Source organism: Mixophyes fleayi, chromosome 2, assembly GCF_038048845.1.
Source record: "Mixophyes fleayi isolate aMixFle1 chromosome 2, aMixFle1.hap1, whole genome shotgun sequence".
Classification (NCBI taxonomy): domain Eukaryota; kingdom Metazoa; phylum Chordata; class Amphibia; order Anura; family Limnodynastidae; genus Mixophyes; species Mixophyes fleayi.
Window position 1 is genome coordinate 105,725,484 of NC_134403.1, and position 288,358 is coordinate 106,013,841.

The 288,358-nt window shown below is 39.6% G+C and overlaps 1 protein-coding gene across 1 annotated transcript; it reads left to right on the forward strand.

Moving 5' to 3' along the window:
• Window positions 1-11,140: 11,140 nt before the first annotated feature.
• Window positions 11,141-120,335, forward strand: TDRD3 (tudor domain containing 3). Its single transcript, XM_075199797.1, has 11 exons — window positions 11,141-11,298; window positions 31,819-31,960; window positions 50,195-50,266; window positions 51,664-51,813; window positions 53,243-53,380; window positions 58,936-59,092; window positions 60,489-60,614; window positions 82,917-83,764; window positions 85,827-85,952; window positions 119,569-119,693; window positions 120,101-120,335. Exons 1-10 carry the CDS (start codon window positions 11,225-11,227, stop codon window positions 119,683-119,685), a joined length of 1,950 nt encoding a protein of 649 aa, XP_075055898.1. The 5' UTR covers window positions 11,141-11,224; the 3' UTR covers window positions 119,686-119,693; window positions 120,101-120,335.
• The last annotated feature ends 168,023 nt before the right edge of the window (window positions 120,336-288,358 follow it).

The window sequence follows — 288,358 nt, forward strand, 5'->3', positions numbered from 1 at the left end:
ATATATATATATATATATATATATATATATATATATATATATATATTGTCTTGCACCCTCATGTATGTATCATTTTTCAAACAATTGCATCTGTTCTGTATGGATGCGATAATGCGGTATATCTTAAGACAAACCGCAACACTTGTATACATAGAAGCGATGAATATAAGGGAAAACAAAGATGAAAATTGTATACCTGTCAAGACATGACATGATAGTGCAATTTCACATAAAAGCAAATCTGTATTGACAATTTAATGTCTCCTGGTGTGAAAATCTAATTTTTGGACATAGTTTATTTTATATTTTTACTATTTTAATTTGTCTTTGATTATGGAATGATCGTTTCCAAAGTGTAATGGTGGCTTTCTTGCTTGCACCCAACTTATAGTAATGTTGCGTCTCTGTCTATAAATGTGGAATCCGTTTGCAACATTGTGCACTTTTTCAGACAATTTCAAATTTTTTTTTATTTTGTATTGTCTTTTGTTCAGTTTGTTTTAATGTAACATATTGGTCTTCATTTGTAGTTTGGATATTTAAAACCCATATTTGGTAAAAGAATTGTAACATAAAATACTTTGAATAAAGAGTACCTGTCACAAAGGTGTGCAGGCTGTGAATAGCTTAAAGCAACAAGAACACCAGGGAGAGTGTCTGTGGCCCAGGAGACTAGCATGCTAAACAGCTCGACCAGTACTGTGGACCCTCTGTGCCACACCAGTGAAGAATTTGTGTGGGGCTGTGGAAGTGGTGCGTAGAGCTAGGAGCACTATCTGCCCCTCTTCTGGCTGAAATTGGGGACGGTATTCGTTCCTGTGCAGTCTATGACTAGCCTGTACTAAGCACTGCTCTGTACCCCTCTGTTCAGTTGGTAAAACGAAAGGGCAGATAGAGGCATATTATTAATGTCTGTGTATACGTTGCTTTAAGTTGTTGTTGTGACCAGCATGCAAGAATTAGGCAGTCTTTTTTTTTTTTCTTACTGCTGTCTACAGCAGTGACTCTTGGAAACCTTGAATTGAGCTTCCAAAGTTAATAGTGAAATGTCATGCCTCAGAGATCACAATACCTACCCACACCTGTTTTATTTCTTTGTGTAGATGAAGATGCTTCTATCCGAAAACCTATTGTACAAGTCCTAGTCTCTGTTCTAAGAAGTTTGCTGGAAAGGGAGAAAAGCAATTGTGTTTTTTTTTGCAGGCAGCTTCATACTTTGATTTCTGAATGTCAGTCGCATGCTGTTTTTTGTTTCGTGAGACCTTCATGTTGGGTTTCCTTTTCCTCCTAAGGGGATCATCAGTCAGCTTAACACACACATTCGCAGAAGGATAGCAGTACCAAAGTGGCATTAAAGTACTACAAATTTAACTCTCCTCATAAAAGTTAACTTCCCTGCTTTGCATGAAATTCATAAGGTGATAGGATACGTCTTCATAAGTCTAAATAAGCTGTAGCTGATGTAGCAGACTTGAAAGTGTTTTAAATGTTCTAGTGTCAGAGTATGTTAGAAAAACATCTGCACAATGTTAATTGACCTGTAATTTTCCCCAGGATAATGATAATGCAAGCTTAATCTGCTTGGCATTTAAATATAGGCTTTGGAAAGTTCAGAAGTGCAAAGTAACTTTCTATTTAATACAGATTTGTAGACATGTTTAATGCTGTTTTTATTTTTAAATCAATGCAGTCGTTTGTTTGTTTTTTTTCAGCTCTTAACTTGATAGTTCTTCACACATTTCTTAGGTGTTAGGAGTAAAAGGTTCAAACATTAGAATCCAGGGGCTGAAAAAAATGAGTTACATCAAAACATTTTTGTTTAGATAATGTACATTCAGGGATAGTTTATTGGTCAATATTTTATTAGGTCACCAATAATCCTGCAACTATTCTTGAGTCCATGATACTGGAGGTCAGCTACTACCTTTAACAGTTATGTAGGGCATTATTTATGTAACTGAGCACAGAAGTATGGATTACCACAGACATTTGTTCACCCATAAAATATCTTGTTCTGTAAAAATATTTTTTTTTTTAGTGGATGCCAACCCCCCTAAGATCTTTTCTCTGTCTTCTACCCTGTTATGCAGATTAAGAGGTGCAAGATTATTATTTGCTCTTTCATAGCTGTGCCCTCTCATCTGCTTGACCTTGCATCTATAGGTAATATTAAATCCTGTCATAAAATATATCATGCAACTAAGACCTTATCATAAAAATATATGCACCCCTTGCATCTCTCTCTGTCATATGCCGGCCCTACGGACAGGCACCGGCGTTGTTACCACTCTCCTATAAGCGGTGATCACGGTATCTTGAATTACAGCCCTGGATCAACAGCCACTATCTGGTCTCTTGTTTTGCGCATTTGTTACCTACCACCCTCTCTTATGACCTCCTACCTGTTCCCATTGGTCCTGGCACTTTGGAGCGCTATTTAAACCTTCCATTTCCTTCTGTCTGATGCCTGTTCTTTGAGTTACTCACTCTCAGTAAGGATTTGGCTTCCTTCGGTCTGACTCACCTGCTGTTGCTTTGCATTACCACCCTTGGATCAGCTGAAGCTTCTCTGTTGTCTCTATTAGGACTACCGTTGCACCTGTATTCCCCGGTAGTGTCCTGTGTTTCCATCTACGGATCAGCTAAGTTCTACTCCGCTATTGCCTTTATTTGAACTGCCGCTGTACCAGTAATTCACCTGCTGTTGCTCTGATTTACTATCTACAGATCAGCTAAGTTCTATTCCGCTACTGCTTCTATTTGAACTGCCGCTGTACCAGTAATTCACCTGCTGTTGCTCTGAGTTAACATCTACGGATCAGCCCAGTTCTTTTCTGTTATTGAACTACCACTGTACCAGTATTCACGTGCGGTGTCCTGAGTTTCCATCCATGAATTTGCCAGTTCCTCTCTATTTAGCTCCGCTACTCACCTCAGCTCAGCATTACGATTAGACCAGCTTCCTTGCCTATACCTTCAGTATTTCTCTCAATATTATGTACAAACACACTTAATTGCCAGATGAGTCACTCTTAGGTAGTACCTTTTACACAGTCTCTGAATGATGCAGCTGCACTATTGACAACTATTGACAACAGTACAATCTGCCTGAGCCAATTCCGAGCACTTCCTTATGAATAAAATTGTCCATTTGTGGATTCCAGCCCCTCAGCCACTTTATCCTCTACCAGCTTGATAGGGAACTGACACCCAGTCACCCTACTCCTCTCTGCACACCAGAATATCAGAACCATGGGTTTCTCCCGATGGTGATTGCACCATAGGATAATAGGTTTCAAAAATAAGGTACAGCTCCCGATCCTTCCAACAGGATTGGTACAAGCCAAAATTCCTTCACCAGAGTCCAGCGTAGTACTTCTCGGATCCAACCAGTTCCTATTTTAAAGGGACCTATATTTTCACAATGTTGGTATACAACATGGATGGGTGCCAGATATCTTGAAGCTTCAGGATTGGGCACAAGTCACCAAGGGGTTGACTGGGATGATAAAATAGCACAAGATAGCAACACCCTACTTATGATACTCCCAAGCAATGAGACATTGTTCTCTTCCCATCACTCTAGGTATTTTGGGAACATCCAGGACTGTGAAAGTACCACCAGTTCATATTCTGTGAGAAATAAGGTGCAGACTGAGTAAAGTGAAAGCAACGCCTCGTTTCATCACAAGCAGTTAGATTTCTGATCTATGTTGTCACCTAAAGAATGGTATTTTTCACAACCTGGAAATGATCATGATGTGAGTGGCCTCCAAGTTCCCTTGCTTCACACTATTCCTATTATGCCAGAATAAGGAGTAGAGAATAAGGTCCAGTTTAATGAGGCTTATTTATGCATTCCGATATTTGTGTAAACACGAGCTAAGATATGATATTGTATTCAAACTTGTGATGCATAGTAAGTTTATTATCTCTGTGGATCCAGGATGCTTCTTGCAATGTCTTTCACTATGTTGTTGACAGATGTAAGTTGAACATGGGAAGAACTATTATGAAAGATCAAAGCTTTAACTAAACTACTTTATTTTTTTGTTTAATGCTGTCTATTGCCACATATTTGGCTCCTGAACAGTTTGTGTCCAATAATAATGTTATATAAATCGAATAGGATCAGAATTAAGCATTTTGGTAGAGGCAGTCAGCAGATGACTGTCTGCCTATATGTGTGCTCAACTTCCAACCGCACTAACACACCCTAGTGACATAGCAGGTAATCCTCTTTCCTGAGTGGCAGGATCTGCTAAGGTGTGGCCAGCTTAAGAAGGATTCTACCTAGAACATTGATCTTTTAGATTTGATCCCATTTTGCTGTGTCCCACATATGGGGCATAGAGCAAGTCAGGCCTAACATTCTGATCTGTTGAAAGGAAAACAGTAGGTAGTAAAAATCTTTTGTGCTTTATTTTTGGGTTATTTAAAATAGTAGTCAAGTAGATGAATAATCTACCTCGGAAGAATTTTTTTTTTTTTTTTTTCTTCCCATTGCATTTGTCTGATTTGAATGGATTAATTCAGTGATGGGCAAACTTTTTCAGGAGCGGGCCAAATAAAAAAGAAAAACTTTAAGCGGGCCAATATAATTTATTAAAAAACTCAAATATCGAAATATATAATACAAATTTTTTTGAATGGGACGGGAGGGTGTTATATAGCAGTGTTACCTCTATAAGTGCAGCGATCGTACAGACCCAGCACTTATTTCAGCAGGTTGTTGCAGATCCATCTTTCTGGTGAGCCACTAACTGACAACACAGCAGCCAATGGAAATCCGCCTTAGTATATGGCCCAGCCCATCTCTTCTCACATGACTTTCAGCCATTAGGGGGCGGGCAGGTGTTTGAGTGATTGACATACGAAGTGTCCTTTTAGGAAGGAGGATGAAGTGTAATGGAGGAAATAGCTGGGAAGTCATAAAAATGAATGTTCTGACACACAGGGTCGGCCCTAATAATTTTATGCATATTTTAATGAAATTTTTTAAAATATTGGCCGGCTGGATAGAACCTCTAAGTGGGAAGGATCTGGCCCGCGGGCCGTAGTTTGCCCATCACTGGATTAATCCATATTTCTTGTTTTCCAGGTCAGTAAATTCTTTAAAAATATTTTTGCTTCATTATTTAGTGAAACATTCCTATAAAGTAACAACACTATAGTAAGGGTTTTGTAGCAACAACTTTCAGGATGTTTAATGCAGTGAAATGTGCAGTTAAATTGCCTTCATTTAAATTTAGTTTTGTTTGTATTACATGCATACAGTTACACTCTTCTACTTTGCTCTAGAAATTTAGAGTTAATAAATTTGTAAAACATTATTCAGAAGTGGGTATGGTTAACACAATTTTACCTTAATATATAAGGCTTTGAAGAGTAGTTTGAACCTTTTAAAGCCCACTTTGTCAGGGGCATAGCATTTTGCAAAATAATGTTTATGAAAAAAAAACAAGCAAAAATAAGTGTTCTGTTCACCATCCTGTATATGATTCACACTGTGCCTACAATAAAACAAGTTCTCATTTGTTTCTGATGTATGAACATCTGTATGATTGTAGTACTCAATATTGCCACAAGATGGTGATATCTATCCTCTGTTTTTAGATCTATGTTCAGAACTTCAGATTGTTGTGCTTTATTTACAGACATTTCATTTGTAATATTAATATATGCTAGCACTATATATAAATGTTATAATTAAATAGTCTACAGATTTCTTGATGTGGAACATATCCACTTCAATGTGTGCTGCACTTTGAGATTTGTTTGCTACAGCAGCCATTTAAGTCACATTGAAAATCATGGCCAGACGTGTTTGTTTTAAATAAAAAGAAAAGTTATAATGAACCTTAAATATGACCTGGCATCAGTGTGGTTGACTATTCACTTTAAAGAGGTGGAAAACCATTCAACTTTAATTAGAAAAACTTCTACTACCTACTACTAGGAGAGGTTTCTGAAGTAGGCGTTCCCTGTATGCTAATTGTAAAATTGTGACTTTCCCCACAGCTCCATGGCACCTTCACTCCTACGCTTTGCTTTAGTGAAAAAATGTTGAGACTAGTGATGTGCAGGACAATATAGAGAGATACAGCTCTCCTGGTCTGGCCTGATGTGCAAGAAGCCAACACACAGAAGGGGAAGAGGCATTCACAAAATAGTGAGGGGCGGATGGCAGGTTCACTTTAAATGTGCGTAAAAGTTTGGCATTTTTCTGTAACATGTAGACCTTGGACAAAAAAATAGGTTCCTCCTGGAGTATTCTACTTTACCTTAGTTAATAGCATACTAACATGAACAATGTAATATCTACATTTGTATGTGTTTTTAAGCAATGCTTATTCATTCTTTTTCTAGTGATTAATTTTCATAGTTCATAAATAGTTTGTCTTACGTTTGACCACTAGGTGGCGACATTAGACAAGAATCAGCCATATCATGCTATTGACATACAGAGGATGAGAACATAGGAAAAGTTTAGTACTTTTCCTCTCTTCAAATGCGCATTGCAGGATTTGTGCACTTAAGATGGATTGGTATGACTCCTAATGTTGTCAGAATTCTTATAATACCTGAAAGTAGGGATGTTCAAAAATTCTAACTTTCAGATTTAGCGAACAACCACTGTGAAATGTTGTTCAGTTTGTTTGCTTAAGAGAGAAGGTCAAATGAGTTTTTTTTTATGTTAAAAATGCTCTTCAAAACTGTGACATTCACATTTTCATCCATCTCTGCCATTTAATTTATCTTGATAGTACTGTGAACCCTACCTTGATGGCAGCATCATTATAATCATGTGGTGTTTCGTGTTTTATTAATCATATGCTCATCCTGTGTATGTATAAATATATATGAAAGTCCAGAGAGAGACAGGGAGCACTCAGTGCTTGCATATATGAATATTTCCAGTGTGCAGGATACATAATAAAGATACTTTCACCTTGTCCATAGAGTAATGAACAGACCAGCACAAGCATTTGAAAGTAGTAATAATTTATTCTAGATATATAATAGGTGTTATAAGGTCAAAAACCCAATTATCGCTTCAGTCAGTGTGCTGCTTAGCACTGTTTGTAGACCGCGTGGGCCAAGGACGAAACGGAACTGTTCCTGGGCACAACAGCCGTCTGCTCTTTCCATACCTCCAAACTGTCCTGATTTGAGGGCTGTGTCCTATGGGGTCTAAAAGTTGGGAGGGATCTCGTGTTCACTACAATGAATGATTGCCGTGCACACCTACTACTAGGAATTATTTAAGATGCTTATTTTTAGGCAGAGGTGTAAAAGGCAGCCTAGAAGCGCTAGGCAGTGTCCAGCCCTGCGGCTATGTCCCATCATTGTGTGATTTCGCCTCTATTGTTTCATCGCCATGCCCCTCCGCTTTCTATCCCGATGTAATCAGATGCCGAGTTGGGTGGTATGCAATTTTCACACTCTGGTTTAACACCTGTTATCTCAATTACAGGATGGAAGAGAGCTGTTGTCTGTCATTCCATACACTTAGTCAGGAAGATATCCCCCCCCCCCCCCCCAATCACAGCTGTATCTCAAATTTCTTTAGTACTGATGAGCTCTTGAAACTTTTGATATACATGTAAATGCCATACGCAGTTTTTGATTTTTGGTTTTGTTTGGTAAAGCCAAGTTGAAAAAAACATTTTACAGGAGGGATCCTGCTACTTTTTAATTATTGCCATAGGTGTCTTTTGTTGCCTTCAGAGTTTTTTATAGAGAACATTTAAATCAATGACACCATAGCAATGATCGCTGAAGGGTATGCCCACACATGTACTCTCAATATCCCAAAGATTAGGTAAGTGGGAGCATCATAATAACAGAAATAAAATATGACTATTAAATCTCTACATTTAAAAATAAACAGCACTTCCTTTTTAATACCCATACCTTGCTTTGTATTGTTACCCACTTGTTGGGTAAATATTATGGGATGCTCCCACAATTGAGAAGAAAGCAGTACTACTGCATTTTATTTCTTCTTCTCAATTGTTCTCATCTGACCCAATAACTGTGCAAATAACATTTAATATTTCAGTCGCAATTTAGCTTATTATAATGTAATTAGCATTTAATACGGTGCTAATGATGTGACAATGAGACAAAATTAAAAACATGAGCAAAGGAAGAACCCAAAACAGTACTGCTTTCAGTAAGAGACCAACAGTACAACATTTCCATCTGTCATCTGCTGTTTACAGTTCTGACATTGAAATTAACTATTTCAGCTACATGGTATACAAGATTTAGCTTTTATTTATTTTTGTTAAACATGTATACAAACCTATCTAATCACCATGTGCTTTGAATGCTAATTTTGGAAAGAGTGTAGTACACTATTTATTTAAATTTAAAACAATTTCTATCTTCCAGCTGCTTTTTTTTTTTTTTTTCTCCAAGATGGGTGGCTAATACCCCATTCATACTGCGCCAAAACCCCAGACTTTTGTCAGGGCAAGCCCAGACGACCCGGGTCGAGGCTCAGTATGAATGGTGTCAGGTCTAATTACCGGGGGGATTTTTGGTGGGGTAATTCCTGGGTCCGACTCGGGTCGCCTGCACTATGAATGGTGAGACCCAAGTTTTTCAGCCTGGGTCTCGCCAAACACCATTCTAAAGTTGTGAGAGCCGCTGTTCCCCGGCAATATCCTGGGTTCATGTACCCGGGATATTGCCGGGGCTGCAGTATGAAAGCGGTATCACACTGCCTAAAAAAAAACAACAGGTTTTTGCCGGGGCGAGCTCCGACGACCTGGGTCAAGGCTTAGTATAAAAAGAGGGTCACTGCAGATTAGACCCGGGACTTTTGCAGAGTTATTCCTGTGTCACTCCCAGGTTGCCTGCAGTGTGAACGATGCGACCCAGGTTTTTCAACCAGGTCTCGCATAAAGAAGCTGATTGGGGGTATTGGGGACGCTGGAGGATGACATAATTTCAGTGCTGTAGAGAAGACAGATGGGAGAAAGCATGGCACACTGGTTAGAGGAAGAGGTGCGTGAGCTGCTGGCCATTAGAGGAGAGGAGGAAATTAAAAGACAGATTGCAGGCAGTGTAAAGGATATAGTAGTATAACATAGCAAAAATACAGAGCGTGGGATAAAGGGCAGCCAGCAACAGTTGGTAAATAAATTAAAGGCACTTCGAACACATAACTCCAAAGTGCATGACCACAACCGGATAAATAATGGTGCTGTCCGTATGGAATGGCTATTTTATGACCAATGCAATGTGGTGTTCGGCAACTCTGCCCTGGCAAATCCCATAGCACTGTCATCATCAAGCTGCCGTGATGCTCACTGTCCAACAGTTGAAAGCTCTCATTTGCTTTATAAAACAGCCAAAAAACGCATTTAACCAGAAACTCCGGGCTACACAATAGGGACTTGTCGGTTATGATTAAAGTAATGCAGTGAACAGTCGCCACCCACTTTGGCCTCATCTTTGTGTGCAAAAAAAAAAATAAAAAAAAAAAGTCCATTTCAAATGACCTCCCCACTCTTGTGATGGCTCGCGCTTATTGCCAGGGCAGACCCGCGATCAGTATGAACGGGGTCAACCCGGGAAATTCCTGAGTCCAAGGTGCAGTGTGAACAGTGTCTGTCTGAGCTGGGATGCTCTGTGACACGGCAAAAAACGTCTTGAAAAACTCGGGATATTGCAGGGGCGGCAATGTGAAAGTGGTATTATACACTGAACAGACACTGCACATCTGAAAAGCTCCACTGGGGAAGGAGACCAAAGCACATAAAAAGGTATGCATTCCTAAACTTGAAATATTGCAAGAAGCCCTGAAAATATAACACTTGATGTGGGTTTTTTGCCTTTGCTATTCAAATAAAACACTTATTTACTTTTTCCAGCATCTGTAAAAAGATAGTTTCTCACACAGATAATGCTTGTTGGAGTCAGCTCTGATAATGCATTGACTGGGTGGTATTCAGCTATTGGACTGTATTGTTTGCACTGTAGACAACATGGTCTTGTACAACCTCAAGCTTCATTAGGAGAGGCAGGAGATGCTTGTTCGACTCACTGCACGGGTTTGTATTTCACATTTTCACTCCATACTGGCTATATTTAGCTTGAGTTGGCATCCCAGCATAATGTCCAATCCCGATCTATAAATTATACAAAAAAACGGTGAAAACATTGACAGAATTTGCAGCTACTACTTCATTTAACAATACACCTATATTACTTTCTGTGAGAAATCTGTTACAGGACTGAAGCTGAATCAGCCTTTCCTATAACTGAACCAGATGTCTTTTGATATATATATATATATATATATATATATATATATATATATATACACAATCATCGTCACCATTTATTTATATAGCACCCCTAATTCCGCAGCACTGTACAGAGAACTCGCTCACATCTGGTTCGATACCTCATTAGACAATGTTAATGCAGTACCGGGAAGTTTTGTATTTTGTATATGTGTGGGAAACGAGGTCATACACATGAGAAGGTGTTTCTGTGTGTTAAGTTAGAAGGTCCACAGGCAAGGACTTGTATGTGTTTATTTTTAATCCTGGAGAATAAACCTAGCTGAGGCTAGTTGAACCAAGACACTGGACGTTAACCCTAACCTAGTCTCATAACTGTGCGTGTGTTTTATAAATAATGTAGATAGACAGTTATATATACACTCAGCAAAACTATGTTTTCAAATGCAGTTGACATTGTATTCAAATATTGGAGATGGTACATTATGGTTACCGATTATAAAACTTGTTCTAATCATAAAAGGAAAACACATCTTCATTATGTTACTTAGTGCCCCAACTTGTTACATTATACACACAAATACCTCAGATTTCATTTTAGAAGACGCCTAAATGTTTGTATGAACTTCCGTCTATAATAGGAAGGAATTCAATAGTTAATTGCATGTCAGATGGAATGATCTTTATGGACGAGTTAAACTCAAGGACATTTTTTTACTTCCATTTGTAATCTAACCTTTAGTATTACTACCTGCCCTTGCTGTGACCTGTAAAGAGCCTGACCTAGACCACCTCTGTATTTAAGTCTCCAGAGATTGTGATATCGGTTTATGAGTTTGCTTTCTTTTTTTCTAACTCTACCTTATGTTTACCAGGTAGATGGTCCATGTGTTCTGCAAATTCAGAAAATTCGTAATGTATCTGCTCCAAAAGACAATGAAGAATCTCAGGCAGCTCCCAGAATGCTTCGTTTGCAGATGACTGACGGCCATACAGCCTGCACAGCCATAGAGTTTAATTACCTGTCAAAAGTCAGGTAAGAGATTTTCTTGTGTAAGCATAAGAAGTTCTGTATTGATACCTTGAGATGAGTGAAAAGTAAACCATATGGTCTGATAACAAAAAAAATCTTTAATCATGAGTCTTATTTTAACGTTACCAATATACATAAAATAACTAGTATTTATCCTTAACGGAAAATGACCCTTCCTCCCCTTAGCAACAGGTTACCATGTTAGGAGGCAGCCATTTCTCCAAAGCTGGCCATACCTGTACCAATCCTGCCCCATGACCTGCAGGTCGAGCAATTGGACTATCGTTTTATTTGGCCACGTAAGTGGCCTTCGGGCCATTCTTCTTGATAATGTTTGTAAGTGCTGTCGGAGGATGAAAACACACAGGTTTACAGCAGTGATTATCTCGCCACATTTTCCACAATTCCCTATAACGTACCTCTGCTCTTCGTATTATCCGGGAACTTTGTCATCTTCTGCACACATCTTGCTGTATAGGGATATTCGGTCAATATGGGCTGCGATTTTGCAGTGCTTGTGGGCCCCCTCATTTCGAAATCGGTGCATGATCACTTGGAAATCTGCAAAATACAATGTTGACTTATACAGACTGATGATGTCACAGCAGATTCTGCTGCTGGTGTCCACCATGATGTCGGGAAAGTCAGCTGCCTGTGTTTATGACAGGGCCTTTTTAGGTTGCGCAGCATCGCAAAATCTAGAACCCTCTTGCTCTGTTTGCCATTAAATGTAATTCTAAAAACACTCTCTTCAACACGATCAATGCAGTCTTGTTAGATGTTGGAAGCTAAGCCAAGTTTGGCTGGGTTGTTTTCTGGATGGGATACCACCTAGGTACTGTAGGCTGCTTAAGATTCTTGTAAAATTGTGTTTTTGTTTTTTTTATTTGCTTTTTTTATTTACTTTTATATGCAAGTTGTAGGATTTTACTGTGATACACATGGGAACATGACCAGTCGATGTGAATAAGTATTTTAGACGAGCCACAAATGATAATACCTGGTATAAGTAAAATTACAGCATGGGTTTAAATATGAATTTGCCATATATCATACTAATTAAGATGTAGCAACAAGGGGGAAATAGATATCATTGTGGACTTACTAAGAAGATCTAGATCACGGATTGACAGTTCAGAGTTGTATTATATGCTTTATAAACATTCCCTATTGTTTGAATTATTTAAGTAGTTGAAACGGGGAACATAATCGTTCCTGGAGAGGTGCGCATGATCCCATTAGTTAGTGATTGGTTAGCTTTAGTTTAAATAGGAGGAAATGGTAAGAGCCTTGTTAGCCTTGATAAAGATCTTAAGGATTGAAACACGTTGGCTGTTGGTGTACACACACAGTCTGGTACAGCTCTTTTCCTGAAAAGGGCGTCAGTGGAAAAAGCAGACTCTTCACTTACACTGTTTATACGCTATATACCATCTGCCTTAGGGTAAGAGTCCAACTTGGGTGTGATGTGCTGATATTTGTCGCTATAATCTTTTATGTATTTTTTTTATTTTCTTTTAGATATATTCAATTTTTATTGTGAAATGCTGGATACCTGGAAATAAATTTAACTTTTTTTAGTATAAAGATAATGCACTATGAGAGCTTGCTTTTTTTTCACATATACATGCATATGGATGCTTGCTAACCAATGAAGTGCAATGAGAATTAGGAGTCCTATAACGCAGTCTTGTCAGATCTTGGAAGCTAAGCAGAGTTTGGGTGGATTGTTTTCTGGATGGGTAACCACCTAGTGCACTAAGGAGTCTCATGACACACTATACGTTGTATACTACAGGCTTATGATCTAAGATAGTTCTCATAAGTGTGCACCCCTTATGGGGGATTTTGGAACTTATTGAGAACTATCACTGGGAGACATGAGGTGTTGCATGTTAAGACTCACGAGCATCATAAACACAAGTTGCATTTATAACAGTCTGCACTATGATGTTTTCTCTGTGACTTTTTCTTCCCCTACATATAACATCACGGGAATACATGAGAAATAAAGAATGACTCTGTCATCAACTATTATGGTTCTAGACTGACCAGTACTTGTCACTGTCAGTTTATGTCCATTTTCTGGCTATTGGGCGGTCTTCTGCTATGGTCTGAAGCGATTGAAGAAATTGTATTTCAGTGAAGTTCGATAGAGACTATATATACATCATTAGATATTTATGTAATATTGTATATGTTTATATTTATTTTAGCGCCGTGCCTGTGTATATGGTTTATTTAGTAATTAGAAATGGGAGAGGGCCCAGTTACTCTGCTCATCTCTTGTATTAATCATAACAAGTTGGTTCTAGGCTTTACCTTTCTCTTTGTCCTTCGTTACAGGCTGCATGTTTTTACAGTATTTTAGAAACTTATCAAATGCTTTAGGTTTTTCAGAATAAATTGTGTATAAATTACTAGAAATGATTATTACTTTTAGGTAAAGACCCTAGTTCTTGTTACATTATACAGCCAAAGCCTGTGCTGGATATTTTCTATCTGGGCTGCATAATTTAATAAATTACAAATCCATTTTAAATGGTAACGTTTGACAAACCCTTATTCTGGATGAAATGGAGAAGATAAAGCAGATCACCCTTGTACATATTAGAACATAATGATTTTGCATTTAAATTGTTGATAAAGGTTTTTACCACTTTTAAATTGCCTGACATAATTGCTAGCTATCTGTAGATCAGAGGTTTTGATTAATGAATAGCTGGCCACTTCTCTGTAAAGGTGTCGGTTTAATAGGTTCAAAGACTATGTAGAAATGCATAGTTACAATACAAGATCACAGGTTTGGTGAGGCTGGGGCATGTAGATAAGAAGACTTGAGATACAGTATATGTTTGTCTTGTAATTTCATCACACCTTACAAGTCACAATGATCACTCTGACTCTCTCCCTTGTTTATGTGCATTAAAGGCTGCATCTACTATATTGTGCAGCTGGGGACACTCTAAGCATTATTCAGTCATGACTAGAACTCATCTTGTACTGAAGAGACCTAAAAGGTTATTGCAGCTGTATACAATTTAGGACAATGGATATGATTAACTTCTTGTTTTGTTTTATATGCATTAAAGACTGAATTTCCAAAGTCAAAATCATTTTTATTTTATGTAGCTACTACCAACACTTTCTTTTATGGTTTGGATTGTTGGTGCATCCTCTGACTCTCGTTGTCCTTTCACCTGGTCACTCACTAGAAAGAAGATTTAGTGTTCTTTTGTAACTCTATTTGTTAAATGTAACACAATGGCAGAGCTGAACAATTCACAGAAGCCAGCCAACCAGTACATCTCCACATCTCCCAAATTACTACCGGTGCCTAATATTTAATAGCCATTTCCATTGATGCAATGGATACAAATACTTGCATCCCCCCCCTCCTCCCTCCCCCTCAAGATCGCACAGTTTTTGACTGCCTGGCTGCTTCTTAAGTTCTACACTGCTGCAAATAGGACATGAACATGTCAAGTCAGCTAGGAGACAGCTAGGGCCAGGAAAGGAACTTTGTTAATACACATATAGAGAGTTAATACACATATAAAGAGTCCATAGTTATCCACCAAATGCTAAAATTCCAAATTGTTTACCTGAGGTTGATCTTGAGCCAGTAAAGTTTTCTCTTCTCTGCACACTGCAGCAAACCTCTTACATGCACAAAGTTGTCTTGATTTTTATTAGTCCAGCAAACATCCTTGAAAATTGTCTCTACGCTCTATAGGGTATTCTGTTAGCTGGTCTACCATCCCTCGGTCAGCTCATAAGGCTCACTGGAAATAACACGTCATCTTAACATCTCCGTGCTAATTGATCCTCCTTGCCTGTCCTGGGGCATGGGCTGCCATGTTGGAGCACACTTAACAACTCCCAGCCTAACAGCTGTGCCACCGATTGTTTAAATCTTACCATCCCCAAGTAGCATGGGTGATTTCTAGAACTCCGGAGGTGGTGTGATTCATTCAGTAAATGTGTGTTGTGCTGTGCAGGCAATAGACAAAATATCTGGTCACTGGATGAGTGTTTGTACAAATACAGAGCTGTAAAGTGTTAGGTCAGTGCTTATCGGATAAAAGATTTTCTTTGTGATAATAACGACCCATTCTATCTTTGTAAGAGAAATAAATACTAACCCATCATTCTCATAACCACATACTGTTCCCATGATACATTTTGTGTGTGTCTATATATCTTTGTAATTTTTAAATATAACACTTTCAAATTGGTATGAATTTATACACTTGTATAAGAACATACTTGCCAACATTTCAAAAGGTTGGTTGGCAAGTGGGGATGGGCTGGTGCTGTGATCCTGTGACCGTAGCTCTCCCCTGCATAGAAAGACCAAAATTCACTGTGGTGGGGCAGGTCTGTGATGTTGCACTTCAGTAATGGAGTAGGTGGGATCCGGGAGGGAGGCCTCTTCTGTTCCCAGAGTAGGCAAGTATCAGAGGCGGGTCTAGAAAATAATTTAGTCCCCGCCTCCTTTTTGACAGCTTCGGCTGCCGGCGGCTGCACACTATGTGCAGGTCCCTTCGGCAGAGACAGGCAGGGAGAGTGTGCTACCCGGCCACTTTGATTGTTTTTAAAACACAATCAGCGCAGCCGGGCAGCACACTCTCCCTGCCTGTCTCTGCCGAACGGACCTGCACATAGTGTGCAGCCGCCGGCAGCCCCGATCGCGCCCCCCCGGATCCGCCACTGGCAAGTATGCATAAGAACACAGTAACACTTTCTTCCAAACTTACCCCATTTTCACACTATTAAGTGCATACAAATAATCAGATACTTGGCATACATTTACAGGCAATGTTTTCATGCACACATTTAAGTATCTACATGCACAAACTATAGTAAAGACGTGTGCACAAGGTCATACGCATCTTTTATATGTAAGTTTTCATTCTTTTAATACACTTGTCACGAACACACTCCCAGCTGCCGTGACTTTGGGGTGTTTGCTATATGAGGTTGCACACGATTCCAGCCCTCAGTCTCTCTCCACCTATCACACAGGTTATAGACCTACTGAATCGCCCCCAAACAGCGCTCACACCCTCAGACACTTCAGGTTTGCCACCACTTATTGAATACGAGCAATAGGACCCCAATATACTGTCCCACACTGGCACACAAGGCTTCTAGCTATCCACAGACTAGAAAGACCCACACCAGCAAGCACAGGGTTAACTCTTTACACCTCCAGACTGTTACACAAATGTAAATGCAAGCATACACTAAGCTTGTTAATCAAATGTATCAACAAATCACACACTAGGTTAACTTGGTCGAGCTATTTCTTCTAACAGGATAATGGGTTCGTTTAGAGTAGGAAGAACGCAACATATTAAATTATAGATTTAATATACAAAAGTACAGGGCATTCAGATATAAAGAAAAATTAATAAATAAACAACTGATATAAAACATACACAAGCAAACAGCTTAAAATAAAAGGGGTTACATTCAGAATAGCAATTACTTGAATTGCATAATCTGTGCCATGGGAATTGCCTAGGAAGATGGGCAGCTTATCAAAGTTAATTGATTTCCCAAAAAAGTCTTGACACCTGCCCCTTCCCAATACATGTTTTGAAACAAAATGAAATGGGACAGTCACATGCTTTCCTTGGCTGCAAGATTCCCAGCTAAGCATATGGCTCTCTCTCTAATTCACACCTAATGGTTCTATGGTGTTTACACTACCTATTGAAAGGAAGTCAATTAGGACGGGGAATACAGGATCAAACACAATGAATGTCTGTGATCTGCATATCTTAAGCAGGTCTCCTCACAAAAAGGTTTGGTCAGCCTAATTACCTCCACTGGGCTAATTGTTTCCTTTTTAAAAACATTTGGTCACACATGTATCTGAGTTGAAAATCAGGTTCAGTCCTATGTATCAATGCAATATTTTATGTGGGTCCTGACATTCAATGTTCTATTTCATCATATCAGATTTATGCTCTCATCCTGACACACTGGATAACACATTGGTCCGTTTTTTACCTAACATATTAAAGTTTGATGTCTAAGATTTCATAAAGATTGTTACACAGTCAATCAGTGCTTTAATTTAATATTATTTTTCTTCCCAGTTAACATATTCGCTTTCTAAGTTTGTGAGTTAGTGTAAAATGCATAGTATGCAAAGGGCAGATATTCTAATACACTTACAATGCCCTGTAAATCATTTTCCTTCACGGTCTTGTATTTCATTATTTTAAGTGCACCATATATTGTAAGCAAACAAGGATATGAATGCATTAGATCATTTATACCTCTGTGACATTGTGTGGTTACCAGGATGTAATCTTTGGGAAGTATATTCTTCCTCCATTATGTTGGAAAATGCTCAACTTCTCGAAGTGTTTGGTGACAGGTGGATGTGATATTGTGAATGTAATAACTGGTTACAAGTTCATATTCTGCCACCTTTTAACATGACATTGGTGCGTTTTTGGGGTTTTTCTTTTATTTGCAATTTAACTATACGTTAGTAATTCTTCTTCTATTGGCAATTTCCAGTTCTGATGGGACTTACAAGCAGGTCTGGTATGTATAGGAAACCTTCTGTATGATAGACCTAGGAGGAAAGCATCATCGCCGGACCCCAATACAACATTTGGGGGAGAGCCACTCTGGCATCTCTGGCCCTTGGTCTGCTTTCAGAAGAATAGAGTGGAGGTCTCCTCCGAACAAGATCAGGTCCAGCCCTTTAGTTATGCTGCCTTACTACCACATGCATGTGTACAACTAAAACTACCCTCCTGTGCCAAACTGTTATGCCCCTTGCAACAAAGAGCTCACACTTGCTAGTATTTGTAGATGGTAAGCTCCTTCCTGTGTGGTGAGGTACACTAGGTAATCATTCATATCTTGACAACGAAGGTTAAGGAGGGTCTCATGCCCACCAAAACTCTTTCTCAAATATTTCTAATGAATTTATTTGTGCCATAATACACTCCGAACATCATTACTGCATAACCTAACCACAGAATTGGGAGATGGATATTTAAAATGTAGTGTAGCTGAACAATTATATTTACTTCGGGGAGCGTGGCTTGGCAGCCAATATGGCCGGGTGCTTTTAGTGACTGCTCCGGACAACAGTGAAACGTTTAGGCTCACGACAGGTGCAGATCCGTTGTATATTATCTGAAAGGCTTCTGTCCGAATTACAGAACCCCTGGGCTACAGATTGGTGTAAAATAAGCCCTCCTAAATAATTCCATGGCTGAGAGATTGCGTTGAGACAGTTTTGGCGCAAAACGGAATACTCCAAGCGGCCTGTTGTATGAGCAGGTCTATATTATAAATGTGGCAGACTGACCTTGCTTCAAAACGCTGAATTGCGTGCCGGCAGGTGTTGGAGCAGATTTCCTATGTCCACAGTGCCTCATGAACAATGAGGACCAGTACAGCGGTGTCCCATTGTTTCTTGCATGCACGGTGACAGCCTGCAGATATCCAGCGTGGGGGAAGGAGGATTGGAGCATGGCACGTTGTTGGGTCAATAATTGCAGCCTTGTACACCTGCAGTCACATTACATCTTGGCACAAGCTGGCAGCACTGCTGCAGCAGAAAAAATTCCACCACTGTCGTTTTTTTTTTTTTTTTTTGGAAAGTGTATGCAATACTAGACAATAGTGTCTTCCTCTGCCTTAAAAGCCTATGAAAATTGCTCCATTGATTCTTGACTCTGCAAGTCACTATTCAGTGTAAGACTCTGAGGGGGGTATTCAATTGTTAGCGAATTCAATTGTTTTTTTGCATGCACCCCCTCGCGCTCTATTATTGGTCCTAGCGAGTTTGAAATGAGTGGTTAAGGCAGTCATTTTAGTATAAAAAAATAAAAGTAAATTAATGCAATCAAGAAGGGCCCCAGCACTGCACAAGAGAATGGGCCCCCACACTGCAATGAAGAAGGGCCCCAGCACTGCACAAGAGAATGGGCCCCCACACTGCAATGAAGAAGGGCCCCAGCACTACAAGCAACAATGGCCCTCCCTGTACAGCAGAATTAAAGATTTTACAAGGAGGTAAATTTTTTGAAATTTACAAACATTTCTTGAACACTGGCCAAGCATGGACATTTGTAAGGTACAAATATTTGTGGGACAGTGGGCAAGCCGGACCTTTCTTCGAAGGTATAAATATTTGTTGGGACTTTGCGTAAATGAGTGTGTGTGAGTAAAGCATAATAAAACTGAGGATTTCGTCCATGGTGAGTATTTTTTTTTTTTTTTTTTTAATAAAAATCTATGGTGTGTATGAGGGTGTTTACTGTATTTCTTGGGGTTTTATTATTTTTAATAAAGATTTGTGGTTGGAATGAGGGTGTTGTGCTTTTATTTAACATTTTGCTTTGTGGAACTACAGATCACAGCCAACCGTGGGTGTAAGAGCATGTTGGGACTTGTGGTTCTACTACAAGTGCAAACATGCCCTGGGTGCTATGGGTACGCTGGTGCTTGTAGTTAGACAAGTAGCAGCATGCCCACACTATTTAGGACAACATGGCTGGCTGGGACATGTAGTTCCACAAATCAATTTATTTATTTTTTATTTTATTTTTTTATCCAAAATCCCCATTTATTACCCTACTACCCATAGCCCTGTGGTAGTAGGAAGAGCCCTAGTGCTATCGGCACTGGCCTGGGTGTCCCTAGGGGGGTGGCCTGCTTACATTTTTCAGCGGACCACAATCCCTAGGGAATCCAGGCCAGCGCTGAACAGTCTGTGGGTGTTTAGTCATTATGGCCGTTGGACCCAAACTGCGTCCCCCCCCTGCTATAGTGCCTATCACCCCGGCTGGTTTGCCTAGTGCTGGTTCAATTAAATTAGGTGGAACCCTACGTCAAATTTTTCAAAAAAGAGTTTAACTCACACATCAATAGCCTGTCAGCACTAGGGCGAAGACTAAATAGAGTGGGGAGCAAACGATTTTGCTTTTAAAAAAACAAAAAAAAAAAAACCATGATACTTTGGCACACTTTTTTAAGTACTTTTCTGTTTTTAGGTTATTTTTATGAACTTTTACACCTATTTTTTCAGTTTAATGTATATTTTTCTTAACTTAATAAAAAAAATTTTTCTTTGAGCAGACCAAGGAGGTGCGAGATGAAACCGTAGATTTGCCTGTTTCACACTCAGCGTTTAAAAACAATTGAATAGCTTTTTCCGCTAAGGGTTCGCAGCCAGCCTATACTTTAACATTGACAAACAAGGTAAAATAGCGAGTTTGGAAGTTCGAGCGTGCCAAGTCATTTTTTTGCTAACAATTGAATACCCCCCTAAGACTGTTCAAACATTCCAGGTAATACAGGGTTAAACAGCACTAGTTAAGCTACTCTGAGTTTTACCCTTTGCAATCTGTATAATACTGCCATCTTGTGGCGAATTGGTAGAACTCAGTGCCTTGTACATGTAAACACAAGTTTGGATAGCAGCACTTCTTCTAGTTCAGCACGTTACTGGCAACGACGATAAAATTGCTCTGCTGATAAGTCCAAAGTGGCAACATAAGTTGTTCCAAACACGTTTGAATATTGGGATATACTGAATATGTAAAAGATCGAATATAGGGATCTCGGTAGCATCAAAACCTCATATAACAACTCTTTGATTACTAACTGACCCAAAAATGTAAACCGTTATAAATGCTCCAGCCTCTGCCAAGTTGCAGAGATTTAAACCGGAAAAGAAAAAGGGCGATTTCACTGGTAGCACCTCCTGGAAAATGAATTCTGATTCAGACAATTTGTCTGCTGAAGCACAAGGCACAATATAATGAGTAAAAAAGTGCATTTTGATAATGTGATAACACAAATGGAGAATAAGCATAGGGAAAAAAGGCAGGTACCAATTCTATAAATATGGAAACAAAATCAGTAGATTGCTTTCTAATCTATTGCAAGGTACTAAATCTTCTACCTTGATTACCTCTCTGAGAGATGCTTCGGGGAATCTTAAATATTCTAGTGAATATATCCTGATAATACTTTTATGAGGAACTTTAGCCCCCCGAGGAACCTAACCTAGAGAATAAAGCTAACTTCTGGTCCCAGGTACACTTACCTCAGATATCCGAACAGCAGGTTGCTAGATTAGTTGCACCAATTTCGGAAGAGGAAGTAATTGATGCCGTGAAACATTTAAAGTCCAATAAGTCACCTGGCCCTGATGGGCTGACGTGAGACTTTTATAAGATTCTTCTTCTTTAAATCTCTAAAACCTTGCAAAATGTAAGACTTTGCCCTCTCATTTTAATACCGCAATTATAAAGTTGCTGCCCGAACATGGCAGAGACACGGAATTACCTGGCTCCTACAGGCCAATATCCCTTTAGAATAAAGCCTACAAATTATTAACAAAAATACTTGCTGAACGTTTGAAGGGGATATTTCCTGACATTCATAAAGACCAAACAGGGTTTATTTGGGGGAGAAATGCAGTTTCCAATATTGGGAAAGTAATATCTGTAATCCAGTCGGAGTGGGAGGCTAGTAGAGATGATCCCGTGCTTTTGCTTTTATTAGATGTCGAGAAGGCTTTTGATATGGTAGGCTGTGATCATTTGTACAAAACCTTCCGTAGGTTTGGTTTTCCATACAGTTTGTTGAAAGTGTACAAACAATATATACGAATCCTCTAATCCATGTTCTTGTCAATGGACATTCGTCATTGTCCTTTTCTATCCGCAGAGGGACACGACAGGGATGCCCTTTATCACCGTTGTTATCCGCACTGGTGTTAGAGCCCTTGGCAGTAGCACTTATGCAGAGTCATCAGTTCTCAGGCATTGGGGTGCAGAAAAAGGAGGTAGAGCTCTCATTATTTGCGGATGATATGTTGCTTTTTGTGTCAGAACCATCTACCTCTATCCCAGTAATACTTGACACAATAACAAGCTTTAGCTCGTTCACATGGTATAAAATTAAATTTTAAAAATCTGAGGTACTCCTATTATGGAATAATAAATCGGTACCATTGGGTCTTGGAACTTTTAGAATAGTGCAGCCAACACGTAAGTATTTGGGTCTCCAAATAACCTCATCGCCACAGCGCCTCTACCAATACAATTTCACGCCTATTATTGGTAAGATACAGGTACAGTTGAACAACTGGAAACATCTTAGAGTGTCACTAATGGGGAGAGTGGCAATTATAGTATAATATTTCCTGAGCTAACATACCCCCATGCAAATGTTACCCATTGCCATAAGCTGGAATGATTCTTTTAAATGTATGGCTTTTTTACCAAATTTATATGGCAGCAGAAAAAGCCCAGAATAGCGAGACATAGACTATTATTACCCAAGCAGAATGGTGGAGTAGGCTTCCCAGATGTTTCGATCTTTAATAGTACAGAAATGTTCAGGTATATCTCAGACTGGCTACTTGGTATTGAGTATTTCACAAATAAAGTATTGTAGGAAGAGCGTTTCTACCCATTCGTCCCAGCTGCACTTTTTCATATGTCAAAAAGTGATGTGCCACCTAATATATTACAAAATGGATTGTCCAGAGACACATATGCTGCATGGCAGGCAATTAGTCAAAAACTTAATGACAATCTGAAATTCACCAAGTATCTACCATTATGGGGAAACCCAGAGTTTGCTCCCTCACTATCTAACCAAATGTACAAGGTATGGAAAGAAAAGGGTATATTATCAGTGAAAGATGTCTTTGACCCCGGAGGAGTAATGTTCACTTTTCAGCAATTGCAGAAGATACATTTGCTTCCACATACCCATTTCTACTTATATTTGCAGGTTCAGCATTATTATTATTACCATTTATTTATATAGCGCCACTAATTCCGCAGCGCTGTACTGTATAGCGGAGTCTGAAACTGGGTTTTGTCCAAAGTGTGGGACTCATGAGGCTAACTTGATACACAATTTTTGGACGTGTCCGAGGATTGTGAATTTCTGGAGTAAATTGGTGGCTTTTCTAAACTTTACCTTTAATATGCAACTACAGTCACACCCTGAGGCTCTGTTGTTTGCTTACTTTGATGCTTGGAAAGAGCAATTACCGAATCCTCAGATTATACCCTTTCTTACAGTTATTGTTACTCTAGCAAGGAAAGCCATACTGGGGAAATGGATTAAACGTGAGTCTCCAACTGTTACAGAAGTAATCGGAATTGTTGGATATTCTATACTTTGATAGACGTGCCACATTCTCAGATATGGGAAAGTCATTAAAGGGTTTTATACTAAGTGGGGTATATATATATTGAAACTTTAGAATCTTCTATACAAACTCAAATTATACAAGTCTTAACCAGGTGGTCTTTATTGAGACGACTTTAATGTTCTTTATTTATGAGAGGTTTACACTTGTAGGTTGTTAGGCTACCTGAGATGACCTGAGCCATCTTGTATTGTATTATCTAGAACAAGTGTTACATCTGGTTTCTGCTCCTCTTCCAACTTGGCTTTCTATCCCTAATGCTAACTTTACATTTTATTTTAATCTTCGTCTTAATTTTATGTATTTTGATGCCGTAGAAATTTTCAATGTGATAGAAAGGTATGATGATGCTTGTATCAAGGTGTATTGGATATAAATGGTTGGAATTATAGGATGTGTCCCATCCTCCTCCCTTCCCTCTTTCACTTCTTTTATTTATTTTATTTACTCCCCCACCCCTTCCCCTCCCCTCTGTATAAAAGTTGAAAATGTATTTGTACAAGCATTATTGATGTATCTAACAATGTATGTTCATTTACTATGTTATTCCTGTACAATAAACATTTTAAAAAACAAAAAAAACAATTTTATTTACTCCATCTGTATGGATAGTATATCTAACACTTAAGCAGATTTCCTACTGAATTTGTTTTTATTCCCACAGTGTCAGCACTGAACTACCTCAAATGCTGCACTCTTTCCTATATGGCCCAACACCATATCACAGTTGTTAGGGGCTAGCTGGCAATGACTGGCCTGAGAGCAAATAGTTTTAGGTATAGTAGTCAGGGCCTGACTTATCAAAGGGCAAAATGCCTGCTTCTAGTGTTAATGTTGGCGATAAGCCCATAGTTGGGGGAAGTCTATTTATCAAGCATTCTAAATAAGTAAACTGAATGTGTCACCAGAGGAGTGCTTATAATAAGTGTATACCACACCAGTACAACTTATTTGGTAGATGAATGAAAAAGTCACCATTTAGTTTGCCAATTCGGACAGCTTGTATGATTAGAAGATCATTTAAAATTGTAACCTGCATACTAACATTTGAGGTGGTTTCTTTGAGATCTGATGGTAGGTTAACAAATCAACTATAGGCAGGGCCGGACTGGGACTAAAAATCAGCCCTGGCATTTGAAGCATACAGGCCCACCTCTGTTGGTGACGCTGCGCAGCGGCGATGGCGCAAAGGGCGTGGCCACATTATGTTGGAGGCGTGGTCGACATGGGGCATTGATATATACATTATAATAAAACATTACATTTATCAGGCCCTCCCCACCCACATCACGCCACCCCCACCCCAGAAACACATTACAACACCCTAGTCCACTGTACTTATCTACGCTTCTGACACTCATCAGGATGAGAACTTCCTGTAGAGTGAGCAGGGAAGCTCTGAGTCTCACAAGATTAATAAATCTCATGAGAGTTAGAGCTCCTCGGCTTGCTCTGCAGGCTGTGTCCTGTCCGGGGACTGGGAGCAACTATCAGATTCCTCCTACTAACCAGAGCTGGATTAAGGCTTGGGGGGAAAGGGGGGGGGTCCTAGGCACTTAAGACAGGGGGGGCTCCTATATGTAATATGGTTACTAGACACATTTTCAACAAATACACACGCAATACCGTGAGCACTACTGTTAGGTGCACACAGTTCTGCCTTCACAAGCAGTACAATGTGAAGCAGGACATACCTCCCAACTGTCCTTGCAGTCATACCAAATCCTGACTAAGCGATACAGTCACCCACTAAATTCAGGACAGTTGGCAGACTGTCCTGCTCTCTCCTACCTAACTTGTGGCTGCTGGTGTCTTTAGATCAGTTGCTGCTTGTCTGGATCCTGGAATATTGGGGGCCCTATTTGGAAAAAAAAGGGTACATGAAATTTAGAAAACTCCAAGCAGCACCGCTGTTAAATCAATATAGCACCCACGTTTTAAAATTAGGCCTCACTACAGCCCCAACATCAAAATAATAGTATTCACATTTAATAAATAAACATATTACCCTCCCTGCAAACAGCCCCTTCATCACCACCATACTGTGCCCCCTTATGATCACACTGCGCCCTCCATGCTACTTTTACCCCCTTCATCACACTCTGCCATGCTGCTTTTGCCCCTCTTCATCCTCCTGTGCCTTTTATCTCCCCCCTTTCTTCATCACCCAGTCCCTTTTACCCCCCCCCCCTTTCTTCATTCCTCTGTGGCTTTTCTCCCTTATTTCCCCTGTGGCTTTTCTCCCTTTATTCACCTGTGCCTTTTCTCCCCTGTGGCTTTTGTCCCTTTATTCCCCTGTGGCTTTTGTCCCTTTATCCCCTGTGGCTTTTGTCCCTTTATTCCCCTGTGGCTTTTGTCCCTTTATTCCCCTGTGGCTTTTCTCCTTTTATTCACCTTTGGCTTTTCTCCTTTTATTCCCCTGTGGCTTTTCTCCTTTTATTCCCCTGTGGCTTTTCTCCTTTTATTCCCCTGTGGCTTTTCTCCTTTTATTCCCCTGTGGCTTTTCTCCTTTTATTCCCCTGTGGCTTTTCTCCTTTTATTCCCCTGTGGCTTTTCTCCCTGTGGCTTTTCTCCCTTTATTCCCCTGTGGCTTTTCTCCTTTTATTCCCTTGTGGCTTTTCTCCCTGTATTTCCCTGTGGCTTTTCTCCCTTTATTCCCCTGTGGCTTTTGTCCCTTTATTCCCCTGTGGCTTTTGTCCCTTTATTCCCCTGTGGCTTTTGTCCCTTTACTCCCCTGTGGCTTTTGTCCCTTTATTCCCCTGTGGCTTTTGTCCCTTTATTCCCCTGTGGCTTTTGTCCCTTTATTCCCCTGTGGCTTTTGTCCCTTTATTCCCCTGTGGCTTTTCTCCTTTTATTCACCTTTGGCTTTTCTCCTTTTATTCCCCTGTGGCTTTTCTCCTTTTATTCCCCTGTGGCTTTTCTCCTTTTATTCCCCTGTGGCTTTTCTCCCTGTGGCTTTTCTCCCTTTATTCCCCTGTGGCTTTTCTCCTTTTATTCCCCTGTGGCTTTTCTCCCTGTGGCTTTTCTCCCTTTATTCCCCTGTGGCTTTTCTCCCTTTATTCCCCTGTGGCTTTTCTCCCTTTATTCCCCTGTGGCTTTTCTCCTTTTATTCCCCTGTGGCTTTTCTCCCTGTATTTCCCTGTGGCTTTTCTCCCTGTATTTCCCTGTGGCTTTTCTCCCTTTATTCCCCTGTGGCTTTTCTCCCTTTATTCCCCTGTGGCTTTTCTCCCTTTATTCCCCTGTGGCTTTTGTCCGTTTATTCCCCTGTGGCTTTTCTCCTTTTATTCACCTTTGGCTTTTCTCCTTTTATTCCTCTGTGGCTTTTCTCCTTTTATTCACCTGTGGCTTTTCTCCCTTTATTCCCCTGTGGCTTTTCTCCCTTTATTCCCCTGTGGCTTTTCTCCCTGTATTCCTGTGTGATCTTTCTCCCTGTATTCCTGTGTGCCTCTCTTCGCTTCTACTCTCTTTTACTTACCTCTGTATTTCTTCTCTTTTCTGTCTTCTCTCCTTTCTTCTTTCTTCCGGGCGCCGCTCCTCACTGAATGACGGGCGTGACGTGATGACGTCACACCCGACATTCAGTGCAAACAAAAGGGGGGAGGGTGGACGCCAGTGCCGCGATCATGTGAGTATTTGTATACTCACATGATCGCGGCGCCGGAGCCGCCCGCCCCCCTCCTTTGCTAATAGAAAAAGAAAAGACTTTGAAAAAAAATAAAAAAATTTAAGTGAGTGCGGGGGGCTGCGGCGCCGCGAACATGTGAGTATACAAATACTCACATGACCGCTGCGCAGGGTACTGGACCGGCCCACACAGCCATCGGCCCTTCTGGCAAATGCCAGAAGTGCCAGATGGCCAGTCCGTCCCTGACTATAGGGTACAAGACCTTCTGTTCTGTTACTATTTGCAGATTTTTGTTTCTAGGCTTTAAAATATCTGGAGAGTTTCTCAAACTATATTTCCTCAAAACGCCTTTATCCTTTATCATGAGACGTACTGACGAGGATGACTATTTTTACTAATCTGACAGAAGTCTGCTATATAAATATTCTACAAATGTGTGATCTCTGGATTGTTGCAAAGTTGAGTTTCCTACCCAGTTAGAAATAAAACGTATCTTAAAATTAGCAGAGCATGTTTAATAAATGGCTCTCTATCTGAGGCCTCCCATGCTTGAATGGTTAGTAAACCTTTGTCCTCCAGCATTTGGAAAGGTTTTATTAAATCACTCCTGCCAGAAACATCTCATCTGGATACATAATATATTATACTCCTAGGACATGGTAATTTCAATTACTACAAATTTATTATGATGCCTCAAAGTCAGAATTCTTTGGGTGTCTCCACATTAAACAATATATCTCTCCTGCAACTCTTCAAGGAAAAAAATGCTCATTTTACAGTACACAATAGTACCTGGTAAGTAGCGCCCACAATTAGATTGATAATTCCTCTCTCTCCAGTCAGCAAATAAGACTCATTATTTTCTAAACTGGGTCATCATACTCTGTTTAGTTACAAAAGTAGTTTTGGGAAAATATTAAAAGCAATGTTTCTAGGTTCACTCACCCTTCCATGTAATTGATTGTTCCTTAAAGTGTTTTGTATGCACAGTGCAAGCAACCATCTTATAGGCTGAACTCTATACTTGGAAATACAGTTGAACTACAGATATTTGCCTCATGAATAATGAGCCTAAATCCCCTCAGTGATCTCACTTCTTCCTAGAGGGTCGTTTTTTGTTACCACGTACCAGACTATTACATTGTAATGGTAAAACACTGCATGTCCATCATATCACCAACTTTATCATCTTAAACACAGGCCTTTCTATGATAATCAGGCCAAATAACCTTGTTATGTGATCTCTATCTTGATCACCCAGTGTTCGTTTTAGTTTCCATGTAAAATGGCAACTAAATCGAATACAATGCCCTGTACATGGAGCTAGTTTTCTCTTCCCAAATTGGTTGCTACTGAAGGTGTCTGTAGGATATGGATTTCTGTACAACCTTCAAAAGGGTCTTTTTATGACCAAAAATATTGAAACCAAAATATATGCTTCCCGGTTATTACCCTGTGTTGTATATCCCTTCTGTTCTCACTGATTTTGTCCCCGGTATTAATGGAATGCAATTGTCATTCGCTATTGTATCGTTCACTTACAATATTTCAGGTGTATATTAAATACAAGATTCCTTTTAGTGAGACATAAATGCAGGTGCTCTTCTTTTTTTTTTTTTTTCTTTCTTTCTTTGTATTTCCAAGCCTAAGCAAAGACCTTGATGGTTCACTTGCTTTAACTAGTGGTGAAATTTTAAACCTGCAGCAACCCAATTATAAATGGTAACTGGATATACAACCGTATGTAACCTACAATAAGACTGATTTGCAGTTTAGAGTTCTCTAAACAATAGCCCTAAGCCTTGTTAGCTAATACTTTGCATGGTAAGCAGATACAAAATGCAACAAATAACGCAATTCTTGTTTAACATTCACTTTTAAAATTGATCTTGGAAAAATTGCTAATGCACATTCACAAATTGAAAATTCTGTTTGTAAATGTAATGCAAATTAATATTTGGAAACCCCATCATTATCTGTTAACTTTAACAAAAGATGAATATATCTCTACATAAGAAGTATAAAGTGGGAACAATCTCCTATTTAGAATCATCATTATCTTTGTAATAATTATGATATAATAGCAACTTGCACCTGAGAGGGTATATCTCGCTGTTTATTTCAGATACCTAGGGTCTCTTCAAATGTGGTTTATGACTAGTATCAACAGTCAGCAGTAAGTGGAGCAGTCCATAGAAATAACCAGTAATCTCATGGACTCAGTTCCCAGTTGGTCTATTTAGAATTGACTGATAACTGCTGTGTTTTATCATATAGCTGAAGGAAACTAGGGATGCTAAAGTTGAAACAAGATATCTGTGTGAAAAGATTATTGCATGAGGTGGGGACATCACTAAAATTCTTATAAGGGGTCATGTACTTAAAGTTAGAACAGAGCAACCTAAATAAATACAATTCCTAGAGAAGAGTTATCTGTCCTTTAATTTTAAAAGGACCAGATAAAATCCTGTGTAGAGCGGAGTCTTTTGGCTTGGGACGAAGGGCTCTGTGGGCTTGTTCCATGATGAGCTGAGTGTCAGATAGGGAGGTTACCAGTTGTGCAAAGAGTCTCAGTAGGTTTGGTTCCCAGTTCTGCACATCCATGTCCTCTGGTACATTTCAGACACGAAGGTTGTTCTGTTGCTCCTGTTTTTCGAGGTCTTCATTTTGGTCCCGCATGAATTCCAGAGCTCTACTAAATATTCAAAGTCCCGATCAGTTTCAGCTTGGAAAGTCTGGTGTTGGGCATTGGATTGTTTCAGGGTGGAGGTGCGTTGAGTCAGATCAGAAAAGTCCTTTTTTAATTGCCCCACAGTTTTTTGGATCGCTGATGAGCGATAGTTTAAAGTTCGCAAGGAGGGTACACAAGTCCAATATGTCCCTTTCTTGTGTCTGGTCGTTGACTTATTCATGGTGAAATGGTTGAGAGGTTCAAAGTACAGGTCAGACAGAAAACAATACTTGCAATGAGGATGAAGCTCTGGACAGACTAGCATTTATTCTCACATCATTCTCAGCGCAGCAGCAGTGGAAAGAAAGAGTCTCTGTTTAGCTGGGCCGAACTGCAGTGCAAGTGGCTTGGGAACAGGTGCAGTTGCAACCGAGAGAGTAGTGATTTGCACCATGTCCACAATCTCTGCATCTACCACTAGATGGCAGCAGACATTTCAGAGCCTTGAATGTGTTTAATAGCCAATGGGGGGGGGGCAGCACCGCAGTGAAAGCCCGGCAGACCTGTATTACTGAGGTAGTTTTTTAATTGGCTACTGAAGGGCAGCTCACCGGCTTGGTATTAAAAAATAGTGATGAGGCAGGCTCACCAATGGCCACATTGGGGTAGCATATAACTCTTAAAACCAGCGTTACAGTAGTGTCGTGTTGAGAGTGGGATTCCCTGCATCATAGCCAGAAAATGCGCGCCATCCCATGCCTGGCAAGATGGTGTCTGGTGTCTCCTCTTCAAGATGGCAGGGAGCGCTCTTGCGGGGATTTAGTAACTATATGTGCGGATCCCCAAGCTTGTGGAGTAGCCGGTAAGGTGGAGAGTCTGGGTTTTGTGCAGCTGTGGGGAACCTGGTGGGATAGAGAGCTGAATACATTGCACAGAAGTTGTAAGTGTCTGGAGCCCGTTGGCATTGGGTCACTGCAGATATTGGGCTCCTGTGCTAGCCCACCTTCAGCAACACAATGGAGAAGCTACATGGAGGCACAACTGGGCTCCAGTGTGGATAAGTGTGGGGTGAAGGCAGCTCCTGAGAGTTGGTTAGAGCATCGGGGCTGCGATGGGTGAGTGGCAAGCTGTCCCCAGCTGGGTCAGCAGCAGTGAGGTGTCTGAGTGGCTTCACCCGGTCCACCGGGGTCCCAGGTGTTGTGGTACTTAGAGCTGGTATCGGGCGAGTTCCAGGACTATATTAGTAGCTGTGTTATGGGTAGACCGCAGCGGAGTGGTTGCGAACGATACTGAAAGCATCCAGACCACACCCCCTTCTAGTAACATATCTAATAAGACTGTATCCAGAGACTCCCTATAGACTTAAGGAGCATAAAATAAGATCCTCTAGAGCAAGTGATGTTGATTAAGACCCCTAACATGGGACATCCTGCCTTTGAAGGTAGGTCTCCATGCCTTTCTGTACTACCAGCTTTTATAACCTAATTAATAATCACATAATTATTAAAGAGAGATACAGATATGTATATAGTTTATGTAGATATCTGGATCATGTTATCCGTTTAACAATGCTAACACAAACATTATGATTCATGCATGTATTATTAAGATTATGTTCATTTTTAACCTTACTAAATGCAGCTCTGAATAGAGTACTTGCTTTTGCTAAAAAGTTATAGCATAACAGATATTTAATAAGTACATGTTCAGTGTTCCGCTGGACAGCCTGCTGGTATACATTGTGGGTTTTACCATATGTTCTTCTGTCCTAACTTAATTGACCTTGTAATTGTTTCTAATGTTTAATAAAATCTTAAGCATTTTTTAACTACAAAATGCAATGTACACAAACCATATACATCTGCTTTCACAAACTGTTCTATTGTTAAATTTGTGTTTGTATGCATGTAAAGGGATATTAGAATCGATTATTGTGTGCGGGGGGGTTCAGCATCTACTAAAATCTAACATTTTCATTGTATTCCACATCTTTTTCTTCCCTTGTAGCTTGAACACTCCACCTGGCACAAAAATAAAGCTATTAGGAAGTATTGAAGTGAAAAATGGATGCCTGCTTCTAGATGATACAAACACTGTCGTGCTTGGAGGTGAAGTGGAACAGCTCATAGAGAAGTGGGAGCTGCAGAGGGTGAGTCTAACACAACTCACTTTTTTGTTGTTGACTGTCTTATTAAATTGACTCTTCCAGGCAAAGAATGAGTATACTTTTGGAAGAATGCTTTCATTAGTTCCCCTAGAAACTATTTATTCTAAGTGAACATTAGGAGTGGAAGCCATTTACTACAGTGTGATGATTTAAAGTTGTAACCCATCTTATTAAAGCTTCTCCTGGATGATTTTGTGTATTATTTGTTTCAATTTGTAGTACAAATGTTTAAACAAGTAAATAAAAAAAACAAAAAAACATGCTGCCTCCTGCATTATCGAAATGTTGTGCATGAATACGTTTATAATCTGTCCAGTGTATTATAATAGTTTTCAGGGGGTTTTTTCATTTTGTTTCTTCAGTTTGAAGTGTGTAGGAATGTGTTTAATAAGTGCCACAAAAGATATAGCAGTTAACAGAATTAAGCAAGAGATTAAATTAAATTGCACCTGTAGTGTAGTTTTGACAAATCTGACATAAGTAGTACAGTAGTATGTGAACACACATACCAGACATAGAAAAAAAAATGTGTTCTAAAACTGTGCCCAGTCTCACAGTACCGTCAAATGTGAACGGGACGTGGTCAATGTTTCTTTTTTGGGTTTTTTTTTTTGAGGGAGACCGAGGTTCGTCTAATGGGTGAGCCAACCAAGTGTTCTGCACCACTACAGTCCATTCTCCAAAGTCTTCAGCCTTCCCAAGCTTTGCCTATGTTTATATACAGTGGTGAAGCGTGGGGTATGGTGAGACGTCGAGGAGCAAAGATGCTGCAGCAGCTACCCTGGTTTAATACTCTGGGCCGTGGTGATGACTATATATCATATTGCCTCATATGCTTAGATAAGCTATACAGCCATACCTAGTAACGTCGGGCTGTATGGACAAAGTGGCTGTTTGGTGGTATGTGAGGCTATATGGAGGAATATTTGGCTATAACTTGACTATATGATGGTATGTGAGGCTGTATATTCTAATGAAGGAACAGATATTCTTCTACGTCAACTCAGGGTTAATATATTAATATTTAATACCTGTCCAGAAGATGGCTTATTTAATGTATATGTGGAAAATGTGTATTTACAAAAAACTGTCTCACACAAATATATTTATGTTTGATTATCCAGTTTGCCAGGGGTCTATTAGGGAAGTTTGGTGTTGAAGACAAATTTTGGTCTATTTAAAAAAATAAAAATAAATGAGCTTGTCTGTAACCAGAGGTTGTGTTAATGATAAATAAATATATGGCTATACAGTGTTTAAAGATGCACAAATCACAGATAAATATAGACCTGTGGGTCTTGGACTCATTTTGCAGGATTGGTCATCCAGCGATGAATCAAGAGAAATTGTGGGGAAAGATCCCAGGTCATTTAACCCTGATATTGTGGAAGCTATCTTAAAGCAGATCATAAATTCATGGGGATAGATGAGACTCCTGTTAACACCTTTCTCTGAGATTCTCTATATTCGGATCAACAAGCACAAAGCAGAGTATTTCTAGTACACAGAGTAATTAAGGAACTTGTCCAGAAAGAGTGGGAACACTTGTACAGACACCAGCTTAATATAAAAAGACTTAACCGTTTGTATCCTCTCCACGATGATGATGTTTCTAAGTGGTGTTCTGCACCAAATGTCTAATGTATTTCGGCCAAGACCACTTTTAAATTAGAAAATGGAGGTCCGCTAAAAGATCCTATGGATAGGAAAATTAAGTTGTTTTAAGAGACTTCATCTTTCTTTGTGTACAGTTCTTAAGTTTGGTGTGGCTATTGTCTCAGTTTTCAGAGCCCTATGGACTGATACAGTGCAGAGGCATGTGCAAGAGAAAACTAACAGACAATATTCAGTTAAAAACCGTAACATAATAAAAAATATATATATATATATTTTCTTTGTGAGGCTTCACTGGATACAATTTCTCTTTGAGCAAGATGTATGTCTTTATCTGTGGTTGTCTGAAGAGCTTTCTGTCTGCGTCTATGTGCGGCAGACCCACTATTGTTTGACTACTCAGAAAGAATATAAAATAATAATATAACCTATACGTGCAAACATTATGGAGATGAGGGCAGTATGGCATGGGATTCAACATTTACAACCAATGTTGCAACATAAACCTTTCTGAATTTTTTCTGACAACTTGATGGTAGTTGCCTTCATAAACCAGCAAGAATGTACCAGAAGCAACACAATGATGACTGCAGTCACTTCTGAAATGTCATAGGTGGAAAATCTGACATTTCTTACTGCACTTCATGTAGCAGACAAAGGCAAAAATGTAGCAGATTATCTTGGTCATTATCAGATTCATTCATGAAGCACCGTCATTAATCAAGGAAGTTAATGGTACAAAAATTCAAACTTCCATAAATAGACTTGGTTGTGATAAATTAGAACACCAAGGTACCTCTGTTTTATTCTTGGCACAAGAACACCAGGACAAGGGGAATAGATACCCTCTCAGTACCATGTAACTGTCATATAGAAGATGTATTCCCTCAGTTTCCTCTCACTTCCTGCATTCTGTTATGAGCCACCACGGTGTCCATAGCTCCCGCGGTTCGCTCTCTTCACTGCCTGACGTCACTTCCGGTTCCGGCCCGACCGTTGCTAGGGCAACGGCCGGACACCAAGGCTCTCAGCGCCGCATCCCGGCAATGCAGGGCACGTGCGCTGTAAAATAATTCAGCCTGTGCGCTAATTAATTTTTGCATTAATTATTTAGGCAGTGCCTGGGGATAGTTTCAGGGCAAGGCCCTGATTGGCTTCCTTAAGTATTTAAGGTAGGGAGGGCTTTGCCTCCATGCCAGTTATAGCGTTCCAGTCCTGTACTATGCTAACCTGCTGTGAGATTTCTATTAGCCTGATCTGCTGTTGTGACCCTTGCCTGTACCTTTGACCTTGCCTGTTTGTCTGTGACCCTGACCTTTTGGCTCGTATTCTGGACTTCGCTATTTGCCTTTCTCCTTGACCTTTTGGCTTGTATTCTGGATTTCGCTGTTTTGCTGTGGACCTCTGACCTCAGCCTGCCTCTGACCACCCGCTCCAGTCTGGGCTAGCGCGCCCAGTTCCATCTTGGTTGAGCTTTTACTACTTTGAGCTTAAGACCTGGGGGCATCTGAGTACATGTGACCACATAAAGCTCTACAGGAAAAGCGGCTGCTAACGGTGAAGACCTCTACACTACTGTTCTAAAAGCTCATCCTGGTGGTCGTAGGCCCTAAGACATCCTATGGAAAAGAGGCAATAGAAGTCATAGCAATTCTTTCATTCTGGCCTCCTCGTTGTTAGGAACCCCTCCAGTCAGTACGACAAAACCTGGAGTCTGCTCCGAAGTCTGGTGTTTTCTGGAGCCCCTAGTGGTGGGGACAGACTTGTCTGCAGACGAACGGAGGGTCGTGTAATGTATACTGACTGGGGAGAACCCAGGGGTAGCGTAGTAGTACACAGCAATGTGAGATCCAAGCAAAGGTCAAGAGCAGGCAGCGATATCAGATAACGAGCCGAGGTCAGGGGTCACAGGCAATACAACAAGGTCCAGAAACAAGCCAGGGGTCATACACGGGAAATCCAACTAGAATACAGCACTGGAGCAGGGAAACAGGAACAGGAGCCTAGCTACACAGGAAGCTATAACTGGCAATGAGGCTCTGTCCTCACTGCCTTAAATAGCAAGGAGAGCCAATAGAATTGCGTGCTAAAGAGACTCCTCCCTACTACCCAAAAACAACAGAATCCTATTCAAAAGGTGCCAAGAGGACTTCCTATTAAAAGACTCTAATACAGAGTCCAATACCACAACATAATGCAGCCGATATTAACTTTGTCTGCTTGCATGCACCCGGGTGCCAGATCGCTGGCCAGGCGCTGCAGCAGTGGTGTTACGGCGTCCCGGTTGTTGCCCAGGCAACCGGGACGTGGAAGGCGGAAGTGACGTCCCGGTCGTCATGGAGACCACTAGCGGATGCGAGTCGCGGCAGCCCTTCGGGGAGCCGCGGCTCGTAACACTTGTCATGGTTTGCAGCAGCTTGAGGACGGTTCCTGAAACATTCTTGGCCTCTGCCACTTCTGCCGACTGTTTTGCACCAAGAACCAATTCTTCATGCATGGTGGGAAAATTGAGCCGTCATTGCTGAAGCACAAAGGAGTTTCTGATAAAGTTGTGGATGTGCTTCTGCAAGCCAGTAAGAAAAACTCTTCCGCAATCTAATATAGAATTTGAAAGAAGTTTATTCTGTGGTATGAACTGAAAATGAATAATCCAACTTCTGCTATAGTTTGAGATTCTTGATTTCCTGAAGGATGGTTTAAACAAGGGCCTTGCTCTTAATACACTGAAGGTTCATATTCTGACTTTCATATTTTCCTGGACACCAAGGTAGCATTTAAAATTTACAGATTCTTTCAAGCAGTAAAGAGAATTGGACCCAATTTCAAGTCTTTTGTTGCACTTTGGGATCTTAATATCATTCTAGAGGCTCTAATATCCTTTTAATGAGCATATATACGAATAAAGTAGTAGTAAGAACAAATCCTACTTATGGTAGCTTCCTCTTTCTGTATCAATATGGAAATCAGATTTTGGTGTCTCTGCCCACAGCAAAATAATGCTGAAAAAGAATGATTACAATCTCTGTTTCAAGAACAAAATAAGTCAGGAAGACCATTCAACTTTTTGTCTTGCCTGTAGAATCTCATCAAAGGCATGCCCCATCCAACAGACTCTTGCAAGATGGTTCATAGATGTAATGTCACAGGCTTCTAAGAGCAAAGGACATAAGGGGTCGGAAATCCTAAAGGAGTCCTACTCTACATGGGTGGTGGCAACCTCCTGGGCGCGCAAGGCACAAGCTTCAATTTACGGCTTTTGCAAAGCAACTGGGTAGTCATCTCTTCACATCTTTTACGAGACATTATCTTTTGGTTGTGACATCTTTTGCTGATGCTCAGTTCAGAAGGTAAATTCTTTAGTTATCGATATTAATTGCATCTTCATTGGTTTCTATAATACACAGAATCACAGGTCTCTTAAACCACACTAGTAAATACAGCTAATATTTTTCTTCCAGCTGTTGGTCTGATAAGGAGTTTGCTCTAAAGTCGATCCATTTTGTTTATATAAATTCTAATTTTTCAAACTACACAAGCAAGCAGCAAGTAATGGCAAAGTATATTATTTATGACATGTTCTGTCATTAAAGATAACACATTTCAGATATTTGTAATATAATATACATTATATGTTGTATTCAGTATATACCCACTTATCATTTGTTGCTGGGCACAAATCTCCCAAAACTAGTCTTTTATATGTATTTTTCATCCAAGTAATTGATTTTTACTAGTCTAAATATTCATTGTATAATGTATATACAGTGGTGTTTTTTTTTTTTTTTTTTTTTTTTATATTTACTCTTAATTACTGTTATTTTGCTGGTCTGTAGGGTACTCATTGCTAATGTATAAATCTAGACAATACAGAGTTAAAATCACAATAATGACTAAATTGCAAATGTCTAAACTACTTTCCTTTCTTGTGTGTGTGTGTGTGTGTGTGTGTGTGTGTGTGTGTATGTATATATATATATGTGTATATATATATATATATATATATATATATATATATATATATATATATATATATATATATATATATATACATATATAGAGATAGATAGATAGATAGATAGATAGATACCGTATTTTTCGCTCCTTAAGACACACTTTTTCCTCCCAAAAAAGTGGGGGAAAAAGTGTGTGCGTCTTATGGAGCGAATACTAAAAAAAAGCCTTGTACAGAATACCTAGTTGCCGTGGGGACGCTCCTGACGTCACAGGATTTCCGGTTTCTGCGTTCCTCAGTGGAACGCACGCTAGGTTCTCTGCTTGCACATCCAGTTCCACATGTCTTATGAGCGCCACCGCTAGCCGACTAATTGTTTACCATTCAAGTTTCCGGATCCTACATCTCGATCAGGTACCTCAAGTGTTACCATACCGTGGTCTGGACTATCGTGAACCACCAGGTATAGTGTTTTTTCTTTTAAAGCATCTCCTTCTATTATGGATGGACATTCTGCAACATATGGACTGTAGTTATCTAAGTCCCTACCATATAATCAATCTATTCCCGCTGGTATAGGATTCAATTAGTGGCATTTACTTGGACTTTGCCGATTGATTGACATGCACCAATTATATGGTGTCAAATGCACTGTTTATTCATTTATCTGCTTGTGTGACAATTTATTTTATTAAATCATTGTCTTTATTGGTTGCTTTTATGTCATATCACATCCCAATTGCATTTTGATTGTTTGCAAGTGGTAATTCAGCGCAATACTTTTTATTATGCATCTTCTCTCTATAACTGACATTTAGACCTATTTTATAAGTGACTAATATTTTAAGTTTTATTACTATTAATTATCAAAATGAAGGACAGAAATATAATTGACAGGACATAGCAGTTTAGTACTGCTATTGTAAATCACATTTGCAATAATTTTGCACTAGAAACACCCCTGTTTGCTTTTAAATATTTTGCTGTCATACAGTCATGGGCAAAAATTTTGGTTTTTACAAAGTTTGCTTGAGTGTCCCCACGGCAACCAGGTATTCTCGATTTAAGGATCTGTACAAGACTTTATTATTGCTATTCATTCAAACACATGGACTGACACCTCATAGCCATATTAGCAGTGGCACTTGGTTCAGAGGATTTGAGATTCGGTTCAGAATATTTTTTTCCCTGTTTTCCTCCTCTTAAAACTAGGTGCGTCTTATGGAGCGAAAAATACGGTATATATATATATATATATATATATATATATATATATATATATTATATGTTTGATTCTACATGGCTTGAATATGTACATTTCTAAAGCTTTAGCAAACATCTGTTTTTAATAATCACAATTTGCCTTTGTATATGTCATATTTCTGTATAGTTTCAGTCTGCTGAACTATTTTTACTTCACTGAGCAAAGTCATTGCTTTTCCAATGGGTAATTTAATTTCTTAGAAACAGATTACTCTTATCTTTTTTTTGTTTTCTGTTCAGTGCTTTTACTTCAGTGTTTATTTTTATTATGTGCTCTGTGCAGTGATTATGGTGAGTACAGTAATTGCAATTCTGGGAACTTGCCTGCTTAGGTTTACCTATATTCTTTTTTTCATTTTCTACAATGTAAATGTAATTTCACCAACTTTAAAAGCTTTTTTTTTTTTTTTTTTTTTTAACATTGTGTATAAAATAAGTAATTATTTTTATCTAAAATGTATCTAGTGATCTTATGCATACTGGTATATAACACAAATACCTCTGGAACCTGTAGATAACTATAAGTTCCTCCAGGTGCCTTTGAGTAGTGCTTAAGAACTGTCAGGAGCCTTGGGAAAGTCCGTGAGATGGAATTCATTTATCGGTGTACAAACTGTGGAGACATCCAGGGGTCATCCTTCAATACACTTGAGATTGACACATTACCGTAACAGTGAATGCAATGCATCAATAGCCTAACTTATAATAAAACGGTAAGACACCTATACAGCATCATAGGGGTAGAAACACAATCTATTCACTTTTAGGATAAATAAAATAAGTCTTTATTTGGCAAGTGCTCTTATTTTTTTTTATTTTTTTTTTTCCCCCTCAACTTTCAAGCTTTTATCTTTCAAAACCAGGCAACTGTGTAAGGCTCATGTTGCTTTTAACTCTAGATCACTGACCATTATGTTTTTCTTAGTTCTAGCGAAGTGGAGGCAGTCATTTACTATTCTAAACTTATGTTCTGTCTTACATTCATATACTACAAATTGCCCCCAAACATAGGAAGAAAGAAATATTTAACTTCTAGTCAGCTGCCTGATATTTTTGTGTTTTTCATTTATATTACGTATTTGTTTTTCATTTTAAGTTGACAGTAAACATGAAAGAACTGCAGACTATTGTGTACAAACCACTTCCTCATTTCCTTCTGGTATGTTAAAGTGTTGGCCTTTTAAACCTTACTCTCCACCAGGGCAGAGGCAGGGCACAGCATCTGCTGCACCTATTTGTAGGTAGGTTATGTATATGTGCTTGTATGTGTAGGGCAGGGCTATGTGTTGATATGCTGTTTGGGATTGCCTCTAGTATAATGTGCTGGATTTATTGTGTGGGGGAGACCATTGAGCATAAGGTGCTTATAGCAATGCTGGGAATAGTAAATAGGGTTCACAGAGAGGGAGCATTGCCAACTTTGCAGCTATGCCACTTGTTCTTCATTTGACAATACAAACATATTCATCAGTACTAGATTGCCATATGATATTATAAATTTGGAGATTTTCCTTTGTTTAAAATGCATTTTTACATACTGTTCTTGTGCTTGTTAAATAATGTGTAAAATATTCACTCACATCCGGGATTTAATCAGTTTAAATCAATTAAATGATTTGCTGTTATTTGTTTCTTTTGACAGAAAACTGTTATTGGTGCATAGATACCAAGTTTTTCATTGACCAGATCAGAGTAACATGTTGGTATTATATTTAGTAGCAATAATCTGAGTCACATTCCACTACACAGGCTTATTTGTTTTGCTAGCATCGGGACATGTTGAACCTGATCAAGGCATGCATTCTGAGCACAACGCGCGCTTCGTATTGTGAGCACCTAATTTAGGGTTTGCGTGCACCCGAGTTAATCAAGCAATGGGTCTCAGGATCCGTACCTTATTAAATTCGGGTGCAAGACTGCTTTTCTCTACCACACCGGACGCTGCAGGTAGGTATGTACCTGTCAACCCTGGTGGATCGGGTGGCATTAGATCCGCCTAACCCGCCAACTCTGTACAATGGTACAAAATAAAAATAAAAAATGTGTGGGGTACCCCGCCTACGAATGATATTAACCTTGGTGCTGCCAGCTTACTGATGGTTGCCATGAAACCACAGTACCTGGGGACATTGTTTTTTTGTTTTTTTTATGGTTTCAAGCAATCTGGGTTAAAAGCTTACAAGATTGGATTGCTTACAGATGAAGACATCAGATGGTAAATATATGGGGATTTATTAGTTTTAATAAATATATGATCTGTCCACGAAGTTTGCGTGATTTGTTTAAATTTTACTTTGTGGAACTACATGGCTCAGCGTGCCATTGGTTTCAGGGCATGCTTTTACTTGTGGTTCTTCAAGTGCCAGCGTGTCCTGGCTGCCATGGGTATGCTGGTACCTGTAGTTTATTACCTCACACCCACCACCCAGGTGTCTGGGATGAGCCATAGTGCTTTTACGACCCCACACCCTAAGGATTTCTGAACAGCCTGTGGCTGCTTTGTCAGCTGGTCTGTCTGCTGCAGGTTCCCCTGCTGGCTTGCCCGAATACTTGTTTTTGTGAAATTGGGGCGGCCCCATGCCCCCCCGGTTTTGCAGCAAACCAGAGGCAGCTGACAGCACTTGGGTTAATATTATTAGTAGGAGAGGACCCCACACAATTTCTTTTTTTTTTTTTTTTACCACTGTATAGATCCGGTAGGTCAGACGGATCTAATGACACCTGATCTGCTGGCTCAACTTAAACTAGCCCCAGAGCTGGAGCAAGAGATACAGCAAAAAAAATCAATCTTATTCCACGGCCGTAGAGCTTACTACGGCCGTGACTGCATGCGCTTAAGTTTGGCACGCTCACACTGTAAATTGACTACTGGAGAACGCCCCCTTACCTGCCCAGGTCATGCCCCAAAATTGGACAGAAGTGCCCTTTCCGTGCTCTGTTGCACAGAAAAGGGGTGTGTTACCACCCGGTTGTGAGCATGCGCAGAGTGATTTTGCGTACAATTTACAGTAATTGATTAGCCAGTTATGTATTGTCCGTACATATTTACGTGTGTTTCTAATTTCTATCTCATTAATTTACTGAAGGCGAATGAGTTACTTGATTTACTTTGCAGTTTGAGGAGAATGCTGAAACTGTGGCCAAGTAAAGTCACAGAAGTTACTTTTGACTACATTGCAACTTCAGAAAAAGTTGGAAAGAAGATGGTTATATCTGTATTTTCCAGTGATTCAGCACACCGCTACGGATGCCACCAGAGGGGGAACTAGCGAACCGTGGGCCCTGGTGCAGGGATGAGGGAACCGGGGCCAACAGCTCACTAGTTTCCCCATGTAGTGGGCCCCAGTGTAACGCACCTGCTGCACCAATGGTTGCTGCACCACTGGATGCCACTAAATTTAGATTTATTTAAAAAGAGAGAATTCTCAAAACATTTGCATAAATGTAGCAACATTGATTTTAGATTAGGAGGTTCTTTGAGCAAAATATTTATTCCTGTAGTGTCTTAATGTTTGTGTAAATGTTAAAATTGTCATTTTTAGACAATGTGTGTATTTTGACCTAATCTGTATAGGACTGCAGCAGATGCTGGAGCTTTATAAAGTGGAAATAATCACGTTATTAATAATTAGAATAATATTTCCATGCATACTATTTGCAGAGCAACTCTGTTTACTCAGAAAATTATTAATATCAATGCTTCCCAACTTTGTCATGTAGGGGTCCTGCCAGTATGTATATTTGTGCCAACTTGGGATATGCAGATATAGAGAAATGGATAGAGAGAGAGAGATGGATAGAGAGAGAGAGAGAGAGAGAGAGAGATAATGTGTGTGTGTGTATGTATATATATATATATATATATATATATATGTATATGTATGTATGTGTTAACCCGTGCATGATACTCATGCATTCTAGTCAAATCAAGCTACTTAAGGCCTTAAAAAGTCATGCATTTGGGCCTAGCCCAGGCCTCCTCAGGGGAAGAGCGTTACTTCCAGACGCAAGCGCCCTTTTTAATGTGTGTTCATGAGGTAAAATTACCTAACGAGAATGAGTTTGAGCCCTCAACTCGTAAATTTAGCCTTTACTACCCCTCCCACGGGGGGAAGGGGGGATGATGGAAGTTAACTGACTTCACTATTCTATTTTAGATCAATTGGATGAGCCCTTTCTGAGAAAATAGTGTTTTCCACACACACTAACACACGCCGCTAGTCTTTTACTTTTATATATTAGATAATGCTAAGAATTTAGTAGGTCAGTGTATAACTCCGCCCAGCAGGTGGCACTGCAGCTTGTTTTTTTTTTTTCCACACACAGACTAACACACGCCGCTAGGCTTTTATAATATATATATAGATAGATAGATATAGATATCTATAATATAAATGCTTAGTGGCGTGTGTTAGTCTGTGTGTGTGTGTGGAAAAAATAAAACCAAGCTGCAGCGCCACCTGCTGGGCGGAGTTATACACTGACCTACTAAATTCTTAGTGTGTGTGGGAAAAAAAAATCAGAAAGGGCTGAAATTTGGTATACTAAGATGTTTTTAATTAGTCAATTTAATTTAATTGTTAAAAGTGTTTATAAAGATTTAAAAAAAATATATATATATTTCTTGAAGGAGAATTGACAGTTGGGAGTGGTTGGTGGTTGCCGGGGGTGACAGTGGGGAGTGGTTGGTGGTTGCCGGGGGTGACAGAGCGAGAGGAGTGTGATACTCGGGACCGCTGAGAGAGATTTTCATCGCCACATCTGGATAGATGTGGCGATGAAAATGAAGGATGAGGTGATGGAGAAGAATGATGAGGTGGTGACATGTGGACAAAACCACGTTAAAAAGGGCACTTACGTCGGGAAGTAACGCTCTTCCCCTGAGGAGGCCTGGGCTATGGCCCAAATGCATGACAAGAACATTTTTAACACCTTAAGTAGCTTAATTTGACTAGAATGCATGAGTATCATGCACGGGTTAACTTGTGTTAACTTGTGTGTGTGTGTGTGTGTGTGTGTGTGGGTGTGTATATATATATATATTATATTATATTATATATATATATATATATATATATATATATATATATATATATATATATATATATATATATATATATATATATATACAATCTATATACACACACCACATGTAATGGAGAGCAAAAAGCATTACTATTCCTGTATGTAGTCTTAATAACACTTACGGTTTAAGACACCAGTTGAGTAGAAATGTTCTTTTTATTTTTGTTTCCTGAATTGTGTGCATATTTGAAAATCAAGCAAGAGTGTGTCTATTCCTGCCACTACTTTAGTCCCTTCAATTCTGTTTACTCTTTGTTAACCGCTACTTGAGCTAGCGGATGGAGTTATTAGTATTCATTTACATGATGGAATTACCTTCTTAATATTTCAAGCTACAAATGGTTAACTATATTAACTACGTGGACCCTATAAATGCAAAAAATATCTATTCTATGTAATATTTCTTTGCATATTTTGGCAGTGATGTCATTTCATCATTAATTGTATTAGTAAAGTCCTTTCCGTGCTGTGCCGAGTCTTCCAAGGTACTTTATCATTGTAAATTTTCATTATATGCTGCTGCTCTCTGAATGAATGGCACTAATGGGTTCAGCTGATGACAAGGCAGTTTAATAGTTTAAACTTTCCTTGTTTCTATACTTTTAAATCCATTTCACTCGACTGTAGACCCAAATTGAAAAGCTCATACTTGTCAAGATAATAGACAATAGGTGATGTTCCTCTTAAGAAAACAGCATGTACAGTGTGTCCTGTCCAGATGCATTTTATTTGAAATTGTTCAACAATTAATGAGCTATGTTAATTGATGACTGCAGACAGGCCAAAAAAATTATTTATCACACGTAATTTAAGGGCAAATACCCAGATACACTGATGTATGTCCACATAGATAGCATTAATGGCTATGGCTCTATTATTTAAACTAGTGGCATGTGGCCCGTTTGACATGTTATGTTGGTGCATGATGCATCTCATTTTTATGGTACACACATTTGTAAGGTTAACAATGTTCTGTGGGATTGGGAGCTCTTTTGTTAGCAGACTATTTCTGAATTGTTTTTCAATGCAAATACTGGGAGACTTTTTATTAATTTGATATGCTGTACAAAAATGTTGTTGTTACCTATAGTAACCTATCGGACTTTTTCTTTCCTTTTCTAAGCTGTGCTAGAAAAGTGACTGACAGCACTTTATTGGTTGTTTGTATCTTTAAAAGTGGAGCTTTCATACACACATACAAACCATGACTGGCATGAAGGTATAAATGTATCACACCATGCTTCATATACAGCACTTGTGTTTTGTAGTTCTCTAAATCGATCTTTTTCTCATGGTAATTTTGTTTTCTCTCTCCCTGCTGATCACTGTGCTCGGCGCCTCTAATTGCTGTTCATAATTGTTGTTGGAACAACGTGGCACACTTCTCTGGATGAATAGTTTATCTATTTGTGGAGACAGGCTGTAGCTTTCATAAAGCCATGGTTATGTTTTACTTCTGCTCTTCATTTGCTAATACCAATGACTTAAATCAGTACCTTAAAGCTGCAGTATCTCCTACTGGAAGTTTTTACCAACATGCTCCTCTCCTTATATGGAGCCACAGAGGCTGCTACATGCATGTTGTAAATATCAGGCACACAAATAAAAAATACACTATTTGAAGATATTTGTCAATAAGAATAATCCAATAAAATAGGCCGCGTGAAAATTTGTGGTGTAATTAAGGCAAACATTTTCAGTTGCCGGCGATGTGGCACGCGAACAACGTTCAGCACACTTTGCGGCTAATTGAATACCCCCCCCCAAATTGTAACCATATTATCACAACTCTTTTCATAATTATACAGTCATGGGCAAAAGTTTTGAGAATGGCACAAATATTAATTTTCACAAAGTCTGCTCAGTTTTGATGATGGCAATTTGCATATACTCCAGAATGTCATGAAGAGTGATCAGATGAATTGCAAATAATTTCAAAGTCCCTCTTTGAAGTGACAATGAACTTTATCCCAAAAACAACATTTCCACTGCATTTCAGCCCTGCCACAAAAGATCCGGCTTACATGAGGTCAGTGATTCTCTCATTAACACAAGTTAGAGTGTTGACGAGGACAAGGCTAGAGATCACTCGGTCATACTGACTGAGTTAGAGTAACGGACTGTAAGCTTTGAAAGGAGAGTGGTGCTTGAAATCATTGTACTTGCTCTGTTAACCATGGTTAACTGCAAGGAAACACGTGCAGTGATCATTGCTTTGCATAAAAAGGGCTTTACAGGCAAGGATATTGCTGCTGGTAAGATTGCACCTAAATATACCATGCAATTATCAAGAACTTCAAGGAGAGAGGTTCAATAGTTGTGAAGAAGGCTTCATGGCACCCAAGAGCATCCAGCAAGCGCCAGGACAGTCTTCTAAAATTGATTCAGCTTTGGGATTTGGTCGCCACCAGTGCAGAGCTTGCTCATGAATGGCAGCAGGCAGGTGTGAGTGCATCTGTATGAACAGTGGGGCAAAGACTTTTGGAGGATGGCCTGGTGTCAAGAAGGCCAGCAAGGAAGCCACTTATCTCCAGGAAAAACATCATGGACAGACTGATATTCTGCAGAAGGTACAGGACTGCTGAGGACTGGGGTAAAGTCATTTTCTCTGATGAATCACCTGTCAGATTATTTGGGGCATCTGGGAAAAAGCTTGTCCGGAGAAGGAAAGGTGAGCGCTACCATCAGTCCTCTGTCATGCCAAAAGTAAAGCATCCTGAGACCATTCATGTGTGGGGTTGCTTCTCAGCCAAGGTAGTGGGCTCACTCACAATTTTGCCTAAGAACACAGCCATGAATAACACCTGGTACTATGGTACCAACATATTCTCCAAGACCAACTTCTCCCAACCATCCAAGAACAGTTTGGTGATGAACAATGCCTTTTCCTACATTATGGAACACTTGCTATAAGGCAAAAGTGATAACTAAGTGGTTCGGGGATCAAAACAGGGAAATTTTGGGTCCAGGGCCAGGAAACTCTCCAGACCTTAATCCCTATGAGAATTTGTGGTCAATCCTCAAGAGGTGGGTGGACAAACAAAAACCCACAAATTCTGACAAACTCTAAGCATTGATTATGTAAGAGTATGTGGCCCAGAAGTTGATTGACAGCATGCCAGGGCGAATTGCAGAGGTCTTCAAAAAGAAGGGTCAACACTGCAAATATTGACTCTCTGCATAAACTTAATGTAATCGTCAATAAAAGTCTTTGACACTTATGAAATGCTTGTAATTTTACTTCAGTATACCACAGCAATATCTGACAAAAAGGTCTAAAAACACTGAAGCAGCAAACTTTGTGAAATCCAATGCTTGTGTCATTCTCAAAAATTTTGGCCATGACTGTACACACTGCAGTATTCGGTGTGCAGTCAGAATGAATGGTGCATGCTTTCTCAGTTTTTATAGTAAGACTGTTCCAATGTACAAATCTCAGCCTAAAATCAACCGAAGTGTAGGCAGGCTTGCACTGGTTGTCGGGGTAAGGCAGGTAGTACACACTGCTGAAAGCTATTCAGGCCCTCTAGTTTTATCGGTAGGAAAGAATTGATACTTTATCATTTTGAATGAAGTTGCCTTCCAAAAGGCAATGTTGGAAGAAAAATGTCATCCTTTTACAAGTTATAAATGCTTGTAAAGCTGATAGAGAGAGTTCATCTCTATCAATGACAATGGCACAGTTTGACAAACCATTTAAATACACTAGAGTTGCTAGCCAGACAAGAGCAGTGGTAAGTAGTTGATAACCCCTTAAATTTGTAAATGGGGTTGATTTATCATCACTCTTGAAACACCCAGTTATGAGTGGATCATTGAAGCATGATTTAGTGAGATACAGCTATATTGACAACAAGAAGTTATTTTCACCTTGCACCTTAATATATAAATTGGGAAATCAAAGTCACCTTTCCTATTTGCCAAGGAAAGCCCAGTACAAACAGAATACAGATACGTAATGATGTATACAGAGAGAAAAAAAGTGTATATGATGAAATAATGAAGGAACTCAGGTGACCAGTAAGAGATTTATAAGGATAAGTTACTTATCAACATATGGGTTATATTTTTTCCTTTTAACTTGTATGGGAAATATAATAACACACACACACACACACACAGAATTTTATATTTGTTACATCACAGATTTATCTTTCATGTATCTAGCACGTCTTCTAAATAGACATGATGCAGTAAAAAGTGACATTGAAATGTTTGTTTGCAATGTGTGCATAAGTTAAGATTGGGTTTCATCACAAGGCTAGATAAATACACGTTTATTAATGCTGAAAATAAACAGTTTCTGAGTCTCTTGCTATAGCCCCTGCCTCCATCTCAGTGGTTTATGGCTTTATTCAATCTGATTTTTGTATGCATGTCACACAGCTCCCTAGAAGAAGGATACTAATGTAGCTAGGCGGAAAGTCATTCTAAATCAGAAATCTCACAAAATCTTGAAATGCATTTTATATTGTCTAATGCATTTCCAATATGATCTTCTTATACTGCATATAAATGACTAGGAATACTTCACCAAAGTGTAATATATTTCTATTGTGAGCTGCAATTTATTTTTCTGCTTCTGTCTTCTAAATAGGTTTGTCACATTGGTTGGGTACTCAAATAATCTGCAAGTGTGTTCTATAATAGTGTGTTTAGTATTTGCAGCTGTGCATAGTAAATTCCTGTTGGATTATTCTGCTCTTGCAGATAACAAACAGTAAGGAAGTGGTTGAAAGACTTTTATTGGAAAGTTATGACAGATGCCAACTGTATGAAGCACAAATGTACACAATGGGGCCAAGCTGAGGATATTCATGAAAAATGTAACATACTTTTTATAAATAGTCAAATGTGGGATTTGTTACTTATTTTAAAGTAAAAATCCCAAATATAGACTTTTTTTCTTTACATCGCAATTCAATTCCGTTTTATGCATTCCTAACTTTTCTCCTACCAATCATTATCTCTTTGATGGTCAAAACCTGCCTGGTGCACATACCTAATTATTTATAATTTTTCATGAAATGGATGTTCAATTCTGTAGTGTAACACAGACTACAATCTGTTTGTGACACCATTGTCACGAAAGAGGTGTATGACTCCAAATGTCAAATACCAAGTTATGTTGTGATAGCAGTCTGTCATTTGTGCAAAAATCTTCAAATGGGGAGAAATTGTGGGACATTTATGAAAACAGGTGTTTAGGCAACTGTATAAAAGAGGTGTTGTAACCCATTGCAGCAAATCAGTGTCTCCTTTTTCTAGAAAATGAAAACTAAATGTGTAAAGTATCAATGGAGGCAGCAGTACATGTTTGTGCAGTTACTTCTGTACAAGTGATAAAATATAACTAGGATGATGTGTGAGGGCAGGAGATTGCCTGTCTATCTTCGTTAATATACACACACACCCTGAAGTATCTTACACTGGCCAACCACGTTTAGCTGTTGTGGTATCTAAAATGGAAAGAGTTGAGCAATTACGTACACAGGCTTGTAGTCATACAGAGTTAGCAGAAAGGCACCAGTGTGAAAAAAATAAAATAAAAATGCCTTAAACATCATTTAAAGTCAGGTTTTATAGACAGTCATTTGTAACCTGCTTGCTTTTATATCCGTAGCAGAGCTGCTCAGGGCACATTATGGTCCGGATTCATGTTCGGGCGCAAGTTGCGTTTTAAGGCAAAAACATGGAACTTGGTCGTAGTTGCAACCGTATTCATCCAATTGAATTTTCAAGTATTCTCTGCCTAAACGTTGCTTGCTATGTAGGTACACACAACAGCCTGCAGTATATGCACGAACGAACTGTTCACTAGACGATTACATTAGAACACATACAATGTTTTAATTCTAAAATAAATGAACACCTCTTAACAGTATAATCATTAATACAAATTTTTTTTGTTTTTTACATTAAATAACTTGATACTTTTAGTGTGTACTGTCCATACAATGTGTTTTATATAGTGTATTTTACTTGCATACACATGTTCTGTGCTTACTAATGTAGTTTTTAATTCAAAGACTGTGCCAAGTCAGTCAGTTCTTACACCTGCCTGTAGCTGGTGCAAGTGATACAGCTGAGATCAGGTGCACTTATGAAACACGAGTGGAATCAGCTGCATTGACGCCAGAACGCACTTACATGACCTATGTTCATCCGCCCCTTCCCTCCCCTGTTCTACATTTTAAGTCGTTGACGGTCATAAGTGACATTTGCTTTCAGACACAAATGTCTTTTTAGGTTATTGTCATTTAAACTAATATGACACCAGTTTTTTGTTTTGTTTATTGCAGAGTTTATCAAAACACAGTAGAAGCAATATTGGAACAGAAGGGGGGCCTCCACCATTTGTGCCTTTTGGACAGGTAGGATTGTCCTCTTGTGGACTGAAAAACACTGATGTTTTCATGTATACTGATTGTCTGTTAACTGTGATCTAAATACACAGGTTTTCAAATGAAATCCAAGTTGCTTATCTACTAGTCTCTATGGGCTTAAAATATTTTTTTTTTCTTTTTTTAAATTAAAGTGTTTTTATTGAAGCTTTAACAGTTAACCTACAAATAAGTACATCTTACCTTAAAATAAAAAAATAAATAAACAAACAGCCATCTATCTAGTTATATGGATGGTGCATATATAGGACAAGATCATGCGAACCAATGTAGTAGATTAGACCAATCAGGATACCTAACCACATAGGCAAACCGAGGGGGAAGGGGTTCCTAATGCCTGGAAACCCCACTCCAAGCCTGGGACACTGTATAATTGAGGTGGCTGGACCCTGCTCCCGCTTCACACAGCTCTGCTTGAAAAGGCAGAGCTGCGTGTACCTAACAGTAGTGCACGCAGCATTGCCCATGTATATTATGGGGATAGGAAGAGTTGGAGAGCAGCCAAGCACTGTCTAAAATTATAGCCATGCCTACATGCATGCTGGTCACGCCCACTGGCGGCATGGTGTGGAAACCCCCCTCTACAAATCCTGTGTTTGCCCCTGAACCAGTATAACGAAGTCTTACAACTTGTTAAATTATAATCTGTAACATCTGACAAGCTATCATAAGAAATTGCAGAAAAATTTGCACACATATATAGCTGCGCAGGGCTGGAGACCGAATATAATATTATTGACGTCCTGACCCCAACAGATAAGCTTTTTTTTTTTTTTTTTTTTTTTTTTTTAAATAGTATGGGAGTACTAACTTTTTAAACCTCTTGTTTATGTTTGGATCTTTAAATACTAAATTTGTAGAAAATAACGTAATATGTCCACAATTGTTTTTTTTTTTTTTCTTTTGGTTTGTTTTTCTTTTACTTTATTTCACATAGCTAAAAAAGACCCACCAAGTCTATGTTGTAATCTTTGCTTATACTTCCTAGCAAATGTATTGGAGTATTTAAGATTGTTAATACCGGATTGTAATATTAACTTTAAAATTCGTGTTATTATAATTGCAATTATTTTTGCATTTACTCAATATCTTTTGTTACATGAAAATAATATATCCATTCACTGCACTAAAGCAGTAATGAATAAACCTACATAAACCTCTATTTTGAAAGATAGTTACTTTTTATAGCATGGCTCTTTTCTGTACAGTCATCATTTTATTGCAAGGATTATATGAAGCACAATTTCACAAGGGAATAATTGATACAATTGCATTTTTGCATTATTTTACAATGTATGTAAACATGTAATGATCACAAAATAAACCTCACCACTAATATTTGCACATTTCTTATTTTTCTCTGTCAGCAACGTGTATCTGTTACTTCAGTTGACAGCAAAGAACTTGATAGCCGGAAAACACTGCAAACTTCTAGTGCTACAAAAGCTATTGGGGAGAATGATGAGTTTGAAAAACAAAGGATTGCTGCCATCGCTGAAGTAGCAAAAAGCAAAGAGGTTTGAGGTCCTTGTTTAGTAGCTAGGCTAATGGATTGAAAACATATCATGTGTATATACCTTTTCCCCTGGAAAATAGTCATTGCTGAACTATGTCTCAAATTTGCTGTTTCTACCTCTCCATTAATAAAAAACCGTCCCTCCAGTATATTTAACCCTTTTGTTTGCAAAGCATAACTTAATACATTACACTTTTTCCATTTGTAATAATTGGGATTTCTGGTTCATATTAGGAGGTTTTCATCCATGCTTTTTGGTGTGCAGTTTTACCTTTAGTAAATTGTGCGGTTTCCTAAAAACGCTCTTTTGTGAAAATGCCCTCTTTGTGCATTGTAAATATTAGTCATGTTTGTTAATAATGATAATTACACTGTGAACGTAAGAAATCACTATACTACCTTTATTAAAAGAAAGAGATTGATGAAATGTTATCGGCTAAGTTTTCAGCTCTGTGTAAAACACTAACTCTCTCTTACACTTTTTACTGCAGTTCATTTTTTAAGCAATGTATAATCATCGAGGTATTGTCTGCGGTAATGTGTGTTCATGTTTACAACGTGGTAAGAATGGGCAACCTCATATACTTCAAGAGCAGCGTGTGTGGCCCTCCAACCTCCAAACCTTTCATATTAAGAATTTATCGAAGCAACGTCGGCACTCCCACATGCCACCTGCCCACTTGCCCCCTATGCCCCTCACACCACCTCCTCATGCCTCACATACCTTCTTCACACGCCACTCCCTACGTGCTTCTAAAACTACCCCACCTGCTTCTTGGACCCTCCCCACATGACCCTCACACCTCTAAAGAATTTGTGTTCTCAAACAACTTCCTTTTCAATAATTATATGACAGCTGTAAGTATTGTTCTCAGTCCTACTCAGAGAATTATTTGGTAAACATGGACCAGTTTATTTGGCTATTTCAGGAAGTATGAAAGCCAAAACCCCATCTTGCTTTCTATAAATAAGCCCTAATAATACATGCATCAGTGTTCTGTTTAGCAAGCTGAAGACTCATTGACAAAGTTATTGCTTTTTCTGGCATCTTTTCATAGTGCTTAGTTTTATACTCCTCCGGAATTGGCAGAAACTTGGACTAGGTGTAAAACTCCACTGGAAGTTACACAGTTTAACGCTTGTGTTATTTTATGCCCTGTTATATAGTTTTCCATTTGTGTTTATTGTTATGGTTCAGTTCAAAGTAGCTCATAAACGTAAACATTATATAACTTATTTTTTACGACTTGAAACGTTGAAAAGAATGAAACAGACATTGAGTAGGTTACTGTTTCGTTTTATGGAAATTAACATTTTATTTATCAGCAGGTGCAGCGCAATAATAAAAATGCAGCTTTCAGGGATTTATTGTCTTCCTTATAATAGCTTCATGTTTAGGATTAGTTTAACACAGTCTCTCTTATCTCCAGACCAAGACATTTGGAGGAGGTGGTAATGCTGGAAGCAATCTCAATGCAGCTTCTGGAGGGAGTCGTAATAGGGAAGTTTTCCAGAAAGAGAAGATAATCAGAAGTGAAGGAAGATCAGAAGGAGTATATCGTGAGCTGGTAAGGTTTAACCACTAAATGAAACATTACATAACTGATTCATGAACAAAAATCCCTTTCCCTCACTCTTTCTCCTTCTTCTTCTTTAGATTCAATGATTTGAATTTGCTTCTTTTTTTTAATTTATTCCTTTTATTATTATTTGTCACTGAACAAAATTCTCTGCTTGTACTGAAATAGAGGAACTGCATTACATAGCACAGTTGTTGGAATATTGTTATTTAGTTTATGCCTTTTCCCATATCATATGCTTATATGTATTTGTGTTTAAAATAAATAGAATTATGCCTTTTTCAGTATTTAACCGATTGTCTTTTCTCATGAAAACTAAACCAACTCTTATAATCCATAAAATGCACAAAAAAAATCTAAAAGTTATCTTATATTAAAACATAATCTACGGACGAAGACATCCTTTCAGACTAAAACAAGGTTACTGGTGATCAGAAACAAAAGCTTTTCTGCACTGGAATAGAGCTGCATTTAATAAACATTATTATTTATTTTCGGTTGCTGCCACCCCCTCTCAAAATCTAATGTTATCAAAAATCTAGTGTCATTTCTGACACAAGGTGATGACTCTGCCGACTGGAGGCAGGACAAACATTGGCGTTTTAATGGGACTCCTCTCCTTTCTAACTTTGTCCTGCCACCAGGAGGCATCAGACAGACCAAGAACTGTGCCTCTGCCTTTCTATTTCACTTTTATATGTTTAACGATTTTTGTAGTCCTCACTCATTGTTTTATATAGAAGCAAGCTGCTTACTGAGTTGAAGCTCTATTTGGGGGTATTTTGCAGGATCTTTGCCTTGTATTTGCTGAGTAACTGTATCCCATGAGCTGACTAGCTGCCTTCCTGCATGAAGTGACCCTGTCCTGTCACTGTTGAGATTCTCCCCTCTGGGTGAATTGTCAGGTGTTTGGTGTTAAACACAGGTCCTCTGGTCCTGAGGCTGCAGTAACTGTTTTATTTCACGGCTTAAACCTAGTAAAGAAAGATCTCCTTCACACCTTCTGACAGCACACTGCAGACTTTCTGCCACAGTGCATTACACTAACCTACACATGAGCTGTTCTATGAAAATCCCTTACAGTTTATACATTAGCTTTGCTCTTGACTTGTCTGAGTTAAATTTGTTCAGGGTATAGGGGAACCCATTTACAATCAATTGGTGTAGGATATATATAATATTACACCAAATATATATATATATATATATATATATATATATATATATATATATATATATATATATATATAATCTTTTATTATTGATGTATAGTACTCCTGTCATAGTTCTTTTTAACGTATGTTATATCTGTCTCAAGTGTGACTAACTGCCACGCCTATATTTTAACATGTCTGCTTCTGGTACTCTTGTTTCCTAAACAAAAAGAACAACTAGGAAAAACATATGTAAAACCAAACATGTTGACCATTAACTTGTCTGAGCCAAACCCTACACCATATTCACAAATGCCTACTCAGATGTTAGAAATAATGAGTTGGCTGAAGACTGTTCCCTGAAGAAATGAGATGCAGCAGTGACAAGATTGATAAAACATACCACCATTTCTTCTTCACCGTTTCCATGTCTTTTAATTATATTTTGACCATATACTTAAAGGGATGTTTTTTTTAACGCAAATACTACTTTATTGAAGCCCCCTATTGCATTGACATGCATTACCAGTACATTGACTTGCTAGTGCCAACAGATTCAGTCTCCGTTGACTTCAGTAGATGATTGTTCCATGATTGTGACATCTGAAATAACTGTTCATTGTGTTTGTACTGCCTTCTTGGGCATGTTAATGTTGGCAGTGACCGTTTCAGCTATTGTAATGGCAGCATGTTGCATGCTTTGGTTGAAAGACCTAGCTGATGGTTCCTTAAGAACAAACGTAATTCTCCTTTCAGGGAGCTTTTCTTACCACTGCAAATTATACCAGCATTTCTAAATTACAAGTGGTAAGGGACCCATTCTCCTTAAAATATAAAGCTTCGAGAGGAGGGAGATGGGAGTTGTCATGTGATGCCAAACTACTTAACAGGAGATTATGGCAGATGCTCAGCCGCAATGACCAGTATGCATCTTAATAATCCAGTACAGTGATAAAGAGGATAGATGCTATTAGCCCACAACCGTGTCAAAATTTCCTTGTGGCACTGCAGATTGGCCCCAAAAACACTCTGAGGCAACCACTAGGATGGATGTCTGTGAGGCCACCGCCATATTGACAGCACCACCTCAAACACAAGTTCAGATTTGAACAGTGACATAAATATATAGTGAGCCATGATTAGCTGACTTGCTCCTTGCAATTAACAACTGTTAGTCAACTCTCCTATAAAATCAGGCAGCTTCAAGAGGACACATCAGCTTAATACTTTCTGGTGAATTCCAAATAAACAGAGGATGCCAGGATTACCCCCAAAGCTATTCAGTGCACATCTTCTCAAGTACAGAGACAAAATACTTATGCTAGACCAGATCTACAACAGGAATGCCACCTTAACCTTTTTCCCGGACTCTTTAAAATCCTGATAAAACAGCTGTGCGGATCTTTTCTCACTACAAAAATGAAGCTAAACTTTGTGTTCTGGATGGGGACAAAAGCAGGTTCACCTCCCCTGAGGGACTGCACTCCGGGCTTGAATTGAGACTACATCTGTATATCCAGATGTCTGTTTCAGTAGGAATGTTTGGTGTCACTGGCAGGTATACACTATTGTTGGACAATACTAAATTGACATGGAGTTCAGGAGGGAGGAGAAACCATGTATTCGTCTATTTCTGTCCTTATAACGAGAAGGCCGGAGGCAGTTAAGTATAGATATAGCTCTTAAAACACATAAGGTCTGTGCAATACCCCTTAAAAGGTTTCATGGTATGGGTTTAGATACCTTCAAGTTTGGGAGAAGAATCAGGGAGGGAAAGTGAAATTTAACTATGTTTATAAGTTCTTTAACAGGTCTCACAATATTGCTTATGCCAGAATTAATATTTGAATACAATTCATTAGTACACAATGAATATGGGTATGTTTGGATAAAGCTGCTGTTTTCATTTATGTATAATCCATTCATTATATTAGTTTTTCGCAGTGTCCATGGTCTAAATGACAAATTAAAGTGGACACTGGTATTGACTTAGGCCAATAAATGAAAACATGGTATAATTATGCTGCAAGAATTTAATGTAGTGGGACAGTGATCGTCAAAATAGCATAGGTAGGATATGCTTATCACTCCACACAGTCTACTTATGCCAGAGGTGTTTCAATTTTAAATAGCAAATTGGTCTCCTTCTCTTCAATAGCTTTTAAATTAGGCTCCAATGACAGATATATAATAATAGAATGTAATATTAATTATAATTTCTGCTGCTTAATTTGTACTGTCCTCCTCAGTTTGATCTTGATCTGACAAATGAAATCATAGTCAAGCTTGCTAAAGTGCATCGACTACCAATAATGATTGGGCGTTTCCTGCCATTCTTCCATGGGATAACATTAGTCTCCACGAGTTGAGCTCTGTGCTTAGTAAGCAAATCTGAATTGGAGCCAGATAAAAGCCCTTGGCGATGTTTTCAGGGAGGGGATCATAGAATTCTTCAGAAGATTATAGGCACAGAGGGTAGAGTTGTTTTGCATGTGTTCAGTTAGCTCATGCACGTAAGGGTCCTTTCAAATGGGACATCCAGACAGATTTTGAAAGAAATATGGGGAAAATGGAAACAATGTTCTCTAACCCCCACTAAAACTAGTTATGAGAGCATCTAGCTTCAGTTATATGTAAAATATGAGATGTATGTTTAATATATATTGCTGTGGATATACTCTTATGTGAATGAATCATTTTACCTCCGTTTCTTTCTGTAAACCTGATGTACTGAAATTATATCAATCCGAGCCAAGCCAGTTTAATATGTGGGAAAAACAATGCATAAATGAACTTTCTGTATTTCAAATGACAATTTGTACACCCACCATAAATAAGAACTAACAAAACGCTCAACAATGTAAAAATGATAAAGACAAAAACAAAGAAGACCATTGTCAATATGCAATTTTGACAGTAGCTAAACTTAATATTAAGGCAAAGGATGGTGGAAAAGCAGGACAGGGAAAGGGCTACAAACAAAGTGAGAAACTATTAGTTAGCAAGATGAGAAATTATACCTCAAGCCTGTTATACCAAAGCCAGATTGAATTGTTAATTCCAGTAAGAAAGGTCAATATAAAACATGATATTTAGCAATCATGGAGTGACCGGAGTAGAGGGGTTTAATGTGAACCAGGGCTCCCAGATGGGATCAAATTTGTCTGCCTTTCCTTGCAATTGAGAGGTAATTTTAGCAGTAAGCCAAATATTATTTTTAATACACTGGATGGGGGAGGAGGGGGCTGGTCTTGCCGAATTTTAGCTGTGGAAGGTGTGTACCAGTGACCACCCAAAATGAAATCTAGTAACCTAACCAATTAGTCATTAATTTCATAATTTAAATTGATGTTATTCATAGCAACCAAAACAGTTGCTAATCTTCTGTCCTGAACCCACAGAGGAACGACGATGAACACGTGATGCAGAATCCTCTGCATTTCCTTCTCACTCTGATTTCATAGTACAGAGGACTTTGTGTGATGTGGAAGTCAATTGTTTCCATCTCATTCAGTCCTATCCTCTGCTGCATCACAAAGCAGATAATAGAGACCTTGGGGAAGCCAGTGAAAGTTCACCTGTCTGCCTGTTGCCCATCACTGTTGTTAATAGGTAGTGGGATATAAATGAAAAAAAGAAAATGTTTTCCTCACCTGAACTGCATAGTTGGCTAAATAATAGTTTAATGCATAATACTTTTGCATTGTGTAGTAATTATTTTAATTTAGTTTATGTATCACAATTTATATGTTCCTTGATCGGTGATGTTGATCATCATGGCATATAGTGCTTGTACATTTCTGGAATAGATGGTCTGCTGTGATGATCCTAAGCAAAATGTTTAATTTGATCCCTGTAGCTTTTTATGATGATACATTTGATTTGTAACTCTGTAATCTAATTAGATTTGAAAATTGCTCTAATCGTAACTAAGTGGTCTTTTAGTAAGTGGAAAAATACAGTACAGATTACTGCAAGATCAATACAACATTACCCCTATAATGTGCAAAGCAATGGTAAATCTTTTTTTTTTCTCCTCCTGTTGGATTATTTTGATATATTTCCATGTTCTCAATAAAAAGATTACTTATCTCTATCGACGGAGCATTTTCAGTTCTTTCTTTATCTCTGAATGCTATTTAAACAAATGTTGTGTTTTTCTCTCCCTTTTTCTTCCCAGCCTTCATGTTTATCAGAGCACTATCACATTAAATAAATGGTCTTGGTTGTTGGGGATTTTGTCTAATATTAAGCAGCTCTGTGATCACAAATACTTTAAGAAATGAGCTATGGATATATAATTGCAGCCTTGGTGAGAATTTTACACTGGAATACATAATCGTACATACCGGGTTATTGAATACCTTCCATGCTTTTATTTTAATAAAGGTTGATGAAAAGGCGCTGAGACACATCACAGAGATGGGCTTCAGTAAAGAGGCAGCCAGACAAGCACTTATGGACTACAGTAACCATTTAGAGGCGGCTTTGAATTTCCTACTAGCTGGCAGTAAACCTAAGCCTCTTCAAGGCCCGCCGGCGCGAGGTATGGTTTTCTGGTATAATGCATTGATTGATTTGAATGTTTAATGACTTAATACGGTGGGTTTATCAAATGAACACATTATGCACATTGGTACAGAGATCTGGGGGTAAATGTATCAAGCTGAGAGTTTTCCGGCAGGTTTGAAAAGTGGAGATGTTGCCTATAGCAACCAATCAGAATCTAGCTTTCATTTGATAGAATGTACTAAATAAATGATAGCTAGAATCTGATTGGTTTTTCAAACCCGCCGGAAAACTCTCAGCTTGATACATTTACCCCCTGAAGTTCATAATAAGTTCACTAACTTTTAACATTTTAATAGTTACAAGCCATTCTGTCAATTGGTCTTAAATCTCATGTATTACAACGTATCATCTAAGCACATGTATGCAACTTCCTAGCTCACACTTTATGCTAATCTATAGCGCACTAAATGGCAGCCATTTATACTAAAGCATTGCCAAGCCTAAATGGTCATAATGGCAGACATTGATTAAAACTGTAAAAACTAGGCATGGTCTGTACCAATCAGTCAGATTATATCTGTCATTTTTCCAATGCAATTTAAAAAATGGACGCAAATGACTGGTTGCTATAAACATATTCAGATTACTTACAAAATTAGTACAGGTTGGTAAGGCTAGTTTGTAGATCACTGCAGGTTGCACAGGACTGAGACAGTAAAATATAGACCTGTCGCCTACATGTGAGAAATATATATTGGTAGATAAAATATAAACATTCTTTTCTATTCACCTCTTTACATGAGAGAATGGAGATTGCACATCGGTCTAGCCTTATTATTTAGTTGCTAGTTCACTTGGTAATATTGCACAACAAGTGAATCTAAACTTTAAAAAATGAGAATTGCAAGATGTGTTTTCTTTAATTGTAAAGACCTTGTTAGTATATTTTATTTTATATTTTTTCCTCAACATATGCTGTTTAGCACACTCTCACTCTTTTTTAAATAAATCTTAATGGCAGCTGCTTGTCAGTACACTGAGATGGTAAAGCTGATCTTAATCAAAGTAAATGACTCCTTTATCACCCCTTTATTGCTGCCATTTGTATGAATAGATGCCTTATACAGGGTTTTAAAGGGACGTATTGTAGGTTTAGTTGTGCTTGAACAGTTTACATGTTTCTTTCCTTTATTTTTGCCACCATTGTAAGAAACTTGTGTCCTGTCCGGTAAGGAAGGACTTGTAGCATAATGGGTATTTAAGAACATATCAAATGTTGCTCAGAAGGAAACTCCTATAACCATGGAAGTATAGTCTTTTTCTAAAATGTTTTGTTTGTGGGAACACTGAGAGACTGCATTTATCTGTGCATTAAAAATCAACTAAAAATATTGCTCTTTTAAGACACAATGTTTGTTGTGATTTATCAGGTAAAGGGAGAGGCAGAGGAAGAACACGTGCGGAAGAGGGTGATGAATTGGCAAATGCCAGACCCTCTGCACCAAGTACTCTCTTTGACTTTCTGGAGTCCAAAATGGGAAGTTTCTCCATTGAAGGTTAGTATCTTAAGCTTAGACAATAAAATGAATGTATTTATTTTAAATAGTTTAATTTTTTTTTTCCTTCCTTCAGTTTAAAGCGGTTTGATTTGTGCTGAGGTTTTCTATCTCCTATTCTCTCTGTTACAGGGATGGCAGCCATCAACACAGCAAATAATCTGCATTTACCAGAGTTATAAATAAGAAATAATGTTTCCCTGTTTGCACAGGTGGACAATACAATGAGGCATTTAGTAAACCTCACTGGACAAGTCCAAACTTTAGGGTTGCAGTTTATTTTCCAAATTAAATGCCATTACAGTGGTGTAGACAGTGACCATAGCTATACCATAAAATATATAACTTGTTCCACAAATGTGTGTTTTATTTGCTGTAGGTAACCTGCTACAAAGTTTAGAATCTGTCCACGTACGTATTGAAAGGTGTAATTTAACGTCCACTGTGAGCATTGCAAATAGTGTGATTTTATTTGGTGATTACTTTTGTGCTTATGCTTTTGGTCATTTTCCATTGAGCAAAACGGAAAGCACAAACTTTACCTTGTCAAATGTGTAGTTGATCGCCAGCATCTTGGCACACATCTGGTCAAATACATATGCTAGTACCCTAGAATGGGGGCAGGGGGCCCTCTGTATAAATCTGAAGGCACCACAGTATTGGATTCTAGGAGAGCCGTACGCACAGAGATGGGGGCAGTCTGCAGCCTCTGTTAGATTGTCATGCACGCTCAGTATGGTAATCCTCAGCACCTAGATGCCCAGACTGAATAAGCAGAACACAGCCGAAAATTGCTTTCAAATCTGTGAAATTAGGTAAAACATGTTTAATCCCCCCTTCACACACGTTTTTATATATTTTTTTTAAATGATACATTTATGTGGATATTGTTTAAAGAAAACGTGAATAAAAATTAAAAGGAAGTGATGTGAGCTTAATGACAAGGAAGTAGTGTGAGAAAATAACGTTTATATACCTTTTTTAGATGTGTTTTGCAGAGACATGAAGCACATGACACCACACGCCACACACCCTCATGTCAAAAAGTTAATCATACCGCTTTCCTAGTGCCCCCCCAGCAATATCCCGGGTATATAAACCCGGGATATTGCTGGGGGACAAGACTCCCAGGCAATTTCCCGGGTCGACCGGGTTCACACTGAACCCTGGCAGACCGGGTCTGACAAAAAGAAAAGATAAATTTTAAATAAATAAAATAAAAGTCTTCGTAATACCTAAGTATTTCCTCCACGCTGATTGTCCGGCAGGTTACATGAAGAAATTACGTCATTCCTATTGGCCAGGGAGAAAATTGTGCATTTAAAGCGGCAATAGCAGACCCTACGCATGGATTACAGTATACAGGCATAGGGTCCGCTATTGCCGTTTTAAATGTATAATTTTCTCCCTGGCCAATAGGAGTGATGTAATTTATTCTTGTAACCTGCCGGACAGTCAGCGTGGAGGAAATACTAAGGTATTAAAAGGACTTGTTTGTTTTTTTTGTTTTTTTTTTTAAATTCAACTTTTTTTAATGCGAGAGTTACTCCACCAAAAGACCCGGGTCTAATTCCCAGATCAGCCGACCCGGGAATTAGACCTGGAGTCATTCATACTGCAGCCTTGACCCAGGAAAAACCCGGGTCAAGGCTGCAGTATGAAAGGGGTATCACTTGTATCATATCTAACTGGAGCTGGTATGTTGTCTCCAAGAAGAGCAAATAAATATTTACTGTAAAAATTAAAATATTCAAAAAGTGGAAACATTTTTATTTACTTTTTTAATATATAATCACAAAATTATATAAAAATAACTTTTGATACCCTCACAAATAAAGTTTGCAAAAGTTTACTGGCCGTGGGCAGTTTGAGGGATTTCCTTGCCAAATGTGGATTAAGTGCATAAATAAGCATTGCAAGTTTTGCACTAGAGTGTTAGAAAAAGATTTAAGTCTGCAGGAGGGAATTAGTTAGAGTGTAGAACAGTTCCCTTGGTTTGTGGGAACGTACTCAGCCTTTTTATCCCTGTAAAAGGACTTAAATTTTCCACCACTTCTGGGGTCACGGAGATTGGGCTTTGTCCCTATATTTGTATTCGGAATGTGCATTACAAGCTACACTTTTGCAGGAATGCACTTTTCTAAGTGTACTTTGACCAATGTAGTGACTCATATAAAGACCATACAAATGCCCCCTCACAATCATGATTAATTTAAAACATAAATGAGGCTAAAGCAAGCAGTGTTAAGAAATAAATAAGATTCTTTATTTTTTTTTAAAGTCTCGTAAATTCATATGTCATAGCTAATAGTTGGTGATTTCTGATGTTATTACTCCAATGTTCATTACTAAAACCTGTGCTTATAATGGACAAAGCCCTACTGTAAATTTAATGAGTATCCCAAGTCATCTCAAATTTCAGTGACTTGATCTATGGCTTCAACTGTGGTGACACGGGCACCCTTCTGGTGATGCACACACAAACAACTTCTTGCTGACTCTTTGCTTTTTTGTCAGGATAACAAAGAGTAATAGATAACACAAAGTTCCACTCTTTTTTTTTTCTTTTTTTTTTACCCTAATCCTAAATAAAACTCCCTAGACACCAGCCTACTTATTCAGCATCAGTCACCCTGTAGAAATGAAAATTGCAGGTTTAAATACTTTACACTACTCCCCCAGCCCTAACTTGAACAGATGATGTTCCCACTTTGCCTTTAAAAAGGACTTCTCTGCAGGTGTTCTGTTTGATTACGCTCACTACAGACACACTCTGTCAGCTTGCTGTTAGCTGTGGTGAAAGATCCTACGACTCTACTACAAAATATTTAAGTGAAATCACACTCTATAATATTTTTCACACATATGTCCTCCACCTGTTTATCTTTAAACTAGGTGCACTGTTATGCATATATATAATTATTTCTGCAGCTTTGCCTTGCAGACTGAACACCTAACTCCTGTCTTAGCGGCATATTCAGTTAAGCTCGAAGTGCCTCTGGAACGGACCCAGAGGCATTCCGTATTCCCACAACATCACGGATTTCCGTTTGCCCCCCCATAGAGTTGCAAAGGGAAATCCGCGATGTTGCAGTGCCGTATTAACAGAAAAAATGCGCAGCCGCTATGTCCATGACTAATTGAATTTGCCCCTTAGACTCCCTTTGTCATATGGTCATATAGCTTCTCCGTTACATCTATTATCTTTTTAATAGTGGGGATGCATGATCTCATTTATAATCTTTCAGTTTTGTCATTGCAAATTGTTTTAGTATTCAAATTAACATTGTATTATCTACCTAGTTTTTTGTCTAATTACGTGGTTTATATCAGAAAAGACATCTACCTGCCACACAGCTGTGTGTTGTGGGATTTGTGTGACAGCTTGCTTCCTTGAGGTTGGGGAAAGGGGGGCAGACTTCAGTGGTTGTGCTGGTATCAGTGTAATCTGTGGCTAAAGTAAGTTTTGTATGAACAAATGTGAATAATTGTATCTTTGACCACCAGTTGAATATTTTATCTATTTACTAGCGATGTCAAAGGTAAAAAATAAATAAATAATTTGTCACAATTGTTTATAAATGTATTCCCACCACTTATGTATTATAGTAGCATTATACACATGTACAAAAGACACAAGAAATACATACTAATAATAATTTGCAAATAATGTGTTGAACAATATACAGTGTGTGGCTTGATACAGAACGGCATTTATACAGAAAAATAGTTGATAGTTATAGCCTTGTAAGTTAGAAGAAAGCATGCATAGGCAAGCTGTTAAAAGCTGCAGAGACAGGTCCGTTGGAGGATCACAGATATTAATGGTAGGATATAGGAGCCATAAATTATCAGACACAATTATTCTTTATGCTTTCTTACCAATGGATTGTAGAAAAAATATTGTTTCACAGTTAATAAAAATGTTCTTGTCCAAACTATATTGTAGTATTCTTAAGGGTATTATATGATTACAGGTTCCAAATATTTACAGCAGTTTTATAACTGACAAAGTAAGGAATGTTTAATGCTTGCATTTAATCCTACTTCATTAAATCTAAAGATATGTTTTCCCCCACGCAACAGAACTACAGACCCTCTGTTAAAACATGAGTCTCCACAAGTAGTGAAGTTTTGTTTAGATGGAATCCTCCTTTACTTGAACTCATGTTGTCTCCATCAATATTTTGGCATAAAAGCAAGGAAGTTGCTGACTCTGACACTTGTGTAGATATGTAATCTATATAACTGTTTATGTCCTTCCAAGTAATAATATTGCAGGATATTTTTTACTTGCTGTCTATATTGAATAAAGAAAGGAATAGTGTAAAATCATAGTTACCAGTACAACTTGTTCTGTAGGTCACGGTCTGCTCCTGCAAAGAAACCTTTTCTTATTTCTGGGTGCGAGTATTAAGTATTTAGATTAATTGTATAGATCCATTGTATAATTGGTGGCTTTTCATTCTTTTGAGCTGGTAGTCAGCTTGCAGCCTAATTAGTTTGTACAACAACTATTTGTTAGGAGTCTGTGCATTTCTTCTTCCCACTAAAAGGTCTGTAATGGTTTCATTTATGACTTATGTGACGGTTTGTTGCGAGGGGCGGGACCAAATTGATGCGATTCACAGCGAATTGCGTTATTTTGCCCAGCGAATTACGGACTATGGGAGACTTGACTGCTCTCCCGGGAGTCTGGGAGACCGACCCTGGACTTCGAGAGTCTCCTGGAAATTCCGGGAGAGTTGGCAAGTATGGGATACAGTGATAATAGAACAGATTCACCAGTAGTAGCCTCCTGATTGTGTCCAGTCCTTGTTTTCCCTATAATAAAAGCAAATAGACGTTCCTATACACACTTAAACACTCAGTGTTCATATATAAACTGCAAGTAGAATAAACATTTGACAATATTATAGGTATAGCTTTTGTATTTCTGGGCTGAAAATATACCTGAAATAACTGAACTGTTTAAACTTCAAGAGCCAATAAAATTAAAGCCTTTTTTATTGGAATCCCCTTTTCTAAAACATTCACTCTACACCTGTGCATTCTCAAGATGGGGAAGTCCATTTTCTTCTCCTGCAACCACTGTATTGGGGGAATTCATTTAACAGCACGGTATTGCCGGCCAATATGGTAAAGATTCTCCACCCGTTTTCCTCTTGCATCTCTATGGGATGTAAGGGAAAAAGAGCTGCGATTTGGGAAAAACTCTTGAGACGATGTGTCTTCGCGGACTGTTCCAGGGACGCATTGCGGCACCTTGCGGCTAACGGAGTTCCCCACTATGTTTGAGTCAGTCAGATGTGTAAGCTCTCACTTACATTGCGGACAGCCTTCACTAATCTTCTGTCTTCTGGTTAAAAATAACTTAAAATGCTTTTTTTTCTAGCACAAATAATTCAAAGAATGTGTATATGCCTCACACATTATACCAATATTAAAACATTACATTGTGCCGCTGTATGCCATCATACCAGTAGTGTTCAGACTGTGCTAGCAGTGTCCACATTATGCCAGCAGTTCCCAGCAATGCCCTCTGCACATTCCAGCAGTTTCATCATTATGTTAACAATGTGCCAGAAATACAACCATTATTCCCACTATGCCCCACTCTACAACTGGCATAACTTATGGCTGGTATACTTTTCGCTATTCTCCTCCTATTTTCTAACAGCAAGTGGCTACCTACTATTTATGCCACACTATCGCTGTGGGTGGAACACTGTATACAGTTTGTGGAGGATTTCCTCCCTAATTACACTGTAGGATTTCCTATTTATCCTGTTCCTCCAATGGTAGTATATTTATTCATGTACTAAATAAGGATTAGCAGCTTTTCATTTGTGAAACTGCTTGCCCTCAATTTTCTGTACTCCAAACCACTCTTTCCTAGTTAAAATAGACTAAGAAAGTGATTGGATGGCATGCATGACAAGTGTGTTTTGTGCTGGCGTAATTAAGCGGACTCTGCAGAGTTAACACAGAACCATAAATTCCCTCAGCAGTCATGAATAGTCTGTACCTGTGATTATGCTCACTGCACCAGAATTTATGCAATAAATGTTTATGCAAATTTGATGGGAAGAATACCATAGAGCATTCCACTGAATAATTCTTTCCATATATGATGAGGTGGCCCAGTAGCTGACATTTGTGTGCAATTGCGTTCCACATGCCATTTAATCCAGTTACCATTTATGTGTGATTTCCAGATTCCGATTATTAATTGCCAGATTAACACCTCCAACAGTGACATTGTGCTCTCGTCCCCTATTCCGGTTTTGTCTCATACTTTGGTAGCCATCTGTAGGTAACTATTAATAGCAACTCGCAAGCAGCAGCAGGTCAAGTCACAAAACGAGAGCTGCTGCCAAGATGGCAGTGTGGCAATTGACAACAAAAATATTGAACACTGTGGGCCCATCTAACCACCTCAAGTCCTCTGGCCAAGAGAAAATTGCTGTGCGCCATCCCGGGTAAACAGGGAATGCATTATAAGCATGGCACTTTACTATGCACCATTATTGCAAAAGATTTGTTTTGCAAACAACTTTCTTAAATACCCTTATTGTAGTCACATGTGATCTGTTTGAGGATGTTACTCTGCTGCCAGAATTCAATTATTTCCCTATTGGATATTGACTATTTCTGGTCATATTCAAAGAGTAGAGAAACAGGAGATTTCTGGGTGATACTTGGGACAAGTAGAAGGCAAGGAGAGGCTGTATAGAATTTATCTGAATTGAGCTGATGTCTGTACTTTTTTGGGGACAAATGAAATAGAAAACTATTAACACTGTTTGCTATTAACACTGGGTTTAGAAACCTTCTACACGTTTCACCCATTTGCCATTGAAAACCTGTTCTCTAAAAGAAATTGTATAGATCTAAAGACTGGGGTTCATGTACAACTGTATTCATGACAGTGCCAAATAATGGTTGATGCCTAGTATTAATATCACATTTAAGGGAAATTGTTCTTTGTCCAGATATAATCATTTTAAGTGATTTGTTTCTGTTGTGTAAAAGGATGAACAATCTGTACCAGCCTGGCAGCCATTCACTCCAGTAGTAATGATCTGTAATTACTTTAAACCATTTCAGCAGATCAAATGCATAAGGAGAAACACTATATAAAGCATGTGAACAAAGATAAAAAGACAAGGCTTTTATGGAGGCCCCTTTCAAACCTATTGTTTTGGATACCCACATAATGCAGTGTGTGTGTAAAAACTTTATAAGTGGAGCAAGTATTTAAAGGATCTGGTAGTCAAAACAGACAAAGTTGCTTAATATTGCTTAATTTTGATAACTTCAACTGACTACAATAAACTAGAAGAAAACAAATCAGGTTGCTTTAGATGTATTGGTTCTACCACTTGTAATGGTCAGTGCAAGGACCACATTTCAACATCTGCATAATTTATATAAATATAAGATTAGACATCATCAGAGTTGCTTGTTTCCTCATCAAGGAGACATAGCATTATTATCAAGCAAGTTTGATTTGGCTTACTTGTATGACAGAAACTATAATATGGAATTCTTTGGTATCTAGTAGGATCATTGGCAGATCTGTAGATTCGCTACTTGTTATACAGTACATGCTGAATTTTTTTTTAATCTTATTACTCAAACTAGATATTTATATCTGTATATAGATAAATGAATAGATATATATGTGGGATGTCTGTTTGGTAACACTACTGATTTGTATATATTTGTGCATTTTTTTATATTGTAACAACACAATTATACTAGGGGAGCCCACTCTTCTGGTCTCCCTGTTAAAGTGCAAACCAGCCCAGTTAGCTAGAACTATAGCAAGTTAAAGATTCAAGGGTGGGACTGCACTTTTGTTTTTTTTTTTAATTGTCTATTAGTCCAAACAATACAAGCATACAGTGGATGAAAATAGATCACTGCACATAAACATCATCGAGGTAACAAAACAAAGACATGAACATCAGCAAGAGGTTGACACTGCTAAACTTCCAAACATTTTTGAGGATACATGAGAAAGAGGTCAGAGGGGGAGAGAGACTGTGTAGCTAGAACCATTTGGGAAGGGAGAAGAGCACAGAGATGGGGGCAGGAGTCTAGAATTAAACATAAATTAAGGAAGGGGGAAGAATGGAGCAACCTCAGAGGAGTTTAATTGAAGGGTGAGCGAGATTGAAAAAAAGAACAACCATGGGTCCCATATCTTGTCAAAGGATTTAAAGGAGCTGTTGAGAATTCTGGTCATGAATTCCATACGCTGGACGTGCCAGACTCAACTAATTATAGATTGAAGGGAAGGGGAGGAAAGTTGTTTCAAGTCAACTGCGAGTTGACATGTGGCAGCCGAGAATATATGCCTAATGAGCTTCTTCTGATGGCGAGTAGCCGGGGAGATTCCCAGGAGTAGAAGAACATTTTTTGTCTCTAGGTGGGTACTAATTTGAAGTATAGATATAGTATAGACCATGTTTATCATATCCAGCCAGAAACTGGTGCATTTTTTTTGCAGCCCCACTAGATATGGTGGGAAGTTCCCTCCAAGGAACACCGATCTGAGGAGTCGGGGACCATTTTTTATTGCGTCAAGTTGGTAGTAAACACCAGTTTATATACATTTCCTTTAAGTTTGGCACACTTGGAACTAGAGGCAAGATTCTCATGAATCTCGCACCAGTCATCTTCATCTAAAGTCTCACTTAAGTTCCTAACCCAGGACAGTTCATGGGGGTCCTGAAGACCAGAGGTACATAGGGCGAGTTCTGTATATAACGTGAAGATTAGACCCGCTGTAGAGTACTGGCAGAGGCACAGATTCAAACTAGAAGGGACATGAGGACAGACTGTGTTTAACAATGTTATGAAAGTTTTGTAAATGCAAAAATTAATAAAAACACTGCATAGGACTGTTGAATTTAGATTGGATATCAGAAAATTGGTGGAAAAGATCATTACAGGTCAAGTGTCTTAGATATCTAATTCCTAGAGAATGCCATAGGTTAAATAGAATTGGTGTGGAGCCTGGGAAAAGTCTCAGGTGTTAAAGAGCGTAATGTTGAGAAACAGAGTCCCAAATTGCCATGTAATGGGAGACAGTGTGGTGAAACAGAACTCACATTGGGTGGTGAGCCCACGAGAGCCAAAGTAGAGAAGCAGGACAAAGAAATCCTAAACCTTCAGTCTCAATATGGACTCTAGAGGCACTCGAAGTACACCGCAAGCAAGCTAAGCAGAGAGGTAGTAACGCCTAAAGTCAGGTTGCCCAGACCACCACCCCGTGAGGACCTCTGTAGAACCGTTATTTATACTCCGGGACACCTTGCCAACCAAATAAATTGTAATCTATAAACTTGGAGGAATTTGAAAACATGGGGGGGTATGATTGGGTATGGTCTGGAAATTGTATAAAAGCCTGGGGAGGATGTTCATTTTAGTAGCATTGATAAGGCCTATCCAGGAGATTAAATTGTAGGACCACAAGATAAGATTTGATTTGGGTATGCAAGGGAAGTTAGCTTGAAAAAAATTGGAGATAGCGTTTAGTGATATAACTCTCCAATTGAAAGGGAAGGTCTGCTCTAAGAGTTATTTGTCCAAATGAGGAATCTAAGAATCCGAGAATTCCGTTTTGTCCAGATTGATCTTGTTGCCAGAAAAATTACCATATAAATCAAGTTCGACCAAGAGGGGGGGATAGAATAGTGAATGTCAACAAGACATCATCTGCATATAGCGCCAGCTTGTGTTCCGTGGAACCCACTCTAATACCAGATATCTCCCGTATCATGGCAAGCATATCATGGCAAGCATTGGTTCTATTATAAGGGCAAAAATAAGAGGCGAGATATGGTACACCTGATGCGTACTATTAGAGATTAAGAATTGTGCCAAAGTAAGGCCATTAGCAGCGACTGTAGCTGAGGAGCAGTGATATAAATCTGAAATACCCCTTAGAAACTTACCAGAGGATGCCATCTATCCAAGCACCCCATCCATAAATGACCAGGATATATGATCAAATGCATTTTCAGCATTGTGCTATGATAAAGGAAGTAACTCTGCCATCATGAATGGAGTGTATCAGATCGATGGACCCCCTAGTATTAACAGACGCTGGTGATCCCGGCATGAAACCCACTTGGGATGGATAATGGATGGGAGGAGGGGATTCAATCTAGTGTCCAAGATCTTGGCATAAAGATTCAAATCGACATTGAGAAGAGATATCTGTCTATAGCTAGAGCATTGCGTATGGCAGCGGTTCCCAAAGTGTGCGCTGCGGCTCCCTGGGGTGCCGTGGCGCTGTCACTGGGGTGCCGCGATCGCCCTTGCAAAACAAGAAGAGAAACAAAAAAAAACTTGCCCATCATCCAGCGCTGGATCCTCCTCCTCACGTCCGGCAGCCTCAGTGAGAAGTCCGGCAGCCTCAGTGAGAAGCAGCAGCAGAGAGGAAAGAAGGTAAGTAAGGGAGAGTGAAGGGGGGCACAGAGAGACATTTATTGATTATAGAAGGAAAGATGAAAGGCCGATGGAACACCAAGTTAAACATTTAACTATATGCAGAAAGCCTAAGAAATAAACGCTGCAACAGGTCACTGTGTTTTTCATAGTTAAAATAGAGAGCATAAATGTGTTGTTAATAGCATGAAAGAGCAGCAAATCATAATGAATATGTGAACTAATAATATATAACTGCATTGGATTACAGAAATGTATTTAACAAGCATAATACTGTTAAGACATTTAAAACACTATGGGTAAAGGCACATTTTGTCTTCTGTAAGTACGCTAATTAGTTTGCTATTATTAGCAGAAAATTGTACCTTCATTAGAAGTTTACCATGTTCATAGAATTTTTTTTTACATTTTTTATTTATATATCCATTTCCAGGGTCACTTTTTGAAATTATACCACCCAAAGGACACTTTAGAGAGCACATTGCTACCCAAACTTGAACACTGGATATGATCACATATTTAACTAGCATTTTATTAGGAAGAGGAACAGATACATGTATAGGATCTTTAAACCATAAGCCAATTAAAGCAAACTTTTGAAGACCATAAAAAGAAAATACTTGCTGCTGTTTGGTGATAGTTTCAGACACATAGGGGGGAATTCAGTTGGCCACGTTACTTGTCAAAGTAACGCGGGCAGTACACCATTACCGTTACTATGGTAATAGTGCGTATCATTACCGTTAGCACTGTAATTTTAATGCTGATTTTTACTGAGAGCCGCAATCTGTGTTAAAATTACAGTACCTCAGTGAGGAGCAGCAGCAGAGAGGACGTCAGGAAAGAAGGTAAGTAAAGGAGAGTGAAGGGGGGCACAGAGAGACGCGCTGAAGGGGGCACAGAGAGACGCGCTGAAGGGGGCACAGAGAGACGCGCTGAAGGGGGCACAGAGACGCGCTGAAGGGGGCACAGAGAGACGCGCTGAAGGGGGCACAGAGAGACGCGCTGAAGGGGGCACAGAGAGACACGCTGAAGGGGGCACAGAGAGACACGCTGAAGGGGGCACAGAGAGACACGCTGAAGGTGGGGGACGGAGAGAGACGCTGAAGGTGGGGGACGGAGAGAGACGCTGAAGGTGGGGGACGGAGAGACACGCTGAAGGTGGGGGACGGAGAGACACGCTGAAGGTGGGGGACGGAGAGAGACGCTGAAGGGGGGGGACGGAGAGACACGCTGAAGGGGGGGGACAGAGAGAGACGCTGAAGGTGGGGGACAGAGAGAGATGGCGAAGGAGGGGACATAGTAATATGGTGAAGGGGCGCAGTGATATGATGAAGGGGCACAATGTGATGGTGAAGGGCCCTAAATACATCTTACGTCATTTTGACCCAACTACTTAAAAAACTGGACTACTCGGTAATTATTTTGGCTTAGGGGTGCCTTGGAAAGATTATGGTGACCCTAAGGGTGCCTCTAACTGAGAAAGTTTGGGAACCACTGGCGTATGGTATTTCCCAGGCTTTGGGATCACTGTAATGTTAGCCAGTGTGGTGGCAGAGTCGAAGGGGGCCCTCTCCAACACTTTTTATTAAAGAAGAAGACCGCTAGAGGAGGACCAAGAACCCCTGCAAATTTCTTATAATATTCAGCAGAAAAACCACCTTGGGGCTTCCCGCACAACTCCTGGCACCATTTCAGGTGACGAGTTCTCCAGAAAATAATCAGAGATTGCCATTTTGATGCCCAAAGAGTCAGTCTCATTCAGTAATAGTAAATCGTCCAAATGTCATCTGCATGAGCGTGGGAAGTGCCAGATAAGGCCCAACAAAATACATACTCCCACATGGTTGGTCTAAAAGAATGGTTTGAAACCAGCTTGGATAATATCAATGTGGGAATATGTCTGATGAGGAGCTGAGAAATGAGTATAATCTTTGGCAATGGAATTATTAAGGTGCCAGGAATTGTATAGGTTGTACTGTTTCAGTAAAGCTATCGAGCTTAATGAGTCCTTGGAGGGGCATTTGTCTAGGGAAGGCTCAAGAATATCATTGCCCTTTTCTTAGAGCATAAACAGATGCCAATCACTAGTAAGATGCTGCCCTCTGAGTCTGCATAGATGGTATAGTACAAGAAAGGGACTTGCTATGAATAAGTATTGCTATTCCCTGCTTTTTACAGTTCGCAGAGGCAAAGAATGTCTGGGAAAACTGCTTTCCCTGAGGTTGAGGATGGGTCTCTTGCAGAAAGTCCAAGTCCGCATTTTTTCTTTTTCAGGCTACCGTCCTGGGGTGGGGAGTTGAGGCCAACCCAGTTACTTTGATAGAACGAACTTTCAGGGCCAAAGCAACAAAATGGAGATCTCCGCTAAAAATATAATGATCAATAAAAGAAGGCTATTAATCCTTCCAAAAATGTGAAAGTGTTTCAAAGACATAATCTCGTATAGCAGTATAAACATAGGAAAGGGTGCGCAGATGATGGCCTAGCGTCCTACTTTGAAGACACTGAGGATCAAGGACCAACAGTAAACAATGAAACCTAAAATACTAAGAACAGTGCGCAGTAGACAAGTAATGGGATAATTAAGGAACAATGCAGCATGACAAAAGGAAGGGGAGGAATGTTGTGGGGGCAGGAGAAGAATAGGGTTGGGGAGATAGAAAAGGGAGTGGAAAGGAAGGGTAGAAGACTGAAATAGGAAAGGGGGAGGGAAGAGGGAACTATCTCTGACAGTAAATATATGAGAAAACATGAACAGAAACAACGAAATAGGAAATAATAAGAAAAAACATGTTATCACAGGCATGTATCACGGTACACAAAGTAGGCATATTAAACTTTTAATATTAGGAGCACAAGTACAACATTAATATAAAGGAGTCTAGAGGACACAAAAGGCAGGAAACAGTGAACTCAATCAGCGGCGGGATCTCCACATGACAAAAAGCAAAACAACGGAGAGAGACGCTCAAAAGAAGCAATAGCTGGTTTGTGGAGGAGGTGCATCTCTGACCAGCGTCGCTGGACTCTGGACCATTCAGGGTTCAGAGGGGCTGCACATTGGGGTTTTGGGGAACCAGACTGAGAAATAGCTGCCACGTGTAAGATTTTCAATTTAGCAAGTAAATCTTGTCCCTGTGCTAGAGTTTTGATGTAATCGGTGGAATTAGTTGCAAAGACTTGTAATTGAAAGGGGAAGACCCAATGATATCTTACGTTATGTTGGCGGGGAAGTCTGGTAACAGATGTAGGTCTCGCCATTCTGGATAATTGAGGGGGCGGGGTCCTGGAACAGTTGTATTTCGAAAGGAGGTTCATAGAATTGTCCCTGGTAGCCTCTTTATTGTACGGAAGTAATATAAACGGACAATGATGTTCCGAGGAGGTTGGTCACAAGTGCCCGGTCCATGAGACAGTCCGTGTCCAAAAGATCCCTAGGGATATGTGTAAATAAGTGCCTAATAAAAGAACAGTGCTCCAACGGAGAAACATTTTCCAAAAAACATTCTGGACATGAGTATTGTTACGGCGGGATCGTTTTTCAGAATCCTCCTGTTTCTGTTTTAACATATCAATCTCGTTATGCAAACAGGACCATTCCCATCCTGAGAGCGACAGAGATTGTCTGTTTTTAATTCAAGGGCATCTGTTCTGGTGCCCAGCAAGAGACTTTTTCATATTTGAAATTGTTGACAGCCTTAGTTCATGATTGAATGCCACTTTGGCACCTTCAAGAAGAGGAGTTATGATGGCTTGTATTGGCGGATCAAGCTCTACTCCCAAAATTGGAGAGTCTGATGCATCCGATTGAGCAGATTGGAGAGGAGCTGCTTTGCTTTTTGTGCCAAAGAAGTTGGTAGATGTACTTTGAGATGGTTTCTTTTGCTTCTGAGACATAATTGCTTTGTGGATAAGTCAAGGTGACTTTGTAAGATGTGGAGAGATAATGGGGTGAGTAATCAGGAAAAAAAAGTATGGGCGGGGGAAGTGAATACTGCATGCTATCCTATGCACACATGGTGAGCGTCTGTTAGATACCTGACTGGAAGATTTATAATGCGGATGCCAGCAGGGTGGGAGTCAGGTGCAATAGCTTTCTTTAAGCAGAAATGGACTAGTGGTGGTCGAGGCACTGCCAGATCTGAGATAGGATGGGACCGCCTGGAAGAGAAGCTTGCTCTGGGATCACGGGTGACCGATATGAATGGCTACCATAGGCTTACTGCTCTTAGTATAGATAGGTCACGTGATATGTCAAGAACAATGCAAGGCAGGTATTGTTACTATACAAATGTACACAGTGTGGCAAGAAAAGTAATACATTTATGTAGTATACCTCCATACATAACAGCAGCTAGCAATTCACATGTTAGAGCAGCACTTATTCGTGGATCTCTTCGTGATTAGGTCCAAGGGAGTTACACTGTAAGGGTGCTTAACAGGGAAGGGATGAAGCAGGCTCCTTGCACAAGATTAATGGCAGTGCTGAGGAGCTTTGCTATACCACCATGTAGTGCAGCCCCTGACCAGCTCCCCTCTCTTCCACTTTCAAGGGCCACTGAGCTGGGTGGATGGATTTCGGCCACAGTCTGAATATTACATAGACAGGGACCCGCAGCCAATGTCCAAACCTCCCGAATCACAGTCCCACAGAGTGGCATCATGGAGAATGCCCAGCAAGCAGCCCATTGGCACTAAACAGGCTACTGCAGCAGACTGGGAATGCTGGAGGATTTTGGGCGTCCTCGCCTGTAGTTGCAGGCAGCTGGGTAGTCCTAGGCAGGCGTGGAGCAGGCTACCCTCTGAGATCCATGGCCGGAACGGCAGTCGGCAAGATATGCCTAGTAGTCTCCAGACAGGCCAGGTCCTCCGGGGACCACCGAGATGTGTCTGGGGCATGTGTGGAGGTGAGGCAGGTAGTTATCGCCACAGCTCTGTACGTGGCAGCGAGGGCGTTAGCGGCCCGGTTGGCAGAGGTAGATTTTGCATGAGGCTAATGAGGCCTAGCGGCATGCTGGTAGATTAGGTGGCCACTGCTCAGTCTGCTGAGTATCTCTTGGGGAGATAGGGCATTTGCTACTTCCCTGGTGTACTGCGGAGGTAAGTGGGAGCCAGATACCCAATGGTGGGGCAGAGGAGTCCACAATTCCTACAGTTTGGTCACTATTTCCCCGGAGCTCAGGGAGAGTGTGACTACTCAGTATGGTGTCTTCTTTTATATGGGTGTCTAAGCATTTTATCTACCTTCTGTATCTGCACACTTTTTGATAGATATATAAGCCGAGAAATGTGTGGAAAATGTCGTATTGTGATCTTATGCTGAAATACCTTCAAATTTAGAGTGCTACCAAGTAACAATTTTTTCTCTTAAAAAATGAAGTTCCTATCTGTGATATGTAGACTTCTTTCCCTTTAAATTTTATTACAAAGGACGAAATTACATTGCTTTAACTTTCACATAGCCTTGAATGTACCTCCTCAAATGCTATTCTACATATAATTGTAAAAACATATTTCTTGGGTGTATTTTACTCTAAAATAGAGTCATGCCTAATATTCTCAGGTCCAACTTGGTGAATACCCACATGTTAATGTAAAACACTTTATTTTTATGACATACTGAAAACAATATTGGGGATTTAAGTCAGTAAAATCTGCACTTGTAGCTCTAATAACTTCTTTCTCCCTTTAATTTATAATGGGAAATAACTTGAGAACCATATTGCAAAAAGAACTCCTAAAAAATGCTTCTAAACCCAAACTGTGGAATTCTGGGATATTATATATACATACATCTTAATTGTTAGTCATCAATCACAATCTGATCTGCAGCGGATCTAGTTTTTTGTTTAGCTTTTTTTATGGACTGTTAAACGCTAGAATCATATGGGACTACATATAGTTTCATAGGCCAATCCGTTTTGTAAATATATATTTTTTTTTTTTTTTTAAAGTTTTATTTTGCAAGGTCAGTATAACAATAAAAGACGGATGACAAAAAGAATACTGATAACAGAAATAGAGAAAAAAACAAGAAAAACAAATCAATGATCAGCATAAAACAAGCAAATCACTTAGTCAAACGAACCTCTAAATGTAATGGTAGTGAATGACCCAAGGTTTTTAATAAGAGAGGAGAGAGAGAAAGAGAAGGTGTAGCGAAAGAAAGAAGAGAGAGAAGAGAAAGAGGAAAAGTGAGAGGTGACTAGATCCATAAGAAGAAATGAGTCCAAGACAGAAGTGAGGTGTTAGGGCTGGGTTATGTAAAGGGTGGGCATGCCTGAAAGAAGGCTAACCATGGGTCCCAAACCTTGATGAAAGCTCTCGAAGTGTTCCGAATAATGCTGGTCATATACTCCATCCGTTGAATCTGCCAGACTCTATTGATTATAGACTGCATAGAGGGAGGGGATTGCATACGCCAGTCTGCTGCTATCTGGCAGGTAGCTGCCGAAACAATGTGCCTCATCAATTTGTTTTGATGTCGGGATGCCGAGGGAGCCCCCAAAGAAAGAAGAAAGAATTTGGGTTCCAGGGGGATGTCCACCTGGAGGATTGCACTAACCAGGTCTCTAATCTCAACCCAGAAGCCTGATAACTTTGGGCACGACCACCATATGTGGAGGAATGTGCCTTCTTGAGAGCACCCTCGCCAGCACCTGTAAATATATATTTTATAATCCATAATAAGTTTATCTGTTGAATTAAGTGTTTTGTGTGATGGATTTTACTTTCCTGAATAACACTGGCATTATTATTTGTGTAAGTTTCATTGCTCATTAAAATTATTCGCTATAAATGCCCATGGGTATTTGTTTTTCTCTTCTGATTCTATAGAAAGAGATTTGAAATTATTGTGTATTTTAGGGACTCTACTTCTTCATGTTTCTTTCAGTGCAGGACATAATTTTTTTGATGTTAGGGATTTTATACATTACCTACTGTATTCTACTCATCAACCCTCTAGAAAGCAGTTCACATGAAATTATTGGGTGCCTATGTTACAATTTGCTGTATAGTCCAAATGTTGTAAAAGGAATTTTATTCACTATGTGAACTGAAGTAATTGTTTTTAAAAATCAATGGTTAATTATTGGTTCAATTGCGCACACATGATTGGGAAGGGTTTTTTATTCTCATTCAGCAGAACTATTATTCCCTGCATTTTATGTTTGTGAGCTGATATACTGAATCACATACAAAACTTGCTTTGACCTTCTAGATTTTGAACAATTACTTTTTGTCTGTCAAGAATCTGTAATTATAACACTTGCAGAACGGAGGCGTTGGTAGTGGCAGTGGTTTTCGCTACAGAACTCTTAAGACGTCTTGCTTGAGCAATTATTTGGATCTGTGAACACTTTAGGGCATGATCATTTGTTGTATCTCATTTCCAAACATCTTGCTATTAACATTACTCACTTATTGACTTTTGTATTTTTCTCATGCACAGCAGAAAACCGAGGCAGCGTAAGGTATATTTTGTCTGCATGGGTAGCACTAGCTTAAAAGATTTGCCATTGTGACCAAGATGCGTTTTTTAACCATTGAAAAGGCAAAGCAGTGTATGATTTAAACAAGCCATAGCTTGTGGTTAATATTCTAAAATGGCAAAGGTGAAAAGAATTCTTATTTTTCAAAAAGAAAGTAAGAGATGAAATCTCCTACCCTGTCCAGACACGTAAAGTTTACAGCAGAAATTACCCTTTCTATTGAGAGATTTTGCAGATACTTTTTTTCCAGCTCACAGAAAACACTTTTAAGCAGTAGCAATTTGCTTCATATTGTTTACCAGTGAATTACACTCACTGACATCTTGCCACTGTTATCTGCTCATTGCAGAGATAGTTTACTAAGAAACTTGTAAATCTGCAATGGTCTAAAATAAAGTAAAAGTTTGTGTTGGATATTGTGGGGAAAGGCTGATTACTGTGAAAAATGCTGAAGCTAGACTGTGGCGTTCCCTACAATATTAGTATCAATTTCACCAGATCTATTCAGTCTTCCTCCACTTACACCCCAATATACTACTCAACAGTCTCATGCCCCCATTTCACTAGGAAACCTCCACCCCTCTCTCAATTATACAATCTAATATATCCTTAACACGCAGTTTCTACCTCCAACTTTATTCTGTTCTTTATAATTTCACAAATTCTATTATAGTACTTAATTCATACCATTATGCATATTTATGTTGCACTTGGTGCTGTCAATGACCATCACATTGCATAGTTTACAGTCATTTATCATGTGCATACGTTAACTTTTTATTCAATTACAACAACCAGAACCATAGGACCAGTTCAAAAACATTACTCTGGAAACCTCACTAGATCCTGATCTGAAATGATCTGAATCAACCACATTAAGCCCCTACCCCCACATGCACACATATATAGTTAGTGATTGATTGATGAGTACACCTGGTAATATACTATTGGTAGTTTTTTAGGTACGTTTTTGTGGTTTAGAAGTAATGTTGCAAAAAATGAATGCAAATGAATCAAATCCTATACGGTTTCTCTTTTATGTAAAGATATGCAGTATTTTACAAAATATTATACACATTTTTGGTATTCTTCTATTTGGGAAAACTTGTTAGGGGTAAATTACTAGTGTTGGCCTAGTTTCATAAATGTAACCTTTTGGCAGAAGTTGCCAATATATTAAATGTCGGGTTTTTTTTGGGAAGGGGGGGTTTAGGTCCAGTTTAGAAAATGAAAGCAAACATCGGACTGTGCTATTGGCATAGTTTTTTCCTTTTGCAGAGTTTTCTTAAATGCCAAATTAACAATATGTTTGGTTTCTTCAGAAGCACATTTAGGTATCCTCTTACTAACCTTTGACACACTGGAAAAGTAATGTGATTTTCCTCTTACTAAAGCATTTAATTGCTTTACCTCAATTCATTTACCCAGATCTCCCATTTATTAAACAGACACTGCAGTCAGTTGGTGCAGTCTCCTGCCCCCATTTGCAGTGGGGTCAGGGCAAAATAATAATCCCCAGCACCCTGACAGAAATTAAGAACTGGGTCCACATCACGGCCCACAACCTAGTGCTGGGTGCCCTACCTTTCCCCCTTGTAGAGTAAAGTGAGTGGTGGGGCATATTGCTAGATATTGGCTTTTGTGTTGAATGTGCTACTGGCATCCTTCTGGTGCTATGAACCCCAAATGGTGGTATTTAATCCCCCATTCAGGGTTCTCCCCATCTCTCATGTCATTGGGGGATGGGACACGATTACAAAAAGCACAAACCACTCATTAAAAATATATTATTAGTATACTACTTAAAAAGTAAGGGCTTTTTATATCTTGCAATCTACAGTAATCTTGAGTTCATAAAAAGATAGATACGGAAAAAATAATTCTGCTAGTAAGATGATTTCCTACTTACATTGCAGTAAGTTAATTGTAAACCTTCATAAAATAATACCTGGCTATCCAGCCAGCAGATACTGCAGATGTTCCAGCATGAGGTGTTAGAAAGCATGGGCATAAATATAAATACCACAACTGCAGAATCATAGGTCATCTGTCACTTAACTTGCATATTCAGATAAGCTGCAACAGGATCTGTCATCATGACATTCCTTAAAAAGTATACTACTCCCAAGAGTAACAGTTATAAATGGTTTATATTGACTTGCTTTTTCGAACATGTTCATGTAAATGCTTAAATCAATATTTCAGACAGTTGAAATGTCAGGCAGCAAAAAAATAAACTGCTAGTGATCATATGAAATTAGTGGCAACATGCAGAAGGCGTGACCACCATTGACTGTTTCTAATCCAGTTACCTGTCCTTCAACTATTACTTCACTATCACTTCAACTATATTACTTATTACTGTCCTTCAACTATATTACTTCACTATTACTTCAACTCCAAGTAATGTTTATGTTCAATGTTTTAAAAGCTATATTCACTTTTCATATGCATTTGTCTATTTTCAACTGCTATGGGTTACTGTTTCCAGCTACAAAATACTTGTCTTTTTAATGCAAATTTGTAAATTATGATTTTTATTTTTTTTAACTGGGCTCTGAGAACTATAAAATCTTGTTCTTATCACTAGTAAATTTTGTTGCAGGGTTCAATTTTCAATTTTACACCCTGTGATTCTGCCAGTGACATATGACAGCAAGCATATCTCCGTGAATACTGTTCCAAAAATATTTCGATCCATAGTTATCTGATAAAATTGAATTGTTAAAGATCAGGCATGCTTTTAAAACTGGGAGTGTAAGGTTGTTGTTGTTGTTATTGGTAAATATCTGTAACGGTCCACTATAAAGCACAGTACTATACAATAATGGAAATGTTACAACCTAACAGTCAGACAATAAACATTCTTCTGTAAATACCTACTTGTATGATCTCAGTATAATTCAGGGTTTGTCTTAGATGCAAGAATTGCCAACAGGTCATGCTTTGAATCCGTGGGAATTTGCCCAGTCATATAGATTAATTCACTGGTGCATCATTATGCACATCCTCCAAATAAGAACTGTAAATGGTTATTCAACACTGTAGTTGACAAACTTGTGTTTAAAGGATAGCTTAGATATAAAGTGTTAGGATGCAGCAGGACATCTAGTAAAGAAGAAATGCACATCAAAGTATGCAGACATTAAGTGTAGGACGCCATTGTTAGGCACACAAATAAGAAGCCGATAAGGTCAAAGAGCAAATAATTTATGATCATTTGCTGACCGGCCAAGTGGTAGAAGACCTGTAGCGTAGTGGTGAATTTACCAAACGGGACTTTTTGTAGCACCAGGGGACAATTTGTGAATATGATGTAAAGTCCATTCAGCCAGGCTGAATTGTTTGCTGAAAGCCAGTCATCATTCACAGGCAACACAAAAAGACCGTAATCTAAGCAGGAATCAGGACAGTGTTAGCAGATCCAGACTGGATTTTAAGAATGGAGAGTCCAGTGTGAATTTAGAGACTGGAGCCAGACAGACTGAATTTGTTGTGATAATTGGTGTCTTGTTAATGACAATTGCTACAGTAATGAGAGCTATGGACAAACAATAATTCTGTATCATGCTGCAAGATATAATTCACAGAATTTTCATATGACATAATGCACCCTACTGTCTTAGTATTGTAGTTAGTGGTACTGACAGATACCTGTAACTGCCTTTGCAGTCGTTCATCTTCTGGGAAGTTGTATAAGACAAACAGTACCTCTCATGTGAATTGCTTTGTTCCTGGCAGTTTTAACTGAATTCTGTTTAGAGAATTAACGAGTTAGCCTATTAGCTACTACATTTATATCCGGCCATTTCATACCTTTACTACATTTTTATTTTTTGCCTATCTTATTAGTACTAACACAGTATGTCGTTCTTGTAAACATTTTTACAAGAGTAACCTATTTTTACTCCAGATCACATAAATTGGGATGAGTCAGATAAAAAAACAATGAATTGCAGCAAGCAAGGAAAATAGGATGAATAGCTTTCACATAGCATGTGCTATTTTGTTACAATTTCAAATTAAGGTGTTTTATTGATATAGTTTACACTAACTATCAATATTGTTTTAGCTGTGTTATTACTGTACTATTTTGTGGAAACACCATTATACCTTTCCAAGTATCATCACATTGTGTCTGTGACAGTTGTTCTAGGTCTAAACACTTGTTTGTTAAGTTACTCATCATTGCCTGGTATTACTCTGCCATAGTCTTCTGGTAAGGCATGTTACACAGAATGTATGCTTCCACGTAGAGCCATAAAGACATCTGTAAACATTTAGCCTGTTACATTTTTTTTCTTCTTCGTTAATTGCAATGAAAACTATTTTGCCTTTGCAGATAACAAACCACAAGTTCAGCATCAGAACCAAGGACAGAACAGAGTTCAAAATTTAGAGCAAAATGGATTAAAGGATTACAGCCAACCTCGTCAGTTTAACCGGAATGATACCAGAGTTCCAAGGAATGAAAAACCCCCTCGTTTTCAGAGGGAAATTCATTCATCTAAACAATTTGAAGGTAATGGACCGCCAAGAAGTCGAGGACCAGAAAAACATAGTTCTTTTGGTCCAGAGCAATGGATGGATGATAGGAGTAAGTGTGAAAGAGGATATCCAAGAAATGATAGGTTAAAGGATTTTTCACACCCTTCCTCCAGTTACCAAAATGATGGTACTTTTAAAAAGAGAGAAAATACTATGCAAAATAGGACCATAAAAGGTCCAAACATCTATGAAACTAAAGAGGATTCTTGCATTCAGAATAATACAGAGGCTGCTCATCAAAAACGTGGTAGAAGAGAAGACCAAAGACATAATTCTGAATTCTATATAGACAGGAGACCACGGACAGGTAACAATGAACCATTCACCAGTTTGCAAAATGAAAAAAGTTTTAGTGCCAGTATGGAATCCTCTAACTATCATACAACATTAGGAAAAGACGGTGCTAATGATTTACCAAATGGAGAGTTTGAACAGAAGGGACGAAGAATTGGACCTATAAAACCAATAGGATCAAATCTGAATTCACCACATGATGATAGAGAGAAGATGTTTTCATACAACAGTACCTCTAGAAAGAGATCTGGCCCAATAAAACCAGAAAGATTACTGGAAACTGCCTACCCGGCCTTTAGCTGGAGACCAGGAGACGAATGTTTGGCTCTGTATTGGGAAGATAACAAGGTATGATTGTAAGCCATATGTTTCATTTTATTGTAAATAATTTGTCTGAATAATGACTGCCACCATTTATTATTTAGTATGCCAAAAGCACAGACATTACTGCTGGTTAATGTTCTTGATGACAGAACCACCAATCATTTCATGCATATGTCACTTTAAATTCACACTAACCTCATTTTTTTATGTCCCGTAAAATGTATACGATTAGGTCTAGAAGTAGGACAGTGACGTAGAATGTAATTTAAGTGTTCACTAAACAAGGATGCTCCCCACCCACTTGAGATATGCCCATTGTGGTGGTGTGGGATTTTTTTGTTTGTTTTTTTTACAGACCATCTAAACTTCCCCCAAATTAGTGCAGGTAAGACAGCTTTGTTTAGTAATCATCATTGTTTATAAGGTGCCACAAAACCTGCAGTGTCAGGTAATTTATACAGAAACATAATAACAGGGCTAGGGTCATACAAGGTTGGTGGAGAAGGTGCAGACAAGACAAGGGGATAGAAGGGTAGAGAGGGGATCTGCTTGAGAGAATATCATCTCTTTTATTCATATGTAAACACATTCTCTACAGTCTGAGGGTTGCATTTTCGATCTTCCAATTAAAAGATGTACCACACTTCTGGTTCCTTGATACTTTCATGAGACCTTTGCTATGAAAGAAGTCTGCATTTTTACACACATTGCTGCTTTTAAAAAACAATAAAAATGTTTGGTGTGGTTTTAGATATGCCCTGTTGGTCATGCTGAGCTTGTAAAACAGGAATGTTAAACATTACAAAGACCTTAACCTTTTTCATTATGTGACACATGTCAAGCGATTTATTGATCAATACCAGTGATTAAATTGTGATAAAACTGGAATCATTAAAAAATAGAAGAAATGAAGAACACTTTCTATATATTTTAACTGCTTGTGAAAATATATTTTGTATATCCCAACTGGATATGTTTAAAATACTTGTGTCCTTTTTACATTTTTCAAAATCAAACCTAAATTCTTGTGATATATGCAGCATAGCACCATTTGAAAAGATACTAGCCCAAGCTTACCCCTCCTTTTCTTATTCACTACAATAAAATTTAGCAGGAAGCAATTTAGTGTTTACATTGCTGCAAATGCAATGCACTGTTACAGCTTTCTGCAAAATATTTAAACCATTTACTGCAGTGAAGCTGGAATCTCTTTGCCATATGGCAGTATGTTTCTAAATTGTCAAAGGGGGTCCAAGAGGATGTCTCGGGATTGAATGTGAGCATCGTGCATTCAACTCACGTCACACCCTAGGATGGCATCTTCAGAAAGATATGTATGGCTACCACCACCAAATACGCCACCCTATCACAAGAAATATGGCAATGCATTCGGAGGTTTCCATCCTTTTTAAATGTTATTTTGTAGTGTAAATCGTTGTTTACAACTCAGCTTATCAATTGGGAATATGACTTTTCAAAAACACATTAATAATTTAACATTTTTCCCTCTTCATTCCTACAAATTACTTTCCCATGCTCATCGCATAAAAACCTGACCTATGCCTGGATATTGTTTGCTGTTTGTGTCAGGGAATTCTGCTAGAGGGAACAAGAAAGTAGCATCTCACAACACTTAAAGAATCTAAACATTGCCAAGTAATTGATGCATTAGAATACATTGTATGAGTAATATAACAGGTGACTTTTTTTTTTTTTTTTTTTTTTTGCATATATATTACTCTTTCCACATATGGCTGCAAATGCATTATCTGAGCTCTTTGACATTTATGAAAAACACAAAATAAATGCTTAACTAAGAAACTAAAACATAGTAGCTAATCTATATTCGATTTAGTCTTATATTATTGAAATGCCCATGTTAACATTGGGAATTTTAGGGGCATTTTCAATTACCCTCCGGGAATGAGGCGGCCACACATAGCCGCAATCCTGGAAGGTAATTGAATATGCCCCTTAATGTAGTGGGTCTGAAAGGTGGTTCTGATTTACTAAACTGTATTTCCTAACTTTGTGTGTAGATAGTGTGTTATTTTAAATACATACAATGCATTTCATCTACTTCTAGTATTACAAAGCTGAAATTGAAGCGCTGCATTCTTCTGGAACAACAGCAGTGATAAAATTTAGCGATTATGGGAACTATGAGGAAGTACTACTAGACAACATCAAGCCTATACAAGCAGAGGCATGGGTAAGTCTTTGGCCATGGTTATATAGGAGATATACAGGTTATAATTCTACTACTGCTGGGAACTCCTAGCGCTGTACTTAGGTCTGAGGTATGTGGAGCCTACAGGCACAAGAGTACAACATGTAACTGTATTCTATATATGCATTGCTTTAGGAGATCATTGAGGGCATTTTATAAAAAACCTATGCAAGGCAAAAAGGTGGTTTTTCCCGCCGTAGCCAATCCAATTCTAACTAGAATTTTTCGAATGCAAATAAGGAAATAAAGTAAACTATCTGACTGATTCCTATGGGCACCAACTTTTTTTTATTTGCACTTCTCTTCATAAATATTGTCAACTATGTCATGTTTTTCTCACATGGACCTTCTCTTGTTCTAGTTATATGGACTGTAGTGTAGGGCTGCTTGTCGTTTTTTCCATTTGCTGCCCGAAACTGTTTATTGGAGGAGATAAGTTGCAGTATAAATTTATACCCCATACTTTAGTAACTCCATCCTCTGTCACTTCACAACATATCCCGTACTATTAAGGTGCCACCTGGGGGTAAATGTATGAACATGCGGGTTCTTCAACACCCGCGTGTTGGGCGATTAAATTTCAAACGGCGATACAGCGCCGCTTGTAATTTAATCGCCGAACACGCGGGTGTTGAAGAACCCGCATGTTCATACATTTACCCCCTGGTGTCCATGAGCCGTACAGCAGGAAGTGCACACTGTGAAATGACCAGCAAGTACTTCAGCACATACCAGAAGGAGATGGAAGTTCCCGGTTCTCTGGGTGTAGTCCCGCGGAACAGGGTTTAGTGGAAATAATCAAAAATGCATTCCCCTATGCCAAGTACCTGCCCAGAACTTTATGCAGACTTGTTAAAAGGTGAATTTAGAAGAAACACGCAGTAAATGTTACTTATTTTTAGTTAAGTGTTTTCTGATAAGATATATCATTAATGTGAAGTTGTGTGGGACAGGTCCACTTTAATCTTATCCACTCTTGTCATTGTACAGCTTTTCTAGGATAGTGTTTGATGGATGTTTGCTGTAAAGAAGAAGTTCTCAAACTTTTTTTCAATGGGCAATGGCCAAAAACAAAGATTTAAATGGTCTGTTGCTGAGCTGGATGCATATGTGTAAAAAATAAATAATCTAAATAGGCACACGTAAAAATGGCATATTTATGTCCAGATGCAGAACATATGTAAACATTTCAAGATGCTACCAGTTCTGCAAAATAATTTTAGAATATGCTCACAAAATCATACACTGTACGTATGGTCAGTGTAGAAACACTGTCCGTTTCAGCCTTCAATGCGCAATAAGCCAATCAGAAGCAACTGTCTAGTGATGGTTACCATCATCAGTGTGTACTTGCACCAACCTTCAGACACTCGGAAGTGATATGGCTAGTGACAGGCATATATGTGTATGTATGTGTATAGGTGGTGGTCAGTGGTTTGACACACTGCTGGCTGTAGTGCTCACATAGTGCCTGTTCTAATAGGAGAAAAAATTGTTTATTCTATTATAATAGGACTCTTTTGGGCCCCTCCACGAGGGGCTGGTGGCAAGTAAAAACAGCCAGGTGCAGCATACTGAGACATAGGTGCTGGGGAGAACACTGTATGTATGTATATACACAAGACTAAAATATATTTTTTAGTCTGCTAATAAAAGAACAAAAAAAACAATATGAAGCACCTTGGTAAAGTCAGTAATAAAATATTTTTTTCCCACTGCAACCGAAGCATGGGAAAAATTAAACAATTGCTTTGTCCTAAAGTTGTGAAAACACACCTGGGCATGAAAGTGTTAATGCTTTCCTTTCATCCTGTATATTTTTAATTTGTTATAACTCCCCAAATTATTTATAATTCTAGGTACACTTCTGATTTGTAAAGCTAAGGCATAAGTCATGTAACATTCATAAAATAGCAGCACCCTGTAAAGTGTGTTGTCTGGACAGTAATTTGCTTTATGTTTCATTTACTCGACCAAACTAGCTTTTCTGATCAATATTAATTTGTGTTATGGTGTGTAATCTTGGATTGTAAGCAGAAAAATCAATGTGTCCTAATTTATGTAATACACATCCACTTGCTGTAATCCACAGAACTAAACATTTTGTAGTTAAAACAGTGTGCATGTCTTCTATTTTAATTTCACCTCAGCCAGAATATTGCAGTGAGGACAACACGCACACACAAACACACACATCTGTAGTGTATGTTTATCAAATAATGCAGTGTTAATAAGGATAAGTATAAATACCATTTCTGAAATACTAAAGTTTGCTTCAGTGTACAAATGGAATTTTAAATGTTGGTCATTGGTCTCCATCCACTTACATAATTGCAAGTGTTCATTTATTCAATATAAAGAATTGCAGTCTAGCAACAGCCAATCAGACATATGGCAGCCCCTACTTATTCTGCTGTTAAAGTTTCTTGCTTACTATTAGAATCTGGCGTGTACCAAATATTTGCAAACGCGAATAGATATGCTAATACCATGCCTTTGACCATTACACTCTTCTACAGGAAGGAAAATCAAGACTATGATTCAAATTTTCCAAATTACATAATCATTGACTCCAAATTCTGGTCACAGATTGGCCTCTTTCCAACAGGGTTTAATTTTGTCATAATGTCCCTCATGCTTTTCGACAAGTCTACACAGGTCCACTTGCCAATGGTAAAGAAAGTTTGCAGTGTATATGCTAGATAGGGGAGCTAGTGGAAATCATTTATAGCCTAAAGAACCAGTTAAATTGATTTGTTTAAACAGTGGAACCATTTCAGGAAAGTTACTTTTTATACACATTGACAAATCAAATGCATGATGCAATATAACTGAAAATAAGACTTCTCGTTTGGCTTGAATATCAAATTGTTATGGGGTCATTCCACATCAAATCAACACAATTTTAGAAAAAATTCTACCTTACATTCTCTAATTTCAATTAAATTTGGTATAATGATGCTATGGGTGTAAAGAACCCCCCACCCCCAAATCTTAAGCTGATATGTATACTGGTTTTGTATTTATATGCCTTTTAAGGCAGCATTTTATTATGAAAAATTTGATGCTTTTAACTGTTTTAAATTGTATTTGTAGCTCAGTTAATTGAGCTAGAGAAATGGATAAGGTCTCATTTTAAACCTCTTTTTAAGGGATTTAAAATGTTATATAACACAGCAGTATGTTTCAATTAAAATTGTAATATTTTCAAAATCTTTCTCATAAAGCCATATTTTATAATTTTTGAAAAAATCTCAAAAATTGTTCATACTGTTGTTAAGACATCCCCAAAGTTTTATTTTTGGGATTGTGATGGATGGGATCTTCTGCTACAAGAGGTTTTATTTTTGAGTGATTTGTGAAAATTGTATTTATTGAGGTAATACACACCTGAGAAAATCAACAAAACAATATTTTTTCTAGTTCACTATATAAGAGGAATGTATGTTCCTCTTCAGGTGTGTTTGGGAACATGATTCTACAGACAGCGCCTGCTCCCACTTCTGTGCAGGCGGGCGAACTTAAGTGGAAAGATACTCCATGTGAAAAGACGCTTCAGTTGTGTTGAATAGGCCCGCTTTTTACAGTGACAGGTTAGGTTTGGGTGGTCTTTAGTGAAGAAAAGTCCCTAGGTCACTAATTTAAGCCCACCCAACTCTGGACCATTTGTGTCACATCTGAAAAAGCGGAGTGTTTAATTACATTGGAGTATCAGACTGGTTAAGTTTGCTGGGAACAGGGAGGAACAGCAACTTGCAGAAGGGGTACACAACACCGTTTTAGTCTGCTGCTTCCATAGGAAACTCATAGCAAAATTTAAGAAACCACCATAAAAAGATTTTCTACTTCTCTGATGGGTCAGCCGCAAAATTTGAGAACAAGAAAAACTTTGCCAGCTTCTGTTCTCATAAAGATGATTTTGGTATAAAAACAGAGTAGCATTCTTAGTACCTGGCAAAGGTCCATGCGATGGTGTAGGTGGCACAGTGAAGAGGTTAGCAGTCTGAGCAAGCCTGCAACGTCCATGTGATCAGATTCTTACACCAGCAACTTTTTGTTTGGGCAGAGGAAAAAAACATTACAGGAATGCATTTTTTTTTTTTTAAACTCTTTATTTAAAGAGGAAACAGGAAAAACACAATCAACACATTTGACAATAAAATATTAACATTCAAGTGGTCTCCTCTATGTTTTATACTTTTATAGCATGGGGAATGGGGGTGAGGGGAGGGGGAAGGAGGGACGGGAGGTAGAAAGGCACAGTACTGTTAACAATATTGTTGATAAGTAAATAAGCCAATTTGGAACATTGCTAGGAAAAGCTACGCCACACGGCTACATTGACTACCAAAAAGAAAACTAGCATACAAACATTACTCACCAGCAGCACACCATATCCAGCCTGGGGGGTCCGGAGGCGGCCCAAAAGCTACATTCCCACCGCAGGAGTGGGAGCCATACTGGAAAGGCAGCTACGGCTTTCCAGTAAAAACCACGGGGCCCACACCTTATCGAAGTTATATGACTTATCATGAAGGTAACACGTTATACTCTCCATGCTTGCAACATGTCCTATATAGGACCGTAATTCCTGCATAGAGGGAGCCCTAGGGTCCTTCCAATGTTTCGCTATTAGAGTTTTAGCAGCTGCCAAGATGTGGGAGATAAGCTTATTAGAAGGCCCGCTCTCATCAGGTATAGGGCGAGAGAGAAGGAATGACCAGGGGGGTCCTTAGTTATCTGTTGTTCCGCCACAGAGTTTATAAGCGTAAGAACCATGTTCCAGAAAGGAACTCTGCGAGGGCAGGTCCAACATATGTGTAACATCGTACCTCTCTGGCCACATTCCCGCCAGCAGCTCGGAGTGGTCGTAGGAAACATTCGAGACAGCTTATCAGGAGTATAGTACCACCTATAGTACACTTTGTAGGCTGTTTCCTTAATTAGTGTTGAGATCGAGCTCTTGGCGATCCCCTCCCTGATCTCCTCCCAACATGAGTCGTCTGGGGGAGGTCCCAGATCCCTTTCCCATTCCCGCTCATGTAGGTCTGGAGTATCGAAAGTGTAGTCTATGAGCCAATTATAGATCTGGGAGATCATCCCTTTAGTGAGAGGGGAATGTAGACACATATACTCAAAAAAGGGTCGGGGCCTGGAGAGCCTCCTGGGGGGCATGGACATGGCGAAGTGTCGGACCTGGAAGTACTCAAAAAAAAAAAAATGGGACGAAACGGTTCAAAGCTACGATGAAGTTCCGACATAGAAGCCCAAGTTTGATTGACCACCAGGTCCGAAACCACCCGTATTCCCGTCCTTATCCAATGTTTAAATTGCTGTGTTGAATTGCCAGGAGGGAAGTGTGGGATGCCCCAGAGATGAGTCAGAGGTGAGATAAGGGAGGACAATTTATATTTGACCCGGCATGAGTCCCAAAGGGACAAACAGAATTTAAGGGATTGGAGAGAGGAGGCCGCTGGTGGTCTATCCACATTGGCCATGCCCTAGAGTGATGCCATAGAGGGGACCCCAACATAGTGGGTCTCCAGATCCACCCATGCTATGGACTGGTAAGGGGCATAGGTTACCGCCACCTGGGTCAGATGGGATGCCAAATAATAAAATTTAATGTCTGGAAAACCTCTGCCTCCCCGAGCACTGGGTTTCTTGAGCACTGCTACCGAGACTCTAGGGGGCTTGGCACGCCATATAAACTTTAGGAAGGAGGAATGCAAATCTCTGAACACGGAGTGGGGAACCCTCACCGGGAGAGTCTGAAAAAGATATAGAAGCTTAGGGACCAAGTTCAACTTAATAGAGATAATCCTCCCCAGCCACGATATGATATAGCTCTTCCAAGTCTCCAAGTCCTGTTTGATTTTTAACAGAAGGGGGGGGGGGAATTTTCCCGATACAATCTATCATAGGTCGAGGTGATATAAACTCCAAGATATTTGATCTTATTTGTCTGCCAGCGTAGTGCAAAAGTTGTCTGTAAACTGGTCCTAAGGGAAGGGGATGCATGGAGGAGCATGGCCTCTGATTTAACATAATAAATTTTATAGCCAGAGAGGAGGCCGTATTCATCCATAAGTTTATATAAGGCTGGTAGTGACTCCACGGATGACATACTTCTTTCCCTGACGAATCCACAGTAGAGAGAAACCTTGAATTCCCGCAGGCCCCCTGTCACACCCGAGATTGATGCCGTCTGTCTGATCATTGCCGCCAAGGGTTCTATCACTAGTGCAAAGATTAGGGGCGAAAGGGGGGCAGCCCTGCCTCGTCCCGTTGGAGAGGGAGAGAGGGTCAGATAGAGACCCATTAACCAGGACCCTAGCTGAGGGAGAGTTGTAGAGGGCGGTTACCCCGGTCAGAAATTCAGCCGAGAAGCCGTACGCCTTCAGAGCAAGGGTCATAAAATCCCAAGAAATTCGATCGAACGCCTTCTCGGCATCCAGTGAGAGCATCATGGCCGGAAGACGCCTTTGGTTAATGATTTGAACAAGGTCTATCGCGCGACGAGTATTTTCCCTAGCCTGGCGACCCGGGATGAAACCCACCTGGTCATAGTGGATTAGATCCGGTAGGACTCCATTCAAACGGGTGGCCAGTATCTTTGCATATATCTTAATGTCAACATTAAGAAGGGAGATGGGACGGTAGCTTGCACAGTCGCTAGGGTCCTTCCCCCTCCTTATGTATGACTACAATACGCGCCTCTAACATCGATTTGGGGAAGGGATCTCCATGCCAGACAGCATTAAACGGAGAGCAGAGGTGGGGAACCAGAATCTGGGAAAATCTTTTATAGTAGGCTGCGGAGAAGCCATCCGGCCCTGGGGCCTTAGAGGTCTTTTGGGCCTTGATAACTGCCAGTATTTCCTCCGATGTAATCTCCTCATTTAGTTGCTGAGTTAGGCTACTGGAAAGGGTAGGGAGTTTCGCTTGCCTCAAGAAAGCTGCTATGGTCTCCACAGGTGGGGCCCCCCTGGGATTTAGAGCATCCAGATTATACAACTAAGAATAAAATTTTTGAAACTCGCGCCCTATCTGGTCAGGGCTGTAAATAGGTGAGCCAGAAGGAGACTTCAGGGCCATGACGTTGTTTTGAGATCTCTGAGCTCTTAGACGGGTGGCTAATATTCTATCAGCTTTATCTCCCTTCTCATAGAATGTCTGCCTCAGCCTTTTCAAGGCCGAAGCAGTGGACTCAGAAAGAAGGAGGTTCAAATCCGATCTCACCTTTAGAAGTTTGGTCAGTACCTTTTCATCTGGGGATAGTTTATGCTGTCTCTCCAGAGTCTGGAGCTGAATAGTTAATGCTGCACGATTGGAGATGGCCAACTTCTTACGGCGTGAGGCCATGCTAATAAGATTGCCCCGTACTACTGCCTTATGGGCTTCCCAGAGGGTCATCGGGGAGGTCATTAAAAAGGAAATACTCCTCAAGAAGGGTCTGGAGCTCTAAAGTAAGTGGCTGATCATGGAGGATGGAATCATTAATACGCCACGTAGCGGGGCACGGGCGGGGTACTATGTCTGAGAGATCGGCTGATATAGGAGAGTGGTCAGACCAGACTATCGGGTGTATATGGGCCGCCCTGAGCCTTAGTGACAGATTGTGGCTGAGGAAGACCATGTCAATTCGTGAATAGGTACCATGAACCGGAGAATAAAATGTATAATCTCGAGATGAGGGTTCCCTAAGCCTCCAGGAGTCAAAGAGGAGATGATGGGAGAGAAGGGACACCAAGGCCTTAGATTTACGGGACTCCGAGCCACTGACGGGGGGAAGCAAAGTGGACGATCTATCTATAGTATCATCTACTATGACATTAAAGTCCCCTGCCATAATCACTTCTCCCTGGCGCACCTGAGAGAGCAAGGAGTCTAGGGCAACAAGAAATGAACGCTGGTTTTGATTTGGGCCATACACGTTAACTAAGGTGCATAAAGTGTTATTGAGTTTACCCACTAGGATTAGAAATCGACCATCCGGGTCAGAATGAGATGTCAAAAGCTTAAATGTCACATGGGATGCGAAAAGTGTAGCTACTCCCCGTTTTTTCTGTCTGGGGTCACAAGCATGGAAAGTAGAAGGGTACCGTTTAGACTTCAGTTCTGGATGTGAATGACGGGTGAAATGTGTCTCCTGAAGGAAAACTATAACTGCTCTATGTTGTTTAAGTGTGAGGTAGAGTGTTGTGCGCTTTTGTGGGCTGTTCAAACCTTTAACGTTCAATGAGAAGATCCTAAGAGCCATCGGGAGGTGAAGACAGGGCCGCCTCAGGTCCCCCAGCAAGGACCGGTCGCACTACAAGAGAAAAAAAAAAGAACAGTTCCAAGTTAACACAGTTGCAATGAAGACAAAGAGAATGAAGAGGTGCCTGAGGTAAAAAAGGATAGGAAGGAAGGGAGAGGGAAAAAAGGGATGCAGGGTAGTGGGCAGGGCCAGCATGCGGGCGCACACCTGGTCCATGGTGCTGGCCAGGAAAGTTACGGGGCAGTGCCAGAGGCAAGGGAGGGCCGGGCAAGGGCAATATACCCATAATGGGAACGTGGCCAGGAGTACGGACACTAAAAAGGCCTGGGAGTACTAGCCGTAGAATGTGGACGCCCACATTACCTCCCAGCCAGGGTCCAAAATGCAATATAACAAGCTAGATGGAAAAGGAATGTCGTGAGGGAAAGAAATCAAACCTCTGCCCAAAGTCAGTGAAACTGTCAAAACAGTGAGAAAAAGAATATGTTGAGGGCAGTAGATAAGTAGCATACTGAAACAATTAGAAAACAATACGATAAAGTAATCACACAGAAAGTTAGTAAAAAAAAAAAAAACACCAAAGACCAAAAAACAGTTTAACCCAACAACTGGGGCTGATGGCCCCTAACTTCTCCCAATCTACATGAAAAGGACCGAGAACCAGCGGTCGTCATGTAGAGGGGAGGTATATGAAACAGGGTGGTTTCTGAAAGAAAAAGAAATATGAAAACACAGTAAACAAATCTCAAGGCGGTGGAACAGCAGCAGATGGTTTAGCGGTTCTTGTAACAGTCGTCCACTCTGTAGTTGGAAATTTCCGGGAGGCAGCAGTGGATCTCAGAGAGCTGGACAGCGGTCCCGATGTTGCCGGGGGGGAAGAGAGGCCGGGGCCGGGAGACCCAGAGTCCCAAGAAGTTTAACTGCTTCGGCCATTGAACAAGCCGAATGAAGCTTGTTATGATGCCAGACCAAAAGGCGAAATGGGAAGCCCCATCAATAGCGGATGTTATTGTCCCTGAGAATAGATGTCACCAGCTTCAACTCACGCCTTTTGAGGAGTGTAAGCGGAGCAATGTCCTGGAAAATTTGCAGAGAGGCATCCTCAAACGAAATTGAGTCAGTCTTTCGAGATTCCAGCAGAATCGCTTCCTTGGTAGTATAATAGTGACACCGAAGGATGACATCTCGGGGTTGGGAAGATTCTTGAGACCGAGGACGAAGGGCTCTGTGCGCCCTGTCCAGAAGAAGCTGATCCTCTGGAGTAGCAGTAGCTAGGCTGGCGAAAAGTCTTAAGATATTGATCTAGGAGGGATTGGTCCACCTCCTCAGGGATGCCTCTGATACGCAGGTTATTATGTCTAGCTCTGTTCTCTTGATCCTCTTGTTGCTCCTGCATATGAAGCATGTCTTGTTGTAACAGGAATGCATTTTACTTTCTCAACACAATAAAAACCTATTGAGACAGCAATATTTCTAGATGATCACTTCAAATACACAGTCCCAAGATAAGCTCCCACTTGCTGACATCACAGGGTATGTAACTGCTCTGGAGAAAGATGAAAACATCGATGACCTGAAAGTTACATTCCTCCATCCAGCTTGTCCATCACCATCTTTCTCATACCCAAGGCAGCCGGATGTTTTATGGATTACTATGGTAGATGTTCTGTGTAAGGTGAATCTGTTAACTCCAACACCCTTTCTGAAATGGAAATACTAAAGCACATGAAACCATTAGCCAGTACCAACCCATCATGTAGCACCATCCATACAGAGCAGCAGCACCAAATGGTAATGATCTGTAGTTAGCTTTCTTAAAATATGTGAAAGACATAACATTTCTTACTGAAATATTTGAAACCTTTGTATTTCCCCTGACTTTCAGAAATGGCGATCTCTAGTAAACAATATTATGGGCTATGAACGCTACATATACAAGGTTAGAAATGCCAGTCTGATAAGTATTAACAGATATGTTTTTCGCAGGTACCACTCCAAGTATAGAATACATTCTGGAGTCTGGGAAGTTTATGTGTCTCCTGACTAGTATAACCACAGGCTTCTCTTTCTGGGTCCCTGGTTAGCATTGTCCTGCGCATCTAACTATTTATGTGTTATCTTGAGCTATATTATTAAATGTACAGAAATGTTGTTTTATATGGTTTGTTAGTTTATCCACTGACACAGCTATATATGTTTGAAATCTCTGTATTGGAACAACTGCTATTATGTCAGCCCTCTCATTAATAATTGTTTATATCCTATTAACCATTTACCTAATGTGTTACTATATTTTTAACCTGGTTAACTAATATGTCAATTCATTGATTAGATTAGCAAATGCTTGTTGGCATAACATGACCATTTTTTGTGTATTTTTTGGTTGGTTTAATTTTTGTATGTGCCATAAAATCTTCCAGTATGAAACGCATGATTGAAATAAAAGTAGTTCTCATTTTCATTATTTTAAAAAACAGTCCAAAATGGAAACTCTTGTAGTAGATGATCCCAAAATAAAACTTTGGGAATTTATTAACAACAGTATAAACAATTTTTGAGATGTTTTTCAAAAATTAAAAAATAAGGTTTTTGAGAAAATCAAAAACTTGATTTTGAAAATTTTAATTGAAAGATCTGCTGTTATGTATAAAAGCCCATAAAAGGAGGCTTATAATGAGACCTTGCCCAACTCTCTAGCTCAGTGTTGGCTAACCTGTGAAACTACAAGTCCCAGCAAACCCTTCCAGCAATAAGCTGCTATATATATTGGCAAAGCATGTTGGGACTTGTAGTTTTACAACACCTGGAGTGTCACAGGTTAGCCAACACTGCTCTAGCTCAATTAGAAGAGCTACAAATACAATTTAAAAAATATTGATAGCAAACTTTTCATTAAAAAATTGCAGCTTTAAAGGCATGTAACTCCAAAACCAGTGTACAGATCAGCCTAAGATTTTGGGGGTTTCTTTACACCCATGGCGCAGAATTTATATTGCCAAATTTCATTACAATCTGAAACGGTCAGTTTGAAAGCCTGTGTTGATTCGATGTTCTGTATGAGAATGTTGTTAACGCTTAAGTAAATGGAAATGTAATCAACAACCAGTCATATGAAGGCTGAGTACATAAATATGAAAATACATGTTCACTAAACAAGAAGAAAGAGAAATATAACAAATAGGAATGCAAAGACCCCTCAAATAATCAAGTCTTCCTCCACGGATAGTATTAAAGTGCTCACCACAATATTCTAGTATTGTTGTTAACCGACATTTTAATATTTTGCCTACATAAATACCAGGGAATTCACAAGATACCGTATATATGTTACCTCCACTAAACTACTCCTAGCTTTGTAGTTGAAGGGCATGATATTATAGTCCCTATTTCCCTCAGCATTCTAAAAGTTCTTTGTTCTTTTGAATATGTTTACAAGCAAGGCAAAACACATAAGACAACCAATTTTCAGATGTACCAAGAAAACCATTCCTATAATAGGAATAAACTGTCTCCTTACAGGAATGTATTTTTGGGGTATGAATCCAATCTCCTATAACAAAATAGTCCAAAGCTAGAATAAGTCTCAGTTGGGGTCAATGGAAGCCTTGGTTAGAAATATATCATATGATTGCCAGGCTTAGATTGTTTCACCCTATATAATATTTATTTTCTAGATTTTTTTTTCTCTTCTGTAACATATAAATAGTAATAGATACTAGTGGAACAATAGAATATCCACAAGCTTGAAATCAGTGAGCCAATTCTCGTGCCTTATTCTCAAAAACAGATTCCATTGTGCAGTTCCTTCTAATGCACCAAAATTGTCCAATAGGAATACCATTAATGCTGGCTATAGACTTTTAAGGCACGATTATCGGGACAATATCAATCATTTTAGATACGCATGTGCAAAAAGTTGACTTTAATATGGCTAACTTCCCAGGTCAATTTCAAATTAAAATCATGGAGAATATCAAAAATTTAGTTTTTGTTAACACATTCCCAAATCATAAATATTGAGTGGGGGGCTGCTTTTGGTTTACTAAGTTGTGCATAGAGTTCACAAACCTATGAAAAGTCGGTGTTCCTCCTTGAAATTTGTATTTGTACAACCAGCACCTGACATAATTGTAATACTTATATGAAAGGTACTTGTAATGTTGGTTATTGTCAGGCATTTATTCTGAAGCCACTCTCTTTGTAGGTACAATTTGGATAGAAAATGGACACTTTTTTTTTTTTTTTTTTTTTTTTTGTGTTTTTGAGTCCGATTTTGTTTTTCCAATGTATTGTTCCATAAATATAATGTTCTGTTGAAAGTTCTCACTTAATAATGACAAATACACACCAAGTCCAAATTCCCTGTTACTGTAAATTGTAAGTCTAGTCTGCTTCATTATTTATATTATAATGAAAGAACAGTATTCAAAGAATACATAATATCTGTAAAGGCTAGCACAAAACAAAGCCAAAAAACATTTGCCATAAAAATCCACTCCTTATCTCCCTAAAACTGCAACGATTAAGTGTACTTTGTGCTTAGTGCTTTTTGTCCTAATTTTCTCTCTAATTCATGTGTATTTGCGTGCTATTATTATATCACAAAACAAGGTTGTTGGTACATGAATGCCTGCCTGGAACTAGAAAATCCATCTGCAGGCTATTATGACAATTATTATACTTGAAAGTAATAAAAACTGGCTTTTGAAGTACAAAATAAAATAGAATTTAACTTTCAAGTTCTTAAATAATATTATTTAATGTAAAAGAGTGAAGAAATATATTCTTTTTTTTATAAATGTCACTTTGAAGAAATTGGCACTGCTTTTTAACCTTATTTGTATAAAAAAAATTTTTTTTAATTTGAGTAGTATTATGTCATCAAATACTCTAAAGGTATAATCAGCAAAGTTGACCTGCTTAGAGTTCTTGTGAAGAGGGGTTCATTATTTCAGCTTAAAAATAAAATGAAACGTAACTGAAGTATAAATATTCTATTTGTATCATACAAGACACGTTTGACAAATGTTGTGCTCTATGAAACCCCTTTTTATTCTGAAACATTGGTAGAAGTGTATAATCAGCAGGGTACAGTGGATTTGTCAGTCACAGAGCCTACAGGTAAATGAGAATGGAACAGAAGTTTGAAAAGGAAATGTAATCTACTGCAAGTTTTTTTTAATTAAGTCTTTTATAGTTGTTGATGGGATTTGATTAGTCATTTGTTCCTTTGATAGCAATGCATGCTAATCATTACTGAGTCCACATCATTGTCACTCCACCCCAGCGCCATAAGCATATTTGCCATAGTGAAATGGTCTATCGGCATTTATCACAAATATTTTGATGGGGAAGGGAGAAAGTAAATGACAGCATACAGTGATGGTTGCTGGAGTGTCAAATCACAGCTATTAGTAAAACATGTAAAGACCGTATTTTGGAAGTGAATCTGTCTTTCTTGCTGAATTTTGCTTATCGTACCACTTATTCTATTAAAGCATAGACTGTGGTATACATTTGCATTTTATCTTATTAGATTTTATTTATGGAGCAAATTCCACAGTGCTGTACATAAGCAACTAAGTATATTTCTGTTTTTCTTTTTGTTTGTTTCTATGTTAAAGTACAACTTTATCCAGGCATATTTATTTACAATACACCTCCAATCTCCTCTATTAAAGTAATTCTATCGTTTTCCAATAAGCATTGTCTAAGCGATTTCTTGTGTTTCCAAAGCACAAGATAATTTATTTAGCAGATGCAAAATTTAGCAGTTCAATACATAATTATAATACAGTACAGTATAGCCGATACATGATACATATTAAAGATGTTACATTAAAGCAGGAAAGTATAAAAACCAAAATACATTACATCTTCCTTTTATAGGGTTCGCCCAGGTTGAATAAATGCACCCATGCGCTCACGTTTCCAGGATCAAAAGAGATAGAACAAAAGCCAGCATGCTTGTATATACTGTACAGATAACACTTAGTGAGGTCTTCATTGGTCCAGGGTTAATGGTATTCCAGTTCCTTGCAGGTTATAGGTCAGTTCATTTGATCCTTACAAAGGGTGAGGGGAAACTTTCCCATGATTTGACTCTGAATGACCAGTTCAAACTGACCCACACAAAAGTATTCTTGAGCATTAATCTCATTATGTTTGTATCTTGCGATCGCTATTCCGTCCACACCTGGTTAATGCTGGTGAAATCAGCTTTATTATGAGACCAAAATCTTTACCTTTTTAAAACACCTGAACCATAAATATCACTAAAGTGTACATATAACCTTAATATTTGAACTAAATAATAAACTAAAGACTATCTGCTCATAAATCACTGTGGAATGGAACCAATATAAATATGAAATATATATATATATAACTACATGTGAGAGTGTGCGTGTGTATTTTACCACGTCATCGCGCAATGCTGATCGCAATTGCACGGTAAAACAATATTAACCAATATGCTTTCGTTCATCCAATTATATGACTTCGACAACTCTCAACTAGTAGGCAGGAGTTATCCCAGTGCTTATTATAGGCTGCTGCAGCCAATTGACACATGAGCCCATGGCATAGAACGAAAATCCTATTTAAAATAAATGATGCGCCTCTTGCACAGCCAATTCACAATATGCCTTGCATATACTGTATATCTTAATACACAACAGTTGAATGCAAACATTTGTGCACCCTTCGTCAAATTGCATGTGGATTTCTAACTGAAAAGAAGTAAAGTATTTGTATGGATTATATTGCACAATTGCTATTTCATTAGTTTAATAAACTGATAAAGATAAATGTGGCATGTACATGTTTGGGAACCATTCCAAGTGATTGATTAATGTATTTGTGACCAGAGCCTTCTATTCTAAATAAATAAGGCCTTAAAACAATCAAACCTATGACCCCAGCCCTGCAAGGCAGCAATGCTAAATAACATGCTGCCTTAAAACTTGATTGACTCGTTGGGCCTTAAATTATTAAGGTGAAGACAATTCTAGAGTTGAATAAATCCCCTGATGGGGACTAATGTCTCAGGATCCTGTGCTTACGCTTAACAATATTAGAATAATCTAAGTAGCTGATTGAGGACTTGAAAATAAAGATAATTGTTACGAAGCAGGATAAGACATTAAAAGAACTTCTCCTAAACATCCATTAAGCAATGGATGTTAAGGGAAACTGTTGAAATGAAGGCACAATCTGAAAACTCTGATACAGGTGGTCATTAACTAGTCAGAATTGTAATACAGAGCATCTATATCACTGCAGAGGACCTGCAGAAAGGTTTAGCTGACAACAGAGTAGTGATCAGCAGGTCCACAGTCCAGTGCTGCTTATACAAAATGATTTATATGGAACAGTTGTCAGAAGGAAACCATTAATTCCCATCCGTTAAATTTAGTGGGGCAGATTCAGTTGTAAAAAAAAATATCTGCGTAGTGTCCTGGAATGCGGAAGGTTTTTTTTGGGGTTTTTTTTTGTGAAATAACCACAAACTTTTGCTTGTGCCTCATAAAGACCAAAGCAAAAGTGAGCATTATTTTTTACCGTATAAACGTTAAAAATGCGCAGGAACATTGCGTCTATTTGAATCTGCCACAGTAAATTATATTTGTACATTAAAATGTGGAGAAATGTCATGTTTAAGTTTCTACCCTACAGAGGCCACTTAGAAATAATTTTTTTTGGAAAGTGCTTGGACAGACATTGCATCAGATTTTTGGCCTGCTGTGTTTTAAACACCATCGCCATCAGGTAGAGATCATTGTGTGTAGAACAAGTATCTTTGTTTTTTTTATTTTGGTATCGCTTGTCTGCAATAGTATCTCATAACTGCTGTTGCTAGTGTCTAAACCACTGTCCTCTGAAGGGTCAGGGACACACTTGTATTATCTGCAGTATGCTATTGGCCGTCAGTGCGCAGACTAGATATCCCCCCTCTTTTTTTCCCCTCTTTTTTATCACCCTTTTTTTGATTGAGAAAACTTTTTTTTTCTACAGATGCCTTTTGTATGAGAGTGTCGATAATTGAAGAATTATGTAATGCCACTACTCAATAATTCAAGATTTTCTGAATCAAATCTTTTTTTTTTTTTTTTAATCAAGTGTTTATTAACGGTCATAAAGAATTAACAATGCAAAATGGATACATATATCAAACAAAATATATTCAGTACATAGAATAGTGAGGCAGAACTCTCCGTGTTTCGGAGAGAAAATAGGTCCGATTCTATGAAATAAAGACCGGTATATTTTTAGATTTACAAGAGAAGAAAGGAAAGAAAAGAAGTAAGAAAAAGAGGAAGATAAACGAGAAAATGACAAATGGAGGGGGAGAATGGGAGGTGTGTGAGGGATCACTCTTGAATCAGAGGCAATGAGTTGGGAAGGGAAGCGGTTACAGAAGGGTAGGGGGTAGGATTAAGTAAAGGGGTAGCGGTATTGGAAGTGAGACATCCAGGGATCCCAGACCTTGTTAAAAGATTTGGCCGTGTTACGTATAATGCTAGTCATGTATTCTATCTTATACGTATGCCAAATCCTATTAGTAACAGCGGAAAATGAAGGGGGGGGCAACCTGCTTCCAATCTATGGCAATTTGACAAGTGGCCGCTGAAATAATGTGACGGGCAAGTTTATTTTGGTGTCTAGTGGCCGTAGGGAACCCGAGGGGTAGAAGGAAGAATTTAGGGTCAAAGGGTAAGGGAGTTTGAATTAACATTTCTATCAAAGCTTTAATTTTGCGCCAGAGGGGAATCAATTTCGGGCAGTCCCACCATATATGTAAGAAAGACGCCAACATCTGTCGGAGGAATCAACATCTTTTGTAGTCGAGTAGGAACATAATACCACCGGTAGAGGAGTTTGTAAACATTTTCCTTTATTCGGACACAAATTGAGCTGGAGGCAGCATTGTCCCGAATTTCCGACCACTCCTCCATATCAAGAGGAGAGCCCAGGTCATGTTCCCATGACAACTCATGAGGGTCTCGGAGGAGTAGAGGGAGCAATTCAGAGAAGATATTCAATATACGACCTGTTGTCGATGCCTGGCGCAGACACAATGTTTCGATTGTTGTGAGATGTCGAGAAATAAGGTGTAATTTGGTGAAGGAGTGAAAATTGCGAATTTGCAGGAATTGATAAAATATCCGTGTGGGCAGGCCAATTTTAATTTGAATGTCCGCGAATTGGGGAAATGATATATCGCGAGTTATGTAATTTGGGAAACGTATCCCTCGGGAGTGCCACAGAAGAAATGCAGAATGGTGTAGACCAGGAGGGAAATCAGGGTTGTTAAAAAGGAGGATTATTGGTGATGGATGCGGAGAGAGACCATAGAGCCTGATGGATGAGTCCCATATAGCCAGAGAGTGGGAGATTATGGGATGAGACAAAGCTTTTTTTGGGGCGACGTGCCCTTGGAATCCACAGAGGGGAGGCAGGAGTAAGCATCCCCAGACTTTCAGACTCTAATGTCACCCAGACCCTAGCTGAGGTAGGACCGTTCCATAAGACACATTGAGCGATTTGGGCCGATAGGTAATATTTTTTAAAATTAGGTATACGTAGACCACCACCCCGCGAAGACCTCTGTAGGAACCCAAGTCGTACTCGTGGACGTCTACCTGCCCAAATAAATTTAGATGACTCAAATTGAAGGAATTTAAATACATAGGGGGGAATACGGATAGATAAGGTTTGAAAAAGATATAACAGTCTGGGAAGGATATTCATTTTAACAGAGTTTATGCGACCTATCTAGGAGATAAATTGTAGGGACCAGGTGTTAAAGTCTTTCTTAATTTGGGAAAGGGTATGGGGGAAATTAGCTTGGAAAAGATGGGAGAGATTTTTGGTCAGGAAGACGCCCAAGTATTTTATTTTATTTTATGGTGGTGTCAAGTAAAGGGGAATGTTTGGTCTAGAATTATCTTATCTGTTTTAGAGATATAGAAATCTAAAGTTTCAGTTTTGGCAGGGTTAATTTTATAGCCCGAGAAGTGCCCATAAGTATCTAGTTCAGAAAGGAGGGGGGGAAGTGAGGTAACGGGGGGTTGGACATGCTAATGAGGACATCATCTGCATACAAAGCAATTTTGCTTTCCGTAGAACAGACCTTTATACCGGAAATTGATTGGTTGCTACAAATTCTGGCTGCTAACGGTTCCATTACAAGGGCGAAGATCAATGGGGAGAGGGGTCATCCCTGGCGAGTGCCATTAGAGATGGTCAATGGCCTAACCTCCAAACCATTTACAGATACCGTGGCAGAAGGGTTTCGATAGAGAGCGAAAATACCAGTTAGAAACCTACCAGAAAAGCCCATTGATTCGAGAACCCCCGGCATAAATGTCCAAGAGATACGGTCAAACGCCTTTTCCGCATCCAAGGCCATCATGAGGGAGGGCAATTTTCCATTATGTATAAAGTGGATCAAATTGATGGATCTTCTAGTGTTGTCGGGGGCCTGTCTCCCTGGGATGAAGCCCGTTTGGTCCATGTGAACCAGTTTTGGGAGCAGGGGGTTGAGCCTGGTAGCCAAGATTTTAGCGTAAAGCTTGAGATCTACGTTAAGGAGGGAAATGGGTCTATAGCCCGCACAGTGGAGAAGGTCCTTCCCTGGTTTAGGAATTACTGCAATATTGGCAAGAGTAGTGGCAGAGTCAAAGGAAGCCCCCTCCAGAAATTGGTTAAAAAAGGATGTGTTAGATGAGGAACAAGGTCCGCGGCAAACTTTTTTTATAATACTGTGCTGAAAAGCCATCAGGACCAGGAGCAGAGGTGGGTTTAAGGGATTTTATAGCTAATTTAACTTCATCTGCAGTGATGTCCTCATTTAAGCCAATGAGCTGGGAATGAGAGAGATGTGGTAGAGGGGTATTAGCTAGGTACGACTCCAGAGTATCCGGTAGGAGGTCCCCCCGGTGTGGGGAGTGAGGAAGGTTCTAAAGGGATGCATAGAAGTCTCTAAATTCTTTTACAATTGCAAGTGGGTCATATGTTATTGAATTAGTGGACTTCTTATGGAGTTTGTCAATAGTTCCTCGGGTACGCTTCTGAGGGAGCTTCCAAGCTAACAATGAATCCTGAATAAAATTATATATATATATATATATATATTACGTATTATACTTTTTATAGCACATTTTTATAACATTTAACACATGAATGTTCCTGTTATTATTAATTGTATTATTGATTTTATATTGTTTTGTGTATGATATTTATTAATTACCTCTATTAGATCGGCAATAACACCTGTGTCTGTAAAGCTGGATATGTTTATATAGAGGTTCTATTAAGACTGACCATTAAGTTTTGAGAAAGTGCTGAGATCAGCACGAAACGGTCAGTCACTGAATTAAGCAAAGAGATGTTTTGATTTTGCTGTTTCATCCAAATGCTCCTAAGGGTATCAATTGAGTAGGAACATTTGTAACAACCTACTTTGTTTCTGACAAGACAACTCTTGAAGGCCACACCTCCTGCGATTAATCCAGGGTAATTCATTCAGCATTGTGGTATGCTCGGGTCTGTTGTCAGAGGCTAACTGTAGTGGCTTCAGTCCCTCCGGAGGGTTGTAAAACTCCTTAAAGGTACCAGTAAGATTTACACTCCTTATTTCATCTGGGAGTAGCAATTGAACAAAGTCCACCACTTGTTATTATTATGGAGCCTTAACTATTCGAATTTGGAACCCGCTGCCAAAATGTTTAGATTTACCATCTGAGCCTAAGATATAACGGAACTTTGCATTGTTTGGCCACAATTCATGATTTAATCATTTTGGAATTATCTTCTGATTAGTGGAGCCAAGTGGCGTTTATTACACGATTGGTCACCGTCTATTTATGGAGCTCATTCTGATTACGCAGCGTATAAGGAGGTCATATATAAGGAGGTCATTCTGATTACGCAGCGTATAAGGAGGTCATATATAAGGAGGTCATTCTGATTACGCAGCGTACTGACTATTTTGTTTTTATGCATTATCTGTTTATTTTTAATGTTTGTTATTAAATGTATGGTTTACTACTTGCAACCATCTTTTGCAATATCAATATGAGTATCTTTCCAATCATGATATTATTAGTTTGAATCACTTTCCACAGCGCAGTATTTCTTTTGAGCAGTTATGAGAAATGCAATACATATTATAGAAAGAGAAATATATATACATTATAATGAATATATTGTAGAGAGAGATAGAGAGCTATATATACAGTCATGGCCAAAAGTTTTGAGAATAACACAAATATTATTTTTTACAACATCTGCTGCCTCAGTTTCTATGATGGCAATTTGCATATACTCCAGACTGTCATGAAGAGTGATCAGATGAATTGCAATTAATTTCAAAATCCCTCTTGGTCATGATAATGAATATTATCCTAAAAACAACATTTCCACTGCATTTCAGCCCTGCCACAAAAGGACCAGCTGTCATCAGGTCAGTGATTCTATCGTTAACACAGGTGAGAGTGTTGATGAGAACAAGGCTGGAGATCACTCGGTCATGCTGATTGAGATAGAATAACAGCATGAAAGCTTTAAAAGGATGGTGGTGCTTGAAATCATTGTTCTTCCTCTGTTAACCATGGTTACCTGCAAGGAAACACGTGCAGTCATTATTGCTTTGTAAAATTGCACCTAAATCAACTATTTATCAGATCATCAAGAACTTCAAGGAGAGAGGTTCAATAGCCCAAGAAGATCCAGCAAGCGAAAGGACATCTCCTAAAGTTGATTCACCTGTGGGATTGGGACCACCACCAGTGCAGAGTTTGCTCAGGAATGGCAGCAGGCCGGTTTGAGTGCTTCTTGCATGCACCGTGAGTCAAGGACTTTTGGAGGATGGCTTGAAGCCTCTTCTCTCCAGGAAAAACATCAAGGACAGACTGATATTCTGCAAAATGTACAGGGGATTGGACTGCTGAGGACTGGGGTAAAGTCATTTTCTCTGATGAATGCCCTTTCAGATTGTTTGGGGCATCTGGAAAAACGCTTGTCCCGGAGAAGGAAAGGTGAATGCTACCATCAGTCCTGTGTCATGCCAACAGTAAAGTATCCTGAGACCATTCATGTTTGGGGTTGCTTCACAGCCACGGGAGTGGGCTTGTTCACAAATTTGCCTAAAAACACAGCCATGAATAAAGAATGGAACCAAAACATCCTCCAAGAGCACCTACTCCCAACTATCAAAGAACAGTTTGGTGACGAACAATGCCTTTTCCAGCATGATGAAGCACCTTGTCATAAGGCAAAGATGATAACTAAGTGGCTTGGGGATCAAAACATCGAAATCTTGAGTCCATGGCGAGGAAACTCCCCAGGCCTTGAGAACTTGTGATCAATCCTCAAGTGGCGGGTGGACAAATGAAAACCCACAAATTCTGACAAACTCCAAGCATTGATTAGGCAAGAATGGTCGGCCATCAGTCAATATGTGGCCCAGAAGTTGATTGACAGCATGCCAGGGTGAATTGCAGAGGTATTCAAAAAGAATGTTCAACACTGCAAATAAACTTTGCATAAACTTAATGTAATTGTCATTAATAGCCTTCGACACTTATGAAATGCTTGTAATTTTAGTTTGGTATACCATAGCAACATCTGACAAAAAGGTCTAAACACTGAAGCCGTAAACTTTGTGAAAAGCAATACTTGTGTCACTCTCAGAACTTTTGGCCATGACTGTGTACATGTGCATGCATGTATATGTGTGTGTGTGTGTGTGTATATAATATATATATACATGGTTTCCTCCCATTCTACAAAAACATACTAGTAGGTTAATTGGCCGCTATCAAAATTGATCTCTGTCTCTGTCTCTGTGTGTCTCTCTCTCTCTCTGTCTCTGTGTGTGTCTCTCTCTCTCTGTCTGTCTGTCTCTGTGTCTCTGTGTGTCTCTCTCTCTGTCTGTCTCTCTCTGTCTGTCTCTGTGGTTCTCTCTGTCTGTCTGTCTCTCTCTCCCTCCCTCTGCCTCTGCCTCTGCCTCTGTCTCTGTGTGTGTGTGTGTGTGTGTCTCTCTCTCTCTCTCTCTGTCAGTCTCTGTCTGTGTGTGTCTGTGTGTCTCTCTCTCTCTCTCTCTCTCTCTCTCTCTCTCTCTCTCTGTCAGTCTCTGTCTGTGTGTGTCTGTGTGTGTCTCTCTCTCTCTGTCTCTGTGTGTGTCTCTCTCTCCCTGTCTCTCTCTCCCTGTCTCTCTCTCTCTCTCTCTCTGTCTCTGTGTGCATCTCTCTCTGTCTGTCTCTGTGTTTATATGTTAGGGAATTTAGACTGTAAGCTCCAATAGGGCAGGGACTGATGTGAATGAGTTCTCTGTACAGCGCTGTGGAATCAGCGGCGCCATATAAAGAAATGGTGATGAGAAATATATACCGTATTTGCCGGCGTATAAGACGACTGGGCGTAGAAGATGACCCCCAACATTTCCACTCAAAATTATAGAGTTTGTTATATACTCGCCGTATAAGACTACCCCCTCTTCCGCACACCTTCCACACACACACTGTATTAAATCACTGGCCCCCACACACGCTGCATTAAGTCACTGGCCCCCCCACACACACACTGCATTAAGTCACTGGCCCCCCCACACACACACTGAATTAAATCACTGGCCCCCACACACACACTGCATTAAGTCACTGGCCCCCACACACACGATGCATGAAGTCACTGGCCCCCACACACACTGCATTAAGTCACTGGCCCCCACACACACACTGCATGAAGTCACTGGTCCCCCCACACACACACACTCATATATGCTGATCACACACTCTGCATTGACATGACATAACGTAAAACAAACATAACATAACACATACTAATAACACTTACCTTCTTCTGCTGTCACTCTCCTCTGTCCCCCTCCTGTCACTCTCATCTGTCCCTCTCTCCCTCTCTCACTTTGCCCCCTCTGCCGCGCCCCAGCCATAAAAAAACAAAAACGGAAACACTTACCAATCCGCGCGGCGCCGGGACCCAGCATCCTCCTCTCTCACGCAGCCTGTCACTGATATATGACAGGCTGCGTGAGAGAGGAGGATGCTGGGTCCCAGCGCCGCGCGGATTGGTAAGTGTTTCTGTTTGGTTTTTTTTATGGCTGGCCCGCGGCACCCCTGAGACCCCTGAGTTTGGCACCCGGCGTATAAGACGACCCCCCCACTTGGAGGCATGTTTTTCAGGTCAAAAAAGTCATCTTATACGCCGGCAAATACGGTATATATATAGATATAGATATAGAGAGAGAAGTAACTCTTGATAACTGTGCCAAAACTATTAGAGACTTTAGGACTCTCATTTCCCATTGTTTATGCCCCACTTTTCCTACCTTCCATTTGTGGGAGAAGGCCGTGATAGTATTTCCTTGCTTCCCGTTGCCTGTAATCAGCAGAGCATATCAACAATTTTTCCTGCACCATGAAGTTCCTGGTGGTTTTTTGAAGTTGCAGAGGTCTTCTGCAGGTCTTGTGACTGGGGTATGAGCCTGCAGTTACAATAATGACTAATAATGGAGTACACACCCTTACCCCCTCCATGGCAAAAACACAAACACACTTTTTGTCTGACAAAAGTGACTTGTTAGTATGTGTGGGTTCTGATACTGGGTATATTAGAAAGGTCTCCTGCATTGACTAGCATAGTCTGTTTCGCGGGGACCTAATTTTTTGTCCACATAGTGTTAGTCTGTAAACAGGTCAATGTCCCCACAAGTATAGCAATATAAGCAGACACTCACACACTTTTCTGTCCCCCACCAGGGTTATTTTTAAGACAAATAGCCCATCTGGATTGGATCAATGCTGTTCAGACTTTGTACAAGCTAAACAACATACTGCTTCCCTTCCCTCACTCCATAATACATTCCCCTGCAGTCAGTGTACTCATCAATACCCATCAGGGTATTTATTCTGCAGGAGGAACCTCTGGTTTATTTGTCTAAGAATGACTCATCTGCAGAAAGTTATTGGTGTGGAAGTTTAAGGAAAATGGTAGTCCCCAAGCTCTAGCCAGTCCAATTCCTAGCCAGCCTACTGGGGATAGGAATTCATGTTCACCCTATAGCATAATTCCATCAACACACCTAACAGTTCAAGTGCTAAACCTGCAGCACTGAGTTCATTTATTTTGCAAACAAAAACAAAACCTGGTATGTGTTTTCAATTAATTTAGTATTAATAGTAATGGGGCATTTTATATTTAAACAAACTAAAAAGTGCACACACTTATTTCTATGTATGGAACAGTACCTGATTACATCTTACACTGTGACAGCCTTGTTCTTCCAATAGCCGCACTTTATGAATGTGTTAGTGAAGTGAAAGTTATCGCCTTTAACGGGATAAAATCAGTCATATAAGCCGCATATAAAACAAAAGGATTGACTAGTGGTTTAGCAAGAAAACCTCAAGGTTTAGCTAGTCTAAACAAAAGTATAATCTAAACACCCTCAACGCGCTTCTCCACATGTGTTGGCGATTTATTCATAAAGATAGAATATCTACAGGCACTGGATGTTCACCTATTTAAGATACTGATGATATATTACAATTTTTTTATTGTCTAAATAGGGTGTATCATTAACCGTTGTTGTCTAAAACGAAGCACATTTAAAAGTTTTTATAAAGCTAGCATAAAAGATTTTTATGCCTGAAATAAATATTTTACATATACTGAAATGGTAATTTTTAATATTAATAAACACATTTATTTAAAATTTATACACATTTAAATACCATTTTTAAAAAAGGGTGAGTGAGGGTCTGATCTTTCCTAACACAACTAAAACTCCTCCTAATTCGTTTATTGAAAGTTAATATAATAGAAGGCAGATCTGCCATGTCCCAGCTTGAGCGAGACTCCAGACCAAAACTTCTGTCAATCATATTTCACTCAGATTTGTAATACTAAAGTCTATTCCACTAATTTAAATCTCCAGAATGCTTCACTGATACACAGGTGTCTATGTATCCTTCTCAATCTAGAAGTAACTGCTATCTGTTCAATCCCCATTAACCTAAGTGAATAGCAATAATATGTTGGTTATAGTAAGTAGCTAGTTTTGTTAGAGAATCTCAAGCTATTTCCTAATTAAGTTTTTTACACTGTTTAAAAAAAGCTGGGTGCTAAGCTACAATGGACATCCTATAAACTATAATGGGCTTAAGGGGAAAAGAAACTCTCAATATTTGGTCAATTTTAAGGACTTTATGATGTTTCTCAAAAAAGTGTTTTACAATTTTAGAACTCATTACATTTCAAATAATAGACAGGCTTATCAATATTGAAATCTGCAGATTTCCTAAATGACAAAGACCTAGGTAAAAGCAGGTCATACCTATGCACGGATTTAACCTCAGTCAATGTTCTATCTATTAAATCTATTGGATATCCTCTCTCCTGAAAGGCCTCAAGCAAAATCTTATATTGTTCTAAAAAAAAAAAATGTATGTTAGATGTTCAATTATACTTTATTCTCCTGATTTACCCATAGGTTATGATATTAATCCATGCCCTATAATGCTGACAGTCACAATTTAAATCATTTTTAGTGTCCAATGGTCTTTGTATCAATAATCTTACCTGCACAGGCAGATAGGGTGACTTCCAATTAGTTGATCATGTAAGAGTGGCGTTAAAACATGAAAGAAAAATGTTGGTGTTAAGATATGTGAAAACATCATGAATAGATGATGTCCCCTTTCCAAATAAAAACTGAAATATTAAGACTTATCTATATAATAACCTATCATCACCAACAATTTTAGTGGCTGTGTTTAAAACACAATAACAAAGCTGAGAAATTAAGTGAATAAATAAATGTTCAAGCGCTGATGGTGTTAAATACATATAAAGTATTATAATATATATATACTCGTGTATAAGCCGACTTTTTCAGCACATTTTTTATGCTGAAAAAGTCCCCCCCTCGGCTTATACACGAGTGAACTTACCTGGTCTCCGGTCCCTCAGCTCTTTACTTCCGCAGTGGAACGCATGTGCGTTCCAATGACAGGAAGTTCGGCATGTTCCAAATGCCGAACTTCCTGTCATTGGAACGCACATGCGTTCCACTGCGGAAGTAAAGAGCTGAGGGACCGGAGACCAGGTAAGTAAGTAAAAGGCTGAACATTCCTAATATATTGTACTGAAGATTAATAACTGTTATGGATTTGTCAGACTAGACTGAGTGAGCCTTTGAGTGAGCACTATAGGGTGACATTCATGACCCAGTACGATTAGTAGACGCGTGTTCCAGCCATGTACACATCAAGGAGGGATTTTCATTGGCATGTTTCTGGCAGATATGACACAAGTAACAATGTTCTCCAACATCCATTTAGTCTGCCATGATAGGTAGTGCTCGGCAAACGCACACAAGTATCTGGTAAATCTATTCTTGCCCGTTGAAAATCTCTTGTCTGGCTTTCAAACAGGACACTTAAATAAATGAATCATGTCTGCTGAACACTTCATCATATCCACATAGGTTTCAACCACAGAAGTCCATTTATATTTAAATATGGACATTTTCATTGTCACTGCTATTCCTTCTGATGTGTGGGCTCTATTGATTGCTGAATGTTTTCATTTCTTGAAACATTTTTTTTTTTTGCAACAATCTTTGCGCTTGCAGTGGCTGTAGGGAGGCTGGAATGTGCAAAATGTATAATATTACTTTATATAAAGTGCAAAACTAAATCTTAAACAGTTATAGCTTTCTAATCTTTCCTTTGCTCTGTACACACCAGAATAGTCTTCAGTCCAAAAGAGAAAATGTAATGTAGCTGCAGGTCAGGGAGATGTACAGTAGTTTGTAGTAACACTGACGTGCTAGAACTTACTGACTGGTTAGCCAGTGCTGTAAAGGAATAATTATTTTTTTCTCTTCCCTGTGGCAACATACTAGTAGGTTAATCAATCTCTCTGTGTCTCTCTCTCTCTCTCTGTCTCTCTCTGTCTCTGTCTCTCTCTGTCTCTGTCTCTGTCTCTGTCTCTGTTTCCCCTCATTAGGTAATAATAGCTGTATATGTATTTATCTAATGCATAGAAGCCACCCCCCAATATTTTTATTTTTGAAATTTACCAGTAGCTGCTGCATTTCCCACCCTAGGCTTATACTCGAGTCAATAAGATTGCCCACTTTTTTGTGGTAAAATTAGGTGCCTCGGCTTATATTCGGGTCGACTTATACTCGAGTATATACGGTAAGTGAAAAAATACTTATGATAGGTGAAGATCTGATTCCTTCTTCAATAAGGCGTGTTGAATTACAGCATAATATGTTAATTTCCAGTGCAATAAACCATGTATAAAAAATACAAACACAAACATAGCGTGACACTGTTTACATATGAACACAATTATAGTTTTATATGAACATGTGTATATTGATAGTAGATTGTCTCCATAAAGATCAATTTTTGGTGATAACCCCTTACGGAGTGCACTTACTAAAAAGAAAAGCAAGCCTTGTATATAATTGTGGATATACTCCTTTTAATATTGTGATAGTCTTCTGCCTTCATCACACCCTCTTGTCTGTATTTACAAGCTTTCCATATCAATGAGAGCATTGTAAACACATTGTTTAGTGATCCTATGTGGCAAAGCTAAAAAATAAAGCAATATCTAGAGTGATACTGTTTAAAAAATATGCCTTTTGATTAAAAACTTTTAAAACAATAAAAAATATAATCCAAAAATATAAAAGGACTTCTTGAGCAATGTGAGAATAGATGGATTCCTACCAGATTACACATCTTATCTGGTATGATACTTGAGGAAACCATAAAGGTTGAAACACGTTGGATGTGAAGGCTGGTGGACTTTGGTGTGCATATGGGAATCCTACTACCAAGATCTGAAGGGTGCAACAGTGTGAACTTCCTAGGATTTGCAATGATATGTATCACGCTTAACATCAATTTGTACTAAATGTGATTCTACGGGTTGGGTATCATATGTGGACACTGATAATGTTGACATTCAAAAACACCTGATTGTCAATAATGAAAATGTTGACTACAAAATGTCGATATCACAATTTCGACACATTCAAATTGTAGTATGTCAAAATGTGTGGTTTTACCCTCTGTGCTTGGGCCACTGAATATATTGCAGGCAGACACAAGACATTCTACTTCTGCAACTCAGCACAGCCAATTACTGCCCTGTGGGTGTGGTTAAACAGGCAGTGTCACATTGGTTGAGCGACACTGCCAGTCTGCTCCTCACTGTTGGTTCTGCTAGTGAAGAGATGAGGATGGTGAGCTCCAGAACACACACACAACACACATTCAAAAGTCTGAAAGGTAAACACACACAGATTTGTTAGTCTCTTTCACATCTGTCTATACAATATCTATATCACATCTTTCTATCTCGTATATATCCAATTATTGCAGTCTGTCTATCTCTTATACAGTATATATTCTTGTATCTATCAATCCCTCTGTCTGTGAGCATTGAACCTCAAAATTAATTTGTCTTTTACGTGACATTATTTTATGGCGTTTCTTAGAAGAATTCTTTAATTGCCAAACATGTTGTCTCTTCCGTTTTCAACAGAAGATATTTTATGAAAAATACACGAAGCGCCTTATCCGATTAGGGATGGGTCATTCAAAAGTTGTCCAGCACTACTTAGACAATTATACATAATTCATGCTATGGTTGGAATAAATGTGGTGACACAAAGATTTGTTCCTTTAGTGTATGGACTGCTTTCAAGCAAAAGCGAAAAATGTCGCACAAGATTTTTGCAGGATTGACAAGACGCTGCAGCTGACTGTGATATTGAGTTAGCTCCACAATATATTGTGACGGAGTTTGAAATAGAAGCCGTTAATGCAGCAAAAAGGGATTTTGGAAGCAGTACACATGTTGTTTATTTCGTATGGGGGGGGTGAAAAAGTGTTCAGTCCTCTGGTTTAGCAACTGATTATGGTGAAAACAGAAAATTTGCCTTAAAATGGATCCATTTGCAAATGCCAGCATTTCTTCCAGCATGTGATTTTTCCTGATGCTTTTGAGTGAGAATACACAATCATTGCACAAACCTGTTTCCTGTTGTATAGATAGGTTTCAACTCTAATCTGACTCACTGGTATCAGCCCTTGTCTTCAAGTATTTGCAAATACAGGGTTCTGGATGGCAACACACTTCAGCTCTCTGCAGCAGTCTCTCAGCAACAACGCATGCCTAATTTTTCCTCACAACAACATAGCAGAAAAATGTCTCTTCACAAAATTTCTCCTCACTACAGACTCACTCTCATCTCATCAATCCTTGGAACTTTCCATCAGCCTTGATTTTCCCCTGGTCCTAGAGTGTCTCTTGTATCATTGCTGTGACACAGTCCTGTTCGAAAGGGTCCTAGTGCCCCACGGTTTTCTGGGTTTCACACCACTGTATAGGTCATTGAAACAGCCTCATCTAGAATACTGTGTTCGTTTCTGGAGGCCATCTCTTCAGAAGGATGGAAATACATTAGAGATTGTACAAAGAAGGGCAACTAAAATGGTGCATGGCCTACAGCACAAAACCTACCCTGAAAGACTAAAAGAGCTTAATATGTAGAGTTTGGAGCAAAGAAGGGAAAGGGGGAACATGAAACTTTGAAATATATCAAGGGTTTAACAAGGTACAAGAGGGAAACATTCTTCAAAGGAAGAGAAGTATTAGAACACGAGGGCATGCACTGAAACTGTAGGGAAATAGTTTCAGATGAAATTTAAGGAAAAAGGACTTCACAGAAAGGGTAGTGGATAAGTGTAATAGCCTTCTATCAGAGGTGGTAGAGGGTAATATAGCAGAGCAATTTTAAACATGCTTCGGTGAGACATAAGGATATTCCTTTCAAAATTACTAAGAATCAAGTAGAGATTGAAGTTACCATAGGTTAAAAAATGGGCAGACTAGATGGACCAAGTGGTTCTTATCTGTCATCAAATTCTATATTTCGAAGTAAAACAATCTACTGAAAATGCAGCTAAAGGTTTTTTTTTTAAGAAAATTATGACACTGGAAGACTTTTTCAAAAAGAAGCAGAGGCAGTTAACAAGAATCCCTGCCTCTTTTCCCCCCTTCTGTTAGGTCAGTGAGTAAAAGCAATGAACTTGGAAGGATGTCAGACGTTTGTATACTATTTTAGGGAAGAAAAAGTTGTACAACCTAATTAATTTCATCACCAAAGAGCAACAAACGACAATGTCCAAAAATGAAATAATTAAAGCACAGACTCCTAGAACTCCCTTAATGAAATTTTAAAATTCTGACTGTAGTCATTTCAGACCAGACCAAACCTCACAAACAGGATTTACTAGCGAAGTAATTTAGAAATTACATGGTACAAAATGAGGGTCCCGGGTTGTCATGGCAGCATGCAGCCATTGTATCATTCCATGTTTACAAGCCGCCTGCATTGCAATAGAACTACAGATTTTAGTGGTACACACTAACATAATAGTCAACTCTCAACATATTGATTATAGACATTTTGTTCCTGTCGACATTTTGACTTGTCGACCTAACAATTAGCCCTGGGTTCTATAAACTACTGAATCATGGGATGTACTTTCTTTTTCACTCATGGTTTCTTGATAGCTTATTTTTTGTTGAATAGATACTTAAAAGATTTAAATTTTTGCAATTGTTTGTCGTAGATTAAATTTATCAAAGTTTAGGACCTGGTGAGAACTTAATTAAAAATCATTTTCGTTCTGAATTGTAAAAACACTGAGTTGACAGGACATACTTTTTTCACTTGATTGGATATTTCTCTATCCTGTCAAAACAAATGAATACAGAAAATAATTATACTTAATAAACCTGTTTCCAGTATATAAACAACACTCAAAATATGCTCTATTGGTTTCCTTTCATTGCAATTAGATAAACCATTTAAAGGGCAAATTGATTAAAATATGAATACTGTGCGCATTGCGATTTGAAAAGTGTGCCCTGTTATTAAATGAAATTAATTAGAAGTCTATTTGTCACTCTACATTTGAGTTGTCAGATTTTCACTTTTATGATGTCAGGAAGTAAATTCAGGTTTAGTAATGCTTGCAGTTAGACATAATTTCTGAAGATAAGCTTTATGGCTTAATTAACAACACTTATGTAATTATATTTTTTGTATTGTGTGCAAGTATTTCTAAAAGTAGCCCCTCTTATATTTAGTCGTTGCTGAGAAAGAAACTGTCTCATTAAATTCCGTAAGAAAATTAAGTACCCGACAATAAAATGTGCTGCATATGATTATATAGATATTTACAAATACAATCTGTTCTGTTATATGTATGTGTGTATGCTATTAACATACATCAATTGATGTTTATCATTGAGCTGAAAAATAGTCACAAAATGACTTCAGTTTTTATGTTTAACTAAATATGTCCACCAATACGCTTTCTCTTCTCTGCACCAGGTTGCCATGCTAGAAAGTAGGTGCCTCTCAAACAGAGCAATGACCAAGCTCAGGAGACTTGCTTTTCAGAAATGCACTGTTTTCATGAATTGAGTTATACAGCAGGGCAGAATTACAGGATGTCCCCGTAGCTGAAATGGCAGAATTCTAGATTTTTCACCTGTAATCAGATGGCATTTAGTTTCCTAAAGATTTGGAAGGAGCTTCACGTCTCTCTAATGGATTAGGGTAGTAGTACTATATGTTTAACAGCTGTAGTGGGATGTCAGGCTAATACTGAACAATAGATTTTACTTTCATGGTTCACACCTGAAAATTTATGTTTTGTGCTTAGTGGTCCTTCAAGGTTTATCTTAGCCTTACATAATATCACCTTATGTTCAGGAGATAATAGCTTTTCTATAGCATAACTGAAAAAACATCTATCTGACATTTTTTATGCAGAGCTTTTTCTGTTTGAAACTTTAGTCACTTAAAGTTATAAAATAATTAAATAACCATGACTCTGTTTTTAATTATTGGGTAAACTATAAAGGAGTATTATTTGGCAATTTATTTTTCTTTGTGTCCCTTACCTTTGATTAGCACCCCAATCAATGTGTGGGAAAGTTATCCACAAAATAGAGTAGAATTGATTGAGCCACTTTTTTTTCCCATTTTTTTATAGTAAATTTATATATAAGTTCATTTAGACACTCTCTTTTGAAAACCCATCGCTTTTTTTAGCGGTGACCTTATCCCTGATAACATTATTCACACTAATGCACCCTCACAACTGTCCCAATCTCCACTCTGAACCATGTTTGCTCCTCTTGTTTCAGCTGCGCCTTCTTCCAGAATTTAAACTCTCTAATGAGCAGGGTCTTTCATACCCTTTGTTTTCATGTCTGCTGTTATTTTGTCTACCTTGTATGTCCCTGATTTATGTGTGTACTGTTTTCCATTTTCCATACTGTACGGTGCTGCGGAGCATTGTGGCGCCTTACAAATCTATAATAATATAAGACTGAGTACCGGTATATAGCACTACAAGAAGTTCTTTTTTTTTTTTATCTTTTTGGTTTTTTTTGTTTGTTCGTTTTTTGTAATCTCACTCAGAAAATTGACTTTATTCTACCAAATGTGTCCCCCAGTACTTCATTTGGAAAATGAGACATATTAGTAAATCAAATATTACAGTATTAAAATCTATTTAAGCATCATCAGGGCTTACAAAGCATACAGATGGCTCAAAGCGTTATCATTCAATGTACAGCATGATGGTGTAATTTCTATAAGCAGATGATACTATAATGTGCTTAAAGATGTGTTTTATTGTTTTTCACTTAATGCAACAAGAAATAAGTGAAGTCATATTTTAATTATAGTACATCAAAAATATTTACACTATTTTGGAATAGAACAGCTTGGTGATTGTTTAGTACATTTTATTCATAAGAATGAACTTCAAGTATCAAAAAAAATAAGTTTGTTTTATCCTAATTTGATTATGCAATAGTGTTCACCCAATTGTGTTTATATAGCATTTTATGATTTGACCGTTTCAGCCATCAAGAAAAAAATGTACTCATAAGTGCTAATTAGCATACTCTAAAGAAACAAATAGCATGTTTAAGTACTACTTTTGTTTCAACAAATTCAATTCATGAACTCCATCCACTGTTGAGTGGTCTGTGTCTGGTATTTTTTGACTAATATTTTAGAAGAGGTCCACTAAAATATTAGTCTGCAAATAGAAGACTAATATTTTAGAGGTCTTCTTGTGCCTAGTGTACTTATTTTTTAATTATGTGGGTTGAAATATTTGTTGAATTGCTAAATATATATATCTTTTGTTAATACATTTGTTTTGATAATTTCTAACTTATGATGTGTAGGAAGAAGAGGGAGAATATGGAGACTCACTTGATTTCCGCAGGGGAGGCGATGGCCAACCAAGGAGATCTACTAGACCAACTCAACAGTTTTATCAACCACCCAGAGCACGGAACTGACTGTTAAGGTGAGAACAAAATAATATTTATAAATTGATTATGTAAATCCTTGTGAGATTAAAAAATAGACTTCTCTCTAAACATACAGTTCAAGGTTCTCATATGTCCCAATTTCCCAGAAGAGCTCTGGGTTTTACCACTGGAAATCTATAACTCAACAGAATTGATGGTCCAGGATTCATTTTAAGTGTGTTGATGGACTATTATTTTTTAGGGCTGTCACTTTTTTATCACAATATTCAATTAGAGTAAATTATGAATAGCTTTAACTTTAAAGCCTACGAGCATTTCATTATAATGCAGCAACTCTGACATATTAACATGTTTTGGAAAGTAACCGTTCCATAAAATGTTACTGCTTGTTTTGTTTTTGTTGCCCCAATTGGGTAGCCTAATGCTTATTTATTTTTAACAGATTTAAGACGAATTTCTCATGGAAGAATGGAATGCTGCAGTTGTTTTCACGAAGTGGTATATTTTTCTAACGAATTGCCTTGCACTGTGGTATCAATAAACATTTGTGACCAAGTCGGAATGTTGAGCTTTTAAGATGCGACTAGCTAGATTTGTCATACAGTCACTAGTTAAACAGATGAATCTTAATGGAGTAGCATTTCGTTTGACATCAATAAAACCACAGTGCACCTGAATATTGTCTTCTGAATTTCTTAAATCTGTGTTTTCACCAATTCATTTCAGAAAGTGTACTTGACAGCCAGTGAACTCTGCTTACACTAATGTACAGTAAATCACCATTGTTAACTACTAGCAACTACGCCATTAATCAATAGGGAATGAAAGCGCTAAGCTACAAAGTGCTGGCTATAATGAAATATCACATACTTGCTGTTTAATGCCATGTTTGATTTGTTTAAATGTTTCCAATTGCTTGTCAAAATCACCAATATAGACTTAGCGGAGGTTAACCCACTCTATAAGTGGCCCATGGAGCAGTTTCATATTGCAATTTCATCTTTATGTGAGATTACAATGTAAGCTAGAGAATATATTTAAAATTAAGTAATTTTACTAAATGCATTATTGTGCAAGAACATCAATTGGTAAATCAGAAATCTGTATCCACTTAAGATAAGGGATAGAGGACATGGAAATTGAGATTTTCCTACCGTGAAAATGTCAGCAATACTTTACACTGTATAAAAAATAGCATCCCTGACCTGAAGTTTTAGAATAACAAATCTACGAAGACTTATAGAAGCCTTTTGGAGACAATTTTTCCAGGTTGGGTAAACATTCTTAGGTGTTTGAATATTCCCGTCCATACTCTCCTCCAAGTCGTCATAGTGGCTTTTCTGGCCACTAAAACACTTTACTGATTTTAAGCTTTGCTTTTTATTTTGGTTGAGTTTAGCAACACGTGCTTTCATTATTAAAAAGTGTTGCTATAATAAAACAGAAATTTGTGGGCTGTATAATAAATGTGATCAAATGATTTAACACCATATTAGCTTCAGTTACTGCTATACTAGCTGATTCCTGTATTAGGAATGACATCGCAAAATTTCAAAACACCAGCCATGCCAACAGTATATGCAAAAGTGCACCCTCTGTTACATTGTGTTTTTTATGTTATTCTATTTAGCCACAGTAGGCTCTGAAACATAATTTCATCAATGGCAACCAGTATTCTGTATAAGGTGTTAGTACATGAACTGCCAATTCAAATACCTTGTACATTTTAGGGTGCACACTTAATAAAAAAATTTACAATGCATAAAAAAGAAAATACATGCCTTATATTCACATCTATGTGCTGATGCAAACCTTTTAACCTTGATGCAGATTTAAAAGGTTTGACCACTTTGCTGCAACTAAAAGTACCTTGTCCATGAATGGGGTAGCTGTCCGCTCCACCCCTTTACTGTATTGCATTTGCCTGTAATAGCTGAGATAAGCAATCACAAATAGTCAGGCGTTTAAGGAAGGGTTCAATAGAGACAGTTGTCAAGGGATAGTATAACTGCAAGTTGGACATACATAAGTAATTCACTCTGCTTCATTAGTTTGATTTTACTTTGTATTAAATGGTTAAACTGCAGGTATGAAAGTGCACGGAAGGAGACCTATGTTTTAAACCAGGACTTTACGTGCAGGCACATTATATGCATACATTTAAAGCTTTTTTTTCAGTACCAAAAGCAAGTATACAAACAATAGAAAACCCTTTGTGCCCCACATGTGAAAATTAGCATTGCAATATTGGAAGGGTTAATACCTGATGCAGCACAGAATGGGTTAACATATGTTATAGTTATTTAAATACACATTGAAACACATGTTTGCTGTGACACTGGGTAGTGTCTAATTTAGAAATGTACTGTAATAAAATGTCTGTTTTGTTTGATATGTTTAATAAAAATGCAAATCAGTATAGTGGAGCTCCAGGAGAGGCAGCCCAGGGATGCCCACTCTCTGGAGCCAAATTCTGCTTGTGGGGGGAGCCAGACCCCAGAGCAAGGTCCCTGAAATTATCTGTAGGCGGGAGATATCCCACATTTTCCACCATACACTTGGTGGCCCCAGGGGTGGTTAGAATTCTGAGTACAACACCCCCCCCCCCCCGCCACTAGCAGTAATGTTAATAGCGTGAAGCCTCTAAAGGCTGATTCATATGCTAGCTGGTTAACGGGGCGGGAGGCTGGATTACATCCTGCCAGATTGTGTGCAATCATCTGTATAAAAGGAGCTGTATTTTATATTCCAACTTGAAGTCAATTTGTACTTCTGGATTATCACTAGTACCGCTAACTAGTGTGTAATGGTCCTTATAAGGACCCTTTTGAGAGCAATAAACCATCACTGCTTTCAAGATTCTCCCTGACATTTATTGCCTGCCAACAGATAAGTGCTTACATTTTAATCCATTTCCCAGCTGTCCTGTGTGCTGAACCCAGTGTCTGTGTCAGTGCGTTGCCTGTTATCCTGCAGTCCTGATCCATAGTAAGCGGTCACGTGGAACCAGCCAGTCCCCAGCAAAGAGACGCTGCAACAACTATAAAACTACCAAAAAGTAAGTAGTTCCAGGTGCCGGTGAAGGAGTCTGGTGGTGTCAGAGACAATCCTCCTACGACTAGTGCGCAGTTGGCACTCGCAGTCGGCGAATGTCTTGTGACAGGTGACACCAGTAGGCGCGGTCACTACCAACCGGTTACTGATGGTAAGACAGAAATCGAGATGAACTGTAAGACTTCCCTCTCCAAAAAGTAAGACCAGGTGGCAGAATCAGCCCATTTGGTCAAGGGTGAAACATGAGGCACGTATGCTAAGTGGAGGTATAATAATATCCACTGACCTGGTCAAAGATGACTGGTATAAGGTTATAGGGTCATGCATGTAGACTTTAATATCTTCCACAGATTGCATGATTTGAGCTAGATACCTGTACTGTGCATACTATTTATCTTGCTTTCTCTGCAAAGGTGTGTCTTTTTGGAATACTAAAGTAATTAAATCCTATTATAATTAGTAATTATATTTTATTTATATAGCGCTTTTCTCCCAATAGCGCTCAAAGCACTTTACATTGTTGCAGATGGTGGGCACGCTCAGCTGTTATTCTATGGGATGATTTAAATCAGTCTCTGTCCTATTGGAGCTTATAGTCTAAATACTCACACACACACTGGGGTCCATTTCTATTGGAAGAAAATTTACTTACCAGTATCATTTTGGATTGTGGGGTAGGAAACACACACAAACACAGTTAGAACATACAAACTTCTCACAGATAGGGCCATGGTAGGAACCAAACTCATGACCCCAGTATAGTGAGGCCACAATGCTAAGCTCTGTGCCACAGTGTTGTAATCTTAAAACTGATGTAATTTTATGCTATAAAACTAATAGTGTGCAAATGGAAATTATTTTCTCACCATCTAGTGGATTTGAAAAAGTTAGTTAACTCTGTATTACCAATGTACACATTTATATGAGATGGGGGCGGTGTGTCACACTAATTGGTAATTGCTGGCGTATGTAATTCCTTTTGAAGCAAACTAGCACTTGTATGGACCACTAGCGCCAACATAATACAACACCAGGTTACAGAACAAAATACTTCATCTTGGAAGATATTCTGAACTCTGTTGTATACTATCTATTCTATTTAACATTTATCCCTGTTTTTGATAATGTTAGGCAAAATAACTTTGTTAGGGGAAGAAGTGTTAAAAATGACATCAGGAGCATAGAAGTTATTTGCAGCAACCAACCAGCTCCTTTAAATAATTACACAATATAGTTGTTTGTGCTGTTATAAAATTAACACCAGCAAGGCAGAAGATCTTGGTCTGAATAGTCCTCTCAGTATGAAGAAGCTCATTAAGCTTAAATTTAAGTGGCAACCTTACAAAACTAAATATCTCAGAGTCTGTTTTACTCATCATTACCACCAAATCTATCAAGCTAATTTGCTATCCATCCTGTCAGCTATTGAAAATTAATTTTTATCCTGAAATAAATGATTTATTTTCTGTATAGTTTGCTTAATTTCTTTTTCAGACATACCTATTAGAGTCCATCTGTCTGTTTTAAAACGTTTCTGTTTTTATTTTTCCTGCTTTATATGGGCTTTGAATCGCCCTAGAATCAAACTGTGCATACTACAGAGTTCCTCACAAGGAGGAAATTTGAGTATACACGATATTAAAAGATATAAGCTTTGCACCTGGCTGAATGCATTCAATGACATTTACCTATTGAATCCAAAATCTGGCTTTCAATTGAAGTTACCAGAAATTTCTTGTCATCTTTGTGATCTTGCACAGTGGCGCACACAGGGGGGGTTTCTGAGTCTCTAGCAACCCCCCCTGCGCTAACTAAGTGGCCACTGTCCTATACAGCAGCCGCGGCGCTGTCAAAGAAGCATCCACGTCGGTGCTGTATTAGACAGCGCCGCGGCTGCTGTATAGGACAGCGCTGGCGAAACGGAGCGGAAATTTTTTATTTTTTTGGGGTCGGCGAGGAGAAACCCCCCCCCCCCCCCAACAATCCTCCGTGCGCCCCTCCTGTAATGTCTTACCTATGTAATGATCACCCTCAATTAAAACTCACCATGTTATGTCATATTCATTATACACATGTTATCATTATAATAAGTTATATACCTTAGCCCCATAGTCATCTCCTTTAATCCTGATCTGGTTCCCCTCTGGAAAACAAACAATTTCCTTTCAGCTTAGCAACAAAATAATAGTATTCAGTTCGAAAATTATTTGACTCCCCTTCAAACGAACTGTCCCTTACTTACTAGTGTTGCACTTATACAAAGAAAACTAAAAGTCAGAAGCAGGCAAGGAAGAGGAGATGGGGTAGGACAGTGGTTCCCAAACTGCGCGCCATGACTCCCTGGGGTGCCGCATCGATCTCAGGGGTGCTGCAGCCTGGGCACGTGGTAAGCAAAGTGGGGGACTAACTGATACCTATTTTGGCTTAGGGGTGCCTTGAAAAAATTATGGAGACCCTAAGGGTGCCTCGATCTGAGACCGTTTGGAATCCACTGGTGTAGGGGGATATAGAGCAGGTGCAGCATATATATTTTTACTTTATTTACATAAAGATATTTTAAACCCATACTGTACACCCAATGGGCCTGATTCATTAAGGAAAGTAAAGCAAAATAAATGAGTAACTTTGAACCTTGGCAAAACCATGTTGCATTGGAGGGGGAGGTAACTTTAAAATGTGAGGACAGATTTATAATTGAGGTAGGGATGGTCCTAAATCAACTTTTAATGTCATTGTAAAATTAAAGCTATCAAGTATTTGTGTCCCACATGAAAAAACAGCCAGTATTTTCCTTAAGTGCAAAATAATAAACTAATTTACACCCCTTGCATTATAACATGGTTTTGCCAAGGTTCAAAGTTACTAATTTTTTGGCTTTACATTTTTTAATGAATCAGGCCCAATGTGTTTTTATAGTCTCTTAGTTGCATACAGTCGTTCTGTGATAGTTACACGCATATGTGTAATTTAAGACCATGTTGTGTCTGTTATCACTACACCTGCCCTGTAGTTAGTGCAAAAGATACAGGTGAAAACAAGCATACTTACAACAGACACAGGACTTGAATCGGTCACATCTGTGTTGGAATGTCCTTACTGTGCCTGACCTACATTAGTCCGCCCCTTCCCTCACCCATTCTGCCTTTCAAGTCATAGACAGTTGTATCATTTGCGTTCATTTTAGTCACATGCGTTTATTGGCCTAGTGTCCGTTTCTGGGCATGCACAAAGCTATTTCACAAGATACGCTACCCGAATGGACATATGTGTGAACATGAATTAAGCCCATTGTATCACTTTGCTAAAGTTTTGCAGAACATTAAGTTTCTATTGAGCGGGAGGGTCACTACCCATGAAACCTATTCCAAACATTTTCCCACAAGCTAGTCAATCATATTGCGGCTTCTGGTAAAACACATGTGATTGGTAACAATTCATTACAAGGTTAAAAAATACAGCATATATGGCTATGCTAGAAATCATTGTAACCCTGCACCTTGCACCACATCAACTATGCACATCACACAGTATAAAAAAAGAAATACCCATATTGATTGACACATCCAGCACTGTGAATACACTGTCTTCTGAGCCATAGGGAGTGGAACAAAGATTTAACCCAGTGAAAGGTAAGTTCACTCACATTGTCTTTTCTTCTGTCCATAAATTTCATACCGCTGGCTTTCCATTTGTGGAGCAATGCACAAATCAAACTTGCTGGTCTAGCAGCAGAGGTGACTGGTTGGAAGCTGGTTGGTCCTTCTGTAGGTGCAGTTTTTGCAATGTCTTTGGTTGACTCAAAATCATTCCCAACATCTGGGAAAGCAAGGACAGCATTTTTTAGCTTTTCCGTGTGCTTCATTGGTGGCTTTAGTGGATTCTCCTTTCCAACCATGGCCTTCTGTTTTGCAGTCTTCACACTAGGCACACAGCCCAGTAGAGATGACTGAAATTTCCTCACATCATAAAAGTCTTTGGCCTGCATAATATCAGAAATTTGTGGGAAATTTAGAGTGCTTTGTAAATACAAAAGGGTTGCCACAGTGTGTGTGAATATTGTTAGCCTTCAGCAGTCTCGAGGTTTTGACATTTTCTTTATTTTGCCTAATAGAATAACTGGAGACACATTTCATTTCACAGGCTACTATCGAGTAGTTAAGTGACAATATAGTGCATTCGACACTACATTACAGTATCTATTGTTTACAGACAGCTTTCATTCTGACAGCAGAGAATGCCCAAGAAATAAGACAATGTTTGAACCTACAGGATTTATGCTATGACAAATCAGACTCATCCTGTAACAGACATTCAGAAGCTGCTGCAAAGCTCTGATGTTCACTTGAGCAGGCAAAGTGTGCTCTATAAAATGTATAACATACAATACTGTTCAAATACAATGAAATAAAGTAATAATCCAATAATAAATAAATGAATAAATACCGGTACTCTTCTTTAAACAATGTGCTGTAATCCAACTCTGATGTACACATGAATATTTAGCTATCCAATTCAACAACCACACTCCCGTCTGTTAATGCGCTGACATTTAGAACACTTGTTTCAAGCGTGTAGCATGAATCCTGATTATTACAGCACCTAAATGCGGCATAATTCTCCAGTGTTGTTAATTCACATAGATCATCTTTAACAGATGAATTCCTCTCACATGTAGTAAGGAAAAGAGGAAGAAATCTAGTGCATTACATTTTATATATTTATTCATAAAACAATAAAATGATCCAAAGCATTGTCACAAATCCTAAAATATGTGAAGAAGCCCCCGACCAGAGACAAGTGGAACGAATGCGCGTCAAAGGACAGAGGAGTGTAAATAAAACCTGGTATACAGTACTTTCACAATGAGAAGTATCTATGCCAAAATAATTAAAAAAAAACACACTGTAAGTAGTGATTCACTGCACTGCTCTTATGTAATTCATAAATAAAGTATGGTTCTGCTCCAATCTAATACCTGTTTTACGTTCATTTACAGAGACTTAAAGAGCCTGGTGCGTGCAGAGTATAAGACTATCTTGGTTGGATGGTTTATCCCACTGGATAGAATATACAGTAGTGCAAAATAATCATATTCAATATGAATCATGAAAGCACAATGTACATGTGTACAACAGTCACAATTTTTTATTTTTTTTTACATTTTTGTTTATGAGATTGACAACAAAAATAAGCACATTAGTTACACTGAGCACAATAAACATACAAAGTGTTTACAAGCGTAGAAATATTTTGGTATAGTTGAAAGACAACCCCTATGTTCCAGTGACTGGAATCAAAGAACAGGTAAGTACATAGACTTTTTTTTTCTGATGTATGAATATTATTTTTTTAAATTCTTTAAATGGTCAGCAAAACAGGAGATAGATAGATAGATATACTTAAAAGTACATAGTATATATTATTTGTACAATCATGGTTTTATTTTTCAGTACATCATTATGTGATATGTGAGACACTGTCTTGAACACATAAAATATGATGTTGAAGCTGAGTTCCTTTAATAATAATAGGAGAGAGAGAAGGATAAAATGGGCGGGGGGGGGGGGGAGAAAAAGGGGGCTAAAGGATGCTGTGGAATATAAACGTGACTGAGGTTATGGTAAGAAACTCCTTGAATTCTGAAGCGTATTTAGAACTCGGAGAGTTTTTTTGTCGAAGTTAAATATAATGTCTGTATGGAATATTGCCATAAAGATAAAGAATTATGGTATAATAACCAGAAGAGGATCGTAAATGGTTTTGCGATTCTGAAAAAATCCATGGTGCCTAAAATAGATTGTTGAACACAAAATGAATGCTGAACTTCTAGAAGTTAGAAAAAATAAGCTGTGTCTTTAAGACAAGGTTGAGTTTTCAGCAATATCAGTTGCTCATCTTTATTAGGCTAGGTACACACTACATTGTTTTCAGCCAGTAATAGGGTGAATTCAACGATGAATGACAGTCCAGCCTGATATCGCTATAGTGTGTATAGTGAAACGATGACCGATGGTCGTTCCAGAGCCTCTGAAATCGTTGATCAAGGTTTTCAAACTGACTTGAAAATCTCGTTCAGCAATGGAGCGATGTCGTTCCAGTCCTGCAGTGTGTGCAAACATACGACCACTTGTCCGACGATCTGCCGACAATTCCACCAGCAGCAATGTCTTTCTGGGCGTGTATATTTAAATTTGTGATGTTGTCTCTACGTCTCCCACAATGTGCAGCATTACTGACGGAAAATGTGTCCATATCTTTAATTCTGTATTATTAAATAAACATCAAGATGAAGATTTTCCTGTACCTCTGTGTATTTTTTTTTAAATGTAATGACATATATATATATATTATAATAGTAGTCATAGAAAGACACACATATATACACATACATGTGTGTGTCATATATATATATATATATATATATATATATATATATATATATATATATATATATATTATATTATACTATACTATGTGTGTGTGTATGTGTGTGTGTGTATATATATATATATATATATATATATATATATGACACACACATGTATGTGTATATATGTGTGTCTTTCTATGACTACTATTATAATTTTACCTATTTTGCCCAATTACATCTATGTGTATTGACTTTTCTTAACATTATTGCTGAGTAGGAATCCATTTATATAAATGTGTTTTGATATGTCTACTTGTATAATTGTACCTATTCTGCTCATTAATACCTCTGTGGTGTATTGAACTTTTTTAACACAGTGGCTGAGTAGGAATATATTTATTTAAATCTATATTGCTATGTCTACTTGTATAAATTTACACCTGCATCCACCCATTATTGATGTTCTGTTCTTTAAAATATTAGTTCAGCTTTTCCATCTTCTCAACCACAACTTTTCCACCACCGGAAGTTATATAAACATTGGTGCATGTGCCCTCCTTCTCTCCTTCTGAGCTTTCGTCTGATATTGTGATGGTATCTATATAAGGAAAGGAAAATTATTTTAATTATTTTTAATGATTAAACGGAACACAACATCGTTTTTACCACTGGGACTACTACCATTTGCTCACTTTGGACACTGCTTGAAATCACTTTATGCTGATGTCCCTCTTGGGTCTCACCAGGCCTGCTGCTTTGCAGGTCCATACCAACTGAAATATAGATGCCATTTTTCAATATAACGGTAAAGGGTCCTTACGTTTTCTTCAGTTTTAAATGTTTTTAATTACCTTCTTTTGGTTCCTCTTTTATTTCCCCATTTCCTCACTGATTTCTTCTTGTATACATGCTATATCATCTTTTATTGTACTTTTTGGGGTATCTATGCAGTACACTTTATTACGCATTCTTCTCTCTGTAAATAGATGTCAAATTTTTACTAATTATACTAATAGTTATTGTTACCATTAATTACTAACACCATTTGCTAAGTGGCTTTAAAAAGTTTTAATAATCACTTTTAAAACTCACTTTTTTTAATGTTCACTCTGATTCTCTTCTGACCCTTCTTTACTGCTTGTTTTTTAGGTCGGACGACTTTTTTTTTTAGTTTGGAACTTTATTTTTTTACTGAGATTTTCTCTAAGCACATTTAAGCGTTTTTGCATAATTAATTATTTTCGGTGGTTAACTTTTCGGTATTTTCACTTTTGATAGTCGTAGTCATGCTGGTCCAGCACTCTCACCATCATCTCCATTTCTCTTGAGCTCCAGTTGCATCCCTTCTATTCCATCTCCATTCCCATTACCCTCCACTCCTCCATCACTTGTCACTTCTGTCTTTCACCTGTTTATCTGCCATTTTTACACATTCCACTAGCAACAGATTTGTTCCTCTATAATTTTATAGACGCAGACATATGTGTTCTCAGTTGGTATGGACCATTCACGGCAGCTTTAGCTGCAAAGTTGAACATTGTGGGTGAAAGCTCATTCTTGTATAATAACCTTGTGTTTGCAACTATGTCGGAAGTATCTTTGGCCTGGGCGTTCTGTAGCGTAGGAATGGTTACAACAATTTGTTTTCCTGATTTCATCACTATTATAGCAAGGTATGTACACTATATGGGCAAAAGTATTTGGCCCCACCTGTTAACTATTGAATTGAGGTGCTTCAATCGGACCCATTGCCAGAGGTGTTTAAATCAAGCACCTACCCATGCAGGCTCCATTTGCAAACATTTGTGATACAAAATGGGTTGTTCTGAAGAGCTCAGTGACTTCAAGTGTGGTACTGTGATAGGATGCCGCTTTTGATATAAGGTGTTTTGTGAAATTTCATCCCTGCTGGCTATTCCACGATCAACAGTAAGTGATATTATTAGAAAGTGGAAGCATTCAGTAACAACAGGAACTGAACCTCGAAACAGAAGACCACGTAAAATCACAACGGGATCAACGACTTCTAAGGCGCAGGAAGTGTAAAAGTTGCCAACACTCTGGTGATTTCATAGCTGAAGAGTTCCGAATTTCTACTGGCATTAATGTAAGCACAAAAACTGTGCGGTGGGAGCTTAATGGAATGGGTTTCCATGGCCGAGCAGCTGCATGCAAGCCTCACATCACCAATACAAATGCGATTCCCCAGTTTGATAGTTCTTCAAACTATCACACAATAACATGATTATGAGGTTTTATTTGTTCATACAGTTCTATAATTTCTTCCCCTGTATTATTCACTCTCTTAATTTCTCTACTCAATGTTTTCTTACAAAATTTTAAACAGTACTGGTATACACTTTAATACAAAATAGATAACTAACAATATTCCTAATATAAAGAGAAGAGATCTTACTAATGAATGCATTAATGATTGAAACCATGTACCAAAACCTGAAAACCAATTTTTTGGATCTAACCACGAAAACCATGTATCTACTGAAGATAATGTCATGTTATGTAATTTTGCAAAACCCGTCTTTACTTTTATTACTTCATCCATATAATTATCAATTATTTCTTCTGGATTATCGGTATATTTGTCAGATCAGTACAGCACTGTGTACCATATTCCATTTGTAATGTTACACAATAACCTCCTGTTTGTGCAGTAAGATAATTTAAGACCAATCTATGTTGTATTAACTCCGTTTTGAAAACTTGAAGCTCTTTTGCAACATAACGGAAAGTTTCATCATACACATTAGTTATTTTATCTATCAATGTTGCTAAACCTTGGATATAAAACCAATTCATATTTCTTCATGTAATATCATTGAAAATTCTAATGCAGTCAATACTTGTACACCAGTTGATTCACTAATAAGTTGCGATACTGGTTGTTTTTCTCTCTTTTCATCACTTCTTTTTTTTCTTGTTACTGAATTATCTTTTAAATATTTTTGTTGTACAATTTCCTTTAAAACATTATGTGTAAATACATTAACAGCTGGAATTACTTTACCCAAATAACATATCCCACCTGTATTCAGTGGTAACCACTTATATGCCTTCCTTCCACATATATAATATATATTATCTGGTAGAATATATGCTATTGCTACATGTAATATATCTGTGCAAAGAATGTCTATAAATTTTCCATACTTATTATTTTCTAATTGCTCTTTACAATCACCATCTTGTAAAGTTATATTACAATACTTTGATGCTACTGTTCCCAAAGATCTCTTTGGCCCAACATATCTGAATTTTGGGTTTTCAAATGCAGGTCTTTTCCCAATTTTTCTTAAATATTCACTTGTCTTTTCTATAGGCCTATTAAAGCTGGTTACCACCCATCCAAACCACTCCAACTCCCAATTTTTAATTTCTTGTGTACTTGTAAAATTTATACATATAACACTTTCAGTCAATACATGTGTCAACTACTGGTCTTCCTTCTGGCAAATTAAGCAATTCTGTAAAATTTAAAGGTATTGGCAATAATCCAACATTTTGGTGTCCATGTGGTGTATGTGTACATATCCAACAATTAGTTTGTTTAATTGCTCATCCTATCATACCATGATACAAGTCTATAGGATGTTGATTTAAAAAATGTTCTGGATCCGTCTGACACCATTTTACACATCTTTCTTCAGGAGGATTATCACAATAACGACATATACACCTTTCAGTTGGCAGTTTCTCACCACAATCTTCAGGTTCATCTCCAGTTATTTGTCTTTTAATTCTACCTTTATATGTGTCATTATTGTATGTGTTATTATTTGTGAGTAAAATGAATGATGCAGACAGTTCTGATTCTACATTTTTACGACTATATACCATCATTTCCTCAAAACCGCTATCAGATTTTACCATCAAATCCTCATTAACGAAATGTCCGTTAATAATATAAGGTATAAGAATCAGAAAACAGATAATGCTTATAGCGATGGCAATAGTAATAAGGATATTATCCTTTGTCTTCTTGGTCAGATTCTTCTTCCCGAAACCACATAGTCCTGAAATAAATTTGTTATATCTGGTTCCAAAGCTTTATCAGTCTCTGCGTCTTTCCAGGTCACTGTCGGATCGACTACCTTCTTGCAGTGGGATGCGTGAATCCAAGTGTCTTTCTCTGCAACTTTCAACGCTGTTGTTGTGGTTAACAATACTTGATACAGTCCTTCCCAACAATCTGTCAAACAACCAGAGCGTAAAAAGTTTCTAACCATAACATATTCTCCTGGCTGTATATCATGACAGTTCTCAATAGGCATTTGCGGTACAATCAGTTTCAAAGTCTCTTGTTGCTTTTGTAACTGCTTACTCATCTCAATCAAGTACTTAACAGTTACATCTTGAGTAAATTTTGTGGTAAACCATATCTACACACAAATTCTTGTACCAATTTCTTTGCTGTAAATACTGCAGTGCAACTCGCAGCTGGATACGCTTCTACCCAACTAGAAAACATGTCGGCACACACTAGTACATATGTAAATTACGACATTTTGGCAGTTTGATAAAGTCAATTTGTACTACTTGGAAAGGGCCCTCTGTGGGAGGAATATGTGATGGTTCTGTTGGTATTATTTTTCCTGGATTCTTTCTCAGACAGGTAAAACAAGAAATAGCCTTTTTAACTGCATGAGAGTAGAAGCCAGGTGCATACCAATAGGCCTTAACAAGTCTGCACATACTGTCTTTGCCTAAATGAGTCAATCCATGAGCTGCTTCTACCAGCGATGGTAGATTAGCTTTTGGGGACACTGGTCTACCTTTACCATCTTTCCACAGACCATTAGTAACTTGTACACATCCCTTTAACTTCCAGAGGGCCAATTCCTGTGGATTACAAAACTTTTGCATTTTGATTAAGTTTTTGTCATCAATTAATGTAAACAACATTAAACTGGTAACCTGTGAAGAAATTTTTGCTAAAACCGGTCTTTTCGCTGCATCTTTTGTGGCCTCATCTGCCCTTCTGTTTCCTAAAGCAACTGGATCTGAACTGCTTATGTGCGCCTAGCATTTAATAACTGCTACCTGTTATGGCAATTGAATAGCATCTAACAATTTCATTATGTGCTGTGAATGTGCTACCGGGGTACCTGCTGTAGTTAAAAAAAATCTCTAAGTCGCCATAATACACCAAAGTCATGAACAACGCCAAATGCATATCGGCTGTCTGTGTAAATATTTACTCGTTTATCTCGCCCAAACTCACATGCTCTTGTGAGTGCAACTAATTCGGCAATTTGAGCTGAGTGGGGGGGAGCTATTGCATTTGCTTCAACAATACTCTCCTCTGTTACCACTGCATATCCTGTGCATAACTCTCCAGTCTCATTTTGTCTGACAGCTACCATCTATATAAAAGGTCATATCTACATTTGGTAGTGGCGTGTCTTTTATATCAGGTCTTGCTGTAAAAGTCTGATCTAAGAATTTCAAACAGTCATGATTAGGCATTAAATGACCAGGAATCTCGCTGTTACCTTCATCAACATCTTCCACCATCTGTGCATGTCCATGCACAATTAACCATCCAAGATCTGCCCCAACCGTTTACCCTCACTGCCGTGGATGGTAACCGTGTCAGCAACGGTGTCATCTCCAGCATCACGAGTGCGGTTCAATTGTTGGTAGGAGCCTTACATCAAGAGTGGATCCAATTCCTAGTGTTACCACAGTCTATTAACCCACTGATACTGGGCCTTCCTTAGCTCCGGAACCATTCTCCTCAATTTGACTGGGTTCGTGCGGAAGTTATTTCCTGGGGCCCGCAGTGTCCTAAGCAATGTATCTCCTCACCACGCTTTCAAGTCTGTCATACTCAGACGAATTTAAAACCTGTACATTACCTTCGGTCTATCTAGCATTTAAGGACGTCTTCTCCAAGCAAAGATCAGAGATTCTTCCACCCCATCGCCCGTGGAACTGTCCGATTGAATTAATTCCGGGAAAACATTCCTCGTGGTAGGACTTATCTCCTGTCCTTACCAGAGACCCAAGCTATGTCACAATACATATCTGAAAACCTAGCCCGAGGGTTCATTAGAAAGTCATCTTCTCCAGCCGGAGCAGGATTCTTTTGTCAAAAAAAAAGACGGATCCTTACGCCCTTGTATTGATTATCGGCAACTAAATAAAATTACTATTAAGAACCGTTATCCATTACCCCTTATTATGGACCTTTTCGACAAGATTAGTGGAGCCCGCATCTTTACCAAACTAGATCTCAGAGGGGCATATAATTTAGTACGGATCCGTCAAGGAGACGAGTGGAAGACAGCTTTTAACACGCGGGACGGACATTTCGAATATCTAGTTATGCCATTCGGGCTTAGTAACGCCCCCGCAGTATTTCAATCCTTCGTTAATGAGATCTTCCAAGACTGTTTATATCACTTCGTCGTTGTCTATTTGGACGACATCCTAATCTTTTCCCAAGACATTGCCTTCCATCGACACCACGTTAAGGAAGTCTTACTCCGATTACGAGCTAACCAACTCTTCTGCAAATTATAAAAGTGTATCTTTGAAGTGGAACAAATCTCTTTCCTTGGGTACATTGTTTCCGGAGCAGGATTAAGCATGGACCCACAAAAGGTGTCTGCCATTACCAACTGGCCTCTTCCCCAGGGCACTAAGGCCATCCAAAGGTTTATTGGATTCGCCAATTATTACAGACAATTTGTTAAAGGGTTCTCTTCCATTATTGTACCAATAACTGCGCTGACACGAAAATCAGCCAACCCCAGGAATTGGTCTTCGGATGCCCTAAAGGCATTTAATCTCCTGAAACAGGCCTTTTCATCAGCTCCAGCCCTTTCTCAACCGGATCAATCTGAACCCTTTTTTCTAGAAGTTGACACCTCTGCTATAGGTGTTGGGCCAGTACTCTTCCAAAAATCCAAAAACGGTTCTCATCTACCTTGCGGGTTCTTTTCCAAAAAAAATTTATCCCACGAGAAGAATTATGGAATTGGTGACAAAGAGTTACTAGAAATAAAGGCTGCCCTAGAGGAGTGGCGACACTTACTTGAAGGTTTACGTCATCCAGTAACAGTTCTTACCGATCATAAGAACCTGCTTTATATCAGCGAGGCTCGATGCCTCAATCCACGCCAAGCTCGATGGGCATCGTTCTTCGCACGCTTTAACATCATCCTGACCTACCACCCAGGATCCAAGAACATCCGAGCTGATGCTCTATTTTGATCTTTTGACAACATGGATCTCTGTACTTCCCCGGAACCCCTACCCATTCTAAATCCGACCAGGGTTATCGTCCTTACCAAAACCATGGCCAAGACACCCCCGAGTGGCTGTTCCTTTTTAGAGCCTAATTTACAAATCAAAGCTCTCCGATGGGCACATTCCTCCAAATTGGCAGGACACGCTGGTGTTAAGAAAACTTATGAATTTCTTCGTCGGAGATATTGGTGGCCGACACTACATTCAGATGTACGAAGTTTTGTGGCTTCTTGTGATACATGTGCCCGTTGTAAGAACCCCAGAATTGCCCCATCTGGGCTCCTTCAACCACTTCCCATTCCAGATTTACCTTGGCAAAGCATATCCATGGATTTCATCACAGATCTTCTCCCCAGCAATGGATGCATCACTATTTGGGTTGTTGTGGACAGATTTTCTAAAATGGCCCACTTTGTACCTTTGTCTGCTCTACCATCTGCTTCTCAGTTAGCTTCTATCTTTATTAAAGAAATATTTAGACTTCATGGATGTCCTCGTGAGATCATCTCTGACCGTGGAGTGCAATTCGTTTCCAAATTCTGGAGGGCCTTTTGTAAAATACTTGGGTCTGACCTCAAGTTCTCATCAGGTTATCATCCGCAAACCAATGGTCAAACGGAGCGGGTTAACCAAGATCTCGAAGTCTTCTTGCAATGTTTTTCTTCAGATAACCAAGCAGAATGGGCTAATCTCTTACCCTGGGCGGAGTTTTCTCACAATATTCATCATCACGAGTCTACTGGTGCCTCTCCATTTTTTATTGTTTATGGTTCCCAACCCACCCTCCCAGATTTTTCCAGCCAAGGTTCCTCGTCCGTTCCCGCAGTGGAGGATGTCATGCGGAACCTTTCTCAGATTTGGTCTAACACGAAAACTAGACTCCAAGAGACTTCCCAACGCTATAAGCAAGCAGCAGACCGCCATCGGAGACTGGTCCCTCTTTTACAGGTTCACGACAAAGTATGGTTTCCCACACGTAACCTTAAGTTGAGAGTACCTTCTCAAAAATTGGCTCCCCGTTATATTGGCCCCTTTTCCATAACACATGTGATCAATGCAGTAACCTACAGACTCCGGTTACCTCCTTCCCTGAAGATCCACAATGTCTTTCATGTCTCTCTTCTCAAACCACTTGTACTCAATAAATTTCATCAGTCACCTCATCATCCAGCTCCTGTACGTACTACGGAAGGTGAAGAATTTGAAGTAAGTCGCATCCTGGTTTTCCGTATCCTCCATGGACGACACCAATTCTTAGTACATTGGAAAGGCTTTGGGCCAGAAGAGAGATCCTGGGTGCAAAAAGAAGATCTCCACGCCCCACGGCTATTGAAACAGTTCCTCGAACAAAGATCTATCCAACAAAGTAGGGAAGGAGATACTGTCAGACGCCGTCTCCGTGCTATGTCTGCCGCACAGAGACGGACGTCTGCTTCTGTGACAGAGCGCTCGGTTGCCAGGCAACCGGGCGTACTTCCGGGTCAGCGGTCGCGCGTTCCGTTGCTAGGCAACGGAACGCTTCCTAGTAACTCTGGCGGTGGTGTTTAGCGTCACCACCGCCAATGATTGGACTGCAGCTGTATAAAAGCCTCACTCTGGCACATGGAGAGTGCCAGAGTATTAGGTCTCATCCTAGTTTCAGCGTTCCTGTGTACCGTTTCCAGCGCTTCCTGTGTATTACCCGGCTTGTTACTTACTACTCCTGTTCTGTGCTCCCTGTGAACTTGACTTCGGCTTGATATTTGATTCTTCCTCCTGTGCTTCTGACCCCGACCCGGCTACCCTGACTACGGCTTTGAACTTTCCCTTGGACATCTCCTGAATTCACGGTTTGGACCCGGCCTGTACGACACCGCTTTCATCTACTGCTTCATTGATTACTCCCTTGGAGGACCGCGACCTGCGTGTTCCCGCAGCTAAGACCACACTTCCTTGCGGGGGTCCCTGGTGAAGACTAGGAACACGTTAGACTCTGCACCTCTTTGGTGAGTAGTGCAAAAATCAGTAAGCAAATACCCTTAATCTGTGACAGCATTATTGTTGATGATTACCAGATAACTATTAAGGGATACTTCTTTTAAAATAGGGGACCCCCCTCTTTCAAACAAGAGTGCCCCTGAGTTTCTTGGTGCCAGGATGGGGGAGATAGAGCTGTTTTATTATTTTTCTGTAGGCAGTGTGTAAGGAGGGAGGGCTTGATGACATTATTATGATGCCATCATTTAGATCTGCCCCTCCCCCATTGACCACCAACAGGAAATGCTCTTTCCTATGTCAACTGAGCCTGGAAGGTGCAAAAGTCTTCCTGTCGAAAGTATAGGCTAAGACCGGATCTACTATCTCTGAGGATGGGTAAAATTAAAGTCTTTTAGGTGGGAAGTAAAATGCCCTACAAACCTCCTGAGACGTGCCTTCGACACACATTTAATCTTTTATAATTATGTTCTGCAAAATGGAATCATCTTTTTGCATGTGAATGTGCAGCTCACTTGGAAAATCTATATGTGTTGCTTAAAACAAGGTCCCAAAATGGTGTTTGCAATCCAGAAGCAGCATTTTCATTAAAAAATAGTCTTTATTATGGTCCTTAATCAGTATTCTAGAGAGCAGAAATGACTTCATCAGTGTTCCAGAGTCTGTGTAGTATATTTGATAGTTGCATCTTACTACAAATATTAAGAAGGTGTAAAACAAGAAAAAAACAATAAACTTTTCATTTAACTACTTTCTCTGCATGTGCTTTGGAAATGATAACTTTATGTCCAGTGAAATGATCCCAGAATCATAAATGGTAATGAAATTAAGCAAAAAAAAAACTATGTGCCTAACTATAATAAAGCTGAGTTATATTTTTATTTGAGTACTTACTACTTTACAGGATATTTCAATATAGTATTGAAGTATCCCATAGGCAAAGGATATTTTATTTTATTAGTACAAAAGCCATTATGACATTTTTTCTTACTAAACATAAACTAATTATTTAGAGAGAGAATTTAAGTTTCCCAGGTATGCAATGTATTTTTGCTATCTACTTCTATTTAAGATACACTAATTAAATTGCAAAAGTGAGCAATCACCAAGGGCAGGAGCAGAAGCAGCTATGTTATTAACTGACTGGAAAGATACCCCTATAATTGTTTACAATGGAGCAAGGTTACAGAATATGCCTATCCAACCAGAACTGATTTGTAAGATCACAAGATAGTCCTAGACATTAAAACATCCTTGTCATAAAGCCATAATTAAAGGTATACACAAGCACAAAGCAGGTACTGTATACCACAGTAATATGAAACACAAGACAAACATGTTTACCTTCTACTTAGCATCACTGGTAACAAACAACCTTGTATTAGTCATAGTTAGCTTCCTGTTATGGAGTTTGGATGCAGTGAAGATTTAAACTTGGAATTAAAGATGCTAGAAGTTACATTTTACAGAATTTGAGTGTGAATTTAAGTGTGTTGGAAGATGTATACAAAACGGACAGTGATTAATATTGCTGTATGAGTAGAAGTATTTCTTGCGACTATCAAGCGCCTTTATTGAAGATCTTTTGTTATACATGCATTTAATTTCTTATTATTTTTAAAATTTTAGAAGAAATGTTTTTTTGTAAGGCAGAAAATTAAACAGTGCACATTTTTTGGTAAAATGGGGGTGAATTACTCTAAAAAAAATGTGCAAGGAAAAATAACATATTTTCTCCCATATATAGAGCCTTACACATATCAAGATGTGTCTGCCTTTGCATCAACAACATATGCACCTGGTTTACCACAAGTCGTCATCAGCATTAGGGGAAAAAGATAAGCCTCAAAACAGGCGTTATGCGTGTGTCTCCAGGTATGCATGATCCAAAATTGTATAAACATGTATTTAATAAACTCAGCCTGTATTAGAACACCCCCTACTTCTTCTGTCACACTGCTCCAATTGTTTCCACACACTCTGCTTTAGCCCCATATGAGGAACATTTATGAAAACTGATGCAAAAAAACAGTAGCCAATAACAACCAATCAAACTGCACTATAATAATTAGAATGGTAAAAAAAAGTTAGAATCTGATTGGTTGCTATTTGCAAACACCATATTTTACCTTTGACCCAGTTTTCTTAAATTGCCTTTATTGGAAAGTCATGCACCGCGGCGCATGAGTTTACATGCTGTGCATCATTGGGGGCGTGTCTAGCAGGTGAAAGCAACTAAGCCACCCTCATATAAAAAAAATGCATTACTCACATGCCCCCTCTGCCCAGCAGCTTTGCTCACACATGTCCCCTCTGCCCTCTTGCTTTAATCACACTTGTCCCCACTGTTATGTGCGTATTGTTGTTAACCAATAACGATTGTCGAACCTCGATTTGTGTTTCCAACGCATAACGATTTATTCGCAAAAAGTAGTATAATATATTCAAGCGAAGTGATAATAAGTACAGCCGTTACTTATCGCAGGCGCTCTGGATCCAGTGTACAGTCATTCAATCCTGAAGTCTGGGGACAAGATGTCTGAACACTAGATGAGAAGCTGCTGCTTATATGCACACAGGAATACAGTAAAACAATGAAGATGGTATAGCTTGCTCCTATTGGTCCAGGTTTCAGGAAGGTCCAAGGGGTTGTCAATCATTGGCTAGTTCATCCTAAAGAATCCAAAGGAGGGGATCATCTCTCCAGGGGGTATGCTCTACTCTTCCCGCCAAGATTCCTTAGTCTTAAGTAGTTCATAATTCCCTATCATTCATAACTTGTGTATGCACTCTGCGATTCCTTCGCAGAGTGAACCGAACAGTAGAAAATGTTAAGAGGTTTATTATGATACCACACATGATATGATTCCTTTAACCTGTTCCATATATTTCACTAATGTGCATATAACTTATAATATAAAACATAAATACTACTATATTTCGACATAAATGACTATGTGTTGCCACTACCATTAATGTGTACTATTTTACAAGTATGCGTGTTTGTGCGAATGTATGTAAAAGGCTAAATATTGTTGCTGCCAATTGTTGCAGCTGCGTACGCCCTTTTACGCCGTAGCGTGCCCTTTTACGCTGTAGCGTACCCTACGCATCTTTTCAGACAAAGACAACCAAGTTTGCTTGATTTTAATTGAAATGTTTTTATCCAATTTGCTGACTTCGACAGCTCTACCCTTTGATAGTGTAATAAACTATCACCCAATCACCGTTTCAAGTTCAGGATTATACAATACTTCTTCACAGACCATGATCTCGATATCTGGTACCACCCTTTCAGTCTCTTTCTGAGTGTTACTCCTAGGAGACCATTTTCCACACTTCAACACAGTAGGAACACATTTGACACATAAACCAATCGCTAAGATGACACCCAGTATAAGGAGAAGGAGCTTACCTACACTAGCAACCATTTCCTGTACCCACTCCCCCAGACCGGAGAACCATTTCACAGGGTTCAACCACGAGAACCAACCTGCCACCCTTTCCCCGACCTCATATAACGAAGAGTTATGGTTCCTTCGAAATTCCCATTTCAGTTGCAGAATTTCATCCATCTTCCGGTCTATAACCTCCTTAGGGTCATCCGTATTATTGGTGATGTACGTGCAACATTTTACACCGAACTGGGTGGCCAGTGTTACACAGTACCCACCAGTAATAGAGGTGAGATAATTTAGTACCAGTCTATGTTGCACCAACTCCTTCTTGTACGCTTGTAGCTCCCTTCCAGTATACCTGAAAGTGTCATCATACATCTCGGTGATATTATCTATTAATTTAGCTAGGTCTTGGATATATTTAAAGTATAATGTTCCCCGAGCAGTCCTGGTGAGATCTAGAGCAACCATAACTTGAAAACCAGCAGTTTCACTAATCAATTTTGTAGCTATGGGTTCCTCACCAGGAATCATATTTCTCTTGCCACGGTGTTCATACTGTGTGTGTATATATGGTGGTGAGGTAGTCTTGTGAACACCAACCATTTCTTCATGAGTAATAGTCATGATTTCAGGAACCAGTTTAGCTAAGAAGCACAAGCCCTTGGAACTCGGAGTCACCCAGGAATAAGCTTTCCTTCCACAAACAAAATACACATCATCAGGGAGAACATAAGGAACAGTATGGCCTTTAATTATATCACACAGAGTTTTGCTAAAACTACCCATGCCCAGTGTCTTCATTTGCTCGAGACACGTGGATGACATTCTTACAATTATCTATAGAGACTTTTCCAATGGATACCTTCTTATGTTTGGTTATACGCCCTAATTTGTGACTTCCATCAACATTCCTGCCTATTGGTGACCTTGTGAGTCTCCCTCTAAAATGAGTGTGGCGAGCCATTGTCTGATCTGATGGGTCAGCTTCCCAATTCTCCAGACGTTTTGCATGAGAGATATTTAGACACAGCAAAGATCTGTCTATGGAGTATTGTCGAAGCGTCAGACTAGGGGACCTAGTGTTATTGTACCTCTCGTCTATGGGCCTCCCACCCCTCAATTCGAGTACTTCGGATATGTTTAGAGGGAATGGCACTAGTCCTATATTGTGCTGCCCCTGTGGCACATGAGAGCACACCCAGCACTCGGTTTGGTTTAGCACCTTACCCACCAGGGAGTGATAATCCTCCAAAGGATGCTCGCCCACATTCAGATTACTGGTGGACTGACATCACTGGATGCATCTCTCTTCAACGAGAGTCGCAGAACTTGCAGATACAATACTCATCAGACAATAGCCCCTCACACTGCCTCCGAGTTCCTGAGCTAGCAGACCTTTTCATGACCCCCGGACCAAGCTTGATAATGGGCTGCTCCGAGTATCCTAATAACTTTTCCTCTGCCTCCATCTCATCCGCATCACTACCAGAACCCTCCTCCGTCCTCCATCCTCCTTCACAAAAATAGAATGTCCTAGAAAAAGTAAAAACAAGGAAAATCCGGGAACAAAAGAAAAACAAAAACCGCAACTCCATCTCTGGAAAGATAGCTCTGGGGCAACGTCTCTGGTTCAGGTGTCTCGACTGCAGGCTTCAGGTCTCCCGGAACAGACTCACAAGTGACAAATCTATGTCGTCGGTCTCAGTTTTATCTTGCACTTTCTCCGGGTTACGGACTCTCCTGCAGTGGGTGGAATGGACCCAAGTGTCTCTCTCTGCAACTTTCAGTGATGTAGTACTGGTCAGCAGCACTTGGTACGGGCCTTCCCAACGGTCTGTTAAACAACCTGAACGTAAGAAATTGCGGATCATAGCATAGTCTCCAGGTTCAACATCATGACAGTTCGTTTCTGGCATACCAGGTGTTAGCATTTTTAGTTTTTGTTGTTGTTGCTTTAGCTGTCTACTCATTTTGATAAGATATTGTACAGTCACTTCATTATTACACTTCAAGTCGTCTTGTGGACTCACGATCAAATGAGGTTGTCGTCCGAACAGTATCTCAAAGGGGGACAGATTAAGAGGAGGTCTAGGAGTGGTCCGAATGCTATGGAGGACCAATGGCAAAGCCTCAGGCCATGCCAACCCAGTTTCAGCGATTACCTTACCAAGCTTGTTCTTTATAGTACCATTGACTCTCTCCACCTTACCACTGATTTGTGGTCGGTAAGGGGTGTGAAGTCTGCTACTGATTCCCATGAGTTTACACATATTTTGGAAGATATCACCAGTAAAGTGGGTACCCCTATCACTTTCAATGATTCTAGGGATACTGAACCTACATACAAAATCTTGTACAGTTTTCTTTGCAGTGAACACAGCAGTATTAGTGGCTGCCGGATATGCTTCTACCCAACCGGAAAACATATCAATACACACTAACACATACTTTAGATTCCTGCACGGTAGTAATTGGATATAGTCAATTTGTATTACCTGAAAAGGTCCGTCTGTAGGAGGGATGTGGGATGGCTAAGTTGGAATAGTTTTCCCGATATTTTTCCTCAAACAAGTAAGACATGACATTGCCTTATTACCAGCCTGAGAGGAAAATCCAGGAGCACACCAGTATGCTCTCACCAGTTTGCACATACCTTCTTTACCCAGGTGAGTCAGACCGTGTGCTGCTTCAGCCAGGCTTGGATAGTACGTTCGGGGAGCTACAGGCTTACTTTGTCCATCCCTCAAGAGTCCTGAGGACTCTTGACCACATCCCTTCGCCTTCCAGATCGCCTTTTCCTGCAGGGAACACAAATCTTGCATTTCAATTAATTTCTGCATGTCTAGTGTCTGAAAAACCATCATAGTCTCGGTCGATACAGTCATAGGTTGCCCTGCTGCCCATTTAGCAGCTTCGTCTGCCCTGTTGTTGCCCAATGACACTGGGTCTTCTTCAAAGGTATGGGCTTTGCACTTTATGACGGCTACTGTTCTGGGTAACTGTATAGCTGTCAGAACTCATTTTATGTGTTGTGAGTGTGCCACTGGCACACCTGCTGCTGTCGTAAAGTTTCTAAGACGCCAAAGGGCCCCAAAATCATGCACTACCCCGAAGGCGTACCTAGAGTCAGTATATATATTGGCTGATTTACCCTCTGCCAACTCACATGCCCTGCTTAATGCTACTAGTTCCGCCACCTGTGCTGAGTGAGGTTTTCCAAGGGGTTCAGCTTCTACCACATCCTGATCGTCTACCACAGCGTAACCAGTACATAGCTCTCCTGTCTCTGTCTGTCTATGACAACTTCCGTCTGTATAAAACGTTAAATCTACATTTTCTAAGGGGGTGTCACGTATGTCAGGCCTTGCAGTAAAGGTCCTATTCAGGTGTTCCAATACAGTCATGCGTGTCAGTATTTTTGACTAACTCATCATCAACCAGGGTCTCCTCACCTCCCACCCTTTGTGTCTCTAGAGACACATATGGAAGGTATGTAGCTGGATTTAAGGTGCTATATCGTTTGATGGTGATGTTTGAAGGTGCCATCATGGCTAGTTCCCACTTTGTGAATCTAGCTGAAGAGACATGTCTGGTTTGTGCTGAATTTAACTGAGCTGATACAGCATGGGATGTATAGACAGTTGAATTATGTCCTAATACTACGTCCTCGCTCTTACTTACCAGAAGAGCAGTTGCTGCTACACTTCTGAGACATGTTGGGAATGATCTTGCCACATCGTCCAATTGTGCACTGTAGTATGCTACTGGTCTGCTAGCGTCACCATGTTTCTGTGTGAGGACACCTGCTGCACAACCATCAGCTTCCGTACAGTATAGCTCAAAAGGCTTTTCGTAATCCGGTATTCCCAATGCAGGTGCTTTAGTCAGACTATCTTTAAGGTTAAAGAATGCTTGCTCTGACTCTTCTGAGTGTATGACACGTTCTGGTTTTGAAGAAGAGACTAGCTCCTGCAATGGTAATGCCAGAATAGAAAAACCTGGGATCCAGGATCTACAGTATCCACACATCCCCAGGAATGTACGAATCTGCTTCTGGCTCTGCGGCAGAGTCATGTGTTGTATGGCCTCAATCCTGTCGGTTGTCAGGTGTCTTAGCCCCTTAGTGAGGCAGTGTCCTAAGTATTTGACCTTAGTCGGACATGGCTGTAATTTGTCCTTTGCCTCCTTGTGCCCTGTTTGTGAGAGATGGAGCAACAACAATTTAGTATCATGTAAACATTACATAAAAGAATCAGAGCACAGCAACAAATCGTCCACATATTGAATTAGAACAGACCCATTGCGGGGTTGAAAGGATTGCAAACAGTCATGTAAGGCTTGGGAGAAAATACTGGGACTGTCAATGAACCCCTGGGGCAGTCTGGTCCATGTGTATTGCACTCCCCTGTAAGAGAATGCAAAAAGGTATTGGCAGTCAGGGTGAAGAGGGACTGAGAAGAAAGCAGAACATAGATCTATGACGGTAAAGTGACTAGCAGACGCTGGAATCTGCATGAGGATGACAGCTGGATTCGGCACTACGGGGAATTGGCTCTCAACAACTTTATTAATTCCCTTTAAGTCCTGGACTAATCTATAGCCCCTCCCCCCACTCTTCTTCACAGGGAAAATGGGACTATTTGCTGTACTGGCTGTACGAATTAAAATCCCTTGTTGTAACAGCCTCTCAATAACAGGATATACCCCTATTTCCACCTCTGGTTTTAATGGATACTGTGGGATTTTTGGAGCTATCCTACCACTTTTTAGATTTACCATGACAGATGCTACGTTTGCCATCAGTCCAGTGTCCTGTCCATCTCTGGTCCATAGTGAACCTGGTATTTCCAGCAATATCCCCTTTACTTGAGATGGACTTTGTTCTATAGCAGGAGAGTGTAACATTAACCTTTGACGGGTGTCCAATATATCCTGTACCTCATGTGCGACCTTCTCCGGTATATCTAAGAACACACCATCTGAAGTACACTATATGACACATCCCATTTTACATAACAAGTCTCTTCCCAGCAAGTTAGTAGGAGCCGCCACAGCCAAGAGAAACGAATGCTTGGTATGCAAGGGCCCGATAGTAACTTCAGCAGGTTTAGTTAGTGGATAATAAAACACTCTTCCCGTTACCCCCATAGCTGGAATAGTTTTACTGGTCACCTGTAGATTGAAAGGAGAGGTTATCACAGATCGGGCCGCCCCTGTATCTACAAGAAAAGTTTGCTTCCTACCAGCTATGTCAACTATCATTGTTGGTTCTTCTATCTGACTCTCAGTTAACCTGACTGGCTGTAGACTACAGGTATGACCTGACCCCTAGCGCTGACTAGTGCTTTCCTGCGCAGCATTTGCTGCTATAATATGCGCGGGTAGCTGTGTGTTCTCTTGCCTATGTGAATCCCTCCTTGGAGGATATCTATGTGACCCTTCATTAGAATTATACCTTCCCTTTGTACAATCTTTTCTCATATGTCCTTCTTCTTTGCAATTATAACATCTCAACATTCTGCGTTTCCTGTCATGTGGGTTATATGCTGATGGTCGTGTATGCATTCCCTCTTATGCCTGTATACTCACCGTCATCAACTTGTCACTCTTTTCTTCCATTTTTCTAAAAATATTTTTGTCGTGTTCCACAGCAATCTCTCTAAGAGAATCTACTATGCTGCCCCTCCAACCAGGGGTTGAGGTTTGTTCTCTTGTTTTTAGGTTTTCCTTTAAGCCATCCATCAGTACTGTTACTGCTACTTCCCTATGATGTGGGTTCTCCCTTATATCTGATACCCCAGTAAACTGTGTCATTGATGCAAGAGCTCTGCCAAAATAGTCCGCTGCAGTTTCACTATCTTTTTGTTTTATGGTGAAAATCTTACTCCAATTTACCACTACTGGAAAATAGATGGCTAAATGTTTGACAATTTGTTCTATATTTTCTTGGTTAATCTCATCAGTCAAGGTGTCATCCTCATCCAACAAACAATCTTTAATAAATTTTTGTATGTCAGTATTGGGAGGAAGACACGCCCTCAACACTACACGCCAATCCTTATTGGTTGGTTTGTGTGCATTTCCTAGGTCTTTAACAAATTTCTGACATTTAGCCAACTCCTTTCTAGGATCTGGGAATTCAGTCATAATGGAACGTAATTCTGATCTAGTCCAGGGACAATGCATTGTTACATTCTTTAAAGGGACTACACCATCTTTATCCGCCTTCCCATTGGGAACTGATATTGTGCGTACTGGGTACGCACCCACTGGTTCACTGGTTTCAGAAGTCACTACAGGATTTGCTGTTTCAAGATTTAGAATGCTATCACTTCTAGTGATCACACTACTCTCACCTATCTCAGCCATTGCTCCTTTCCCATACTTACGCTGAACCTCTAGCATATTAACAGCATGAGCAATGGCCGAAATCACAGTGGGTTCATCTTCATCTTCTGATACACTTGTTTTAAACTGACTTAAAACAGGATATAACTTAGCAATTTCTCTTTTTCAGTTTTAATAACGGCTGTACTTACCCCTCCCGCCACATAAGGTGGCGGGGGCGCGCTTGCGCTGAGTCCGCCACTCTTCTCAACGGCTACTTCCGCCGTGCGCGCACTTTTCGCCACGCCTACTTCCGCTGTGCATTCGCTGCTCTGCCACATGTTACCTTCCATTTGCCACAATTTTAAACAATCATTATGTTCCTCACTTTCGTTGACTTAATCAACCATACTTTATCTTTTACAGTATTTAGTACCTCTGCATTAAAACTCCCTATTGTTGGGAAAGGCCTATCACAATCTTTGGTCATCTTGACCCACGTGTCACAATACACAGTTGCGTATGCACCATATTTCTTACACATGAGAAATCTCGCTGAACCAATAGGCCCTTCCTTAGGCAGTACCTTGGCCATCTCTAGCGTATGCTTAGCACCCATGTTGAACAATAGGGTCCCAGAAATATCACAATATCCTGCCACAAAATAGGGTTCCAGAAATAACACAATATCCTGCCACTAATTTCAACACTACCGCTAGAGATATTTTACCGGCCTGTGGACGTATTTGCTACAAGCCGCGTCCACTCGCTTACTCTCGTATTAAACGAGGACCCCTAATACAGAAATATCACTGCGGACTAAAGGGTTATCAGCTCCTAGATTACCCTTGACTCTCCAACAAAATCTGTTGAGTTTATTACGCTTGGCAGCATCCGGTAAAGTCAATTACCAGCCTTACCAACGTAATTCCTCCCCGTTACTCCCAAGTTACACTCACGGCTTTCCTTGCCGTGTGGTGCAATCACAACGCTTAAAGCTAATCTGTAAGCGATACGATTACCCTTGGGTGCACGTCGCGAAAACTTATTCAGTTTCCGCCCCCGGTATACCTGCCTTGTATACCGTACACCAATTGGGCACCTGCCTCGTCAAACAGCAACTGACACTCTATTTTACAATAGATAAAACCTTAGTGTATTTAAAGTCAACAAATCACACGACATACACCTTTTCTGCGCAGAAAATCAAAGTTCCCAACAATAGTAATAATGTCCCAGAGGTTTTCACAAGTAATTATACTATGCACATATAATAACTATCAAAACGATTGCTTAACCACGTGGCAAATCTACCGGAAGTCCGCGTACGCACAGCAGGATATACACATACGCTAAGCAATGTAATACAGTTAAAACGCACAATGACAGTGAAAAGAAACAGTTTTCTCTTTTGTCCCTAGGTTCTAGTTAGCGTGCCCTAGACAATGCAAAACGGACATTCGGTTTCACAACACAGAGTAAAATTCAGGTTTTGAACACATTGCGTTCTTTCCCGTATATGACGCGTCTCCACCCTTTGTTGAGGAACCGAAATCCGTTGGTCTTGCTTATCGTCTGGCAACGAAACCTCCAAAGCTCACGAGCCCCCAAATTGTTATGTGCGTATTGTTGCTAACCAATAACGATTGTCGAACCTCGATTTGTGTTTCCAACGCACAACGATTTATTCGCAAAAAGTAGTATAATATATTCAAGCGAAGTGATAATAAGTACAACCGTTACTTATCGCAGGCGCTCTGGATTCAGTGTACAGTCATTCAATCCTGAAGTCTGGGGACAAGATGTCTGAACACTAGAAGAGAAGCTGCTGCTTATATGCACACAGGAATGCAGTAAAACAATGAAGATGGTATAGCTTGCTCCTATTGGTCCAGGTTTCAGGAAGGTCCAAAGGGTTGTCAATCATTGGCTAGTTCATCCTAAAGAATCCAAAGGAGGGGGTCATCTCTCCAGAGGGTATGCTCTACTCTTCCCGCCAATATTCCTTAGTCTTAAGTAGTTCATAATTCCCTATCATTCATAACTTGTGTATGCACTCTGCGATTCCTTCGCAGAGTGAACCGAACAGTAGAAAATGTTAAGAGGTTTATTATGATACCACACATGATATGATTCCTTCAACCTGTTCCATATATTTCACTAATGTGCATATAACTTATAATATAAAACATAAATACTACTATATTTCGACATAAATGACTATGTGTTGCAACTACCATTGTACTATTTTACAAGTATGCGTGTTTGTGCGAATGTATGTAAAAGGCTAAATACTGTTGCTGCCACGTGTTGCAGCTGCGTACGCCCATTTACGCTGTAGCGTGCCCTTTTACGCTGTAGTATACCGTACGCATCTTTTCAGACAAAGACAACCAAGTTTGCTCAATTTTAATTGAAATTACTTTATCCAATTTGCTGACTTCGACACCCCTCTGCCCACTTGCTTTAATTACACATGCACCTCTCTGCCCACATGCTTTAATCTCTCATGCCCCCTCTTTGCCCAGCAGCTTTAGCCACACATGGTGCTATCTGCCCAGCACCTTTAGTCACACATGCCCATCTCTGCCCAGCACCTTTAGTCACACATGCCCATCTCTTGCCCAACACCTTTAGTCACACATGCCCATCTCTGCCCAGCACCTTTAGTCACACATGCCCATCTCTTGCCCAACACCTTTAGTCACACATGCTCATCTCTGTCCAGCACCTTTAGTCACACATGCCCATCTCTTGCCCAACACCTTTAGTCACACATGCCCATCTCTGCCCAGCACCTTTAGTCACACATGGTGCTATCTGCCCAGCACCTTTAGTCACACATGCCCATCTCTTGCCCAACACCTTTAGTCACACATGCCCATCTCTGCCCAGCACCTTTAGTCACACATGGTGCTATCTGCCCAGCACCTTTAGTCACATATGCCCATCTCTGCCCAGCACCTTTAGTCACACATGCCTATCTCTGCCCAGCACCTTTAGTCACACATGCCCATCTCTTGCCCAACACCTTTAGTCACACATGGTGCTATCTGCCCAGCACCTTTAGTCACATATGCCCATCTCTGCCCAGCACCTTTAGTCACACATGCTCATCTCTGCCCAGCACCTTTAGTCACACATGCCCATCTCTTGCCCAACACCTTTAGTCACACATGGTGCTATCTGCCCAGCACCTTTAGTCACATATGCCCATCTCTGCCCAGCACCTTTAGTCACATATGCCCATCTCTGCCCAGCACCTTTAGTCACACATGCCCATCTCTTGCCCAACACCTTTAGTCACACATGCCCATCTCTGCCCAGCACCTTTAGTCACACATGCCCATCTCTTGCCCAACACCTTTAGTCACACATGCCCATCTCTGCCCAGCACCTTTAGTCACACATGGTGCTATCTGCCCAGCACCTTTAGTCACATATGCCCATCTCTGCCCAGCACCTTTAGTCACACATGCCTATCTCTGCCCAGCACCTTTAGTCACACATGCCCATCTCTTGCCCAACACCTTTAGTCACACATGGTGCTATCTGCCCAGCACCTTTAGTCACATATGCCCATCTCTGCCCAGCACCTTTAGTCACACATGCTCATCTCTGCCCAGCACCTTTAGTCACACATGCCCATCTCTTGCCCAACACCTTTAGTCACACATGGTGCTATCTGCCCAGCACCTTTAGTCACATATGCCCATCTCTGCCCAGCACCTTTAGTCACATATGCCCATCTCTGCCCAGCACCTTTAGTCACACATGCCCATCTCTTGCCCAACACCTTTAGTCACACATGCCCATCTCTGCCCAGCACCTTTAGTCACACATGCCCATCTCTGCCCAGCACCTTTAGTCACACATGCCCATCTCTGCCCAGCACCTTTAGTCACACATGCTCCCTCTCCAGCACCCCTTCTTTTTACCTTATTCTCCACTGCAAAGCACACAGGACGGGAAGATATCCAGCAGCTTACCCACACTGAGTACAATGTGACCGCTGCAATCAGATGACCTGGTGATCTGCCACAGTGGCATCTGAAGGTACCTTGGCTGAAGGGGATTTAGCCACCACCGACCTCACCCCCACCCTGCACTTGTGCGACACCTGCGAGCAAAAACAAATATAAAAAGGTACTTTTATTATTTATTTTCTTTAACTATAGAACTCCAGTGGGGCCCCGGGGCACCCAGGCACGGGTAATTTGTACCAGCCCCCCCCCCCCCACTCTTGACAACCCTGGTTACAACATGTTACTTTTTGAGTCCTATGGACTGCAAAAAGCTTTTAAGGCCCTATTGTGTTACTGTACTTTCAGCAGGACAAATTCGAAGAAAAAAATTGTACCATAATTAATATAATTTATGTTGCTTTTTGTACGTATGTTTTGCTCATTTTCCATGCCCTTTTTATTTTTAATATTGCATCATTTTAACCTTCATATTTTTGCCTTGTTTTTGAAACCTGCATAAACTATTAAAATGCATCTTCTATTTCTGAGAACTGCACAAGCCAATCTTCTATGAGTTATACATAACAGATATACTTAATACATGATATCGTCTCAATGATTGCTCATATATGAGAAATAACTACATTGTGATATTAATATTATAATCTTTACTTAGGTTGTACTTCTTGTGTTGCTACATGGTGAAAACACAGGGGCATATTTGTAAGCACATTACTGCAATGTATCTGTTTTCTCATGCATTTAATTATCTAAACATATTCTAAACAGCAGACAAGAACAGCCCGATGAAAAGCAGACATTACAAATTATGTACAAACACATTTAAGACTTGCTAAATCTCATGCCTTTTCACTGCCAGTGACACATAGCCTATCACAATGACACTCATTTGGAAAGCAGGAATAGCCTACCTTGTAATTACGGAATCTAGGAAAACTAATCTATGGTTCAGCCAGCTCAACAGGAGGCAATTACTTAAAATGAGTTACCTTTGCCTGGTATGTGGACGGCTTTTTATGTTTGCATTTTAAGCAACATAGGACTCAGCACAAAAAAGTTTAATTTAATTACTTAAGAGTATATGTAGTCACAATTGCAAAGTTGAATGCAGCAAGCCTTTTCTGCTTACCTCAAGCCTTAACTATTGCCTTTCTTGTTGGCAAAATCAGCTGAACAAAATTACTGTAGAAAACCAGATGCAAATATTGTTCAAGGCTCACACTTGTAAGTGAATACAGAATAAAGGGACACAAAAGCTAAACATAAAATACATATTCAGGGGCTTATTTTTTAGCGATTGCAGTTTTCACCATGGTAAGTTTCCCACTTTTCTGCTATTTCAAAAGTAAGTTACATGATCATTTGTAAACATTGACCAGATTTGCATATTTTCACCAAAATGCTGCATTAAAGACCATTCTTCAGATATAGTTCACCAATGTTTTTTTACTTCTAAAGCATTAATGTGTCTGTAGTGCCTTTGTGTCACCACTGTGTTCACAGATAAATGTACTTATGTGGATGCCAAATTGCCTAGTCCCCAAATTTCTCTTTCACCAGTGAACATGAGTGAGCAACAGTACAGGATGGATGCAATTCCCAATATAAGAATAATGAGTTTCTCTGGACATTAGCACTACTCTCATAATCTTAGCTAGTATGCATTCTACTGGAAATTTCTTAGGGAAAACATGCTAGAGGGGTAGCTTGTGTGTAGTGAAAACTGAATCCATTATTTAGTTTGGTATCAACAGCCATCTTTAATCTTCTGTTGTATTTAAACACTGTGTCAGACTACAAGCCCTATTATTAATTACCTGAAGCCATAGGGCTTATGCACAAAGAGGCAGAAATTACAGCACTTGCCCCTGCCAGTCCTTCTGGCGACAATGACCATTGAGACCTGTTTTTTGTTATATACTTTGCTGTGTGGAAGATAGCACAGCTATGTGCCCTTTGAACTACAATTTGTAGTCCCTTTATAAACAGCTTAGGGAAGAGTAAAAAATAATTTGAATTATAGTTAAGTTGAAACTCACTGCATGTTGCGTCTCCACAGTGGGGTGCATAGTGAACATACAAGTTACAGGTGTCTAAATGGGTCTCAGGGGCAACCAAGAATGAGTGTCACTGTTTAACTATACCCAAGAACAGTACTTAGTTTTTGACTGTTGTATGGAGGAACCTTTTAGTATCTGTCACTCCTCCATATCATTTTTGACAGGTGGACAAAGGAGACACGGATACTCACCTAAAGTCCTTTGTTCACTGTATGAAGTAGGCAGCATTTTGCATAAAACAGGCAGACAGAGCATGGACTCAGGAGAGTAAAGGTTTACCTACTTCATCTCATCTGTATCCCAAAATCCATCTGGGTAAGACAGCTTATTTGCAGACCTCAATAACACCAATGATCTCTATGTGAGTAACCCTCTCTTCTTCATCCATATGTTAAAAACAGAAAGGTAGGAAGAAAGTTAAGTTCTAATGTGCATAATTCATTTGCATTTAATAAATACATATTAGTCCCTTAATTTGTGGACATTATAAAATACTATATGCATGTCTAGCTGACCAACCTTCCCTAAATGCTTAGGCCTGATCATTGACAGCCCAGAGAAAAAAAGTGCTTCAGTGCTTCAGGGTCTTACATATATGTATTTCCCCTTGCACTGTAATGTAACTTATGCCTGTATTTGAAATAATAATTGTAACACAACAATGAAAGTTACAGATGGACTGACATAGCAAGACCTGTATTGATGGTTTACTGCAGGCCTGTGGCTCTCCAGGTGTTATGAAACTACAGGCCCCAGCATGCTTTGCCAGTAGATAGCCAGCTGATACATGGCAGGGTATGCTGGGACTTGTAGTTTCACAACACCTGGAGAGCCACAGGTTGTCTAGGCCTGGTTTAGTGTGTATTGTGTACATTCAAATAATACTAAACTGATGGAAGGAGCATTGTACAAACTATTGAAGTTTGACCAAACAGCTCCAATCAGTGTATTAATGTATATGCCTTTTGTCTGTCTTGTGTTTACAAAAGGACGAGGAGAAAAGATTTAACCATGGCTGATGATGTTGCTAAGGCATCCTCAAACCACTGTGGAGCATCTGTATGATCATGCTTACAGGAAGAAAGTATCTGTTTAGGAGAGATTATTTTGTGTGCATTTGCTTCCTCTCAACCACTGGTGGGAAATCACTCTATGTGGATCTAGGAATACCTGAAGACATTTGCCATGATCTGGAAGCTGATGTTGAGGGTGAGCATCGGCTTTGCATAATTTTACATTTCCAGCTTATTGCTTTGTATTCCAGTTGTAAAACATCAAATAAGAAATCAGTTGTCATGTCTGCCTGTAGAGTGCTCACATTTCTTTGGATCTTACTGTGATGCCTTTTTGAATGTACCTTCTCTCTCTGTTACGTGAACTGTCTGAAGCAAACAGAATGGGAAAAAACAATTGAAAGATTAAAACTACAAATAGATAACAAGATTGATTAATGGATTATAACAGTGATAAGTCATGTACAGTATTGCAATACTGGATTACTAAAAGGGAATTCATGGTGTCAGGTGACTTAATAATTTCCACTGGCATAATCTGTGTCCTGGGAAAACAAGGACATACTGTGTTGGAGCCCTAACTATGATTCCTGTGCTCCATCTGTATCTATACATTGATACTACTTGTAATAATATATTCTATTGCCATAGTGGAGATGATTGCAGGCACTGCTGGGTGGAAGAAGATCCGGTGGTGCCGCAAATAAGAAAATCGACTGTATGTCGGACCAAGTTAAGTCCGGCGCGTTACATTATCCCCCTTCGGTCTTGTGTGTGACACTCACCATTTTTCCAACCCAGTCACTATTGTTAAGTGGATATAGTAATAAAACCTGGCCAGGTATTTCCTGTCAGCACAGAACACTTTCCTCATAATTGCATAAATGTTTTGCCTTGTTACGACTATCCAACAATCTAAATAATATGTTCTGATATCTTTTGAAGAACAAGCGATTAAATCCACTAATTGCTGTTATTTTTGCTCTCATTCAATAGAGATATGTTAACTGCAAATAGCTATTTTTTATTTGCTGTAATTACATATATTACATAATTGTCATTGCAATTCCTACATATTATTGCAAAATTCTTTGTAAATTTCCATATTTTGCATTACATCTCTTCCCATAAAACTTTAAATAACAGGGCTTATTTTTATAAAGTATATTACAATTTTATGTGCTTTCTTTGCTAGATTTAGACATTTATTCATGTGACATTACTTAATCTAAATGACTGCTAGGGATGTTATATTACAACATTACATATTTAGGTTTATTAAAAGGGCACATTTATTAATGTAGAAAACTTTACTTGACCTCAATGAAGAAAGGGTATTATATCTTGTCCTCTGGCCTGTTGGAGAATAAGTATATATTTGCTGATATCTTTGGTATTAAATGTCTAAAACATGCTGAACAGATACTGTTAAACTCAAAAGGAAGTCCAATAATGCAATATCTAGGACAGGCCAGAAGATAAGGAAGCAGGGTAATGTATGTGTCTGAGAAGCCAGGAACAAGAACACAGAACCCCACATGAATATACAGACACACAAGATGCAGGACCATGGTAGAACCAGGAGGGACTTCTCTCCAGGAAGACTGAACAGAATGATCTGGCAGTGAGAGTGAGGCTTGGCCAGATTATATAGAGTAACCTTAATAGAAAGAGAGATGTGACCAAAATCATAGAAAGAATTGTGAAATAAAAACACCAGACCCTTCAGTAAGAGTTGCACTTTTGTAAATACACATAATTGAATTGTATCACCATAGAATACATAGAATATATCATGAATAACCCTTGTCCACCATCCTGTGGACACGGACATTTTAGAGACCTAAATATTATTTCTCTCTTATTAATTTTAATATTTCGCCAACATTATTCTCTGAAATAAAGGCTTTGGTCAAATAGTGAGTAAACATTGTTTGATTTTAATAAAGTAACCATAAACTATAAAACTATGTACTAGTGGACTGGAGGGCCTTTTTTTGTCTTAATTCCAACTCTTGTCTTTAGGATATAATAGTTGTCATTGTTGGAAGAGCACCCTCTAATTAACATAATCTAAAATTATGTTGTTTTATTTTTAAGAATGAGCCTGAGGTCCGTCCCATTCCTTGTGCAATTCCAATTTCTTGTTTATGTTCCTTCTGCCTCAAGCTACTGCTATTACTTTCTGCTTATAATTAGTCAGCAGCTTACAGCTAGCAGTGTTTTAGTCCTGTGATCATTTTCATGCAGGCACTTAAACAAACAAGGGCAGGCTGGATGGGGTGACAGAGTGGCATATGTCCCCTGGGCTGCTCTTATAGTGGACTGCATGGACTGGCTTGATAGAGGGCGCTTTCCTTCTCTGTTTTTTTTCACATAGCAGGGGGTGGGGCTGGGTGCCCCTGTTTTGTTGTGCTTCTGATGGCTGGATCCTTCCTCAGGACCAGTTATCTTATTGTATTTACCTCCTCTTTCTTACCTTTCACTTCCCTCACTGTTTTATTTCAACTTAAAATTTATTAAAATCCACTCACCAGTATCAGGCTCTCTCTCACTCATCACACAGACTTCAGTTTTCATGAGCTGTTACTGGATCCAGTGCTAAGCGTATGAATCGGTTATACTTAGTTATTTCTTGCTATTAAATTTCTTTGTGCGTTCGAATCACATTGATCGCATCAAACAATCTTAATTTGTAACAATAATTATGGACATAACAGTTGTTATCTTATTTTATCATCAAATACAAGTTTTATGCGTACAGTTGTGAGCTTTTATTGTATTTACGCGTTTCTGTAAACTGCTGTCTGCTCTGTGTATCTACATAAGACAATTACTGTTTAGAGACAGCGTACTTCCACCCAGATTCAAATTGAAATGTATCTTGGGATACTCTTGGATTTGAAAATGCCCAGAACTACACTCAAGTTGCATACTCTTTTTAAAAACACAAGTGTAAGTTGCATTCAGACATGAATCAGGCCCTCAGTGAGCATGGAGATAACATTGAGCCAATAAAAAAAAAAAGTTGAATTTTTAAAAAGCAAAACAGTTTAGACATTTAAGTTTTACTTATGTGACTAATTCTTCAATGGTGTGCACTGTCAATCAGCAAAGAAGCTATAAAACAATGCTATCAGAATGCTTTATAACTGAAGTTAGCTTTTTGATAGTGTTTGACAGCAATTATGTATGCAAAAGGTAGGAATACCTTTCTGCAGTTCAAGCTCTTTACTTGTCACTAATTAAATTATTCTGGAAAGTAGTCTAGCAATGATATCTGCTTCCAGATGGATGACAATAAATTTTGCAGCAGACTGAACTGGAGATTAAACTGATCTGTCAAGCTAAAAGTTCATAAGAACCATAAAGGCAATAGGGAAATGTAAAAAAGATAAGACTGTGTTTCATATAAATAAGGTTGATAACGTTACAAAAATAGATAAGACTATTCTCATTATCTGCATTTTAAAATTATAATTATCTATACATTTATAAAGCTGTTTCTATTATCATATTCCTACGAGCCGTGGCGGTCAGTGGCTCGCTTCCTCTGCTGGTGTCCCGGCTGTCATGGAAACAGCTGGGTATTCGCTTCCTCTTTCCTCATCCCGGCTGTCATCATGGCAGCAGCCATGACGTTCTCTGTAACAATATGGCATTTGGGGACAGCTGTGTCTGCGTTTAAAAGTTAGCTAAGAAAATTAAGTATTCATGACTAGTCTCCTGTGGCTAATCTCTCTGCCGCTTATGATTGGCATGTTTAAGTATTTAAGGCAGGGAGGCCTTAAATAGTCTCCCTGCCATTTATAGCGTCCCGTGTGCTGCACGTTTTGCTCACCTGCTCTGTTCCTGTGTATACTTTACTAATTGACCTGATTTGCTGTTGTGACCCTCGGCTTTGTTTCTGTATCCTGCTTGTACTCTGTTTGCACTGACCTTTGACTTAGTTATTGGATATTCCTGCTCACTGCCAGCCCTGATCCATTGGCCTGTCACTGACTACTCTGCCTGCTACAGGCCCATGACCTCGGCCTGCTTCTGACCACCCGCTCCTGTCTTAACTACCACCTCCTAAACCAGCTGCAGTACTGTATATAAGCTTCTACTACGCAAGTTTAAGTAAATAATGCCTTTTCATATTCTATAGAGAAAAACATTAAATATGAGATATTTGTCAGTTGTGCTGCAGAATTAGAGGCGTTATATAAATAGATGATGATGATGATGACTGGGTCTAGTGCTGTGCCTTTTGTGAGGTAATACGTTGAGGCTAAACATAGGAATCCACTGTCTGGAGTATCCTGACATTTTCATAAAGCCTATTACTTGTTCTTTGTTTTTGGAAAGCTGTATAGCCTGCACAGTCTCTACTCTCTTGGTAGTTAGGTGCCTAGAGCCAGGTGAAAGACAGTGACCAATGAACTCAAAGCTTTTATGGCTTTTTAAAGAGATTTGTACAGGACAGATTGTGGCCATCAATCCTACATTCTCTGTCAATAGTGTAGGAGGCACATGGCTTCTTGTGTCCATAACATGTCCTGTACAAATTATGATGCTTTTCAGGAATGTCTAGAAATACTACTGAGTATAATGTAGTCAGCTGAGAACTGCTTACGGTCTGCTCTTTTATTCTTCCACCCTTCTCTCTACACACAGCAGCTGCTTGCCTTACTGCAAGAGGGTCTGAAGCTGCTGAGCATAATTGAGTAGCAGCTGCTAAAATAGTGTATAGTATCTTCATCACACTGCCTATTTGTTTCACCTAAATACATTTTTAGGACATAATGGGATGGGTGTTTCTTGGTTTGTTTACTTTCTACAACAGACAGATTGAGTGACCTACATTCAACCACTTTCCTAAACACATTTTTTTAATGGACCAAAATGTCAACATCAAAAGGTACCAGTTATAGGGAAGATTAAGTAGTCAGAAGTCTGCACATGCCAGTATTTAAGGTACTTAACAGCAATTACACCATGTTTCCTTAACATGTGACTAGCTGCCAACCCCTCTGGTAGTTCCAGAACCAAAACTCATTGTGATCCATTTAAATGACAGATTCATAACACAACACACTGCTAGTAATCAGCAGAATACAGATAAGACAATTTACCCTTGACTTACCAAGACTTTGTCATCACATCCGTTGAAAGGGTTTCAACACAGAGCCAGGAAGAACAAATACAAATAAAAAAATTACAAAACTTAATGACAAAGATATCTTCACCTATTTGTTAACAAATCAATACATAAATGAAAGCATAAATATCAAACCATGAGTCACCAAACAGTATGGAACATTTATCAGAGCACAATCAGAGAGGTTCAAAATTAACACAGCTAGATTGTTCCCAATGAGAGTACACAAGCAGAAAACACAAGCTCTTACCTTGCGGCCGCAAGTGCTGCCGTCAGTATTAAGTCCCCCTATGCTGTTTGGCTTTCAGATCCTAAAACGTGCTTGAGAAACCGAGCAGAAACACCAACTGACGTAGCTGTTTTTTTAAGAAAGGAATCTTAGAGGATTTGATGAAGAAAGAGAGTCAAGTTTATTAAGAACAACGTGACAAACGCTCTACTATGAGGAATTTTTTAGGCCAGAATCCCAGGTACAAAGAGGGAGGAGGCAATCCAAACCCAAACAGACACGAAGGGGGGGCAAAAAACATAAGAGACAAGAAAAGGAAGGCTATGGAAGAGCAGGAATTTCCAATTCAACAACAGTACAGGAAAACCAACAGACGAGGACGTTATTAACAAATGACATGAAAGTCATCAATCTGTCTGACAAAGTTCTCAACTCACATCACATTTCACTGTTAAGCAGGGGTCTCTCTTTCTCACCAGTTCAAAAATGTGATAGATTTGAATGGGAGAAAGATCTCATGCTCTTCTCTAGGAAATTACTTTTAAAGAAGTTTTTTATTAATAAACAAAGAGAACAGGCTACTACTGTGGAAATGTACGTTAATCCTGATATTCCTGCTTTTGACACTGAAGCCGAAAAACAGGCACTACAAATTTTAGAAGAATTGGATTCTCCTAATGATATGCCTGGTGATGTAACCAGTCAACCTGATTTGTTAACACAATTTAGATCTAAAAAATCAACCTTTACTCCTGACGTATCGACATGCCCGCAAGTTAAAACTTTTAGAGACATGGTCTCCAATGATCTAGATTTATTGTATCAGACGAAATGCAGAGGAACCTATATCATTAATCTATCTAGGAAGGAAATAGAAGCACTTAAAGAAATAGAAGACTGGAGGGACATCATCATAAAGCCTTCAGATAAAGGCGGTAATACTGTCTTATGGCCCCGAGAAATGTATTTAAAGGAAGCCTATAAACAACTAAACAATGACAAATGTTATAAACGCCTAATTTTCAATCCAACAGCTAACTTCCTATTACAGTATAATCATTTGATCGAAAATGCTTTCTCTATGGGTACCATTACGCAACTAGACCTCCAATCTCTCTCTGTTGATAACCCGAAGATATCGACATTTTACTTCCTAAGGTTCACAAGAATGAACGCAACCCACCAGGGAGACCCATTATTTCTGGAGTGGGTTGCCTTACTGAGAAAGCCAGTCATTTTGTTGACATTCATTTACAGGAATATGTAATTAGTCTAGACTCATACGTTAGAGATACCTTGGATGTACTATCCAAACTCAATAACATCACAGTAAATGAGAACACCTTTTTGGCTTCGTATGATGTCGAATCACTGTATTCGAATATTCCCCATAAATTGGGAGTAGAAGCAACTAAGTACTTTTTGGACATAGGACTTAGGAATAACTTCCATAAGTTCCTCATCCAATTATTGGAGTTTGTGCTGTCAAAACATTATTTTATCTTTGAAGAGAAATTCTTCCTTCAAATTCGGGGGACTGCTATGGGCACAGTGTGTGCCCCGACGTATGCAAACTTATTTTTGGGTTGGTGGGAGAGAGAATACGTTTTTATTGAAGCCAATCACTTGTACACTAGCCACATTACCATGTGGCTTCGATACATTGATGATGTACTCATCCTGTGGGAAGGAGATGTTATCTTATTTGAGGAATTCACTACTGTCCTTAATAACAACACCCTTAACTTGAGACTTACCTCCGAGATACGAGAATCTGAGATAAATTTTCTTGATCTGACTATCTCTAAAGGACAGGATGGGAAGCTCATAACAGATATCTATTGCAAACCAACGGCTACTAACAGTTTATTGCATGCAACCAGCTCTCACTACCCTGCTGTTATCCGTGGCATCCCAAAAGGAGAAATGCTCCGGGTACATAGAAACTGCTCCGACACAGACACTTACAAAAAAGAGTCACAGAATTAAAAACCAAACTCAAATGCAGAGGGTATAGTAATAAAACTATCAACAAAGCTGAAAGGATGGCCAATTTGAAAGAGAGGGACTCCCTAATTTATCCCGCCCCCAAAATAAGTATAAATGACAATCAACTTCGTATGATCGGCACATATTGCCAAGAATGGAAACAAATAAACTGTATCTTTCAAAAACATTTTGAAATCCTAAAATCCGATGAATATCTTAAACAGATCATTGGAGATCGTATCTTGATGACCTGGAGAAGGTCTAAAAATATAAAAGACCATTTAGTTCACAGTACTTTGTCTCCAGAAAAACAACACATTCCCAAGACAACGGGTTTCTTTAAATGTGGTCACTGTCGTGCATGTCAGTATATGAAACAGACAAAAAATTATACTGATCGTTAGCTCAAGAACTGGGAGATTAAACAGTTCTTGAACTGTAACTCACCAAATGTTGTCTACTGCCTTGCTTGCCCATGCAACCTATATTATATAGGGATGACCAGCAGACCTTTCAAGGTCAGGGTATTGGAACACATGGGCAATGTCAGAAGAGCTAAGAAGGATAAAGACAATTTTAAACAACTAACTTCTGTAGCCAGACATTTTTTTAAGATGCCACAATTCGGATCCCAAACTGCTCCAAGCCTTTGCGATGGAACAAATTTCGCTAGGTTTAAGAGGGGGAGACCTCCAACGGGAACTACTTAAAAAAGAGACTAAGAAGAACTTTACTATGAACAGTCTCATTCCACACGGCCTTAATGAGTCCAATAATTATATGATATTTCTATGATTTGCCTTATTAAATTTACTCTTAGATATAATTTTATATACAGGCAATTTTGTTTCTCTCATCTCTTTTCTCTTCTCTGATAAATATATAATTTGTACATAGGAGATTTTACATAATACAACTATTCTTATTATGATGTTAATAGGTGTTATTAATACTTACCCGTTATACTGTTAAGATAAATAAGCACTTTTCACTTTGTTATTACGATTAATAATACTATAAATCCTATTTGTTTCTCAGTTCACAATATTCTAATAACTAGTTTTTTTAACCTAATCACTATACACTTATTAAAATATTTTTTCTTATATATAATGTTTTTTAACACAATTTATTCCTGGAATGGTAACTCATTCCACATCAAAAATATCACTTTAAGTAAAAGGTTTTATGGGTTTTTATTACCTATTCAATTTACTCATTACATTTTATTCACTTGTTATGAAAAAATTGTTCACTAATTTCTTCCAGTATAATAAATCCAATAATAATCAACTTACTAATCTATACTTACCTTATATGTATGATATCGTTCTTTAATCACAGTATTTATTACTGATCTCCTTAAAAAAGTGATATAATCTTTACCAGCTATTAAATGCATATTACTAATGTATTTTTAATAAAGTCTTATATTACACTGTTCATTATACCAGATGTCATATAACCCTACCTTAGGTTATCCATTTATTATTTATTCTTTTTACTAAGTGGCATTTTCTCTTAGATCTGTGCCTTATCACATTATTTTGAAATGAATCTCTGGAAACAAACAAACGATCTTTATTATAAATTATATAGTTTTCCTTGTATAATCTGCAGCATATTTATATCAACGCTGCTATGATTTTGCTGAACACACCTGTCAATCAAGTAGCTCCACCCCCTGGTTACTTCAAACGTCATTTACACTGACGTCACCTATAGGCGGGGCTACACGCTTCAAATAGGACACTGCAGGGCTGCTTCGGCTTGCCTTTGATAAAGCCAATTAGCGAAACGCGCGTTAGGCGTTTCTGTGTTGTGCTGTCCTGTCAATCTGTTATATTATCTCCACCTCAGTGCTTTTTATAACTTAGTACTGTTCTCAGTTAGGGGGCAATAACGCTACTACCTATTCTTCATTAAGGTTAGATTGTCTATGCATATAATATGCGGGTCATAGAGGCTGCATAATTGAATCCTCCACAGGAAATCCTGTGTTATACTAACAGTTCTGACCCTATCAAGCAGAACTACTCATAGAGGCTGCATTACAGGGTCTTTTACAGGGAATCCCTTGCTAGATAGGCAGTTTCTAACTATATATAGCAGTACTACCCACAGAGGCTGTATAACAGGGTCCTTTACAGGGAATCCTGCTGCTATATAATCAGTCTCGATCCTATAAAGCATAGCAATTCACAGTGGATTTTCTGAATCCTTAACTATTGGGTAACCACACCTAAGGTATATTAATCACCCACTACTGTATAGGTGTTATTTAGGATTTTATAATCCCACTAATATAGTCTCCATGTAACACATCACACTATATTTAATTGTGTTATATGACTAGCTTATTCAACTCTACTTAGAGTAAATATTTGCATTGCAGTGTGCTATTATTGACACATATTTCTAATAGGGTTATAATTGTATTAACCCTTAACTTCCCCCTAGGCATTTTTCATTATGCCACTGATGGGTTTAGATAACAGTTATGTTGACTAAAATACTAAGGGTATTTCACCCATACCGGAGATGTTAGACAGCTACACAGTTTAGCAGTTAATACTGCTTCTTAATAGTATTTTCATTTTGGTCACTATCAGTCATTTACATTTTTTAATACTTTCGCTAATTTTGTGTATTATCATTAATCCTGGATATTATATGGGATACTCAGTATTTTTAATGTATATCAATAAAGTTATGCTCCTTTTAATAAACGATTTTCTTTCGTTCTGATTGCTTATATTACCAATGTAACCCCTAGAGTGCCCCTCTATACATACTCTCTTTTGCTTTCTGTTCTGGTTCTAAATGTTATAATATGTGAGGGTGCACCAAAACTCAGAGGTTTATATAACAGGTTATACCTATTTTTAATCTAAAATATCTCTGAAAGGGTTCTCCCAGTGCGGTCTACAACCTTTTAGCTCTGATCCATTTAAATGACAGATTCATAACACAACACACTGCTAGTAATCAGCAGAATACAGATAAGACAATTTACCCTTGACTTACCAAGACTTTGTCACCACATCCATTGAAAGGGTTTCAACACAGAGCCAGGAAGAACAAATACAAATAAAAAAATTACAAAACTATAGAGCTTAATGACAAAGATATCTTCACCTATTTGTTAACAAATCAATACATAAATGAAAGCATAAATATCAAACCATGAGTCACCAAACAGTATGGAACATTTATCAGAGCACAATCAGAGAGGTTCAAAATTAACACAGCTAGATTGTTCCCAATGAGAGTACACAAGCAGAAAACACAAGCTCTTACCTTGCGACCGCAAGTGCTGCCGTCAGTATTAAGTCCCCCTATGCTGTTTGGCTTTCAGATCCTAAAACGTGCTTGGAAACCGAGCAGAAACACCAACTGACGTAGCTGTTTTTTTAAGAAGGGAATCTTAGAGGATTTGATGAAGAAAGAGAGTCAAGTTTATTAAGTCTCATGTACACGGACCAATACGTCTAGTCACATCAGAAGTTATCAATAATACAGTGCACATAAGTTTTAAAAGCAGTAATCCTGGCATCCCTGCTTGACATATACACTGATTGGATAACTATTGTTATGTGCACCTCCACATCAAATAATGTGCCTTCCTGAACAGAACAATGTTTCTAAATAATCACTGGTGCAAGTCAGTGCTGAACTTGCATAAGCACTTTCGAAGAAGCATGAAGAACATAAACATATTCATTTCTTGCGATAACCAGTTCATACGAGGGACATAATCATATAAGTAAATTATGGCTGCTAGACTCCATTTTTGAAACCAGATTACTTATTCAAATCTCATCTGTTTCAGGATTAAGAACAAAATGTTATAGCCAAAAAGAGCAGGACACCAGATATATATGGTATGCACATAACTAACTGTCATAAATGCTTTTTATTCAATGACTGGTATTGTAGAAATAGTATCAGTTTTATATACCTGTGCATAGAATGTAGGATTGCATATTTGTTCACTATGAATTGTATGCTGTGTGTGACTCCACCTTCAGGAGCCGCAACACTGCTCTTGCCTTGCTGTACTATGATCAAATAAAGTCTACTTCAATGATATGACAGTATTATTTTTATTGATCAATTTTCCAACAGAAATGTTCCTGTATTAGACATATACAAAACTTCAATAAATCACTTACTCTATTGTATGTGGTACAATTTGATATTCCTTAAGACCAGAGCCGGACTCGGACTAAAAATCATCCCTGGCATTTAAAGTACACAGGCCCACCTCAGTTCCAGCAGGAAAAAAAATATTTGTCGCCACAGTACCCCTATTATGTAACATGGTTATCACTTTAAATAAATACACAGGCACTACTGTTAGAAGCACACAGCTCTGCCTTTACAAGCAGTACGTTGTGAAGCGGGACATACCTCCCAACTGTCCTTGCAGTCGGACCAAATCCTGACTAAGTGAGACAGTCGCCCAAATTCAGGACTGCCCCACCCGGTTTTCAGGACAGTTGGCAGACTGTCCTGCTGTCTCCTACCTGTCTTGGTCACTTTCACCACTTGTAGCAGCTGGCTTCTTTAGCTCAGTTCATTCTTGTCTTGATCCTGGAATAATGGATGCCCTATTTTGAAAAAAAAATGGGTACATGAGAATTAGAAAACTCCAACCAGCCCCGGTGTTAAAACAATAGCACTCACATTTCATAATAAGGGATCCCTCCAGTCCCCACAATAATAATATTATTTTTTTATTTAATAAGTAGACATATTTTCCTCCAACCAGCCCCAACATTAAATTAACAGTATACCCATTTACTCAAAACATATTTCCCTCCCTCCGAACAGTCCCAGCATTAAATTAAATAGCATTAAAGTTTAATAAATATAGCCATTTTCCACACCCATCCCTGGCAATAAATAATTCATATTCACATTTAATAAATAGCTCTCCTCCCCAAAATCAGCCCCATATTCAATTGATAGCCCTAAACCTCCCAGCATTAAATTAAAGGTTCCTTCACCTCACCTTAAATAATTAGCCCCCACCTACACTCCACCATTAAATAGACTTCCTCCCACACTATATTAAGATCCTCCCTTCCCTCACATATTATATTAAAATACTGCGCGCGCACACACACACGCACGCTATATTTAAAATACTGCATGCTCCATACACATGCACACTATATGAACATGGGGCCACACACGCACAATATAGCCACATGGGGCCACACACGCACACTATAGCCACATGGGGCCACACACGCACACTACAGCCACATGGGGCCACACACCCACACTATAGCCACACAGGCACACTATAGCCACAAAGACACTTACATTGTTACATCCGATCCCAAGCAGCAGCACCTCCTTCCTGCGCGTTGATCAGCGAACCGAGAGTCAGTGATGTGCCGCCTATGCAAGTAATTACATGGGACGGCACCTGTCACGTGGTGCCATCCCAAGTGATTACTTGCATAAGCTGCACGTCACTGACTCTCCATCCACCGAGCAGCGCGCAGGGTGCTGCAGCTTGGCAGGCATGCGGACCAGCACATCTAGCCATTGGCCCTTCTGGCATTTGCCAGAAGTGCCAGATGGCCAGTCTGACCCTGCTTAAGACATCCATGTAATGCAAAAATGCCTTTGCTTGTGTTTCTCTGACAGGAGCTGGATCATTAGTTGTTGTACCCTCCCTGTGACAAAATGTGATGAGTTGTGCATTCTAATGTGTCTCATTCTGCAACATAACTGTTTCATGATTTGCCCTTTGGCACCTTCACTGATTATTCATCATCTCCTGCATTGACTTGTCGAAGTAAATTTTAGCGAAACTAACAGAAATACATATGAATTCACATATAACACTAATATATAGAATCAATGTATTATGAAGACCTGTACTTTTAAGAAGACGAACTTTATCCTAGTTTTAGCTGAAAAACAAGTCATGTAATATTACTAATGAGACACAGGTTTTTAGTAATTTTCCAGTACTGCAGACTTCATGAGCACAACAGATTAGATCATGATCATATGATTTCTATTGAGCAACCATCTCTGGATATGTCCATATGCTGACCATCCAATAGAACATGTTATTTTAATGATAAAGTGCCAGCAGTGATGTAAGCTGGGAAGGTGTGTTTTAAAGTAAGAAGGAGTTTCATATCCTATAAAAAGATATGTTAATCAGATATAGGGTGTCAATTGGCATTTGAGACCCTGGACGTATTTTTGCTTCGTCCAGTATGGCTGTTTCTATGTATTATATATTTCTAATAAATTATAGAAATATTATATTTTGGAAACCTGCTCATCTCATTTATTATTTAAAGAGACGGAAAGAAAAAAACTTATACAGACTATAGCAATTTTCCTCCTTAATAAGTCTGGCCGCTGCGTGCAAAATAGATTGTAGGGGTTTGAGTCTGTTTAGGGGTCACTCAAACCCCTACAATCTATTTTGCACGCAGCAGCCAGACTTATTTTCCTTTCAAATTGTTCTTCCTCTGTTGAGCCACTCTGTCTGTCTCTACATTGGTTGCCTGTTTTTTACAGAATCCAATATAAAATTTGTCTACTAACATACAAGGCCATCAACAAAATTGCACCAACATTCATCTCCTCACTTGTCTCAAAATATCTCCCAACTCGACAAATCCGTTCTGCACAAGATCTGCGTCTTTCATTCACTTTCATTATATCCTCCCATTCCCGTTTACAGGACTTTTCTGTGGAATTTACTCCCTAGCACAATAAGACTTTCCTCTAGTCTTCAAACTTTCAAGCGTTCTCTAAAAACAGACCTCTTCAGGCAAGCTTATAATATTCCTCAACCATCCTCTTAACTTCTCTAGGTTACCCTGTTACCACCCTTTACACAATTCACTAAAGACAACAACCCTCTGACCCCTTAACCAACAATGTTGTGTGACTGGATCACATAGCAAACAAATCACTTTTTACTTTTGCAATCTGGCTGGACCAGTATGCAGTATGTAGATTTAACATCATGTATCCGAATCCCATTTATCAATAGATTGTAAGCTTGTGAGCAGGGCCCTCTTACCTTTGTCTGTTTTATCCAGTATTGTCTATTACTGTGTTTGTCCCCGATTGTAAAACGCTACAGAATTTGCTGGCACTATATAAATAAATGTTGATGATGATAGTGTATTGGTTATGAAAACCTTTACATCTATTGATATGCGCCAATCCCAACATCTCTGTTGTTTAAGGTATACGCAGAGAACACAAGCTCTCAATGTTTACAGATGACCTTATGCTTTCCATAAATAAACCATTTATTGCCATTCCCAGCTTTTTTTCTTGTGTCAAAAAATTTAGAAAGATATCTGGAGTTAATTTTAATTAAGCATAGAATACAGCTACGTAAAATGTAAATTCCAACTTACCACAAATGTTACGCTCAGACTCCCCTACATTGTGGTATCAGAAGCCTATTCCTTACCTACGAATACATTTACAGTACAGTCAATTGGGTTTATATAATTCTATATATTATGATAAATTTTGTAAACTTTCAATGATGTAATCCATAATTGGATTAAACTTAGTCTTTCCTTGTCAGCAAGGGCCAATGAATTAAACTTATATTTCTAAAGTATTAGCTTCTGACAAATTTGAAGCTCTGATGGCTTAACAGTCTAGTATTTAAGAAGCTTTAGATTGATTCTTGTCCCCTTTCTTGTAAAAATGTTAATATTCTACTGCAGAATTATACTCTCCTACTGATGTTCATAAAAATAAATATATTGGTTATCCAACTAACTGGATACGATTATGATAAATTAAAAATGTTCAAGTCTATTAAATGATATTCAGGAGACATTTCTAGATATCAGAAGCAAATGGTATGCTAGACAGTGTGTTATGTACACAAAGGACTTTAGTTGAAAAATAAAAAGTGTGTGTTCCCCTAAGGTATTTTTCTGTATGTTAAAGCACATATGATAATTTACACTAGTTGGACAAACAGAGTGGCAAAGTTTAAATAATATCAGTAGTTTTCTCATCTTGTGTGAATTCCCAGCTGGCATGAACAGTGAACCTAAAAAAGCTGCCTACAGTGGCATGTTATGACTAATTGGGCTGGTAACCCTATAACAGAAAAACTCGCAGCATGGGGTCCCCATGGGGTCATAAGGTCAAGTAGCCCTAGCACATTTAGCATGGAGTTGAGTTCTCTAAGAGAATCAGGCCTGCAACAAAATTGAAGTTCACCCAGAGAAAACAACCAAGTGCTGAAAACACTAGAGTTCTTCCCACATGCATGTGGTGATGGGTTTGGGATAATAAAGGGTTAATTGTTGTTACTATAGTAAAATACAAGACACCTGCGCTTCCTAAAGAAAAGTGTTATGCAGCCAAAAGGGTAAAGATTTTAGAGAATTGTTGTAAATATAAATTTTTGCTAGTGCCCTAATGATCCCAGCAAGCCCTGGAAATCCTAAAATGCTTGATATGCTAATGCCTGTAGAACTATAAGTGCCAACATATCCATGGCTCAATTAACTCTTTATTACCCTGCAGTCATCAACCCAGGGGTATGAGAGGAGTCCTAGTGCTTTCAGCACTGAACCATTTTTCCTGGGGGTGGGTGCATTTTAGCCTTTGGGGTATTCAGCGCCATGCTAAATGTTTAAGGCTGGCTGAGATTATGACAGGAGTCCCTGTTGGTTTCCCTGTTATAGTGTCACCAGCCCAGCCTGTCATACCTAGTGCTGGTAGTGACTTTTATGGGGGGACTACATGCTGTTCATCCCCCTGAAATTGCCATTACCATCCTATGCTATGAACATTCATCACCATCATCAACATTTATTTATATTATGCCTGCAGATTCCATAGCGCTTTACAATTGGGAACAAACAGTAATAAAACAATACTGGGTAATACATACAGACAGAGAGGTGAGAGGGTCCTGCTCGAAAGCTTAGAATCTATGGGACAATGGTTTGATACACAAGAGTAAGTGCTACATCATATTGAATATTTGTCCAGCTAGAATGCAAAGGTTACAAAGTATTTAGTGGTACCGAGATTAGTGTTGGTACCACTTTTGGAAGGGGAGACACATTTTTTATTTATTATTAATGTTAGCAAGTTCCATGCTGATGATTATGATCATCGTGCACAAGGGCAATCTGTAGCAGTCGCGACCTCTATATAGGTACGTGAACATGCCTGTACTATACTTGGCCTATGCTTGCCGGCCCCTTCCATCTCTTGTACCGCCTCACAAAGTGTACAGGTTAGTGAATGTAAAATGCACCTGAGTCTGAATATGGATTTGTGGTTATATATTATTTGTGTGCATTCTCAATACAAAAATGCATATTTGGCACAAAAAAATGCATTTACATCCAACTTTACATGTCAGGATTAGTCTAAACAACATATGTTAACTTCAAGTTTCAAATATGAAAAAATATATTTTGAGGTTTAGTAGCCTTTTAAACTTGGTGTCCATCATATGTCTAAATTTCAGAATCACTCTAGTATACTGTCACCTGCAATCTTGGATTGCTATCTGCAATTGCATTTTATGACTCTTTGCTAAGGAGGCACATTAAAACTATTGCAGTCAATTTTCCTCTTTCCTTCAGTTTTGATTTACTTTCATAATACTTCCAAATCTTCATAAATAAAAAGTTATTTTTTCCATAAATCCCACTTGAGCTTACTGAAAAACGTCTGCTGTATGTGCTATATTGGTAAATTAATTTCATCCACTGTTTGCACAATAATTTAAGTATTAGATTACTATTATATAAACCTAAGCCTGACATTTATTAATTCACTGAAACTGGTTTTTGTTTCAGATAAAATATGTTAAAAGTCAGAATTGATTAATTCAGCCTGCATAACATGTTTCAAGCTGGGGCTTTTTGTATCACAGTATGTTAGCTGAAATACTACATTTATATTAATTTGACCATATTAGCAGACATTGTTTTATGTCTGTCATTCAAATCTGCTAAAATAATAATGTGATTGTGGTTGCATAATTCTATATATATTTCTGTATATATATATTTTTATATATATAAAATCACAATTCAGTTACTTCCCTTCCTACTCAACTGGGCAACCTTGCTGTCTGCTGCATTGTCATTTATTTTCCAAACATTTTTCAGATTTAATATAAAAGAATAAACATAAAAATGAGAAAGAAAACAGTTCTGATTTTCAATAACATTACACAAATATGTAGACATCAAGCAGTAAACAACAGTATGTTATCATACTAACAACAGCAAAAACATCATATTATGCTTTTAAGAAAGTCAGCCTAACACTGAATATAACATACTGCCTTTGCATATGACATTTTTATTTTTCCTGTATTTTTATTTTTTCCCCTCAATAGTTTTTTTTTTGACATATTTCAAGACTATATGGGGAACAGAAATAAAAAGGTCATAACAAGGGAAAACACAGTGGGCGAACCCCATGCAGGAGGGGGGGGGGGGGGGGTGGTGGAATAGTCACTCAGGTAAAACAACACACTTATATCAGTGATATGCATACCACAAAATATGGGTAGACCAATATATATATACTGTTATAAATGTAGGTAAAAAAATGTTTTCTAAGGTTGTCAGATAAGCACAATATTCTAATTGTAATAATTTTCTTTATATGCTACACTATGGCACTAGCCATGTCCTCTGTGGGCTGAACACACTCCATTTCTGGCAATCGGTCATGCCCATTCAGAGGCAGCGCACAACCTATTTCATAGGCCTCTACCAATTTTTTGTAGCTGGGGTATTGACAGAGGAGCCTCAGCCTCTTTCTTGTGTTTGCCCACTAGGCCAAAAGTTGTCATCCCTTCACTGCTTGTCATTCAGAAAGCACAGATCTTCCCTTTTAGCTTGTACAGACTGTGTGTAATAAATGTATGTATTATTATGTACCATAGATAGCATGACCGTTGCCTTGGCAACGGTCAACGGTCGGGGCCACAAAGTCAAAAGTGACACCCCGGTCGGCATGGAGATGACCGGGACGTCGGAACAGAGAGGGGAAGAGTCGCGGTGGTGCCCGTGGCTGCCACGGCTCCTGACACCAATAAATATTATCCAATGCGATTATTATGGTTCTAACGCACAAAGAGATTTAATTGCAAAATATAGTAGGATTTACAGCAAGCCATGCTGGAGCATAAAAGATTTAACAATAAACAGGAAAGTATAAACCAAATACATTACATTAAGCCAGCGCTTCCCCTGGGCCCAGGTTCAGATACAGTCATGTTGTCTGTTGTCAGGAAGAGAAGAAAAACTGTCTCAGGGAGCTTATATGCAGTTTCAGTTAACAAAAAAAAAAATTGATGATGTCACAATGTACACAGATAACACTCAGAGAGGTCTTCATTGGTCCAGGGTTAACAATGTTCCAGTTGTCTGCTGGTCGTAGGTCAGTTCAATTGATCTTTTCCAAGGGTGGGGGCAACTTCCCCCAACTGTTGCCTACATGTCTTCCCACCGAATAACCAGTTCAAACTGACCCATAAACAAAGTACTTTTGAGTATTAATCTCATATTGCTCATAACTTGCGACCGCTAGATGCGATCGCTACTCTTTCAAAACTGGGTTAATACTAGTGAAATAAGCTTTAATATGAGACCTAAGTCTTTACCTCTTAGAGGACCTGAAACATAAATACCTTTACTCTAGTTTTATCTATCTATAAATAATCTCTAATATATTTTACTAATAAATGTGCATTATTTACAAGTGTAAGTGCGAATGAAAATGTAAGTGTTATTAATCCGTGTGATTGTGTCATTACACATGGCATACTAATAGCAATCGCAAGCTAAAAAAATATTAATCAATTTGGTTTACTTTATAAAATTATTTGACTTTCACATAACCCAGACCATTAAGGAGTAGGCTGTGGTGCCTACTGAATATTATTCACAACTTTGCAGCCAACAAAGACAACTTTGGAGGCTGTTTGGAAATATTTCAGCTGCCAATATGTGTGTCCTCCTTGGCCCAGACCCAATTTTTTCATCCAACCTGGTGAGGGAGATATGCTAGCTGTACCAGGTGTGCATGTCAAGCATGATTCCCCACCACCCTCAAGGTGGTAAAGCATGAGGTGATCAAGAGAATCTTTCTCGAGATGCTCAATACCTACAAAGAATAATGAGGTGGCTGGAGCTAGTATTTATATACAACTCCATGCATTGGGCTACAGATCCATTTGATATTAGGGAGTATTGGGTACACCCCTGTGAATTTGGGGCTGGGAAGACAGGAGAATGTGGGCAGTTTTACTCCCACCACCTGGGTCTTGCAAACACAAGAAGAAACTTGATGTGGATGAGCAGTTTGTAGTAGCTGAAATGTCATAAGATGAACTTGTGAGACAGCTGTTAGTTTTCTTTTAAAGCTACTGTGTTTTTATAGTTATTCAGTCCTGTTTTATGTATGCAATGTAGCTATTCGTATAGGAATGTGGTAAATAAACCAAATTTCTTCTCTAGGTGTTAGGGAAATGGGTACATTTTCAGAATAGAGTCCTGATACTTTCCCACTTACCAAGCAGACAGGTATGTGTTGCTCTGTGTCACTCTTTCTCCACCCTATTGGATGCCCCCTCCACTACTGAGCTGTTGTCTAGCATGCAATAAATAATTAACAGTGAGCAGGGCCAGAGGCATAGGTATATTTTTTAGTTTGCTTCGTTACTGCAGATGTTTATCCAATATCCTGAAAAATGGCTACTATGCTTTCTATGAGTTTCCCTGGTCTATTACACTACAGAGAGAGGGAAGGAGAGCCTACAGGGCTGGAAGCTGTGTAATTTTACTGCAGGATAGAATATAAAATGTTGGTTGACAAACATCTCAGACAAAGCAAAATCTGCTGTGTAAAGCCGAATAGAGCAAAGTGGACAATGGGCACATACTGTAGTCAGTAGCTTTAAATGGACACTCTGGATAAGTTAGTGTGATTTAACTTCACTAAGTGAAAACAAAAAGACAGTTGTCAGCGCTTATCCTTCACACTGCATATCTGTGTGTGTCTAGTAAAATGAAAATATGAGATATTAGTTCATATTTTAAGATTTAAGCCTGCATCCCAACGTCAAGGGCACCTCATTATATGCAGGTCCTACACTGACCTATATGCTTTAAACACCATTAAAATGCAGTTAAAATCAGATGCACTCACCTCCCAGGTATAGGGGATTACATCTAGCTTGTGAGCCACACCCAAGGCATTTCATACAAATCCATTGTATTATTTCTCAGATTGGCCCAATACTAACATCGAGCATGGCACTGTATACAGAACATAAATTATATTGATATGCACAAAAATATATAGAATAGATACATTATCTGTGTACAGAACTGACAGTTTTACTGTCTGTTATAGCTACTTATAAACTTTGAAATAAACTGGAAATATCTGTCCTTTCAACTATGACAGATCCACTAAGTACATTTAACAAGTTCTCTGAATTAAACTACTAGATGATGCACCCTATTCAAGATATTTAAATTACTGATATAAAATGTTATATTTCACCCAATTTACTATCAATTTATTGTAGGGTCTTTCAGAGCAATAGCAAAATAGCTATTTTATGTTGGTACCATGAAAAGCAATTTCCCACTTTGTGTAGACAATTCACTCTGGCTAAGCTTTTATATGCAACTTCCTGAAAGAATAATGAAATAGCTCTGACAAAACTGCACCTTCACAGATCCATATTATATATACAGTAGAGACATTTCATGGCTGCTTTAAATATATGCAACTCACAGTCACCGGCCTGTGTACTCCAGAAATACCTCTTATGCTTTTTACAAATGTATTTGAATTATATAATTGACTTTGGTTAATACAACATTTGTAGTAACATCATAATTTACTTAAAACTGTTGACACTGAATATAAGTCCTGTAGGCAGTGACATGAGTCTAGGAAGCCTATATTTTTAAATACAGTGCTGCATAAATAACCTTTATGTAACAATGACATACTTTATGATGCTAAGGTTTCTAAACTATATAAAATCCCTATGCACTCCTATGTACTGCATGTCACGGTTACAAACAGAAGTACAGCTAGGAGTCACGAATATGGTGAAAACACTTTATTTGCAGACAAGTATAAATAACAGGTAGTCAGGAGTAGTGGCAATTACCAGGTGCAGGCTGATGCAGGAAATAATATAAATGTCCAGAAACAAGCAGGTACACAGCTAATGCAGGGAAGCAGGGGTATGAACAGATTCCAGGCAGCATGAACCAGAGGAGCAAGGCAGGAGGAAGAATCCACAGGTAACACAGGCTATGACATCAGAATAGGACAACAATAACCAGCCATGTGTGCTGGGAGTGACAGGGTATATAAAGGGAAAACCACACCCAGGTGCATGGGATAATTGGAACATGAAGGTTAACCCCTAATGCACACAATAAGGCACAATAGCAGCACCTCTGGTGAATGGAGGTACTGCCAATACAAATACAATGATAAAGACAAAAAGGCAGGAGCTGCCATGCAAAGCAGCATGTAATGCATAAGCTGTAGGCAGATCGTGACAGTACCCCCTCCCTTAAGGGCATTTCCAGACGCCCAATTACCAAAAATGTCTGAATTCATCGGAATCATAGTCCAGAATTGGGGGCCCGGCAGAAAAGTCCTCATCCATGGATGGACGGGCAAAGGAGACTATGCCAGCTGCCAGTTCAAGCTCCGTAGACCTTCCTTTCTTTTTCCGTCCTCCCCTTTTACGGGACTTCCTTGGAGTTGAGACCTGAACCAAGTGGGTGGAACACAAAGGTAGCTCTTGACCAGGTGAGATGGGTGGTACAGCTGACAATGCAGAGGCCCCGCAAGATGGCATAGCGGGAGGTGTTATAAATTTGCTGAGAACTGCCTCAATAAAGGATTGCAAGTCCGATAAGATGGGGTGATCCGTCTCAATAAATGGGTTTGCCCAATCTAATGCCTCTCCCCTAAAATAGGATATTAGGAATAATACCTGTCTCTTAGGGCTACTAACAAGGCTTGGTGTGGAGGGGATCTGTGAAGCAAATAACCTCATAAGGGCATTAAATTGGGAAGAATGCCCCTCAAAGAAAGGTGACGGTTCAGACTTGGCATCCTCGGTAACAGATGGCTCGGACTTGGCAGACGACTTGGCAGCAGGCCCGGACTGGGCGGCAGACTTGGCAGCAGGCCCGGACTGGGCGGCAGACTTGGCAGCAGGCCCGGACTGGTCGGCAGACTTGGAGGGGACAGCACTTTGAGAAGCCTGAGGGCAGACAGCACTTTGAGAAGCCTGAGGGCAGACAGCACTTTGAGAAGCCTGAGGGCAGACAGCACTTTGAGAAGCCTTGGAGCAGACAGCACCAAGTGGGAACTCGGGCTGGACCGCATGGACTGGCAACTCGGGCTGGACCGCATGGACTGGCAACTCGGGCTGGACCGCATGGACTGTCAATTCGGGCTGGACCGCATGGACTGGCAACTCGGGCTGGACCGCATGGACTGGCAACTCGGGCTGGAGCAGACTGTAAGGGCGGCGCCCCCTCTGGAGAAGGCTTTAAGGGCGGCGCCCCCATTGGAGCAGACTGTAAGGGCGGCGCCCCCTCTGGAGAAGACTGTAAGGGCGGCGCCCCCTCTGGAGAAGACTGTAAGGGCGGCGCCCCCTCTGGAGAAGACTGTAAGGGCGGCGCCCCCTCTGGAGAAGACTGTAAGGGCGGCGCCCCCTCTGGAGAAGACTGTAAGGGCGGCGCCCCCATTGGAGCAGACTGTAAGGGCGGCGCCCCCATTGGAAGAGTCTTTAAGGGCAGCGCCCCCTCTGGAGCAGGCTGAAGCTCAGGAACAGAGACAGCGGCTGAAGACTCAGAACCGGACACTGAGGCAGCAGGCTCCAAGCTGGAGGCAGATGATGTGACCTCGGCACAGGAGACAGAGGCTGGCACCTCGGCACAGGAGACAGAGGCTGGCACCTCGGCACAGGAGACAGAGGCTGGCACCTCGGCACAGGAGACAGAGGGAGTTGGTGCCTCAGGACAGGCGGCTGGAGCTGGCAGATTGGGTCTCTTCGCAGAGAACAGAAATGCTGGAGCATAAACAGATTTGGAGTGCAGAGAGGAAACAACAGGAGATGGTTCAGTAAGCTGACGTGGTCTACGGACAGGACAGCCCTGCAAGAAATGTCCATTGCTGGCACAGTAGAGACACAACTTGTATGTTATCCTGCGCCACCGTTCCTCTTCGGTCAGATGGGGGCGTGGACCACCTGTGTACTGGGAATTTGTTACCCCATACTTCATAGAAAACAGCAAATTTGTAGAAGTACTTTTAAGAGGTGCTGTTTGCACAGGTTCATCAGCAGAGAAGGTGGATTTAGACAGATCAGCAGCTTCTGAATTAGGAGAGACAGAATCTGGCAGTCTCCTGAGCGGGTCCAAAAGCAAAGTGGAAAATTTAGCCAGCTGGGAACATAGCAATATAATGTCCATCTGTAAAGTTTGTAGCAGTGGCAATTCCAAGACTGGTGAAACAGACATGTTGCAAAACACAAATGAAAACGTGATTGCAGAAAAGGGTCCCAGAAATAAAACAAAACTTTCACCTGACTCCAAAGCTGTTTTGTGTGCTGGTTATACTGTCACGGTTACAAACAGAAGTACAGCTAGGAGTCACAAGTATGGTGAAAACACTCTGTGTTTATTTGCAGACAAGTATAAATAACAGGTAGTCAGGAGTAGTGGTAATTACCAGGTGCAGGCTGATGCAGGAAATAATATAAATGTCCAGAAACAAGCAGGTACACAGCTAATGCAGGGAAGCAGGGGTATGAACAGATTCCAGGCAGCATGAACCAGAGGAGCAAGGCAGGAGGAAGAATCCACAGATAACACAGGATATGACATCAGAATAGGACAACAATAACCAGACATGTGTGCTGGGAGTGACAGGGTATATAAAGGGAAAACCACACCCAGGTGCATGGGATAATTGGAACATGAAGGTTAACCCCTAATGCACACAATAAGGCACAATAGCAGCACCTCTGGTGAATGGAGGTACTGCCAATACAAATACAATGATAAAGACAAAAAGGCAGGAGCTGCCATGCAAAGCAGCATGTAATGCATAAGCTGTAGGCAGATCGTGACACTGCAGCATAAGACATACTATTTGGTACTTTGTGTAAATCCTAGAGATACAAAATCACCTCCCATATCAATCATGAATCACGATTGATGCTTAAACATTATAGATAGATAATTGTTTTTCTAATTTTATTTTTTCATTCACTTGCAGTCATTATACATATTTTTGTTAAGAATTAACTGGTATAATCATAAAAAACAACATTTATAATCTAAATTTGTTTGATATATATTCTTCTACCTTTGCTTATAATATACTAAATCATCTAATTTCTAACGCATCAGCTGAAATCAATGGACTGTCTTCATTTTCCTCTGGAATTCTCAATGAAAAGACAAGAATCATATTACAGAAAGTAATTTGAGTCCAATGCAGGTAGTCATTATTCATTTGGAGAATTTGAAGTCCAATCCATGTGGTTAATCTCTATCTAACAATATTGCTTTAATAGTGAAAAACATAAATAAAATATATTTTTCCCCCTTTTGTCAGGCAGTGGCACACGGCTACAGTAATGTGAATATGTCATGATTTTTATGACTTGTCTGTTTTTGCAGGTTGGAGTAATTGCGTAGGATATCTATGTAGCTGCCACAGTAAACTTTTGCTATGAATTATGGAATGAACTTTATAAAGCAATAAATGTAAAAAGAATCATGGTGAAACAGCAATCAAATGCATTGATGCCATGGAAATCAGTAAAGTATATGCTTTAAAAACAGCAAATACATGAATTGCATATATTTATACAGCTATACACTATATGCAAATAAAAATGTTACAGGTAAACACACGGGTATCACTTTTTGTTCCAAAATAATTGTATAAATGTAAGAAAGATAGATATGTTTGACTTGTCCTGAGCTTTGTTTTATTGTGTTCTGTGAAATAACTTTCACCTAAAGTAACTTTTGCAACTAGCTAGAAAAGAAAGGCATTGCACATGAAAGGCTCTGCAATTTTCTTCCTTCCTCCGGCATGATAAACACAGTTCATTATACCCAGGTTGAGTTGACTTCAGGCCAGAAATAAAATGGCAATGTATTCAGAAATAAAACTTTGGATGTTTGTGCCATAGCAAAAGACTGTGTTTTGTAAGTTTGGAAAGGATGTCTCTTTACCACTCACCTTTAAACATTCCCACACAATAAATAATTGTTTTTTTAACTGCAAGAAAATTGAAGAAACAACATATCAAAATTCTCTCTTGAACAGGATTTCGGAGAGTCAGCCAATGATCAGCAAGTTAAACTCTGCACCTATTTGACATAACATAGGGAAATGTTTGCATCGCTGGTAACTGGACTCCTCTTTATTTGACCTCTGATTTAGGAGGAAGAAAAGAGAACAAAAACATTTAACATACATTTCCAATGAAAGGTTTTAACATCTGTTCTGAGAAACCAACATGATTTCAGTGTAGGCTGATACTTAGAACCATTACAAATCCTCTCCTCCATTGACATTTCACTTCTATGCTCAAACAATCGCCAAACTTTTCAATAACCTTGGATACTTACTAGGTGTGTGAGATAACCTCCATGTCTCATGTACACTTGCTCCAGATTCTTACACTGCAATGTTCTGTCTGCAGTTCGTTCTGCAATAATGTGATATCTATAATATTAAGTGTTCCTGTAGATGAGCATAATTTAGAGGCACTAGTACTGCATCTTGCTGTACAAAGACTGTGGTTTTTGTACATTTTTCCTACTCTAGTGCAGAGGTGTCCAAACTCAGCCCAATGTACTACCAACAGTTCATGTTTGGGCACCTCTGTATCATTATCAGGTGGAAAATGGTAATGAGATGGAAAATGGGTGACGACTGTACAATGCAGTGTTCATATGCACATGTTTTAAAGAAATGCAGGACTAGCGCCTCTAAATGCATATGATGTGCACACATACATACATACATATGTGAAAATGATGTAGGAATTTTTACTCACACTTCAGCTTTGAGATTGTCCTGGATGTAACTTATTGTTATCAAACCATGCTTATGTACATGTTAGAAAAGAAAAGAAAATGCCATGCACCAATACTTGTTGAACCGTGTAAGATATACAAATGAAAAATGTTGCAAAATCTCCAAATATTCCTTTTATTTTTTAGTAGTTTTAAATTTTTGAAAATTTCATAAAAGTATGTCCTTACCATGAAAATAAAATTAAATGTCTGTTTACTGAAATGATTCCATCTCTAACAGAATCAATGTTTCCTGTAACATGATACATTTATATACACTATAACAAATGTTTTATTGAATAATATAAAGTTAGCGCTTAATCTATGCCTTTAAAATCTGAGAATTCTTTACTGTAAAAACTCCTAGCTATGTCTAAGTAAAAGATTATAAGAAATGCTAATTTATAAACTTGGAAAACTTCTACCCACAATACAAAATTACATGTGTGATATTGTTACAAGGAATTTCTTGGTTTGTGAGTTGCTGTATTTTTCTGCTTGTGAAATGACTTTTTACACATGATCCTCTGCTCCTGATTTTTTTTCAGTTCAGAAATGATCATCAGTGTCTCTTAACGAGTAACTAATGTAGGCTGTATATGCCAATACCACAGAGAACTAGTCAGCTTTCAGATGCAGTAATTCAAATGCAGGAAAATGCATATCTACTTAAGTCTGTAGTTGAATGTGAGTGTGCAGTATGCTCTCTTGAAAGCTCACCAGGTGTTTCACAGTCATGGGAGGCACAAACAGCGAAATGTGTCTATTTACAGTTCATGTATTCTTTTCAGTATGTTTATGGTAACAATGCTTACTATCGTTAGAGCTGCAATCCCTCCTAGAAGTTTTTTCTTTAAATAGCAAGTTAAGTACCTCTTTTAGCATGCTTCTTATAGTCATTTATCTTAGGGGTTCTTGAATATCTCACTGAAACGGCAGACAAATAAGGCAGCCACAGGTTCACAGCTCTCAGCATGTCATGTAATGTCAGAGGGGAGAATAGAATAGGGAGAATGTCACAGTGCAGACAGAGCTCAGGGGGGTGTTCCAAAGTCTCTCTGCTCTCTATGTATTGTCTCATGTGACTCTGATTGCCCTGCCAGTAAATCAGTAATAGCAGCCTGAACAAAAAACAAACAAGGGAAATGGTAAATATCAACATTCTTCTTATATCCTATGGCAGTGATTTATGTTAAAAATAAACTTCAGTTTTTTCATGGAATTGCTGTTTTAAGAGGTAGCAAGATAATTTTGACATAAGTGAGGCTCTCTTCTATCTGGTAATTAGTGTGTGAAGCCTGGTTAAAATATATATCAACCACATAGCTAAGTAAAGTTGCAGGAATTACTATTATTATTAAATTACAGTTTCACTTGTGACACTTTACATTCCCTCTTGCAGCTGTACATCATGATGGAACTTGCATAAAAACGCTATAACATCAACCTCTTTTTGCAAAATATTTCTTGAAGTGGTTCAACAGTGTACACTGGGAATCAGAGTAATTTAGCTTTATGAAAGATGTTGGTCACTAATGTATTGTTGCACCAAACTCCTCGTGCACCTTTGGTTGGCTCAGACTCTCGCTATCCCTGCTGTGTGTGGGGTGGTAAAAGAGGTCCTATTACATACAAGATTGACACAAGTTGTTACTTTATCAACAAATCAACACAGTTTACAGCAAAGTCCTCATGTTGAGCTAGGACTAAATTCAGCTAGAAGATGCAATTTTGCAGTTCAGCAAAATTGTGTTGCACTTTAGACTTGGGAGAGAGTTGTGTCTCTCTGGCTGTTTGTATTACGCAGCATTGTTTTGTTACTGTGTTTGTTCACAATTGTAAAGCACTATTTAAATAAATGATGATGATCATCAATATTTCTTCTTTCTTTTCTTCTCTTCTGGATACTGTTCTTGTTAACTTGAAGACTTCTAGTCAGATACCACTCTCCAGGATTTTAAGCCTTAAGCTAATTTGATAATTATTAACAATTAACTGCAGACCTCCATGTCTTTACTGGGCTCTTTACCAGCTCACTAGAGTCACTAAACATATGAGTATCTTAAGATGCACTACTGCCTCTCCTGAGGTCGGTTTTCAACACTCGGCTCTATCCTCCTTTCCAGTTCAAAGACCAACTTCCTCTCACTCTCCATACCCACTGAGCCACTCCTAACCCTTTAATGGTCATATTGTACTAGTATATATTAAAGAGGTGTTGCACACTCCATCCATTAGATTCAATCAAGACATTCAACTACAACTTGGATGTCTATTATTATAAGTCTACCTATTTTGAAGTGCTTTACAGAGAATGGTCAGTGATTTGCATTAGCCGCTAGTGGAGCTTAGTCTAAATTTTTCACCACAAAAACAGACCCACATCAGCAATGTTAACCACTGTGCCACTATGCCACCCTACACTCCCACGCAGTGATATAAGCAGCATAGCTTTTACACAGTTAGGTCAGAAAACATTAACAAACAAGTGCATTTTCTGTGTTCTCCATAATTTACCTACTATAAATAAATTGACCAATTAATTATTACAGCAGTGATTCTTAGTACATTGAAGGAGCTATAATCACAGGTAAAATGAGCTCCGTCGCTGCATTCCAGGCATAATTTTGTGTCACTTGGTCTAATAATAATAATAAGCAACTGTCAAAAAGCCAAACTTTAGCATCTGCCCATGTCTCCTCCATCCATGGCCTAAACAGATTGGTGTCTCTCTGGGACCGTTCAGTAGTAAATCTTAACTATACCCCAATAATAATGTCACGAACGCCCAGCCTGTCCCAGATACAGCAATCTGAACAGCTGGCCAAGACTTGCGTCACCTTAGTCACTTAGCAATGAATAAACCTTTTCTGCCTCCACAAAGGATTGATTATGGTGTCCTTATGTTCACCAGATCCACTTATTAATGTTTCACACTTAAATCATCTACACATGTAGCTTGTAGTCCCGGGGCTTCGTAAATTCACAAAAAATCACGCAGAACACACTAGATTCAATTTATTTAATCTGAAAAATGTTTCAAAGACTTAATTACACGAAAAGTTAATAACAAGACATACAATAAATTGCACAAGTAAGTTTCAGAAAATAAAATAGGAAATAAAATCAGAGTCACTACTTACTAGTTAAGACCTAGTGTGTGAGAGAGCATAATTGAGAAATATGGGACATTTCAGTCTTGATAGGCCCCCTCATGAAAATGTACACGTTTTTGTTTAAGGCAGAAGCTTTTAAACCTTTTTTCCACATAGCTCTCGCCCCCCACCTTTGGAGTTTAGCTGTCAATAAGGACAGATTGATCTTCGAAATGTCACAAGACTGGGATGTCCTGAGATCGAGAATGTTCACAGGACCTTGAATTCTCAAATCTGCTCATTCTGCTTAAGTGGCTAGAGGGTTTATACCTTTGGGGCTTCAAATTCCTCCAAGATCCTTATTTATCCTTGGTCTGGCTAGTTTCAAAAGACTTGTATAGGTTCAAACTCATATCATTTAGCAAAGCACACGTTGAGATTACATTACAAGGTTATATACAATCTACATTGTCATACATGAATTCAACACAAAATAACAATCAGTCATTAGATATACTACCTAATCATCACAAATAACCCCTGTACCTTATATGTGGCTCAAGAGTTATCGTGGCCACACTAATGCTTGAAGACTTTTGTGCCATCTGGACCTGGATAATATTGGAAATAACCAGCTACACAAACAAAATCCATCATTTAAATTACCTCTAGCTTGAGAGCACTTCATGCTCTTAACCTCTTGGTGAGTTCCTCCTTGATTCAACAGACATTGTCTCTTTGAATTTTCAGTTTGGAGGAATCCTTCCCTTTTCATGCAACCACAACTGCAAACTGCACCCAGTCATATTAATTCTGCTCCACATCAACAAATAAATCATTCAGGCACAGCAAAGTATGTGAATCTTCAACAATTGTGGGCAACTTCCTAATCCAACATTTTAGCTTCTCATAATCATAATATCCGATTGCTATGCCCTCCATAAGTCTTCTAGGTGACTAGGACAATAGTTGACTAGCCACAGTGTGGTTGGCTCTCTCAACAGTGTGCTCTCAATTCAATACTGCTCCATGTGGAAGTCAGTCACAACAATAAGTTCCACAGTAGCTGCTCTTGCACTCCATGGCCCCTCCCCCTCATCCTCCCTTGGGTAGAATCCAGGCACTAAAATTCTTATTGGTGGGTTTTGTCTTCCTCCCCCAGCAGCATATTTGCGTGTGAAATGGGGACCATCTTGGCCAGGTATGAAATCTCTCTCTCAGCTAAATGCATTTTCAAACTGGGATCACTCTCCTCCTTCCCTCCCATATCTCAGTGTGACTGAGGGAATTTAATGAAAAGTTATCCACTTTGATCCCCTTTCCCTGGGGTTACCAGGTGGGTAAGTTTCTCAAATGCAAGTTGTCTTTCACAGTCTCAGATTGGATCTAGGACAGAGGTAGAAAATAGAGCTGGCCACACTTCCTGGCTGTCGCCTGCCTTTACTCTCCCCAGCTTGTAGCAGGAACAATATAGGATTCTATGCATTACAATCAGCAGCTCTCATTGTGATTACTCTCTTCCTCTTCAGGGTAGTAGTGGTTGGCGTAGTGGTTAGCACCTCTGCCTCACAGCACTGGGGTCATGAGTTCAATCCCGACCATGCCATGGCCTTATCTGTGAGGAGTTTGTATGTTCTCCCCGTGTTTGCGTGGGTTTCCTCCAGGTGTTCCGGTTTCGTCCCACACTCCAAAAACATACTGGTAGGTTAATTGGCTGCTAACAAATTAACCCTAGTCTGTCTGTGTATGTGTGTGTGTGTGTGTGTGTGTGTGTGTGTGTTAGGGAACTTAGACTGTAAGCCCCAATGGGGCAGGGACTGATGTGAGTGAGCTCTCTGTACAGCGCTGCGGAATTAGTGGCGCTATATAAATAAATGATGATGACATCTAAGCCACTGACTTGCACCAGCGGTCACAGACCTCCTTGTTCCCCTAAATGCAAGGGTCAGATCAACCTTAGATTGCCAATAGGTTGCATCTAGGCTAATTCACTTCAAATTGGCATTCACAGACAAGAAAAAATGTTGCTAAACCAATAGGGGCTTAAATCCTTGTGAAAAAGATCAAAAATGGTCAAACACAGCATAAATGATAAATCATCAATTATAGTACAGAAGAAAATAATGAGAAAGGAAAACTTCTTCTGTTGTGACAAAGTAATCTTATATAGATATATTTTAATTTTTTCTTTATTGTCTCTGTTCTTTTCTTCTGTCGTGAAAGTAAAATTGTTGCTGAGCTAGGTGTGCATCTCTTCATGGATGAATGCATTATCTTGTTGTTCTCTCATTGCTTTTATGTGATACTTATACTCCTATTTTTTCCATGGATCAGTAAACTATTTGCAACTTATTGTGAGTTAAATTCCCCATTGGGCTTTTATGTCCAGTACTAGTGAGATATAAATGAGTGCATTATAGGATATTTATGAATTTGCTGAGCCATCCTACTAGCCTAACTCTGGCAATTAAGAAGCCAGTCAGTCAGAAGCTTAGGCTGCAATTTACAGTGTTTTTGTGAACTACAGTACATGGAGGTACTGCATAATATGAATATACTATACTAGTACATCTTCAATAGGTAGATATGTGCATTTATTTCTCTGGTGTATGAAACAACAACAAAAATATTACATATGAACAAAACTTCAATATTATATTTATTTTTACACTAAATGCACAGTTAAAGTTACAATAAAGTCTGTTTTTTTTTCTTTTGAGACCAGCTACTGTAAGATAAGTTTAAATTACTTGTAGAAAATTGCCAGATGTATTTGTTATGGCTAAACCCTTTAAAGTACCTCAGATCACAGAAAGATTACGATTGTGAGTGAGTGATCAGATAAGTGCCACTTCAGTCACTTAGCTGTCCACTTACAATAAACACCATATTGGAGATTTTAACAGTAGAGAACAACAGCGGTCATCTTTGAAGTTCCAATGTATTTTTAAGCATTGCATTTTTCTATTATACTGGATGAGCAAAGAGTTTGGTGAGAGGTAGCTTGTACCAACATCAGCTAAGGATTACCACTGATACTTGTAAATAATATTCAATTCTAATGTGTGGGACTGTGAAACCAGAACAAAAATGTTCTTTGTGAAATGCCTAATGCAAAATTTAAGAAATGGGAAGCTGAAAGTGCTTCAGAAAGTTTTCCTTGTAGGTCTAGTACTCCTTTTCAGTGATATTATTGAACTTTTGAGTGATAACGAGGTGCTTTTTCCTGTCCTTATATTGTATTCAACTTCTATAAGTAGACACTTTAGACTTTTTAATTGATTGTAGCTAGAAGAGACACTATCCGACATGCTCTAGAAAGATTGCTCTCCAGAGTAGTTATTAGTTCAATGATTTGTACCATCTTGCATAGTAGTCGTTATTGAACTAGTAATTGGAGATGCTCCAACTATTCGGACCAGTCCAATCAAATTGAAAAAATAAATAAAAAAGTTTTGATTGAATCAATGTCAAAATAATTGAAATTAATTTTCATTCAACCACACTGGTATGTATTTTAGAAGCTGTAAACTTGAATTTAAAGTTCAAACTCAAAATTCACTTTTCTTTTGCCGCTTGCAGTTAAAACACATTAAAATGAAATGTTAGAGACTGTTTGAGCTTAAATGGGTACCTGTTTTTAATTCAAAAAGTGAACTTCACAGCCTTTGGGTTTGACTTTTCCATTTGCATGGAAAAAACAAGCTTGAATGTATTTGACTGGGGGCAAACATGGTCGACCCTCATTGCCTTGGACAATTTTTTTTTATCTAAAGATCAAGAATTTTTTGCAAATTTTAAAATTCTAAGTCTGATTTGACCAAACATACTGAGAAACACTTTGAAATAATTTTAAGCATCTCTACTAGCAATATATTTTTTACCCCAAAGACTCTTTCAGATTTTTTTTGTTCTTGCAAATAATGATTCCTGTTTTGTCCAGGTTTGATATTATGTATTAAGTCTCCCATGCAAAAGTCTATGTCCTGATGCAATGATTTGTTTCAGTGGTTATAAAAAAACAAAAAGGAGAAAAGATAAGATAGGATTTAGAATATGGGTGAAGGTACATACTGCATGTAGACAAGTTGAGTTCTTTCTTGGATGAATACTGAAATGTAATTAAACTCTGGACCAGTTATTCATACCATGAGTAAGTATTTCCGCATTTCAATAACTTTCACTTTCTCTGATCTATTCTGGGGACAGTAAAAATGGTGAATAACTATATAGTACAAAAAAGAGTACTGTGGCTCAACTTAATTTCAAAGTCGTATACATATTTAATGTCTTAGGATGGGTAAGGTCCATTCTAATAATAGTTAATCAGTTCATTGTTTACTCACACTTCTTTTAAACATTTTCCATTGTGCTATTTAGACTACACCTACTGGAGTCCTTTACTTCTAAAATAGCATCAGCCTTTTAACTAAACTTTGTAGTATTGATACTGTAAATACTGGTGTTATTGGGAGAGAGGGTAACAGAGGAGAAGAGAGGGGAAGGAGCAAAGAGGGAAGAAAGGAAGGAGAAGACCTTTCATCTCCAAGGGTTAGCGTTGCGGTTTGAGAGAGAGTGGAGCACCAGGACCGGGCTTCATAAAGCCCAGTCCAGTGCTGACATCATCCTCTGCATTAACTTGACATCATCACATATATGGATGCATACAGCAAATCAGCACACACAATGTCTATAATCACATACATATAATAGTATACATCTCCTTTGCACATCTTGCATTGATCAGGTTCTGGCTCATGTAACATACTCCACAGGCACTGGACAGCAGTGTACTCTATTTGATGGCTGGCACAGCCACTGCGCATGAATAAGCCATCTCCTGAGAATCCAAAGTGTGCAGGGTAGTAACGTGCCCACCCCCTTGCAATGCTCCCTTGAAACATCCACCACATACGTGGTGAGGTATTGGGGGGTGAGGGAAAAGGAGAAGCCAGCTTCTTTACTGTGTGTGTGTGTGTTTGTTTTTTTTTCTTTTTGACATGGTTTTTTATTTTAATTTTTATTTTATTTCTTAATATTTTCAATCTGATTGGTTAACAATAGCAATATGTTTGTCCCAGGTACACTTGAATTGTTTTACCTATGAGTCCCCACCACAACTTCTAATAGATTTATTTCTTCTAATAGATATTTCATGGATCCATTAATCACCCTCTCTATAAAACAGTCCTTTCTTATCTTACATTTCAGTCTTTCTCTCTCCAATTTCAAATTCATAGTTATTTTGGCTGTCTGCAGTTTTTCCTTCAACATATCGACCCCTAAAGTGTTACCCTTTTTTATTCATCCCTTTGGGTTTTTCTTTTTAAGTAATCTAAACCAAAAGACCATTTTGTCAGCCTTTATACTGACTGCAATCTGCTGTAGAAGTAAATGAGGTTTATAAATTTAACCAATAAAAAGTGATGTATGCCCTATGCAATTAATTTCCTTTTCCTCATCCTTTAATATTCAGATTGGAAATGGTTTACTGAGTTAAGACAGGTTTCTTTTTTATTAATGTCTATCACTAGGTAATATATTTTACAACATAATTTATATTTAAATTAGTAGACTACATTTTCATGTCAGAACTAATTCAGGGTATAATAGCTATTTTATTGGTGAAAAAGTACAGATTAATTGACAAATGATAAAGCAACAGTCTTCCTTAATGCCACATCTTCATGAAAAAGCCATAACAATATTTCACGTGCCTGATAAAAAAGCAATAGTATATCCACCTCCTGCAGCAACACAGGAGCTAAGCTGTCAACTGATATCTTGTATCAACATAATTTAAAGTGATCACTTGTGTTTAGGTTCACATTAAAGTTATCTATTTCCAAAACATCTATTAAACTGTTTTGAATTATTTTGCAGTTTTGTGACATTTGCAGTCATATTTTCTGTAGAATAATAATAAAAAAAAAAGAGTAGAATGACTATACTCCCATACAGAAGAATCCTCAAAAGATCTAAAGATCCAAATAATTCTGTCACTGTAAGGTGCACACTGACTAAGTACTGATAATAATTGATGTCACAGCTCACCACTGTTCTGGGGTACTTTCTTGCTAAAGAGCAGTGTTCAAGCAGTCAGCAATAAGTGTGTTACTTCAGCTGTCATTAGTGATCAATGGTGGAGAGAGACTTTTAATGTTGATAAACAGTGATTGCTGAGGAAACAAAACCCCTGCAATATCCCTCTTCTCTACTGCAAATATATGATGTTCAGCTACTGAAGCTAGACAGCCTAGCAAAAAGCAGTTATTGGATATAAAATGTTGAGTTAGTTTATTGGTATGAAGTGCTGTTAATAAAAATAATTAATAAACACCTGACATATCCACCCCACCGGGGTTGGTTATCATTATATTGTGAAAACAGCAGTGTGATATACCCCACATGGTATTCCCAGTAGTACAGTGGGCATGGGTGTTATGTACCCTTCAGGTAATCAGCCCTATAGAGATGTGTCATGCCAGTTTCTTATGTCCACATTTAGATCCCAGAAGCAGAATCTTCATCCCAGAAGTAGACCAAGAAGAAGACTACTAGTAGTTTACAACAATTTACTGTTAAACAATCCTTTGCAAGAGGAAGCAAGTATGAAAGCTGTCACCCAGTTGTAAAGCGGATCACAGGCGCCATGGCAACTATGCTAGTATTAGATCTGCATCGAATATCCACTATTAATGCAGCTGGTTTTAGACAGTTACTTGAGGTATTGTGTCCCTTTTACCAAATTCCATCATAACACTATTTCACTAGAAAAGCTATTCCTCACCTCTACCAGAAGGTTCATAAAAATGTAATTATTGGGCTACAAAATGCCATTCTACCCACTGTACACTTAACCACAGATATGTGGACAAGCGGAACTGGACAAACCTTCTCAGGTTATGTCAATTCTGATAATGCCGCTAATATTGTGAGAGCATTGTAGCTGGGTGAAATCCCTCTCATTCCCTGGTTTGTTCACAATAAAGTTGGTGGTGCAGAGCTTTTTAAAAAATGACAGGGATGTGCAGGAGATTCTGTCTGTGGCCTGTAAAATATCTGGACATTTCCAACATTCAGCAACAGCGTGTAGGCGATTGCAGCAGCTACAAGAGCAATTAAGTTTGCCCTGAGACCAACTGAAGCAAGAGGTGGTGACAAGGTGGAATTCCACCCTGTATATGCAGATGGAGGAACAGTGAAAAGCCATCCATTGTTACTCCACAAGCCATGACATTGAGAAAGGAGGGGGGGGATGTATTTTACTTCAGCGCAGTGGAGAATACTTTCCATGTTGTGTAAGGTGCTGAAACCATTAGAAGTAGTCACCTGTGAAGTGAGTTCAGACACCTCTAGTTCACGAGTTGGTGTCTCAAGCCGCCGCGACTCACTTTGCCTGCAGGAAGCGTCCCGGCTGTCTCGATGACGACCGGATTTCTCGTGTATGACCCTTGGCCCTGTTTATTGTTTTTGATTCTTGCCTGTTGCCCTGACCTTTGCTTTGTTTCTGGATCCTCCTCGTTTGCTGCCAGCCCTGACATCTTGCCTGATTCTAACCACGGTACCTGCTTTGGACCTAAGACCTCGGCCTGTTTCTGACCACGCCTGATTCTTCATTCCGCTACTCTGTGCTACGGTACGTTCATAAACCTGTACTACTTTGAGTATAAGACCTGGGGCATCCGAGTACCTGTGAGCATAACGAGCTCTACGGGAAAGGCGGCTGCTATCGGTGAAGACCTCTCCATCTGGTTCTACTGGTTTATAATAAGACCGCTAGCCGTAACATAACCCGCCGTGAAGAGTGGAAAACTGTTTCCAAGGATGAAAGTGAGACAGGTCCTTCTTTAGCTCAAGTTTTGGCGGGCCAAATCCAAACTCTATCTCAGATGGTCCAAAGTCTGTCGCATTGTTTGTCTGCACAAGAGGAAGCTGCTAGAGCCTCACAAGCCCAGCAAGCTCCCCTGGCCTCTACTGTGGAGCCCAAATTGAACCTACGAGATCGGTTCTCCAGAGATAGAACCTTATTCCGCAACTTTAAGGAAAGTTGCAAACTTTATTTTTGCCTTAGGCCTCGCTCATCTTAATCGGAGCTTCAAAGGGTTGGCTTCATTATATCCCTTCTGCAGGGCGCTCCTCAATCCTGGGCATTTAGCCTTGCTCCCTTGAGTCCTCCTCTACAGTGCGTTGATACATTCTTTGATGCCCTAGGGCTGCTCTATGATGATCTGGACAGAGTTGCCTCAGCTGAATCACATCACAGGGCCCTGAAACAGAGTCGTCGCCCTGCTGAGGAATATCGCGCGGAATTCAGGCGCTGGTCCATGGACAGCGAGTAGAATGATCCGGCACTCCGGATTCAATTCTGTTCGGGCCTTTCCGAACAGATAAAAGACTCCCTGGTGCAATACCCAATTCCAGCTACACTGGAAAGTCTATTGCAATTGGTCATTAAAATTGATTTCAGATTTAAAGAGAGAAAAGCTGAGAGGGATACTACCATTTCCTTGTTCTCTTTTCTGACTCCTCCTGCTGAACCTTTTGAAGCCGCTGAGCCCATGCAGCTAGGTGCTAATCACCTCACTTCGGAATACAAAACCCGGAGACGTACTTTAGGCCTTTGTCTATATTGTGGTAACAGGGACCATCTCCCGGAAAAGAACAGGCCTAGAGAATGTGGAACGTGGAATAGGTTTGTCTAGGTCTGCAAAATATATCTTCCAAGAATGCACTCCTGGTCCCTGCGGTAATTTCCTTTGGTACACAATCTACATCTGTCTCTGCCTTCCTAGACAGTGGTGCAGCAGGGAATTTACTGAATATAGATTTCACCTGTTGGGGGTTCCTGCCATTAAGTTCAAATCACCCATCACTGTCTGTGGCCTGGATGGTGGTCCTTTACCAGGCGGAAAAATATGTTCACAGACACCACTGTTGCAACTCACCATGGGGGTGCTACATTCTAAAGCCTTGTCCTTTTATCTTATTAATTGTTCTTCCGTTGCGGTAATCCAGGGACACCCCTGGCTGCAGCTCCACAGTCCAGTCATCGATTGGAACAAGGGAGACATTATTCACTGGAGTCTTTCTTGTTCTTCATCCTGCTTATCTGTGTCTGTTTGTCTGCTCCAGGTCCCTCTAGATCAGCTGCTGCTACCTTACCATAAGTTTCGAGATGTATTCGCTAAGCAGGCGGCTGACACGCTACCTCCTCATTGTGATTACGATTGCGCTATTGGCCTAGTTCCTGGATCTAAACTCCCTAAAGGGAGATTATACTCCTTCTCGATACCAGAAACGCAGGCCATGGAGGAGTATATTAAGGAGAATCTTAAAAGGGGCTTTATTAGGCCTTCTAAATCCCCGGTAGGAGTCGGGTTCTTCTTTGTGTCTAAGAAGGACCCTCAGGATCATAAATTGTACCCATGTGCTTACTTGTCCCGGAAATTCACAGCTGCTGAAAGAAATTATGATGTGGGCAATCGAGAACTTTAGCTATAAAATGGGCGTTTGAAGAATGGCGGCACTGGCTGGAGGGTGCTGTTCACTTTACCTCCGTGCTCACAGATCACAAAAATTTGTTATTTATTGAATCTGCCGAATGTCTAAATTCCAGACAAGCACGCTGGGCCTTGGTATTTACCTGCTTCAAGTTTATTATTACTTACAGACCTGGTTCCAAGAATGTTAAAGTGGATGCACTCTTCCGCAGCTTTATTACCTCATCGGCTGTTCACTTCCTATTATTCCTCCATCTTCAATTCTTACAAGATTGACCAAGGATTTAGGAGCCACTCTCCACCATTTCCAAAGAATGGTCCCTCCTGAGACTCCTTCGGGTAAATTGTTTGTACCAGTCCATCTCAGGAAGGCTGTACTATCTGAAGCTCATGACAACAAAGTTGTCGGACATCCTGGAATTTTCAAAACCATGAAAGTCCTCCTGCGCACAGTTTGGTGGCCCTCTTTGTCCACTGATGTTAAGGAGTTTGTGCTCTCTTGTAGAGATTTTGCTAGGAACAAGTCTACCAGAAGCTCTCCGTCCAGTCAACTTATGCCTTTGTCTACTCCAAGTAAACCTTGGTCACATCTGTCAATGGATTTCATTGTGGATTTACCCTGGTCATCCGGTCACAATACAATCTGGGTGGTAGATCGATTTAGCCAGATGGCCCACTTCATTGCTTTGGCAGGTCTACCGAATGCTCAAAAGCCAATCAGATTCTAGCTATCATTTATTTAGTACATTATACAAAATGATAGCTTGAATCTGATTGGTTGCTATAGGCAACATCTCCACTTTTCAAACCCGCCGGACAACTCTCAGCTTGATACATTTACATCCAGGTCTAATTCTTTTTCTTAATCAACCCTTCTGTTTCTCCTGGGGTAAGCCAAACAGCCTTCCATCTCAGAATTATTTGGAAGAAGTTCCATTCCGCCCTGTTTCAGGCCTCCTTTCGGTCAAATTTTTTTGCAGATCATCATTGCAGGAATTGTTCTCTTAAAGTGGGAGACAAAGTCTGGCTGTCCACCCGAAATATTAGTCTCAACCAACCCTGCAAGACATTGGGACCTAGGTTCATTGGATCCTTTTCTATTGTAAAAAAAAGTTAATTCTGTTGCCTTCAGGCTGAGGCTTCCGTCTTCATTGAGAATCCCTAATACATTCCATTGTTTCCTCTTGAAACTTGTTGTCTCGTCCACCAAGCTTGAAACTCATGAAGCATCTAAACCTCAACCAGTCAATGTGCATGGTTCTTATGAATTTATTGTGGAGAAGATTTTCGACTCTAAAAAAGTCCAGGCGCAAACCCATTTCCTGCTGCATTGGTAGGGCTACGGCCCAGAAGAACGCTCTTGGATTCCTCAGAAGCCCCTGCACGTTGACAAACTTCTCAAAATAATCTTTAAACAATTCCCTGGAAACCCTGGATGTCAGGGTTCCTTGACCCCTCTTCAATGTGGGGTACTGCCACGAGTCGCGGCGGTTCCTTAAGCCGTCGCGACTCACTGTGCCCGCAGGATGTGTCCCGGCCGTTTCCATGACGATGGAACCTCACTTCCTGTATTCGCCTCGGCCGTTGCCTAGGAAACGGTTGGGACGCTGTAAGTTGTAGCGCCACATCCTGGCATTAAGGGCAGCCGGGCGTGTGCGCAACTTTTTGAATTACTCATTAATTAACAAACCCCTGAGGCTGATTTACCCCAGGCTGGTATCCTTGTTCCTATTGGCCAGTCTCTGTATATAAGGCAGGAAGGGCTTAGCCTCCCTTCCGGTTATATTTCTCAGTTTCTGTGTTCTAGCCTGCTTCTGTGCTTTGAACCTGTTTTGCTGGTGAATTTCTCGTGTATGACCCTTGGCCCTGTTTATTGTATTTAATTCTTGCCTGTTGCCCTGACCTTTGCTTTGTTTCTGGATCCTCCTCGTTTGCTGCCAGCCCTGACACCTTGCCTGATACTGACCACGGTACCTGCTTCGGACCTAAGACCTCGGCCTGTTTCTGACCATGCCTGATTCTTCACCGCGCTACTCTGCGCTACGGTACATTCATAAACCTGTACTACTTTGAGTATAAGACCTGGGGGCACCCGAGTACTCGTGAGCATAATGAGCTCTACGGGAAAGTCGACTGCTATAGGTGAAGACCTCTCCATCTGGTTCTACTGGTTTATGATAAGACCGCAAGCCGTAACAGCTAGCTTGAGTCAAGTGATTCCCTTAATTAGACTTTTGGAAAAGCAGCTTGAGAAACTAAAGGAGATGAAACAAAGCAATTACGCTAAATATGTCGGACTTGTAGATCAAGTACTTTATTCGCTTCGCCAGGATCCAATAGTTATCAAAATCTTGAAATCGGATCACTACATTTTGGTGACTGTGCTTGATCCTCGGTTTAAGAGCTTTGTCTTCTCTTTGTTTTCAACTGACCCAGATCTGAAGAGATGCAAGGAGCTCCTGGTGAGCAAGATGACAGCTCAAGTGTTACATGACAGGATGGCGTCTCCTCCTTCAGTTTCTCACTCAACTGCTGCTAGGAAAAAACTTAGCTTTCCCAAGAGACCCAGGGATGATGTAGATGACTCAGCCCAAAATGTTGATTTCTGGTCTAAAAGAATTGACCACAAAATGTGATACCTCTTCCATAACTCCACCTGAGCCTATTATCAACATCCAAAGGATGGTGGAGGATTATTTTCACAACAGCATACAAATAGACAAATCAGACAGTCCCTTTACATACTGGTAGGAAAAAAAGGGAATTTGGAGACCCAAGTACCAACTCGCTTTGCACTGCCTAAGCTGCCCACCCTCCAGTGTGTGAAGAGTTTCCAGCACAGCCAGGCACCTACTCAGCGGTCTGCGTAGGAGGCTACTTCCTCAAAATGTGGAAAAGATGATGTTCATAAAAATGAACTTCAAGTTCCACGAGGAAGGCCTTTCCCACCAATTACATCAAAATACTGAGACTTTTGCAATTCTGCAATGGTGGATTCCAGCGGTGATGAATTCCCAACCAAACAACGACCAATCATTATCTTGCATAATTAGCAGGAAAATAATAAGCCATATTGCCACACACATAAAATATTCCTTGAAGAACAGCGAAACTGGATTGGCTAAACTTTTATTAGTTACGTTAACACAATTAATTTAATTTGCAATGAAATTGTGCCATTCATTACATTCCAATATCATGATTTCTTAAACTTGTACACTATGGGGCATATTCAATTCTTTTTTTTCTGCGCCGCGGAAAAACTATTACCGTTAATATGGTAATAGATAACTGGAGCTCAGGGAGCCGCGAGCTGAAATCCATCGAGTAAATTACCGTATTAACGTTTTTTCCGTGCACGATTACCGTAATAATGGTAATCGTGCGCGGGCCGCGAGATTTTCGGCGTTTCCACCGAGAATTGAATATGCCCCTATATTTAGTTGTTTGATATCTACTGTTGACTCCTCCACAAACGTGGCAGGTCGGTACAAAATGAAGTGCTGTTTGCTGCTGTCATTGCTAACTCTGTCTGGATGACACATGTTTGTTAGCAACCACCAGCACTGACATCACCAACGTCCACAGGAAAAACATCATGGCAGAAGCATTACTGTAAAAAGGAGACTGATGTCAACATCATGATCATAAAATAAATGATTAGTTGTATTTTTTAGTTATTTTTATTTAGTTAGTTTTTTTATTTAGTTAATTGTTTTCATCATCATCAGCTATTTATATAGCGACACAAATTCTGCAGCGCTGTACAACGAACACACTTCCATCAGTCCCTGTCCCATTGGAGCTTACTGTCTAAATTTCCTAACATACACACAATTGAAGTCAATTTGATAGCTGCCAATTAACCTACTAGTATGTTTTTGGAGCGTGGGAAGAAACCGGAGCACCCGGTGGGAACCCACGCAAACACTGGGAGAACATACAAACTCCACACAGATAAGGCCATGGTCGGGAATCAAACTCATGACCCCAGTGCTGTTTGGCAGAACTCCTAACCACTAAGCCGCCGTGTTTAGTATTATGACTGTTATTTTTGTACTGTTTCTGTGGAGCAATTGAACTTGTTGTAATTAAGGATGCTATATATATGTGTAATATATATATATATATATATAATTACATCCCATGACCATTTATTTATATATCACCACCAATTCCAATGCACTTTACAGATAATATTTGTTTCTGCCCTATTGGAGGTTACAGTATAAATTACCTAACAAACACACACTAGTGTTACTTTTGTTAGCAGCCAATTAACCTACTAGTAGGTGTTTGGAGTGTGGGAAACCAGAGTACCTGGAGGAAAGCCACAAACATACAAACTCCAAACAGATAAGGGTACTTAAGACAGTTATATTTTACGACCCATATTATAAAATACAATTCAAATTTATTGATTTATAAAGGCCAGCTTAATGAAAGGAGTCCATCTAACTCATCCAGTAAACATCCTGCCCACCTTTATTTGTTCAGCGCCAGTAATCTTCAGATTGGCAGGATCACTGTTGTGGCATAAATCAAACGATCTTGAGACACTATGGGTCTGATTCATCAATCATTGCGTCTTTACTCCTAATTAACTTCTGGACGCACAAGCGTGCAACTTACCTCAAACTTCTAAACACCGATGTTCCATGACAGTTGCTGCATATTAACCCTTTATATGCATGACCACATCAATCTGCACTATTTCATGATAACAAAAAACACTTCCGAACATGCTTTACTGACAAATATGTCTCATGAGTACACATTTGTTTCGAAAAGACAAGACAAACAAAGGTTTTTTTTAAAATAGCATTTTTTTTTAACAATAACAAATGAAATCATTTAAATAACCAAAAAAAAAATCATGTTTTCAGTAAGTCTAAGTATTATTTTAGTAGTATTTTATTTATTTTTTTCAATTTAAATGATTAATACAGGGGCTGTCGGTATATCATCAGGACCTGGAAAAACAACAAAAGGACATTTTAACATTCCAACATTATGACATCTTAGAAATATATATTTGCTATATGGGTGTAAATTGAGTCACATTGCAGAGTTTAGAGATGGTCCATTCATAGAAATTCTTAACTTATTGTGAACACAGTATTTGCCAATGAACTGCATTTTGGATGCAGTGCAGATATGTTGGGGGGATTGCTTTGCAACAGACTCCTATTAGGCCCATGAAGCCCAACATCTGTAGAACGACAATTTTTGCCTAAGCCTAGACAAAGGCACATTTAATAAAGATATGATTTCTGAGGCCTACACTTTCATACAGAAAAAATAAAGAAATATAATGCTAGATTATAAAATCAATATATTTACATTCCTACTTACATACATTCCTACTTACATACTTACTTCCTCAGGGGACAGGGATGACTTCTCTGCCTCCTCCAGCTGTGGCTCCTCCTAGGGCTCCTCCAGGGGCTTCTCAATTATAATGAGTTGTCCCTCCAAGGTGTCGTCCTGGTCTTCCTCTAGTGGGGAGAAAAGTGGTTCCTCTGGGGGTGGGGAAAGGGGTTCCTCTCAGAGTGGGGAAAGAAGTTGCTCCTGTGCCTCCTCCCTACAGTAGACTTGGAAGTGGATGTGCTATGGCACATTAGTCTTTTATTACATTTTATCTCTCTCTCTCCTAGATAGATAGATACATAGATATAATGTTAGCTTTCAATGTTAATTATTAAGTACCAGACATGGAGCATTACTCCACCATTGCCAAAATACAAACACCTCTATAATACTTGCATATGGACTTAACTTAGGAGGTTTATGAAAACTTCAGTATTCTAAACTGAATATATTCACATAATGATACTGAAATATCACTATTATAAAACATTCCCTGTACTTTGCCCAATGAAGGTTATTACAAGCTGCATTACTATATGCATTACATTCTCTTCTACACTAGGATATAAATACATGGACTAGGCTAAATCAAACTCCAATCAATTAATTAAAATTATTTATTTCTAATTGTGAACTTGCGCCTTGCAATTTCACCCCTGAGATCTGCAAGAAGCTGTGGTTGTCTTCTCTAGAAGTCACAACACCATTACTGGAATTGTGCATCTGCACAATCTGGGGAATAATGGCCATCGCTAATCTATGTAGATTTTATTTAATAAAATGTATGCAAGCAATGCATCCTTAGAACAAAAAATGCATGACATTGGTAACACACTTACCATGATACATACAACCTTGGAGAGATTGACTGATGCATTTGTCTATTATATTCCTAATCCACCTGTATACTCTTCTGCCCTGTGGGATCTTTTTATCCTCCATCCCCTGTGGGACCGTTAGGCGCCATCCCTGCTTACCAATCTTGTTGCAGGGATGGACACCTTCTCTCCCTGTCAGGCTCACACGCCTGTTGCCTGGCATGTGACCCCGAGGCATCTAAGATTGAACGGCACAGGGAATGTTGTGCCAGGGTACAATCAAGGGTGCAAATCAAAAATAATTTTCATGTGTGTTTGCATTTGGCACTATTTTTGCCACTCAATATACATTTTTTTTTGTTTTAAAGTTTTACTTGGTTACTTGTCCATTTATTGTGGGTAATACATTTTAAGCAAACCCATAAGGTACTTATATTTAAAGTAAGATGAAATCACAGATGCCTTGAAGGCTGAATAATCTTGTGAATTTGGAGAACTAGGATCAACATCATCTTCCTCCTAGTCAGAAACCTTGGCCTCCTCCACCCATGGAACACCACTCCTGATGGCAATGTTATGAAGTATCACACACAGAGCTATGATGTCGCACACAATATCCATTGCAAACATAAGTGCTCCAACAGATCGGTCAAGGCAATGAAATCTGAACTTTAAGTTCAAAAGTCTGCACTGATCGTGTAGAGGTATGTGCTTAATTGTATGCCACCTCTTGCTCTATGTGTGAATTTAAAATGAGAGTGAGCAGCCAAGGGCGAAAAGGGTAAGCATTGTCTCCTTTAGAGAGCAAGGAAGAAGTAAAAGAAAATAAATAACATATTAGTAATGTTAACCAAATCATACAAACAATTAGGGAGATATTTTTACATGATATGGTGTTATTATAATACTTCAATATTCTACAATTGTACATCATAATGCAAAGAGTGTTACAATTTTGCAAAGGTGCTATACCTACCATATATTAGTAGAATGTATATCAATTTGTGTACGAAATGAAAGGCCTAAATCTAAATAATTATGTGTTTAAAAAAAGTAAGTAATAGCCGTACGTCTCTATGTGCCCTGGCGCCTGCTGGCGTCTGTTATAATCTGCGCCACATGATTGAATCCATGGACGCAAAAGAGTTGTGGGTGCTCCTTGGCCATTTAGCAATCAGGCATTGAATCTGGAGAGATGCATCACATATAGCCCAGACATTGATCGAGTGGACATGCTTTCTATTTGAAAAAATAGAAGCATTCCTACACAATGGGACCAGGACTGTATGTGTACCATCTATTACCCCTATAATATACAGAAAACCAACTATGATATAAAAAAAGTGCCAAAAATGTTACACAGACCACCGTTTATTTATAACAAGTTAACCCGTGCATGATACTCATGCATTCTAGTCAAATCAAGCTACTTAAGGTGTTAAAAAGGTTCTCGTCATGCATTTGGGCCATAGCCCAGGCCTCAACCACCAACCACTCCCCACTGTCACCCCCGGCAACCACCAACCACTCCCAACTGTCACTTCTCCTTCAAGAAATATATATATATTTTTTTTCATAATCTTTATAAACACTTTTAACAATTAACAAATTAAATTAACAAATTAAAAACATCTTAGTATACCAAATTTCAGCCCTTTCTGATTTTTTTTCCCCACACACACTAAGAATTTAGTAGGTCAGTGTATAAATCCGCCCAGCAGGTGGCGCTGCAGCTTGGTTTTATTTTTTCCACACACAGACAGACTAACACACGCCACTAGACATTTATATTATAGATTGTATCAGGATGGAATTCTTCCCCAGGCCTGTAGTTTTAAAGAAGAAATGGTCCACTTTGGTCTGCATGAGCTACCTAATTATTAAGACATTTCATTTTGTTTCAGCCTTTTTAATTCAGTATAAAGAGCCTATATTATATAATGATGTTACTTGTTGCTAATTAATGGCAATATAGACCACTTTCATAAATTTTATTAAACTTACACAGAATAAGTTTAACATTTCAGCAACACTAAAAATGTATCCAGATTTCTATAGAAAATTAAAGTGTGTGCAAGCCTAAGTTTAACCTTCAGCAATGCTTTGTCAGTCCACTTGTACTTAATTTGCTTTAGAATCCTAGGTGGCTCTTTGTTCCACAGTTTTTATTCATTCCATCTTCCTAAGCAGAGAGATAAAATGTTTCCTGTGTCGTTCCTGGGATTTATCTGTGTATGCATTAAATATCAGAGAAGCTTCATAGTATTTAGAAATCACACAAATCATTGTTGCCTCAGCTTGATTAGTGACACTTGTATATAGGAGGTGTTCTTTGTAAATACCACAAGAACATTATGGCCTGATATAAAGATGCGTGGGAGCTTGGTGCAGAACAACAGAATATAACACAGGTATTTATTTTCAGCTTTATTCAATCAGGTTCAATCAGGTTTTTCTTAACCATTAATGACTCTCTGTGCTAATCAGATACACCACACTGTTTTCTTCTAGAATTACAATTCCCAAAGTCTATTTGACCTCAATTTGTCCGGAAGACAATAAAGGTGTTAGAGGTCATTCAGCATGTGCTGTCATGTATAATGAGTGCATTTCTTGAGTTTTCCTATTAAGTAAAATGGCATTATTTTCACAAGCTGAATTCCCCTTGGTGTGATTAAGGTGAAACATTTAAAGCCCCCATGTAAAGTACTCAAATATTTCACAACACCTTTTGTGAGCAACTGAAATCTAAAACTCCTATTTGTTTGGTGGTAATTGCTGCATGAGCCTTATTGTTTGATTTTGGCATACAAAACATAGTAGGAGGAAAGTATTGAACTAATGCCATAATAAACACGATTTGGGAGAAATTGTTATACATTTTTATTTATGTGCGAAAAATAGCTATAGACACTTTGAAAGTGATTTACATGTGTCTGACACCTCCTACCCACTCATTATAAAAATTATTGTCAAAATATGTGGAAAAAAATTAACTAAAAAGAATCTACATAACCACTTATAAACACCACATTGAACCATTGCATTAAAGCCATGTATTTGCTGAAAAATTAACTACACAGGTTATATCAAGACAAGAATGAAAATTGTCTACATGCCTTTGTGCTGTCTTCCAGCTCGCCAATCACGTTCAAGGTACTCTGTTCGCAATTAGGGCCTGAGTCATTATGAAGCGTATCTGCCTTTTTATTTTGCATACTGTGCGCACATTCAATCTGCGCATGATCAGAACTGGACTATGCGCCAAGGAATGGAGCCACATCCAAATCATCTTACAGCAGAAAGGACGTATATACTGCACCCTACTATTTCATGAAGTGAACTGGGTGTGGAAGGGGCGAATGCACGCTGGCAAAATACAGTGTGTGTGTCCCTGTGCATCAACGTCTAAGTCAGGTTCAGGCGTATGCAGGAACAAATGGTTTTTTGAGACATAAGTCTGCTCCTGCTTAGGCTCTACTTTAAATCACAGCTGACAGCTGTAAACAAACACAGCTTCACATTGCTGCGTCATCTAATGGATTTGAGAACCTCGCTCTATTCACCTGCATACACTCATCTCATTATACACCACTATATAACACAGGAGGACGATTACTATGGTGCCATATCATCTGCATCATTTGGTGATTTTTTTTTTTAAATCAGGTACTTTTTTATTGAATTTTAGTACATAACAAAAAACCAACAAAACATTACTTAACATATGTCAGCCGTTTAGCAACGCTCTAAGGTTACCCTGGTGAGATCAATGCGAGTAAAGGCATAGATGTAAAATCTATACATCGTACAGAATACAGAATATATATATATATATATAAAGCGGAAATGAAGCAAGTTCAGATTCAACAGAACAAATACCTACAAACAGAGCCGGATTTAGACCTCATAGGGCCCTAGGCAGGATACTGTTTTTGGGCCCCCTCCCTGAAACAATCCATAGCACTATATTTTTGCATCCTACCATATACCCCTATAGTTATGTAGAAGTGAAAGCATGTGCCGCTGCATGCCTACCATATACCCCTATAGTTAAGTAGATATGAAAGCATGTGCCGCCAAAGGAGATGAGGGCGTGGCTTGCATCTTTGGGGGCATACCTAACATGTGAAAAGAGCAAGGCCACCCTGCTGCAGAAAAAGGCACCCCTAAATAATTACCAAGCAGTCTCGTTTTTTTAAGTAGTTGGGTCAACACAACTTAATAAATATTAAAGTCAGGGCAGAAATACTTACTTAAGTTGTTTGCAAATATAATACGCATAAATCCAAGTATGTGCTCTTGTCACTCTTGTCCCTCTATCATCACACTGTGCCCCTTCATTGTCACTTTTGCCCCTTCACAATATCACATGTGCCCTTTCACCATCACCTCTGTGCCCATCACCATCACCACCTCTGTGCCAATCACCATCACCACCTCTGTGCCCTTCACCATCACCACTTCTGTGCCAATCACCATCACCACCACTGTGCCTCTTCACCATCACCACCTCTGTGCCCTTCACCATCACCACTTCTGTGCCAATCACCATCACCACCTCTGTGCCTCTTCATCACCACCTCTGTGCCCATCACCACCTCTGTGCCTTTTCACCATCATCACTTCTGTGCCCTTCACCATCACCACCTCTGTGCCAATCACCATCACCAATTCTGTGCCCCTTCACCATCACCACCTCTGTGCCCTTCACCATCACCACCTCTGTGCCAATCACTATCACCAATTCTGTGCCCCTTCACCATCACCACCTCTGTGCCCTTCACATCACCACTTCTGTGCCAATCACCATCACCACTTCTGTGCCAATCACCATCACCACTTCTGTGCCAATCACCATCACCACTTCTGTGCCAATCACCATCTCTGTGCCCTTCACCATCACCACCTCTGTGCCCATCACCATCACCACTTCTGTGCCCCTTCACCATCACCACCTCTGTCCCTCCGTTGTTTTACTTACCTTTCTATTGCCTTTCTTCTCCGGCGCGCTGCTCCTCCTCGGTCAGTCCAGATTTAAAAAAAAAAAATAAGTCACGTGATCGCTCGTCGGGTCCCGGCAGCCTCTCCTCCTCTCTCTATCACTGAGACACTGACAGGAGAAGAGGCTGCCGGGACCCGATTCGCGGCACCCGACCCCCCCCTCCCCCGATTCGCGGCACCCCCCCGGGGTTTTTTAAAAAAATTGCTCCTGTTCCCCCCAGCTGTGCCCCCCGAGAGCCGCTAGGCCCTAGGCAGGTGCCTAGGTTGCCTAGCGGTAAATCTGGCCCTGCCTACAAACATATTTAAATGTATAAATTGTATAAATATCCTGCATAAAATCTTGTCAGAAATATTGCATAAAGTAGCAAAGTTTATCAGCGTCTAAATATAGCAATTAAATTAGTTTAGATTTAGACCAGACCAGACCAATCAGGGCTCTCACATTTAACTATCCAACATTCTGGGCTACCCTTCTTTTTCTATGCTTGGATTCGTACCAAGATGACCAAACTTCATGATATTTGTGTTCCGCCCTTCGCAAAGTATATGTGTATCTCTCGTGGTCCATGGTCTCATTTACCAAAGCCCTCCAACCATGGAAATCTGGTTTTGCATTTGCAAGCCAATTACGCGCTATGACCACTTTTGCCAGGGTAAGTGCTATGAAGACAAATTTATAAAGGGGCACAGTTAGTTTTTCCTCTAGTGATATCCCGAATAGACATACTTTAGGTTCCAGTGGAGGAACACCGGGTACCACCCCAACAATACATTTCCATATTTTTTCCCAGAAGGCATGGACTACCTGACATTCCCAAAGCAAATGCCAGAGGTGATTTTTGAATACAAAGGGAGAGTTGATCTATTTCACAATCTTTATTCTACTAAATAGGTATTTTTTTCCTTAGCACTGCATATGAATGCAAATGATTTACTAGTAATTGTTTTAAAATTTGTGATCATATAGTTATACCATAGTAATATGCCACATTACCAATATATTATATAATATATTATATGGCTGTTGACTATTTTTTCACCTGCTTGGCAGTATTAGTATTTTGTTTTGTTTTTTTCCATTACTTTTTTTTAATTAAGTTTGTCAAAGTATTGCCTATGCATTGTACTATATTTGTTTTTGTTTGTTTGTTTTTCCCCATATGTTTTGTTGGTCTAAAATATTCATTCTTTCTTCTTCCTTTTCTCAGTTATATAATGAGCCTGGCAAAACCCCTTTAAGGTGTAAGTGTATTTGCAATCTTTAATGTGCAAACACAAAAAGGTTGCAAGCCAGAGGTACTGTATCTTTTGGACCCCTTCATTCATCATACAGTGTTTCCTTAAAATGGCTTAGACCCTGGTGTAAGAACAGAAGGGCAACAGCCGTCAACTCCTCCGAGGCCATCATCTGGTCCACCGTCACTAGCCCAGGGAGCGTGTCTTCAGGACATGTGTCAGCCTCTTTGGGATGTCTAATGCTGACGTGGTCCATCGCTATCAGCTCCTGCCTCATATCATCATGAACACCCTGCGCATTGTGCAGAATGACCTGGAGCCAATGTGCAACATCTCAACAGCAATAATGCCATTGACCAAACTGTTGGCGCTATTGCACCTTTGTGCCACTGGGTCTTTCCTGCCACAGTGAAAGCTGTTGCAGGGATGTCTCAGAAGTCCTTCCTTCAAGACACAAGGGTAAAAAGATTTTTATTTTAAATAAAAACATCTCTACACATCCCTCATTTTCCCTTTTTACTGGTCTCCTACATCCAGGGTCTTTATCTGTAATAGATTCATGGATTGTTTGTTAAATCAAAATCCCTGGTAGACGACACAAAACAAGTTCCTAAGAGCTCTGCTGCAAAGTTGGCTCCTTAGTGTCAATAGTCCTATTTATTGTTACAGGCCGCGGCGGTGCCCAACCGCCGCGACTCACGTACCCACGTCCCGGCCGTCGCTATGGCGACCGGGACGTCACTTCCGCCCATAACCCGGCCGTTGCCGGGGCAACGGATGGACGCTTCAGCGCTGCGTCCCGGCGGTGAGTAGCCGGGCGCATGCGCTTAGTGTATTACTTGCCTGCGGGCTAATTAATTATTAGGTGCAAGGGGGCTGGATATTGCCAGAGCTAGGCTCTGATTGGCTGGGCTTACTATTTAAGGCAATGAGGTCTGCTGCCTCATTGCCGGTTATAGCTTCTGTTCCTCAGTCTGCTGACCTGCTTGTTCCTGTTCCTGTCTATTGTATTCTGCTGACCTCTCGTGTGTGACCCTTGGCTTTGGATTTGGATTTCGCATGTGTATCCCGTGACCCTGACCTTTGGCCTGTTACCGTATCTCTTGTTTGCCTGTGGCCCTTGACCCCGGTTTGTTATCTGGATTTGCTACCTGCTGCCGACCCTTGACCTCTGCGTGGACCTCACTCCGCTTGCCTGGGTTCTCCCCAGCCGGTACACACTTCACGACCCTCTGTAAGTCTGCAGCCCAGTCTGTCCCCACCATCAGGGGCTCCAGTGAACACCTGATTGGCAGAGTAGACTCTGGGTTGTGTTGCGCTGGCTGGAGGGGTTCCTAACATTTATAACCGGTGGTAGTCACTTTAACGGTTCTGATAACACCGACAGTGACTACCATGAACCAAAAAAAACAAAACTCAGTTGCCCGACTATTAATGAATGATGACTGATCTTAACAATGACACAAGTCCCCGACAGTATGATAACAAATCACGATCAGTAGCAAGAACGGCAGCCTGTTTTCACGTCATTTTAAATTGCGACCTCTATATCAGTATTTTTAAAGCGGCACTGCCGCATCTCATCTGACCTAACTCTTACACTTAGGCTTAGCGTTAGGAATAGGGTTAGGAATAGGGTTAGACTAAGGCTTAGAGTTACGGTTAGGGTTAGGAATAAGAATAAGGTTAGGAACCCGGAATTGCCGCTTTAAAAATACTGATATAGAGGTCGCAAATTAAAATGATGTGAAAACTTAATTTTTAATTGCACTTTAACTAGGATCTGCTGCAGACCGTAATGAAACCTATTTCTGAGTTTTGGACTTAAAAGCACAAAAGGAAAACTAGCACAGATTGTGTTCAGCAAAATCAGAATATTGTATGGTTTCACTTTACTTATTGTACACATATCTTACTTGGCTTACAGTTAATGCAAGTGATATATGTAAAATTAAAGCAAGTTTGCATTGCCTTCCTTCATTGAATTCCTGGATTGATCCCTATCACATTAAGTAATACTGTATTATCCAAACCAAGCACCTTGCAAATGTCAGATACATACATGCTCAAAATACTGGAGCAACTTGTGCGCAAGCGTAGTGTGACTAATTTTATAAGAAGCATAACATTTTGGCGGGCAGATGCAGCTATGTGCAGCTGAAGCAATACAAACTGGTGCAAGCACAATAGATTTTCCTATATATACTTAGTACAGCACTTCTCTAACATTACGTTTACTGATCTTCGTTGATCTGCATCACTCTGTTCCTATTACCGCTGGACAGATACTTATTGATCTATGCAGCAAAGCATCTTATGGTTAAAAATCAATTATAGTTTCATAAATAGTTTTTTTGATTTTGCTTGCTGAGCATCTACACTTTGCAGTATCTGCTAATAATGTCTTAAAGGCATTTTTAAGACTCTCATACAGTATAATTGTTTTCAAAGTACAGTCAGGATTTTTAGTAGTAGAGAATTAACTATTTAATGAATGGATTTTTTTGGACGGCTTTATAAGCAGGCCAAAAAACATTTTTTGGGGATGTGTCAAATTAAATGGGAATACTTTTTAAGGTATTATTGACTATGGTCTGAGATCATTATTGTATTGAACCTTCAACACCTGGCTATTTGGAATAGCCTCTGTATTGATGTGGGTAGGTATAGAACATCCTGTAGCCAATCAAGTCATTGGGATGATTATAGCAGCTGTTCTGTGCTGATCTTTTTGGAGGCAGTGAACTGTCCACTCATGTGATTGGGCGATTGATGACAGGACTATCTATGATGGGGCAGTGTCATGATGTGATGGGAAGTGTAAAAGGCTATCTGTTTGGGAATATGATTATAATTTAAAGAGGCAACGCCTGTACAAGGTTCATTACTATACCATGTACCTTGTACAGGCGCTGCCTCTTCAAATTATTACCTGAACAAGTCGGATCACATTGAGTCTCTTCAATGTGATGTCAGCCACCGCTGCTGGCTTCTACAGGGGCCGCAATTGAGAAAAGTCATCCTTGGAAGCTGTCAGTCATTTCAGTCAGTTGGCGAGCAGCTCTTCGGTTTCCTCCTGCCAGGGTAAGTACTGTTGGGTTTTCCACGGCCGTAAAACTGACTACCACCGCACAGCATGTAGCCTACCTTAAAGGCCAAAACCTGTTTTTCTAATTACGGTGGGGGAGGAACACTATGTGCAGAGTCACTCACTAATTCAAGCTTGGCAAAATCTGATATATTATATTCGAAAACAGAATATCCTTATCAGGAATAATGTAGGTAAGTGTAAGTCATGTTTAATTCTTAGTCTACCTACACAATTATTATGCTTTTCAGGAACATATAGTGCTTACTATTATGTAATTTCAATGATATTATTGTTTAACATTTTTTTTAACCCTGGTAGCATGATACATCTATAGGGTGGATAGGCAGAATCTGTGAGTATGCAGCCAATAGAGCAACCATGGGTAAAATAAAACACTGAATGGGTGACATTATTTATCTCATACAGTTAGATGTTAGACAGTTAGACAGTCATTTAGATGACCCCAAAACCTTGGTTCTCTGGGTGGCTGCTTAGTTTGCCTACTTGTTTTAACATATTAACATAGTTGATGAGGTTGAACAAAGACACCAGTCCATCAAGTTCAACCTACTTTGGATCTCCTGCAATCCCTCTCAATATATTTGAAATTGATCCAGATGAAGCATCCGCCAAACTGTTTCGATCATGAAAAATCCCTCCTGACCCAATATTGCAGTCCTATTTCTCCCTGGATCCACTACAGTCCTTCATTTTAATTAAAAGTCGTAACCCTGGATACCCTTTTCGGCTAAAAATTTGTCTAACCCTGTCTTGAACATATCAATTGAATCTGCCTTCACAACCTTCCCTGTCAGTGAATTCCATATCTTGACTGCCCTTACTGTAAAGAACCCCTTCCTCTGTTGGTTGTGAAATTTTGGTGACCATGTGTCCTATGTACAGTCCATTGGTAAACAGTTTCCATGAACTTCTTTCTATTGACCCTTAATGTATTTGTATAGAGTAATCATATCCCCTTTTAGACATCGCTTTTCTAAAGTAAACATGCCTAAACTGGCTAACTTTTTTTCATAACTTAATGACTCCATATAGTTTATCAATTTTGTTGCCCTTCTCTGAACCCTTTGTAGTTCCAAAATGTCTTTTTATAGAGTGGTGCCCAGAACTGTATTCTGTATTCAAGATAAGGTCTTACCAATGATTTATATAGTGGCAAAAATACACCTTCTGCCCTTGCATCTATGCCACTTTTTATGCATACCAATACTTTATTGGCTCTTGCAGCTGCTGCTTGACATTGAGCACAATTGTTAAGCCTACTGTCTATGAGCACTCCTAAATCCTTTTCCATTACAAATTCCCCTTAATTCATCCCATTTAATTATAGATTGCTTGCTTGTTTTTGATTCCAAAATGCATAACCTTACATTTATCTATGTTAAACTTCGTCTTCCATTTGGCCAGGCAATCCTCAATTTTATTCAAGTCCCTCTGTAGAGAAACTATATCTTGCTCTGATTTTATTACTTCACAAAGTTTAGTTTCATCTGTAAAAATGGAATTTTTGCTCTCTAAACAATCAACAAGGTCTTCTATAAATATATTAAAAAGGAATGGCCCCAGCACGGAATCTTGAGGTACACACTTAAAACGTTTGACCAATTAGAAAATGTTCAATTTATCACAATTCTCTGTTCCCTCTTCTCTAACCAGTTTTCAACCCGTACAAGTGTTGTTTCCTGAACCCAGTTCCCTTATTTTGTAAACTGAACTCTTGTATGGTACTGTATCAAAGGCCTTCGCAAAATCTAATCAGACCCCATCTACTGGATTACCATGGTCTAAGTTCCCATTAACTTCCTTGTAGAAACTAATTAGATTAGTTTGAAATTACCTATACCTCACAAATCCATGTTGATTCCCACTAATAATTTTATTGCGCACCAAGTAATCCTGAATACTATCCCTTAAAATACCTTCCAGTAGTTTTCCCACTATTGATGGCTTACCGGTCTATAATTCCCTGCTTGTGATGTTATTCCCTTTTTAAACAACGTCATGACATCAGCTATTTGCCAATCCCTTGGTGATGAAATTGAATCTATAAAAATGAGGAATAGCGGTCTAGCTATTTTTGAGTTTAGCTCCCTAAGAACCCTTAGATGTAAGCCATCTGGACCTGGAGCTTTCTTTATCTTAATTTTAGTCAGTCATCTTTCCTACTTCTTCCTTTGTCAGCCAAGTATTAAATAGTGGTGTGGTTGCATTTACATTTTTATGTAAGAGTCCTTCCATTTGTTCCTCTCTATTAAATATTGGAGAAAATAGTTTTTTAAACCTCTATTTTTTCAATCAATCCACCCATCTTACTACTTAGGGGTCCTATATTGTCTTTTTTAATTCTTTTGAAATTTATATACTTAAAAAAACTTTTTAGGGTTTGTCTTACTTTCTTTTGCAACTTGTTTTACATTTTCTAGTTTAGCTAATCTAATTTTCATTTTTGCATGTTTTGTTACATTCCTTGTAAATGCGAAAGGACTCCTCAGTTCCTTCAGATTTAAACAATTTAAATGCACGCTCCTTCCTTTTCATTTCTTTCCTTTATTTTTTTATTTAGTCCCACTGGTTTAGATTTTATTCTGTTACATTTGTGTCCCATAGGAATGCACTTATATGAGTATGTTTCTAACAACATTTTAAAGACAGCCCATTTTCTTCAATATTTTTTTCTTCAAACACTGCATTCCAGTCTATGCCTTTATAGACTCCTTTTGTCTATTAAAATGTGCGTTTCTAAAGTTTAAAGTTCTAGTTGATCCCTTATACTGTTGCTTCTGGAAACTAATTTCAAATGATACCATATTATGATCACTGTTTCCCAAGTGCTCCCTTACGTGTATATTTGATATTATGTCCACATTATTTGTTATTATTAGGTCCAGTATAGTCCGGTTTATAGTTGATTCCTCTACTTTTTGGGGCATGTAATGGTCTTTTAGCATGCTCAGAAACATGTTACCCCTAGCTGTACCACAAGTTTCAGTACTCCAATCAGTGTCTGGATAATTAAAATCCTCCATAATTAAAAACTAACCAAATTGTGTAGCCTTTTCAATTTGCTGCAGAAGTTGGGCTCCCTCAATCATACTAATATCTGGCGGTTTATAGTATGTCCCTATCAGCAACTTCTCTGACCTTTTTCATCCACTAGATATTTCTTCTCACAATGCCTCTATATTATCACCAATACTCTTGTAAATAATTTCCTGTATACTTGGCTTTAACACTGGCCTAAAAAAAAGACATACTCCTCCTCCCCTCTTATTTAACCCATCCCTATTGAAGAGAGTTTAACCTTTCAAGTCAACTGCACAGTCATATGTATTATCCCACCATGTCTCAGAAATATCTATAATATCATATTGCTTGTGAATTGCTACTAGTAATCTATTGTTATGTGGAATGAATATGTTTCCCATACCTTCATATGGACAGGCTTCAGATGAAGGTGATGCCATTGGTTTTTCATGGCAACCTTCTATACAACATATAACTTATTTAGGGGGGAATTCAATTGGTCGCGTAACTGCCGAAAGTAATGCGGCCTGCGCACTATTACCGATATTACGGTAATAGTGAGCGTAATTACCATTAAACGGTAACTTTCAACGCCAGCTTTTTGCCCGCAGATCCCTGAGCTGCGAGCTGAAAGCAGGGTTAAAATTACCGTATTAACGGTAGTACATTTATCGCGGCGCTATTCTGGGGAAAATTGAACTTCCCCATTTGACTAATGTCAGTCAAAAACAGTATTCTGCCCTTCAATGACTCTCCCTGCTGAGTTTTGAGAGAGTTATATAAATATGGAAACAGCTTTGTAGACCTTCATTTCCATACATCTGTGTGATGCATTGGTTTAATATATGAAAAGGTTTGGCACTATGGGATGTTATCAGGACAACTTTAGGCTTTCTAGATAAGGCTAAGAATTGATATTAATGTGTTTGAAGCACCATGTCTTAAATGTTTTAAAATACATTGGAAAAACAACAATAAATGTTCTATCATTAGGGAACAATAAACAAAACAATACTGTAATTATTATTTATTTTATTTTCTGTCAGGTCAGTAGCTTTGTGTTAACCCAAAATGCATACTACATGTAATATACAACTCGTAAGAACTAAGTCCTACCATAAAAGTGCTCTGTACGACAGAACTTAATATGCCCTGTGTGTCCTCCCAATCCCAACATTTTAATGTGTCTGTGTATTATGTATGGCATGTAACAAGCTTCCTTGCACTGCAGCACTAATATATTAAATGATATGTGCAGTCTGATGGCATAGAACTAGATGATATAAGCAAAAGGGATATGGTGGCCTACTTGCATTAATTCAAGTACCTTACATGTGGACCTTCAAATGGTCACATTTAATGCTTCCGGTTTTGGTGGAAAAATTCTAAACACCTAAATCTTCACCAACCTCAGATCTTTTCATTTTGTCCCCAAAGTGCACTTCTCCTTCCAGGACTCTCCTGGCTCATTTGCGCTGCTTTTTTTTTTCCATTTCCTTTTCTTACTTCAATAGCCATGGCATCAGTAATACCCGTTCTCACCAATATCCGGGGTCAGACACTAGATAATGAACACGGCTTCAACCCGTGTTGCAACCCTTCACACTGCACTTTGATCTCGGGTATATCTGAGTCAGTAAAATGGTTACAGCAGAGGTTCATATAGATGAGGTAATAGAGGACAATGAACTGCTTTTTACTGAACCCTGGTTGAATAACCTGAGAACACCTTTCAGATTGCAGCATATCCGACCCCAACCCTGGTCGCATGTACTAAACGCCTACATCACACACTGTATATATAAATGCAGCGCTCAATATCAGTCAGCATCATTCAGCAACATTCATTGATTAGTGCTAGGTTTGAAGACAAAAGATGAAAATCATCATTCATTCCCACAGAGCACAGCTTATATACTGAAGCCTGCAGGAGTATGGAGTTTTGAGAAAAGAGCAATATAGGCTTCCTATGAAAGACAGTTGTAAAATGTCACAATCCAAGAAGAGATTTCTGTCTGATATGCAGCAGTCTTCATTATTTGCATCTTTTTCATGATCTTACTCATTGAGCATTATAGTACATCAGGAAGGCAGAAGAATTCTATATAAACTCATTCCTATAGAACTATCAAGTAGTTCCCATACAGCCTTAGAGCAGGAACCTGATAATGTACAATATTTGCACACCACACATTCAGAGTTGGAATTGCATACAGATTAAGTATAAATGTATCCCCTGGGCTGCCAGGTATTTCAGCATACCTTGAGTTGTATTACATTTGCAGTTAGGTTAGTCTCACTCTTCTAAAATGCAGATCCTCCACCTGATATAAGTTCTCTCAACAGGTTTGCAGATCGTGGCAATGTCTACCAGAAACCCCAGCTCAACTCCAAACAAATGGTGATGACTCACACACAAGGTAAAAATTGATAAGCCATTTAGCATGTTTATTGAATGACCTGATAACTGGAAGGCCAGTAACTAAGTAATTAAGTAGTAAAGAAAGAATGCTGTCCTTGGCAAAATATAAAGTGGCAGACATGACGGTAACTATGAATACAAATTGCATGTTAAAAGACAATAATGCAATTTCTGTAAAAAAAAAGATTATCTGAAGAGTAAATAAAATTATATGACATTCAATGCTTGCATTTATAAATTGAATTCATTAATAACATTCAGTAAAAGAATCAGCAACAATATTGATGACAATGATAGAATCAGCAATGACAAAATGACAATGGCATAGAATTGGCAATGATAATGATAACCAATTAGAACCCTTTCCTATGTGACTGGTAGCAGTACCATAATAAAGATCTCACTTCTTCTCGCATATAACCACTTAAACTTAGGGTGTGGACTTAATATGGGCAGTATTCACAGACCTATAGGCACACACTCTAAACTGGCTAAAGTCTCTCAAGGAGGTACCATCAAATTGAAAAGTAAGCAAATAACAAAAATAATAAATAATGGAGTGCTGAAAATAACAACCCTATGGTTAACATAAAATAACTTAGATATTAATGTCTAAAACTCTTCATAAATATTTAGTCATCAAGTTCTGAACATGAAACAAGATAAACTCCTGGATAAAACAGTGGTTACACTGGCAGGTAATCAAGTAATATTTTGTATTCTGTAGTCCAGATAAAGAGCTGTCCAGAAAAAATATATTTTTAATTAGGGGTGTGCACCGGCCACTTTTAGTGTTTTGTGTTTTGGGTTATGATTAGCTTGAGGTTTTGGGTTCTGATTTGTTTTGCCAAAACACCCGACGAAAGGTTTTGGTTCTGATTTAGGGTTTTGGGTTCTGATTTATTTTTAAAAAAGCATAAAAAGTGCTAAAATCCCGTTTTGTTTTTTTTTTTTCACTCCTACGCTATTATTAACCTCAATAACATTCAATAAGAGTCATTTCCACTAATTTCCAGTCTATTCTGAACACCTCACAGCTATCTGGACTGCGTAGTGGAGTGGCCCCGGTACCCAATTTGGTACCGGGGCCACAATACCTCCTCCAACTGGTCTGAATTCCACTGCACAGATGGCTGCTCCTACATCCTCTGCAGCATATAGAGGGTGTAGTTCGAGCGCGTCACTACCTCTTGTTTTCGACGATGACAGGTCATTATCATTAAACAGTCAACGTATTTTAATATCTGATACGCATCTATCTGGACTGCGTAGTGGAGTCGCCCCGGTACCCAATTTGGTACCAGGGCCACAATACCTCCTCCAACTGGTCTGAATTCCACTGCACAGATGGCTGCTCCTACATCCTCCAATTGGTCTGAATTCCACTGCACAGATGGCGGACACCGGATGCACGTCTAACACCATGGGTTGTTAAGGCCGCAGTTATTTTTGGGTACAGCAGCAACAGTGAACGTAGTTTGACTTTTAAATAGCAGTACCTAGTATTTTTGGGTACAGCAGCAACAGAGAACGTAGTTTGACTTTTAAATAGCAGTACCTAGTATTTTTGGGTACAGCAGCAACAGAGAACATAGTTTGACTTTTAAATAGCAGTACCTAGTATTTTTGGGTACAGCAGCAACAGAGAATGTAGTTTGACTTTTAAATAGCAGTGCCTATTATTTTTTGGTACAGCAGCAACAGGGAACGTAGTTTGACTTTGAAATATCAGTACCTAGTATTTTTTAACTAATTTATTTATATTGTTTTTTAATTATTTTTGTATAATTTTTTAATAATTTTTTAATATTTTTTTTAATCATTTTTGTATAGGTTTTTTTTATAATTTTTTTTATTTTTTTTATAACTTTTGAATAATTTTGAATTAACAATGCCCTTAGCAGAACAGAGCACAGGACACAGCACCACTGGATTCAGCAGGACAGAGCACAGGACACAGCACCACTGGACTCAGCAGGACAGTGCACTGGACAAAGCACCACTTGACTCAGCAGGACAGAGCACTGGACAAAGCACAAAAAAACACTAAACTGATCAGGAGCTCCCTAACTACAACCTCCCTCACGAGTGATCACAGCCAGAATGAAGATGGCGCCCGCAAGGTTAGTATTTATGACATCCGAGTCTCGCGAGATCCGACGCGAGACTTGGATGTCATAGCCTCGGTTTGGCTCCGTTTGACGCCCGGAAGTTCCCGAACAGTGCTCGGATCCCGTCGGATCCGTACTGTTTGGGTGGGCTCGGATTTGCGGAATCCGAGCCCGCTCATCCTTATTTTTAATCCATTAGTTGGTAATCTGGAACAGAACATCCCAATCAGAACACATTCAATACCCTGTAAATTGAGCTTTTCTTGTCCCCAGGACATACGGTAAATAGCCAGCAAGCTAGTTTATATTAACATATTCCAAAAGTGATTAGGGAATAATCCAAATCCCAGTGTAAAATGCCAAGGTCCTAGATTAGTATTTAGTGGTCAGAAATCAAAGTCAAAAGGAGTTCCGATTTACCCGCAGCATCAACAGAGAGATGCGGCTGTCTTACAAAATAGTAAGCAGATTTCACAAAGGGTATCATTTAGTTGGTCGGTTTCTTGTGTTGTTTCACACTCTCTCCTTGAAATTACAATAATAGTAGCATGGTACTTCATCCCTATAGACCCTATGATGATATGGGTCAAATCACCATGGACTTTATCATGAACCTCCCTATCAATAAGGGCTGTAACACCATCTGATTGGTGGTGGATTGGTTCTCTAAGGCTGCCCACTTTATTCCATTATCTGATCTTCTCAGTGGTCCAGCTGTAGCTGACCTCTTTGTGAAAGAGGTATTCTTGTTGCATGACTGTCCATGGGAAATTATTTCCGACCGGCATACAAATTGTTTGGACTTTCTTGTATAAATGTCTTAGCATTCTATTAAATGTTTCCTAAGCTTATTATCCACAAACTAATGGGCAATCTGTAAGAGAACATCAAGATTTGGAGACCTTATATAACAACTTATTCTACTGCCAATGAAGACAAGTGGGTGAACCTCTATAATTGGGTTTAGTTTGCCCACAATAATCATGATCATAAAGACTCATTATCTACTTAATTTTTCACCAAGTATGGATGTCATCTCATTCTACCATCTTTAAACTTCAACCTTCTGAAGTTCCAGCAGAAGTTTTCTTGTGTCATAAATGCTCCAAGATTTGATCTCCTGTCAAAGAAAATCTTCAAAAGTTTTTTTCTTTTTTTTCTTGTTAAGTTTTTTTTGCAGATAAATGGTAGTGTCCGGTACCATCATTACAAACCAGAGAATGTATGACTTTATAGGGGGTATTCAATTGTCAGCAAGTTTGTTTTTTTTTGATAGCGTTAAGTCATTTTAACGTTGTTTTTTATAATTTTCGAGCGGGTTACCTTTACACACAATTCAATTCCATTTTTAACGCTATGTTTTGTTTCCTGCAACGGTCCTCTTGCGCTCCAGTAGAAGGTCTATTGAAAGTATAGGGTGTGCGAGAGGCAGCTGCGTTAAAAGCTATTCAATTGTTTTTTAACGCGGCTAGTAAAACAGGAAAATATGCTGTATTATCTTGCACCTCCTTGGGGTATGTTAAAAATAAAAAACCTCTGAAAAGTTTTTGAAATCATGTAATAATGTGGACAAAAAGTTAAACTTATGTTTATCAGTGATGCCTAACTTGTGTAAGTTGATTTTCTTGTGAAAAATAATGAAATAAAATAAACATAAAAAAAATAAAATAAAATCACTAATTAATTATATTTATGTATGTTTTTGGTACAAATATGAATGTAGCATTGAGTTTTGACATGGTATAGATGATTCTATGGTAAAAAAAATAATTCAATTAAAAAATATGCTAAAGAAAGTACTGTAAGTTAGATATAATCAATGTGTAATGCAATCTAATGTATGGAAATGTATGCAAAACCTTTTTTTGTGTTATACATGACCGCGTTAAAACTCTCCTTCTCTCCCCTAAAATCTGGCAAACACAATTTTTAACGCGTGGGGCAGCGTCCCGTCTTTTTCAATTGCATTGCACAAGTTTTCCCACTGCGCTAACTCAAAACTGTCACTATTGCCGTCAAAAATCTGCAGGAGATTTTTACACGGCGGGGAAGAAACAAAACTCACTTAAAATTGAATACCCCCTATAACTGGAATATATAGCTATACCTCTCTATCATAAAATATGCTCCAAGATACGCTCTTGATTGGTCAGGAGAGAGCTGCAGGGGCAATTCATCTAAGAATCAGTCCTGATTTTGTGTATAAAATATGAAAACAATACACATCCAGACACTAGTAGGGCACTTTCTTAGTTGCTCTGTCTGTTGTTGGCCACTTATTGAAGTTTTAATGTTTCTGACCAAACTTGTGTCCTTGGAGGACTCAAGACTGATCTCTGTCATCTTCTCCAGATGGGTATAGTCCTACATTTATTTCTGTGCTGAAATGTTTCATGCAACAGATAGATCGGCTCAGGATCTCTGAACCTCATTTATACTTGGTGAAAAATCCTATCTCGTGGGCAGTACAGGCTAAAGAATACCATGCACAACTTATAACTGCAGCAATTTATTTGAATTGCCTGCAAATTCACACTGATTCTTTCTATGATATGCAGGCAGTGCTGGAGTGTTTAAGATGATGCCAACATTTTTTTTTTTTACCATTTTAGTGCTCGATTTGGCTCCTGTTTACCAGAAAAAGCATCTTTGTAAACCCATCCTTATAGCGCAAATATGGTGGTAATGACCACCAGTATATGTAGTTTTATAATGTCATGCAATGGTAAGATGCAAATGTGATTATATAATTATTCCAAAAGCATAGGCTTGTGTGTCCATGCTAGCAATACTACTTTATGTACAATAACATTGCTTGTAAGATTTAATTACAAACTCACTCAAATAAAACTTGACTTAATTAAAGACTTTTACCCATTGGGTATGATACTATATATATTTTACAAACAGGTTGTTACAACTCACCTGTCCTCGCTCCAGTGCCGCGATCCTGTCTCTCTTCTGGGTCGCGGCGGCGCTGTCACGTGACAGTTCGGGGCGGGGAATTCAAACTTTCAAAACTACTAAAGACCTGCTCTGACGCCTGGGCAGTGTCAGAGCAACTTCCTATGTTCCCTGACTAGGTGATTTCTGCGTGATTCTCCGTGTACCTGTTCTCCTTGCTGACTGCTCAGAATATCTCCACTCCAAGTGTACCAGACCCTGGCTTGCTGACTACGTATATATCTCCACTCCAAGTGTACCAGACCCAGGCTTGCTGACTACGTATATATCTCCACTCCAAGTGTACCAGACCCCGGCTTGCTGACTACATATATATCTCCACTCCAAGTGTACCAGACCCAGGCTTGTGACCACGTATCATCTCTGCTCCAAGTGTACCAGACCTCGGCTATCCTGATACTACCTTCCAGTTCCAGTGTAATCGTGAGCTACCTCCTATATCCTTACCTCGAGAGGCAGACCAGTGGACTGCGATCTGCGATCCTCCGGAGCAAGGCCCATCCCGCCTTGCGGCGGTTCTTGGCGAACACCATGGGGTTCGTTAGTCTCCGCACCACTGGCTGGCAAGCACTAAACTAGAGTAAGGCAAGTACTACATATTTTATATCTACATTCTGCATTGTTGTACACGTTACATAATTGTTACACAGGTATTGACAGTAGTAATGAATAAAATAGACATGTCTATGAAGCTAGAAACCAATAATATTTATTGATCATTTTTTATTTGGACTAATACTAGCAGCAGTAGCTACAATAATGTTAACACATTTAAATAAAGAATATCACCAAATATTACAGCAATCAGCACTTTACATTAACAAAACCAGATTCATTTGACTATAACTAATTTTTATTAAGAAACTAAAAGTAATAAATACCTGATAACAATCACACCAACTGTATATATCATGGAGACTTATTTTGACTTCTGTGTTAAATTCTCAAAACATAATATATATATATTTTGGCTCTAACCAAGGCCTTATAGTGTACTTGAAATTACCATATAAGTATTGATGAATGTTATATATGACATAACAGTTTTGAACCAGCAAATCAAAATGAAGCAAATATGTGGGCAATCAGCAGTGAACTCATTAAATTAGACTGAAGCATACATTCTAATCAAGCTAATTAAATACATAAAAGTTTAGCATAACTCATGAGAGACTACAATTCTGAAAGAAGTGGAAAGAAAACATTTTAGAGCAGAAACTTCTTTCATACAAGGCTTGTTTCTAATGATGTAACATGATAGAATATGTAAAAAACTATTTAGTGCAGTTACTGTAATCATATCAATCTGTACATCAAGTCATTAAATTAAATATATAAGCAAAAGGATTGCATGCAATATTCTTTTACATTTTTCTATAATTATAATTTCAAGGGAAATAATCAGTACAATAAACGGGAAAGTAAGCAGGATAGAGGAAAAGAGAAAAAAATAAACATTAGAAACTATACAAGACACAACAGAAACTGGCATTGCTTAGCAAAACAAATAGTAATAGATTCCACAAAGAGTTAAATAAAAAAAATATAATTAGATTACACCACCATACTCCTACTTTGGAAAAACTAATTGGTCCACAATACACTGGAAAGCTGGCTGCTTATCTTCATTTTTAAATCAAATGACTAATCAACCTCTCCTAAGCCATAAAGTTATTTATTTTGAAATTATTCATAGGTAATGGCCGGTCAAGTTACAACCACTGTATAGTGGTTGTCCACTGAGCAGAGGATAGAATATGAAGGATCAATGTTCCAGAAAATTGGCCTGTCTCATGTACTGCTTGTTCATGGGTCATACAAAAGCATCAACCAATTATTTAATTGATTAAATTAAATTTGTGGATTCTAATTGACTTGAGGTACCATATAGCTAAAAGTTTGAAATACTTCTTAACTGCAAGACATCTGAAGATACATCTGGTGGTCTCAAAGAGGGATGGGCCTATTTCCTCATCTCAGACTCCTACATAAGTATACTACATATAAGCTAGGAAATGTGTAACTGGGGCTTTCAGCAACATGTGAAAGCCTCAAAACAAAGTAGAAAAATCAGCCTGCAAGTGTAAAAGAATGTGTATAACTGTAAATACGGAACATTCAATGCAATGTGCAGGGACACCTGTTTGATAATTATAATTAGACACATAAAGAAAGTGATCTCAGAGATCCATATCTCATTCTTGCCTCCTTTTTGGGATTTCCCAGAGCGATGTCCAAAGACCAAGTGCAGGGGGCCCTGTTGTGCAATGATGCGAATCACATCATCATGTAGGTGGGACAGGATGGGATTATCAGAAATTTCTGATTTTCCTAGACATTCCAGGAGACTAGATAAGTATGTTCTATCTCCATCCATCATGACCATACCATGGTAATGTGACCATTAGAGTTTCCTTCATGTAACACGTGATCTTGTTCTGTAAGGCTCAGATTATCTCTGACAAATCATCCATAGTGCATAACATGTTCTAACATGCTCTATACAGGGCCTCATCATCATCATCAGCTATTTATATAGCGCCACTAATTCCGCAGCGAGAACTCTCTCACATAAGTCTCTGCCCCATTGGAGCTTACAGTCTAAATTCCCTAACATACACACACACACAGACACACACACACACACACACACACACACACACAGACAGAGACAGACTAGGGTCAATTTGTTATAAGCCAATTAACCTACTAATAGTTTTTGGAGTGCGGGAGGAAACCCGAAAATGTTTTTCAAAGGTAGTTGAAAAAAATTTGATTTCTTGGGGCCTGATTCATTAAGGATCTTAACTCAAGAAACTTCTTATTTCAGCCTCCTGGACAAAACCAAGGGCTGCAAATTAGTATTCTGTTTTGCTCATAACTTAAATACTGACTGTTTTTTCATGTAGCACACAAATATCAACTTTAAATTTCAGTGTACAAATAAGCTATCAAGTATTTGTGTGCTACATGAAAAAACATTCAGTATTTAGTCAGCCTAGGCTAATTTCACCTAAGTTGTTCAGCCTTGAATTGACATCACCCACACTTGGACCTTCTGGTTCTAACAATTTTGTTCCCTGAGCATGTCAGTCAGTTCTTTATTCTGTAAATACCTAGGGCCTTATCTAGCTTATAGGTACTTAATACTGATTTTTATTTGGTGGGAATATTTTACCATTATCTTAGGTCGTGCCATTACAATATGAGCATGCCGAAGTTCAGTTCTTCACTCATTACACTTTACAATTGTAGATATTTGGGGGAATCACTGGCTTCTTGGGTTTACCAAGAGTATGGGTTTTAATGAGTGGTGTCCTTGACGCTTTCACTCACTTTAGTTACCATTGCTGGCGCCCTTTAGTAATTGGGCAACATTATGTAGCAAGTGCTGCCCTGCGAATTTCTGTTAGGGGGTCACATTATAACATTTTTTTGACAGTAATGTAACCATGTGATCTACCAGAGTACAATATAGTTACCCACTACATTTTACACAATTTGAATTCTTTGCCACAACACTGGAATTAACTTGTGCTGATTTCAGATTTGGGGATAGGTTTCCCTAGGTTATGCTTACCCTAGACTAATTACCATTTGAGGATCTTTTCTAAAAATACATTTAAACATATATTGCTGTTCGGAAGTTCGGAAGTGTTCCGTAGGTACAATTTTGGCTCATGGCAATTTACACGCTTTCTTGCCTTTGCTGGCCCGTTATATATGTGCTATACTATAGGTCCAAGATAAGGGCAAGGAATACCTGAGATTTATTTCCTGCAACTTTAATGACTGCCTGTTTTGACACTATGGCATCACACTAACTGACAACTTCTATTACTAGTATATAGAATTATTTACAGACGTTGATTACAGCTATGAGTTGCATAGATAGAGCAGATGCGGCATTACTTGCTGTCTGACTGAAGGTTAGAGGTCGCAGACAGGCATTAAATAGGCAGGCATGGGTTTCCATTGATACACATACGTCCCCAACCGTATGTCCAGCTGACTTAGGTGGCCGGTATATTAGTACACAGGTGATGTAACCTATTGATAACAATGGGTTTCTCTCTTGACTTTAATTCAGTGCTAGCAATTTTTCAGTAGCCAATAAAATTTCTCAGCTGGGGATCATGAAACCCATTCATTTAGATTTGGGGCAGCTACATCTGCAGCTTTAAAAGTATCTTCCATGGCAGCATTAATGCACTTAGGAGGATGGAAGACCAAAGGCTACGAGAACTGTTGACGTAGACGAAAAATGCTGCAGATGTCCGTTTGATACTTGTGTGGAACGTCTATTTAGTATTGCATTTTCCTTTCTCCCTTTTTGGTACACTTCAGGTTGTACTTCATTTTATGGGGTTTGACCCCTTGGGGGGAGCTCGGTTTAAATCATACTGCCGGCCCTCTCTCCAAAATTTAGATTAATGACCTATTTCAGCTTTCTTTGTGGTTCATGGGTATTGATCCATCCCTATGCGGCACCCATTGCATCGGTCTGGGGCAGCTACAGCAGCAGCCAAGACTGGCTTTGCCATTGCTGCATTTAAGCCCCTGGGCAGCTAGAAGTTGGAAGCAGCTGCTTCAATCTGAGACAAAGCAATTTGGGAAAAGCCATTGGATAACCGTACCTACTCATGGGGACTCCAGGATATACCCAGTAGCTCTGTGTTCCTAATTTGCATGAGTTCAACAATTTGAGGTGGATCTATGGTTTGTACATGTCAATGAATCCTTCCTCACTAAATTTCAGTTTAATGCATTATTTAAACATTCACTAGAATAAATGGGTCTAGACTAGAGTTGCTCAGGCTTGGTTCCCCGAGAACCAAACACATCCAAACTTAGCAGATCCGAGTACCTAGCTGAGCTGCCTCGGTACTGGATGGAAGTTCGATGCCTACAAGTCTTATATTCGACAGAGGAAATAGAGGGTAATTCCCGATCTAACCCTCCCCTTTCCTCCTGCTTTAATAACCCAGGGCTTGGTTGCTCATTGCTTTTAGTGGGGGCATGAATGTTTTTTTTCCTAATTTCTCCTCTGATCAAGGCCTGATTAGCTATGTGCCTCTGAGGTTTTATGGGTTTTCCGTTCATATCAGTTACCACACCCCCACCCTTAAATCCTCTATACTTGACCATTGATTCTGGTACCACCTGTTTTGTCGGTGTCTGACAATACCTGAATGGCTATGGCGTTGGCAGGAAGGAATTTGCAAGTAAGCGACTAATTCATACGGTGCTTTCACTGATAGTTCATAGGTCACTTTGCTCTTCGAAGTAACTTAGTCTCTTGGTCACTTTGTCATGGCGATCCCTTGACCTACTTTGTGAGGGCACCTTATTGTGAGTCCAGAAGGGGTGTAGTCATGCTGACGCCAGATTTAACACCTGGCCAATCGTAAAAGATTATATCCTGGAACCAGTGGTTAGAGCCGTATGGCCATATACTGTTTGGTTACTGCTATTAGTTGTAGCAGACTCACAAGTTGCCTTCTCCACCACCATATCTTGTTTTTAATAAACAGACAGTTCAGATAGGCCAAAAGTTGCCCTTCCCACACATGTAAGTTTGTATAATACTCAGATTGATGCAGAATGGTTGCCTAAATCATGTCTTGACATTGCAATTAAAAGTCCACATTTTGAGAAATTAAGAGAAAAGATTTTGGCCCTGGCAAAGAATACATATAGAGATGGAGATATGATGGCTGATGATTTACGCTAAGTGATGGAGTTAGAGCACCGTAGAGAGTGATTAATTTTGGAATTGAATGGGAGAAAGCAAATGCAATGATGGCAAAATTACAAACTCCTTCATTTAGACAGCTCGCTGCAGACCAGGTGAGGGCTGGCAAATTTTAGACCAGAGGGCAAGACTCGACTCAGCAGCCTATTAGGAACATTTTATAGAAAAAAAATGCAGGTGGTCCAGTGACCAAGCCCAAGGTAGCCCACTATGGATCCGGTCCATGGAGCAGATGCACCCAAGCCCAGCCTGCCCCTGCTGCATGCTTTGGCCAAAATTGGTGACATTTGCTACAGTTGTGAAGGGATCATTGGAAAATAGAATGGAAATGACAGGAAAAGAATGTTAATGCTATAAATAGCAAAAACAGCTCAAATTACATTATTTTACCTATTTTTCACAATTTTTAATTGGCAAAACTTGTTACAAAACCAAAACACAAACACGTTTTAGAAATCAAACAACATCCAAAACCAAAACACGGGGATTAGCGCATATATGTCTAATATACATATGCACACACATATACACATTTCTAGGAGAAGTTGGTCCACACACCCTTATTTCCAACTATATTAAAGGTGCTACACTGTTGTGCAATCTCTGGCTCACAATCTCTGTTCCAGTTCATCCCAAAGGTGTTCGATGGGTTTGAGGTCAGGGCTCTGTGTGGGTTGGGCAAGTTCTATCACACCGAACTCATAAAACCATGTCTTTGTAGTCCTTGCTTTGTGCTTTGGAATAGAAAAGGGCTTTCCCCACACTGCTGCCACAAAGTTAGAAGCCTAGCATTGTCCAGAATTACTTGGTATGCTGAAGCATTAAGATTGCCCTTTACTGGGGATAAGGGCCTAGTCCAAACCCTGAAAAACAGCCTGATACCATTATCCCTCCTCCACCAAACTTCACAGTTGGCATAATGCAGTCAAGCATTTAACGTTCTCCTGGCATCTGCAAAACCAAGACTCTCCCATCTGACTGGCAAACAGAGAAGCGTGATTTGTTGCTCCACAGAACACATTTTCACAGTCCAGTGTCGGTGTGCTTTACACCACTTCATCTGATTCTTTGCATTGGTCTTGGTGATGTGAAGCTTGCATGCATCTACTCCATAGCCATAGAACCCCATTCCATTAAGCTCCAGCTGCATAGTTACATTAATGCCAGTGAAAGTTCGGAACTGTTCAGCTATGGAATCAGCAGAGCGTTTGCGACTTTTATGCACCATTTGCCTTAGCAGTTGTTGACCCCGCTCTGTGATTTTATGTGGTTTTCTGCTTCATGGCTGAGTTGCTGTTGTTCCTAAATGCTACGACTTTCTAATAATACCCCTTACAGTTGACAGTGGAATATTCAGCAGGGATGAACCGTCTTATTGCAAAGGTGGAATCCTATCACAGTACCACGCTTAAAATCAGTGACAACCCATTTTGTATCACAAATGTTTGCAAATGGAGACTGCATGGCTAGGTGCTTGATTTTATACACCTCTGGCAACTGGTCTGATTGAGACACATTGATTCAATAATTAACAGGAGTGGCCAAATACTTTTGTCCATATAGTGTATGTTAAACTCTGCAGTAATATGAATTTTAGAATAAACATGAGGTTCTTTGTGCACATTTTGATCAAACTGTGGATGCCCATCTACCACATCAAGGTGACCTCTTTCAGATGGGAACCTACACTAACAATTTTTAATTTTATAATATGGGACTTATCTCACTTAGTGCATCTAAACGTACTAGTAGTTTTAGTAAGAACCAGACTGCTCGGATTAAAAACACCTACCTGTAGATGGGAGGGTGCTGGGAGAAAAAAAAGGTAGTCACGACCATCGAAATATCCAATTGTCAATTGCCTAATTTCCGAGCATAGTAAAGGTGCCGCAGAGTTTAACATAAATCTGCCTCTACTGATATATATACACGTTCTTAATAAACATATATATATATATATATGTATATATATATATATATATATATATATATATACATACATACATATGTGTGTATACATATATGTGTGTATATATATATATATATATATATATATATATTTTAAGGATGAGCAGGCTTGGATTCCGCTAATCCGAGCCCACCCGAACAGTGCGGATCCGACGGGATCCGAGCACTGTTCGGGTACTTCCGTCTGCCAAAGAAATCCGAAACGAGGCTATGACATCCAAGTCTCGCGTCGGATCTCGCGATACTCGGATGTCATAAATACTCATCTTGCGGCCGCCATCTTCATTTCGCCTGACATCAGGGAAGAGGGAGGGTTTGTAGGGTAGTGGTGCTCCTGCGTGATCAGTGCTCTGTCCTTGCTGAGTCCAGTGGTGCTTTATGCTTGTGTCCAGTGCTCTGTCCTTGCTGAGTCCAGTGGTGCTTTTGTCCTGTGCTCTGTCCTGCTGAGTCCAGTGGTGCTTTTGTCCTGTGCTCTGTCCTGCTGAGTCCAGTGGTGCTTTGGCCAGTGTCTGTCCTGCTGAGTCCAATGGTGCTTTAGTCCTGTGCTTTGTTGTACTAAGTCCATACAAATTTTATAATTATTAAAATCTCTTAAAAATTACTAAAAAAAAAATATTTTAAAAATTATACAAGATTAATAAAAAAAAATATATTTAAGCAGTTGTAAAGAATAGGTACTGCAATCTATATTACATTTCCTACGTTCATTGTTTAAGCAGTTCCAGAGAATAGGTACTGCAATCTATATTACATTTACTACGTTGATTTTTTAAGCAGTTCCAGATAATAGGTACTGCAATCTATATTACATTTACTACATTCATTCTTTAAGCAGTTCCAGAGAATAGGTACTGCAATCTATATTACATTTACTACATTCATTCTTTAAGCAGTTCCAGAGAATAGGTACTGCAATCTATATTACATTTAATACGTTCAATTTTTAAGCAGTGCAAGAGAATAGGTACTGCAATCTATATTACATTTACTACATTCATTCTTTAAGCAGTTCCAGAGAATAGGTACTGCAATCTATATTACATTTACTATGTTCATTCTTTAAGCAGTTCCAGAGAATAGGTACTGCAATCTATATTACATTTACTACATTCATTCTTTAAGCAGTTCCAGAGAATAGGTACTGCAATCTATATTACATTTAATACGTTAAATTTTTAAGCAGTTCCAGAGAATAGGTACTGCAATCTATATTACATTTACTATGTTCATTCTTTAAGCAGTTCCAGAGAATAGGTACTGCAATCTATATTACATTTACTACGTTGATTTTTTAAGCAGTGCAAGAGAATAGGTACTGCAATCTATATTACATTTACTACGTTCTTTCTTTCTGTAGTTCAAAAAAGGAATAACTGCCGATTCTATTAATACTTTCATTATTTCAGTAGTTCCAAAAAATAGTAACTTCCATTTATATTACTACGTTCTTTGTTTTTGTAGTTACAAAAAAGAGGAACTGCCATTTTTATTACTACGTTCTTTCTTTCTGTAGTTCCAAAAAAGAGTAACTGCCATTTTTATTACTACGTTCTTTCTTTCTGTAGTTCAAAAAAATAGAAACTTCCATTTATATTACTACGTTAATTGTTTGTGCAGTCCCAAAAAAGAGGAACTGCGGTCTTAACATCTATGTTGGTTTTAGATGTCCATCCGGTGTCCGCCATCTGTGCAGTGGAATTCAGACCTGTTGAGGGTGATATATTGTGGCCCCGGTACCAAATTGGGTACCGGGGCCACTCCACTACGCAGTCCAGATAGATGCGTATCAGATATTAAACTACATTCAGTGTTGGGGGCAAATCCAAAAATAATTAAAATGCACTGTCATGATCGAAAACAAGAGGTATTGACCCTCTAGAACTCCACCCTCTATATGCTGCAGAGGATGGAAGAGCAGCCAAATGTGCAGTGGAATTCAGACCTGTTGAGGGTGATATATTGTGGCTACGCAGCTACCGCGGTGCAACGTTTTGGACTAAAAAGAATATTGTGAGGTGTGAGGTGTTCAGAATAGACTGGAAATTAGTGGAAATGATTGTTATTGAATGTTATTGAGGTTAATAATAGCGTAGGAGTGTAAAAAAACCAAAATAATATATTTTAGCGCTTTTTATGCTTTTTTAAAAATAAATCAGAACCCAAAACCCTAAATCAGAACCAAAACCTTTCGTCAGGTGTTTTGGCAAAACAAATCAGAACCCAAAACCTCTAGCTAATCAGAACCCAAAACACAAAACACTAAAAGTGCCCGCTGCACACCCCTAATATATATACATATGTGTGTATATATATATATAGCCCGCTCATCCTTAATATATATATATATATATATAGATATATATATATTTATATATATATGTGTATATATATATATATATATATATATATATATATATATATATATATATAATGTGTGTATATATATAATTTGCTTAATTCATTTCGATCCATTAATGTATTGTGAAATAAAATGGGTCATTATGTAGTGCATGATGTACCCATGACTACATTCTCCTACAACTTCACTTTCACTCACGTCACTGGTAAACTTTAATGAAAAATGGCAGCATAATTAACTGCATGCTGAACTGGCCTGCGGCATTTTGTTTTGCAATGTATTGTACTCCAGTTTTCTTTTGTGATGGAATAGATCAGTTAGCCTAGGAAAATGCAAATGATAGAACTATGCACTGCAACTTTTTCATTTTAATTGTTTATATTATTGAAGGTTTATTTTCATGAAATAACACATAGTCCACAAGATTGCTTCTTTTTACCTTCTTTTTACAAAGTTTTCATGATAAAATTCCTATCCACTAAGGTAAAACATTCTTTGCTATAGATTTTTTTTTGCCAGTTCCTTCAACCATTGTGGTTATGGAAAATGAAACCTCAATATACTGACTAATATTAACTATACTAAATAAATAAATGTTTTTATGTTTAAATTTTTACTGTTAAAGTTGCTTAACGGTTGATGCTCACATATTATTAATAATATTCAAATAATATTCCGTACCCCTTTACCTCCCTTCCTACCACTCTGTTATAATAAATTACGCTACACATTGCTCTGTCAAATAAAAGGAGTGTATTGAAACACTGTATGGTGGAGGAGAAAATGATTGGCAGTTCGGCTAGGACCTATGCTCCTAATATCAATGAATGGGTAACAATTTCACCCGGGCAAACCCATATCTTTAAAATTGGGATCACTTATCCCAAGCATTTGAGAACTCGTGTCCCTTCTGGGCTGACGGAATAAAACCAACAAACCCGCCCCCTAGGGCAGTGCCTGTACCGAAACCAAAGCCAACTCTTCAAAGGGACACAGCTTAGTTATCACATAAATAAAACTTATGTGTGCCAACCAAGCATATTCAGCTGACTGCTCAATGTTTTCCGGCAAAACACAAAAGCGGATGTTGGCACCGAACCACCAGGTGCAAAAGTAAAACATGGCAATGAAGCAAAATGGTAATGGGCCCCATACCAAGCTGCACCACTAGGAGTATTATGAAGACACGCCCCAAGCAAGAGGTTACACCCAACGCATATGCAAAGAAACTCCCAAACAGGGGGGGGGAATAAAAACATGCCTCGAGCCAATAGTGGCACCCCAAGCACCAGCGAGGAAGCTACAAAACCTTGGGGGATAAAAAACATGCCTTGTGCCAGTAGTGGCACCCCAAGCACCAGCAAGGAAGCTACAAAACCATGGGGGATAAAAACATGCCTTGAGTAAGGGTTGGCAGAGCACTGGCAGAGAAGCTTGGAAAAATTGGGTGGGTGGGCACTAGTCAGAATACCATCGAACAAGGAAATTTATAATGTGGTCTAAGTGACCTCCCCCCATGACACAGCAATAGGTGTACCCAAGGCTCACTTAGCCTGCTCACTTTAAACCCTTAGAGAAGGACAAATAAAGTTATGAACACACACCTCGGCTTCTAATTTCCCTTAGTTATAGTTATACATATAATATTATAACATTTGTTTTAGGTTACGGAGCCTGTGGAGGTATTTTATATAGTGCATCTCCATTTTGCTAGGTTATTTTTGGAGGAACAAAAGTTTGTACAGCTAGAGGGAAGGAATTGGACAGAGGGAAGGCATCTTTGCATTTCCCCTCTTGAATGTTGCACTGGTACAGAACAAGCAGGGGTCCAGTTTTGCCCTATACGTCTAATGAGTGACAATTTCCACATACAGTCCATTATATAAAAAAACAATAAATGTATCATTTAAAAATGGGCAGCGTTCGCCGCCCGCCAAATCCTCATCAAGCACTGAGGCTAGGTAGTCTGAACTGGTCTCCACTATTGCAGGGGGATTATACACATGTAGTTCCCGTACTCTAGTAAAAATCAGGCACAGACTGGTCAGTGCTGAGCGAAAAACAGTGTCCTCACCCAAAGTGATGGAGTTCTTCTTGGTTATGCTGGACTGTGGGGCTGAGACAATTAAAATAAGTTTTACCTTTTGAGAGGCAGCTCTGGCCACCCCAGTGATCACAGTAATTCCCCTGCTCATTATACAACACATGATTGTTAAATAAACTGCAATGAAAGCCTCCCGAACACTAGTTCAACACTTTAATATATATATATATATATATATATATATATATATATATATATATATATATATATATAATATGGTTATAAAGAATAAGTGCCAGTCTTTGCCAGCTCTGACAGTGAAGATTTCAATTTTTTTGTGGAATGCCAGTGCATGCATGGTATGCCCCTCAAAATGCACATTTTCCAACCATTTATCTTACTACAATAATCTCACTTCGCAAAACAAGGTGGTACACCTTTTCAATACTGCAGTAGAAACACCTTCACTCTGCCTAACATTTTTCTTTGTCTGTGCACCCTTCTGTTCATTATCATCAACATCATCATCAGGGAAGGGCTGGCGAAGTTCAACCAGAGGGGCAAGACTCAAGCTTATTTTAAAGGACAAAAAATGCTGGTGGCCCATTGACCCAGCCCAAGAGAGCCCTCTATGGGACCAGCTCGGCGGGGCAGATGCCCCCTGCCCCCCAGCCCAGCATGCTCCTGATAATCATCATCATCAACATTTATTTATATCAGGAGCAAACTCAGGATTTTTAATGGGGCGTTTCCAAATAGTTGAATTCGGAACAAAGCAAAAATATTTAATAAAGTGCCAGAATAAGTCTTTAAAATAAACTTTTTTGTGTTAAAATTAGCATTGATACTGCACATTAAAAAAAGCTTTGATATCGCACATTAAGACTAACAATGATACCGCACATTAAGACTAGCAATTATACCGCACATTAAGACTAGCAATGATACCGCACATTAAAACTTGCAATGATGCCGCACATTAAAAAAAGCTTTGATACTGCACATTAAAACTAACAGTGATACCACACGTTAAAAAACTTAACAGCAAAAACCATTGATACCATGACACCAGTTTTGACTATATTCCATACATATATGCAATATATATAATGTAGGTGTATATATATATATATATATACATATACATATATATACATATTGTTAAGAGCGTTTTGTCGCTATCCAATAACGATTGTCGAATCTCGATTTGTGTTTCCAACGCACAAATATTTATTCTCAAAAAGTAGCAGAATAATTCAAGCGAAATAATAATAAGTACAGCCGTTACTTATCGCAGGCGCTCTGGATCCAGCGTACAGTCATTCAATCCTGAAGTCTGTGTACAAGAAGTCTGTTCACTGGATGTGAGGCTCATGCTTATATGCAAACAGAAATACAGTAAAACAATGCAGAAGATGTGGCTTGCTTCTATTGGTCCAGGTTTAAGGAAGGTCCAGGGGGTTGTAGATCATAGGCTGGTTTAATCTAAGGAATCCAAAGGAAGGGGTCATCTCTCCAGGGGATGAGTTCTGTTCTTCCCGCCATAACTCCAATTACAACCAGTCTATTAGCATTTTACAGTCAGAATCATATTAAAGGTTTATCCCCTAACATCAATAACTAGAGTATGCAATGTGCGATCTCTTCGCCGAATGCACCGGACAGCTGCTGATGTAAAGGGGATTAATATGATAACAAACATGAAACATTTCCCTTAACCTGAACCATAGGTTTCACTAGTATGCATATACCTTCTTTATTAAACATGAATTCTACTATATTTCGACATAAATGACTATGTGTTGCAACTATAATTAAGGTGTACTATTTACAAATGTTTATGCTTGTGCGAATGTGTGTAAAGGTGTAGAAACTGTTTATTGCCACGCGTTGTGGCTGGATACGCCTTTTCACGCCGTAGCGTGTTCTACGCATAACTTCAGACAAAGACAATCAAGTTTGCTCGATATTAATTGAAATGATTTTATCCAATTTGCTGACTTCGACAGCTCCACCCTTTGATATTACACCAAACTATCACATGATAACCGTTTCAAGTTCAAGATTATACAATATTTCTTCACAGACCAAGATCTCGATATCTCTCACCACCCTTTCAGTCTCATTTTCAGTGTTTCTCCCAGGAGACTGTTTTCCACACTTCAACACAGTAGGAACAAATTTGACACACAAACCAATTGCTAAGATGACACCAAGTATAAGGAGAAGGAGCTTACCTACACTAGCAACAATTTCCTGTACCCACTCCCCTAGACCGGAGAACCATTTTACAGGGTTCAACCACGAGAACCAACCTGCCACCTTTTCCCCGACATCATATAACGAAGAATTATGATTCCTTCGAAATTACCATTTCAGTTGCAGAATTTCGTCCATCTTCCGGTCTATAACCTCTTTGGGGTCATCTGTATTATTGGTGATGTACGTACAACACTTGACACCAAACTGGGTAGCCAAAGTCACACAGTATCCACCAGTAATATAGGTAAGATAATTCAGTACCAACCTATGTTGCACCAACTCCTTCTTGTACGCTTGAAGCTCCCTTCCAGTATACCTGAAAGTGTCATCATACATCTCGGTGATATTATCTATCAATTTAGCTAGGTCTTGAATATATTAAAAATTTAACGTTCCCCGAGCGGTCCTGGTGAGGTCTAGAGCAACCATAACTTGAAAACCAGCAGTTTTACTAATCAATTTTGTAGCTATGGGCTCTTCACCAGGAATCAGATTTCTCTTGTCACAGTGTTCATACTGTGTGTGTATGTATGGTGGTGATGTAGTCTTGTGAATACCAACCATTTCTTCATGAGTAATAGTCATGATTTCCGAAACCAGTTTAGCTAAGAAACACAAACCCTTGGAACTCGTAGTCACCCAGGAATAAGCTTTCCTCCCACAAACAAAGTACACATCATCAGGGAGAACATAAGGAACAGTATGCCCATTAATTATATCACATAAGGTTTTGACAAAACTACCCATGCCTAGTGTCTCCATTTGTTCAAGACACATGTCGGCATGGATGAAATTCTTACAATTACCTATAGAGACCTTTTCAATGGATACTTTCTTATGTTTAGTTACACGCCCTAATTTGTGGTGTCCATCAACAGTCCTGCTTATTGGTGACCTTGCAAGTCTCCCTCCAACATGAGTGTGGCGAGCCATTGTCTGATCTGATAGGTTAGCTTCCCAATTCTCCAGACGCTTTGCATGAGAGATGTTTAGGCATAGTAAAGATCTGTCTAAGGAGTATTGTCGAAGCTTCAGACTAGGGGACCTAGTGTTATTGTACCTCCCTTCTATGGGCCTCCCTCCCCTCAATTCGACTACCTCAGAGATGTTTAGTGGGAACGGCACTAGTCCTACGTTATGCTGTCTCTCCCGCCTCGACTACTGCAACCTTCTCCTCACTGGCCTCCCCCTCTCACATCTCGCCCCCCTCCGCTCTGTACTCAATGCGGCTGCTTGACTCATCTTTCTCTCACGCCGCTCCTCCTCTGCCTCTTCTCTCTGCCATGCCTTACACTGGCTCCCCATCCCCTACAGAATCCTCTTCAAACTCCTTATCACCACTTACAAGGCTCTCTCCCTGTCTACTGCTCCCTATATCTCCAACCTCCTCACCATTCACACTCCTGCCCGGTCCCTGCACTCTGCTAATGACTGTCGCCTCTCCTCCACTCTAATTACCACTTCCCACTCCAAAATCCAAGACTTCGCCCTCCTGCACTGGAATGACCTCCCTCGTTCCATCCGTCTCGCTCCCAATCTGTGCTCCTTCAAACGAGCACTTAAAACTCACCTGTTCCTCAAAGCTTATCAACCATCCACTTAACTCCTCATCCACTCTGCTCGATATTTCCTCTCTCCCCTGGCCCCTTCTTCTCTCCCCTGGCATCTCCAGCTCCCTCTCGTGTCTGATTTGTCCACCCTCCCTTAGGATGTAAGCTCTTATGAGCAGGGCCCCTCTTCCCTCGTGTCTCCATACCTATTTTTCTGCTCTGTCCTTACTCCATACGGCTGTCCTTATGGCTGGAGTTACTGAAGCATTGGTACTTGGTGTTTATCGTTCTGTACTGTTTAACCCTGTATGGTCTACTGTTTGTACTATGTACGGAGCTGCAGAAACCTTGTGGTGCCCAACAAATAAATGATAATAATAATAATAATAATGCTGTCCCTGAGGCACGTGTGAGCACACCTAGCACTCAGTTTGATTTAGAACCTTACCCACTAAGGAGTGATAATCCTCCAGAGGATGCCCACCCATGTCCAGGGTACTGGTGGACTGGCATCGCTGGATGCAGTTCTCTTCAACTAGGGAGTCACAGAACTTACAGATGCAATACTCATCAGACAATAGCCCCTCACACTGTCTCCGAGTTCCCGAGCTAGCAGACCTTTTCATAACCCCTGGACTAAGCTTGATAATGGGCTACTCTAGGTATTCTACTAACTCCATCTCATCCGTATCACTACCAGAACCTGCCTCTGTCCTCCATCCTCCTTCGCAAAAATCGAATGTCCTAGAAAAAGTAAAAACAAGGAAAATCCTGGAACAAAAGAAAACCAAAACCGCCACTCCATCACTGGAAAGATAGTTCTGAGGCAACGTCTCTGGTTCAGGTGTCTTGACTGCAGGCTTTAGGTCTCCCGGAACAGGATTACGAGTGACAGATCAGTGTCGTCGGTCTCAGCTTTATCTCGCACTTTCTCCAGGTTCCTGACTTTCCTACAGTGGGTGGAATGGACCCAAGTGTCTCTCTCTGCAACTTTCAGTGATGTGGTACTGGTCAGCAGCACTTGGTACGGGCCTTCCCAACGGTCTGTTAAACAACCTGAGCGTAAGAAATTGCGGATCATAACATAGTCCCCAGGTTCAACATCATGACAGTTCGTTTCTGGCATACCAGGTGACAGCATTTTTAATTTTGTTGTTGTTGTTTTTGCTGTCTGCTCATTTTGATAAGATATTGTACAGTCACTTCATTATTACACTTTAAGTCGTCTTGCGGACTCACAATCAAATGAGGTTGTCGGTCGAACAGTATCTCAAAGGGGGACAGATTAAGAGGAGGTCTAGGAGTGGTTCGGATGCTATGGAGGACTAGTGGCAAAGCTTCAGGCCACGCTAATCCAGTCTCAGCCATTACCTTACCAAGCTTGTTCTTAATAGTACCATTTACACTTTCCACCTTACCACTGGCTTGTGGTCGGTAAGGGGTGTGAAGTCTGCTACTGATTCCCATGAGTTTACACATATTATGGAAGATATCACCAGTAAAGTGGGTACCCCTATCACTTTCAATGATTCTAGGGATACCGAAACTACACATAAAATCTAGTACAATTTTCTTTGCAGTGAACACAGCAGTATTAGTGGCTGCCGGTTATGCTTCTACCCAACCGGAAAACACATCAATACATACTATCACATACTTTAGATTCCTGCAAGGTGGTAATTGGAGATAGTCAATTTGTATTACCTGAAAAAGCCCGTCTGTAGGAGGGATGTGGGATGGCTCAGTTGGAATAGTTTTCCTGACATTTTTCCTCAAACAAGTAAGACATGACATTGCTTTCTTACCAGCCTGAGAGGAAAATCCAGGAGCACACCAGTATGCTCTCAGCAGTTTGCACATACCTTCTTTACCCAGGTGAGTCAGACCGTGTGCTGCTTCAGCCAGGCTTGGATAGTATGTTCGGGGAGCTACAGGCTTACCTTGTCCATCCCTCCAGAGTCCTGAGGACTCTTGACCACATCCCTTCGCCTTCCAGACCATCTGGTCCTGCAGGGAACACAAATCTTGCATTTCAATTAATTTCTGCATGTCTAATGCCTGAAAAACCATCATAGTCTCGGTCGATACAGTCATAGGTTGCCCAGCCGCCCATTTAGCAGCTTCGTCTGCCCTGTTGTTGCCCAATGACACCGGGTCTTCATTAGAGGTATGGGCTTTACACTTTATGACGGCTACTGTCCTGGGTAACTGTATCGCTGTCAGAAGTCCTTTTATGTGTTGAGAGTTTGCCACTGGCGTACCTGCTGCTTTCGTAAAGTTTCTAAGACGCCAAAGGGTCCCAAAATCGTGCACTACCCTGAAGGCGTACCTAGAGTCAGTATATATATTAGCTGATTTACCCTCTGCCAACTCGCTGGCTCTCCTTAATGCTACTAGTTCAGCCACCTGGGCTGAGTGAGGTGGACCAAGGGGTTTAGCTTCTACAACATCCTGATCATCTACAACAGCGTAAACAGTACATAGTTCTCCCGTCTCTGTCTGTCTATGACAACTCCCGTCTGTATAAAACGTAAAATCGACATTTTCTAAAGGGGTGTCACGTATGTCAGGCCTGGCAGTAAAGGTCTGGTTCAGGTATTCCATACAATCATGCGTATCAGTACTCTTGCCAAACTCATCATCACCCAGGGTCTCCTCACCTCCCACCCTTTGTGTCTCTCGAGACACATATGGAAGGTATGTTGCTGGATTTAAGGTGCTACATCGTTTGATTGTGATGTTTGAGGGTGCCATCAGAGCTAGTTCCCATTTTGTGAATCTGAGGGGGAGTGCTGACATTGGATTGCTATTTGGAGGCTTCTGGGGTACCTCTTTGGTAAGTTAGCTCTCAATTTAAAAACACATATGTATGGCCCAAATATAGGGACTCTCATTGTTTAGAGTAGGACCATCCTATATGCAAAAGCGCCTTGGCGTGGCAGGATGGCTTAAACATACATTTGCAAATGTGTGCAACAAAGACTTTTGCATTTTTATCTACAGTAGAAATGGCAGATCTGTTGCTGGCTATAGCAGTGTGCTGGGGAAAAAATGTTGTGTGTATGTTCCTTGCAGGATAACCCCACCCTTTCAGCACCTGTTATGGCCTATAAATTGATTTGAGCAGCTTCCACTTTTGTATTTGTCTGAGAGGCATGTTGGTGTCAGTAGCTGAGGGGGAGTGCTGACATTGGATTGCTATTTGGAGGCTTCTGGGGTACCTCTTTGGTAAGTTAGCTCTCAATTTAAAAACACATATGTATGGCCCAAATATAGGGACTCTCATTGTTTAGAGTAGGACCATCCTATATGCAAAAGCGCCTTGGCGTGGCAGGATGGCTTAAACATACATTTGCAAATGTGTGCAACAAAGACTTTTGCATTTTTATCTACAGTAGAAATGGCAGATCTGTTGCTGGCTATAGCAATGTGCTGGGGAAAAAATGTTGTGTGTATGTTCCTTGCAGGATAACCCCACCCTTTCAGCACCTGTTATGGCCTATAAATTGATTTGAGCAGCTTCCACTTTTGTATTTGTCTGAGAGGCATGTTGGTGTCAGTAGCTGAGGGGGAGTGCTGACATTGGATTGCTAATGGAGGCTTCTGGGGTACCTCTTTGGTAAGTTAGCTCTCAATTTAAAAACACATATGTATGGCCCAAATATAGGGACTCTCATTGTTTAGAGTAGGACCATCCTATATGCAAAAGCGCCTTGGCGTGGCAGGATGGCTTAAACATACATTTGCAAATGTGTGCAACAAAGACTTTTGCATTTTTATCTACAGTAGAAATGGCAGATCTGTTGCTGGCTATAGCAGTGTGCTGGGGAAAAAATGTTGTGTGTATGTTCCTTGCAGGATAACCCCACCCTTTCAGCACCTGTTATGGCCTATAAATTGATTTGAGCAGCTTCCACTTTTGTATTTGTCTGAGAGGCATGTTTGTGTCAGTAGCTGAGGGGGAGTGCTGACATTGGATTGCTATTTGGAGGCTTCTGGGGTACCTCTTTGGTAAGTTAGCTCTCAATTTAAAAACACATATGTATGGCCCAAATATAGGGACTCTCATTGTTTAGAGTAGGACCATCCTATATGCAAAAGCGCCTTGGCGTGGCAGGATGGCTTAAACATACATTTGCAAATGTGTGCAACAAAGACTTTTGCATTTTTATCTACAGTAGAAATGGCAGATCTGTTGCTGGCTATAGCAGTGTGCTGGGGAAAAAATGTTGTGTGTATGTTCCTTGCAGGATAACCCCACCCTTTCAGCACCTGTTATGGCCTATAAATTGATTTGAGCAGCTTCCACTTTTGTATTTGTCTGAGAGGCATGTTGGTGTCAGTAGCTGAGGGGGAGTGCTGACATTGGATTGCTAATGGAGGCTTCTGGGGTACCTCTTTGGTAAGTTAGCTCTCAATTTAAAAACACATATGTATGGCCCAAATATAGGGACTCTCATTGTTTAGAGTAGGACCATCCTATATGCAAAAGCGCCTTGGCGTGGCAGGATGGCTTAAACATACATTTGCAAATGTGTGCAACAAAGACTTTTGCATTTTTATCTACAGTAGAAATGGCAGATCTGTTGCTGGCTATAGCAGTGTGCTGGGGAAAAAATGTTGTGTGTATGTTCCTTGCAGGATAACCCCACCCTTTCAGCACCTGTTATGGCCTATAAATTGATTTGAGCAGCTTCCACTTTTGTATTTGTCTGAGAGGCATGTTGGTGTCAGTAGCTGAGGGGGAGTGCTGACATTGGATTGCTATTTGGAGGCTTCTGGGGTACCTCTTTGGTAAGTTAGCTCTCAATTTAAAAACACATATGTATGGCCCAAATATAGGGACTCTCATTGTTTAGAGTAGGACCATCCTATATGCAAAAGCGCCTTGGCGTGGCAGGATGGCTTAAACATACATTTGCAAATGTGTGCAACAAAGACTTTTGCATTTTTATCTACAGTAGAAATGGCAGATCTGTTGCTGGCTATAGCAGTGTGCTGGGGAAAAAATGTTGTGTGTATGTTCCTTGCAGGATAACCCCACCCTTTCAGCACCTGTTATGGCCTATAAATTGATTTGAGCAGCTTCCACTTTTGTATTTGTCTGAGAGGCATGTTGGTGTCAGTAGCTGAGGGGGAGTGCTGACATTGGATTGCTATTTGGAGGCTTCTGGGGTACCTCTTTGGTAAGTTAGCTCTCAATTTAAAAACACATATGTATGGCCCAAATATAGGGACTCTCATTGTTTAGAGTAGGACCATCCTATATGCAAAAGCGCCTTGGCGTGGCAGGATGGCTTAAACATACATTTGCAAATGTGTGCAACAAAGACTTTTGCATTTTTATCTACAGTAGAAATGGCAGATCTGTTGCTGGCTATAGCAGTGTGCTGGGGAAAAAATGTTGTGTGTATGTTCCTTGCAGGATAACCCCACCCTTTCAGCACCTGTTATGGCCTATAAATTGATTTGAGCAGCTTCCACTTTTGTATTTGTCTGAGAGGCATGTCGGTGTCAGTAGCTGAGGGGGAGTGCTGACATTGGATTGCTATTTGGAGGCTTCTGGGGTACCTCTTTGGTAAGTTAGCTCTCAATTTAAAAACACATATGTATGGCCCAAATATAGGGACTCTCATTGTTTAGAGTAGGACCATCCTATATGCAAAAGCGCCTTGGCGTGGCAGGATGGCTTAAACATACATTTGCAAATGTGTGCAACAAAGACTTTTGCATTTTTATCTACAGTAGAAATGGCAGATCTGTTGCTGGCTATAGCAGTGTGCTGGGGAAAAAATGTTGTGTGTATGTTCCTTGCAGGATAACCCCACCCTTTCAGCACCTGTTATGGCCTATAAATTGATTTGAGCAGCTTCCACTTTTGTATTTGTCTGAGAGGCATGTCGGTGTCAGTAGCTGAGGGGGAGTGCTGACATTGGATTGCTATTTGGAAGCTTCTGGGGTACCTCTTTGGTAAGTTAGCTCTCAATTTAAAAACACATATGTATGGCCCAAATATAGGGACTCTCATTGTTTAGAGTAGGACCATCCTATATGCAAAAGCGCCTTGGCGTGGCAGGATGGCTTAAACATACATTTGCAAATGTGTGCAACAAAGACTTTTGCTTTTTTATCTACAGTAGAAATGGCAGATCTGTTGCTGGCTATAGCAGTGTGCTGGGGAAAAAATGTTGTGTGTATGTTCCTTGCAGGATAACCCCACCCTTTCAGCACCTGTTATGGCCTATAAATTGATTTGAGCAGCTTCCACTTTTGTATTTGTCTGAGAGGCATGTTGGTGTCAGTAGCTGAGGGGGAGTGCTGACATTGGATTGCTATTTGGAGGCTTCTGGGGTACCTCTTTGGTAAGTTAGCTCTCAATTTAAAAACACATATGTATGGCCCAAATATAGGGACTCTCATTGTTTAGAGTAGGACCATCCTATATGCAAAAGCGCCTTGGCGTGGCAGGATGGCTTAAACATACATTTGCAAATGTGTGCAACAAAGACTTTTGCATTTTTATCTACAGTAGAAATGGCAGATCTGTTGCTGGCTATAGCAGTGTGCTGGGAAAAAATGTTGTGTGTATGTTCCTTGCAGGATAACCCCACCCTTTCAGCACCTGTTATGGCCTATAAATTGATTTGAGCAGCTTCCACTTTTGTATTTGTCTGAGAGGCATGTTGGTGTCAGTAGCTGAGGGGGAGTGCTGACATTGGATTGCTATTTGGAGGCTTCTGGGGTACCTCTTTGGTAAGTTAGCTCTCAATTTAAAAACACATATGTATGGCCCAAATATAGGGACTCTCATTGTTTAGAGTAGGACCATCCTATATGCAAAAGCGCCTTGGCATGGCAGGATGGCTTAAACATACATTTGCAAATGTGTGCAACAAAGACTTTTGCATTTTTATCTACAGTAGAAATGGCAGATCTGTTGCTGGCTATAGCAGTGTGCTGGGGAAAAAAATGTTGTGTGTATGTTCCTTGCAGGATAACCCCACCCTTTCAGCACCTGTTATGGCCTATAAATTGATTTGAGCAGCTTCCACTTTTGTATTTGTCTGAGAGGCATGTTGGTGTCAGTAGCTGAGGGGGAGTGCTGACATTGGATTGCTATTTGGAGGCTTCTGGGGTACCTCTTTGGTAAGTTAGCTCTCAATTTAAAAACACATATGTATGGCCCAAATATAGGGACTCTCATTGTTTAGAGTAGGACCATCCTATATGCAAAAGCGCCTTGGCGTGGCAGGATGGCTTAAACATACATTTGCAAATGTGTGCAACAAAGACTTTTGCATTTTTATCTACAGTAGAAATGGCAGATCTGTTGCTGGCTATAGCAGTGTGCTGGGGAAAAAATGTTGTGTGTATGTTCCTTGCAGGATAACCCCACCCTTTCAGCACCTGTTATGGCCTATAAATTGATTTGAGCAGCTTCCACTTTTGTATTTGTCTGAGAGGCATGTTGGTGTCAGTAGCTGAGGGGGAGTGCTGACATTGGATTGCTATTTGGAGGCTTCTGGGGTACCTCTTTGGTAAGTTAGCTCTCAATTTAAAAACACATATGTATGGCCCAAATATAGGGACTCTCATTGTTTAGAGTAGGACCATCCTATATGCAAAAGCGCCTTGGCGTGGCAGGATGGCTTAAACATACATTTGCAAATGTGTGCAACAAAGACTTTTGCATTTTTATCTACAGTAGAAATGGCAGATCTGTTGCTGGCTATAGCAGTGTGCTGGGGAAAAAATGTTGTGTGTATGTTCCTTGCAGGATAACCCCACCCTTTCAGCACCTGTTATGGCCTATAAATTGATTTGAGCAGCTTCCACTTTTGTATTTGTCTGAGAGGCATGTTGGTGTCAGTAGCTGAGGGGGAGTGCTGACATTGGATTGCTATTTGGAGGCTTCTGGGGTACCTCTTTGGTAAGTTAGCTCTCAATTTAAAAACACATACGTATGGCCCAAATATAGGGACTCTCATTGTTTAGAGTAGGACCATCCTATATGCAAAAGCGCCTTGGCGTGGCAGGATGGCTTAAACATACATTTGCAAATGTGTGCAACAAAGACTTTTGCATTTTTATCTACAGTAGAAATGGCAGATCTGTTGCTGGCTATAGCAGTGTGCTGGGGAAAAAATGTTGTGTGTATGTTCCTTGCAGGATAACCCCACCCTTTCAGCACCTGTTATGGCCTATAAATTGATTTGAGCAGCTTCCACTTTTGTATTTGTCTGAGAGGCATGTTGGTGTCAGTAGCTGAGGGGGAGTGCTGACATTGGATTGCTATTTGGAGGCTTCTGGGGTACCTCTTTGGTAAGTTAGCTCTCAATTTAAAAACACATATGTATGGCCCAAATATAGGGACTCTCATTGTTTAGAGTAGGACCATCCTATATGCAAAAGCGCCTTGGCGTGGCAGGATGGCTTAAACATACATTTGCAAATGTGTGCAACAAAGACTTTTGCATTTTTATCTACAGTAGAAATGGCAGATCTGTTGCTGGCTATAGCAGTGTGCTGGGGAAAAAATGTTGTGTGTATGTTCCTTGCAGGATAACCCCACCCTTTCAGCACCTGTTATGGCCTATAAATTGATTTGAGCAGCTTCCACTTTTGTATTTGTCTGAGAGGCATGTTGGTGTCAGTAGCTGAGGGGGAGTGCTGACATTGGATTGCTATTTGGAGGCTTCTGGGGTACCTCTTTGGTAAGTTAGCTCTCAATTTAAAAACACATATGTATGGCCCAAATATAGGGACTCTCATTGTTTAGAGTAGGACCATCCTATATGCAAAAGCGCCTTGGCGTGGCAGGATGGCTTAAACATACATTTGCAAATGTGTGCAACAAAGACTTTTGCATTTTTATCTACAGTAGAAATGGCAGATCTGTTGCTGGCTATAGCAGTGTGCTGGGGAAAAAATGTTGTGTGTATGTTCCTTGCAGGATAACCCCACCCTTTCAGCACCTGTTATGGCCTATAAATTGATTTGAGCAGCTTCCACTTTTGTATTTGTCTGAGAGGCATGTCGGTGTCAGTAGCTGAGGGGGAGTGCTGACATTGGATTGCTATTTGGAGGCTTCTGGGGTACCTCTTTGGTAAGTTAGCTCTCAATTTAAAAACACATATGTATGGCCCAAATATAGGGACTCTCATTGTTTAGAGTAGGACCATCCTATATGCAAAAGCGCCTTGGCGTGGCAGGATGGCTTAAACATACATTTGCAAATGTGTGCAACAAAGACTTTTGCATTTTTATCTACAGTAGAAATGGCAGATCTGTTGCTGGCTATAGCAGTGTGCTGGGGAAAAAATGTTGTGTGTATGTTCCTTGCAGGATAACCCCACCCTTTCAGCACCTGTTATGGCCTATAAATTGATTTGAGCAGCTTCCACTTTTGTATTTGTCTGAGAGGCATGTCGGTGTCAGTAGCTGAGGGGGAGTGCTGACATTGGATTGCTATTTGGAGGCTTCTGGGGTACCTCTTTGGTAAGTTAGCTCTCAATTTAAAAACACATATGTATGGCCCAAATATAGGGACTCTCATTGTTTAGAGTAGGACCATCCTATATGCAAAAGCGCCTTGGCGTGGCAGGATGGCTTAAACATACATTTGCAAATGTGTGCAACAAAGACTTTTGCATTTTTATCTACAGTAGAAATGGCAGATCTGTTGCTGGCTATAGCAGTGTGCTGGGAAAAAATGTTGTGTGTATGTTCCTTGCAGGATAACCCCACCCTTTCAGCACCTGTTATGGCCTATAAATTGATTTGAGCAGCTTCCACTTTTGTATTTGTCTGAGAGGCATGTTGGTGTCAGTAGCTGAGGGGGAGTGCTGACATTGGATTGCTATTTGGAGGCTTCTGGGGTACCTCTTTGGTAAGTTAGCTCTCAATTTAAAAACACATATGTATGGCCCAAATATAGGGACTCTCATTGTTTAGAGTAGGATCATCCTATATGCAAAAGCGCCTTGGCATGGCAGGATGGCTTAAACATACATTTGCAAATGTGTGCAACAAAGACTTTTGCATTTTTATCTACAGTAGAAATGGCAGATCTGTTGCTGGCTATAGCAGTGTGCTGGGGAAAAAATGTTGTGTGTATGTTCCTTGCAGGATAACCCCACCCTTTCAGCACCTGTTATGGCCTATAAATTGATTTGAGCAGCTTCCACTTTTGTATTTGTCTGAGAGGCATGTTGGTGTCAGTAGCTGAGGGGGAGTGCTGACATTGGATTGCTATTTGGAGGCTTCTGGGGTACCTCTTTGGTAAGTTAGCTCTCAATTTAAAAACACATATGTATGGCCCAAATATAGGGACTCTCATTGTTTAGAGTAGGACCATCCTATATGCAAAAGCGCCTTGGCGTGGCAGGATGGCTTAAACATACATTTGCAAATGTGTGCAACAAAGACTTTTGCATTTTTATCTACAGTAGAAATGGCAGATCTGTTGCTGGCTATAGCAGTGTGCTGGGGAAAAAATGTTGTGTGTATGTTCCTTGCAGGATAACCCCACCCTTTCAGCACCTGTTATGGCCTATAAATTGATTTGAGCAGCTTCCACTTTTGTATTTGTCTGAGAGGCATGTTGGTGTCAGTAGCTGAGGGGGAGTGCTGACATTGGATTGCTATTTGGAGGCTTCTGGGGTACCTCTTTGGTAAGTTAGCTCTCAATTTAAAAACACATACGTATGGCCCAAATATAGGGACTCTCATTGTTTAGAGTAGGACCATCCTATATGCAAAAGCGCCTTGGCGTGGCAGGATGGCTTAAACATACATTTGCAAATGTGTGCAACAAAGACTTTTGCATTTTTATCTACAGTAGAAATGGCAGATCTGTTGCTGGCTATAGCAGTGTGCTGGGGAAAAAATGTTGTGTGTATGTTCCTTGCAGGATAACCCCACCCTTTCAGCACCTGTTATGGCCTATAAATTGATTTGAGCAGCTTCCACTTTTGTATTTGTCTGAGAGGCATGTTGGTGTCAGTAGCTGAGGGGGAGTGCTGACATTGGATTGCTATTTGGAGGCTTCTGGGGTACCTCTTTGGTAAGTTAGCTCTCAATTTAAAAACACATATGTATGGCCCAAATATAGGGACTCTCATTGTTTAGAGTAGGACCATCCTATATGCAAAAGCGCCTTGGCGTGGCAGGATGGCTTAAACATACATTTGCAAATGTGTGCAACAAAGACTTTTGCATTTTTATCTACAGTAGAAATGGCAGATCTGTTGCTGGCTATAGCAGTGTGCTGGGGAAAAAATGTTGTGTGTATGTTCCTTGCAGGATAACCCCACCCTTTCAGCACCTGTTATGGCCTATAAATTGATTTGAGCAGCTTCCACTTTTGTATTTGTCTGAGAGGCATGTTGGTGTCAGTAGCTGAGGGGGAGTGCTGACATTGGATTGCTATTTGGAGGCTTCTGGGGTACCTCTTTGGTAAGTTAGCTCTCAATTTAAAAACACATATGTATGGCCCAAATATAGGGACTCTCATTGTTTAGAGTAGGACCATCCTATATGCAAAAGCGCCTTGGCGTGGCAGGATGGCTTAAACATACATTTGCAAATGTGTGCAACAAAGACTTTTGCATTTTTATCTACAGTAGAAATGGCAGATCTGTTGCTGGCTATAGCAGTGTGCTGGGGAAAAAATGTTGTGTGTATGTTCCTTGCAGGATAACCCCACCCTTTCAGCACCTGTTATGGCCTATAAATTGATTTGAGCAGCTTCCACTTTTGTATTTGTCTGAGAGGCATGTTGGTGTCAGTAGCTGAGGGGGAGTGCTGACATTGGATTGCTATTTGGAGGCTTCTGGGGTACCTCTTTGGTAAGTTAGCTCTCAATTTAAAAACACATATGTATGGCCCAAATATAGGGACTCTCATTGTTTAGAGTAGGACCATCCTATATGCAAAAGCGCCTTGGCGTGGCAGGATGGCTTAAACATACATTTGCAAATGTGTGTAACAAAGACTTTTGCATTTTTATCTACAGTAGAAATGGCAGATCTGTTGCTGGCTATAGCAGTGTGCTGGGGAAAAAATGTTGTGTGTATGTTCCTTGCAGGATAACCCCACCCTTTCAGCACCTGTTATGGCCTATAAATTGATTTGAGCAGCTTCCACTTTTGTGTATGTATCAGTACTCTTGCCAAACTCATCATCACCCAGGGTCTCCTCACCTCCCACCCTTTGTGTCTCTCGAGACACATATGGAAGGTATGTTGCTGGATTTAAGGTGCTACATCGTTTGATTGTGATGTTTGAGGGTGCCATCAGAGCTAGTTCCCATTTTGTGAATCTAGCTGAGGAAACATGTCTGGTTTGAGTTGAGTTTAACAGAGCTGATACAGCATGGGGTGTATAGACAGTTTAATCATGTCCTAATACTACATCCTCGCTCATAATTACCAGTAGAGCTGTCGCTGCTACACTTCTGAGACTTGTTGGGAGTGATCTTGCCACAGTATCCAATTGTGCACTGTAGTATGCTACCGGTCTGCTAGCTTCACCATGTTTCTGTGTGAGAACACCTGCTGCACAACCATCAGCTTCCGTACAGTATAGCTCGAAAGGCTTTTCATAATCAGGTATTCCCAATGCAGGTGCTCTAGTCAGACTATCTTTGAGATTAAAGAACGCTTGCTCTGACTCTTCTGTGTGTACGACACATTCTGGTTTCGAGGAAGAGACTAGCTCCTGCAATGGTAATGACAGAATAGAAAAACCTGGGATCCAGGATCTACAGTATCCACACATGCCCAAGAAGGTACGAATTTGCTTCTGGCTCTGCGGCAGAGTCATGTGTTGTATTGCCTCAATTCTGTCAGTCGTCAGATGTCTTAGCCCCTGGGTGAGACAGTGCCCTAAGTATTTGACCTTAGTCTGACATGGCTGTAACTTGTCCTTTGCCACTTTGTGCCCTGTTTTCGAGAGATGGAGCAACAACAATTTAGTATCATGTAAACATGACATAAAAGAATCATAGCACAACAACAAATCGTTCACATATTGAATTAGAACAGACCCATTGCTAGGCTGGAAAGTTTGTAAACAGTCTTGTAAGGCTTGAGAGAAAATACTGGGGCTGTCAATGAACCCCTGGGGTAGTCTGGTCCATGTAAATTGCACCCCCCGGTAGGAGAATGCAAAAAGGTATTGGCAGTCAGGGTGAAGAGGGACTGAGAAGAAAGCAGAACATAGATCAATGACAGTGAAATGACTAGCAGACAGTGGAATCTGCATGAGGATGACAGCTGGATTAGGCACTACAGGGAATTGGCTCTCAACCACTTTATTAATTCCCCTTAAGTCCTAGACTAATCTATAGCCCCTCCCCCCACTCTTCTTCACAGGGAAAATGGGACTATTTGCTATTCTGAATGTACGAATTAAAATCCCTTGTTGCAACAGCCTCTCAATAACAGAATATACCCCTAGTTCCACCTCCGGTTTTAATGGATACTGTAGTATTTTTGGAGCTATCCTACCACTTTTCAGATTTACCATCACAGGAGCTACATTTGCCATTAATCCAGTGTCTTGTCCATCTCTGGTCCATAGTGAACCCGGTATTTCCAGCAACATCCCCTTTACTTGAGATGGACTCTGTTCTATAACAGTAGAGTGCAACATTAACCTTTGAGGGGTGTCTAATATATCCTGTACCTCATGCACGACCTTCTCTGGTATATCGAAGAACATACCATCTGGGGTACAGTATATGACACATCCCATTTTACATAACAAGTCTCTTCCCACCAAGTTAGTAGGAGCCGCCGCAGCCAAGAGAAACGAATGCTTGGTATGCAGGAGCCCAATAGTAACTTCAGTGGGCTTAGTTAAAGGATAATGCAACACTCTTCCCGTTACCCCCATAGCTGGAATAGTTTTAATGGTCACCTGTAGATTGAAAGGAGAAGTTATTATAGATCTGGCCGTCCCTGTATCTACAACAAAAGTTTGTTTCCTACCAGCTATGTCAACTATCATTGTTGGTTCTTCTCTCAGACTCTCTGTTAACCTCACTGGCTGTAGACTACAGGTATGACCTGACCCCTAGCGCTGACTATTGCTTTCCCGCACAGCATTTGCTGTTATAATATGCGCGGGTAGGTGTGAGTCTTCTAATCTATGTGAATTCTTCCTTGGAGGATATTTATGTTTCCCACCTCTAGGGTTGTATCTGTCCTTTTTACAATCCCTCCTAACGTGTCCTTCTTCATTACAATTGAAACATCTGATCAATCTATGTTTCTTATTATGTGGGTTGTATGCTGGTGGTCGTGTATGCATCCTCTCTAGAGCCTGTATACTCCGGTCATCAACCTATCACTCTTCTCTTCCTTTTTCCTAAAGATATTTTTATCATGCTCCAAAGCAGACTACCTAAGGGAAAATACTGTGATGCCTCTCCAATTAGGTAATGAGGTTTGTACTCTGGTTTTTAAATTTTCCCTAAGACCATCCATTAGTACTCCTACAGCTACTTCCCTGTGATGTGGGTCCTCACCTATGTTTGATATCCCAGTGAACCGTGTTATCGCTGCTATAGCTCTAATAAAGTAATCTGCTGCTGTTTTACTATCTTTCTGCTTAATGGTGAAAATTTTAGTCCAATTTACTACTACTGGAAAATAGATGGCTAAATGTTTGAAAATTTGTTCTATATTCTCTTGATTAATCTCATCTGTCAAGGTGTCGTCTTCCTCCAACGAACAATCTTTAATATATTTTTGTATGTTAGTATTGGGAGGAAGACACACCCTCAACACTACACGCCAATCCTTATTGGTTGTTTCGTGTGCATTTCCTAGGTCTTTAACAAACCTCTGACATTTAGCCAACTCTTTTCTAGGATCTGGGAATTCAGTCATAATGGAACGTAATTCTGATCTAGTCCAAGGACAATGCATTGTTACATTTCTTAAAGGAACTACACCATCCTTAATTGCCTTCCCATTGGGAACTGATATTGTGCGGACTGGATACGTACCCACCGGTTCACAATCTTCAGGGTTTGCTACTTCAGTACTTTGAATATTATCTCTCCTAGTGGTCACACTACTCTCACCTACCTCAGCCATTTCCGCCTTTCCATACTTACGCTGAACCTCTAACATATTAACAGAATGGGCAATGGCTGAAATTACCGTGGGTTCATCCTCTTCTTCAGAAACACTTGCTTTAAACTGACTTAAAACAGGATATAACTTAGCAACTTCCTTCTTTTCATTTTTAATAACGGCTGTACTTACTCAACCCGCCACATAGGGGGTGGCGGGGGCGCGCTTGTGCTGAGTTCTCCACGCCTCTCAACGGCTACTTCCATTGTGCGCGTGCTTTTCACCACGCCTACTTCCGCTGTGCACTCGCTGCTCTGCCCATGTTGCCTTCCATTTGCCACAATTTTAAACACTCATTATTTTTTCTCACTTTTGTTGACTTAATTAACCACACTTTATCTTTTAAGTTGTTTAGTACCTCTGCATTAAAACTCCCTATTGTTGGGAAAGGCCTAACACACTCTTTGGTCATATCGACCCACGTGTCACTATACGCAGTTGCGTATGCACCATATATCTTGCACATAAGAAACCATGCTGAACCAATTAGCCCTTCCTTAGGCAGTACACTGGCCATCTCTAGCGTATGCTTAGCACCCATGTTGAACAGTACCAGTCTATGCAGACCACACTTCCACAAACACTTTCAACCCTTTGCTACTCTACCGCTAGAGATCTCTTACTGGCCGTGGACGTATTTTCTCAAGCCGCGTCCACTCGCTTCCTCTCATTCCAAACGAGGACCCCTAACACAGAAAATATCACTGTGGGACCCAAGGGCTATCAGCTTCTCGATACCCTGGCTAAACCACAAAAATCTGTTGAGTTTATTACAACTGGCAGAACAAAGTCGATACAATCAACCAGCCTTTCCAATGTAATTCCTCCCCGCTTCCTTCCCAAGTTACAATCACGGCTTTCCTTGCCGTGCGGTCTGATCGCAACGCTTACAAATACTAACTATAAATAAACGTTGCGATTACTATTGGGAGCGAGCGCGAAAACTTCCTTTGTTTTCGATTCCGGTATACCTGCCCCGTATACCGTCCTTTAGTTGGGCAACCTGCCTCATCAGACAGCAGCTGAGCACATCAACAATAAACAGTGTATCTACGTTACAAAATCACACACTATACACCTTTTCTGCGCAGAAAATCAAAAGTTCCCAACAATAGTAATAATGTCTCAGAGGCTCTCACAAGTACTTATACTATGGACTGTTAGGAACCCCTCCAGCCGGCACAACACAACCCGGAGTCTACTCTGCCAGTCAGGTGTTCACTGGAGCCCCTGATGGTGGGGACAGGCTGGACTGTAGACTGACAGAGAGTCGTGAAGTGTGTACCGGCTGGGGAGAACCCAGGCAAGCGGAGTGAGGACCAAGCAGAGGTCAAGGGCCGGCAGCAAATAGCAATTCCAATTAACAAGCCGAGGTCAAGGGTCACGAGGAGACAGGAAGATCGGTAAACAGGCCAGAGGTCAGGGTCACGAGATACACAAGCAAAGTCCAAATCCAGGCAAAGGGTCATACACAGGTAATCAGCAGAAAGTTCAATAGGCAGGAACAAGGCACAGAGCAGGTCAGCAGACTGGAACAGACGCTATAACCAGCAATGAGGCAGCAGACCTCATTGCCTTAAATACAAAACAGCAGCCATTCAGAGCCTGGCTCTGACAATACACAGCCCCCTGCATAATTGATTTGATACATTAATTAGCCCGCAGGCTAGTGGACCTGATGAGCGCACGCGCCCGGCTTTCTCTCATTGTCACCATAGAGACGGCCGGGACGCAGGTGAGTGAGTAGCAGCGGCTGGGCACCGCCGCGGCTCGTAACAGTACCCCCAACTTGAAGAGGGGTCGAGGAACCCCGACATCCAGGTTTTCTTGGAAATTTCCTGAAAAACTCCTTCAACTGTTTAGGGGCATGGAGTTGTCTCTGCGGAACCCAAGACCGCTCTTCTAACCCACGATTCCTCCACTGCACTAGGAAGTGCACCTGCCCTTGCACTTTTTTAGAATCAAGGATACTCTGAACCACGTATCTTTGTGATTTGTTTGAATTTCTCCCAGGCACACTTGAAGATTGGGTTTGACTAGAATATAGTACTGGCTTCAACAGCGAACAATGAAATGTGTTGCGGATTCTCAACGAGCCCGGAATTTTTAACCTGAATGCGACAGAATTAACCTGCTTGATGATGGAAAACGGGCTGATGAACTTAGGGCCCAACTTCTTGCAAGGCTGTCTGAGCCTAATATTTTTTGTAGACAACCACACTTTCTGGCCCACCTTGAGGGAGCAGGAGGTACGGTGGCGGTCCGATTTTTTTTTTGCAACAAATGAAGCTTGTCTCCAGATAACTCTGAGGTCCCTGGCAGTGGAGCGAAACTCCTGGATACCAGCAGGACTTGAGTGAGTACAAGGAGTTAGATCTGGGGTGAAAACCATAATTGCAGAAAAACTGAGAGGTTTTGGTGGATGAGTGACATGAATTATTACAAGCAAATTCTGCCCAGGGTAACAAGGACGACCAGTTGTCATGGAATTCTGACGTGTAGCATCGTAAAAATTGCTCTAAGGACTGGTTAACCCTTTCAGTTTGCCCATTTGACCGAGGGTAGTATGCAGATGACAAACTGATCTTGATTCCGAGCAGGGTACAGAAGGATTTCCAGAATTTTGCAATGAATTGTGAACCACGATCAGAAACGATATCAGAAGGAAGTCCATGGAGACGGAAAATATGTTGGATGAAGAGAATGGCCAGATTTGGAGCGGTTGGAAGCCTGGTTAGTGGAATGAAATGTGCCATTTTGCTGAAGCGGTCTACCACGACCCAAATGGTATTGTGTCCCGCAGAGGGTGGCAGATCAACAATAAAGTCCATTGGACAAATGTGTCCAAGGTTTTGCAGGAACGGTCAATAGCACCAATTGACCTACCGGGCGAGTCCTAGGAATTTTGTTCCTGGCACAAACCTCACAAGAAAGGACGTGACTCTTGACGTCAGCAGACAAATATGGCCGCCATACAGTGCGGGAAAGGATTTCCAATGTTTTGAAAACTCCAGGATGTCCAGCAGTCTGATTATTGTGTGCTTCAGCAAGGACTGCCTTCCTTAGATGAACTGGGACAAACAAGCATCCTACTGGGGTATTATCAGGAGCTAATCTCTGAAACCTTTGTAAGGTACAGCTCAGGTCTTGGGTTAACCCCGCATGGATCATAGACAAGGGAACAATAGGCTCTGGACTAGTATCTGGAGCTTGGTGTGCCAGGAAGCTTCTGGACAGGGCGTCTGCCCGGACATTTTTAGAACCTGGACGGTAGGTGATTACAAAGTTAAAACGGGTGAAAAACAGCGACCAACGAGCCTGCTGGGGATTCAGTCGTTTGGCCGACTGTATATACTGCAGATTCTTATGATCCGTTATAACGGAGATCTGGTGTGCAGTGCCTTCCAACCAATGTCGCCATTCCTCAAAGGCCCATTGGATTGCCAACAGCTCTCACATCATAGTTGGTTTCCGCTGAAGAGAACTGACGGGAAAAATAGGCACATGGATGTAAGCGGTGAGTATGGGGATCTTTTTGTGACAAGATGGCACCAGCACCGACGTCAGAGGAATCAACTTCAAGAATAAACGGTACCTTAGGATCCGGGTGTCTAAGGACCTGAGCAGACATGAAGGCTATCTTCAGGGTTTCAAATGCAGTTATTGCCTGGGATGACAAATTAGCTGGTTCGCTTCCCTTGCGAGTCAAGGTGACAATAGGAGCCGCAATATCAGCAAAGCCGCCAATAAATCTTCTGTAATAATTAGCGAATACCAGGAATCTCCGGACCACCTTGAGGTTATTCGGTTGTACCCAGTCCAGGATTGCTTGGACCTTGGTTGGGTCCATGGTGAAACCTTCCGAGGAGATTATATAACCTAGAAAGGATACCTTCTGAACCTCAAACTCGCATTTTTCGAGTTTAGCGTAGAGATGGTGTTCTCGCAATTTTTGTAGGACTTGTCTGACATGACCCTGGTGTACTGACAATGACTCCGAATATATGAGGATGTCGTCCAAGTAGAGAACAGCGAAATGTCCTAGGAACTCACGTAGCACCTCATTAATCAGGTCCTGGAATACTACAGGGGCATTACTTAGACCAAACGGCATGACCAGATACTCGTAGTGGCCAGAGAGCGTATTGAATGCCTTCTTCCACTCATCACCTGCTCTTACATGTATGAGGTTATATGCACCACGAAGATCAATTTTGGTGAAGATTGTTGCACCTCTTAGTTGATCAAAGAGTACAGAGATGAGAGGAAGGGGATAGATGTTTTTGACTGTAATGAGATTCAGCCCTCGGTAGTCGATACAGGGTCTGAGTCCTCCGTCTTTTTTGGATACAAAGAAGCACCCTGCTCCTACTGGAGACTTGGATGGCCTGATGAAGCCTTTCTCCAGGTTTTCATCAATGTATTCCTGCAGGGATTTGGTCTCTGGACCAGAGAGGGAGTACAAGCGTCCCTTGGGTAACTTAGAACCAGGAATAAGCTCGATGGCACAGTCAAATTCACGGTGCAGTGGTAACATATCAGCAGCCTTTTTGGAGAAGACATCCCAGAACTCATGACACTGTGAGGGAAGCTGTTCTGGAATAGACTGAATCACACGCAGAAGCACTGTCAAGCAAGACAGTGTACAATAAGAGCTCCACTGGACAATTTCTCCTTTTACCCAATCCATGACAGGGTTATGACGGGAAAGCCAAGGATGGCCCAGAATCAAAGGAACTGACGGACATTCGATAAGTAAGAAGATTATGGACTCCGAATGGAGAGCTCCAATGTTCAACTGTAGTGGCGGGGTCTCCCAGGTAATCTTGCCGCCAGGCAATGGACTCCCATCTAAGCCACATACAGTAATGGCAGATTTGAGCTTTACCATGGGAATTCCAGCAGAGCGGGCAAACCCGATGTCGAGGAAGTTGCCTGCAGCTCCACTGTCAATAAAAGCCGGCAGGTCCACAGAACCAGCACTGGACGTGAGTTGTGCAAGGATTAATACAGCATTTTTTGGGGAAACAATTTGCAGACCTAGGTGAACTCTCCCCTCGTTCCCTAGGCATGCTCTTTTCCTGGCTTATTAGGGCAGGAACGGGAGAAGTGGCCCTTAGTGCCACAATAGAGACATAGGCCTTGTGATCGCCTCCTGTCTCTTTCCTCAGGGGAGAGACGATACGCTCCTAATTGCATAGGCTCCTCGTCATCCGTGATAACAGGAATCAAGGCAGATGGAAGAGAAGATGCCTCCTTCTCAGACTTTCGTTCCAATGAGGTAGGAGTCGGGTATTGCACCAAAGAGTCTTTAATCTGTTCCGACAGGCCTAGACGAAACTGACTGCATAAGGCAGGGTCATTCCATCCACTATCAGGTGACCATCTACGAAATTCAGCACAGTATTCCTCTGCCGACCGCCGGCCTTGTTTCAAGGCCTGTAGATAAACTTCAGCGGAGGCCATTCGATCTGGGTCATCATATAGTAGACCTAATGCCTCAAAGAAAGCGTCTACTGACTGCATGGCAGGACTGGTCTGCGGCAAGGAAAAGGCCCAGGACTGGGGGTCACCCTGTAGGAGGGAAATGATAATCCCGACTCTTTGCTGCTCTGAACCGGAAGAGCGGGGTTTCAACAGAAAATAGAGCTTGCAGCTCTCCCTGAAGTTCCGGAACAGGGATCTATTTCCGGAGAACCGATCCGGCAAATGCATTTTGGGTTCACATGTGGAATCTGGAGTAGATTGTGAGGTTTTTGCAACTTCTTCCTGAACAGACAAATGCTCAGACAATCCCTGGATCATTTGGTACAAGGACTCAACATGGCCTGCTAGGGCTTGCGCCAAAGAAGGTGTAGTTCCACTTCCATCCATTTCAACCTCGTCTCCGGTACGTGTTTTGGCCGGTTGTAATGTTAGGAACCCCTCCAGCCGGCACAACACAACCCGGAGTCTACTCTGCCAGTCAGGTGTTCACTGGAGCCCCTGATGGTGGGGACAGGCTGGGCTGCAGACTGACAGAGGGTGGTGAAGTGTGTACCGGCTGGGGAGAACCCAGGCAAGCGGAGTGAGGACCAAGCAGAGGTCAAGGGCCGGCAGCAGATAGCAATTCCAATTAACAAGCCGAGGTCAAGGGTCACGAGCAGACAGGAAGATCGGTAAACAGGCCAGAGGTCAGGGTCACGAGATACACAAGCAAAGTCCAAATCCAGGCAAAGGGTCATACACAGGTAATCAGCAGTAAGTTCAATAGGCAGGAACAAGGCACAGAGCAGGTCAGCAGACTGGAACAGACACTATAACCGGCAATGAGGCAGCAGACCTCATTGCCTTAAATACAGACCAGCAGCCAATCAGAGCCTGGCTCTGACAATACACAGCCCCCTGCATAATTGATTTGATACATTAATTAGCCCGCAGGCTAGTGGACCTGATGAGCGCACGCGCCCGGCTTTCTCTCACTGCCGGGACGCGGCGCTGAATAGGAGGCGTCCGACTGTTGCCTTGGCAATGGCCGGGTCACGGTCTGAAGTGACGTCCTGGTCGCCATAGCGACGGCCGGGACGCAGGTGAGTGAGTCGCGGCGGCTGGGCACCGCCACGGCTCGTAACATGCACATATAATAACTATCAAAACGATTGTTTAACCACGTGGCAAATCTACCGGAAGTTCACATACGCTAAGCAGGAAGTACACATACTCTATGCAATACAATATATCAAAACGCAATATGACAGAAAAAGAAACAGTTTTCTCTTTTGTCCCTAGATTCTAGTTAGCGCACCTTCAGATTATGCAAAACGGACATTCGGTTTCACAGCACAGAGTAAAATTCAGGTTTTGAACACATTGCGTTCTTACCCGTATATGACGCGTCTCCACCCTTTGTTGAGGAATATGTGTATATATATATATATATATATATGTGTCCACAGCGGTACTGTAGAAAGGGCCCGTGTTTAGCATGTTTATACATGCTTGTGCTGGCCATTCATTCGCGGGAGGTTCCAGAGAACTAGAAACCCCCCCCCCCTGCGTGCGCGCCTGTATATTGCGCCAGCAAATTACATAATGCCTTTTCATTGGGGACAAACACAGTAATAAATAATACTCGTTGTTAGGCTGATGGTCTGTTTACAAACTTACAGAACTAGTTGGAGGAGGTCTTCAACTTTAGCAGCCGCCTTTCCCATAGAGCTTTATACGCTCACCGGTACTCAGATACCCCCAGGACTTAACTCCAGACGTAGTGCAAGTTTGTATGAGGGTAATTCTGGGAAAGGATGGCACCAGCTCTGATGTCATAGGCATCAACCTCTAGTACAAAGGGTATATCTGAATTAGGGTGTCTGAGAACTTGAGCGGAGACAAATGCCTTTTTTAAGGCTTCAAATGCGGTTACCACCTGAGGAGACCAATTAGTTGGATCCATTCCCTTCCGGGTAAGGGCGACAATAGGAGACACTATATCAGAGAAATCACGGATGAACCTTCTATAATAATTTGCGAAGCCCAAGAACCTCTGAACAGCTTTGAGGTTATTGGGTTGTACCCAGTCTAGAATGGCTTGGACCTTAGTTGGGTCCATGGAGAAACCAGCAGAGGAGATGATGTATCCCAGAAATTATACTTTCTGTACCTCAAATTCGCAGTTCTCCAACTTGGCGAAGAGATGATGCTCCCGAAGTTTTTGGAGAACCTGCTTAACATCACCCCGATGTAGAGACAGCGACTGGGAATATATCAGGATGTCATCCAGGTATACAACAATGAATTTGTCAAGAAATTCTCAGAGTACTTCATTAATAATGTCATGAAACATGGCAGGTGCGTTGCTGAGACCAAGCGGCATGACCAGGTGCTCATAGTGGCCAGAATGTGTGTTAAATGCCGTTTTCCATTCATCCCCCTCTCTAATGCGGATGAGGTTGTATGCCCCTCGGAGATCGATTTTGGTGAAGATGGTGGCAGTTTTTATTTGGTCAAATAGCACAGAGATGAGGGGAAGAGGATAGGTATTCTTAACCGTGATTTGATTGAGACCCCGGTAGTCAATGCAGTACCGCAATCCACCATCTTTTTTTGAGATAAAGAAGCATCCGGCTCCCACTGGAGATTTAGATGGCCTGATAAACCCTTTTCCCAGATTTTCCTCTTTATATTCCTGCATGGTCTTGGTCTCGGGACCAGAGAGAGAATACAACTGCCCTTTGGGTAGTTTAGAACCAGCAATCAGATGAATAGCACAATCGAAGTCACGATGTGGAGGTAGAGAGTCAGCTGCTTTTTTACAGAACACATCCCGGAAACTCATGATATTGCAGAGGGAGCTGCTCAGGTACAGGTTGCAAGATCTGGAGGGGCAAGGTCAGGCAGCACCGTGAACAGTAAGGGCTCCATTGAATAATTTCTCCTTTATAGGGTTATGGAGAGAGAGCCAGGGATGCCCCAAAATTAAAGGGACAGATGGGCAATCAATTAGGAAGAATTGCAGAGCTTCCGAGGGGAGAGCACCGACGGTTAGCTGCAGTATAGTAGTCTCACAAAAAATTTTGCCACTGGGCAATGGACTACCATCCAGGCCACAAACAGTAATAGCGGAATTAAGCTTAATAGAAGAAATTCCAGCAGAGCTAGCGAACCAGATGTCCAAGAATTTGCCGACAGCACCACTATCAATAAAGGCCGAGATGGCCAAAGAACAGGCATTGTGAGAGATGTGTACAGGAACCAAGACAGCATGTTTTGGGGATATGATTTGCAGACCTAGGCGAACTTCCCCCTCATTCCCTAGGCATACTCTTTTCCTGATTTGTTGGTACAAGAACAGGAGAAGTGGCCCTTGATGCCACAGTAGAGGCAGAGGCCTAGAGACCGTCTTCTGTCCTTTTCCTCAGAAGAGAGACGGTATGCCCCTAATTGCATGGGCTCTTCCATGTCTGTAGGTGCGGGAACAAAAGCAGAAGGGAAAGATGGTGCCTCTTTTTCTGCCTTCCTCTCCTTGATTCTCCTATCGATCTTGATGGCGAGCTGCATGAGGGTCTCCAGGGATGTTGGAGACGGACACTGAACCAGACCGTCCTTGATCTTTTATGTGATATATATGTGTGTCTGCAGCGGTACTGTAGAAAGGGCCCATGTTTAGCATGTTTATACATGCTTGTGCTGGCCATTCATTCGCGGGAGGTTCCAGAGAACTAGAACCCCCCCCCCCTGCGTGCGCGCCTGTATATAGCGCCAGCAAATTACATAATGAATTTTCATTAGGGACAAACACAGTAATAAAGAACACTCGTTGTTAGGCTGATGGTCTGTTTACAAACTTACAGAACTAGTTGGCGGAGGTCTTCACCTTTAGCAGCCGCCTTTCCCATAGAGCTTTATATGCTCACCGGTACTCAGATGCCCCCAGGACTTAACTCCAGACGTAGTGCAAGTTTGTAATACAGAACCGTAGCGGCAGGTCATGAGACAGAGTAGATGGCAGTGGTAAGCCGAGGTCAGAGATCACTAGCAAGCAGAATGGTCAGATAACACGCCAAAGGTCAGGGTCTCAGGCATCACAGCGGGGTTCAAGGTACAGGCCAAAGGGTCAGGGTCACAGGCAAGTAGGCAGAGTCCGAGGTACAGGCAGGGGTCACACACAGAAGTCAAACTAAAAGGCTATCACCAGACACAGCACAGGAGCAGGTTAGCTAACAGCAAAACTGGACGCTATAACCGGCAGGGACGCTAAGCTCTCCCTGCCCAATATACTGATAGTAGCCAATCAGGGATTAGCCCTGTAATCATCATCAGGCCCCAGGTAATTAAATAGGTACCTAAATTAATCAGCCCAGAAGCTGTGAAAGTATTAGCGCATGTGCCCGACTGCACTACTTCCTGGGGGGCGCTGTTTAGAACACTCGGAGTCCGGTCGTTGCCTTGGCAATGGTCTGGGCCGAGAAACAGGAAGTGACGTCCCGGTCGTCATGGAGACGGCTGGGACTCCAGCACTAGAGGAAAGTGAGTCGCAGTGGTGCCCGCGGCGGCTCCTGACACTATGTAAAACAGACAAAGAGGGAAGAGAGCCCTGTTCGCAAGCTTACAATTTATAGGCTCTACAAACACAGTCCTATTGCTTCAAAAAACTATGCAACTAGCTGAAACTCTAGATTCGCTTGTGAAGTGGTACCTGGTGCATCTCCAGCTGATTTTGCAATGCAGAATCGCCGCTTTTCATTTTTAATAATGATGTTTTCTGAGTATAAGAGCTCCTGACCATATGTTCAGGTGTTGTCCTGCATCCTTCCTACACTTTCTCTGTAGGGGGATGCAGTGTGGACATCAATGGTTAGTTGTTCAACTAAATTTGAAAACTAAGGGTTTTCCTCGAAGGATTGCTTTTTACACAAAGGATATATTTATCTCTGGTACTACATGTTGTTTTTCCCTTAAGGTGAATCTTTGAGCCAGAGGTTTCCAGCCTCATGCAGAAAAGTGCTCAGACTCAGGCTATAGGGGACAGTGCAAGATTGGGGTCCATGGAGTGGCAACTTTGCCATTAAGACCACTGCCCATTATACAATGCCAAATGCGCTCCCTTTGCCTATGCAAACATCAATTTTGAGCTTTATAAATGACCTCTTGAGTCAGCACATACTTTATATTAAATAGTCACTGGAGCACAATGTTGTTACTGAGAAATAGGAACAAATGTTTTCATATTTAACATGCCCTATCATCAGAGCTGGGGGAACATGGTAAATCTGGTAAGCGCAACAGGAGAATTAGGACCTGAGTCATTAAGGAAAGTAAGGCGAAAAAAGGTGTAAATGTTCTCCGAGACAAACCATGTTGCAATGCAAGGAGTGCAAATGAGTTTATTTTTTTGCACATAAGTTAAATACTGGCTATTTTTTTCATCTAGCACACAAATACTTGATTTCTTCATTTTTACACTGAAATTTAAAGTTGATCTAGGACATGCCCTACCCCACCTATAAATCTGTCCCCACATTTTGAATGTACCTCTCCCTCCAATACAACATAGTTTTGCTCAGGTGCAAAGTTACTCCATTTTTATGCCTTACTCTCCTTAATGACTCAGGCCCTTAGTGCACATTAGTGTAATACATTTATTGGCAACCTAGACCATACTTGCCAATTTCGGGTCAGTCTCCCGGGCTCCCAGGGGAGATGGCATTTCTCCCGCATCCTGGATTTCACAGAGAATCGCGTCATTTGACGCGATTCTCGGTGAATCATGCCATTTTGGAGGGCGGGAGGGGGCGGGACGAGGCCAATCGCGTCATTTTGGCCCCGCCCCCTGCGACGCAAATTACGTTTTCACGGCCCGCCCTCCAGTCTCGCCCCCTTGGCAACTATGACCTAGACACACATCTAGTGGTAACCTTAATGCAACCATAGCTAGACCATCACTATTATATAGCCACACTGATTGTTTTGTTCTCCTATAAGAAGGATTTGTTACTATAAAATAATGTTTTTACAAGTAACTTAAGGCGAAAATTGAAACAAGGTTATAACAAAATTGCTTGATTTCCCATAGCTAAAGGAGAACTTGGTACAGAAATGTGTATGGAATTTCCAGCATTTTTGTCTCCATATTGTTTGTTAAAATGACATGCAATTAAGTAAAGATAATAGGGGTCATTGTGAAAACTGTTCCACAGGTAACTGTGCTGGAAATGTTTGTTGCCAATAGCAACCAGAACTAACTTTAATTAAATATAAGTAATTTAACTGGCTCAGTTTAGAAACATGAATTCAAACCTCTGATTTTTTTGTCTGTTTATATAAATGACCCCATAATTACCAGTAAATTTATTGACACTGTGAATAGCAAAATTAAACAATGTAACAAAAAAAAATTGGACCTATAACTTTTAGTGCTCAGTGTATTACTGAATTACATTACATGAACTCTCAGCAGATGTGGAACACTACTTTGTCGAGCCCCATAGCAATATTTTGGAGGGTGGGGCGGCAATGTGGACTGCCCTCTTGCTGCTACCGTTCTGATCTTTGGGCACCACGTGCTTTCTGAATGAATATCTTCAGGGATAAGATTTATCCACTGCTGACATGCTAAAGGTTATCTGCTGCTGCTGTGTATATAGGTGCAACTATGTGATTTGGTTTCAGTTTTCTGGTGACCTTGGGAATGAGTCATTTACCTACAAAATTGCAAGTATGCAGTAACTTATAGCACTGTTTTCTAAGGATTACTGCACATGTGCACATTTGCCCCACAGTTATGCTTTGCCACTTACACCTTCTACTTATGCATTGTTATTTGTATATCATTAAGACTTTGGATGTGACTACATAAATACAATTATGAGGAAGGCTTCTTGTAAATGTTGCCTGTACTTGTTAACCCAAAGGCAGCAAGAGGTGGCATGTATGGACTGAACAAATGTCCTGTCACAAAGGAATAATGATTCTTTGTTGCCCTAGATTTGGTGTACTCAGAGGCTGTAGAGCACTAGTTAAAAATTCCAGCTCAGATAATATGCAGTCATCTACTGAAATTAAATTGGGTTTGCCAACTGATTATGCAGAAAACAATAAATCAGTGTGTCATCTGCATAGCAAATGATATCAAAAGTCAATTTAACATCTGCCAGTGGATTTGTGTCATATACAATGCTACAAGACTCACAACATAGCCTGACAGAGGAAGTTTAATAATGAAATTGAGGAAGACTTATGGAAAGTTATGCAAATTAGTGTCACGTTGATATTGTATAACGTAGCATAATGTGTTGAAATTAAAATACAATGAAGAAAAAGTAAAGAGAATGACAGAAAATTCACAGATGAATGAATGCAATGTAAAGAAAACATCAAGCTAATCATTTTTGAAGAGATAGTACCAAAAATCAATTTTTTTTTTAAATAACTGATTAGTCTAGAAAGCCCAATTTTTACAGTGACTATAATGTTCAAGCCGTGATTTGCCCCATAGTCCATTAGTGGCAGAATGCTAGGGTAGGCTGTGCCACAATACTCAAGTTACAAACCTCCAGCTACTGGCAAAGACTGGCCCTGGAGCCTACCAGGCACTTCTCTGCCCTAATGTGATCCTTATCGGACTTGGATTACAGCGTTATTTGTACTGTTCCGTGGGTACGGTGACCTATGCAAATATCAATAATAAAACAGATTTTTATTTTTATCATTCACCACGAAAGGTTTAACAACTGAAAGATAAAAACCATACTGTGTGATGTAATACATACAGGAGGAAAACACATATGGAACACAGAGGACCTTAGCACTGATACCACTGTTTATCCAAGTTGGGGGTGGTAAAGGGACTGAGTCTATCCGATCTTATTCTGTGGATTCACTGTTGAGACTAGCTCCATTGAGTCAGCATATAGAGGATCCTCACAATGGGAAGGAACATATAGAAAACAAAGACTAATTTTTATTTTGTTTCTCTGCTTGAATTAACCCTTTAGCAGTGTTGGACTGGGGCATGAAGGGCCCACAGGAGGAATACAACGGTAGAGGCCCACCAGAGGGGGTGTGGCCAGCCGCTAGAGAGGCGTAACCAAACTAATAGAGGGGATGTGGCAAGCCCACGAAGGATAGCTAGCACCATAGTGTAGTATATAAAGAATGCAGTGAGAGTACACAGTCCTATATATGTATAAAGAGTACACGGTCTTGGCCTGCCCCTTAGATTGGGCAGAACAGTAAAAAAAAAAACTTGTGATTGTCCCACTAGAATCAGAACATATGACAGACTGTCCTGCTCTCCTATCTGTTCCTGTCACTTTTACCTCCTGTGGCTGCTGATTTCTTTAGTTTCGGCTTGTCTGGATCCTGAAATGTTGGGGGCTCTATTTAGAAAAAAAATGGTCACATTTAGAAACCATCTAAATGTGACCATCACACACACACACATTACCCAAACCCCTCGTGTCATCACACACATTACATTACCACAAGCCCCCTGTGCCATTACACACTGCATTGCCACAAACCCCCTGTGCCATCACACACACCACACATTACATTGCCACAGGCCCCCTGTGCCATCGCACACACATTACATTGCCACAAGCACCCAGTGCCATCACACTCACACACTACATTGCTACAAGCCCCATGTGCAGGGGCTGGCAGACTTTAGCCCGGGGGGCAAGCACATAGCACAGGCCCATTACTAGCGGCCCATCTTTAAAGGGTGGTTTTCAGCACAATATATATCTAATATATATAAGCCTAGCGGCGTGTTTTAGTGTGTGTGTGTGTCGAAAAAACTATTTTCTCAGAAAGGGCTCATTCAATTGACCTGAAATATGGTATACTGACATTATTTGACAAAAAAATTATAATAGTGAAGTCAGTTAACTTCCATCATCTCCCCTTCCCCCCGTGGGAGGGGTAGTAAAGGCTAAATTTACAAGTTGAGGGCTCAAACTCTTGACTCCTTCCGGAATGCCAAGGCACAGATTAAGACTGAAAGTTGGAAGCATTATTATGCTATTGAGAAACCTGAATGTTAACAGAGGACTGTGCAATGGCACTCGATTAGTAGTGACAGCACTGAAAACGAATGTGATACAAGCAGAAGTTTTGACTGGCTCTGCTGAAGGAGAGAAGGTGATGATACCTCGGATTGACTTATGTCCATCCGAAACAGGAATGCCGTTTAAGCTAAGACGGCGGCAGTTCCCTTTGAAGGCGGCATTTGCTATGACCATTAACAAGTCACAGGGTCAAACACTTGACCGTGTGGGTATTTATTTACCAGAGCCTGTCTTTGGTCATGGACAATTGTATGTCGCATTTTCACGAGTACGGAGAAGCAGTGATGTGAAAGTTCAGGTTATGAATACTGCCCTTCAAGGAAGACTGATTGAGCACTGCGATAAGGTGTTTAGCAGAAACGTTGTGTATCGAGAGGTTTTAGAACAGTAAGACGATGGAGATTAAGGATGTGGCGATGAAGATGAATGATGAGGTGGTGACATGTGGACAAAACCACGTTAAAAAAGGGTGCTTACGTCGGGAAGTAATGCTCTTCCCCTGAGGAGGCCTGGCCTAGACCCAAATGCATGACAAGAACCTTTTTAACACCTTAAGTAGCTTGATTTGACTAGAATGCATGAGTATCATGCACGGGTTAACTTGTTTATCAATATAAAAAGAGACTATTTTAGTGTTGCTTAATCCAGCGATACTCTATCATTATAAATAATAAATCTTTAATAATAAAAATAAATAATGCAACAATGCCACTTTTTTTGTTTTAAAACATACCTAGCTGATTATAATGGGATTTATCAAAATGCAAAAAGACTGTTTGCTTTAAAAAACTGATGTTTTTGCTTCATCCTATATACTAATAGGATTATTTGTTCTAGGGTTAACCTAAACAAAATAATATGAGAGGTGGTACTGGAAGGAGGAGTAGATAACTAGGTGTCAATCTGACACCCTGGCTCAGAACTGGATTAATGTTCTGGGGGGCCAAGACAGGTTGACACTTTAGAGAGGTGACCCCTATGATGTAACATGGTTATCATTTTAGCCAAATACACAGGCAATACGGTGTGCACTACCGTTAGGTCCATGCAGTTCTCCCTTCACAAGCAGTACACTGTAAAGCGGGAAATACATCCCAACTGTCCTAAGTGAGACAGTCACCCAAATTCGGGATCGCCCCACTAGATTCATGACAGTTGGCAGAATGTCCTGCTCTCTCCTACCTGTCTTTTCACTTTCACCACCTATGGCTGCTGGTGTCTTTAGATCAGTTGCTGCTTGTCTGGGTCCTGGAATGTTGGATGCCCTATTTGGAAAAAAAAAATGGGTAAATAAAATTTAGAAAACTCCAAACAGTCCTGGGGGTAAATGTATCAATGTCCAGATTCTTCAACTCCGGCGAGATCTGCGTCTTCAGCGCTTAAATTTAAAGCGGCGCTGCCTTATAAAGGGAAACTTGCCTCCGTTCCTTTACTTTACTTACCTTATCTTCTTTCTTTTCTTTTCTTCTTGTCTTCTGACTTTTTGCTTGCTGGCTCCTATTTGCGCTGCTCCTCACTGAATGTCATGACATGAATAAATGACATTCAGTGTGAAAGGAGCAGGGAGGGGCGCTGGCGTCCCGATGAGGTAAGAATTTTTTGCATTTTTCTTGTAAAATTACCCTGCTCCCCCCACCAAAGAAGAGGGAGGAGCAATCAGGTGTTGGAGCCCACCGGGGAATACCCTGTCCTTTACTGTAAAATCAAAGAGGCTGAACTCTAATCCTGTTGGCAACTTTCAGCGGTGTCAGTAACGCTGGGCTGATCCCCACTGACAGCAAAACAACAATTCTCTTTGATCTAATGCTATTGGACATAAAATAAATAGGGGAAAGTAACCTGGGGTGTTTGTAGCTATCTAGCCAACATTTTGTTATACTTCAGCATTGCTTATACACACATAGGTATTTCAGAATATCGGGGATATGTACAAACAGCTTCCCAATGAGAGGTGGTCCCAGGCAAACTTAACCTTTACTAAATGGTGCCTGCTGCCCACTTTTTTGTCACAGACTGCACCATGTTTTACCCTCTTTATTTATGTATTTCTGGCAGCATAAAAATTAAATATCATTTGACTTTTATTTCATTTATATGTATCAAATTTGGTAGAGATTGGGCTCCTCTGAATCTGCAATGATTCAGAGGAGCGTTCGTAACAAACGCAGCCTAGGCTAAGTTTTAGCAGATGCCACTCATCCCTGAAAGCTGACAACTTGGCTAAGAGTGCAGCCTCATCACTGTGGCAAACTCTCTTGGGTGCAATTGTCATGATTGATGCTTTTAAATGGTCATGGCACCAGGATCATTCACCATCATGAGCATTAAACCCTCATAGTGATAAATATCCCTGGTTCCTTCAGGGTACAGAGCTTCCTCTCAGTGCCTCATCTGCCTTTAGGTTCTGTGTCAGACTCAGAAACTGTGTGAAGGTCCTGGGAGAACTCCAGGACTTGCTTAAGTACAGGGGTGGGGACCAGCAAAAAGGGAGACTAATAAGATAGGATTTATAAATAATATATTGCCAGATATAGGGGGATTGTGCAATTTATGGATTGCAGGGGTGATCCTTTGAACAATATATGGCTGGCAATGTGGTTGCACTTTGTGCAATATGTTTGACTGACAACGGGGATAGTTTTTCTTCATAATATATCATTGCCAATGGGGATGGTATTTTTGTGCAATATATCACTGGCTATGGGGATATCTTCCTGCAATATATTGCTGGTAATGGGGTTTATTAATATATGACCAGCACTCACTAAGGGTATATTCATGAATTATGTGACCATCAATAAGATTACTATATATATATATATATATATATATATATATATATATATATATATATATATATATGAACTAAAAATCTTGTTGCGATATAATTAAATGTACAATGCTTGAAGTTAGTGTAGTTTAAGCACAATGACTAGAAATGGGTTTCTAATATATATTTCTTGTGTATCCCGTCTGACACTATAAACATTATAAATTAATATTGATTTTCAGAGACTTACTTTATTTTACAATGTGAACAAATCCATTAAATCTCTGCATTAGTATTGTGGATGGAGCACCATTCTTTGCTGCCCATGGTCCCTTTTAGCCTAAAACCTGTCCTGAACACGTTCTGTAATTAACATAAATAACACATTTAAAACTTCATTGGTATTTATCTGAACTATAGTTGGTTGTTCACATACTGTGCGGAAAAATCATCCTAATAAGTATACAGCCTCACTAATCAACATGCAACTGTGCCACTGGCAATCATCTCAGTGGATTCCAGCGGTACTTTTTGATGCTATGAATAAAAACCTTGATGAATTAGCTTAGTGAAACTAACAGACTTGTTTCCTTCCTCTATTTTAAATGTGCCTTCCTTGAGTGTAGTGGCCCACTTTCACTTTAATGGGGATTGTTTACAAATCGATTTCAATACATTTTTCACATGAAATATTGTTTGTTTTTGGTGTCTTTAACTAATTTTGAATTGTTTTCTAACACTGATATTTTATTATTAGTCCAATGACAGAGCTGGGGTCATGAGTTCAATTCCTGAACATGGCTTTATCTGTGAGGAGTTAGTGTGTTCTCCCCCGTGTTTGCGTGGGTTTCCTCCGGGTGCTCCGGTTTCCTCCCACACTCCAAAAACATACTGGGAGGTTAATTGGCTGCTTTCAAAAATTGACCCTAGTCTCTGTGTGTATGTATGTGTGTGTGTGTGTATGTTAGGGAATTTAGACTGTAAGCTCCAATGGGGCAGGGACTGATGTGAATGAGTTCTCTGTACAGCTCTGCGGAATCAGTGGCGCTATATAAATAAATGATGATGATGATGATGACCTGTGTAATTGGTCTCAATACACAAAAGGCCTGAATCATTAATGCACGTATCTACCGATTTTGAGTGCATCATACACATCATACACAAAATCACTCTGTGCATGTCCAGCACTGTGAAATATGGCTGTGAATGCAGCCACAAGCACTGCTTAATCTCGAGCGCTAGAAGTATACACATATGCTGGATCAAATCAAATTAAACAATAAAGAATAATAAATAATAAATAAAAATTGTATCAGATGCAGCAGTTCAATAGAGGCAGTGCAAATCCTCCTATAAAATTAACAAATAAAGAACAAATTTGAACTGCGCAAGTGATGCCTATATCATAATACGTTAAAATATAAATGTATTTATTGAACTTAAAACAAATATTACCTAGTATATCAAAAACATATTGAATACAAACAACATGTAGAAAAATATTGGTAAAATACTCTATTTTCCACAAGTAAATTCTGTGTTCCATAAACAACCAACCATAATGTTCCGGATATTCTAATCAATTTCCAAAAAAAGCGATTAGTTCATTAAAATAATATCTCTTTCCATCCACTGTAGGGAATCCTTAATGGGTGTAGGTATATAAATGACACTAATATGGACTTTTTTCCCGAGCATCAGTGGGAGAATCGGGCGTGAATGAAATGTGATATCCACATACCCCCAGAAACTTCACCACAGAAGCATTACTGGATTAATGTTAGTCCGTTGGCAAACACTCACCCGATACCAGGAGCTGGATAGATCTCTTCCACTCACATACCCCTTCAGCGTGTTACCGGCTTTCTGACATAAGAGAAACTGAGTTCTTTGTGGTGCACACCAGAATCTCTGTCCGGACAGGTAGATAATGATAATAGCAAAGTTCCTCTCCGAGTCTGTTCATTAAGCCGCAGCTCCGGGTAAATATACCGCCACTGTTAGAATCCTTATACACGATCGGGCATAAAGTTGGTTGAAATATGGCAACACACAAGTAGCTTTGCAACGCTTTTCGTCCGCCTCTTGCAGACTTTCTCAAGCAATATGGAATGCAGCCATGTCTGCTGCATGTGCAGGCGCAGCGGACACTTACTACGGGACGGGGAAGGAGCGTTTTTGCTGTAGTCAATTTACAGTATGGCCGTGCCAAACTTGAGCGCTGGCAGCCACGCCCGATTCAAGCTATGGGCATATTACAGTTACTTGTTTTTCTGCTGTATCTTTTGTACCAGCTATAGAGCTAGTCTAAGTCCTGAGTCCTAGTGATGTCAGTACTGTAACAATGTCCGTTAGACATTGGACATTAAGACAACCTACTAAGAAAAAATTCCAAGGAAAAAAGATATAAAAAAACATTTTTTTTTTAAAGTTTCTATTTATAATCATACATGACTATATTATTGTGAGGTAACATTAATTAATTATTTTTTTCTGTTCATTCTTTTGAGATTTCATATTCCACATAGGTATTGTATGTATCCTGCAGTGTCTGGTCCAGTAGAGCAGAGTAAAACTCCACCTGTAGTCAACACCACACATATCTTTAGATACATTCCTTTGCTGTCTTTGAAAGTACAGAGAGCCAATTTACATGTAGTTTATAACAAAAGCACAATGGGCCTGAGTCATTAAGGAAAGTAAGGCAAAAAAAGGAGTAAATGTTCTCCTGGACAAATCATGTTACAATGCAAGGGGTGGAAATTAGTGTATTATTTTGCACATAAGTTAAATACTGGCTGTTTTTTCATCTAGCCCACAAATACTTGAAAGCTTTATTTGTACACTGAAATTTAAAGTTTACCTAGGACATGCCCTATCCCAACTATCAATCTGTCCCCTCATTTTAAATTTACCCCCCCCCCTCCAATGTAATATGGTTTCTCCCAGGTGCAAAGTTACTCCTTTTTGTTTTTATTAATTAATAGTCCCCACTATAAAATTAATTTGCCCGATCATCACCCCATAAACAAAATAGCACCCATTGATTAGCCACCACCTACCTCACACACACACACACACACACACACACACACACTACACTGCCACAAGCCCCTGGTGCCATCACACGCACATTACTGTGTCCCTTCATCACCATGCTGTGCCCCCTTATGATCACACTGCACCCTCCATGCTGCTTTTGCTCCCCCCTTCACCTGCCCCCCTTCTTCACCCTGTGCCATGCTGCTTTTGCTCCCCCTTCTCCTGGCCCCCCTTTATTACCCTGTGCTATGCTGCTTTTGCTCCCCCCTTCTACTGGACTCCCTTCATCACCCTGTGTCATGCTACTTCCCCTGCCTCCCTTCATCATTATGCATCATCCTACTTTCCTCCCCATGCCTTCGTTCCTTTTCTTACCTTCCTACTGGCTTCTTTCTTTTCTTTTCTTTTCTTCTCTTCTTTTCTTGTCTTCTTTCTACTTTCTTGCTCGCTCCTCTCTGCGCCATTCCTCACAGAATGTCGGGCATGACGTGATGATGTCACGCCCGACATAAAATGTGTGGACAGATTTAGATTTTGGAGGTGAGTGCTTCCTTTATATTGCAATGTTAAAATATATCTGAATGTTCATGGTGTCCTTTCATTAAGTGCTCAATAACAAGGCCATCTTTAATGCACCCAATTTGTCTACAGCCTTGTGTCAGCATTGAACAGTTTGTCAGATGGCTGATCAGTCGCAAAATGCTTATCGTGGAAAAATTCACAAATACCGTTCATGGGACCACACTTATGAGCACTAATATTGGATTCTTCAAAGTTACCGACGTCAAGAGTGGCGTGGCTTCTTGTTCGCTGACATTGTAGGCGTGGACGTGACATTACTTCTGTCATGTTCACTCTTCGATTGTTTTCTCTGTGACGGCCAATTTGCTGAGGAGTCATATTTGCATGGCAATGACGATCACGTTTACGTTTGGGTTCTCTGTCATCAGTCATAGTTTGTTGTCAGGCTTTATCCTGATCCAGCCTTTGTCTTTTTGCTGCTTCTTGTTGTGCAGTTACTCCCACAGCAGACATTTGCATTTTAGGTGGCTTCGTAGTTACACTTTGTTGCTTAAATTAATTAGTATATTACTATTAATTTAACAGTAAGTGCAAATAAAACTAATGGATAGAAAATGGAGACAATTTGGAATAGCAAATGTTGTTATAAATGTTAACTGCCACACAAAAAACATAATAAACCAAAGAGAACAAGCCCAAGAAATTAGGAAAATCTAGTCAGTAGGAGTAGTCAAGTACACAAAAGTGTCATTTGCAAACATTTCACAAAATTTGTTAGTGTGTTTTGTGGGTGTATTTATAAGGGTGAGGAGCAGCGTTAGCCTTTTATATAAAGCTAATATATGTCCCAAATATAAAAACATGCATAGTTTTCCTCTATGACACTGCATTGCTATATTTTTTTAAAAAACCTTATACATTGCAAAAAAAAAAAAATAGAATAAGTCATTGTGACAATTTTCTTTCTCAACAATGATTAACAAAATTACCATCTCCACTTCTCAATTTGATATATTGTACATATATTCCCTTTAATCTCTGTTTCACGTACGTAAACTGGTGTTTCCATCTTGCTATGCAAAAACTAAATATATCTTAATAGAGTCTTTCATGTAATCAATGTAATCCATATGAAAATGTTCTCTTTTTGCATCACATATTTTTTCCCAATGAATCTCTGTAAAGCAATGGTAGTGACAGTAACTACCCTTGACAGCCACTTTGAGTTCACCGCAGCACATGAAATAAAGCTTTATTACTAGAGGCAGAACACTACATCACCATGCCCCACTCTCTCTCCATATGTGCATGCAGACCAGGCTCTGCATGTCTCCTGTGGAACCCGATCAGCAGAACTATTACTGTGGGTAATTCTTGGAAGGGGATGGGTCCAGCTCTATGGATTAACTGGCTTGGAGTCTTCTTCATGATGTGTCCTGTCTGACCAGCCCATGAGCAATCTGTGGGTATACAGCGGGTGAAATAAGTATTGAACACTTCAACATTTTTGTTAATAAATATATATATAATGTGACTATTGTAATGAAATTTACACCAAATGTCAGCAACAACCCTTGCAATCCACACATGCAAATAAATCAAACTATAGATGTCCATAAATTAAGTTTTGTGTAATAATGTGAAATGATACAGGCAAAAAGTATTGAACACGTTTCCTAAAATTGATTTTATGCTTTGTACAAAAGCCTTTGTTGGTACTGACAGCTTCAAGACACCTCCTGTATGGATAAACTAGTAGCATACATTGCCCAGGTGTGATATTACCCCATTCTTCAACGCAAATAGTCTTAAAATCTTGAAGGTTCCGTGGGCTTCTTCTATGAACTCTGATCTTTAGCTCTTTTCATATATTTTCAATTGGATTCAAGTCAGGTGATTGGCTGGGCCATTCTAGCAGCTTTATTTTCTTTTTCTGAAACCAATTGAGAGTGTCCTTGGCTATGTGTTTGGGATCATTGTCTTGCTGAAATGTCCACCCTTGTTTCATCTTCAGTATACTGGTAGATGGCAGCAGATTTTTATCAAGAATGTCTTGGTACTTTTTTAAATTGATCCCTCCTTCAATTATATGCAGTATGCCAGTACCGTGTGCAGAAAAACAGCCCCACACCATGATGTTCCCACTGTTGGTATGGCGTTATTTAGGTGATGTACAGTGCCATTTCTCCTCCAAACATGGTGTGTATTATGGCATCCAAAGAATTAAATTTTACATCTGACCACACTATATTCTCCCAGTATTTCACAGGCTTGTCCAAATGTTGTGCAGCAAACTGCAAACAAGCTTCAACATGTTTTTTCTTCAGCAAAGGAGTCTTGTGTGGTGAGCGTGTATACAGGCCATGGTGGTTAAGTGCATTACTTATTGTTTTCTTTGAAACAATTGTACCAGTTAATTCCAGATATGTCTGAAGCTCTCCACAAGTGTCCTTAGTTCTTGGACAACTCTTCTGATAATTTTTTTCACTGCTCTGTCAGAAATCTTGCTAGGTGCACCTGGTTGTGGCCGGTTTATGGTGAAATGATGTTCTTTCCACTTCCGGATTATAGCCTCAACATTGCTCACTGGAACATTAAGCAGTTTAGAGATCCTTCTGTAACCAATGCCATCAGTATGTTTTGCAACAATAAGGTAGCAAAGGTCTTGAGAGAGCTCTTTGCTTTTACCCATCATGAGATGTTTCTTGTGTGACACCTTCGTAATGAGACACCTTTTTATAGGCCATAAGTTGTGGCTGAACCAGCTGGCAGGATTACTTTCTAATTACTGATAGATTTCAGCTGGTGTCTTGGCTTTCCATGCCTGTTTGCACCTCCCTTTCTTCATGTGTTCAATACTTTTTTCCTGTGTCATTTCACATTTTTACACAAAACTTAATTTATAGACATCTATGGTTTGATTTCTTTGCATGTTTGGATTGCAAGGGCTGTTGCTGACATTTGGTGTAAATTTCATTACAATAGCTACATTAAATATATAGTCCTTGAAGTTGGGTGTGTAGAAGAGGATTACCAGTGGCTCATTGTGCTTTGTTGTACTACAAGTCCTAAGATGCATGGAAGGGCGTGCTGTCACTTGTTTCTCAATGCAATCAGGAACTCCCCTTCCCCATCACCACTGTTGACAGAATTATTTTCTGAATACTTGTGGAGTCTGTGCTCCTCCCTCTAATTAGCATGTGATGTGGGTGGGGACGGTGTCAATGGGCTGGTTTGTTGCAGGGAACAGGGGAAGGGGGACACTGCCTGTTTCATTTGTACTGGGCCCCACAATTTCTGATGGCAGCACTGATAAGGCACCACTGGTCTCTGTGTATCAGAACATGCTTGCACTTGTGAATCCCAAAGTGCCAGCATGCCCATTGCCAATGGCAGTCATGAATAGGTGCTTCTTGTTACTACAATTGACAAACTTTGCCACTAGGCCTGACACTAATAGGAGGATTGACACTATGATTGAGAGACTGTGCCCGGTCTGTTTCCCCATCGCCTTTTAACCCACTGCTGGACACACTACTCTACTTAAAAATCTTAATGCCCATGATAATGATAAATCAAACACACACACACATAAGCTTTTCAAGCTAAAAAAAACAATTTTATTAACAAAACAACATATTAAGACATAGTAAAACTTATGAAGTAATATTTTCAGTAAATCATTTTATTTTGCTTTTTGCTTTATTTTTATATTTTTGTATTTTTTTTCTTGTTTTTTTAATTTAATTTAATAACATTTGACTTCGGTGTTGTCTAGGATACATCAACTCCTTGTCAGCTGCAAAGAAAAACAAATTTAGAAAATGCATTCTTAATACATTGATATGGTGAAATGCTAGGTCTATGGGTCTACTTCTATACATTTTGCAATCTCGATTAAGTGCACAAATGGCATGTTACGAAAAAGTGCCAAAGTTTTGTATTATGCTGAACACAGTAATAGTCAGAAGTATATAGTATAATTGTGTGTGTTTATTTAGTGTGACTGCATTTTTCTTTAAAAAAAATGTTTCTTTGTAAATTTTGTCAATAGGCTCCTTACCATACAGGCTACAATTTTCAAGTCAGCCACTGCTGTACCAGCCAGCTGCACACAAGACAAAATGCATTGGCATCTTGTTGAAAAATCAGACCTGTTTTATATTTTAAAAAAAAAATTGTGGCTGTTTAGATGAGTAGATGGTGCAAGTGGTGGGCCAAATTGACACCGGACATAGCTCACCTGTCTCGGACCCTATAACACCACCAGGTATATTTCAATTACATTACATTATTGTATTGCGTTATTTTTTTTTTGTTTGCCTAACTAACAAAAGCTAAAGTCATACATTTATGCAAGTCAATACAGTCAGAAGTAATGAAGCTACATTTTTTAGCACACACACACACACAAAATTTTCTCCGTAATCTATCTTTATGCAGTGGCACATAATTTAAGATGGTGATAATTTTCTTTTTTTATTTGTTCCCCTTCATTCTAGGTGCCAATGCAGATGCAGATTTTTTCCTTTAGTAATGTCCTCCTTCGGTGTTAAGGTAAGTGTATATTATAATTATGTAGTTAGTTCACTCTTCGTCTTTTTTTTTTTTAGATATAATTGGTGTCGGTATCCCAAGCATCTGGATACCGTACCCAACCCTTTTTGCCAATTTGCTGCATTCATATGCATATTTTAACTGTATTCTGGTTCATCTTGGTCACTATCTTGACATCTGGGGGGCGATTAGAGGGTCAGTTACTGTTATTGTTCTCCCTAAACTTAATGGGCATCCCCACCTGCCCAGCTTCATATTGCTGGTGGTAGAAACGATAGCTTCCTGGTCCTGCATTCTGCACTGGTTGGTTCCTGATCCCTGACACTGCATTACAGTGATTTATAAGATCTGACCTGTGGTTCTGCATTATGGTGGCTTCTGCCTCCTGACCCCTGGCTCTGTCTTATGGTGACTCTGGCTCCTGAGCCCTGACTCTGCATCTCCGTTAGTACAGATTCCTAACTGGCTCTGATTACAATAACTTTTGGCACAGACTACTTGGCTTTGTTTATAACACATTCTTGATTTGCAGCATGCTAGCCTCATAAACTGCAAATGAAGTTGCGTAACACACCCTTATTGTATTTGGCCTACATTGTAAAGCCCCTTTCCCTGTCCACCTCTTTAAATGTAAGTGTATGAGTTTACATAGAAACTTGCTCTTACAATTATTTTGCTGTATTTTGCCGTACCAAAATGCGTGTTTTACACAAAAAAAGCGATTTATGTCCAACTCTACATCAGACCATGACAGAGGATATTACTTTCACAGAACCAAAAAGAATGAGCTACATGCTATTTTAATAAGATCATGGATATATGTTGGACGCTGCTGCATTGTGATGGTTTCATTTTTGTATGCGTTTAGTGGTATATCTAATTCTACTGGAATTTTTTTATTTGTAAAATCTTAACTAAATAAGGGTTAATTCATAAACAATTTTGATGCACCCAAATTAAATAACTTTTAAAAAGTTTATTTCAACTTCAGACTGTCATTCCAATTTCTTACTATGTTTCCTACTTTCATCTCCCTTTTACTGCAAAATTTGAAGTCATATGTTATTACAAACACACAGCCATGCTGGTGAAGCGGAAATGGGAAAAACCCTCTCAATTACTAGATTTTCATATTATCATCATCATCATTATTTATTTATATAGCGCCAACATATTCCGTAGCGCTTTACAATTGGGGTCAAACATAGTAAACTAATAAACAAACTGGGTAAAACAGACAAAGAGGTGAGAATGCCCTGCTAGCAAGCTTACAATCTATATACTTATTGCTTAGTAGTTTTTGAGTGGAATAATATTTTAAGTATAGTCTCTTCAAAATAAAGAACATAGTGGGAACAAAAAATTGCATTGTATTGAGCACATATTTTTAAAATTATATTTTTATAGGATTTACATTAACATATGATGGAGTGATTGATATTTTGACTACTAAAAGTTTTTTTTTCAATTAAAATATGCACACTTTGTGTTAGACAAAGATACATTATATCATTAGTATTATGAAACTGATATATATGATTTACTGCTTTAGTAATTGAATGTCAATCATGTTTCTGAAATATTTGTGTGCAGGCATATTATAATTTATTCTTTCACTGAAATTGTGAATCAAAATATATTTGATTTTGACAAGTCTCTGTTATATATGCAACACACACACACACACACACACACACACACACACACACACACACACACATATATATATAATCATGCAGAGTCCGCATTATTAGAGCATGTTTGGCCCTGGACTCCCTCATTGATCAAGAGATATTGCAAATGTTTCAATACAATTGAACAAACATTCTGAGCAGGTGAGAATTTATTTGGAGCCTGTACACTTTGGACTGCATAAATTACTGTGTGCTGTCAACTTTTTGGACACAGACTCATTCATCACATACAGGCCCTTTCAGAGGTTCATAGAGGCTATGGGAAGCCCAAATTAATACCCCACCCCACCCACCCACTCTTTCTTTTAAAAAAAAATATTAAAAATGTATTTAAAATTGATTTTAATGCTTAACTTCCTTAAACTTTACAAATAAAATACTGTATACATATACTGATGTACTGGATTATTAGAGATTTCAAATGAGCTTTTATAGCTTTTTTTCTACAAATGCAAGAATCAATTTTGAAAAATCCAACTTTCGTGCCACATCATAGTTAATTTTGAGCAGGGCCACCAAATTCAATTGCTCTTGCCCGATAATTGAGCAATGATAGTTTTTCCATTCTTCAGCACACTGAATATACATTCACCAGAAGCAACAGATGCTGTCAAACTGAGGAAAATACACAAAGCAATTCCTTGAGTAAACGTTGAACATCAAACAGCCCAGTACAGTTTCATTTAACCAATTAACATGTTTAGGCACTAGGTTTTAACTTTCATTGCTTGGAAATTGCAAAATTAGTAAATGGATAAACATTAAAAAGAGTCAAAACACAAAAACAGTAAGACGAAAAATGTTGACGCCCCCTGCCAGTCGGAGGCCCGGGGAAATTTCTCCCCTAGTCCCCCACCCCTTTGGTACGGCCTGATCGCATACATCTATCTGCTTCCCCATCCAGGCATCACAGTGGCATGAGCTAAAGGTAGTATTCCATAGTCTCGCAGAAGTACCTAATGTAATATAAGGAGCTATAGATTGCACACATATTGGTTTGAGACCACTTCAGCACAGAACAGAAGTAGGCATCATTACAGAGGTCTGTAATGCAATGTGGCAGGTGTGACAAAATGACTGCTGAAACCCCATTTTGATGTTTATACTTTCATGTGTGTATTACTTTAAAGGCTTATATAACCAAGGTATTTGGCAATGCTTATATAACCAAGGACATCTCCACATACCACATATTTTCCTAGGGAGTTGTCTGTGTTTTCTGCACATGTGCAAACTTCTTCTCAGTAGAGAACCAACAGAAAGTCCACAAAATCACGCTTATACCTTATATGTAAGTGATTTCTGGGACCCTTGTTTTCTGGTTAATAAAAGCTAGGTAACTGCGACATAACCTCACTTCAGCTTGGACTACTGCAGGAGTGCTGTGCACCAATTTGTTGTTTCCAATTTATTACTTCTAGCTTTAGAACCACGAAAGATGGGGCCCTAGAAGCTTCAATTATTAAACATATTTCTACTGGAACATTTAGTTGTCAGATAAGTAACACTTTTATTTACTCTCTATGTTATATATACTTTTTGTATTATATTTACTCTTTATTTATATTTCTTCGCTAAAATAAACAATACAATTGTTTGACAGCCTTAGTGGACACGTGTTATTAATTCACTGTAACCTGTACCTGCAGTTTCCACTTTGAATATACAAACATGTGTAGAATGAATGTTGTGACAGGCTATCCTAGGTCATGCCATGATACCTATATCTTGTTCCAGTCAGTCCTCTATGTCAAGTTTAAGAGCAGAGAAATTCTGGAAGAATAGCTACTGGGTATGTAAAAACCAACATTTATTTTGATCTGCTTTTGGGGAGGAGCGCGATCAGATATGTTCGTAATGTCCTGGCTTTAGCTAAGGTTAGCTATTATTGCTAGAACAGGAATGGCTCAGGAAGGACCTGACTTTGATATCTGGGTGGCCCTGGTTAACGAGGCTGGGGGACATGAAAGGATTACTGCTATGCCAAGATATGAAGTGTAGTCCTTGGCTGCTGATTTTGATCCTGGTCAAGAGTCTCTATACTTATTATCTTCCCTGCCCTACCACAGAATTGATGCTTGACTCTTATTTGTCGCTGACCAGAGGTACTTTCTCCGTAAATTTCCTATGGTTAGCTACCTTCCCATATAGCGATGAAGACAATTGAAGTAGAGGGATATTTGAAGTAGAGGACATTTAATGCATCACACTAAAGATCTGTGAATAATAGCCTACTCTGCATTGCTTGGTATGTTCTAATCTTACAATGCATATTTATCAAGTGTGGTTTGAAATGTACATTGGAACAATGCTTTGTTTTGTTCACTTTTCTTTTTCTGTACTGTTTAAAAAATTGAATAAATGCGCATTAAATGTAATATTTATATGGTAATTTCAGGCAAATCATGATATGGGTGTTACTCCCGGTTAATGACACCTCTGCTGCATTCACAAATTCCTGTCCATCACAAATGTAATGACGTGCATATAACAACTAGGGGTGTGATATGTACCATTGGACTACATAAGACCAGGTTCAGGTGCCTTGAGAAATCTGGTGGTGTGCTCCTTTATACCTCTGCAAAGGTGATCAGTATTGTATTGGTTTGCTGTCTACTATATGATCTGGTTTTTATAAAAAATAGCCCTGTGACTATTACAGTAGATGAAGGAATAAGCAGGGCTCTTTGAAGCATCTTCTGATCTGCAGAATAAAGATAAATGAAGGCAGGTTAGTTAGACAATCATTAACTCCCAATTGTAAGGCCCTCAGGGATATGCTGGCGCTATGTGTATAAATGACGATGATGATGATGACAAATACTTTACATGTAAGTGTTTATTACCTAAAAAGCCTTATTTTTAGAAATATGAAATGTAAAACAAACATGATTATACAAGTTTTCTATTTTCTTATTTTAGAGCATGGATCATTTGTGAGGAGACTACTGTGGCCTCTCCTTCTGGAACCCTTGGCATGGTTTCTGTATGTGAACATATATTTATAATAATAATAATAATAATAATAATAATAATAATAATAATAACTTAGACTGCAAGTTCTAATGATACATTACCTACTTAAAGTTATATTATATTAGACTGCAATATTGCATCTATAGTCAATATGAATAAATATATGTTAACAATAACTATGGTATTGCTATATCTAAATATTTTCTAAAGCAAATGTCAAATATACAATTCAAAGGACTGAAAAATGAGATGGACATATATATATATATATATATATATATATATATATATGTATGTGTATATATATATATATATATATATATATATAAAGAGAGAGAGAGAGAGAGAGAAAGGCAATAAAGATTCTTGTTTATATCTTTATATATCAAAGGCTAACAATGCTCCTTACCTTTATAAATAAAACACACAAACATATCTATATGTATATATATATATATATACGAGCATGAATAACACAATTGCAATATTACGGTTCAAGACTATCAATCCGTGACCAGTTTAACCCTTTTCTATCTACCGGTAAGCTGACTCAACAATATTTAGTTGTTGCTTACATGAAATCTGAAGTCAATTGGCCTAATTATATATGACAAAATCAAAAAACAATCGAGAATGGAAAAATATATCAGCCTTATGGATCACTTGCATAGTGAAGCAGCAGCACAAGGTTTGCTCCGCGGTATAACTGTCATCCTTCCTTCTTCATTCCAAGGAAGCCCAAGAAATATGGCACAATATGACCAAGATGCAATGGTCATTGTTCGCAAGTACGAAAAGCCAGATTATTTTATCACAATGACATGTAATCCGAAATAGCATGAAATAATGGATAATTTGGCATATATTTACCTCATCCTGTTTTTAGTCATGGTCAATTTTATGTGGCAATTTCCAGAGTACGGCGATCTGCCGACGTGAAAATTTGAAGTTTAACTCCTTCATACATCTTGTTAAACTATTTATAGTGTCAGTCATTATGACTAAATTATTGTCAATTCACTCAATAGCATACACTGTACTTTTTTGAGCATTCTGGTAAATGCTTGATGTCTTAAGCCCCTTTTTGTCTGTTGAAGAATGTGGTCCACCTGTCCATTTGGGTCTACAAAAATTGTGTTTGATGGCTTTGATGTCTATTTTCAGAATTCAGTGGTGTTCATAACACAGTTTTTTCTTGGTTCACTACCTAGTGTTTCTACCTCTGGCACATCTTTCCCACCATCTGTTGGGGTCCCACAAGGCTCTGTTCTTGGCCCTTCACTTTTTTCAGGGTACACCTCTTCTCTTGGGAAACTAATTGGCTCATTTGGCCTCCAGTTCCACCTCTATGTTAATGACACATAAATCTTTATATTTTCCCCTGACCCCTTCTGTACTATCTTGTGTAGCCAACTGTCTTTCTGCTATCTCCACATGGATGTCCCAACTTGTCCAAAACAGAGCTTATCATCCCACCACCTGCCAGAGTCACCACCTCCCCTCAAATCTCCCTAAATGTCAATGACACCACAATTTCCTCAGTCTCCCAAGCCCACTGCCTTGGTGTCACACTTAACTCCATTCTCTGCTTTATTCCTCACAGTCAGACTCTCTCCCAGTCATGTCTCCTACATCTTAAAAACATTGCCAGAATACACCCTTTAATATGATTAACTAGGTGTTTGCACATCTGCTGCACCACTTTGCAAATCCCTACACTCTCTCCCTGTGTCCTCCACAATCCAATTCAAATTACTCACCCTTACCTACAAAGCCCTCAAGAACAATACATCTCAAATCTCAAAATACTCACCCTCCCGCCCTCTTAGATCTACTTCTCTCCTGCGCCTTGTCTAGTCTCTGGTAATCACCTCACACTCCTGCCAACAAGCCTTCTTACTTTCTGCTCCACACTGATGGTATTCCCTACCATGCCCAATCAGAATTTCCCACAACCTTCAAATCTTTAGACGCTCTCTGAAAACCCATCTATTTTTTAGAGTTTACCTTATTCATGATGACACTAATCACAGTAATTGTGAGGATATGAGGTTCTTTATATCACTCAGACCAAAACCAGGTATAAATCCAGTGAAATTTATTTAAGTTGTGATGGTACACTTGAAGTCAGAACCATTAACAGAAATCACAAGAGGTAATTACAAACACCAAGCGGGTAACAGTCCGGCAAATAATTAGTTACATTCCCCAAAGTAGATGACTGGCAAAAGTCCCAACAGCACATAAATTCAATGGAGTCCAGATGGCAAGTTTACTCTGACCAGAGCATAGCCTCATAGGTCAGTCGTTCTCAAAATGAACACTCCTCTGGACACTCAGCACTTCTTTTTATTTCCCAACCTGGACTATGGGAACTGACAGCCCCCCTGCCCTGAGGTATCCTCTGATAGGATATAACATGTGCCTGGCCAAACTTTTACAACTCCCATAGGTGATGAGTTAGGTAACCCCACCCCACTGTTAGGGCTCATGGAAGTTTTATGAGTGGCAGGGCAGGACAATGGGACCACTCGGGGTGAAAGAATAGGCCAATAATGGGGCTATCACATGATTTCCACCAGCTTTGCTGAACATTAAACCATGAAGTGTTTTATACTGTCACTAGGTAAAAAAAATTCACTTAAACTCCCAGTCAAAGGTGTCTATATTGCCATACTGTTACGGATCATTCACCTGGTATAATTTAAACATAGAGTCCTATAGCCCATACCATTCATTGTCTGTAATATATCTCCCACCTTCATAGTTCACGCACAGTTTATTAGAGGAGTATAAAGGGCACAATTGCAGTGACCCCAGAGGGAATGTATATCAGGTTGGTCCACCCTTTTTTATTCCCGGCATCCTTGCTTCCCACACACTAATGCATCCTCACAACTTTCCCAATCTTCATTCTGAGCCACATTTGTTCCTCTTGTTTCAGATGTGCCCTCTTTCACTTAGAATGAAAGCTATCTAATGAGCAGTATACTCCATACCCTTTGTTTTCTTGTTTGCATTTAATTTGTTTAACTTGTATGTCCCTGTTTTACATATGTCCAGCTTTCCCTACTGTACAGTGCTGCAGAGCACTGTGGTGCCTTACAAATCTGCAAAATATAATAAATAATATTAATGGTGTATTTACTGGGAGGACTACTAGTTGGACCCTGCCTCTGCCACCTTCACTCCTGGATCTCCATATATATCTTTCGCTTCATTCTGCTCTGAACTGCTACTCTTTCCTGGACCTGCTGAACTCACCCTCCTGAGTTCACCCTTGGTATCTCATTTCCCTCGACTGTATCTCCACCTCTGTTTCACTCCACCTTTGAATTTTCCATTATCCAGCCTATTTCTTCATAGACAATTAAATCCATTTTCCCTGGTATTGTACCCACTGTACCAATTGTTGTATTATATAGTTATATTTTGTTGTATCTTGATTACATCACTGTATTTTGGTATCTCATTGTGCTGTTTGTTGTTCTATAACTAATTATCTGATGCTGCTTATATCCTACTGACTCACTTGCTGCCTTTATTCTCTTTCCCACACTCCTTCTGTTTCGTCTTCCTCTATTTTTCCCTGCTTAGTTCCTATGCATTATGTCTCCTTCTTCTAGCATGGCACACCTTTCACCCCAATCCACCATTAGGGCTTCATCTTCCCTATTTCTTATTATCCCCTTCCTTCTGTCTCATACCATGTCTCTTTGTTCCCATCCTATAGACCTTCCATTATGCTCTCCTCCTTCAGGGTCCATTCTATCCATTTCCTCTTTCCTATTCATCTCCGTGTCTCAGTCATCTACAGCCCTCCTAGCCCTACTTCCCAATTCTTGAACACAGTTTATTAAAGTCAGCTTAAAGCACTGTCAAATAATTTGGACTTCCTGCATAATTTAAATTATTACTCAATGTACTATTTACTTGATCCCCATTCATTCAATTAGCAGAAAAGTAGTTAAAATGCCTCCTCTTTGATTACAATTACCTACTGCAACACATGTGGAACGAAGTGCATGGGTGAGTCTTGCCCACATTGAGCAATGAATGACCTGATCCGCCCAGCTGCTCCCATTAAAAGACTCACCGCATTTCCTCTCATCTTTACCTACTAAATATTATGATTATACTAATAAAAGTCTTCATTCATACACAAATAGGTGGCTGATATGTTTTTGCAGCTTCATAAATGATCTTTAGAAATGATGTTTCTGGAAAACTAGAGGCTAATACACAGCTTTAGAGGGCCATACCCAGTCTGTGGCTAGAAAGACCAACTGGACAAACTCTGTCTAATGTGAACTAGCAAGTCTTAAGAGCATTTTGTAGTAATTATACTTATCCATCGATTGAACATTTTATTCAAAGGGTTTAAAAATGTCTGTTGTTAGGCAAAGTGTAATGTTTTTGTATCACCCATTTTAAGTATTACCTGTTATGATTAGTAATGAATCTCCCAAAAATTGTTCGAATTCTTTCATTTATTTATTTTATCTATGTTACAGTGGGTTAATGTGCTTGTTTATAACGTTTAAAACAAATTGCAATAAAAACACCATATTGAACATGTAGATTTTTTTTTCTGAGCAGTAAAATTTAAAGTTCATCTTGGTTGTATAGTTAAAAAGTAAATGGAAACGGTAGCAGATATATTTTATTACTGCGATAACATTTGTATACATAACTATAAAACGGTTTACCATTTGAGGCATATTAACTACTTCTTGGTTAAAAATATACCAAAGTTGTGTGTATTACTTTGTAATATCCATCATATAAAAATATTGTATTCATAAAGGTATTAAGTAGATTCTAAAAAATGAAAGCCTTGCTTATACATTACTTTTGGATTAAATTGCACAGTAGGGTTATTTAATTGAACATCACAGCAATGGATGATTACTGATAAGTCAGAATCCAATAGACGTGAAATTTGCTTCTTCTTAAAAACAGCTATTCTTTTATAAAGATTAGATCAAATAATTTACAAGTTTTTTTTTTTCGTTTTTTAGCTTTTTCCTATAAACATTTCAGATAAGGGACTAAGGTGTATATTTACTAAACTGCGGGTTTGATTGTAGCTGTCATTTTGTAGAAGGCACTAATTAAATGACAGCTTAAATCTGTTTCGCTGCTATAGGCAACATCTCCACTTTTTCAAACCCCGAGTTTAGTAAATATACCCCTAATTGTGTGATGTTTCTTTATACATATATGCATACATTCATTTATACAGATTGAATTACTGGGCCCTCAGTGCTTTCAATCACCCACATTACATCAATAAACTTACAAGTTTCAAAGTGTATTATGTTTGCAGGGAAATATTTTGTTGTCCTGAGCCTCTCTGTAATAATTCTGAAAGTTTTACTTCCAATAAAAGCTTCCATACTTTAGTTTTCAAAGCTAGATGTTGGATGCAGTATACTAAAATTCAACAATTCAACAATTAATGAATTACTGAATTATTATCTTGTGTCAGTTTTTTAAGGTTATTGTTAAATAAGAGTAAGAGGGTAAGGGAAGTCAGGATATCAGCCGTTAAGCCTTTTACAAAACCTCAAAATAAATCTTGTGATATAGTAGCATGAATATCTTCTTGATTTTAATTGCATCTAATTCAAAACCTAAGTGGAACTAATCACCCTATATTGTTATCCATTCAGTTAACGATAATATAATTATCAATGCAAGAGAGAACAAAAAAAATACAAGAGAATTAAAAATATGTTGTAATCCTTAATAAAAAGATCTAAGTATAAATACTTATTTTCCTCTTAATATTAAGTTGAAAATCAGCAATTGGTTGAGGGAAATGGTATTCAAAATAGTTTATATCATCATGCGGTACTGTTCAATCTCATAAAATTCATTAATAATAATTATCTTTTTAATAATCTGCTCTTACATGAGCCTGTTCTGCATCTATCCACTGTGCAAATTCCTCTTTGGTGGTGCTCAGATTTCCTCCAAAGTGCATGGGTTTGTGGAGCATGGTGAAAGTTTTTGTGGAGGAGTTAGAAGGAGCTAGGACATGACTTGCTATGCACAGAGTAAGGGGTAAATTTATCAAACATTCTAAAGAGGAAAAGTGGAGGTAATACCTATAGCAACCAATCAGATTCTAGCATTTTCTAGGATGCACAAGATAAATGACAGCTAGAATTTGATTGGTTGCTACGGACAACACCTCTACTATTCATTTTTAGAACACTTGATAAAATCTACCCTTTAGACCTCCTAGTTTTCGCAGAGTGAGATTATTGAAATGAGATAAGGGGTTGAGAGCGTGCATTTTAAGATTGCCCTTGCTTTACAGAAGGATTTATAGTTATTTTTCACTCTACAAACACGCATTAATTTTGCTTCCGCTCTGAACTTGCGGAAATCAGGGGGTATATTTACTAAACTGCAGTTTTGAAAAAGTGGAGATTTTGCCTATAGCAACCAAATAGATTCTAGCAGTCATTTTGTAGAATGCACTAAATAAAATGAAAGCTTGAATCTGGTTGGTTGCTATAGACAGAATCTCCACTTTTTCAAACACACAGTTTAGTAAATATACCCCCAGGTCTCATACTAATGAGACACATTTTGCACTTTCCTATTGCACGTGGAGAAGCGCATTTGTAGGAGCGCTGTTAGATCTTTGTTGTTTTTTTAATTAGTGCTGCTGTACCTCTGTTGTACCTGCTGCTTTTGCGAACCTTTGGACATTTACACCCCACCTGCAGGTTTATATCTTCTTCACTTGATTGATCACCTACATTTGCTTCCCGTCCCAAACTCTGTACCTTGCTGGTCATTGACTGTTCCCCATGAACAGTGTTCTGTTACGTTCCAGCTATTCTAATCTTATGTTC

Coding starts and splice junctions, on each gene's coding strand:
- TDRD3 (XM_075199797.1), top strand. CDS start 11,225: ATGCTTCGTTTGCAGATGACTGACGGCCATACAGCCTGCACAGCCATA. Junction 51,814..53,242: donor AAGTAGCAAAAAGCAAAGAG/GTTTGAGGTCCT, acceptor TCTTATCTCCAG/ACCAAGACATTTGGAGGAGG. Junction 83,765..85,826: donor TGTATTGGGAAGATAACAAG/GTATGATTGTAA, acceptor ATCTACTTCTAG/TATTACAAAGCTGAAATTGA.